The sequence below is a fragment of the Pituophis catenifer genome, unplaced genomic scaffold, assembly GCF_029215685.1.
Source record: "Pituophis catenifer annectens isolate HBS135680 unplaced genomic scaffold, rPitCat1.0.hap2 SCAF_5, whole genome shotgun sequence".
Taxonomy (NCBI): Eukaryota; Metazoa; Chordata; class Lepidosauria; order Squamata; family Colubridae; genus Pituophis; species Pituophis catenifer.
Genome location: NW_027256885.1, coordinates 52850850 through 53139207, shown reverse-complemented (window position 1 = coordinate 53139207; position 288358 = coordinate 52850850). Strand labels below are relative to the sequence as shown.

The window sequence follows — 288358 nt, the reverse complement described above, 5'->3', positions numbered from 1 at the left end:
GCAAGAGAGCCTTGGCTCTGTGCCAATAGACCCCTGGGTTTGCAGCAAGATTGGCACTTCTGCGCTCCATTTAAATCAGCCCGAAAGAACAGCATGGTACTGCCTGGTGGCAGGAAGCAGCCAAAGCCACCCACACCTTTGGAGAGAAGCACAAAAAGGCAATTAACAGCCTCCTGGGAGCCCCAGCCTTGGAAAAAAAGCATGACATGCCCAAACAGCTCTGGATTGCCTTTAAATAGGCATAGGCTCCCGGGAGAGTGATTTATCACTGTGGGAGAAAGAGGAGAGCTGGCTAATCACCAGCTAGACATTAGCAACAGCAGGAGAGCTCCCTGGGGAGTCAGGCTGTGTACAAGCTGCTTGCAAAATGGCAGACAAGGCCCAGGTGGAGGCGGATGAACTGGCGGGCAGTATGGTGCAGACCAGGTCAACAGCCATACTAAGGAAGGAGCAGGCCCACTCTGCAAAAGCCTCAGGAAGGGCCAGAAGTGCCAAACCTGGGAAGAAATCTGCTATCTCAGACAAGGTGTCTAAAGCAGAACAGAAAGATGCGCAGAGGAGGCAGAAGGCCATTGAGAGGCAATTTGCCTTGGGCCAAAAGGAAGCAGACAGGCGGCGCCAAGAGGCTCAACCCAGGGGTGAACACGAAACTGCCCACCAAGATTTTCCTCCACAAGTGGAGCGCAGTGAGACCAGACACGCAAGTAGACCTTATTCAGGTGGCCTGTCACCAGATGGCGCCACTGAGCTTGGATCTCAGCATGGTTCCTTTGTGCCTCTCAGCAACGAACAGTACTTAAGCTCCCTGGCTGATCTGCCTTGCACAGCTGGAGAAAGGGAGCAAGCTTTTAGCAGAAGGTGTCAGGTTGCTGAGACAACATTTACACCAACTGCTGCAGGGCTTAGAGCTGAAAATGGCACCTGAGCTTGATTTACCTCCCAATATGCAAGGCCTGATTGTGGAAGCTATCAAGCAGGGAATCGCTGCAGGCTTGCAGCAGAGCAGGAGGACTGCTTCAGTAGCCTCAGGAATTTCCCTGCAGTTAGGTCAAGGACAGATGTCCCGACAGATAGAGGATTTGTCAGAATTCATAGGGCCTTATTCCCCTGTTTCTTCCAGACAGAGCCAGTCTACGCTCTCGGAAGGTGAAGAGCGGAAGTATTTGGAGCTCTCTGAAGATGAGGGCTTAGTGCCGGACAAGCCGGCCTTCTCGGGGCTGTTCCATCCCTCACTATTTAAATCCCTACTCTTCAAAGCCAAGATGTCGTATTCTGCTCACCAAACTGGATCGTACCATTGAAAACACGACTTGCAAGCAAAGCACGAGGTTGTAAACGGATTTAATCTTCATTTCTCGGTGTAGTCAAATACGAACGCTAATGCTAATATAAAGTCGGCTTTGGGAGCGGCCGCCTTCCAACACTCTTTTAAGCACAACCGAAATAACCCAGGATCTTCAATAGCCAATTGGCATTACTTCCGGGTTCGGCACCACTCCCCTTGCAGTGGCGAGGAACACCTCCATATCAAATCGCCTTGCCTTGTCCCGGCCGCGGAGTGACCGACCGCCTACGGAAATGAACTTAACACCCCCCACCACCAATGTGTGAGGCTGCAGCCAGCGTGAACATCTCGGATCGATGATATTCCCCACGTCATTCATGGATCTGCCGTGGCTCCCCTCCCCACGCTATGTCGAGTTGACGTGACGCTTGACAGGCGGCCCCCTCTACCAGGAGTCCACATGCAAGAGATAAGAGATTGGTTAAGTCGCGAGACCGGGTTTATGGGGGTTGTTCCTATGATATCGTTTTAAGAGCCTTGTGGCTTTTAGGTCTGTCTCAGGTACCCAGGACGCTTCAGCTAAGGGATACTCCTTCCACTTTACCAGATACTGAAGTCTGCCTCTACGGACCCATGAATCGAGAACATCATCTATTTTGTAGTGGTCGTCTTTTACAGGCCCCGGAGGTTTTGTATCTAATGCACTTTCCACAGGTTTCAGTAAACTACAATGAAAAACCGGATGGACCTTCCCCAGGTAAGGTGGTAATTTAAGGACTACAGTAACCGGGTTGATCACTTTACGAACCCGGAACAGGCCTAGATATTGAGGGCCTAGTTTTTTGCATGGGGTTTTCAGTCTTATGTATTTGGTGGAGAGATAAACCTGATCCCCCACCTGAAATGGTTTATGGTTAGTTCTTTTCTTGTCAGCTTGGGCTTTGTATTCGTCAGTTGCTTTGGCTAGTGCGGCTTTCACCTGCGGCCACACTTTACCTATTTGGTTACTCCATTCCTCTGGGGATACCTGTTCTTGGCTTTGCCCGTCCAATTCGGGAATGGCCTTAAATTCCTTGCCAGTGACAATTTTGAAAGGCGTGACACCTGTACTTCAATGTACTGTATTGTTATATGCTATTTCAGCAAAAGGTAAAAGGTCTGACCAATCATTCTGTTGATAGGGCATGTAGCAACGTAAATAGCATGCTACCATTGCGTTCGTACGTTCCGCTGTCCCTTTGGTACTATTTATTTATTTTATTTATTTTATCAAATTTCTATACCGCCCTTCTCCCTTCGGACTCAGGGCGGTGAACAGCCAAAGTAAAACACTTGTACACAAAAGTTAAAATAGATTTAAAATAATTAAATAAGTCTGGCCCATAATTTAAAACATTTCAATTTAAAACCAATTTCAATTTTTAAAAACCCACCATAAAATCAGGAGAGCCCGGCTAACTGAAAGAAGTAGGTTTTAAGGGCCCAACGAAAAGTCCGGAGGTCTGGGATCACTCGTATCTCTGGGGGTAGATTGTTCCAGTGGGTAGGTGCCACCACAGAGAAGGCTCTCCCCCTGGGGGTCGCCAGCCGACATTGTCTGGCCGACGGCGCCCTGAGGAGGCCCCCTCTGTGGGAGCGAACTGGCCGGTGGGAGGCAATTGGTGGCAGAAGACGGTCCCGTAAGTACCCCGGCCCTAAGCCATGGAGCGCTTTAAAGGTGATCACCAACACCTTGAAGCTCACCCGGAAGTCCACCGGAAGCCAATGCAGCTCGCGCAGGGGAGGAGTCACATGGGAGTGCCCTGTCACTCCCATAATCCCCCGCGCGGACGCATTCTGCACCAGTTGGAGCCTCCAGGTACACCCCAAGGGGAGCCCCATGTAGAGAGCATTACAATAGTCCAGATGAGAAGTGACAAGTGCTTGAGTGACCGTGCGTAGGGAGTCCCGATCCAGAAAGGGGCGCAACTGGCGTATCAGGTGAACCTGACAGAAAGCCCCCCTGGCCACAGCCGTCATATGCTCTTCTAAAGACAACCGTGCGTCCAGGAGGATGCCCAAGTTGCGAGCCCGTTCCATGGGGGCCAATGATTCGCCCCCAATAACCAGCGATGGCGCCAGCTGGCTATACCGGGACGCCTGCAGCCACAGCCACTCGGTCTTGGAAGGGTTGAGTCGAAGCCTGTTTCTCCCCATCCAGACCCGCACGGCCTACAGGCACTGGGACATCACTTCCAAGGCATCGTTGGGATGGTCTGGGGTGGAGATGTACAGCTGAGTATCATCAGCGTACTGATGGAACTCCACCCCAAAACCACGGATGATCTCACCCAGCGGCTTCACATAAATGTTGAACAGGAGGGGCGAGAGGACCGACCCTTGTGGCACCCCACAAACAAGGCGCCTCGGGGTCGACCGCTGCCCCCCTGTCAACACAGATTGCGACTGGTCGGAGAGATAGGAGGAGAACCACTGCAAGACAGTGCCCCCCACTCCCAGTCCCTCCAGCCGGCGCAACATGATACCATGGTCGATGGTATCAAAAGCCGCTGAGAGATCTAACAGGACCAGGATAGAGGAATAACCCCTACCCCGAGCCCTCCAGAGATCATCCACCAATGCGACCAATGCCATTTCTGTGCTGTACCCAGGTTTGAAACCGGACTGGAGCGGATCTAAATAGACAGCTTCATCCAGGTACTGGGGAAGCTGTCGCGCCACCACACTCTCAACAACCTTCGCAATAAAGCGAAGGTTGGAAACTGGACAATAGTTAGCCAGAACAGCCGGGTCCAGGGAAGGCTTCTTGAGGAGGGGCCTCACAACCGCCTCTTTTAAGGCGGCCGGCAGGATGCCCTCACTCAAAGAAGCATTAATAATCCCCTGGAGCCAGCCTCGTGTAACCTCCAGGGAAGCCAGCACCAACCAGGAGGGACACAGGTCCAATAAACATGTTGCGTTCAGCCGTCCCAAGATCCTGTCCACGTCCTCGGGAGCCACAGGATCGAACTCCTCCCAGATAACACTCTCAAGGCCTGCCTCAGTCATCTTGTCTGAACTAACCCAGTCAGCGGCCAAGTCTTCCCGAATCTGAGTTATTTTATCATACAGATACTGTACAAAATCCTCAGCTCGGCCCTGCAAGGGGTCATCCCGCGCTCCCAGATACTAGGATGGTAGGCTGTACTTAGCCCTTGTGAAGATCCAATTAAGGTTATGAAGTTGCGCCAGAACCGTGCCGTGAACTGAACCCCCCTATCAGATATGATCCGTCGTGGGACACCATGCAGGCGGTAGACATGTTGGATGAACATCTTGGAGAGTTTCCTAGCTTATGGCAACCCGCTACATGGGATGAAATGAGCCTGCTTGGAAAAGAGGTTGCTTACAGTCCAGATTACAGTATATCCATTGCTTTCAGGGAGGTCCACCACAAAGTCCATAGCGATCTCCTCCCAAGGTTCCTTAGGATTGGCAACTGACTGCAAAAGGCCCAAGGGCCGCCCAGACCATGGTTTGGTCGTTGCACACATCGGGCATTCCTTCACATATTGTTTGATGTCCTTACACATTTGTGGCCACCAAAACTGACGTCTCGTCAGATGTAAAGTTTTGGGGAAACCAAAATGGCCGGCTAGCTTTGCGTCATGACATCGCCGTAACACTGACCAACGTAATAATGCCGGCACATAGATTCGAGACCCCATCCAAGCGATCCCATCTCGGTGTGTTAATACTGTTTTATGTGTATTAAGCCAAGGGTCTTTGCCCGTTTCGTGACATAGGTCCGTCTGCCACAAGTGTTCATTATTGTGGAAACAGCCTTCACCTGGGTTCTTAGGTATCATAGCCTGGACAATCTCCTCTCTTTTACTGTGAAATTGAGGCATTCGCGATAAGACATCTGCTAGAAAGATTTTCCCTCCGGGCACATATTTCAGGTCGAAGTTGAATCGCTGAAAATATTGTGCCCAACGTACCTGTTTTGGGGACAATTTCCTTGGAGTTTGGAGGGCCTCCAGGTTTTTATGATCGGTCCACACTTCAAATTTGGTACCAATCCCCTCTAAGAGGTGTCGCCAGGTAAGTAGCGCCCATCTGACCGCGAAGGCCTCTTTCTCCGAAATTGCCCAGCCTCTCTCCATTGATGTTAACTTCCAGGACGTATAGGCACAAGGGTGTAACGCTCCATCCTTCGCTCTCTGCAATAACAGCACCAACAGCCACATCGCTGGCATCTGCTTGTACGATGAACATGAGATCCGGGTCAGGATGTTTCAGAACCGGATCACGAGAGAACAGAGCTTTCAAACATTCAAATGCTTGTTGACATTCAATCGTCCACCTCAGAGCTTGGCTGGGCTTCGCCTTTACCCTAGTATGTTTGGTGCATAATAGGTCTGTTAGGGGTAGGGCTACCTGCGCAAACGCCGGGATAAATTGCCTGTAAAAGTTGGCAAAGCCAAGGAAACTCTGTAGTTGCTTCCTTGTTGTGGGCGCTTGCCATCCCAGGACTGCTTTCATTTTCTTCGGATCCATCTCCACCCCGGCTCCCGAAATGCAGTATCCCAAATAGTCCAGTTGTGTACGATGAAACTCGCATTTTGACAACTTAACAAAGAGGTGTGCATTCAATAATTTGGTCAACATTTGGCGTACCAACTGAACATGTTCTTCCATTGTTTTTGTGTATATCAAGATATCATCCAGATATACCAGCACTCCTTGATATAGATGCTCATACAGTACCTCGTTAATGACCTGCATGAACACGGCCGGGGCGCCCTGTAGTCCGAAAGGCATCACTCTGAACTTATAACTGCCCAACTGACAATTAAAAGTGGTTTTCCATTCATTGCCTGGTTTTATGCGTATCCGGTAGTAGGCCTCACGCAGATCGAGTTTAGTGAAAAACCGTCCGGTGGACAACACTGCCAGGAGGTCTTTGATTAAGGGTAGGGGGTATAGGTATTCTACACACACCGCATTCAAACCCCGGAAGTCCACACAGAGACGTAACCCTCCGTCTTTCTTTTCTCTGAACAACACAGGCGCAGCCATCCGCGACCTGCTGGGTTCGATAAAGCCTCTTGCCAGATTTTTATCGATATACCGTCGAAGTTCCTCCATTTCGGTCTGTGTCATGGCATACATTCGGGGTTTCGGTAGTTTGGCCCCTGGGACCAGTTCAATCGCGCAATCTGTTGTTCTATGGGGGGGCAACACCTCACTCTCCTCTTCGTTAAACACCTTACTCAGATCTCTATACACATCTGGGAACCCCCAGGGCCCTTCCCCCTGCCCTCCGGCCTACTCAGTCTGTTCCTCTGGCTCTGGCTCTGGCTCTGGGCCTACGATAAGCCATAGTTTCCGATACCCCCCTTCCCACCATATGTGGGGTTTCCATTTGTCCAGCCACGCCAACCCCAGGATGAGGGGTTTGACCATCCGTTCCACTATAACAAACCGTATGGTCTCTTTATGCTCTCCTATTTGTAATTCCACGAGTTCAGTGATGAGTTTGGATGCCCCCCCCAACACAGAGCTGTCCATTTGTTCGAATCGTATTGGAGTCTTCAACTGTACCGTACGTAACCCCAGGTCATCAACTATTGCTCTGCTCATTAAACAACGGGTGCAACCGGAATCTATTAATGCCCCCCGGTGGCTCGCCTGGGACGTACGTGGGTTCCGTAAAATAACTGCTATGATAAAGGGGTGTATCGGTGCACTTACTATGGGGTCATTTGGGTCGCTCTCTTCACCGTCATTCGTGGTTATGGGCCCTCCTGGTACGATGGGACTCTTCACCTCCTTTGGAGTAGAGTGTGGACTACCGCGTGGAGTTTGAGTGGCTAAGCGGGACTGGTCTGTGCTTAAACGAGCTCGGCCCCTTGGTGTTCGGCCCGTCGCTGTAGGCTGTGCCTTAGCCTGGACGGGAGGCAAAGGGCAATCAAGGGCTTGGCCTGGTTGGTCGCAACGAAAGCAGCGGAACACGCCTCTTCCCGCTGCTTCTGGGGAGTGAGTGGGGAAAGAACTGTTCCATCCAGGACCCCTAACTGTGGGTGGTCTATTCACCTGATGTCGTTGTTGTACAGTATCTCCCCCCTGGGGCCTGAACTCCCGCAATCCCACATCCAGGTCTACGGCTGCCTTAAACCACTCTGTCAGATGGGGTGGCAAGCCTCTATAAACGCAGGCTTGTCTAATCTCCTTGTCCAACCCCAACCGAAAATAGTGCACCAACAGACGTTCTGGCCAAGTCCGGAGCCGTCCTGCAAGGGCCCGAAACTCTTATATACTCCTTCACAGATCGTCCTTTCCGTTTTAGTGACACTAACTCCCCCTCCACCACTTGGGTACGAGTGTCATCCTCAAACCGGCTCCTCAACGCTTCTAAAAACAGGCCAACATCTACCAGTTCCCTCGCGTGGTTGCTAGGGAGGTCCGCGACCCAGTCTGCAGCCTCCCCAGTCAACACATTGGTTATTGCAACCACCATGGACCATTGGGAGGGGTACAGGTGTCCATAGAGGTCCAGATAACTAAGTACCTGGCTCAAAAAAAGTGATACCCTATCAGCACTACCATCGAACGTGGCCTGTATCAGAGGAGGGCCCCAAAACTGTTGTTGAGGCCACCTCCCTGACACCCATATAGGGGATGGTCCAGGTGGCAGCCGGGCTTCTTGTGCGTCCCTCCCGTCCCCTCTACGTGGACCCCCCTGCTTCTGAGCACCAGCGTAACCGGTATCAACCAGACCATGCCGACTAGGGACATCCTGGTCTACCCCCCATAGGGCATCTCCCAATGACGTGGTGGTAGGCATCGTTGCTAGTGGTTCAGATGGCCGAGGCCGACCTTTGGCTACTCGCAGTTTTGGGCTAGCTAAGTGGAAACGAGTGTCCATGCTCCTGGGTATCCCCCCCCCCCGCCAGGTGGCTGGAGATTCTAGTCCGGTCGCCCATGGTTGCCAGGAAGGAGCGTCCCGGAAGGTCGCTTCTCCAAATCTCTCCCGCAAGATATCAAGCATTGTGGACCCTGGTCCAATGGAGTAGCTCCACTCCCCGTCATCTTCTATCCAGCGTCTCTCCCGCCAACCTTGGAAAGCTGCATCACCTAGACGGGGCTTTGAAGTCTTGGCTGCCTCGGTGCCTGTCAGGGCTGGGCTATGCCACCACTCGCCCGAGGACGTCTTCCTCCCTTCAGGGCCGGCTGGTTCCACCGATGCGTCAAGCACCCCCTCCCCGTTAGGCCTTTCTCTCCTTTGGCCACACAACAGGTGAGTTGTTGCCAGTCGGCGCGGCCGGAACCACCTCCGTGACCGCAGCCTCGTCCACGTCTTCTGGCACCAGGCTTCCAGCATCCACACCCTCCGCCATCCCGTCCGCTGACACTCGAAAGCCACACGGAAAGGAAAATAGAAAGGGAAACGCCGACTTTCTGTTGTATTCTGCTCACCAAACTGGATCATACCGTTGAAAACACGACTCACAAGCAAAGCACGAGGTTGTAAACAGATTTAATCTTCATTTCTCGGTGTAGTCAAATACGAACGCTAATGCTAACATAAAATCGGCATTGGGAGCGGCCGCCTTCCAACACTCTTTTAAGCACAACCGAAATAAGCCGGGATCTTCAATAGCCAATTGGTGTTACTTCCGGGTTCAGCACCACTCCCCTTGTAGTGGCGAGGAACACCTCCATATCAAATTGCCTTGCCTTGTCCCGGCCATGGAGTGACCGACTGCCTACGGAAACGAACTTAACACTCCCCACCACCAATGTGCGAGGCTGCAGCCAGCGTGAACATCTCAGATCGATAATATTCCCCACGTCATTCATGGATCTGCCGTGGCTCCCCTCCCCACGCTATGTCGAGTTGATGTGACGCTCGACACAAGAGTTCGGCCCACCTGGGGATGGATCCCGTAGTTCAAGATCCTGGAGTGGATCCAATGGATCCTACCGAGTCCCTATTTTCGGAGCCGGCCACTACAGCAGAGGTGATTCCATCGCCTAAACTGTTCCTAGATTTGGTCCAAAGGCAATGGGCCTCTCCAGGTACTGGTGCCAACCCGCCATCTTCCAAGAGGAAGTTTTATAGCGTGGGTCCAGAACTGGACCGAGTGCTTCAGACACCCAAGGTGGATGCACCAGTAGCGGCCCTATCCTCCCCCTCGGTCCTACCTGGTGATCCGGAGGAGACCCTGAAGGCGGAGGACAAAAGTGCAGAGCAGACCCTTCAGAGAGGCTATCAGGCGAATGCCTGGGCTATCAAAGCCTCAACAGTGGCTTCCTTTTTTACCAGGACTTCACTGATCTGGCTTCGCCAGATGCAGGACCGCATTCCGGCTGGGGATGTTCCGACCCACCAAGATATCAATAAGATTAGAGTGGCAGCAGGGACTTCCGGCGGTGACGTCAGCGTGTAAGGAACGAGGGGAACGAGGTTCCGTCCCCGAAGTTCCAATTTTCTTGATTGGAAGCCGTTTTTGGCACTATCGACCACGGAGAGGTCGATAGAAAAAGGAGGATTCTCTAGGACCTCGGTGTGACAGCAAACACCCCGAAGGTTCAGAGGAAACCCTCCTAATTCCAGCCGGGAAAAAACCAGCCATTTTGGCTGGCCGGAGCGCTGTCAACCGATAAGTGTGGAAGCGAAGATTCAAGAGAAACATCGGTAAGGACTAAGTAGATCGAAATATAAAGGTATAATCATAAGGACTTAAATACATTGGCGAGAATAGGACTCCAAAAAGCGGCGGCAAGATCGTCAGGCAAGCGGCGAGAGACAGTGATCGGAGCGAAGCTCAATACACACAGTGACAATGCAGATTTGACAGGCGAAAGGAATGAGTGACAGACAAAGAGGATTATAAGTAAGCGGTGGATTATAACTTTAATATAATACAATTTGACTTAACAGAGGAAAAAAAGGATTATTTAAGAGAAAGATTGTAGAAAGTGAACTTAAAGATCTGAGACTATTTAAGATCGTTGTGAGCGGAAGGAAACTAACTGAACAGTAGCGAATGGCGGACTGAGGATTTGGAGAAGAAAACTTTCACTTTGTGTCCAGCGACAACAATAAATTCAACTACAGACACGAGACTCGTAGTGAGACATTAGATACATTGACGCTGTTGGCAAAGGAGATACAACTTGCTACACAGGAATATTGGAACAATTGATTTACTTACGGATTTAATAGAGGTCATTGAAATAGAACTGTGACAGTTGGGTGAAAAGAAGGTGAACTGAAGAACGAAGGAAGAAGGAAAGGAGAAGGAAGCAACCCCAATTGGTCTGAGAGTGATATAGTTGAGAACTTTAAATATTAAATTACTAAATTTCATCTACTTTATAAAATCCAGTTTAAAACTTACTTAACTTTGCTTAAAGAACACTAATATCAAATTTGAAGTTATTATAATATACACTAAGGAACTGACTTAATATTATTTTTTCTTTTATTGTTTTATTGTTTCCCACCCTATTGAAACAACTATATAGATTGCACAATAATATATTGATTAAGTGGAATTATACTGCGTATTGACTAGAAGCTAGATATTAATATAGACATTGCATAGAGATTGTTATAGATATCATTAAGGAATAATAATTGTGATAATTAATATAGGTAGTATGTACTGGTAATTGTGATATAACTTAATAGAATACTTCAGACAATTTATAGAGAATTTTAAATCCCATTGATTTATTATATAAAGGTTATATAGAAATTGTTTAATTTTAAAGTGAATTTAAGTACTGTGATTATTTGGTATTTAAGCATCAATTGCATTATATTGTTTAGGGATAAGAATAGAAGAATGAATTGTTAAAATACTGTATTTTCCCCCTAACTCCTCCGAATTAATTAACCTGATCCTTATATAACGACATTTCATCCACCCCCAACCAATTAGTATATGAAAATTTGGGGAAAAATAACACAAAAGACAACGATGGCAACATCCTCATTAACAATAACTAAATCAGGGAAAAAATTAACAACAAACCCAATACCTACACAATCTTCACCTGCACAACAAAAAACCATAGACACGATGCTAACCACAGATAAAGAAAAAGCTGCCACTGCACACAACATACAGAATATACAGTCTATATTAGCTATGATTCAGGAGGGGATGAACAAAACCCAAGAAACAATTGCGAATAATCATGAAGAAACAAAAAAGAACCATGAGGAATTGAAATCAGAGGTAGGACAAATAAATGATAATATTAAAAAAATGGACGATAAGATCGAGAGAATACAACAAAACATAGTTAAAAACGAAGAACGAATTCAAAACATGGAAGCTAAAATGGTCCTAACGGAGAAAAAGATGGACAATATCGAACAAAATCAAATGGAGTTAAATAGAGAACTCGAAGAGTCCATTACCCATTTAGAATTAGAAAAAGCATCATTTTTTTTACGATTTCAAAACATTGCAGAAACAAAAGGAGAAGATCTAAGAGACCTGATGACAGATATATTAGTAGAGGCTACCCAGAAGGAAAAAAGCGATATCAGTAGGGAAATTGACGAAATATATAGAGTTCATACGAACTATGCACGTAGGAACAAACTACCTAAAGAAATACATGTTAGATTCGCACGTAAAACTGTAAAAGAAGAGATTTACACGTCCATGAGAGAGGGAAAACCCTGCTACCAAGGGAAAGAAATAATAACCTTAAAACAAGTTCCAAGAAGAATAAGAGAGTACAGAAAAAACTACAATTTCTTGACAACCCTATTGAACCAACACAAAATAATGTTCCGCTGGCTGGTGCCGGAGGGAATCCTAATATCTTGGGACGACAAAAAATATAAAATCGATACGATAGAGAAGGCACAAGAATTCTTTGACACTCACTTTATAATAGAAGAGGAACAGGAAACTAGACGTGACTCAGAAAATGCAAACCAGGAACACTCCATGGGGGAAACAAAAAAAGAAAAGGAAGAGAAGGAGTCTAGGGAAAGGGAGAAGATGGAGAGAGAAGGGGCTAGGGGGAAAACACAAATGGTGACAAGAAACACAAGTAGACTTAGACTAACAAAGAAAAATTAAAGGAAATGGGACGAGAGTTGAAATTAATTTCAATCAATATAAACGGCCTTAATCTACCAACCAAAAGAACACACACTTTCAGAAAACTTCAAAAATTAGACATAGATATTATCAACCTACAAGAAGTACATATCAAAAAACAACATCAACAGTTACTAGAAAACAGCAAACTTGGAACATTATTCACCTCACTATCAGATCAAAAAAAAAGAGGTATTGCAATATACATTAAAAGCCATATCCAGGCAAAACAAATTTACACAGATGAAGATGGCAGGATACTAATGATAGACATTAAGATGAAGACCCGAAATATGTTATTGATATCAATATATGCCCCGAACGGGAGCCAAAAAGAATACTTCAAAAAGATACATGATAAAATTAAAGAATTAGACTACGAACATATATGTATAATAGGGGACTACAATGCAATCGTTGATATGGACTATGACTACCAAAGTAACAAAAAAAATAAATCTAGGAAAAAGACACTACCTGATACCTTTAAGGACATGATTCAAGAGTTACAATTGAAAGATGCCTGGAGAGAATTGAATAAAACTAAAAAACAGTATACTTATTACTCAAATCCCCATCAGTCCTGGTCCAGACTAGACATGGCCTGGATGACTGCAGAATTAAGAGAAAACATAAAAGAAATTGAAATCACACCGAATGTATGGGCGGACCACAGTCCTATAACAATAGTCTGGAAAGGCCAGCCAAAAAGAGGACAATGGATGATGGATGATGGATAGAGAGATCATTAAAGATAAAGAATATATAGAGATGATAAAGAAAGAGATGGAGATATTCTTCCAAGTAAACAATAGGGAACAAACATCATTGCAAGTCCTATGGGACACTACAAAAGCATACGTAAGAGGATTAACAATCTCATTTAAGGCGAAGAAAAACAGAGAGAAACAGCAAAGAAGAAACAATCTATTGATTGAGCTCAGAAAACAGGAAGCAGAATTACAGAACAGACCCGACAAGAAAGAGATCAAGGGAAAAATAAATCTCATTAAACATGAAATAAACCTAATAACAACAACAGAAATAGCTAGGAAAATCAAAATGGCAAAACAAAACCATTACGAATTTGCAAATAAAACAGGACGTTGGTTGGCCTATAAACTAAAGAAAGAAAAGGAAAAAAATTAATACACCAACTACAAGATGAACAAGGGCAATTGCAGCACATGGATGAAGAAAAAAAGCGAATCGTAAGAAATTTTTACCAGGAACTATATGCACAGGAAGAAATCCAATTGGAAAAAGTGAAAGAGTATATAAATAAAGCCAACATTCAAGAAATAAAGGAAACCCAAAGAGAACTCTTGAACAGACCAATATCGATGTCAGAATTAATTGAAGCAAGAAGCTGAACAACAATAAAACACCAGGTCCAGACGGCATCCCAGCGGAATTTTACAAAATCGAATACCAGCCAATAGATGATATTTTATTACAAGTCCTGAATGAAGCAATCTTAGAAGCCAAAATTCCTAAATCATGGATTGAAACAATCATTACACTGATACCCAAAGAAGACTCAGATCTCACCCAAACTAAAAACTACAGACCTATATCACTCCTAAACGCAGATTATAAATTATTTACATCAATCATGGCCCAGAGAATGAAGAGAATTATCGTGAATTATATCCATCCAGATCAAAATGGATTCATTCCAAATAGGCAAATTAACAAGAACACAAGAACAATAATCAATATACTGGAATATTATGAGCAAAAATCGAACGAAAAGATGGCCTTACTCTTCCTTGACGCACAGAAGGCGTTCGACAATCTTAATTGGGGATTCTTAATACTGCAATTAGAAAAAATGGGAACCGGCAACAAATTTTTAAATATGATTAAAACAATATACTCAGACCAAATTGCAAAAATATGGATAAACGGAGAGACAACAGACCAATTCAAAATATCCAAGGGAGTGAGACAAGGATGTCCTCTCTCTCCTATATTATATATATTAGCATTGGAACCACTGTTGAATGGAATTAGGAATGACAATGAAATAAAAGGATTAAGAACAAAAAACCAGGAGTATAAGTTACAAGCATTCGCGGACGATGTAGTATTCATTTTAGAACGACCAAAACAATCAGGACTGAATTTATTAAGGAAGATAGATCAATATGGCGAAGTGGCAGGATTGAAAATCAATAGACAAAAAACAAAACTACTAACCAAAAATTTGACAAAAACCCAGGAGAAAGAATTAGAAGAGACATTAGGAATACAAACAACAACAAAAATAAAATATTTAGGAATCTGGCTCACCAATAAGGTATCATCCCTCAAAGAAGATAATTACATCAAATTGGCCAAACAAATCCAGAAGGACTTAGAGGTATGGAGTAAATTGAAATTATCACTACTAGGCAAAATCGCTTCAATTAAAATGACAATTCTACCAAAAATATTATATCTATTTAGAACAATACCGATAAACCCAGGAAAATCATATTTCAAAGACCTTGACAAAATGACATTAAAGTATATATGGCAAGGAAAAAGAGCCAGAATGAAACTGAAACACCTGCAGGACACCAAAGAAAGGGGTGGCCTGGGACTACCAGATTGGCAAACTTATTACACTGCAACAGCTTTAACTTGGATTAAGGATTGGATGACACTCAAAGATAAACGAACACTAGCACTAGAAGGATTTGACTTGTCAAAAGGCTGGCACGCATTTTTATGGGAGGAAAAGCCCAGACAACATGAACACTTCAGGAGACATTATATCAGAGGAGCATTGGCAAAAATTTGGACTGAAATAAGGAGAAAACACTACGACAAGATCCCAAGATGGCTATCAACCATGGAGGCCCAAATCTACCCGAACACAATGGACACAGACAAGATGAAAACCTATGACGAATTGTTGAACACAGAGGGAGATATGAAAACAAGAGAGGAACTGAGACAACAGGGCACGGATATTGATTGGTGGCCGTATTTACAGATAAAATCAAGATATAAAAGTGATATGGAAAAATTTGGAATCCAAAAAGAAAGAAATGAATTAGATAAAATTATAATGCAATCAGACGACAAATTAATAACTAAAATATATAATTATCTATTAAAATACAAATTGGAAGAAGAAGTGGTGAAGGAAAATATGATTATTTGGGCTAAAAACTTTGGATATAATATTAAACTAGAGAATTGGGAAAAAATATGGAAAGTAAATACTAAGCTGACAATGTCCGTGCCCTACAAAGAAAATACATACAAGATGTTTTATAGGTGGCATCTCCCCCCTGCACGATTGGCAAGGATGTTTCCCAATATTAATCAGAACTGTTGGAAGTGTAAAATACAGAAGGGGACCTACTACCACATGTGGTGGTCATGCCCAAAAGTCAAAAAATTTTGGAAAACAATTCAAAGTCAGCTGGAAGAAATTACCGCCCAAAAAGTACCCCTCAGACCGGAAACTTACCTATTAGGTATACTGACAAAGGACTATAAAAAAGAGACACAATACTTGATAATACACATCCTAACTGCAGCTAGAATCGTTTTCGCACAAATGTGGAAATTGGAAAACACGCCACCAGAAGAAAAAATAATACAAAAAACAATGGAATGTGCAGAAATGGATAAACTGACCAAAGAAATACAGGGAAAAGAAGACACAGACTTTTACTTAATTTGGCAAGAATGGTACAAATGGTTAGATAAAAAAGACACGAAATAAGAGAATACCACCCAATGATACAAAAATAAGGAAATAAAATGAAATATCGTTATATAAACATTGATACAAGATGAAAGACAATATGTATAGATATATTGATATATAATTACCGAAGTAACTCTATTTTCAAAGTTCAAGTTTTATGACTTGATTTCATTGTATAGTTAGTTTATGTTTAGTTATGTTTAGTTTGTTTAATCGTTTATGTCTGTATGTGTATGTTTGTTTACAATAAAAAATTATAAAAAAAAAAAGATTAGAGTGGCAGCAGAGTTTACAGTGGACGCTACTCTCAATGTGGCCAAGTACACATCTAAGGCCATGGCGTCTTTGGTGGCTACCCGACACATAAATGGAAGCTAGCCTCAGCCCCATTCAGAGGAGAGACGTTGTTTGGGGAGGTTTTGGACCCTATCTTAGTGGAGTCCAAGGACAAAAGGAAGGTTCTACCATCCCTTTCCAGGTGAGGCGAGGTTCGCTCCTCGCCTTATTTTTGCCGCCCTTCCTTTTGTTCGGCAGACTCCGGCTCAGAGTTCCAGAGAACCCAGAGACAATATTTTCCGAGGCAACAACAACAACAACAACAGGATAGGTCAGCCAAGGGCAAGCAATTCCAGACCAAGCAGCCATATCATGGTGATGGAAGTAGGTCCTTCCAACGCCCAAAGTGACTGCCTATCTAACCCTCCCATTGGGGGGCGACTGGCCCTCTTTGCAGAGCAATGGGAGGAGATCACATCGGATTCATGGGTTCTAAGGACGGTCGGGTCAGGCCTCTCTCTCGAGTTCCTCTCCACACCCCTGAGGTTTTTCATTCGTTGAAAATGCGTTTCAATACGTTTCAAGCCATGTATGGCAACACACCCCAAAGTGTTGCCAGACTACCCCACACTGGACTCAACTGTCCTTGGGCAGTTGACTTCCTACAGGAGGAACTTGATCCCCAAGAACTTTTGAAACAGCAGCTTGACCAAGCAGGCCCACCCATTGCAGTAGGAGACAAGGTTTGGCTCTCTACCAAGTTCTTACCCACTTCAAGACCTTCCAAGAAGCTAGATGCTAAATTTGTGGGATCATTCAAGGTTCTCCAACAAATCAACCCTGTAGTCTTCTACCTCCAATTTCGTCCATCAATGAAGGCACTGTCAACGGTCTGACTGACGAACCCAACCAAAGCAAGCACATTTGAGACCTTCAGAAGTCTGAATGCAAAACTTCATTGAGTACATCATTTCAGCACTGATGAAGGGAAAACCAGCTCTACCTAATTCCCACGCAAACCCACATAGTTACAATATGGATTTTCCTGTCCCCCTATTAGTGCAGGTCACATTGTCCAATTGAGTGTCGTCATGTTGTGAGAAAAAAGTCTCTGGTCTTGGCAAACACCCAGCGATGTGTCCTTGGCTCTCACGGCTCTTCTTCTTGAAGTCTGGAGCCTGCATTCCATCTCACAATTCCCTCCCCCCTAGTTCCTTGGCAAGCTGAGAAGTGATAAATGGCCACAACAGCACAAGCACACTTCGAGCTTCACAGGTGCATCCAGTCTTTCACCTATCCTTACTCTCTAAATATGTCCCCCCAAGTACAATTAGATCCCAGTGCCCCTTTCCGCCACCAGTCATAGTGGAGGGAGAAACAGAATACGAAGTGGAAGAGATGTTAAAGACTCTAGGCAAAGAGGCAAAGGCATTCAGCATTTGATTCATTTGAAAGGCTACCCTGTTGCAGATCGCTCCTGGAAAAATGCATGGTATGTTCATGCCCATGATTTATTTTTTTATTTTTTATTTTTTAAAATTTTTTATTGCACTTTTTCTCTTTACATATCTCTGTTACATATTTAACAGATCTGTGACATTATTCATACAACTAGAATAAATATTCAATACATTGTATACATTCTATTTCTAAACGTTCTATTCCTTTATGTACATTTCCATTCCTTATTTCTATTATCTATCCATTCATACCATTTCTCCCATACTGCATAGTATTCCGAGTCATCCTTTCCCTTTAACTCTAATGTGAGTTTGTCTATTTCCGCGCAATCAAATATTTTTTGAATTACTAATCCCTCTGGCGGTATACTATCTTTCTTCCAATACTGCGCAAAAGCAATCCTTGCCGCCATTAATATATGTAACATCAAATATTTTATCTTTCTATTATATTTCGCCCTAAATATCCCCAGGAGAAACAATTCCAGTTTAAGTTCTATTTGACACTTAGTTAAATCCTGCAGCCATTCCTATATCTTTGTCCAATATCTTTTCGCTTTGGGGCATGACCACCATGAGTGAAAGAAGGTACCTTGTCCCTGTTTACATTTACAACATTTTGGATTTAAATTTGGATACATCTTGGCCAGCCTCACTGGCGCTAAATGCCAACGATAAAACATATTAGTTTTCCTTATAGGCCACGGATTTAGTTATTGTATAATTTTTATTCCAATTTTTTTCTCCTCCTCCGCCCTATCAAATTCTAGTAAATAATTATATATTTTGGTTATTAGTTTTCCCTCTGGACCTACCAACAGTTTATCTAATTGTTGTGGTTCAATATTGTATCCATATTCTTCTGCGTCCTTTTTATATCTAGATTATAACTGTAGGTATGGCCACCAATCCATAAATATTCCCTGTTCCTTTAATTCCTGATTGTTTTTGAGTTTCCCTTGTTTATCTAAAATTTCGTTATATCTGAGCATTTTACCTACATCTAGTGTATTGGGGTGGATCATTGCCTCCATGGTAGATAGCCACCCGGGGATCTTCATATAGTGTTTTTTCTTTATGTCTTCCCACGTTTGTAACAGCGCATCCCTTATTTTATGTCTGTAAAAATATGAATGTGCCTTATTTCCCCTGTCCCACAGAAAGGTGTGCCACCCTGTTGGATGCTTATCCTACGGTTGGGTAGGTAATATATAGAAAACTATGTTCTGTAACTTTAACTGCTACAAGATGACTAATTGGCTGTGCTAAGCAGACATAAAAGAAGGCAGGAAGTTCATTCACTTCTGCTCCTGCTATTAGAAGGTTGAACTGCTGAAAGGAACTGTGTCTGTGTTACTGAAGAGAACTGGAATTGTAAGCAAACTATGTTTTTGTGTTGAACCGTGATTATTTGAAGAAGTGTTATCTTTGTTTTGAGAAGCCAAGTTTGTTTTTTACTACAAGTAAAGACTGTTTATTTTTCTATCAACGTTCAGAGTCTGTGAGTATCTGTTTGTTTTTGCTAAGCAACGTATCTATTCGCTGTCTGGTCCATTGCACCACTTTGCAGAGGGCAGTTTTACCCTCAACACTCCCAATCTTGAATTTATCAAATATTTTTGATCTGTCACTCTAATATGTGTTTCTTGTAGACAAATTACATCATTTTTAAACTGTTTCAAATAGTGAAATATTTTCTTCCTCTTTTGCGGTGAATTTCAGCCATTAACATTCCAGGTCAAAAATTTAATTGCCATTCTTGGCACCTTGAAGCTTCTGGAGCGCCAGCTGGAAATCCTCCTGCACCTTTCTCTTTGGCCTTGCTCCTCTCACTGCTTCTGTTTTTGTAGTTTCTTGAACTTTCATTTGGGTTTGCTGTATCTTTAGGTCTTGTTCTCTTCGTTTGGCTGCAGCTCGTGTCTGTCTTTGATCTTTTGGTTCTTCTATTTTTTCTACTAATTCTAAAGGTTGAGCAGTACCAAAAAGTTGCAATAAATCTTCAATAAGCGAAATCTCTCCTTCAGCTTGTGGCTGTTTACCTTCCTTCTGTCCCTGTATTGCCAGCTCTTCTTTTCTTCTCCTCATTTCCGGAGGTGATGGGCATCCAGCCTTTAATACATTAGTATAAAAATCTTTTGCCTTCCAAATTGTGTTAAGACGATACCTTTCTCCCAAGTAATTCACCACTAGTCCAGCTGGAACATCCCATCTAAACTGGATCTGTCGATTTCTAAGTTCATCCACCAAAAAAGCAAACTCTTTTCTGCTTCTCAACATTTTTGGAGGGATTTCTTTCAGTACTAAAACCTCTTGTCCTGCCAGTTGGAGTTTATTTTTATAGAAGGCTTGTAAAATTTCATTTCGGATCCTCCTCGTTGTAAAATAAATCACAATATCTCTTGGCAGTTGTTTCTGTCTGGCAAACCAGGAATTAACGCGATATATTTTGTCAATTTGCAATGAAAGATCTGCTTGTTGCTCTCCAGTTATCTTTGCAAAAGCCTCTGCAAAGATCTCTCTCAAATTCTCTCGATTGTGCTCTCTCAAACCTCTTACTCTCAGGGCAAACTCCATCGCTCTATATTGTAACATCACCACTTCATCGTCTACCCTATCCATCTTGATCTGAACTTCATCCATTTTATTTTCCAAGTTCACATTAGACTGATTAATTTCTTCTACCCTTTCATCCAACAATTCAATGTGTTTTGCCAGACCCTGAAATGCCATTACAATATCTTCTCTTATTTCCTTATTCCGAGTTTGGATAACCTCCTTAATTTCAGCCATCTCATCAGACACTCCCTTAATTTTTCCCTCTAAAACAGAGGTTTGCTGCTCAAAGGCCTCCTGTAAAGACTCTTGTAGAGCTTCCAAAGTCAATATTTGTGGATTTGGAGTAGACAAAGATTTTAGTTTAGGTGGTTGTGCTGGTGATCCTCCGGCACTTTTAAAAGAGCCGGGTTTTGTTTGCTTAGAAGACATTTTTAACTTTCAATTTATACTTCTTGCAGCAACCAAATCAGTAAGTCCAATTGTTTTTAAATCTTTTGTAAATATTGTAATTTATTTAAAGTCCATGCTGTAATCTTTCCACTTTAAATCTTTATTTCTTTAATATAGAATCCAATAATCTTGAACAGCCTTAAGAGCGCTAACGATGTTAACAATCACTTTCACTATAACTTTCACTTTTCCACGCCCTGTTACAGTTCAGGTGCCATTTTTCCTTTCCTTTTTTAAAAAAATGATCTTAGAAGGAAGAAATATGGATACAGAGTTAAAGTTCAGTACTTGCAGTTACTAGGACTCCTGTTTTTGTTCTGCCTGCTTTGGGATTAATTTAAAACTGAATGTTGATTGCAGGGGTGGTCGCGGCGTCTTGTTCTGCTTGGAAGCAGAAAAGTCCCGGATCCAGAGCTCTGTCGGGCTACCAGGGAGCTCTCACCCTTCAAGCCCCAGAATTATTCCTAGGGCTTTTGGGGAGCTCTACCTTCGTCCGGCTGCTCGCCTTCCCCTCTTCTCCCGAGGGGAAGGTTTCCAAACCGCTAGACAGCTGATTTGCGCTATCTTAGCAGTTTTTACGAGATCGCGGGGCTGACAATCCGAAAGGAACATCTGCCAGCGCCTGCGGTGCCACCGGAAGTCCTCCAGTGGCCAGTCTTCTTTTATACTCCACCCACATACGCCCAATCGTCTGCCTAATAAAATGATTCTTAAAACCTGGGTTAACCTTTACCTTATCATAATATAAATAAGCATGACACCCAAAACTCAGATCAAAGCCTTCAAGGTCTAACCACCTTTGATTCTTCAGAGTTTTTCAACCATACCAAACAACATGCATCATAATACAATCTAAGATCAGGAAACCCAAGACCTCCCCTTCCTTTCACGTCTTGCAAAAGTTTATATTTAATTCTTGTTTTTTTTTTGTTTTGCCAGATAAATTTGGAAATAATGTTCTGCCATTGTTTAAAGGAGAGGTCTTTAATCAAAATGGGTATAGTCTGAAAGAGAAATAGCATTCTGGGTAAGATATTCATTTTAACAACAGAAATTCTTCCATCAGTGACAAGTCTAGTGCAAATCTGATTTTATCTCACTCCACATTTTAACATACGTAGTTATTTTTATACAACATAGAATTTTTATTAGAAAGAATCACTTTACTTTTTTCACAATCTTAAATCCTGTTTTGTTTTCCAATTTTCTTTGGTCTTCATTCATGTTGTTTACCAAAATTTTAGTCTTTAACTTGTTCAATTAAAAGCTTGGAAGACAAACCCTCTGGTCCCGGTAACTGACCCAGATTGGATCCTGTAACATTATCCTGGGACACGTATATTTGCCTTAATCTGTTATTAATTTTCATCCCTGCCAGTTCTCCAAATATTTTAAGCTTCCTCATAACATACTCAATAACACCCCAGAGGCTGGTGGGAGGAGCTGCTGGCTGTGAGTGGGGGAGACTGAGAGGGAGTACAGAGGACAAAGGAATCATATAACTATAAACCAAAAATAGCAATAATACATTCAGGGTTAGTGTGCTTGAGATTGTGATTTTATTTTATTTCAAAATTACCGGCTTAGTTCAGTGTAATACTTGTTTTGCAGCTGTCTTTCGCAGTACTCTTTTCAAATTTGGATACTGTCCTCTTTGTAAACAAATCACTAGTCTACATGGACAGATTACCTATCTAGAATCTCTAATCTGTGCTCTCCAAGCAGAAATGAGGTGCCTAATTCAGCCATTCCACTCTATTGAGCTGCCGCGCTTTCAGCCCCCTCTACCACAAAGATCCTGCAGGAGAAGGGCAGTATGGACAACCATGGGATCTGGCAGGGTGAGAGCTGTGAACCATAAACAAAACTTTCGCTGTGTCCCAGCATAACAGATACAGTGCCCTTGCTGACCTTAATAGGGACACTAAAGTGACAGGTCAAGGTAGTTGTGATAACGATAACTCAAATAAGCAGGGGATTGTGGTCTGAGATGAAGAACTTACTTTGGAAAGGGGAAAGTGTGAATCGGGTATTACACATCAGTCACACAAGAAGAGCAAGGTATCCAAAAAGAGAAGCCACCTTCTGGTTGGTGATTCAGTTGTAAGGGATGTAAATTTAGGAAAGGATATGGAGGTTTTGAAAGAGGTCAAGTGTCTGCCAGGTGCTACTGCCAGCAGAGATGAGGCATATTCTTAAGATAGTCAAGAATGCCAGTAAGGACTGTGATATTGATGCTATTATACATCTTGGCACAAATGATCTGTCCCAAAAAGATGTACTTTCTGGGCAGAATGATTTCCAGAGCTTGGGGTATGAATTTAGTAGTATAGGTTGTAGGCTTATCTTTTCAGAGGTTTTACCAGTATATAAGGAACAAAAAGGGAAAGGCCAGCATGTAGCGGAGTTTAATGTGTGGCTAAAGGAGTGGTATAAAAGGGAAGGGTTTGGTTTTATTAGTCATGATGGCTGCAGCTGGTCCAATGAAAAACTGTACAAAAGAGATGGTTTGCATCCATCAAAGAAAGGGACTGAGTTACTTGGCATTAAATTCACAGATTTTCTGGATAAACATTTAAACTGAACAGCGGGGACAGAGAATTAATTGATACAGAAAATTTCTGTCCCCAGCAATCTAAAATTAATAGGGTTATCAGTGCATGTAACATAGATGTTTGTGCGAGTAAGATTATCAACCTTGCTGTCAAGCAAAACCAAGCATTTAATAGTGAGTGCCATACCAAGTGCACTAATCAAACAGGTGGCAAGAAAGTAGGGGCAGTCAGGCACAACACAGGTTATGTAGACTAAACACATGTCTATACACCAATGCACAGAGTATGAGGAATAAAGAGGGTGAATTAGAAATTAAAATAAATGAGGGCAGATATATTGTTGCCATCAAAAAAGGACAACAAAGAATGTTCTTTCTGTGCCAACTCAGAAAGGTCAAACTGCCCAAGGAGCTACTGATACAGTTCTACAGAGGAATTATTGAGTCTATCAACTGCAGCTCTATAACTGTCTGGTTTGGCTCTGCAACCCAATAAGACAGACACAGACTTCAGAGGATAATTAGAACTGCAGAAAAAACAATTGCTACCAACCTGCCTTCCATTGAGGCCCTGTATACTGCACGAGTCAAAAAGAAGGCTGTGAAAATATTTACAGAAACCTCGCATCCTGGACATAAACTGTTTCAACTCCTACCCTCAAAACGACGCTATAGAGCACTGCACACCAGAACAACTAGACACAAGAACATTTTTTTCCCCGAATGCCATCACTCTGCTAAATAATTCCCTCAACACTGTCAAACTATTTACTAAGTCTGCACTACTATTAATCTTCTCATCGTTCCCAACACCCATCTCCTTCCACTTATGACTGTATGACTTGTTGCTTGTATCCTTATGATTTATATTGATATTGTTTCCTGATTGCTTATTTATACCCTATGACTATCATTAAGTGTTGTACCTTATGATTCTTGACAAATGTATCTTTTCTTTTTATGTACACTGAGAGCATATGCACCAAGACAAATTCCTTGTGTGTCCAATCACACTTGGCCAATAAAAAATTCTATTCTATTCTATTCTTTTTTTAAAAATTTTAAAAACAAACTTTATTAAACTTAAAAAGATAAAATACAGTATATACAAAATACATTTATATTGATCCGAACAACGTTACTTACTCACAGCAAAATATAGAAAAAGAAAACAAAACAAAATTAAAAAGAAAAAGAAAAGAAGAGAGAAAAAGAAAAAAGAAAAAGAAAAAAGAAAAACTAAAAACAAAATATAGAAAGTGACTTTGTCACTTTATCACATCCTTTATCTTGTTGAAGGTGCCTGTTTGTTAATTTTGTTGTCTTACCTAATTTTACATTTACTCTCCTTTCTTTTGATTTATCCAATCGTACCATCTATTCCATGCCATGTAGTATTTTCAGTCTACCTTATCTTTTAACTCAAATGTTAATTTATCCATTTCAGCATAATTGTAAATTTTTTGGATTATTAGGTGATCTGTTGGCAATTGATCCGTTTTCCAATATTGCGCTAGTGCCAATCTAGCTGCCGTAATTATATGTAATATTAAATATTTTATTTCTTTCCTATAAGTTTCTTTGATCATACCTAATAGAAAAATTTCTGGTTTAAACTCTATTTCCTCTGCTGTTATTTCTGTTAGCCATGTTTTTATTTTTTCCCAGAATTTCCTAATTTTTGGGCAAAGCCACCAGACATGAAAAAAAGTGCCCTGTGCCTGTTTACATTTCCAGCAAGTTGGGTTTAAATTCGGATACATCTTCGCTAATCTCGAAGGGGCCAGATACCATCTATACCACATTTTATACTGATTCTCTTTATAAACTGCTGATTTTGTCATGGTATAATTAGTTTCCCACACACTTTCCCAGTCCTCTAATTGTATTCTATGTCCAATATTTCTTGCCCATGCTATCATTTGTCCTTTTACTGTTTCTTCTGCTAAGTCATATTCCAATAAGTACTTATAAATTTTTGAAATTAATTTTTCTTCCTTGGCTTCTAAGAGTTTATCTAATCGGTTCGGTTTTAGTTCAATTCCTCCTTCCTCTTGGTCTTTTTTGTATCTTGTTTTTATCTGTAAGTAGGGCCACCAGTCTATCTGTATTCCTTGTTCTCTAAGTTGTTCTTGTGTTTTTAATCTTCCCTGGGAGTCCAATATTTCATTATATCTTATCATTTTTTGTATTGCTAGTGTGTTGGGGTGTATTGTCACCTCCATTGTGGATAACCATCCAGGAACTTTCATGTAATGTTTGCTTTTGATTTCTCGCCATGTACAAATTAATGAGTCTCTTAGTATATGATTACTAAAATATTTATATGTTTTGTTCCCGGTGTTCCATAAGAAGGCGTGCCACCCCATCAACAAATCATGTCCTTCTAATTTTAATAGTCTTTGATTTTTCAAGCTCACCCATTCTCTAATCCATGTCAAACTTGTTGCTTTGTAGTATGTTTCCCATGCTGGCAATCCAAATCCACCTCTGGTTCTATCGTCTTTCAAAATACTTAATTTGATTCTTGGTTTTTTCCCTTCCCACACAAATTTTGTAGTTATTTTGTTCAAATTATTGAAAAAAAAAATATCCAATTTTACCGGGATTGTTTGAAATAAATAAAGGAGTCTCGGCAGTACATTTGTCTTTATTGCTGCTATCCTCCCTAGTAGTGATAATTTCAATTTTCCCCATTTTTCTAAGTCTTCTTTTATTTGTTGGACTAAAATTCCATAATTGTTCTCCTTTATGGTTGCACATCTAGCTGTCAAATTTATACCTAAATATTTCACCTTTTTTACTACCTGCAATCCTAATTCGTTAACTAATTCTTCTATTTGTTTTCCTGTTATATTTTTCGTTAACATTTTAGTCTTATCTTTATTAATTTTTAAACCTGCTACTTTTCCAAATTCTTCTATTTCTTTTATTAATGTTGGTCCTGTTCTTAATGGTTCTTCTAAGAAGAATACAAGGTCGTCCGCAAAAGCTTGGACCTTGTATTCTTCTCGTTTTACATTTAGTCCTTTTATTCTTTGATCTAATTCTTATGAGTAAATTTTCCAATGTTAAAATAAAAAGGTGAAAGTGGACATCTCTGCCGTACTCCTTTATTTATTTCAAAGAATTTAGTAGGGTCTCCATCTACTAGTATACTTGCTTTTTGTTTCGTATATATAGAGGCTATCATTTTTTCAAATCTCTCCCCGAATTTCATGTTTTTTATTTGCTGAATCATAAATTGCCAATTAACCTGATCGAATGCTTTTTGTGCATCCAGAAAGACCAGTGCAACCTGCCTCTCTGGGTGTACCTCATAGTATTCTAATACGTTAATTACTGTTCTTATATTGTTTTTTATTTGCCTCATTGGTAAGAACCCGTTTTGATCTGAGTGTATTCTATCATTCAATAAGTTTTTCATCCTATTTGCCATTATATTCATATAAATTTTATAATCGGTGTTTAGTAAAGAGATCGGTCTGTAATTTTTTATTTGTGTTATATCTGCTCCTTCCTTCAGTATCAGCGAAATATATGCTTCTCTCCATGAGTCTGGTAGCTTTGCCTCTGTCAATGCTTCATTACATGTTTCTAATAGTATTCAATTCAATGTTTCTCCTAATCCTTTGTAAAATTCGATTGGTAGTCCATCTGTCCCTGGGGTTTTATTATTTTTTTGCTTCTTAATCGCTTCCTTTAGTTCCTCCATAGTGATATCCCTATTTAATATTTCTTTTTCTTCCTCTTTTAATACTGACATTCCCTCCCCACTCAGATATTGATTTATTTCTTTGGCTGTCACTTTATCTTGCTTATAAAGTTCTTGAAAATATTGAATTATTATCTCCTTTTTCTTTTCTACACTATGTTGCATATTACCTCTTTTGTCCTGTAGCTGTTGAATTGTTCTTTTCTCCCTTTCTTTTCTCAATCTATAAGCAAGCCACCTCCCTGGCTTATTTGCATGTTCAAAATGATTTTGTTTTATAAATTTCAATGCCTTTACATAATTTTCCTGTTCTAATATGTTCAATTTGTGTTTAGCTGCTATCCATTTACAGTTGCAAGAAAAAGTATGTGAACCCCTTGGGATTACGTGGAGTTTTGCATGAATTGGTCATAAAATGTGCTCTGAACTTCATCTAAGTCACAACAATAGAAAAACACAGTCTGCTTAAAATAATACTACACAGACATTAGATGTTGCCATGGTTTAATTGAACATAACATGTAAACATTCACAGTGCAGGGAGGAAAAAGTATGTGAGACCCTAGCCTAATGACTTCTCCAAGAGCTAATTGGAGCCAGGAGTGAGCCAACCTTGACTCCAATCAGTGTGATGATATTGGATGTGTTGCTGACAGCTGTCCTGCCCTTTAAAAACACACACCTGTTTTGGGTTTACTGGTTTCAAGAAGCACTGTCTGATGTGAACCATGCCTCGCAGAAAAGAGCTCTCAGAAGACCTACGATCAAGAATTGTTGACTTGCATGAAGCTGGAAAGGGTTACAAAAGTATCTCCAAAAGCCTTGATGTTCATGTGTCCACGGTAAGACAGACTGACTACAAATGGAGAAAGTTTAGCACTGTTGCTACTCTCCCTAGGCGTGGTCGTCCTGTAAAAATGACTGCAAGAGCACAGCGCAGAATGCTTCATGAGGTAAATAATAATAATAATAATAATAATAATAATAATAATAATAATAATAATAATAATAATAATAATAATTTTATTTCTATACCGCCATTCTCCCGAAGGACTCAGGGCGGTGTACAGCCTATTTAAAAACACAAGACAAAACATCGATTAAAAATTTAAAATAATTAAATAAATTTGGCTCAATTTAAAACCCCACAAATTTAAAATACCCCAATTTAAAATTATTATGTTGATAGCCCAGCCTGGCAGAACAACAGGGTCTTCAGTGCACAGCGAAACACCCGGAGGTCGGAGATCTTACGTATTTCCAGGGGCAGTTCATTCCACAGGGCTGGGGCTCCCACAGAGAAGGCCCTCCCCCTGGGTGTCACCAGCCGACATAACTTGGCTGATGGCACCCTGAGGAGACCCTCTCTGTGGGAGCGAACTGGCCGGTGGGAGGCTATTGGTGGCAGAAGTCGGTCTCGAAGGTACCCGGGTCCTGTGCCATGGAGCGCTTTAAAGGTGGTGACCAACACCTTGAATCGCACCCGGAAGACCACTGGGAGCCAGTGTAGCTCGTGCAGGAGGGGTGTCACGCGGGTACAAGTTGCGCCCATAACCACCTGCGCGGCCGCATTCTGGACCAGTTGGAACCTCCGAGTGCTCTTCAAGGGGAGCCCCATGTAGAGAGCATTACAATAGTCCAGCCGGGAGGTGACAAGGGCGTGAGTGACCGTGCGCAAGGCGTCCTGGTCCAGAAAGGGCTGCAACTGGCGAATCAGGCGAACCTGATAAAAGGCCCCCCTGGCCACGGCTGTCATATGCTCTTCTAAAGACAGCTGTGCATCCAGGAGGACACCCAGATTGCGAGCCCTCTCTGTGGGGGCCAAAGATTCACCCCCAATAGTCAGCGATGGAGCCAGCTGACTATACCGGGACACCGGAAGCCACAGCCACTCGGTCTTGGACGGGTTGAGTCTGAGCCTGTTCCTCCCCATCCCATAAAGAAGAATCCTAGAGTGTCAGCTAAAAACCTACAGAAATCTCTGGCACATGCTAACATTTTTGTTGACACATCTACAATAAGGAAAACATTAAACAAGAATGGAGCACATGGGAAGACACCACGGAGGAAGCCATTGCTGTCCAAAAAAAATATTGCAGCACGTTTGAAGTTTGCAAAAGAGCACCTGGATGTTCCACAGCACTACTGGCAAAATATACTGTGGACAGATGAAACCAAAATTGAGTTGTTTGGAAAGAACACACAACACTATGTGTGGAGAAAAAAAGGCACAGCACACCAACATCAAAACCTCATCCCCACTGTAAAACATGGCGGAGGGAGCATCATGGTTTGGGGCTGCTTTGCTGCCTCAGGGCCTGGACAGATTGTTGTCATTGATGGGAAAATGAATTCCAGAGTTTATCAAGACATTTTGCAGGAAAACGTACCACCATCTGTCCGCCAACTGAAGCTCCGCAGAGGATGGGTGATGCAACAGGACAATGACCCAAAGCATACAAGTAATTCAACAAAAAAATGGCTTCAACAGCACAGAATACGCCTTCTGGAGTGGCCCAGTCAGAGTCCTGACCTCAACCCGATTGAAATGCTGTGGCATGACCTTAAGAGAGCGATTCACACCAGACATCCCAAGAATATTGCTACACTGAAACAGTTTTGTGAAGAGGAGTGGTCCAAAATTACTCCAGATCGTTGTGCAGGTCTGATCTGCAACTACAGGAAACGTTTGGTTGAGGTTATTGCTGCCAAACCAGTTATTAAGTCCAATGGTTCACATACTTTTTCCTCCCTGCACTGTGAATGTTTACATGTTATGTTCAATTAAACCATGGCAACATCTAATGTTTGTGTAGTATTATTTTAAGCAGACTGTGTTTTTCTATTGTTGTGACTTAGATGAAGTTCAGAGCACATTTTATGACCAATTCATGCAAAACTCCACGTAATCCCAAGGGGTTCACATACTTTTTCTTGCAACTGTAGTTCTAATTTGCTCTTCCCAAGGATTATCTTGTAATTTTCCTTCCCAATTTTTAAACTCTTCTTGTACCTTATTATATTCTTTTTCCCTCTCCTTTTTTCGTTTTACATTATAAGCTATCGTTAATCCTCTCATGTAAACTTTGGTTGTATCCCATAAATTCTGAAGGGAGGTGTGATATTTTGTATTATCTTTAAAAAACAATTTTAATTCCTTTCCCATTTGTTCAATATATTCCTTTTCTTTCAATATCTGTGGGTTCATCACCCATCTACTCCTTTTCCTCTGTTGTCCTTTCCATATCAATATTACTGGATTGTGGTCAGCCCAATTGTTTGACATTATTTCTATCTTATCTACTTCCTGTATAAGTGTTTTGGTTATCCATGCCATGTCTATTCTAGACCAGGACTTATGGGGATTCGAATAATATGTAAAATTCTTTATCTCAGGGTTATAAAATCTCCAGCTATCTACTAAATTTAATTCATCTATTAGATCCATAAAAGTTCTAGGCAGTATGTTTTTCTTTTTTTTATTGCTCTGATCACTTCTATAATCCTTTTTTGCATCTACAATTGCGTTAAAATCACCAAACATACATTCTCCATTTTTTGTTCTATTATTTTTTCATGTACTTTTTTGTAAAATTCTGTTTGTCCGCTATTCGGCGCATATATAACCACCAATAAAATATTTTTGTATTCAAATTTTACCTCAATCATCAGTATCCTTCCTACTAGATCTGCATACTTCTAGTTACTCTCTATTCCTTCTTTGATGTACACCACTATTCCTCTTTTCTTTTCTTCTGCTAGTGTTACATATGATTTACCTAATTTTTTGTATTGTAAATATTTCTCATCTTGTTTTGAAGTTTGAAGTTTATTCAATTTCTATACCGCCCTTCTCCTGAAGGACTCAGGGCAGTGTACAGCCATATTAAAATACATAGATTTATAAAATTTAAAAACAATTAAAATCAATATATAAAATTGGCCCGCAAGTTAAAACATACATACACCCATAATAAAAAATCGTATTAGGCCAGTCCGGCTTGCTGGAATAGGAGGGTCTTAAGTGCGCGGCGAAAAGTACGCAGATCGGGGCTAAGACGGAGCTCTAGGGGTAGCTCATTCCAGAGGGCTGGTGCCCCCACAGAGAAGGCTCTCCCCCTGGGTGTCGCCAGTCGGCATTGTTTGGCCGACGGCACCCTGAGGAGTCCCTCTCTGTGGGAGTGTATTGGCTGGTGGGAGGTTGTTGATGGCAGAAGGCGGTCTCGTAGATACCCCACTCCTAAGCCATGAAGCGCTTTAAAGGTGGTAACCAACACCTTGAATCGCACCCGGAAGACCACCGGGAGCCAATGCAGCTCGCGCAGGAGGGGTGTTATGTGGGTGCACCGAGTCACACCCATAACCACCCACGCGACCACATTCTGGACCAGTTGGAGCCTCCAAGTGCTCTTCAAGGGGAGCCCCATGTAGAGAGCGTTGCAGTAGTCCAGATGGGACGTCACGAGGGCATGAGTGACCGTGCGCAAGGCATCCCGGTCCAGAAAGGGACGCAACTGGTGCATCAGGCGAACCCGATAGAAAGCTCCCCTGGCCACGGCCGTCATATGATCTTCCAAAGACAGCCATGCATCCAGGAGAACACCCAAGTTGCGAGCCCTCTCTGTGGGGGCCAGGATCTCACCCCCAATAGTCAGCGATGGAGCCAGCTGACTATACCGGGACACCGGAAGCCACAGCCACTCGGTCTTGGAAGGGTTGAGCTTGAGCTTGTTTCTCCCCATCCAAATTCGCACAGCCTCCAGGCACTGGGACATCACGTCAAGGGCATCATTGGGGTGGTTCGGGGTGGAGATGTACAGCTGAGTATTATCAGCGTACTGATGGAACCTCACCCTGAAACCACGGATGATCTCGCCCAGCGGCTTCACATAAATGTTGAACAAAAGGGGCGAGGACTGACCCTTGCGGCACCCCACATACAAGGCGCCTTGAGGTTGACCTCTGCCCCCCTGCCAACACAAACTGCATATGGTCAGAGACGAAGGAGGAGAACCACCGCAACACAGTGCCCCCCACTCCTAACCCCTCCAATCGTCGCAGCATGATACCATGGTCAATGGTATCAAAAGCCACTGAGAGATCTAATAGGACCAGGACAGAGGAACAACCCTTGTCCCGAGCCCTCCAGAGATCATCAACCAATGCGACCAATGCCGTTTCTGTGCTGTGCCCAGGCCTGAAGCCTGACTGGAACGGATCTAGATAATCAGCTTCATCCAGGTACTGGGGAAGTTGTCGCGCCACCACACTCTCACCAACCTTTGCCACAAAGCGAAGGTTGGAGACTGGGCGATAATTAGCTAATACAGCCAGGACCAGGGAAGGCTTCTTGAGGAGAGGCCTCATCACCACCTCTTTCAAAGAGGGGGGGAAATAGCCCTCGCTCAAAGAAGCGTTAATAATCCCCTGGAGCCAGCCTCGTGTAACCTCCCGGGAGGCCAGCACCAACCAGGAGGGACATGGATCCAATAAACATGTGGCAGCGCTAAGCCTCCCCAGAATCCTGTCCACATCCTTGGGAGTCACAAGGTCAAAAAAGGGCCTGGTGGCTCAGCAGGTTGATAGCATTGTGATTAACACCAGCTGTCTGCAATTACTGTAAGTTCGAATCTCACCAGGCTCAAGGTTGACTCAGCCTTCCATCCTTTCTAAGGTAGGTAAATTGAGGACCCAGTTTGTGGGGGCAATAAGCTGACTTTGTATAAATATACAAAAGTATGAAGGCTATTGCTTAACACATTGTAAGCCGCCCTGAGTCTCCGGAGAAGGGCGGCATATAAATCAAATAAAAATTAAAAAAAAAAATCCTTCCCAGATAACATTCTCAAGACCCACCTCCGTCACCCCATCCGGATCTACCCAATCAGAGTCCAGACCTTCCTGAATCTGAGAGACTTTGTCATGCAGGAATTGCACAAAATCCTCAGCCCTGCCCTGCAAGGGGTCTTCCCTCGCTCCCAGATGAAGGAGGGAGCGGGTCACCCTAAACAGGGAGGCTGGGCGGTTCTCTGCAGACCCGATAAGAGCAGAAAAATAATTAAATTTTGCCGCTTTTATCGCCACTAGGTAGATCTTAATATGAGACCTCACTAGTGTTCGGTCAGATTCGGAGTGACTGGCCCTCCAATCACTCTCCAGGCGTCTTTTCCGGCGCTTCATCTCCCTCAGCTCCTCGGAGAACCAGGGAGCCAGTTGAGAACGGCACCGGGTCAAGAGGCCACAAAGGCACGACACGATCCAGAGCTCCGGCAGCCGCCCTATCCCAGGCGGCCACCAGTTCTTCAGTCGCGCCGTGAGCCAGAGCCTCAGGGAATGGCCCAAGCTCCATCAGTAACCTATCTGGGTCCATCAGGCGCCTGGGACGGAACCACCTGGTTGGTTCCGTCTCCCTACGGCGAGGTGTAGCGGTTCGAAAGTCCATGCGAAGGAGAGAGCGATCAGACCATAACAAGGGCTCGATGACTAAATCCCCTATTTCCAGATCACTCTGCCACTGACCAGAGACAAAAATCTGATCCAGAGTGTGTCCCCCCATGTGAGTAGGGCCTTGAACTAGTTGGGTCAGGTCCAAGGCCGTCATGGAAGCCATGAACTCCCGAGCTGCCATAGACGTTTTGCCGACAGATGGCAGGTTGAAATCCCCCATAACCATAAGCCTGGGGGTATCAACCGCCACCCCAGCTATCACAGGCAGTTCAGGCAGGGCCGCTGCCACGCAGCAGGGAGCCAAGTACGTAATCAGCAGGCCCATCTGCACCCCACGGCCCCACTTCACGAGGAGGGACTCACACCTGGCTATCTGAGATACAGTGGTCTCCCTCGGACATAGACTTTCTTTAATAATAACCACCACCACCCCACCCCTACCCTGGGCTTTCGGCTGATGGAATGCCCGGAAACCTGGTGGGCACATTTCAACAAGGGGCACCCCCCCTTCCGGGCCCAACCAGGTCTCCGTGATACCCACCAGGTCCGCTCCCCCCTCTTGAATAAGATTGTGAATGAGGGGGGCTTTATTTACCACGGACCTGGCGTTGCACAACATCAGCCGGTGGCCCAGGCCCTGAGGCTCTGCGCTACCTGGGGAACGAGAAAAGCTTTGGGGACCGGAATGCACAATCACTCGAAGATAGCGTGTGCGCACTCCCGAAACATGATATGGCCCCCTGCTTCCACCATACCTGCCCCTCCCACCCACAGTACTAATTAAACAGCCCTCACTAGATCGAGTTCTAGCCCCCTCCCTAGTATCCGACCCTGCACACCTAATGCCGCAGCCCCCCGCCGGACCCAGCCTTGACCCTGGTGGATTACCCCCCAAACCCACTCTGGTCGTCCCTGAACCCCTTAAAATTTGAGGCACACAATGTCCATTTTTTGTTTTACTGCTTTTCTAAAAATTTGATGTCTTTTGGCTGGGGAGTTAAGTCCATTTACGTTCAATGATAGGATTTTTAAGTTGTTCCATTTCTTAGTGGTTGTCCTGTACACTCTTTCTTATTACTTCCTGTCCTTTCTCTTGGCTCTTGTTCTCACTCCTTCTTCCTCTTGACTTTCTCCTTCTTCTTTATCTCCCTCTTCTAGTACTTTTTCTTGTTCCTCTTGCCTCTGTTTCCCTTTAGTTCTCCGTTCCGGCTCCTCCCTGTTGCTATTTGCTCCTTCTATGCCCATCACTTGGTCATGTAAGTTCTGTGCTTTATGTTGTGAATCCACTTTTATTTTTTTCCCCTGCCACGACAGCATCATCCCTTCCGGTGTTATCCATCTAAACGGTATATGCCGTTTATTTAATAGTGTGGCTAGGAACCAATATTCCTTTCTCAGTTCCCTTACTCTCTTGGGGACTTGCTTTAATGTAATTATTTCTTTGCTTCTATAAAACATTGGTTCATTTTTTGTTATTTTATAAACAATATCTCTTACTTTTCGTCGCACAAATCTTACGTGGACCTCCCTTGGTAACTTATATTGTCTGGCATAGATCGTGTGGACTCTATAAACCTCGTCCAGCTCGTTTATTATTTCATCTTTATCCCGTTGAAGAGCCTCTGCGATCACTTCCACCATCACCAATGTTAAGTCCTCTTCTCTATCTTCAACCACATTTTGAAATCGCAGGTAAAATGCAGCTCTCTCCATCTCCAAATATGCCACTGTATTTTCCAGTTCTTTATTTAATCCCATCATTTTCTGGTCCAGAGAGTCTAATTTTTCTTCTGTTTGTTCTGTTCTTTTTTCTATGACCGTTATTCGTTGGTCATTTTTTTTGTATGATTTCTTTTATTGAATCCATCTTTTCGTCTAATTTTTTAATATCACTTTTAACTTTTTTGACTTCATCCATATCCCACCTCGATTCTTTGTGGTTCTTAGTCATGCATTCCTGCATTTTTATCATAGTCTCTTGAATCGTTACAAGAGTAGCCTGCATGGTTTGCATACTCAAAGTGGGGAGTTGTTTTTCCGATGGGAACATCCCTTCTGTTGTTCTCTGTGCTGCAGGAGAAGTCGTTGGTCCAATCAATGTAGAGGTAGTTTTCTTTCCCGTTTTCACGGTGGTTGTGGTGGTGCTGGTCATTTCCTTTAATATTCTATACTGTTCTCCCAAAATCCTATCTATCTATTCCCAGATCACCATCCACTTCGTATTCAACTTTCTTTCCCTCTCTTCTCTCCCTATCTCCCACTACTAACTTGTGTAATAATCCTCTACCTTTCACAGTGTATTCCATTCCATTCCATTCTATTCCATTCCGGAAACTTGGTGGGATGAAACCCACAAATGAAATATACAGCTAGAGGGATTTAAATTATTTAAAAGAAATAGACCAAATAAAAGAGGAGGTGGAGTTGCACTATATATAAGAAATAACTGCATCTATACAGAAATAGAGCACAACAATGATGAAAATTATCTTGAATGCATTTGGGTCAATATCAAAGGGGGGGAAATGACATTGCCATAGGTCTATACTATAGACCACCCAACCAAACAGAGGAAATAGATGAACTTTTTGCTAGTCAGCTAACTAAGGTATGTAGGAAGCACATCACAATAGTAATGGGGGATTTTAACTACCCTGACATCAACTGGGAGGCAAACTCTGCACCAAGTGGAAGATCCAACAGGTTCCTAACAAACCTAGCAGACAACTTTGTTTTCCAAAAAGTAGAGAAGGGAACAAGGGGATCAGCCATATTGGACTTAATTCTCACTAACAGAGATGAAATGATAGAAGGTGTTGAAGCTACAGGAACCTTGGGGGCAAGTGATCACGCAATATTGGAATTCAACATTATGCAAACACAAGTAGTAGAACAAAGTCAAACTAGTCTTGGACTTTAAGAGAGCTAATTTCTTTTTTAAAAAATAAATATTGATTTTCAACAAAAAGAAGAAAGTTTGTGCATAACTGACCATTTACATGACATATTACTATATTTCACTTATACTCTATACATTCTAACTAAATTCAATCCTCTTTTATCTAATTATTTTTTTTCCTATTCTCAATCCATTTATACATTTATACCACTTCTCCCATATTATATATTCCAAATCCATCAATCCTTTCAGCTCAAGTGTCATCTTGTCCATTTCAGCGCAGTCCAAGACATTTTTAATTATTAAGTCTTCCGAGGGTATATTTGTTTCTCCAACACTGTGCAAAGGCTAGTCTTGCTGCCGCTATTATATGTAGAATAATGTACGTTGTTTTTTTGTCGTATTTCTTTTTCGTTATCCCCAGAAGAAACCATTCCGGGGTGTATTCTATTTGGATGCCAGTTAATTCCTGTAACCAGTTTTATATTTTTTTCCAATATTTTTTTGATTCTGGGCATAACCACCATGCATGAAAGAAGGTACCCTGCTTTTGTCCACATTTCCAACAATTTGGGGTTAAATTTGGATATATCTTTGCCAATCTTGAAGGTGCCAAACACCAGTGATAAAACATTTTGTATTGATTTTCTTTATATTTTGCTGATTTTGTTATTTTATAATTTCTGTTCCAAATCGTTTGGGGGATCAGCCATATTGGACTTAATTCTCACTAACAGAGATGAAATGATAGAAGGTGTTGAAGCTACAGGAACCTTGGGGGCAAGTGATCATGCAATATTGGAATTCAACATTATGCAAGCACAACCAGTAGAACAAAGTCAAACTAGAGTCTTGGACTTTAAGAGAACTAATTTCAATAAACTTAGAGAGAGGGAAGGATTCCATGAATGAGAATCCTCAAGGGGAAAACAACTCAAGAAGCTTGGGAAATTTTGAAAAGTGAGATGATAAAAGCCTAGTCTAGCACAATACCAATGAAGAAGAAAAATAACAGCTCTCAAAAGAAACCAGCATGGCTGCATAAAGAACACTCTGATAAATTGAAAGACAAAAAGGACAAGTATAAAAAGTGGAAAGAGGGGCACATAACTAAGGCAGAATATCAGCATATTGCCCGAGCCTGTAAAGATGAAGTGAGGAAAGCTAAGGCTCACAATGAACAAAGGCTTGCGACTAAAGTAAAAAAATAACAAAAAAAGCTTCTTCCAACATGTTAAAAACAAGAAAAAAGCCAAGGAAACAATTGGTCCATTGCTGGGAGAAAGCAGAACTACTTAACTCATTTTTTGCATCTGTCTTTACACAAAGGGAAAAAACAGTCCAACCTATCAAAAACAGCACCACAAAAAACAGATAAAGAACACAAGTTAAAATAGGGAAGAAAATGGTAAGTGAACACCTGTCTACCATAGACGAGTTCAGATCACCAGGACCGGATGGATTACACCCCGAGGTTCTGAAGGAACTGGCAGACGAGATCTCAGAACTACTGAACTACATCTTTCAAAGATCCTGGAGCACAGGGGAACTCCCAGAGGACTGGAAAAGAGCTGATGTAGTTCGCATCTTCAAAAAAGGGAAAAAAATAGATCCAGGAAACTACAGACCTATCAGCCTGACCTCAATACCAGGGAAGATTCTGGAAAAGATAATCAAACAACGAATCACCGAACAGCTAGAAGCAAACAAAGTAATAACAAAAAGCCAACATGGGTTTGTCAAAAACAGATCATGCCAGACTAATCTTATTGCATTCTTTGACAAAGTGACAAAATTAGTGGACCAGAGGAATACTGTCGATATAATTTACTTGAACTTCAGTAAGGCATTTGATAAAGTAGACCATAACCTACTACTGGATAAAGTAGAAAAATGTGGGTTAGACAGCATCACCACCAGGTGGATTCGTAACTGGCTGACCAACCGCACTCAACGTGTAGTCCTCAATGGAACTGCATCTACATGGAGGGAAGTATGCAGTGGAGTACCCCAAGGCTCTGTTTTAGGCCCAGTACCCTTCAACATCTTCATCAATGACTTGGATGAGGGGATAGATGGGGAACTCATCAAATTTGCAGATGGCACCAAGATGGCAGGAATAGCCAACACTCCAGAAGATAGGCTTAAGATACAGAAGGATCTTGACTTCCGGCGGTGACGTAGGGTCGTGGCGGCACAGGAGAAAAACGCTCTCTCTCTGGTGTCAGATTCCTGAGCTTTTGGTGCCTTTTTTGGCAGAGACCGATCTTGGAGAGATCGGTAATAAGGAGGGGAAACTTCGGGGGAGGCGAGGAGAGGTGCGATCTCTCGCCGCACTGCGAGGATCCCTCATTCCAGACTTGGGAAAAGCCAGCGGGTGCGACGAGCGCAGCTGGCCCAGAGGCCCGACGAGCCGATTGAGACTATCGGGAGCGGAGGAGTGAGTACAGTGCAAGATCATGGAGGGTGAGCAGAAAGCAAGAATCAAAAATTTGGAATAATTTGGCGCAAATCGAGGAGAGAGTATTTTTCCGGAGGGGTAGCGTGAAAAGAGAAGACCTCAGAGCGTGAACGGGCGGCAACTGTAGAGGCGAGCAGAAAGGAAGAGGAAGGAACGTAGATCAGCAGAGAAAGAATAAAAAAAAAACCACCAAAACATTAAAACAGCGAAAACGAAGGTGAGAAGAAGTGGATTTAAACTGCGGAGATCTGAAGAAGAATAGACATTCTTTGTAACCTCCCTTTTTGGCTGCCCTAACGGAAGGAGAGAGGTAGTTTGGCAAAGTAAAAACTGCAAACTGTGACTGTGCAGATTAGAGGCCGCCATATTGAAATAGGAAAAGACTCCAGGGTAAAAAAAAAGAGAGACTTGCTTTTTCCTTCGTTGAAGATTTAACAAACGAGGCTCATAGAACATTTGAAATATACTGCCCATATATAGTCCTTTTTTATTTAGACATAGATAATTGTTACTGATTGTTATAGACAAAATAGATAATTGCTACTGATATTTATTGGATATTTATTTATTTATTTACTTATTTATTGGAATTAAGAATTATAGCGTAATTTGCTCTTAATTTAAGTACTATAAGTATATTTATTAACTGATTATTAATTATTGAATGCTAAATATTAAGTATTAAGAATTGATTGAATAAGTCTTTGATTATCTAAGTTGCATATTCATATATATTTATACATATATTAATATTTATATTGCTATTTTATATTATATTTATATTTACATTTCTGCCACATTTTTACGGAGTATTTTATAGAGGTAATTAATTATTTAATTATTTAAAGATTATTTAAAGAAATCTGCTTAAAGGAAAGAGATTAAGTGAGTGAGAGATTATTGTATTGATTTTTTTACGAGAGAAAAGAAAAGAGAAAGAAAGAAAGAAATTATACAAAATTTGGATGGTGATTTGGGAGAAAGTTGATAAAATATTGTTGGCGCAACATAGAATCTTGAAAGAGATGATGAGTACTACTACAACAACGTTGAAGACAGGGAAGAAGATAACATCAATCTTAGCAGGAACAGCAGCCTCCCCAGTGTCACAGAAAACCTTGGAAGGAATGTTTGCGTCAGAGAAGCAACCCAGCACACCCAATATGCCAACAATGCAAGCCACATTAATAACAATCCAAGAAACCATGGCCAAAATGCAAGAATGTATGACCAGGAACCACGAGCAATCCAGAAAGGATATGGACGAGGTAAAGAGAGAAGTAAAGAACGATATCCAAAAAATTGACGAAAAAATGGATCTGATACAAGAAATTATTCAAAAAAATGACCAAAGGATAAAAGAAATAGAACAAAAAACGGAATTGACAGAAGAAAAACTGGAAGCACTGGATACAAAAATGACAGGATTAAACAAGGAACTTGAGAACACAGTGGCGCAGCTGGAAATGGAAAAAGCGGCATTTTACCTGCATTTCCAAAATGTGGCGGAAGAGAGGGAAGAAGATTTGACGATGATAATGGCAGAGATGATTGCTGAGGCGCTGCAAAGAGAAAAGGACGAAATAATAAATGAACTTGATGAAGTGTACCGGGTCCATACAAATTATACCCGACAAAATAAACTTCCCCGGGAGGTGAACATAAGATTCGTAAGAAGAAAGGTGAGGGATATCGTATACAAAATAACAAAGGACGAACCTATGTTTTACAGAAATAAAAAAATAATTACGCTGAAACAAATTCCCAAAAGGATAAGAGATCTGCGAAAGGACTATTGGTTCCTGGCCACATTGCTAAATAGGAGATATATACCCTTTAGATGGACGACGCCGGAAGGGATGTTAGTAACGTGGCAGGGAAAGAAAATAAAGGTGGACTTGCAGAGTAAGGCAAGGGAACTATACGACCAAATGACGGGCAGCGAGGCAACAAATGGTAGTAAAGAAGAGGGAGGAAGGAATATTAAAGGAAAACAGAGGCGGGAACGTGAAAAACCCCCCCAACAGGGATGAAAAGAAGACGAAGGAGAGACGCAAGAGGAAGGAGGAATGCAAACGAGAGGCAAAAAAAAAAGAACAGGAAGAAACAAAGAAGAAACAACAGGAAAGTCAGTAAAAAATGGAAAGAACTCTAAAAATTCTATATGTAAATGGACTCAACTCGCCATCCAAACGACACCAAATTTTTAAAAAAATTGTGAAACAAAAATCAGATATAGTGTGCCTCCAGGAGGTACACATAAAAAAACAAGATATAAAATATATACAATATAAGAAATTAGGTACAGCATACTCATCATTGGCAGAAGAAAAAAAAAAAGAGGAGTAGTGGTATATGTTAAGGAAGGAATAGATAGCAATATAAGATATGTGGATACCGAAGGTAGAATAGTGATGATAGAGCTAAAACTTGATTTCAAAAATATATTGTTAGTAGTAATATATGCCCCAAATAGTAAACAATTAGAATTCTATAAAAAAGTGCACGAGAAAATTATGGATCAAAAAATGGAAAATGTATGTCTGATTGGAGACTTCAATGCTATTTTAGATGCAAGAAAAGATTATAAATGTGTCCAGCAAAATAAAAATAAGAAAAATGTATTGCCCAGAACCTTTATAGATATGGTGGAAGAGCTAAATATGATAGATAGCTGGAGAGTCTATAATCACGAAATTAAAAATTTTACATATTATTCGAATCCACATAAGTCTTGGTCTAGGTTGGATATGGCATGGGTATCCAGTATATTAATGACAGAAATAGAAGCGGTAGAAATTCTATCAAACGATTGGGCGGATCACAACCCAATAATGATGACGTGGAAGGGGCAGCAGAAAAAGAAAAATAGATGGACAATGAATATACAGTTGATGAAAGAAAAAGAATATAAGAATTATATGGAAAAGGAGTTAGAATTGTTTTACAAGGAAAACACAAAACAACACACCTCCCTACAAAACTTATGGGACACAACTAAGGCGTATGTAAGAGGCCTTACAATAGCATATAACGCAAAACGGAGAAAAGAGAGAGAAAAATAATATAATAAAATACAAGAAGAAATTAAAAATTGGGAAAGTAAATTGCAAGGAAATCCAGGGGATGAACAAATAAGGGTAAAATGGATAGCGGCAAAACACAAGCTGAACATATTAGAGCAAGGGAAATACGCAATTACTTTAAGATATATAAGGCAGAACTATTTCCAGCACGCAAACAAACCAGGGAGGTGGTTGGCATACAGACTGAGGAAGGAAAGGGAAAAAAAGACAATTCAGAAGCTACAAGATGATGAGGGAAGGATCCATCAGAGCCTAGAGGGGAAAAAAGAGATAGTAGTCCAATATTATCAAAAACTCTATGAGAAGGACATAGTAACAACGGAGGAAATTGAACATTATTTAAAAGGAGAGGGAGTGCAAATACTAACAGAGGAAGAAAAAGAACTATTAGATAAGGAGATTACAATAGGGGAATTAAAAGAAGCGCTGAAGAGACAGAAAAATAATAAAACTCCGGGGACCGATGGTCTACCAACGGAGTTTTACAAAACATTTGGGGAATCATTAAATGGAGTGTTATTAGAAATATACAACGAAGCGCTGATGGAGGCAAAATTACCAAACACATGGAAAGAAGCGTATATCTCCCTAATACCAAAAGAGGGGGCAGATACCACATTAATAAAAAACTATAGGCCGAATTCTTTGTTGAATACCAATTACAAAGTTTTCATGAGTATAATTGCCAATAGGTTGAAAAAAATATTACACAACAAAATACATCAGGACCAAAATGGTTTCTTGCCCACAAGACAGATAAGAAATAACTTAAGGATGGTAATGGATGTTTTGGAATATTACGAGGTGCATCCAGAGAGACAAGTGGCTCTGATCTTTCTGGATGCACAAAAAGCGTTCGACCAAGTAAATTGGCAATTTATGAAACAACAAATCAAAACTATGAATTTTGGAGAGAAATTTACTAAAATGATAACATCAATATATCAGAACCAAAAAGCATGTATTTTGATAAACGGAGATCCAACAAAATTTTTTGGAATAAATAAAGGAGTAAGGCAGGGGTGCCCGCTATCACCCCTACTTTTTATTTTAACCTTGGAAAACCTGCTAATTAGAATTAGGGCAAACAAAAAAATACAAGGATTAAAGATTAAGAGAGAGGAGTACAAGGTCCAAGCTTTCGCCGATGACCTTGTCTTCTTCATAGAAAACCCAACAGAAACAACCCCGAAATTACTAAAAGAGATTGGAAAATTCGGAAAAGTAGCGGGTCTAAAAGTTAATAAGGAAAAGACAAATATGATAACAAAAAATATGACAACAAAACAAGTAGAGAAATTAGTAAAAGATTCAGGATTACAGGCAGTTAAAAAAGTGAAATATTTGGGGATACATCTGACGGCTAGAACTATAACAATAAAACAAGATAATTATGAACCTTTAGTCCAGAAAATAAAAGAGGATTTAGAGAAATGGGGGAAATTAAGACTATCTTTGTTGGGGAGGATAGCAGCAATAAAATCAAATATACTGCCAAGACTCCTTTATTTATTCCAAACAATTCCGATAAAATTGGATAAGAAATTCTTTGATAATTTGGATAAAATAACCACAAAATTTGTGTGGGAAGGGAAAAAATCAAGAATAAAACTAAATATATTGCAAGATGATAAAATCAGAGGCGGATTTGGTTTCCCGGCATGGCAAAAATACTACAAGGCTGCAAGCTTACTTTGGATCAAAGAATGGATAACCTTGGATAATCAAAGGTTGTTAAACTTGGAGGGACATGACCTGATGAAGGGTTGGCATGCCTTTATTTGGAACACCGGGAATAAAATATATAAACACTTCAATAACCACACTATTAGGAAATCTTTAATTAACACATGGCAACAAATCCAACACAAACATTACATGAAAATTCCTGGCTGGCTATCAACAATAGAAGCAATAACCCATCCCAATATACTATCAAAACAAAAAATATTAAGATATAGAGAAATACTAGATAGACAGGGGAATCTGAAAACTAGAGAAGAATTAAAGGAACAAGGAATAGCAATAGACTGGTGGCCATATTCACAAATAAAGATAAGATATAGGAAGGATCAGGAGGAGGGAGGAATAGATTTAAAACAAAACCGATTGGACAAATTATTAGAATCCAAAGAAGGGAAATTAACTTCGAAAATTTATAAATATTTACTCGAATATGATCTGGCAGAAGAATTGGTTAAAGGGCAGATGATAGCCTGGGCAAGGAACATTGGACACAGTATACAACTAGAAGAATGGGAAAGAGTGTGGGAGAATAACTATACCATGACAAAATCGGTAGCCTACAAAGAAAATCACTATAAAATGTGGTATCGATGGTATCTGGCCCCTGCAAGGTTAGCAAAAATGTACCCAAATGTAAATCCGACCTGTTGGAAGTGTAAAAAAGCACAGGGAACTTTTTATCACGCTTGGTGGTTCTGCCCAGAAATTAAGAAATATTGGAACAAGATAAAAACATGGATAGCAGAAATAACAGATTATGAAATTGAATTAGAACCCAAAATTTTTTTTATTAGGTATGATCAAAAAGAACATTAGGAATGACATAAAATATTTAATACTTCACATAATAACGGCGGCTAGACTAGAAGTAGCACAACTTTGGAAAACAAATAGATTGCCAACTGATCAGGAGCTAATACAAAAGATATACACATGCGCAGAAATGGACAAATTAACTTTAGAGTTACAGGATAAGGAGGACTCAAAATATTTTATAATATGGAATAGATGGTACCAGTGGATAAATCAGAGGAGGCCAAAAGGGTTGAGATGAAATTTAGAGGAAATTAACATAATTAAAAAAAATGCACTGTCAGATAGATAGAAAATGAAATATGTCACTGTAGGTTTGTATATATGTATATATAATAATAGAAATTAGTTAGTAGTTGAAGTCGTTTATTGTATATGTATATGCAAATTTATTTCTTGATTAAATGGGAGCTCAAAGCTTAAATAAAAGCTGTCATCGACTGGCTGGCATTTCATCTCTCCCACTCTATCTTCCCTGCTCAATTGCTAGCTTTCTTTAGTTTAGAAGCAGCCACGTGGGGGAGGAGGAGGGGGTTTCTCCCTGAGTTTTTAAAGTCCCAAGTTTTTTCTTCCTACTCTACTGCAAGTGCAGCTCCCCAGCTCTGGGAACGTTGTTTCTAGGCTGGGAGCTTTTTCCCTTGGATTCGGAAGAAAAGGGGGTGGGAGTGGAGGACGCAGTGACTGGGGCTTGTAAGGGTCCCTTCTCTGACTTAGAATTCGTCTCCTCTGTGTGTGTTTACTAAGGTTGCTAAGGTGAACATTTTGCTAAGGATCTTTCCCACTCTGGCTTCCCTGCTCAATTGCTTTAGTTCAGAAGCAGCAACGTGGGGGAGGGTTTTGTTGTTGTTTCATTGCCTGTGTTCCAGGACCTAAATTGATTAGCTGTGTAATTACCAGAGTAAGCCTATTTAACTTAAAAGCTTTTCTTTCTCTGTCACCCCTCCAATTCTAAATGAAACTTGAGGTGGATCTGTAGTTAGTTATCAGGGAGTCACTTTCTAATCAGTCCTCCTGATTTGGCCTCTTTTAGATTTAATCAGCATTAAGGTAGTGCCTGTAACATTTACTTTATATATAATATTTACCTTTTAAAGCAGATTGGTGTGTGTGTGTGAGAGAGAGCAAATGGTGGGGGCTGTGTTTGGCTACAATCTCAATGGGGTTTATATAATTTGAAACTTGTTCATTTTAAATAAAGTAAGAAATGCAGATTAATATTGCTGGAAGTAGTAACAAAAGATAATTCCATAAGTTAAATGCATCAGAAATCAATTTACAATACATAAGATAAAGATATATGGTGCATTCAGAGAAATGCAATGCTAATGGATTTTAGAGTGATTCTCTTTCCCAAATCTTGGGAGTTTTAGTTGCAGTCTTAATTGGTGCATTTCTCAGTCTGGTTTATTGTGTGGTCTTCTGAAACATATAATGAGGAGTTATTTTGAAGGAAATCCTGTTTGTTTTATTCTTTTTTTAATGGACTATTTTAAGAAGACTGAAGCTGCTGTTTTACTGAAATTAGGCAAGTGGCAAGAAAGTGTGTGCTCTTTTTCCCTTGGGTGGGGTGGGGGTGTCTTATTAAATAAATAGATGCCTTGGGTTCAGCAAGTACAGCTTAGAAAGGACAAAGGCAAAATGGACTGCTAAATTGGGCACGCCCACCCAGTCACATGGACACCTAGCCACACCCACTCAGCCAGTCCGGCCCCCCAACAGTCTGAGGGACCGTGAATTGGCCCCCTGTTTAAAAAGTTTGAGGACCCATGCTCTAGAAAGAGTGCAAAGAGCAACAAAGATGATTAGGGGACTGGAGGCTAAAACATATGAAGAATGGTTGCAGGAACTGGGTATGTCTAGTTTAATGAAAAAAAGGACTAGGGGAGACATGATAGCAGTGTTCCAATATCTCAGGGGCTGCCACAAAGAAGACAGAGTCAAGTCAAAGCACCTGAGGATAGGACAAGAAGCAATGGGTGGAAACTAATCAAGGAGAGAAGCAACTTAGAACTAAGGAGAAATTTCCTGACAGTTAGAATAATCAGTGGAACAACTTGCCTCCAGAAGTAGTGAATGCTCCAACACTGGAAGTTTTTAGGAAGATGTTGGATAACCATTTGTCTGAAGTGTGGTGTAGGGTTTCCTGCCTAAGCAGGGGTTTGGACTAGAAGACCTCCAAGGTCCCTTCCAACTCTGTTATCCTATCCCAGGGGTGGGCAAGTGTGGCTCTTTTACAACCTGTGGACTTCAACTCCCAGAATTCCTGAGACAGCTTGGCTGTCTGGGAGTTGAAGTCCACAGGTTGTAAAAGAGCCACACTTGCCCACCCCTGTCCTGTCCTGTCCGTCCTGTCCTGTCCTGTCCTGTCCTGTCCTACCCTACCCTACCCTACCCTACCCCACCCCACCCCACCCCACCCCACCCCACCCTTCCCTTGCTTTTTCTGTGTGTCTGATGTGGAATCCAGTTCCCTCCTTTTTTCCTTCTCCCTATTTGAATTTCCCCTTCCAGCTGTCAAAAAACATTAAGGCTGCCCTTGCTTCTCTGCCAAATGAAAACTGAATCCTGATTTTATTGTTGCTGCTTGTTGGAGTGGTAGAGAAAAGGAGAGGAAGTAAAGGGGGAGGGGCTGGAGAAGAGCTGAGCCCTTTTCGTAGGTGCTGTTTCTGTTACTCCTTTGCAGCTCTGTGTGTATATCCAGGAAACAGTACTGTAGCTGGTTGTGCTTCTGGGGCTTTGGTGTGAGCTGAATGACCTCTCTGTGTGTCACAAGGGGTTGAAAGTTGTACTTCTCTGCTGGCAGATAATTGGATATGGGGGGGGTCTGCCTTGGATGTCAAGCAGCTTTTGCATTGTTCATTCTGTTTCCCTAATTTATCACGTTGCTTAGTTTTTTGTTTATTTAAATGTATTTATTTATTTACTGGATTTAATCAGTCTCTTTTGAGACAGCGAAGGCAACACTGTATTGTTATAATAAAATCTCAGTTAAAACTCCAGTATTAAACTCTATTTTAAAAGCAGTGGTAAAAATAATTATTAATTAAAAGTTGGAACAACATGTTTTGGCTTCTTTCTAGGACAGAATATAATGCAAGACAAAATTGTCCTGAGCCACAGCTTGTTGATAAGCCACAGTGGCTGGGTTTTGAAAGCATGCTAAACCAAAACCAAATGAATTTATGCAGTGGTGGGATTCATTTTTTTTAACAACCGGTTCTGTGGGTGTGGCTTATTTGGGTGGGTGTGGCTTGGAGGTCATGTGATCAGGTGGGCGTGGCTAGTTGATCATGTGACCGGGTGGCCGTGGCTATGTGTATAGGGACTACTCAGAGGGCTGAAAAAAGTCATTTCTGACCCGTCCTTGCACTTTTGACTGGTCCTCACACTTATGACCATCCTCACATTTATGCCCGTTGCAGCATTCTTAACAACCATGTCACTCATTTCACAACTGCGGTGCTTCATGTGACTGGGTGGGCTTGGCCAGGTGGTCATGTGGCATCGCTTCTTTGCCCTAATGACAGTTTGCTGCAATGGTCATAAGTGTGAAAAACGGTCATAAGTCACTTTTTCCAGTGCCATTGTAAATGTTGTAAGTCAAGGATTACCTGTACAAAAATACAAAAAGCTTCTTTGCTTGCAAAAAGCTGCCCTAAGTACCAATCATTAGATTAGAAATATCTGCAAACTGGAGTTACAAATCAGGGAGGGTGCAATGATAACTATCAGCAGCCAACTCTTGCTCATAAAGTGAAACCCTTTAGCAGAGAGGTCATTTAAGATCTCCAGAATGAAGCAAAGGAACAAACAGAGTATCTGTTGCTTGTTAAGCCAATTACCAGAACAAATAGACACAGAACTAGTCAGATTTCCAAGGCTGCTTCTTTTCAGGAACAGAGATTAACATTTTTCCTTCCAAACAAAACTGAATAGGGAAAATTATCCCATCACTAAACACAGGATTAAACATCACCAAGCACAGAATTAGAGCCTTGGTGGTGCAGCGGACTAAGTGCTGTTATGTAGCACTTAGCTGCCAGCTGCCTGCAATTAGTGCGAGTTCAAATCTCACCAGGCTCAAGGTTGTCTCAGCCTTCCATCCTTCCGAGGTAGGTAAATTGAGGACCCAGATTGTGGGGTCAATAAGCTGACTTTGTAGAAACACCGCTTATGGGGTGCCAAAAGCCCTAATAAGCAGGTATATACAAAAGAATGAAGGCTATTGCTATAAGTGCATTGTAAACCGCCCTGAGTCTTCGGAGGAGGGCGGCATATAAATTGAACAAACAAACCAATCAATCAATCAATCAATCAATCTTCACCAAAAACCAGTTTTAGACCAAAACTCAGAAAGGGTATGTAAACTCATGTTTGAATGTCAATCTTTCTAGCTAGCCAAGATGCCTTGCTAAATGTCACTCATCTTGGTTCCTTGTCATTAAAAGCTTCTGCTTCGTTATTCAATTATTCAAAGTGCTGATCATTGCACCCTGGCTGGAAGAACTCCAACAGGGGAGTATTTCCTCCCAACAGCGGTGTAAAAAGCTTAAAACAACCCTTCCCCTTTAAGAAAGTCAAGCAAAAAAAAAAAAAAAAAACCTCAGAGAACCTCCGGAACCGGAAGTGACAGTAAGTCTAGGCATACTGCCAGAGAGGCAGTTTCTGTAAGCAGGGCAATAAAGATTAGGTTAGGAAACAACACCGAATGTTGTAATTCCTTACAGGAGTAACCCTGTAAAGTGGAAAAAAACAAAAGGAGATTTCTTTTAACAACCAGTTCTCCGAACTGCTTAACTACTTAACTACTTAACAACCGGTTCTACCGAACCGGTAGAATCCCACCACTGAATTTGTGGCTTAGCATATTCTTGAACTGGAATGTTCTTCATCGTGCATTGCCTTATCTAACAGGGATCCAGATAGTGTCTTCCATGGATTATGTTTACTGTTTGCCCTTTCAATCCTTTTTCTCTATAGGAAATCTGTTAAGAAGAAAACGTAGCATGGGTATCCAACCTTTTGCCTTGCCTGGGCCACATTGAGTAAAGAGGAATAGTCTTGGACCGCATATGAAATATATAATACAGGTAATTCCCCGGATACGAGGGTTCCTTCAGCGAATTTTCACCAGAACGAATGTATTCAGAAAGGGTACTTACATTAGATATTCAAAACTACGATCAAAAACAGACCTCTGTAGCCATGTAACTTGGATTCAGTCACTGCTGCAGCGGCTGCCATTTTTTTTTAATAAAAAGTTTTTTATTTTTCAAAAAATAAACATTCCATCTTTCCTTAAACAGTGTGTCATCTGGGTACAAATATCTCTGTGCAACAACCGTCAGCATTTACAACATCATTCACATTAATATTAATTCTCTAATCTTAAAATTATAGTATATTAAACAGTTGAGCATTATAAGCCTATTCATTTTTCCTCTTAACATGTCTTCTAGTAAGAATACAATAATAATAATATTAAGCATAATTCTCCTCCTCATCATAATACTAACAATTATCTTCTTATTTATACCTCTATCTTAACATATTTTCTATTCTTCTTTAATCTTCTCCTTTTATTTCCAGTTTCCCTTTTTATTCTCTAACCATTGACAAAATACTTCCCATATCATATAATATTCAGTTTGTTCTTTCTCCTTAATTGCTAGTGTTAATCTGTTCATTTCTGCACATTCTAATATTTTCCTAATCACCTTCTCATCAATAGGAATCTCTTCACTTTTCCAATGTTGTACAAATACAATTCTAGCTGCAGTTAGAACATGGATAATTAAATACAGTCAGGTCCAGAAATATTGGGACATCGACACAATTCTAACATCTTTGGCTCTATACACCACCACAATGGAGTTGGAATGAAACAAACACAATGTGCTTTAACTGCAGACTGTCAGCTTTAATTTAAGGGTATGTACATCCAACTCAGGTGAACGGTGTAGGACTTACAGCAGTTTGCATATGTGCCTCCAACTTGTTAAGGGACCAAAAGTAATGGGACAGAATAATAATCATAAATCAAACTTTCCCTTCTTAATACTTGGTTGCAAATCCTTTGCAGTCAATCACAGCCTGAAGTCTGGAATGCATAGACATCACCAGATGCTGGGTTTCATCCCTGGTGATGCTCTGCCAGGCCTCTACTGCAACTGTCTTCAGTTCCTGCTTGTTCTTGGGGCATTTTCCCTTCAGTTTTGTCTTCAGCAAGTGAAATGCATGCTCAATGGGATTCAGGTCAGGTGATTGACTTGGCCATTGCATAACATTCCACTTCTGTCCCTTCAAAAACTCTTTGGTTGCTTTTGCAGTATGCTTTGGGTCATTGTCCATCTGCACTGTGAAGCGCCGTCCAATGAGTTCTGCAGCATTTGGCTGAATGTGAGCAGATAATATTGCCCGAAACACTTCAAAATTCATCCTGCTGCTTTTGTCAGCAGTCACATCATCAATAAATACAAGAGAACCAGTTCCATTGGCAGCCATACGTGCCCACGCCATGACACTACCACCACCATGCTTCACTGATGAGGTGGTATGCTTAGGATCATGAGCAGTTCCTTTCCTTCTCCATACTCTTCTCTTCCCATCACTCTGGTACAAGTTGATCTTGGTCTCATCTGTCCATAGGATCTTGTTCCAGAACTGTGAAGGCTTTGTTAAATGTTGTTTGGCAAACTCTAATCTGGCCTTCCTGTTTTTGAGCCTCACCAATGGTTTACATCTTGTGGTGAACCCTCTGTATTCACTCTGGTGAAGTCTTCTCTTGATTGTTGACTTTGACACACATATACCTACCTCCTGGAGAGTGTTCTTGATCTGGCCAACTGTTGTGAAGGGTGTTTTCTTCACCAGGGAAAGAATTCTTCGGTCATCCACCACAGTTGTTTTCCGTGGTCTCCCGGGTCTTTTGGTGTTGCTGAGCTTACCGGTGCATTCCTTCTTTTTGAGAATGTTTCAAACAGTTGTTTTGGCCACGCCTAATGTTCTTGCTATCTCTCTGATGGGTTTGTTTTGTTTCTTCAGCCTAATGATGGCTTGCTTCACTGATAGTGACAGCTCTTTGGATCTCATCTTGAGAGTTGACAGCAACAGATTCCAAATGCAAATAGCACACTTGAAATGAACTCTGGGCCTTTTATCTGCACATTGTAATTGGGGTAATGAGGGAATATCACACAGCTGGCCATGGAACAGCTGAGAAGCCAATTGTCCCATTACTTTTGGTCCCTTAACAAGTGGGAGGCACATATACAAACTGCTGTAAGTCCTACACCGTTCACCTGAGTTGGATGTACATACCCTCAAATTAAAGCTGACAGTCTGCAGTTAACGCACATTGTGTTTGTTTCATTCCAACTCCATTGTGGTGGTGTATAGAGCCAAAGATGTTAGAATTGTGTTGATGTCCCAATATTTCTGGACCTGACTGTAAGTGTTCTCTTTATTAGTTAGTTAGTTTATTATATTTGTATACCGCCCTTCTCCCGAGGGACTCAGGGCGGTGAACAGCCATGGTAAAAGCAATGTACAACAAAAATTAAAAGCTTATTAAAATAATTCAATCATTCGGCCAAATTTAAAACATCCAACTAAGATCATTTTAAAACCCCTATCAAAACCCAATTTAAAAAACCTTTATCCTGTCAGTCCAGCTTGCTGGAATAATAGGGTCTTCTGAGCACGACGGAAGGCACGGAGGTCGGGGATCCTTCGTATGTCCGGGGGCAGTTCATTCCATAGGGCCGGGGCCCCCACAGAGAAGGCTCTCCCCCTGGGGGTCGCCAGCCTACACTGTTTGGCTGACGGCACCCTGAGGAGGCTCTCTCTGTGGGAGCGTATTGGTCGGTGGGAGGCAATCGGCGGCAGAATGCGGTCCTGTAGATAACCAGGTCCTAAGCCATGGAGCGCTTTAAAGGTGGTAACCAACACCTTGAAGCGCACCCGGAAGACCATCAGGAGCCAGTGCAGCTCGCGCAAGATGGATGTTACATGGGAGCGACGAGTCGCCCCCATTATTACTCACACGGCTGCATTCTGGACCAGCTGGAGCCTCCAGATGCTCCTCAAGGGGAGCCCCATGTAGAGAGCATTACAATAGTCCAGCCGGGAAGTGACGAGGGCGTGAGTGACTGTGCGCAGGGCGTCCCGATCCAGAAAGGGACGCAACTGGGAGATCAGGCGAACCTGATAAAAGGCCCCCCTGGCCACGGCCGTCATATGATCCTCCAAGGACAGCCGTGTCCTTATAACTTTCAGGTAAAATCCCCAGCAAAAATATTTCTGGTTTTAGCTCAATGTATTGTTTTATCAACTTTTCCAACCATGTCTTTATTTTTGTCCAATTTTTTTTTTGCTTCTACACATGTCCACCACATATGATAGTAAGATCCAGGTATCTGGTGGCACTTCCAACATTTAGCTGACTTATCTTTAAACATCTTTGCCAACTGCGCCGGTGCAAGGTGCCATCTATAAAACATTTTATACATGTTCTCTTTGTATGCAGTTGACATCATTAATTTATAATTCCTATCCCACAGTTTCTGCCACTTATCTAATTCAGTCATGTAACCAAAAATTTTTGCCCATGCTATCATTGTCTCCTTTAGTTGTTCCTCTTCAACTTTATACCCAGTAAGTAGCTATACAATTTCTTTATCAATCTTTCTTCTGTTCCTGTTAATATTTTATCTAACTCTGTTAGTTCTTTATAAAAAACATGTAGTTTAGCATCTTTCTCATATCTCGAATGTATCTGCACTTGTGAGTACCATGTTATATTGATCCCTTGCTCACTCATTTCTTGTTTAGTTTTGAGTTCCCCCTTTTCATTCAAAATATCTTTATATCTAACAATATTTCCCATATTAATAACATTTGGGTGAATCAATGCTTCCATTCTTGAAAGCCAAACTGGTATCCTCAAATAATGTTGTTTTTTAATTTTCTCCCATACTAATATTAATGCATTCCTTATGTAATGTCTTTGAAAATATCCATGTATCTTGTTTTTCCCATACCACAAGAAAGCATGCCAACCCAATTGTAAATCATGCCCTTCCAACGTCAATAATCTTGTAATCCTCAATACAATCCATTCTTTCATCCATGTTTATACAGCAGCCTGATAATACAATTCCCAATTTGGTAGCCCAAATCCTCTGCTTCTTATATCTTGCAACATTTTAAAGCTAATTCTTGCTTTTTTCCCTTGCCAAATATACTTATGTATTATTTTATTAAGTTCCTCGAAATATTTTTTTCCAATTTTATCGGGATTGTTTGAAATAAGTACAGTAATCTTGGCAATATGTTCATTTTAATTGTAGCTATTCTTCCTACCAGCGATAGTTGCAGATTTTTCCAGATCCATTTGAATTTGTTTCAACAATTTATGGTAATTATCTTCCTTAATCATTATACATCTTGCTGTCAACTGAATCCCTAGGTATTTTACTTTCTTTACAATCTGAATGTCTATTCTCTTCATTAACTCTTTTTTCTGCTTATCTGTAAGATTTTTAACTAGAATCTTGGTTTTCTCTTTATTTATTTTCAGACCTGCCACTTCTTCATAAATACGGGCTGCCATTTTAAACTCTGTGTCTTGCCTGGGCCTTTCAGGCTTACGAGGCAATTTCCCCGGTCACATGGCCAAACAAGATGGTGATCTTTGCAGCCAGCCCTGCTCTGAGGGGTTGGGTTGGGTTGGGTTGGGTTGGGTTGGGTTGTTTGGGGGCTGCATGTAGGATCCGCTGCTGCCTGGCTTGAGAACTAGAATGCTAGAATTGCTCCTGTAAGTATTTTAAAATATTCTTTTTTGTTACTCTATAGAACAGTACTGTTGTAGAATGAAAGACTGAAAAACATTGCTGGGTCAGCCAGATTGCACAAGGTTCAGAGGCAGTTTGGTTCTTGCAAGTCTGAACAAAAAAAGAGCTCTGATCTAACTGTTTTTATACATTTCTAAGACAAAGGATTTGGTGAGCTCATGCAGTTTTCCATATATAGTTAACATACATTTGATAATTTGTACTTCCTAATTACTAAACCATTACTTTCTAGTTTATAAGATTATCTTAGCTACACAACTTTTCCTTAAGTGCTGTAGTTGCTAACGGGAGATTTATTGCTGTCCTTGGGTAATAAGAGGTAATGAGTAACTCTTTGTTTCCTGTGCATGTCTTTGTGTCTTGGACAGTGAGGCCCCTCAGAGGTTTTCCATATGGCTGTCCTTCCGCGACAGCTAGGCCTCATCAGAAGATATATTACCAATAATGGGACTTAGCTGATTTTTAATATAATCTCCAAGCACTTTTCTCCTTTATAATAATGTGAATAGAGAGTGTCTTTTAACTGACCCTTTCTCCCTTATAATAAAGTGAATAAAGAATGTCCTTTAGGGTTCATGTAACTGACTCTGTATGATTCCTACTTTATTCACTTTATTCCCGTTCACCTTATTCACCTTATTATTTTATTCATTTTAGTACTGTTTGTTTGTAAACACTTTGGGAACTGCTCTGCTTCTTTTTAAGTACTGTACTATACTTTGCAAACTACAGTATTGTGTTTGTAAGTACAGTTCTTTGCAAAGATAAAGTTTGTTTGCATTTGCTTTGAAACTGCTTGTAGAAATGTTAGCCAGCATCTACACAAAGCATTCTATAATATTGTGTGCTGTATCTCTTCTCTAAACTGCTGATTTTCAAATTTGCAAGCTATTTATATGAGTTTTTGGATTTTGCCTGGAGAGGCTTGTGCTGATCAGGGCAGTGGTTTTTTAAAAGAGGTTTTAAATCTAAATTGCCTCCAGAATTGTGGATGCCCCATCACTGGAGGCTTTTAAGAAGAGACTGGATAAGGCATTTATCAGAAATACTCTTGTGAGAGCAATGGGTTGGACTAGATGACCTCAAGGTCCCTTCCATCTCTGTTACTATTGTAAGAGTTCTGTAAAACTCCTCCCCCATCTCCCGCTAGGTGGCTGGCTGGAGACTGTTAAACTAAGTGGCAGGTGGGTTTTTTTTTTAAAGCAACTGCAATGGAGAGTTCTGTAAATTACCGCCCCACCCCCCTCTGGGCAGCTGTCTGAAGATGCTTCAGCAATTGGGGTTTATTGTAAACTTGAAACGGAGCTGCTTGGAGGGAATTTAGTTCCTCCTTCGGCTGTACCGGAAACAGCTGATCGGCAGAGGTGGAAACAGCTGATTGGCGGTGGGTGGGAAGTCAGATCATTTATTTAATGAGCCATTTGAGTCAATTAATGAATTTAATTTTTAAAATTTGTAAAATTAGTCTGATTCATTTGATGAATTTTTTGACTTACGAACCTAATGGGCAGGCTCCGTTAGGTTCGTATCTCGAGGACTACCTGTATGGTATAGTTAATGTATATAAATCACATAATCCCCTCTGCCAACTCGCTGCCGCCATGTCCTTGTAGGACATCTCAACACTGGAAATTCGCTGCGGAGACAACTCACTGCAGGCACTGGATGGTAAGCAGGGTGTCAGGTTCTGGATTGCCGCAGTAAAATAAGACTTCAAACCAAAAGCTTTCTGTGCTGTAGAGTACTTTATCCTTGGCTCCGACACGATCCAACAAACACCCGTGAAGAATGAAATATTGTCAGCGCTATTGCACAGTGCTCCCCACCAGCTTTTAAGGATACCCGCCACCCTCGTGACTCCACCCTATAGTTCCACCCCCAACCCTAGCTGCGCTCCATCATCATAGGTAACCGACATGGTGTTACAAGGCTCCTCCCCTTCAGCTCGTCATGGTTACAGAGGAAAAGTCTCTGAGAGCGGAATCCCCGTGGCTTAGATGTCTCCGGCCCCGCCCCTCAGTTGTGCAGCAGTGACGGTGTTGGAGCCGCTGTAATGGCGGCTTCCGCAGCAGTAGCGACCGCCTCCAAAGCTTTGAAGCTGCGCTGTGGATGGCAGCGGCTACGGTGGCTATGGCGAGCATGGTTGAAGCAGCAGTGGCGACCATTTTGAACATGACTGCTGGTAAGCGGTTTCCCCCCGGCCCTGCCTGAATGACAACCCCGATGCATCGGCCTCCTCTACCACGACGGTGACATCTGGAAAATAAAACAAACAGGTCAGGGTATTGGTGCACCCCCCCCCCCCCCGGTTTGGTCAGATGTTTACGGTGGAACCGGGCACACAGCCATTCAGTGTTCATGTCACGGTCCCAGACCCAGGACGCTTCCGCTGGCGGGTACCCCTTCCATAGAACAAGGTACTGTAGATGGCAAATGCCTTCTCCTCCTATATGGCCCATTTTCATTCAGTCTCGTTCAATTTGCGGGAGGTATATACACATGGGTGCAAATGCCCCTCCTCGTTTGTTTGGAAGAGAACCGCCGCCACTGCCACGTCGCTGGCATCTACCTGCAATACGAACGGCTTGGTGGGATCCAGATGTTTCAGTATTGGCTCTCTTGCAAACAACGTCTTCAGGTGTTCAAATGCGTGTTGGCAAGCCATTGTCCATTGTACTGGTTGGCCTGGATGAGTTTTTTGGACTAAATGTTTCATTTGGAGAAGATCCATTAATGGGAGAGCTACATGAGCAAAGAATGGGATGAACTGGCAATAAAAAGCTCTGTAGCTGTTTTCGAGTTCTTGGGGCTTGCCAGTCCAGAACATCCTGTACCTTTGGGGGGTCCATCTCCACACCCTTTGGTGAAATGTGAAAACCCAAATAGTCCAACTGGGACTTATGAAATTTGCATTTCGATAATTTGATGTAAAGTTTTGCGGCTAGGAATTTGCTTAGGACCTGGCGCACTAGGGTGACTTGTTCTTCCAGCGTTTTTGTATAAAAGGGTATGTGGTATGTACCACCCCATTGTATAGATGTTCATACAGAACTTCATTAATAAGCCATTTTCCAAAGTTCTCTTTACTAGAATAGGCAAACTGGCACATCTGGGAAAACCCGAATGAAAAGCCCGGTTTTTCCTACAGTAAGTCAAAGCTCCCAAAACCATTCCCTTTTCCCCCCAGTCGGTCACATGCTCCAATCAACATATGCTCCATCTCGATCCAGCCTTCTGACCACTCCTTCTCCAGATGCTGGATCGCCCTGACCTTGACCGACAGGAAGAATGCTATTATGTTTACTAACAACCCCTCTCCTTAATCCCCCCTCCTAGTTTCCCACACACGAGAAGGTGGCAGCATTGGAGCTTCCGGCCTAATATGGCTTCCAAGGCTGACAGCTGAATGCCAAATGGGCCATTTGGCTGTGGCGGTGGGTGGGGCAGGCAGAGGGGAGGCTCCATGTGGGGTGGAGAGTAGAGTGAAGTGGAGAGTTGGGTGGGGTGGACTGGAGTGGCTTTGTTTTTACTTAGCAAGTTAGCAACAGAATAAAGCCAGGCATCCTTTAGAATTGGCCATAAATTCGAGATTGGTTTATTTGGGCAGGGTAGTTCTAAGGCAGCGATGGCTAACCTTTTTGCCATCACATGTCAGGAGGGGGGGCGGGGGGGTTGCGTGTGTGCCCACACCCATAATTCTATGCACATGCGCGTGTGACCCCCCCGCTCCCCCTGCTCCTGCCACGCGATGGCCCGGTAGGCCCATTTTTCTCTCTCACCTGGCTCCAGAGCCTCTCTAGGAGTCTGGGGAGGGTGAAAATGGCCTTCCCAACCCCACGGAGGCCAGAAACGGCCTGTATGCCAACTTCCGATGGGACACGTGCCCACACCCATAATTCTATGCGCCCCACCCTGGGACTAGAAGTTGGCAAATGGGCCGTTTTTGGCCTCCGGAGGATCTCCGGGGGGGTGGGGAAGGCCGTTTTCACCCTCCCCAGACTCCTAGAGAAGCTTTGGAGGCTGGGGACAGCAAAAAACGGGCCTTCCGGTCCCACCGTAAGTTGGAAAACGGGCCGTTTTCGGCCTCCGGAGGACCTCCAGGGGTGGGGGGGTGGAGAAGGCAGTTTTTGCCCTCCCCAGACTCCTAGAAAGGCTCTGGAGCCAGGTGAGAGAGAAAAACGGGCCTCCACCCAACCCCCCGAGGTCCTCTGGTGGCAGGAAACAACCTGTTTCCCTACTTCTGGTGGGCGAAGAAGGCCTGAGCACACTGGAGCTGAGCTCGCGTGCCCACTGATATGGCACGCGTGCCACAGGTTCGCCATCATGGTTGTAAGGTTTCTTATAAAGGAATGTCTCAGGTAGAGGGACAACCAGGGCAGAAATAAGATGGACTTCCTCCTCCTTCTATTCTTCTAATCCTTACAGTGTCTAATAGAAAGGAGCTTCCTAAGCAAGAAAAAATACCAAGTGAAACAGAAGTAATAGGGAAAATTTTAGAATGCGCTGAAATGGATAGGTTAACCAAAGAATTACAAGAAAGAGAAGAATCAGACTATTATAAAATATGGAATAATTGGTATAATTGGTTAAAAATCAGAAATATACAAAAAATATAGGGGAAATATTACCGATTTAAATATATATATATAATAAAAAATGTTATTAGATTAAGGAGAGGTGAAGGAATATATCATAAGTAGAATTGTAGAATGTCACTCTGAAAAAATGCTTAAGAAGAAATTACACTCTTTTTGTGTATATGTTGTATAAATGTTTGTTGTGTATATGTTACGTATGTCTTTTTTAATATTTATATTCAATAAAAACTACTTTAAAAAAAAAAGAAAAAAAGAAAGGAGCTTCCTAGCTCATAGCAGTTAGTAATACCAGAGTAGTTGCTTTGAATGGTATAAATATATAATCCAGTGCAAAAATTTATTGCAGTAACCATGATATTTATCAGGACCAAAGTCTGGGGAAGAATATTAAAGATCCTGTCAGGCCTGCCTCCATTCAAAACCCAAGAAAGAATACCCCCAACTCCATTGAGGTAGAGAAGAGGTACTTTTACTGAGTTTGAAATGATAGTGGCGAAAGCAAAGCAAGATCTGATTCCAGAGGTGTGAAAGTTACAGGTTGAAAGTTTCCCCAAATCCCTCCCCCCAGGGACCCAGGCTGAATGTCCAATCCACGTCCCGCATAATGTCATGTGAAGCTCATCTTCAGGTACTTTCGTCCATCTGGAGTTCTAGGACGGTTGGCCTTGACTGGGTGTAAACAGCTCCACTCAGCAGCACAGTAATTCTTGAGAGCAAACCTCCCTTTTAGTTCACATGGGCCTTCACCACACCAGCTTACTTCCCAAACCCAAATGCCATGCCTGTTAATTGTGTTCGAGGATCGTGCCCAATAACTCCATAGTCAGGTTCTTATTAAATCAATTACTTTTTATTAATTATACATCTTATCGTTACAGGTACAAGTCTGGAACTGAAGCAGGACCGCATGGCTGACCCTTAAGTACCCCCGGGGCGTGGCTAAGGTAAGGAGGGGTTATTGGGCTAGGGTGGACCTTGGGGGCTGGCTTGCCCAGCCCCCCTGCTTCTAGCTCTGGATCAGAGGCAAGGCATTTATCCATGACAAAACCCCCTCTAAATGCCTGGCCGAGATATTTTTGTGTGGTGTGTACCTGAGGTGTCCTTTTCAGGAGGACGCCTAATTTTGATGCGAGATACGTGTGCTGTTTATTTTGCAATGGCTTTGTTAGGATGTCTGCTGTTTGCTCTTCTGTGTCACAGTGTATAACCTTCACAAATCCTATGTTCGCGAACTGCCTAACGTGCTTGTACTTTATGTCGATATGCCTCGACCTTTGACCCACCGCTTCAGCCTTAGATATTTCCATGGCAGCTTTATTGTCCTCGTGCATGATGATGGGGTAGTTTGGCTCGGCCCATATGTCAGCGAGCAGGTCATCAAACCAGACCAGGTTGTTGGCGGCTTTGGACAAGCAGATATATTCGGCTTCCGTGGTGGATGTGGCTACCAAGTCTTGCTTGCCTGTATACCAATGAACTGGGCTGTTGTTTAGAAAGAATATGTAACCCGAAGTGCTCCTTCTGCACTTTACGTCCCCAGCCCAGTCAGCGTCAGCATAGCACGTGAGTGTGGGTGTTGTGGTGTTCTCGGGCTCTAATGACAGGCAAGCCTCGGAAGTTTGCTTTAGATACCTTAATACCCTTTTGATGGCCTCCCAGTGGTACACAGTGGGCTTACCCACATGTCTTGACAGCAAGTTAACTGGCAGAGCGATGTCTGGCCTGGTCCAGTTTGCAATGTATAGTAGGGAGCCTATGGTGGATCTGTATAATGTGTTGTCTTTGAACGCCTCAGCCTCATTATACATGTCCTTCAAGAAATCTGGTTGCATTGGCGTTTCACATCCCTTGGCGCTTGTCATGTTGCATTTATGTATTAGTTCCAAAATTTTATCCTTCTGTGACAGTTGAAAACCCTTGCTTGTTTTCGTGATCTGCACCCCCAAGTATTTGTTTACCTTGCCCAATACTTTTAGTGTAAAATGTTTTCCCAGCTCACTGGCGAAGTTATTACATTTGCTGGCTTGATCACCGATATACAATATATCGTCTACGTATATCAAAACATATTCGAGGGAGTTGTCTGATTTCTTGGTGAAGAAGCAGTTGTCGGCTGAAGTGGCTGAGAATCCCATGGATTTCAATGTCTTGGATAGGCACTCATACCAACGTTTCCCTGATTGTTTGAGTCCATACAAGCTTCGGTTTAAAATCCAGGTTTCTCCCTTTTTAGTGCTTTGGCTGGGTGGCGCTCTCACGTATATCTCTTTGTCGAGCTCAGCGTGCAGGTAAGCGGTTTGCACGTCGAATTGGTGCACTTCTAACCCTAGCAGTGATGCGATTACGAGTGCACACTTCACGCTCTCGGCCCTGACTGTGGGGGAGTACGTTTCCGTGTAGTCATCAGGGTATTTCTGGGCGAACCCCTGTGCCACCAGTCTTGCTTTGTAGAGCGCTTTGTTTCCCTCTAGTGTTTTAACCTTGTAGACCCACCTAGTGCCTATGGTTGTCTTTCCTGTTGGGACTTTAGAGGGAGTGTATACGTTTAGTTCCCTCAGGCTGTCCATTTCCCTTTCCATGGCTTGTTCCCATTTCTCTCTCTCCTTATCCGGTAACCCCAGTACGTCCTCATATGTGTTGGGGGTTAGTTGGTTAGTGTGTAGGGATAGTATGTAGTCCCCTAACCTTTCTGGCTTTTTGCCCCTGTTTGCCCTGACTGGTCTGTCAGGAGGTGTCTCTGTGTCATGCATGTACCTAGCTTCTCTCTCAGTGAGTGAGTCCACTTTAATGTGCGGGTGGTTTTCCTTCCATCCCTTCACTGGTATTTCCTGTCCCTTGGGTTTGTTCTTTCCCTGTTCAGTGCCCCTTCCTGCTTGGTGTTTTATCTCCCTTTGATCATCCCCTGGTCCGTCCTTGTTAAGGGACACCTCGTTGAGGTGTATTTTGGACCAGTTAGCGTTTTCGTGAAAAACAGCTGTTCGTGATATTACGAAATTGTTGCTGTTGTCTATGAACCTGTATCCCTTCGTCCCCGGTTCATAGCCCATGAACCTCAGCCTCCTGGATACCCTGTCCCCCTTACGCCTGAGTTGCTTGGGGATGTGCACATCTGCTGTGACCCCGAATATGTGTAAGTGTGACACCTGTGGTTTCCTTTGGTACATTAATTCGTATGGAGTTTTATTCAGTACGCTGGACCATAGTCTATTTAGGGTATAATTCGAATAAATGAGTGCTTCGGACCAGAAATGCTGCCCTAGGCCGGCATCATCCAGCGCGCACCTCATCATGGTCTGTAGCGTTCCGTTTTTTCGTTCTGCCACGCCATTTTGAAAGGCGGAAAACGGAGAAGTCGTGTAATGGACCATCCCGCGTGCTTTCAGCCATCGCGAGAAATCGCTTGATAAGAATTCAGACCCCCGGTCTGTCATTATTTGCCTGATTTTGGTGTTGTGCTGTGTCTCCACCCTCGCATAGAATTCCTTAAATTTTTGGAATACCTCATTTTTGTGTTTTAGGGTGTACACGAAGCCATAGCGGCTGAAGTCATCCACTATGGTCAGGAAGTACCTTTTCCTGTACTTGATGGAGGGCCTTAGTGGCCCCACTAGGTCCATGTGTACAAGTTGAAAGATCGAATTAGTTGTGCGTACTGACTTCTTGGGTCTTGGTTTGGTTTTTAATTTGGAGCCCTTACAAATAGAACACTCGAGATAGTTCTCACAATCCTTTATTTTTATACCTTCAGAGCATTCCAACATTTTCTGCACTACGGGAAAACTAATGTGTCCTAGTTTTCTGTGTAACAGGTGGGCACAGTTGTCATGCATCGGTTTTCCTATCGCTGGTTTCTCCTTCCTGGGTGCCCCCTGTTCACTGGGTTCATCGGTGGTGTGTGTGTGCTTAACCCCCTCTACTTCCCTACTTGCGTTGTCTGTGCTATTGGGTCTAACCCCTCGGTGATTGTTTACTTCTGGCTGTTTGTCCTTGGTTGGGTGGAAGAATGGTAGTTCCCCACTGACTACTACTTTCCCTATCCTTTTACCCCCTCTGGTTACCTGTGCCTTTCCCTCTTTGAAAGTCACCTCGACATTGTTATCCTTGCTCAGTTTTAGGGTGGCAAGGATATTATATGGTATATTTGGCACTAGGAGTACTCCCTGTACCACACCTATTCCTGGCACGTATGCGTTACCTTTGCCTGTTACTTGTACGTTATTCTGGTTAGCCACTTTCACTACAAAGCTTTCTCCTGTAAAAGAGGTTAGTAGATTGCGGTCATGTGTGGTGTGGTTTGTGGCTCCTGAGTCTAGTAGCCATGTGCCTTCCTCCTTGTCTTGGCCTATGTGTCGCACTTGATCCCCTATGCCATACAGTGATCCAGTGTGGCTCTCCCTGGAACTGTCCCTGTGGTCTCTCCTGTCCCTAGGGCTAGGGGAATCCCTACACCTGTGTCTGACCTCTGGTGAGTGTCCGCTAGTATGTCTTGCCCTTTGCTCTGGCCTATCTCTTCTATGTATCCTGTCTCCTGTATTTTTGGGACAGTCCCTTTTGTAATGGTTTCTTGACCCACATATATAACACTCTGTGTTGCTGTGACTCCTGCCCTGTGGCTCAACCTTTCTGCTGGGCCTTTGCTCCCTGCGGCTTAGGGAGCGGTCCTTTCTGATGCAATCCTCTGATATTAGTTTGCTTGTTAGTAAGTCCAGAGAGAGCCTCCCTGTCCCTAGGTTGTCTATCTGCGTAATGAAGGTGTCCCAACTGGGGTCTAGGGAATTTACTATGATGCTTATCATGGTCCTCTCGCTTATGACCTCCCCCCTTTGTGTCAGCTGGGCCCTAGTATTATTTAGGGATAGTAAATGCTCGCTCATGGGTGTCCCTGCCTTGAGTTTGGTGGCATAAAATTCCCTGGACAGCCTGGTGGTGCTGGCAACGCTTTGGCAGTAAAACAATTTGTGCATTCTCTGTATTATTTCTAACGCAGTCAGGTGGTGGCTAATACTGGGGTAAATGCTGGGGGTAATGCTGGCAATGACAATACAGTAAGCTTTGTGATGGATGCAATCTAATTCAAAAGTCCAGGGTTTTTCTGGGGGGTCTGTAACCATAGATAATAGGTCTTCCTTAAGCAGGGTGGCCTGGAGCTGTTGATTCCAGTCCAGGAAATTCTCCCCATCTAGCCTCAGTTTGGGAAAGTCACTGGGCAAAGTCCCTGAATTGTAAGTTAAATTACTCACATTATGTCGCTGTCCATGGTTTCTCACGTAAGGATACTCGCAATAAGGCAGAGGAACGACTGTGGCAAGTCTGAACTGACTTGTCTCTATGTGTCTGCGTCGGTGTAGCTCTATGTCCTGTTCCGTTTCTCTTACAGGGGCGTGCTGCGCATGCGTGAGGTTCATTTCTCCCCAGTCGCCGTGGAGTGAGGAGCTCGTCCATGCTGCTCCCGGGTGAAGGCCCCAATCTTCCGGATGGGCCTTCAGTTCCTCTCCGGTTGGCCTTGCCTGCTCGGGATCGTCGCGGATCGTCGCCTGGAGCCTCGGGAAGCGGTGAGGATCGCCGGTGGACGCTGGGAGTCCCGTTGGGGCCGCGAATGGTCCCGGGTGGCCCGGTCTCGTGCGGATGCCGCCTGTGGGTGTCGGGCCGAGCCCCCTGCCCGCCGATGGGCGTCCCCTGCCTGTGGATGGCCTCGCGGTCCACGGATCTGGTCCCGGTCGTCGGTCCGGTGAGTAGTCCCATCGCCCTTGGTGTCCCATTTTTGTGGGTAGGTTCTTTAGGGGCTCTGGGTGGTCCTGGGTCCACGCGATGGTGGCTGCCTTCCCAGGGTGGGCGTCGGTGCCGGCCCTCGTCGCGCTGGGGTCCCTTTTGCTTTTTGGCCTGGCACCGGGGTGTACGGTCGGTATTTTCATCTTGTCCCCTAGGGCCGCGGCGATTAGTTCGATGGCTTTATTGACCTCGGGCTCGGTAGGCGAGTCTGTAGGTTTGGATTTTGGGCTTTTGTGTTTTTTGTGGTATTTTTGGTCGGTAGTTTTTGAGTAGGCCCCGATTCCCGCCATGGGATTTAAATCTCGGGAGTCTATTGGTGGATGGTCGGCCATCTTTGATGACGCCGTCTCCCAAGATGGCCACCGTGAAAAGGGCGCGAAGTCTCCTTCGGCCTTTGCGGTAGGTTTTTGGTGGGGGAAATCTTCCCTTACCGGGTCTCCTTCGCTGTAATCGGATTCGTCCTCATCTTCCTCACTCGCTGCTTCGCAGCCTTTGATCAGGCTTCGGAGTTCCGCGATGAGGTCGTTGTTGCTTTGCGACGAATCTATCAGCTCGAGGAGTTTTCCTTTTAGGTCGTGCATCTCTTCCTTTGAGGTTTCGTGTTTCGTCCACCCCTCGTTGCTCCTGGCTGGGGTGGATGGGTGGTGGAGTAGGCCGCTCGTCTCGGGTGCCTCTCCTTGCGTGGTTTCGGGTTGGGCAGGTCGTTCTGCCATCTTCTTGGTGAATGCTCTGGTATTCACCCTGTCTGTTGTGGTTCCTTGCATGCTGTGGAGTATCAGGATTGGGCTATCGAACCATCCTCTGCTACCATATTGTTAATTGTGTTCGAGGATCGTGCCCAATAACTCCATAGTCAGGTTCTTATTAAATCAATTACTTTTTATTAATTATACATCTTATTGTTACAGGTACAAGTCTGGAACTGAAGCAGGACCGCATGGCTGACCCTTAAGTACCCCCGGGGCGTGGCTAAGGTAAGGAGGGGTTATTGGGCTAGGGTGGACCTTGGGGGCTGGCTTGCCCAGCCCCCCTGCTTCTAGCTCTGGATCAGAGGCAAGGCATTTATCCATGACAATGCCCCCCCCTCCCTGTTACTATTGCAGCGGATAGCAAGCATGCATCAAAGGAAAAACCCATGCTGGAGATCCAGCTGACAGATCCCTTGCCTGGGGTCTCCATCTAAATCAATAATCCATGTACCTGTCATTTGCTTTAAAAAAAATATGTGTAGTTACTAATGCAAAATCCCAAAAGGTTTCTTTTTATTAAGTATTGGAAAAGTCAGCTGTAGTTTCATGAAATTAGGTGGACTTAATTATAATTTCACTACAGTAATCAAGGAAATTCCTCTTATGGTTCATTAAAAATCAGCCGCATTTTTAAAATCTTTTAACAACACTGATCTCCAGATGAATAGAAATTTTAATCAGTTCTGTTCACTGAAATTCTCATACCTTGGGTGATTCTTGTTTAAGAAACTGGAATACATACTGTATATTTTGTGGTTGAATTCTTGTTTATTCACAGTGTTATAGTGGTGCCTTTGACAAAACCTTTTCAGAAACCACAACTGATTTTTCCACTCCACTCCTCTCCCCACTCCACTCATAACTCTCCTCTCCACTCTCCACCCCACCCCACGGGGAGCCTGCCATGCCCACCACCACAGCCGAATGAGCCGTTCGGCCTTTGGGCCAGAGCCAAGGTGTGGGGTGTCAAAATGGGAAGCCCCTGGCTGCCGCATACTCTGTGAGAATAGAGATGGTGTGCTTTTCATCTGAGTTTAAGGTGTAGCATGTAAACCCAGTCATTGATATATTTTTATTTTTATTTTTATTTTTTTACTTTTCTTTTTCATCTCATATGCTGGGGGATTCACATTGTATAGTAAACTCTAAACCAGTTGCTGTGTTCATACAATATGTTGGGTCACAAACTACCCTATTTTTCTATGAACCCAGCCACCATGCTTTCTTTATACTGACTTCTCTTTGTGGTCTGTTATTCTCTTTATTTTTTCCCTTCTCTCTCTTTCACATCCAAATCTTTCTCTACCCCTGTTCCAGTAAATAAAAAAAAGGAATTGGTATCAGGTATCCGATTAGGAAAGACTCTCTAAGGCCATGATGGCGATCCTATGGCACGTGTGCCACAGGTGGTACATGTAGCCCTATCAGTGGGCACGTGAGCTCAGCTCCGGAGCGCATGTGTGCGCCGGCCAGCTGATTTTCGGGCCTTCTGGGCCCACCAGAAGTAGGGAAACAGGTTGTTTCCTGCCTCCGGGGGGTGGTGGGGAAGGCCCGTTTTTCTCTCTCACCTGGCTCTAGAGCTTTTGTAGGAGTCTGGGGAGGGCGAAAACGGCCTTCCCCACCCCCCCAGAGGCCCTCCATAGGCCAGAAATGGCCCGTTTGCCAACTTACGGTGGGACCGGAAGGCCCGTTTTTTGCTGTCCCCAGCCTCCAAAGCCTCTCTAGGAGTCTGGGGAGGGTGAAAACAGCCTTCCCCACCCCCCTGGAGGTCCTCCGGAGGCCGAAAACAGCCCGTTTGCCAACTTACAGTGGGACCGGAAGGCCCGTTTTTTGCTGTCCCCAGCCTCCAAAGCCTCTCTAGGAGTCTGGGGAGGGTGAAAACGACCTTCCCCACCCCCCTGGAGGTCCTCCGGAGGCCGAAAATGGCCCATTTGCCAACTTCCAGTCCCAGGGTGGGGCGCATAGAATTATGGGTGTGGGCACGTGTGCGTGCCCCCCTCCCCCCTTCCTGGCACGCAGTGGCAAAAAGGTTAGCCATCACTGCTCTAAGGTTTACATCAGTGGCTTTCACTTGGCAGTTCCTAAGCCCCATGATAGCAGTGACATGATAGCAATGTTCCAATATTTGAAGGGCTCCTACAAAGATGAGGGAGTCAGACTATTTTCCAAAGCACCCAAAGGCAAGACGAAACACAATGGATGGAAACTAACCAAGGAGAGAAGCAACCGAGAACTAAGAAATTTCCTAACAGTGAGACCAATCAACCAATGGAACAGCTTGCCTTCAGAAGTTGTGGGTGCTCCATCACTGGAGGCTTTCAAAAAGAGACTGAACAACCATTTATCTGAAATGATATAGTCTCCTGCTCGAGCAAGGGGTTGGACTATAAGACCTTCATGGTCCCTTCCAACTCTATTATTAGCATTCTTTTTTTTTTAATTTGTGCATTTTCCTTTAACATACATAAGTGCTTAGTAAACAGTGTACTGTCTGGGTCAATTTAGTTATAATAATAGTAATAATATTATTTACTTGCATATAGTGATGTTCTTCCAACTTCTAATTTCTAGCTCTATTATCTAACCATTGGTAAAACAAATCCCATGTTAAAAAATATTCTGTATCTTCTTTATCCTTTATCTTTAATGTTAACCTACCCATTTCTGCACAATCTAATATTTTTAAAATTATATTTTCATCTGTAGGAGTTTCCTCATTTTTCCAGTATTGCGCAAATAACAATTCTTGCTGCCATCAAAACATGTAGTATTAAATATATGTTCCCTTTGTCATATTTTTCTGGTAATATACCTAACAAAAATATTTCTGGCTTTAAATCTATATGTTGCTTTATCATTTTCTCTAACCATGTATGTATTTTCGTCCAATTTTTTTTTATTTTTTTTTTTTGCCTTTGGGCATATCCACCACATATGATAGTATGAACCTGGTATTTGATTGCATTTCCAACATTTGGCGGACATGTCTTTAAACATCTTTGCTAGTCTTGCTGGTGGCAAATGCCACCTGTAAAACATTTTATACAGGTTTTCCTTGTAGGTAGTTGCCATTGTCAATTTATAATTTCTATCCCAAAGTTTTTGCCATTTATCTAATTCTATAGTATATCCAAAGTTTTTTGCCCATACTATCATTGTTTCTTTCACTTGTTCATCTTCCATTTTTAAGACTTAATAAATAGCTATATATTTTCTTTATTAATTTTTCATCTGTTGCTAGTAGTATCCGATCAAGTGTTATGGGTGCTTTATAGAAACCATATGTCTTTGCATCTTTCTCGTATCTCAACTGTATTTGCAAATGTGGCCACCATGCTAGGTCCACCCCTTGGTTTTGTAATTCCTGTTTACTTTTAAGTTCCCCTTTCTCATTCAGAATATCTTTATATGTTACAATTTTTTCCAAGTTTACAACATTCAGATGTATCAGTGCTTCCATTGTGGAAAGCCAGACTGGTATTTCCATGTAATTTTTTGCTTTAACTTGATCTGTCCCCGTCCACACACACACACAAACACAGCCAGCCGAGGGTTAAGGAAGCACTTGGCACACACCCAGGTCTTTATCTCCAACTTGGCAGCGATATACACACCGTCTGCCAAGTGCTTTTATTTCCACAGAAACAGAAAGATAATATACTCAGCGTACAAGAGTCCAACAGAAAATAATATTCCTCTCCGCAGTTTCGGACGATGCTTTAGTGACTATCCAAGGTTTATTTTTGTTCGTCACAGGGATCACTGGCCACCACCCTCTATTATATAGTCTCGGGGGTGTGGTCCAGTGACTCAGTTCTAATCCCTAGCACGCCTCCTGAGCTGCTGCAATCGTTTATCACGCCTTCGGTGGCGTGCGTCCAGGAATGATGTCTCTCCTTCACTCTCATCCGAGACACCTGTTTCCCGGCTAATCTCCTCTCCCTCGGCCGGCACCTGAGACAGTGCCAGAGGGGAGGGGCCTGGAGAGGGAGGCCTGGCTGACTCCTCTTCCTCATGCTTGGAGCTTTCTTCCTCCGATGGGATAGGCTCAGAGGGCGGGGCCACAACATAACTTTTTCCCATAGTACGAGTAGAGCATTCCTTACATAGTGTCTTTGAAAATGTCTATGTATTTTATTCTTTTCATACCACAGAAATGCATGCCATCCCAATTGAAGATCATGTCCCTCCAGCAATAACAGTCTTCTATTTCTGAGATTTATCCATTGTTTCACCCAAGTTAATGCAGAAGCCTGGTAATAAAGCTCCCAATCCAGCAGCCCAAAGCCCCCATTGTTTTTTTATTCTTGCAGCATTTTCAATCTTATTCTTGCTCTTTTTCCTTGCCAAACATATTTCAAAATTATTTTATTTAATTCATCAAAGTATTTTTTCTCTAGTTTTATAGGAATCGTTTGAAATAAAAAGAGTAGCTTTGGCAGGATATTCATTTTTATACTTGCTATTCTTCCTACCATTGACAGCTGTAGGTTTTTCCCAATTCTCCAAGTCCAATTTAATTTGTTGCATTAACCTTATATAGTTATCTTCTTTAATTGTTGCGCATCTGGCTGTTAAGTAACTTCCCAAGTATTTTACTTTCTTAAATACCTGAAGGTCTACCTTCTTTGTCAATTCATTTTTCTGTTTGTCTGTAAGGTTTTTAGCTAATATTTTGGTTTTTTCTTTGTTTATTCTCAATCCTGCAACTGCTCTATATTCCTCTATTTTTTCCATTAGCTTGGGGCCAGTTTCCAATGGTTCTTCTAAAATAAATACCAGGTCATCTGCAAATGCTTGTAGTTTATATTTTTCTCTTTTTATTTCCATACTGTCAGGTGTGCCTCCTTTCAATACTCAAGAAAGAAAAACCCCAACTCCATTTTCATAGAGAAAGGTACTTTTACTGAGTATGAACTGAATGCAACCAAAGAAAAGCAAGGTCTGAGGCAATAGGCGCGAAAATCACATATAGAAAGCATCCTTAAAACCCTCCCCCCAATCGTCCAGTCAGGATTATCCAATCCACATCCCCCCAGGGGTCATGTGGGGTGCAGCTTCCGATGGTGCCATCCTCCTGGTATGCCACGACGGTTGACCTTGAGTGGTTATCAGCGCTCTTCCCAGCTGCAGAGAAAATGCTGAGGAAAACTTTCTCCCCTTTTCTCCACCAGCTCACTTCCCCCCTCCCAGACATCCAAACAGCTCCCCCCGTTACAATGGCAGCCGAGCAAGCAAGCAAGCAATAAAAAGGTGGAGGCTGACATTCAGCCCTCCTGCAGAAGAGACATTATTCCTACAAGAAAAACAGAATAAGGGAAAATAGATAATTACATAACCAGGAACATGAGTACAGCTCCAAGATTAAGGTTTATCAGGATATTTGGAATAAAATAATTGCAACTGCTTCGGAGCCCTAACATCTCGCTTATTTACCCATTCAGACTGAGCTAAAGGGACATGTTTCCAGGCCACCAAGTACTGCACCTTACTGCGATGTTTCCTCGAATCCAATATTTCTTTGACTTCAAAATGCTGTTCCCCTTCAATGAGTATGGGGACAGGAGGAGGTTCTTGGTCCAGACCCAAAGGGGACGAATGCTCTGGTTTCAGCAAACTAACATGAAACACCAGATGAATCCTTTGCAAGGTTTTAGGCAGCTCTAATTGCATCGTAACTGGGTTAACTATGCGTACAATAGGGAAAGGACCCATGTATTTGGGCCCAAGTTTTTTTGACTTTTGGGTAGTTTGCAAGTACTTGGTGGAAAGGAAAACCCTATCTCCTACCTTATAATCCCTACCCTGAAGTCTTTTCTTATCAGCTTGAACTTTATGAGCTTGGTGAGCCTCGTCCAGGGCCTTATGTGTTACGGACCAAGTACCACGTAGCTGTTCAATCCATTCAGCCAAAGAAGGTATCTGTGGGTTTTCCTGAGGTAACTCCAGGATGGGCACAAAGTCTTGGCCGGAGGCTACCTTAAAGGGGGTAAACCCAGTACTGCTGTGTATAGAGTTGTTATAGGCAACCTCTGCAAACAGCAACAAGTCTGCCCAGTTATCTTGCTGATAATTTATATAACATCTAAGGTATTGTTCCAACACAGAGCTAGTTCTTTCACAAGCCCCATTGGTCTGAGGGTGGTGGGTGGAGCTTAACCCCTGGGCGGAGCCTAACAACCCCAGGAACTCCTTCCAAAAGTGGGAGGTGAACTGGACCCCTCTGTCTGAGATTATTCGCTCTGGAGCCCCGTGTAGTCTGTACACATGTTGGACAAACAATTTAGCCAGACTTTTAGCCGAAGGGATCTTGGGACATGGGATAAAATGCACTTGTTTAGAAAACAAATCATTAATCACCCAAATGACTGTATTCCCTCCACTTTCGGGCAACTCAACCACAAAATCCATGGAGATCTCCTTCCTTGGGGCTCCCGGCCTGGCTACACTCTGAAGCAACCCAGGTGGTTTCCCAGGAGGCTTCTTTGCTGAAGCACATATGGGGCAGCTTGCCACGTAGGCTTCTATGTCTTTCTTCAGTGCCGGCCACCAGAATTGTTGTTTAACTAAATGTAATGTCTTCACGAAGCCAAAATGCCCAGCGATTTTAGCATCATGGGCGTATTGTAATACTGTCCCCCTCAGGCTGGCGGGGACATAACAGTTTGGCTCCCACCCAGGCGAGACCCTCCCGAAGTGTACACTCATTGGAGTGGGCTAAAAACCACTTGTCAGTTTTTAGTGCTTCTTTCAACTGCTTGCTCAAGTCGCCGGACAAGGTTAGATCTACTTTTTCCTGGGCTCTGGTAACCACTGGTGCCGCCAGCTGTTTCGAGGGGATAACCGGACGAATTACTTCCTCTTGAACGCAATTGTATTGAGGCAGTCTCAAGAGGGCATCTGCCATAAAGTTCTTTCCTCCAGGAAGGTAGCGCAGGGAGAAATTAAATCGGTTAAAGTGTTGGGCCCAGCGGACTTGCTTAGGCGACAGTTTTCGTGGCGTTTTTAAAGCCTCTAATTTTTTGTGATCAGTCCACACTTCAAAGGGGTGCTTTGCCCCTTGCAGGAAATGCCTCCACGTTAACAGCACCCAATGAACAGCAAAAGCCTCCTTTTCCCAGATGGCCCACCTCCTCTCGGTCTCCGATAATTTCCGAGAGGTATAGGTGCAGGGTTGCAAATTCCCCTCGGCATTTGCTTGGAGTAACACCGCCCCAACGGCCACATCGCTGGCGTCGGCCTGAACAACAAACGGGGCTTCCATGTCAGGATGTTTAAGGACCAGTTCGGCAGCAAACAGTCGTTTCAGTTTCTCAAAAGCTGCCTGACAGTCCATAGTCCACTCGAGAGGCCGAGAGGGTTTTGGCCTCTCCTCTCCTTTTGTTTTCAGAAGGTTAGAAATTGGTAAGGCAATTTTTGCGAACGAGGGGATGAACTGTCGATAGAAATTAGCAAAACCCAGGAAACTTTGTAGTTGTTTGCAGGTGCGTGGGGGAGCCCATTCCAACACGGCCCAGACCTTTTCTGGATCCATTTCTATCCCCTCATGCGAAATGCGGTACCCCAGATAGTCAATTTTAGTCTGGTGGAATTTGCATTTTGATAGCTTAGCATACAGCTCAGCAGCTCTAAGTTTTTTCAGGACGGCTCTCACCAGTTTTACGTGGTCGTCCATGGTCTCGGTGTAAATAAGAATGTCATCAAGGTAGACCAGCACCCCCTTGTAAAGGTGTTCGTGCAGTACTTCATTGATCAGTTGCATGAACACTGTAGGGGCTCTTTGCAGTCCGAAAGGGAGCACCCTAAACTGGAAACATCCCAGCGGGCAGTTGAAGGCAGTTTTCCATTCATCACCTTCTTTAATCCGAACTCTATAATACGCCTCCCGCAAGTCCAGCTTAGTAAAAATTTTTCCTTTGCCCAGGTGGGCTAGCATGTCCTTCATGAGGGGCAGGGGGTAGATGTTTTCTACGCAGATTGCGTCCAGGTTCCGATAGTCAACCACCAGGCGATAAGACCCATCCTCCTTCTCCCAGAATAGCACCGGGGCGGGAAAGAAGGACCCAAACGATGTCCATCGTCCATCATCCAATCCAAAGGTCTCCCAAAGGTCAGGTGGAATCACGTCTGGCAACGTCATCCATCAGGAATGTAATGACGGTTGGTCTGACGGCTCCTTTGGAGAATTGGTTTCGTTTCTTGAAAAGACTCCTCCTGCGTCCTTCCCCCCCCTTCGCCCCTCTAAATGTTTCCCCCCCCCCCCCCGTTTCTTATGGCAGCTGAAGCAGTCAAAGCGGAGGCTGACATTCGGCCCCCTCTGCAGAAGAGACGTTAGTCCTAGAATAGAAGGAAGAAAGGGAAAGAGAAAACAAAATATATACAGGAATTAAGGTTTATCTGGGTATTTGGTATAGAATTGCTGTACTTTCTTTGGGGCCTGGACATCCCGTTTATTCACCCATTCAGCTTGAGACAAAGGGAAATGTTTCCAGGCCACCAGATATTGCACTTTACCATGGTGTTTCCTAGAGTCTAAGATTTCCTTAACTTCAAAATGTTGCTCCCCCTCTATGAGTATGGGAACTGGAGGGGAGCTTTGGTTCGGCCTTAGCGGAGACGAGTGTTCAGGTTTTAACAAACTAACATGAAATACAGGGTGTATACGTCTCAACGTTTTTGGCAACTCTAATTCAACTGTTACTGGATTAATCAATCTAATCACATGAAATGGACCCACATACTTGGGACCAAGCTTTTTTGACTTTTGGGAAGTCTGTAAGTACTTAGTAGAGAGGTAGACTTTATCACCCACTTTATAGACGTGTGCTGGGGACCTTTTCTTATCGGCCTGCGCCTTATGGGCTCGGTGTGCCTCATCTAATGCTTTTTGAGTTACTGCCCAAGTGCTCTTTAATTGTTCAATCCAGTCCACCAAGGATGGGTTCTGGGGGTCATCTTGTGGTAGCTCGGGGATCGGTACGAAATCTTGGCCCGATGCAACCTTAAATGGAGTGAACCCGGTGCTACTGTGTATGGAATTATTATATGCCACTTCTGCAAATGGCAATAAGTCCACCCGATTGTCTTGCTGGTAATTTACGTAACATCTCAGGTATTGTTCTAAAACCTCATTGGTCCTTTCACACGCCCCATTTGTTTGAGGGTGGTGACTGGAACTTAGTCCCTGGGCGGAGCCTATCAACTTCAAAAACTCCTTCCAGAAGCTGGAAGTAAACTGTACACCCCTGTCCGAGATTATTCTTTTTGGAGCTCCATGTAGTCGGTAAATCTGACGAATAAACAGTTTTGCAAGGGTTTTTGCTGAAGGGATCTTTGAACAAGGGATGAAATGCACTTGTTTGGAAAACAAATCCGTCACCACCCAAATGACAGTGCACCCTTCACTCTCTGGTAGGTCCACAATAAAATCCATGGATATTTCCTTCCACGGGGCATTCGGTCTAGCCACACTCTGAAGTAATCCAGGTGGCTTCCCTGGAGGTCTTTTAGCCGAGGCACACACTGGACAGCTAGCCACATATGCCTCTATGTCCTTCTTGAGTGCAGGCCACCAAAACTGTCTCTTAACAAGATGTAGAGTTTTAACAAATGCAAAGTGTCCTGCTGCCTTGGCGTCATGGGCATATTGCAATACTGTTACTCTTAACTTGACCGGAACATACAATTTCGCCCCAATCCAAGCTAATCCATCACGGAGTGTACACTCATTTGAGTGGTTCTTAAACCACTCGCCAGTTTCCAGAGCTTCTCGTAATTTTTGAAGCAAATCTCCCGAGAGTTCTGGCTCGGCTTTTGCCTGTGCTCTGGTAGTAACTGGTACTGCCAATTGTGTCGAAGGGATAATAGGCTGAACCACTTCCTTTTTGATGCTGTTGTACTGAGGCAATCTGGAAAGTGCATCTGCTATGAAGTTCTTCCCACCAGGAAGGTAGCGTAGAGTGAAATTGAAACAATTGAAATGTTGGGCCCAACAAGCTTGCTTTGGGGACAATTTACGTGGTGTTTTTAATGCCTCCAAATTTTTGTGATCAGTCCAAACTTCGAAAGGGTGCTTCGCTCCTTCTAAAAATTGTCTCCATGTTAACAGCGCCCACCTCACTGCGAAAGCCTCCTTCTCCCATATGGCCCATCTCCTCTCCGTTTCTGATAGTTTACGGGACGTGTAGGCACAAGGTTGTAGTTCTCCTTCTGCACTCTTTTGCAAGAGTATTGCTCCCACAGCTACGTCGCTCGCGTCAGCCTGTACTACAAAAGGCTGTTCCATGTCTGGGTGTTTGAGTACTGGTTCAGCCGCAAACAGCCGTTTCAATTTTTCGAATGCGGCTTGACACTCCATAGTCCATTCAAGTGGTTTCGAGGTTCTGGGTTCTACTTCACCTTTTGTTTTTAGAAGATCTGTAATTGGCAGTGCGATTTTTGCAAACGAGGGGATAAACTGTCTATAAAAGTTAACAAACCCCAAGAAACTCTGTAGTTGTTTGCGGGTGCGTGGCGTGGCCCATTCCAATACTGCTCAGACCTTCTCAGGGTCCATCTCTATTCCCTCATGCGATATTCGATATCCAAGATAGTCGATTTTGTCTTGGTGGAATTCACATTTAGAAAGTTTGGCATATAGTTCAGCAGCCCTGAGTTTTTTCAGGACAGTTCGCACCAATTTCACATGGTCGGCCATGTTCTCAGAATAGATAAGAATGTCATCCAAGTAGACCAGCACCCCCTTATACAGGTGCTCATGCAATACTTTGTTGATCAATTGCATGAATACAGCAGAGGCTCCCTGTAAGCCAAAAGGGAGCACTCTGAACTGGAAACATCCCAGTGGGCAATTAAATGCTGTTTTCCATTCATCCCCCTCTTTAATTCTCACTCGGTAGTATGCCTCTCTTAAATCGAGTTTGGTGAAGACTTTTCCCTTCCCTAACTGGGTTAACATGTCCTTCATGAGTGGGAGGGGGTACACATTTTCCACGCAAATGGCATTGATATTTCTATAATTGACCACCAAATGAAAGGAGCCATCTTTCTTTTCGCGGAACTTCACTGGCGCTGCCACCTTAGGCTTGGCTCATTCGATGAACCCCCGTTCAAGATTTTTGTCAATAAAATTTCACAATTCCCCTAATTCTCGAGGGGTCATGGGGTAGATTTTTGGTTTGGGAAGCTTCACCCCGGGGAGTATTTCAATGGTGCAGTCGGTAGCCCGGTGGGGAGGCAGCGCGTCCGAGGCCTTTTCGCTAAAAACTTCCCAGAGATCCCAATACTCCTATGGAATCTTCTCCTGCCCCTCAATATGGTCTATGGCCACTTCCGCTCTTTCTGGTTTTATATCGTCCTTCAGGGGTGAGCCTTCCCTCTCTGAAATCGGTTTTGCAGTGCGGATGCGCAGGACCCCCGTCTTCCAATTTACCCGTGGGTTCCATTTACGAAGCCAGGGCAGTCCAAGTATGAGGGGTCTCTCCATGCCAGGGGCCACAATAAATCTGAGATTCTCTACATGATCTCCCAACTGCAATTCAAGGGGTTCGGTCAAAAAACTGGCTGGGCCCCCTCCTGCAATCGATCTGTCTAACTGACAGAACGCAATGGGTCTTTTTAACGTTTTTAGTCTCAGTCCCATTTCCTCCACCACCTTGGGGCTAATTATGCACCTGGTGCACCCCGAGTCTAACAGGGCTAATATTTGGGCACGGGTCCCTGTGGATGGCACCCTTACTTCTACGGGGATGAGCAGGGGGTCTTCCATGTGACTCACCCGATCATCAGTGTCGGAATCAGAGTCCGTCTCGCTGTCGTCGCCATTGGTCGGAGTTCCCAGCTCACCCTGGTTTCGGGGAGCGAACTCAACGACTTCTCCTTTCAGGGCAGTGCCACGGGTCTTGGCGGATATTTTGTCGCCCTTCTTGGCCCCGGAGCCAGTAGCTTTTGGCAGTGGCTTGGAGAAGCATTCAGCAGCCCGGTGTCCTTCCTTCCCACATTTGAAACAGGTGAAGGGCTTTGATTTGGGTTTGAATTCGGCCCTTCCCCCAGTCATTTTTGGTGCTCCTTTACGGTGGAAAGAAGATGACTGGTCCCCTGTACACCCTCCTCGGAGTCGGCTTCGGGCCAGTTCGATCTCCACATCCTCAGCTACTATGTACCAACTCTGCAAGTCTTCAGGAGGCCCCATACTTCTACAGTCTCGGTATATCTCTTCATTCAGCCCATCTTTGAAGCTCTCCAACAGAGCCATTTCTGACCACCCTGTCATATAGGGTGCCAGCTCGCGAAACTCTTGGATATACTCTGCCACAGGCCTTCGGCCCTGCTGGATGTCCTTCATCCTGAGTCTCGCCTTTCGTTCAGCTAAGTGGTCTTTAAACCGCCTCCTAAGGGCCCCCATGAACTGGTGGTAATTTCTCAGTAAGGGGGAGTTATTATTGTGGAGGACCACCATCCATTCAGCTGCTAATCCCTCTAAGGAGTTCGTTACACTTCTCACTCGGGCGGCATCTGATACGTAGTCTTCCCCCCAGTCCTGCATGTGGTTCCACACTTGGGTCAGGAAAAACCCCAAGGTCTTCGGATTTCCATCATATTTCCCAGGTAGGGGGGGAATTTTTGGCTTTTTACGTCTGCGGGGGGGGGGGGGGGCTGCAAGGCTGGTGGTCCCTGGCCGGCTGCATCCCTCCCTTGAGCTGCCGAAGCCTGGGATGTTCCTTCCTCAGCTTCTTCCTCTCCCCCACAGGCTGTCTCTTCTGGCTCCCCCCTGGGGCCTTCTCCTCCCTTCTCCACAGGGAACCCAAAAGACTCACGGCTTTCCCGGCTTTTCTTGCTCTCTTCCACCTCACAGAGAAGTTGCAAGGCTTGTGCCAGCATGAAGCTTTCCTTTTGTTCCTGCAGCCAGACTGCCTCTTTCTTACGAGGTCGGGAGCTGGTTACTCCCCGGGGGGTCCCCCCCCAGTCTGGCAATCTTCCTACTCCTTTCGACCATCTGGCTTCTTCAGAGTCCAGCCGGAGTTTTTCCAACCATTCCGCATTCTCTCTCTCCGCTTGGAGGGCGGCTGCTGTGGAACCCTCTGCCCCCATCTGGTCTCCGTCACTCTCTTGATCTGACATAATTTGGATTTACAGTCCCCTCGGTTTTTGTCCGGGATGACTGGAGTGAGTTCCAGCTTATTGTCAGGTATGCTTCCTTCAAAATCCAGGAAAGAATGACCCAAACTCCATTTTTATAGAGATTAGTACTTTTACTGAAAATGAAGCGATCGCAACCCAGGTAAAGCTGGAACTAAGCAAAACGCGCGAAATTGCATCTAGAAAGCATCTCCCCCCCCTTGTCCATCGTCCATCATCCAATCCAAAGGTCTCCCAAAGGTCAGGTGGAATCACGTCTGGCAACATCATCCATCAGGAATGTAATGACGGTTGGTCTGACGGCTCCTTTGGAGAATTAGTTTCGTTACTTGAAAAGACTCCTCCTGAGTCCTTCCCCCCCTCGCCCCTCTAACTGTTCCCCCCCCATTTCTTATGGCAGCTGAAGCAGTCAAAGCGGAGACTGACAGTACTTTTAGTTCTACTGGGATGGTCATGGGTCCCCCATTCTGACTTACCAGGAGGTCCTCGTCGGAATCGGTTTCGGTTTCGCTGTCGGCGAGGGTCGGAGTTCCCAACTCACCCTGGTTCAGGGGAGCGAACTCAACAACTTCTACCCCTTTTAGGTCGGCTTCGTGGGATTTCACGGGCGTTTTGTCAGCTCTCTTCCCTCCACTAGGGGTTGCCTTGGGTCCAGGCTTAGAGAAACATTCAGCCGCTCGGTGCCCCTCCTTTCCACATCTGAAACACGTGGAGGATTTGGCCTTGGAGCCTGCTGGTCCCACTGCAGCCTTTGGAGCCGCCTTGTGGAATGAGGAGGGTGGTTGGCTTCAGGTGCGCCCACCGCGGAAACGATCTCTGGCCAAGTCGATCTCCATGTCAGCGGCCAGCACGTACCAACTCTGCAGATCCCTAGGGGCCCCTCGGGAGCAGCAATCCTTGTAGACATCCACATTTAGTCCATCTTTATAGCTCTCCAGCAGGGCTACTTCTGACCACCCTCTCATGTAGGGTGCCAACTCGCGGACCTCCTAGGTGTATTCTGCCACCAATCTCCGCCCTTGATGTATGGACTTCATTCTAATTCTCACCCTTCGTTCGGCTAACGGGTCCTCAAAGCGCGTTCTGAGGGCTTCCATGAACTGGTCATAATTCCTCATCAGAGGGGAATCTTCATTATGGAGTCCCACCATCCACTCAGCTGCCACCCCCTCCAGGGCCCTGGTAATGCACCTCACGCGTGCGGCATCTGAGGGGAAATCCTCCCCCCAGTCCTGCATGTGGTTCCACACTTGGGTTAAAAAGAATCCCAGTCCTTTCGGACCTCCCCCGTATCTCACTGATAGTAAGGGAATTTGGGGCTTTCACCTCCGTGGCATGCCCAGCAGGGGGGCCCTGGACCGCAGCAGCCGCTTGAGTTCCGGAGGCCTGAGCTGTCTCTTTCCGGGCTTGGGCTCTCTCTTCCACACAAGCAGCAGCCTCCGTTTCACCCCTGGGGCGTTCATCCTCCCCCATGGCAGGCAATCCATACCTTTCACGGGCTCTACGACTCTCAGCAGCCTCTCAGTAGTTGCAAAACCTGGGTGATCAGAAGATTTTCTTTCTGCTCTTGCTGCCAGGCAGCATCTCCTCCTCAGCATCTGGTAGTTGTTACTCCTTGGGGGGTCTTCTCCAGATCTGGTAACCTCCCCATGCCCAGCGACCATTTGGCTCTCTCCGGCTTTTCCTCCAGCTGTAAATCAGCCATCCACTCCAAAGCCTCCCAGCCGGGGTGTGACGGGGAAGTCGCAGCTCCCATCTGCTCTTGGTCGCTGTCTTGGTCAGCCCCCACGGTAGTTTTCCGGGATGGCTGTTAATTGCAGACCTTGCTTAATGTCAGGTGTGCCTCCTTTCAATACTCAAGAAAGAAAAACCCCAACTCCATTTTCATAGAGAAAGGTACTTTTACTGAGTATGAACTGAATGCAACCAAAGAAAAGCAAGGTCTGAGGCAATAGGCGCGAAAATCACATATAGAAAACATCCTTAAAACCCTCCCCCCAATCATCCAGTCAGGATTATCCAATCCACATCCCCCCAGGGGTCATGTGGGGTGCAGCTTCCGATGGTGCCATCCTCCTGGTATGCCACGACGGTTGACCTTGAGTGGTTATCAGCGCTCTTCCCAGCTGCAGAGAAAATGCTGAGGAAAACTTTCTCCCCTTTTCTCCACCAGCTCACTTCCCCACTCCCAGACATCCAAACAGCTCCCCCCGTTACAATGGCAGCCGAGCAAGCAAGCAATAAAAAGGTGGAGGCTGACATTTTATTTCTGGATCTTGTCTAATACTTCTGTTTAGCACTTCCAATGTTAATATGAATAGCAATGGGGAAAGCGGACATCCTTGTCTAGTTTTTTTTTTTTTATTTGATTTATATGCCGCCCTTCTCCGAAGACTCAGGGCGGCTTACAATGTGTTAAGCAATAGCCTTCATACTCTTGTATATTTATACAAAGTCAGCTTATTGCCCCCACAACTGGGTCCTCAATTTACCTACCTTAGAAAGGATGGAAGGCTGAGTCAACCTTGAGCCTGGGGAGATTCGAACTGGTATAATTGCAGACAGCTGGATGTTAATTACAGTGCTTTAGTCTGCAGAGCTAAACCAGGCTCTTAATGCCTGGTTTATATTAAAGTGCCTTTTTTATATTAAAATTCTCCATTCACTATAACTTTTGCAATTTGTTTGGAATAAATCGTCTTAATTGTGTTTAAACTTCTCGCCACAGTCCATACACTCTTAATTGTTGTAACATAAATTGCCAATTTACGTTGTCAAATGCTTTCTGTGCATCTAAAAAGATTAACGTCATTTGTTTTTCGGAGTCTACTTCATAATATTCCACTGTGTCTAAAATAAGTCTTACATTGTTCTTAATTTGTCTTTTGGGTAAAAATCCATTTTGATCTGGGTGGATAAATTCAGGAGTTTTTTAAATCTTTCTGCTATTATTGATGCAAATATTTTATAATCAGCATTTAATAGTGATATAGGCCTATAGTTCTTTATCTGTGTTAAATCTGAGTCTTCTTTTGGGATTAATGTAATGTTTACTTCTATCCACGAATTTGGTATCTTAGCTTCTAATAGTACTTATTATAACATTGACAAGTTTAGTGTATCCTGTAAGTATTTATATACTTCTGCAGGTAATCCATCTGGTCCTGGTGTTTTGTTATTCTTTTGTTTTTTATCACCTCTGATAGTTCCATCATCATCGTTACTCTTTCATTTAACATTGCTTTCACGTTTTCAGACATTTTTGGTAATTTAGCTTTTTCTAAGTATTGCTTTATCTTTTCCTCCCAAATTTTTTCTTGATCGTATAGTTTCCCATAGAACTCCTGAATTATTTTCTTTTTAGTCTCATTTTGGTACTGTAAGGTTCCCTTCTCATCTTGTAGTTTGCTTATCAGTTTCTTATCTTTCTCCTTTTTAAGTTTATATGCTAGCCATCGTCCTGGTTTGTTAGCGTTTTCAAAAACATTTTGTTTTGCTCTTTTAATTTGTTGTGTCAGTTCTTCTTTTTCCATTAAATTCAACTTATGTCTTATTATTTCCATTTGATTTTTTAAGTTTCTCTTTTGGGGCTCTTTTTGTAATTCTAATTCAGTTTTTTTGTGTTCTTCTTCTAAACTACCTCCACCATCAAAATTCTCCCTTCTTCATCTGTGTAAATCTGTTTAGAATTTATTGTTTCCTTAATGTCTAAAGCTACCCCTCTTTTCTTTTGTTGTGCTGATGAAAAATATAGTTTCCTAATTTTTGGACATTCCAATAATTTACTGTGTTGTTTTTTTTATGAGTTTCTTGAAGGAAAATTATATCTAGTTTTAATTTTTGTAGTCGTGTATAATTTTTTTTCCTTTTCATGGGGGAGTTCAGTCCATTTATATTGATTGAAAAATCTTGATTTCCTCTTCCATCTCCTTTACTTGTATATAGGTCTTATTCTCCTAGTTGTTCTTATTTGTCTTTGGTCTTTTGCTCTTGCTCCTTCTTCTTCTGCTTTCTCAATTTCGCTTTCTTCTTGCTGTATACTCCCCTCCGCTCTTATTGGTTTCTCTCGCCCAGTGGTGAAATCCTCCACGGTTTGCCACCGGTTCGCTGCCTGTGCATGCGCAGCGCGTGCCAAACGCACACTGCGTGCGGAAAAAGGAGGCTTGGGAAGGTAAGTAGAACAGCGAGGGGGGCAACAGCTGTGTCGTGTGATATAGATTCACTAGAAAGTAGGATTTCCTGCTTTCTAGCGATTTTAAATTGCGCGGCACAGCTGATTGTTGGAAATACCAGTTCGGACCAACTGGTAGCTTTTTTTTACTACTGGTTCACTGAACCGGTAGCTTTTATCACTACCGGTTCGCCCGAACTGGTGCGAACCGGTAGGATTTCACCACTGCTCTCGCGTCTCACATACCATTTCTCCTTGTGCTTCTTGTCCCTCATTTGTACTAAAATAGCTATCATAGAATTCTATCGCTTTATCTAACAAATCCAATCTGTGTCTTTTACCATCCCAGTTAACTAGTATTCCCTCTGGTACTAGCCATCTAAAGTTTACATCTCTTTTAATCAGTTTCACAGTCAAGAATTGATATTGCTTCTGTAAATCTCTTACCCTTCTAGGGATCTGTTTCAAGACCACAATTTCTTTTCCTCTGTATTGCAGTGGTTCATCTGTTGCCTTTTTAAGTATTTCATCTCTTGTTGATTTTTAAACAAATCTCACATGCACCTCCCTTGGAAGTTTGTGTTGCCTCGTGTCTCCTCGTGCCTGACTAGGTGGCTCAGTGGCTAAGACACTGAGCTTGTCAATCAGAAAGGTTGGCAGTTCGGTTCTTCAAATCCCTAGTACAGGTCTCCTGCGTGAGCAGGGGTTGGACTAGATGACCTCCAAGGTCCCTTCCAACTCTGTTACTGTGTGTGTAGCTCGTATTTATTCTAAATATTTCATCTATCTCTGCATCCATCTCTTGTTTTCCAATCTCTGAGGCGTTTGCCAACAACTCTGTTACCACTTCTGGGAGGTCTTCCTCTTTATCCTCTTCTATGTTCTGAAATCTTAGAAGGTAAGCCGCCTTTTCCATCTCTAACATTATCACTGTTTCTTCCAGGTCCTTATTCGCTTGTGTTAATTTTTTTTATTTATTTCATCTACTTTTTTCTCAGCTTCTTCGGATTTCTCCTCTATTTTCTGGATCCTTTGTTCATTTTTTGTTATCATTTGCTGAAAGTTCCCTAGTCTGTCATCCATATTATGAATCTGTTCCTTCATCTCTCCCATATCGGTTTTCATCTCATTATGATTCTTTGCCATGGCCTCCTGGATAGACTGGAGTGCCATTTGTATTTCTTTTTGAAATGTATTTGTTTTTTTCCTGTTGTATCATAGTGTCTATTGATCTTTGATTTGATGGACTAGAAGCAGCCAACGTTGGTGTAGAAGATGCTTTCTTTCCAATTCTAGTTAAGTTAGGAACACTTGTCATTTTTCTCTTTTCCCTATGGTCTTATCCTATAATCGTACCCATTTCCCTTAACCTCTAGTATCAAATCTATTAAAAGAGAAAAAGACAATAAACCCAGATAGCCCACCAAAGCCACAATACCCCAGTGGTCCAAGAAGCTAAGGAGCAAAAAGAAAACACCAAGTTCCAGTTCACTCAGTCACAGAGTATTTCCTCAAGGCCAATTATATTTGTAATCCACAAGTCAGTCTATTAGAAAGGTAGAAGGAAGACTTATTTAAGATCAACAGCTATATCCTTGTCATCTGTCAATTAATATTTGTAATCCAGGGTAATATTTGGAAAAAAAACCCAGGAAAGTATTTGTAATCCAAAAGGCCCGCCAAATTCCCCAGTGCCTCAATACAAAATATCCAGCAGACCAAAAAAAACCGCTTCACTTAGTCTCAAAACAATACCAGGCTGTTCCACTCTATCAAGAGTATTTGTAATCCACAAAAGTAAAAAGAGTTGGCGTTTCCATAGACTCATTATCACCCAGCAGCAAGCAAAACAACTTTGCAACTGTCCTCTTATCAGTACCAAGTCTGTTGTTGTTGTTATGCCTTCTTGCTTCTATAGTCTCTGTATTTTTCTATTTATTAACTTGTGTAATATCTTTTCCAGTCAGTAAGTGTCACCCTAACTCTTTTCTCACTTATACAGTAAAGTTTTAAAAGTTCTCATTAAAAGTTCACTATACTATTCCAAATAGAAAAAGGAAGAAGAAAGTATTGTCCATTTCTTAAGTTATTTTCACAATATTATAATGTCCAGTCAAGTCTTTCCCTTTTGTTTTAGTTTAATATCTTCCCATTAAAATTGACTCTTTTTTTTTTTGGGATCTGTCATTTGGCTCCGAATCTAACTCGCCACTTTTTTTTTTTGAGGGAAAACAATCCCTTCCTCCCTCCTCTATGGAGTCCAAATTTCCAAAAGCTTTTTAGGGGATAGTCTCTGTGGTAGAGATTAGAAGATTCTCACCCAGATAATAATAATAACAACAAGAAGAAGAACAACTTTATTGTCATTGTACGTGTATACACAGTATACCCATACAACGAAATTCACTTAACACCCAAAGACCAGGTCCAACACACACAACAATCCCCAAACACATTCCCACCCACCACAATTCCCCACCCCTAAACCACCCAAACATCCACACAACAAACTAAGTAATACTGTCCAACAGCTCACTGATGGTAGCCCTTTAGTTCATTGTTGAGTGCAATTATAGCTCTGGGATAAAAACTATTCAGAAAACATGTGGTCCAAGTTTTAATTGTTCTGTATCTTCTGCCAGAAGGCAACAGTCCAAAAAGATTGTAAGCAGGATGGGAAGAGTTTCTGAGAATGTTATGCAACTTTCTCAAACAGCGAGATTCGAAGATGTTGTCCAGGGCTGGTAGCTGGAGTCTGATGATATTCTGGGCAGTTTTAATGATTCTCTGTAGAGCATTTTTGTCTGCTACAGAGCTGCTCCCATACCATGCAAGAATGCCGTATGTCAGGACACTCTCAATGGTGCTGCGATTGTAGGACAGAAGTAGATGCTGAGACAGATTTATCTTCCTGAGCATTCTCAGGAAGTACAGCCTCTTCTGTGCCTTCTTCACAAGCACGTTAGCATTCATAGTCCATGAGAGGTACTTTGAGATATAAATGTCCAGAAATTTAAAACTACCCACCCTCTCCACCTCCTCACCATTTATGTAAAATGGTAAATGTACATCTCTCTTCCTCCTGAAGTCGATTATAAGTTCTTTAGTTTTTCATTTCATTTCATTTTCATTTTATTAGATTTCTATACCGCCCTACTCCCGAAGGACTCAGGGCGGTGCACAGCCAAACAATAAAAACACATACAATACAAAATTTAAAAATAGAATAAAATCGAATTAAATAATTTTGGCCCCGACAAATTTAAAACCCCAAACTTTTAAAACCAATTTAAAATTGAATATATAAAATACTAAAAGATATTTAAAATTTTAAAAATCTTTTATAAAAGAGGGGGAAAATTAGGTCAGGCCGGCCTGGTGAAATAGTAAGGTCTTTAAGGCACGGCGAAAGGTGCGCAGATCTGGGATCCGCAGTTTTTGTGGTGTTAAGTGTGAGATTATTTTCATTACACCACAATGTCAGCCCTTGTACTTCCTTCCTGTAAGCAGAGTCATTGTTGTTATTAATGAACCCCACCACTGTTGTGTCATCCACAAATTTAATAATTGCGTTGGTGTTATACAATGGGGTGCAGTCATGTGTGTACAAGGAATAAAGGAAAGGGCTTAGCACACAACCCGGGGGGGGGGGCTTCTGTGCTTAGTATCAGAGTAGAGGAATGGTGAGATCCCATCCTTACTGACTGTGGCCTATCTGTCAGAAAATCCCTTATCCACAAACAAATCCTCTGATTTATACCCAAATTGGACATTTTAAAAAACAACCTGTTGGGTAAAATGGTGTTAAAGGCAGAGCTATAATCCACAAATAACAGCCTCGCATATGTCCCCTGTTGTACCAAATGATTCAATACAGTGATTCAAGATCTGGTACACTGCTCTCAAATCGCCATTTCACGCTTCTTGTCCCGGTTGTCACAGCTTTGGTCTGGTCGTAATGGCCATCTTCTCTGCCACCGGTCAGAAGGGTTCCTTTGGATCTAGTGAGGAGACCGCCGTCCCCTCATGATCGACAAAGAGTCCCCTCTATCTTTGTCACCCCTCCAGGGTGACTTTGGCCCTGTAGGACCTCTTGGCAGGCAGGAATCATCTATCGCCACGATGCCAGCCAGAAAAATCTATTATTCTATTCTAAGATCACTGTGTGGTAAATTGATTAGGGTTTATGAACTGCCAAGTGAAAACCACTAATGTAAACATTTGAGAGCGTTTCTTAATCTGATACCTTGATGTGTTGCATTACAACTTCCAGAATTAGCCTCTTAATTTAATGGTACAATGATCTTAGGTAATTCATGTCATACTTTTCTTACAGAATTATAAGGATGGTTGAGATAATGTATCTGGTATGCTTTGACTGCTCACAAAGAAGCAATATAATACTTCGGCATTTACTGAAGTATTGACATTTTCCACAGTTCACTGTCCCCTATTTTCATGGCACATCTTTTAATAGAAGGACATAGCCAACCAGCAATTTAGATTCTTCCCCCTCCATGTGCCCCTGCCTTGTAGAACCCGCATATATATTTTAAAAAGGCTTTTTAAGGAGTATTGATTCTCAGAAAGCAGATGCAAATAGCGTTTGCTGGAGCACTGTGTCAAATGTCTGCTTTTACATTGGTGGCAAAGGAGATGAGATTGCACAGTGCATTTCCCTTTTTTCAACATCTACCTCAACCAGGGTGCTCATCTTTTTCAGAATGGGATGACTCACAGCAGCCAGGTAGGTGTGGATGGGTGGGTGGGGCATGGATGGGTGGGTGCGGCTGTCTGAGTGCTGACAGGTGGGCGTGGATGGGTGGGTGTGGCCAGGTTGGCACAGAGGAGTAGGGCCGGCTCAGTGCAGATGACTCAGCATGGCTGGGTGGACGTGGACAGGTGGGCGCCACCAGGTGGGCATGGGCAGAACAAGTTGCCCCTGGCAACTGGACATGGGGCCAACTTGGCAACTCACCAGAAGAAAAATCACCCAGAGACATGCCAGCAAATGGGAAGTGGGAAAGCGGCAAGTTTTGCAAGTAAAGGAAAGGGGAGGGAGGATTTCTCCCCCCACCCTTGCAGAAATGTTCCGTTTTCCATTATCCAGATCCACTTTCTGAAGAGAGGTTTCCCTGCAAAGTTTGGGGGCTGGTTCAAAACAGAGCACATGCAGATGATGAGTTCTGGATGTGGCTTCTACATTTATTTAGAGTTATAAACCCTCACAAAGCAGAAGTCTTTTTGCAGCAATCTCACTGAATCAGGGGAAGGACTTCATCATTCCCTATTTGGTCAAATAGGCAGAAATGGGGAAGGGGAGGGAGGAAATGGAGGAGGAGATAAACAGAAGGAGTGGAGGGTGGATATTTTATATTTTCACTGCAGTTTGACATAGTTCTTGCTGTGACTCTTCCACCCCCCCAAAAAAATACCCTAACAATTAGATTTTGGATACCACGTTCCATCTCTAAGTTCTGATATTCTTTTTTGAATAAGAGGCAAACTAGTTTTACAGTTCTATACCACATGTTATGCTTTCTTTGTATTTAGACTCTGGCACTAAATCTGGGTACTATATTTTTAGATTATCCTGATGCATTTAATAAAAGCCCATATTATTTTTCTGCTTCTTATTCCAGCCATTTATTTCTCTTGCCCTGCTTCCACATGTAGGTGTTGGGAAACTTACACTGCATAGGAGATGTACCAGTTTGTTTTCTTTGGTTTCCTGACTATATTTGCCTATGTCTTCCTTATCAGTGTTTCTCATAGTTAAGGCAAAATGTCATAAACCAGGGGTGTCAAACTTGAGGCCCATGGGGTGCTTAGATCTGGCCTGCGGGGCAGCCCTGGAAACATCGAAGGACATCGAAGGACCGGCCCGTGGTGCATCTGCCAGTGAAAACAATAGCTGAGGGTCACATCCACATGTCGATCTCAGTTTTCTCTGGCAGAGGGTTGCAGGAGGCCGTCCCAGCCAAAAATGGAGCTTGCAAGTCCGTTTTCTCTGGCAGAGCACTCGGGCCACCACAGGTGCCCCCGACACAAGTGACGTCAAGCTGGCCACGCCCCCTCTGCCCCCCGAGGTCAAACACAACCCTGATGTGGACCTCAATGAAATTGAGTTTGACACCCGTGTCATAAACAATTCCAACTAAATGTCGAATCCTGGTTTCCTTGATTGTTGGCCTACCAGAATATAAACTAGGCAAATGTCCCTTTTATTTATGTGTATACATATCATTCCTTTGGACCTATCAGGGAAGAGATCCTTATCTGGCCATCCTGCCAAGATTACAAGCAAGAGTAGCATAAGAACATAAATCATAAGATTATGAAAAACCACAGTGGTAGCCAAAGCCTTGTTTTATCCTGCATTCTATTTCTAAAGTAAAAACTTGATATCTATGAGAAGGCCACCCCACTTTGCCTCTCCAGTGACTGGATGGCTGAATGTTTAATCATTACTAGCAAATATAGATAAAACGTAACCTATCTTACGTGAAGTTGGCTAGCTCCTTTTAAAGCTGTTTGCTGATGGCTTTTGCCACATTTTATGTTAGCAGATTTTATTGTCTAACTATGCACAGTGTGTGAAGAAGTACATGGTTATGGGTTATTTGGCTGGACGAGAGAATCTACCTTAATTCTCTTTAATCATATGAACCCAATTCCAGAAATATTAAAGCGGTGTCTATCTGCTGTCTCCACATCCCATACATTTTTATATTCCCATTGTTTGCCATTTTCCTAAACTGAAGGCCTCCAAGGTTGTATCATTTTCAATTAGGCAAGTTGCTTCAGCTTCTTCATCATTTTTGCTATCCTTTTTTAAAGTTTCAGTATATAGGCCAGTGATGGCTAACCTTTTTGCTGTTGCATGCCAAAAGCGGGGGGAGCGCGGGGTGTGTGTGTGTCGTGTGCACGTGTGCTCATACCCATAATTCAATGTGCTCCAGCTCCCCGCGTATGCGCACGCAACCCCCCCCAGCGCTCCCCCCACTTTTGGCATGCGATGGCACGGTGGGCCCGATAGGCCCATTTTTCGCCCTCCCCAGGCTCCAGAGTCTTTCTGTGTGAGAGTTCATGAATTGGGATAGACATGGTAACAGGTCAGCCAATGGGGACTGTTCGGTGACCCAGACGGCTCGGAGCCTGGGCGTGGCTTAGGTTCACTGATCTGTATATATATAAGTGCCTCTGTATTATATAGCTTCTGTGAATATTACTTCTGTGCTTCTGTGCTTATTGATTCTGTACTTCTGGATTCTGAGTTCTGGCTTCTGCTGTATGGTATTGTATATAAAGAAGTTTATATTATAAATGAATCCTGCTGAATTCTTTACTTGTGTGCTGGTTGGATTGCTGCAAACTAACATTATTTATTAGGTGTGGCCATTGGAGCAGTACCTGGCACCCCAATGTCAAATATCAAATTAACAATTATGGGGGTGGGTGGGTTTGCGGGGGTTGGTTATCTCTTAAGTTTCCTAACATTCAGTACTGGGAATTTTGTAGAGGATTAGAATATATGCTTTCAGTGTCAGCCTCCGCTCTTTCAATGCTTGCTTGCTCAGCTGCCATGGTAACGGGGAGGGGGAGCTAGGAGGAAGCTAGGGAGGGAAGCGTGCTGGAGGAGAAACAAAGGTGAATCTTAGCTGCAGTCTTTTCTTTGAAGTGGATATCAGGTCAACGGTCATGGCATTCCAGAATGATGACACTGCCAGACGTGTGCTTCCACATGACCCCTGGAGGACCTTTGGATTGGATGATTTATGCTGGACAGTTGAGAGGATGCTTTCTATATGTGATTTTCGCGCCTATGCCTCAGATCTTGCTTTTCCTTGGCTGCATTCAGTTCATTTTCAGTAAAAGTACCTTTATCTATGAAAATGGAGTCGGGGTCATTCTTTCTTGAAATTTGAAAGGAGCCATGCCTGACATTCAGTGACAGAAGCATGTGCCTGGCAATGGGTAATTTAAAGGATGTAGGCCTAAATTGCTGCAATTTTTAGACTTGCCCTGTGTGCATTTCTTTCTCATCCCTAGCTAGAGGCAAAGCCAGTGTCTCGCAACGTTGGCCATTCTCCTCCTCGGTGGGAATGGCAGTCAGGCATGGGATAACACTGTTAGCCAATCAGGACCGAGTCTGCAGATTTGCTAAATCCAGCCCTTCTTGCTGTTCTCCAGTTTGTCGACTTGGTCTGCTTGGACAGTCATGTCTCTCCTTGCTCAATTTTCGTATCTTAACAGAACTTTATACTACCTTGCTCCCTTCATTGGTTGAGCCTTACCAGCATGAAGGACATTGTCCGAATCTGCTGAAGGCTGCATGGTGGCTCCGGACTGCCGGCTGGTGGTGCAATGGGCAGCGCACATGAGTCCGCTCTGCGGTGCTGACCCACACCGGCCCCGCTTGCTGCTCACCGGACGGCGTTTTTGCAGCGGGAGCTCCTGAGCTGCGTTTAGAGCCTTTGCTCAACAGCGTTTTGGCGTGAGGCTGGTCATTCCACACTGGATTTGATCGTGTTTTAACCTGAGGGCTAGCGATCGAGACCCTTACCAGCAGCTCCTATCCGCCGCTTGCCTAATGGATCCGGAGGCATCATTGGCCACAGGGCTCTGTGGCAGTGCAGTGAGTAGCGGTTTTTGGGGGACCCCACTGCTTAGGCCGTAATTCAGGTGCCTAAAAAAATCCAAGATGGCGGATGCTAATTTATCAAGATTGGCCCGCATGGGTGCCGGCCCAGGGGAGGAAGAGACGCCATGATAGTGACCCAGGAGAGGGGACTTCTGGAACCTAGAACCAACCCAAACGTACTAGGGGGAGGGCCGCTTCCCCTAAACAACATTCCAAGTCCTCCCAGGCCTGTAAGGATGAGCAGAGGAGGCACAGAGCCATCAAACATGCCATTCAGAAGGCACAACAGGAGGCTCAAAAGGAACCAACCCCTGCACTTGCCACAGTATCCCCTGAGGCAGTTTGCCCTTCGGCTGCTCAGCCTTCCCCTCGGGCTTCATTATCACCAGATGTTTCACTTCAAGGAGCGCCCACATCATCAGCTAATGCGGCCATTTTGTTTGCAACTTTGCCAGCAGAGGGTTCTCTTCAGGCCGATCCCAGGCAAAGGGTCTCCCACCTTATTCCTCCGGCATCTAGGGCGGATCCTCCCCCCTCTGGCCACTCGTCTAATCCACAGGACACTCAAGTTACCTTTGCCCTAGCCTCATTGATATAGGAGGCTATTAGACTTGGCATTGCTCAAGGTCTCCAACAGAGATCTGCTTCTGAAGTTTCTGACTATGTGAGCCAGGTCAACCAGGCTCACACTTCCCTTCAACTGGAGGAATCGGGTGGAGCAAGATAGGCCGGATTCTCCCGGCTCTGCTAGTCAAGCCTCCTTGTCTGGAGAAGAGATGCCTTTGGACCAGGAATGGTCAGATGATGATGGCCTTGAGCCAGATCACCCTTCCTTCATAGGCCTATTTAGGCCTCAGCTTTTTCGCTCATTATTATTCAAAGCGCAATCTACCACTAAGTTGATGGCTACCTCTTTGGTGCCCGAATCTACTTCAGCTGAGGCAGACCCTTCCGCTTCCCTTTTCTTGGAACAGACTGTGAAAGCAGAGACCTTACCTGCTCCTAAATTGTTTTCAGATGTTGTTTGGCGACAGTGGGCGTTGCCTGGTTCTGGTCTGCTCCCCAATGTGCAGGACAAACGTTCTTATAACCTGGCTGCAGAATTTTCTGATTTACTGCAGGTTCCCACCGTGGATGCTCCTGTTGTGGCTCTCTCTTCTGCTACTCACCTGGCTGGCCCTCCAGAGGAATCCTTACACCCGGAGGACAAGAGAGTTGAAAGGACCTTAATCAAGGGTCATCAGGAAGCGGCCTGGTCGGTAAGAGCGGCTTCGGCAGCCTCATTTTTTAACAGGGCTTCTATTTTGTGCTTGAAACAGTTGCAGGAGAGGATTCCTTCTTCCGATTCCAGGGCCCACCAAGATATTAATAAGATTTTGGCTGCAGTTGAATTCTTGGTGGACTCCACCCTCAATGCTGCCAGATTCACAGCCAAATCCATTGGTTCCTCAGTAACATCTATGAGGCTTCTATGGCTCAGGCATTGGTAGGCTGACGCCAGAAATAAGTGGCGTTTGGCTTCTTCACCTTATTCAGGGGAAAAGCTCTTCGGTTCTTCCCTCGACTCTATTCTGGTAGAGACCAGAGATCGGCGCAAGATCTTGCCTTCTGTCTCCCGGAGGACCGAATTTCATCAACAGAGCTATTTTCATTCTCAGTCCTTTCGTGCCTCAGACAGCGGATTCTATCAACACCACTTGCAAAGGGCATTCCCAGCCAGAGGAGCTCAACATCAGGACAGCCAGGTCAGGCAATCTTCACGATTTTTCCCCAAAAGGTCCTTTTGGGGTGGCAGGGGTCGGCCCTTCTGTAGGTCCAGATAGATGACCTCAGGACTCCCACATTGGAGGACGTCTTTCCTTCTTCTCCAGTCGATGGGAATCCACCACATCTGATTCTTGGGTGAGGGAGACTGTTCGGGCGGGCCTTTCCCTTGAATTTCGCTCCAACCCCCCAAGGGTTTTTCTACCATGCCCCTTGTCTAGTGATCCATCCAAACGCTGGCATATGGCTGCGGCGATTAGTCATCTAATGGCCATCAAGGCCATTCAGTTGGTCCTGCAGGGCCAGCACAGACAAGGGTTCTATTCTCGTTTATTTTTGGTACCTAAAACCTCGGGGGGCTAGAGGGCTATTCTTGATCTTAAGTCCCTGAACTGGTACATTATTTACTGCCGGTTCAAAATGCACTCTCTTCAATCTATCCTAGAATCAGTTCGGGTGGGTGACTTCCTTTCATCAGTAGACCTGACGGAAGCTTATCTTTCACATCCTCATCCTTCCCGCCCACAGTAAATTTCTCCGTTTTTATTATGCTGGACACCATTATCAATATAGGGCCTTGCCCTTTGGGCTTTCTTCCGCCCCTCGGGTGTTCACTAAACTTATGGCTGCCCTCATTGCCCACATCCGCTCCCTCCCCATTCGTATTCTATTCTACTTAGATGACATTCTTATCCTCTCCACTTCCGAGTCCCTAGCTCAACAGGACATCCGCACCTCCATTCGGCAGTTGCAGGCCCACGGGTTCCTGATCAATTGGTCCAAGAGTCATTTGGTTCCCTCTACCCGTCTCAAGCACCTAGGGGCTCTAATAGATACCATCAAATCTGAGGATTCACTATCACTAGACCGTCAATCCAGTCTCTCAGAACTGGCTCTCCGTTGCTATAGGAATCATTTGGTCCCTCTCCTCACTCTTTCCTGTCTGTTGGGTAAAATGATATCCTCCTTTGGCATTGTCCCTTGGTCCCGTCTTCATAGCAGAGAGTTGCAGTGGTTCCTTCTTCCCTTCCAAAGGGCTCGCAGGAGCACTACCTTAACGAAAACTCCACTTCCCCCTGTGGTCCTCAAATCTCTGACTTGGTGGACCTCCGCTGCAATTTCCAAGGGCAGTCGATTCCGGGAACCCCGCTGCATAGTCCTTACAACAGATGCCAGCCTTTTCAGATGGGGAGCCCACCTGGGTCCCCACATGGCTCAGGGTCAATGGTCTCAGCAAGAGAGGCAATACAACATCAACTGGCTGGAACTCCAGGCCATTCACCTGGCCCTTCAACACTTTCAACACCTGATCATTGGTCAGTAGGTCCTTCTGCTGACAGACAATGTCTCGGCCAAGGCACATGTAAACAGGCTGGGCGGTACTCGCTCAAAAGCCCTCATGCAGGAGGCCCTCCACTTAGGCCTTTGGGCAGAGTCATCTAGCCTCCTTGAAAGCAGCTCACATTTCGGAGACAGCGAACATTTGGGCCGACTCTCTCAGTCGCAACCCCATAGACCAGGCGGAATGGAGTCTCCATCCTCTTCTATTCAAGGAACTCACCTCCCGATTCAGCCTCCCGGCGGTAGACCTCTTCACCTCCCGAACCAACCATCAGGTTCCACGGTTTCTTACCAGGTTCCCGACACCCGGAGCAGAGGAGGTGGATGCCTTACACAGTCCTTGGCCTCAGGGGCTGCTCCTCTATGCATCCCCTCCTCTGCCTCTCATAGCTAGAGTAATCAGGAAGCTCCTGGAGGAGGGTGCGTAGTTGGTCCTCCTGGACCTGCATTGGCCTCGCTGCCCTTGGTTTGTGGATTTAGTCTCCCTATCAGTGGCACGTCCCTGGCGGATTCCCGACGACAAGATCGTCCTGATTCAAGGAGCTCTGGTCCACCCAGAGCCCCAGTGGTTGCAGTTAACCGCCTGGAGACTGAGCGGCGCCTCCTAGAAAAGGCCAACATCTCTGCTGGAGCCATTAGGACCATCCAAGCTGCTCGTCGCACCTCAACTAACCTCATTTACGAGGCTACATGGTGCGCCTTCTCCAACTGGTGCAGGAAGAGGGGCCAAGTCGCCACAGACACCTCGATTGCCCACATCCTCAATTTTTTGCAGAAGGACTTCGAGTTGGGCCTCTCCCCCACCACACTACAGAAGCAGACCGCTGCCATCTCATCCATCTTGGCGTGTGGTTCATTGTCAACTGTGTCTAGAGATCCGTTGATCCGCAAATTCCTCAGAGGAGCCTCTAATCTGTGACCTACAGTCATTCACCGGTTTCCCACATGGGACCTGAACAAAGTGTTAACCGCCTTGACTAAGGCTCCCTTTGAACCCCTGCGTGAGGTTGCACTCAGGTTCCTTTCCTTCAAGGTGACCTTTCTCGTCGCAATCACCTCTGCCTGCTGCATCTCAGAACTGGCGGCCCTGTCAATACGTCGAGACCTCTGCGTATTTCACCTCAACAGGGTTGTGCTCCGCCTAGACCCCACCTTTGTGCCAAAGGTTAATTCCATATTTCATAGGGCTCAAGAACTTGTATTGCCCAATTTTTGTCCGACTCCTGTGCATTGTCTAGAGAGGGTATGGCATACCTTGGATGTTCGAAGGGCTTTGAAAATTTACATTTCACTCACGTCATCATTCCGCAGGACGGAAGCCTTATTTGTTTCATTACAGCTGGCTTCCATGGGCTCCAAGGTCTCGGTGCCGGCCTTGGGCCGCTGGATTAGGGCTACGATTTCCACCGCCTACGATTCCCAATCCTTACTGATTCCTCGTCGTATCACTGGCCACTCTACCAGGAGTGCGGCTACGTCGGCGGCGTGGGCTATCCAGGCCTCATTGGAGGAAGTCTGTAAAGCCACAACCTGGGCTACCCCGACACCATTCATTCAACATTATCGTTTGGACTCCTATGCATCAGCTGACGCTGCCTTTGACAGACAAGTGCTACAGGGAGTCCATTCAGCTTAAGATCAGCGGAGCCGGCACCATTTTCCCACCCAAGAGGACAACAAGCTTTGGTATGTCCCATGCCTGACTGCCGTTCCCACCAAGGAGGAGAATGGGCATTGGGCTTACCTGTCACGCCCTTTATCTCATAGGGGGGAATGGCAGTCAGCCCCTCCCTGGAGGAAGCCGGCCCGTCAAGGAGTGTCAGGGTGGGCGAGCTCCATTAATTGTTTATCTTTACAGCTGGAGGCATGTCAGTCTGCATTACGGTCCTCGCCGACAAACTGGAGAACAGCAAGAAGGGTGGGATTTAGCAAATCTGCAGACTCGGTCCTGATTGGCTAACAGACAGAGTCATCCCATGCCTGACTGCCGTTCCCCCCTACGAGAGAAACGGCATGACAGGTAAGCCCAACGCCCATTTTAAGATGTGTGGACTTCAACACCTAGAGTTCTGGCAGGGAAATTCTGAGAGTGGTCATCAGCATATCTTAAAGGGGGGTGGGGGAGGTTGAGAAACATGGGACTAAACATCCAACTTCTACACTGGCTCAGTAACTTGGCAAACAGGATGTTCCAGGACCAGATAATGTTTAAAGTGCAGTAGTAGTTCAAATACAGTACTCAAATGGATCATGGCAAACATCTATCCATTTCTGCCATTGCTTTGCTGTATGTCCACCTGCCATAAATACTAAATAAAAAAGGAACAATGTGTGCATATTAAAGAAGATCTGGGTAATGGATCCAGCTCCATTCTCTTGGTTTTCACTGTGCCCAGGCATTCACACACCCACACACCCCACACACACTTCAACTATTGGACAATATATAAATGTGGTATATAAACTACATTTATCAAATTGGAGAGATCGTCCTCGCTACCAGAAGGAATCTGGATGTTCAGATACAGAGAAGAAGAGCTACATGCCTTTAAAATAGCAACATCTCTCCCCCACCCAGATTCTACTCAACCAGATAAGAAAATGCTCTTCTATAGTAATTAATATTTAGAGCTACACACTACTTTGGATTGAGTTAGAAAGTAGTGCTCTGAAGAGTGTTAAATCTATATATATAAAAGCGAAATACCACTCACGCATCATCACAAAATCTCCAGAACCGTAAAGCCTACAAACTTGAAATTTGCCACGTATGTTCCTCTTGGCTTCTAGGTGCTCACTAAGAAAGAATTTTCCAAAATGACCATCAGAGCATTAGTATTTCCTATATGATGATTAACATGCTCTGATGCTAAGGAGTTCTACTCCCCCTCCTCACCTGAAAAGAAATCTGTTCCAAATGCAAAACACAAGCAGAGGAGAGGAGTTTCGGTTTCAGTTTTACTTTCACAGCAGCAAGCGGGATAGGATGGGGAGGCTTCTGTGGGACAAGCCTGAGGGAGAGAAGGGGATAGGATAGGAGAGGCTTCTGTGGGGCAAGGCTGAGGGAGAGGGGATAGGATAGGGGAGGCTTCTGTGGGGCAAGGCTGAGGGAGAGAAGGGGATAAGATAGGGGAGGCTTCAGCCCCAAAGAGGAGACCTTAAACAACAAATGGAACTAATTAAGCACAAGTTGAATATTCTCAAAAAGGAAGATTTAGCACAACAAATAAAGGATAGCAACCAAATTTTTTTCGAAAATGCAAATAAGCCAGGGAGATGGTTAGCATATAAATTGAAAAAACAGAAAGAAAAAAGGTGGATTTGTAAATTACAAAATGAGGAGGGAAATATATCTTACCAAAATGAAGAGAAGAAAAATATAATCCATGATTTTTATAAGAAACTATACAAGGATGATGAATGTAATATCGAAGAAAAAACACTACAATGTTTCAAGAAAGCTGAATTACCCAAAGTCCCAAAAGATATAAAAAATATGTTGAATGAAGATATAAGAATGTCAGAACTAATAGAGGCAATAAAAAACCAGAAAAATAACAAAATGCCAGGTCCCAATGGGTTACCACCAGAACTATACAAAGAATTGCAAGACTCTTTAGATGAAATATTAATCAAGGTATTCAATGCAGTACTAAGAGAAGCAAAAGCACCGGCATCATGGGCGGAGGCAAATATTACGTTGATCCCTGTTCTGCCCCAGCTCCGGATTCCCGAGGATATTGACACACACCAATGGTCCTTATCAAATTTATTAAGTAGCAAGAATAAACCAAAGTCCGGCAAGGTTGGCAACCAGCCCAAAAAGCAAGATACGATAAGACTTTTCCAAAAATGCTCTGATGATAATTACAAGTTGTTTCCAGCAAGAAACTTTCTAACGGCATGTGACTTAAATAGGCTAAGGGAGTGGCCAATTATCCTCAAGCCTTACTCTCAAGGAGACCTCCTCCTCCTGAGTAGCCACTCCTGCCTTTTGGCAGCCCTGCGTGCTTGACCATTGAGAAGAGGCTCCTCCACTTCGCTCTCTCCACTTGAAGGAGCCTCTGGAGGTTCTGAAGACCCTGGCTGAGTCTCTGCCTCTGGCACCACATCCTCTTCAGCCTCCTCACTGTCTGACGCGAGCACCAGCTGCGCAGGCTGCTGGCGTGACACCACACCAGCCTCCTCGTCGTCGGGATCAGCCACGATCCGCGCAGGCCACTGGTGGGCCACAACAATCCCAAAGGAGAATACTGACTTAACACTAATAAAAAATTACAGGCCTATATCACTGTTGAACTCAGATTATAAAATATTCATGGCAATAATGGACGAAAGACTTAAAAGGTAGATGAACGAATTTATTCACGTTGATCAAAATGGTTTTCTGCCAAAAAGGCAAATAAGAAACAATATGAGGACAATATTGGATGTATTAGAATATTATGAAGTGCACACTGAGATACCAGTGGCATTGATATTTTTAGACACCCAAAAGGCTTTTAATAACGTTAATTGGGATTTTATGTTGAGACAGTTAAAATATACGGAATTTGGCAAAAATTTTATAAACGTGTTTAAGGCAATTTACACCAACCAAGAGGCTAGAATTATAGTAAATGGGGAAGCAACACAAAGTTTTAAAATCCAGAAAGGTACAAGACAAGGGTGCCCGTTATCACCATTACTGTTCATATTAACCTTAGAGGTATTAAAGAGAATAATTCGGAAGGACAAACAAATTAAGGGATTGGAAATCAAGAAAGAAGTTTATAAACTGCAAGCTTTTGCAAATGATCTTGTATTTATTATAGAAGAGCCACTAAAATTGGGTTTGAGGCTTATGGAAGTACTGGGAGAATATGGGGAAGTAGGAGGATTGAAGGTATATAAGGAGAAAACCAAAATGATAGTTAAAAACATGTCCAAAATACAGAAAAAGGAATTGACTGAGAGAATAAGCTTTCAAATAGCGAAAAAGGTGAAATATTTAGGAATACAGCTGACGGCAAGATGTATAACAATTAAAGAGGACAATTACAATAAATTGAATGACCAAATTAAGGCAGATCTGGAGAGATGGAAAAAGCTGCAGCTCTCCCTTATGGGGAGAATTGCAACAATAAAAATGAATATTTTACCAAAAATACTTTTCCTATTTCAAAATATACCCATAAGATTAGACAAACAATATTTTGGAAAGTTGAACAAAACAATATCTAAATTTATCTGGCAAGGGAAAAGACCTAGAATTAAATTAAAATTACTACAGGAAGCCAAAGAAAGAGGCGGGTTCGGCCTGCCTGATTGGGAAAGATATTATCAAGCTGCTGCACTCACTTGGGTGAGAGAGTGGATAAGCTTAAGGAATAGGAGGTTACTAACGTTGGAAGGATTTGATATGCAAATAGGATGGCATGCATTTTTGTGGGATGGTAGACATAGGGCTCACCAGTACTTCCAAAGGCATCATGTCAGACGAGCTCTTTTTGAAGTTTGGACAAAAGTTAAGCAACAGAATTACATGGAAACTTCGGCCTGGCTCTCAACGTTGGAGGTGTTGGTGCATCCAAATTTCATCAATTTGGGGAAAGTAGTCACATACAAGGATATCTTAAAAGATGGAGGGGAACTAAAATCTAGAAAAGAACTACAAGATGAAGGGGTAGAATTGGAATGGTGGGCATATCTACAGATTCAATCACAATATATGAAAGATAGAAAGGAATGGGGTATTAAGAAAATTAATGGTGCTTGACAAAATTTTATTAGGAACGGATGAAAAGGTGATAAAGAAAACTTACCAATATCATGGTAATGTGTGGGCCAAAAATTTTGGCTATAATTTTGATCTAGATAAATGGCAAGACTTATGGTAGAAAAATAGAAAATTAACGTTAGCCACTACATACAAAGAAAATTTATATAAAATGTTCTACAGGTGGCACCTCCCGTCTACAAGGTTAGCAAAAATGAACAGGAATCTATCACTGCAGTGTTGGAGATTTAAATTAGCATTAGGATCATTTTATCATATGTGGTGGTCATGTATAAAAGCCAAGGATTTCTGGTGTCAGATAAAGACATGGTTGGAAGAGATGCTAGACCAAAATATAGACCTGAAACCAGAACTATTTCTACTAGGAATTACAAAAGAGAAATATAGCAAAGGAGTGATACATTTAATGTTGCACGTTATAACAGCAGCAAAATTGGTTTATGCGCAATACTGGAAAAACGAAGATACCCCCTCGGAAGAAGAGATAATAGAGAAATTTTTGGTATGTGCAGAAATGGACAGACTGACACTAGAACTTAAAAACAAGGGTGAGACAGAATACCATGAAATTTGGAACAAAATGTACCTATGGTTGGAAATGAGAAAAAGGAGTCGAAACAGAAAAGATTGAGGGTATGTAGAACTGAAACTGGACAATATTTAGACAAATATACAAATGAGGACAAGGGATATGTTTATAATATCAAAGTAGCAATGTATGATAAGTAGGAATTGTATTTGTTATGAAAAAATATGTATGGAAATGACTAAGCTAGGAGATCGCACTGTGTCCAATGTTTTTAATTCGTAAAATTTATTCCATGTCCTCTAATATTTCAAATCTTCTTTGTCTTTAATTTTTAAAGTTAATCTGTCCAATTCTGCACAATCCCAAATTTTCCTAATTATGTCATCATCCAGTGGGGTGTTCACATTTTTCCAATATTTAGCATACGTAATTCTAGCTGCCATCAACATGTAACACTAAGTAGATGGTTGCTTTGTCATAACTTTCCAACAATATACCTAAGAGGCACGTTTCTGGTTTGAACTCAATATGCTGCTCAGTAATCATTCCTAGCCATTTATGAATTTTCTCCCAGTAACTCCTTGCTTTCTTACATGTCCACCACATGTGGACATGTATGATCCTGGAGTCTGGTTACATTTCCAACAATTGGCGGAGGAGTTTATACATTTTGGCTAATCTTGCTGGCAGCAAGTGCCACCTGTAAAACATTTTGTAAAGGTTTTCTTTATATGCCACGGCCATCGTCAGTTTGTAGTTTCTCTCCCAAATTTTTAACCATTTTTCTAATTCTATGTTGTATCCAAAATTCCTTGCCCAGGCAATCATTGTTTCTTTAACTATCTCTTCCTCCATTTTATAGTTCAGTAAATAATTATATATTTTTTTAATCAATTTTTCATCTGTCCCCATTAAAATTTTGTCCAATGCTGTTTGTTCTTTGTTTACACCCCATAATTTAACATCTTTTTCGTGCCTTGCTTGGATCTGCAAATACGGCCACCAAGATAAATCCAACCCCTGCTTCTGCAATTGTTGTCTGGATTTAAGATCCCTCCTTTCATCTAAAATGTCCTTGTAACGTACAATTTTCCCCCAATTTATAAGATTTGGCTATATTATTGCCTCCATTGGAGAGACCCAGACTGGTACTTCCCTATAGTATTGTAGTTTAATTTTTTCCCAAATGTTAAGTAACACGTTCCTCACATAATGCCTCTGGAAATATTTGTGCGCCATATTTCTGCCATACCAGAGAAAGGCATGCCAGCCTAATTGTAAGTCGTGCCCTTCTAGTAATAATAGTCTTCTGTTATTCAAGTTTACCCAATCTTTTAGCCAGGTGAGAGCTGCAGCCTGGTAATATAATTCCCAGTCTGGGAACCCAAAACCACCATTATTCCTAGAATCCTGTAATACTTTCAATTTTATTCTCGATTTTTTCCCTTGCCAAATATATTGCAGAGTCATTTTATTTAGTTCATCAAAAAAATTCTTTTCTAATTTTACTGGTATGGTTTGAAATAGAAAGAGTAGTTTTGGTAGTACGTTCATTTTCACCACTGCAATTCTGCCTATCATCGATAACTGTACATTCTTCCACCTTTCCAAATCTATTTTAATTTGTTGTATCAGCTTTGTATAGTTGTCCTCTTTGATTGTCCCACACCTAGCTGTTAAGAAAATACCAAGGTATTTAATGTTTTTTTCTATCTGTAGGTCAATTTTCTCTGTCAATTCCTTTTTCTGTTTGTTGGTGAGATTTTTAACTAATAACTTGGTTTTATCTTTATTTATTTTCATCCCTGCCACCTCTCCATATTCCTCAATTTTCTTTATCAATTTAGGGCCAGTTTCTATGGGTTCTTCTACACTAAGTCATCAGCAAAAGCTTGGAGTTTGTACTTTTCATTTCTAATTTCCATTCCTTTTATCTCTGTATCTTGTGTTATGTTCCTTGTCAATACGTCTAATGTTAAAATGAATAATAATAATTATTATTATTATTATTAATCAAATTTCTATACCGCCCTACTCCCGAAGGACTCAGGGCGGTGAACAGCCAAGATAAAATACAGATAATACAAATATTAAAAAATCCCTTAAAATTATTAAATATTTCGGCCGAAACACAGATTAAAACACCCAATTTGTAAAATCACGAATTAAAAAATTTAAAAATTTAAAAGATGGGAGTTAGGCCAGGCCAGCTTGCTGAAATAGAAAAGTTTTGAGAGCATGGCGAAACGTGCGCAGGTCCGGGATCTTCCGTATCTCTGGGGGGAGCTCGTTCCAGATGGTAGGTGCCCCCACAGAGAAGGCTCTCCCCCTGGGGGCCGCCAGTCGACACTGTTTGGCCGACGGCACCCTGAGGAGCCCCTCTCTATGGGAGCGTACTGGTCGGTGAGAGGCTATTGGTAGCAGAAGGCGGTCTCGTAGATACCCCGGTCCGATGCCATGGAGCGCTCTAAAGGTGGTAACCAAAACCTTGAAGCGCACCCGGAAGACCACCGGGAGCCAGTGCAGCTCGTGCAGGAGGGGGGGTCACATGGGAGCGCCACGTCGCTCCCATAACCACCCGCGCGGCCGCATTCTGGACCAGCTGGAGCCTCCGGGTGCTCCTCAAGGGGAGCCCCATGTAGAGAGCATTGCAGTAGTCCAAGCGGGAAGTAACGAGAGCATGAGTGACCATATTTAACGAGTCCCGATCCAGAAAGGGACGCAACTGGCGAATCAGGCGGACCTGATAAAAAGTCATGTGCTCTTCTAAAGACAGCCGTGAGTCCAGGAGGACACCCAAGTTGCGAACCCTCTCCGTGGGGGCCAGTGACTCGCCCCCAATAGTCAGTGATGGCACCAACTGACTATATCGGGATGTCGGAAACCACAGCCACTCTGTCTTGGATGGGTTGAGCCTGAGTCTGTTTCTCCCCATCCAGATCCGCACGGCCTCCAGGCACCGGGACATCATTTCAAGGGCATCATTGGGGTGGTCCGGGGTGGAGATGTACAGCTGAGTATCATCAGCGTACTGGTGGTACTTCACCCCGAAACCACGGATGATCTCACCCAGCGGCTTCACATAAATGTTGAACAGAAGGGGTGAGAGGACCGACCCTTGTGGCACCCCACATACAAGGGGCCTCGAGGTTGACCTCTGCCCCCCTGTCAACACAGACTGCGACCGGTCAGAGAGAAAGGAGGAGAACCACCGTAGGACGGTGCCCCCCACCCCTAACTCCTCTAGCCGGTGCAGCATGATACCATGGTCGATGGTATCAAAAGCCGCTGAGAGGTCTAATAGGACCAGGACAGAGGAACAACCCCTGTCCCGAGCCCTCCAGAGATCATCAACCAACGCGACCAATGCCGTTTCCGTGCTGTACCCAGGCCTGAAGCCCGACTGGAACGGATCCAGATACGACGATTCATCCAGGTACTGGGGGAGCTGTCGCGCTACCACACTCTCAACAACCTTCGCAACGAAGCGAAGGTTGGAGACTGGACGATAATTTGCCAACACTGCCGGGTCCAGGGAAGGTTTCTTGAGGAGAGGCCTCACCACCGCCTCTTTCAAGGCGGCAGGGAAGACACCCTCACTCAAGGAAGCATTTATAATCCCCTGGAGCCAGCCTCGTGTAACCTCCCGAGAGGCCAGCACCAACTAGGAGGGACACGGGTCCAGTAAACATGTGGCTGCGCTCAGTCTGCCCAGTATCCTGTCCACGTCTTCGGGCGTCACAGAATCAAACTCTTCCCAGATAATACTCACAAGACCTGCCTCTGTCCTCCCCGCTGAATCTACCCAGTCAGAGTCCAGATGTTCCCGAATCTGAGCAATTTTGTCATACAGATACTGTACAAAATCCTCGGCTCTACCCTCCAAGGGGTCCTCCCGCGCTTCCTGGTGGAGCAGGGAGCGGGTCACCCTAAACAGGGCGGCCGGGCGATTATCTGATGACGCAATAAGAGTGGCAAAATAGTTATACTTAGCCACTTTTATCGCCACCAGGTAGGTCTTAATATGAGACCTTACCAGTGTTCGGTCAGATTCAGAATGGGCTGGCCCTCCATGGGGAGAGGGGACAACCTTGCCTTGTTCCTTTTTGTATACTAAAGCTTTCTGTTACGTCTCCATTAACCAATACTTTTCCATTCTGTCGAGTGTAAATTGTTTTAATCGTATTCCTAAATTTTCCACCAAATTCCATAAAATTTAATTGTTGTAACATAAATTGCCCATTTATATTGTTGAACACTTTCTGTGCGTCCAGGAATATTAACGCTAGTTGTTTTTCATAATGTATTTCGTAATATTCTAGTACATTCAGGATTATTCTAACATTTTTTATTTGTCTTTTTGGTAAAAACCTGTTCTGATCTGGATGAGTGAATTCATTTAAAAAGCTTTTTAATCTTTCTGCAATTATTGATGCGAAGATTTTATAGTCTGCGTTTAGTAACGAAATCGGTCTATAGTTTTTAATTTGAGTTCTATCCGAATCTTCTTTGGGGATCAGGGTAATATAAGCCTCTTTCCACGTGTTCGGAATTTTAGCTTCCGTTAACACTTCATTGTATATTTCTAGCATTGACAGACTCAAGGTGTCTTCTAATTCTTTATATATTTCTACTGGTAGACCATCTGGTCCTAGGGTTTTATTTTTTTGTTTTTTTGATTGCGTTCATTAACTCTGCCATTGTTATTCTTTCCTCCAGCCTATTCTTAACCGTTTCTGAAATTTTAGGCAAATTGGCTTTCTCCAGATATTGTATTAGTCTCTCCTCTTAAATTTTATCAGCTTCGTATAAATTCTCATAAAAATCATGAACTATATCTCTTTTCTTTTCAAGTTGGCTATGTAATATGCCTTCCTCATCCTGTAGTTTTATTATCCAATTCTTCTTTTTTTCTTTCTTCAATCTATAGGCTAACCACCTTCCCAGTTTATTGGCATTTTCAAAGAAATTTTGTTTTGTTCTAGAGAAGTAAGAGCAACTAGGACTATAAAGCCTAGATATAAATAATTGAATGCAAGAAGAAATAAAGGAAAGGTGTTATCAGTCAATATTAATGGGCTGAATTCACCAATAAAAAGGAAGACGACGTTCTCTAAATTAATGAAACTAAAATTAGATATAATAGCACTTCAAGAAGTGCACATTAAGAGACAACAATATAAATTATTGGAATATTCTAAATTGGGGAAATTATTCTATTCATTACCACAGCAAAAAAAAAAAGAGGGGTGGTACTTTATGTGAAAGAAACAATAAATGCCAAACAAATTTTGTTTTTGATTTATCCATTCATGCCATTTGTTCCATACCATATAATATTTCGAGTCTACCTTGTCTTTTAATTCCAGTGTTAACCTATCCATTTCAACGCAATTGTAGATTTTTTGAATTACTAGTTGTTCTGTTCAAATTTGGTCCATTTTCCAAAGCTGAGCGAATGCCAGTCTGGCTGCCGTAATTATATGCAGTATTAAATGTTTTATTTCTTTCCTAATATTTTCTCTAATCATACCCAATAAAAAAAGTTCTGGCTTGAATTCTATTTCTTCTGCCATCATTTCCATTAACCAAATTTTTATTTTTTCCCAATACTTTTTTGTTTTTGGGCAAAGCCACCAGATGTGGAAGAAAGTCGCCTGTATCTGTTTACATTTCCAGCAAATTGGGCTAAGGTCGGTGTGATATACAGGAAATGCCTGTCACCCAGAAAATAATCGACAGAGAGTTGAGAGATAAGACAAGAATACAATTTATTAATTATTTCTTTGCAAAGGTCCCCCTCAAAGTGAGGGAGCAGTTTACCATTCGTTCTCGCCGTCTTTTATACAATTTCAGGTTACACCTTACAGGATACAAGCATGTCCCTTGAGTACAATTTCAGACTTTATATAACAGATAAGCACATAAACACATGATATCCCCATTATGGAAAGTCCCCATAACTCCAATATATAAAAATACCCTACTTAAAAATATTGCTTATACGTGTAATATCAGCATATGCGTACTTCCCCTTCTTAACGAGGTCAAGTCGACCTAAAACATACTTCCTCCTAGATAAACACTTTCTCAAGAACACAGGAACCACACAATTCCTTCCTCATGTTCCTTAAACTGTCAGCTAAATTATATAATCAGGTTATACAGAGTAAAATAAAGCCTTGACATGATTTTAAAATGGCGTAACTTAGGCTATATGGTTTTACAGGAATAATCCTAATTTCTTTATTTCTCACAATCCCCCCTTCTCCTCTTCATTATCTTTTATTCCTGTAAACTATGTATATCTTGCAACATTATAGAAACCTCTCTTCTCCCTAAGCCACCATGTGAATCTCCAACTAATTTCTTTTGCTTCTTTATTCGGCAGCAACACTTCCAAACATTACAGCAAAGAGGTATACATTTAATACAAAGACAAGAAATAAGACATATAACTACAATCAATAATATGCCTACAAACAATTCCCTTAACCATGCAAAGCTAGGTAACCATGAAGTTAATATATCCCAAACTCCCCTAAAAGCTGTATTCTCAGTTACATATGTTAAATGTGTAGTAATATTATGTAATGTTTTTATCTTAGATTCTATAAATTGAGACCTATCGGATACATTGAAACAACAAAGGCCGTGGAATTCCTCGCACCCATGACCCATTCTTAATAGCATATAATCTATAGCCACTCTATTTTGTAATAATGATTGTCTTATTTCTCCCATCTCATCAGCTAATGCAGCAATAGCAGATGATGTCTCATTTATACTCTTAGCTAAAGCACAAGCTAGGTGTCCAAGTTGATTCTGACTATATTGTGTAGACATCCATGGAAACATTCCCAAAAGTCCAGCCTGAACCTTATTCAGTACTACCACTTCATCATTACAGTTAGCATCAAACTCTAAATGTGTAGCACCTCTTTTACCTCTATAAATCCCCTTATATGTTCCTTCTTCAACATGGTCATATGATTCTATTGGAGTAATATGCCATTTAGTAGGATCTTTAGGAGCATATATAATTAAATGAGGGTCTCTTTCAGGCCTAGGAATTTCTCCATCTCCATGTCCCTCTACATTTTCAACACCTTCATGCGTAGTTACCTTAGTCATCACTTTCTTCTGAACACGGTCAGTATGATACAGACTTGCATTCATCATTTCATAGTAAAACTCTGTTTTATAGTTTATATCTTTGAAATGTGCAACAGCCATTACAGTAGTTAAACGGCCAATGGTACAAGGACCACCTACGGCATGTGCCGGAATATATGCATAAGCATACAATCCACAAAAGAGAAACCAACCTTTAGGCAAATATAGAACCTGATTTATAGCTTCCACTTCCTCCATTTCTGAGCAGTGAAAAACCTTTTTATTAGGCACAGGAACATATATTACCTTCTCTGGTCATTTCTCAGGATGTTTATATATTACACAATCATATGCTGGTAATATCGTTTTAACTTCAATCACCAGTTTCTTCTGATTAGTCCACTTAGTTGGCTTTTGTGGACTCCCAAATAATGTTATAATATGTGACAAATTAAGATTATTTGGTTCTATTATAATATTTGCTTCTTCAAACAAAAACTTTCCCGGTACTGGTACCCCCACAAAACATGTAGCCATTATGTCAGAGACAGTTGTCTCACCCCTGATACAAAAGGAAGTACTGTTTAAAGCTACCTTCATTAAATCCAGAAATATATTGCCTTCTCTCGTTCTCCGTTCAGCAATACCTCTGGTATATTGTAAAGGTGCTTTAAGATAACCAACAGCACATCTTCCCTTCCAGAAATAAGGCAATTTAGGCAAAGCCAAATTTCCACATAAAAACATTAACTTCGAAGGGGCCTTTATTTCAAAATATGGAAAATGTAATCCCTCCTCCAAAATACGGAACATCTTATATGAAGGAGTATGATTACCATAAAGATCAGTACATTGATTATATAAAAACTCCATTCTATCTGACAAATCAGTGTATTTAGGGGTAATGTCATATGTGTTATTACAACTGGCATATCTGCCCAAGGGTATACCATCTACAAAAGATGATCTTATACATATATCAGCTTCTTCAGCACCTTCTATCAGGGTCAGTGTTTCTATTAAAGAATATTGGTGCTCGAGTTCAGTATGGAAACATAACTGCTGCCATGTTATTGGATAATCATGTAACACAGCCAACATCTCTTTTTCCATCCCTATCTGCACCTCCAAAAAAATAAACAGAAACACCATATACCCCATCTTCCTAGTGGACTAATCCCCCTCTTCTATATAGCTTCCAGAAAGATAAAATATTATTATCTCACCACCAAAGTATCAAACTGTCGAGGTAAACTTACATCCACTGGATACCAAAGCATAGATTTACACCATTCAATTATATCTTTTCTTAATACAATCAAAAATATAACAAAAATTAATATCACTCCTAGCCAAATACAAAATTCTTCATAAAACTTCTCTTCCATCCGTTGGTCATCAATCATCTAAGGGTTGTCGACGAAAGGTCAGTTTAAGCGGATCTGTAGATTTCGCATCCACCGTCCATCCATATGGCGAAGACACCGGTCCCTTTACTCTGGAATAATGCACCCAACCTCGTTCCTTTGTTCTCACAGCCGATTCAGTAGTCAGCAAAACTTGGAACGGTCCTTCCCACACCGGCTGCAACTTTTTCTCCTTAAGTGCTTTGATCAGGACCCAGTCTCCACTCTTATATTCATGGATTTGAAAATCAAGCGGTGGAGTTTGCGCCAATAATCCTTTAGACCTTAAAAGAGAAAAACACTGGGACAGTCCTTGTATATATTTTCTTAGAAAAACATCCTTCAATTCTATTCTGGGCATTCCAACTTTTCCTGTATATGGCAATCCAAACATCATCTCATATGGAGATATTCCTATATCCTTTCTCGGACTTGTTCTTATCCTCAATAGAGCTAAAGGCAAACATTTTGTCCAAGGCAATTTCAATTCTAGCATTAATTTTTTTAACGCAGATTTTATAGTCTGATTAGCTCTTTCCACACGTCCAGAGGAACTAGCTAAATGACTTAAATGAAACTGCCAATCAATTCCCAATTGATTCATTACTTGCTTTACCACCTGGGCCGTAAAATGTGTACCTCTATCACTATCTATTGATTCAATTAACCCATAACGTGGTATCAATTGCTCCAATATAATTTTAACAGTCATTTGAGCATTTGCCCTAGCACAAGGAAAAGCTTCAACCCATCCCGACAAATGATCCACTATAACCAATAAGTATTTAAGAGTTCCAACCGCTGGCATTTCAGTATAATCCACTTGGATTCGTTGAAAAGGCCAGACAGCCAACTCTCTACCTCCCATAAGTTGTTTTCTCATAATCTTTTTATTAATTCTTACACAATGTATACACTTTCGTAATATTTGCATAGCTATTGTATACATCCCCCTACACACATATGTACGTTTAACAAAATCAATAAGAGCTTGTGTTCCCCAATGAGTTCCCTCATGCACACGTTCAAGTACATTCCTCATTATTGCTTTATTCAAAACTTGCACCCCATTCTTAGTTATCCATTTACCTTTCACCTGACGCACACCCTCACACCCTCGTTCTTCATCATTAGTAAATACCGGTGTCACGTCAACAGTCAAAGCCGGGACTAAAATCATAATAGCTTCTTCCCCTAAAGCTGCTTCATCTGCCAACCTATTTCCCACTATCAATTTTGAAGTTCCCTTCTTATGAGCTTCAACATGTATAACAGCAAGCTTAGTAGGACCTTCAGCTGCCTTTAAAACAGCGGTTATAAGATCAACTTGTTTAAGTTCTTTTCCCTTAGTGGAAATCAATCCCCGCTCCATCCAGATTTTTCCAAAAGTATTTAAAATACCATAAGCGTATTTTGAATCTGTATATATATTTCCCACTTCATTAGCCAACAAATGCAGAGCTTGCAATAAAGCAAAAACCTCACCCGTTTGTGCCGACCATTCAGATGGTAACTTCCCCGCTTCTAAAATTTCTGAAGTATCTCCATTCACAACAGCATATCCGTTGACTCTCTTTCCGCCCTCAACTCGAGAAGAACCATCAATAAATAAGTTAATACCGCCCTCTAATGGACTATCCTCTAAATCTTCCCTAACCTTGGTTTGCAAATCAATTACTTCCACACAATTATGCTCTATAGAATCCCACTCCTGTCTCTCTCCTGACAAGAATTCTGCTGGATTCAAATTCCTATCTGTAGAAAGAACCAAATTCTCTTGAGACAATAAAATAACCTCATACTTCAAAAGTCTTGCATTAGTTAACCACCTATGCGCCTTCTGCATCAAGATAGTTCTAACCTGATGTGGGCTACTCGCAACCAATGCACCCCCAAATGTCAATTTTCTACTCTCTTCCACCAATAAGGCAGTTGCTGCCACTGCCTGCACACACAACGGCCACCCTCGTACTACAGGATCCATTAATTTTGACAAAAAAGCTATAGGTTTCTTCTTTCCTGCCCAAGTTTGAGCAAGCACCCCTTTTGCAATTCCATCTTCTACTGCCACAAACAGATGAAACGGTTTTTTCAAATCTGGTAAACTCAAAACCGGAGCCTGTATCAAAGATCTTTTCAATTCCTTCAATTTAGACTCATCTTCCTTCCATACAACTGTCCAAGGTTCTTCCTCTATTAACTTATCATATAAAAACCGCACCTTGTCCGTATAATCATCAATCCACAATCTACAATAACCCACCAAACCAAGCAATTTCCTAACTTCCTTCTTAGTTTTTGGCAAAGGCTGAGTTATTATTCCTTCTACTCTCTCAGGATTTATCCGTTTACTTCCCTGGCTTATCAAGTGACCTAAGTATTTAACTTCTAACTCCACATACTGAAGTTTCCTTTTGGACACCCGCAAGCCACTTCTTCCCAGAAAATTCAACAATGCATTTGTTCCTTTCTCAACCTCAACCTTTTTCTCTCCAGATAACAACAAATCATCTACATATTGTAACACCTGCAGTCCAGAAGGAATACAAAATCCTTCCAACACCTGTTCCAACATCTGTCCAAACAAGTTCGGACTTTCAGAAAATCCCTGTGGCAAAACACACCATCTATATTGCTGGTTCCTATGAGTATCTGGATCAGCCCATTCAAAAGCAAAAATATCTCTTGACTCTTCATCTAAAGGACATGTCCAAAACGCATCCTTCAGATCTATCACACTAAAATATTTATGACTATGTGGTATTCTCCCTAACAACGTATAAGGATTTCCCACTATTGAATGTCTATTGGCAACCAATAAATTTATTTTTCTCAGATCAATAACTATTCTAATCGACCCATCAGGCTTCCTAACAGGTAATATAGGTGAATTATATTGAGACATAGTAGGTTCAATCAATCCATCAGCTAACAACTTCTCAATCACTGGCTTTAACTCTCTCCTCAAATCTATAGGAATATTATACTGCTTAACCTTCACAGGAACTGTCCCTTCCTTCAAAGTCACTTTCAATGGGGGAATATCTAAAACACCCCTATTACCTTCCTGTTCCCACACAATAGGATCAATATTCCTTTCCTGTTCTTCAGTCAACACATTAACTATAGAATCATTACAGGAGAATTTTAACTCACACCCAAGAAGTGATAACGCATCTCTCCCAAGCAAATTAATGCCAGCTTCTGGTACAAATATGACATCTAGATAGATTTTTCGCTTTCCACAACCTAAAGTCATATTATTCAATAATGGCACTTCAAAAGGTATTCCTTGAACACCCCTTATCTTAATGGTTGCACCTGTTTGATGCACTCCATTAGGTATTTTACAAATAGAAGTTCTAGTTGCTCCCGTGTCTATCAAAAACACATATTCCTCTTCTTCTGGTCCCACTAACAAATTTATCAAGGGCTCTTGGTGGGATCCCTCTATCAAAAGCCCCTGACCCCACTAATCATCCTCTTCTCCCATAAGGGTATAGAGACGCGGTTCCATCCTCTGGGACCTCCTCTTCTCTGGACAATTTCTAGCGAAATGCCCCTCCTTGCCACATGCAAAACATTTCCTACTTTCCTGGCCACTAACTCCAGGCCTTCTCAACTGGGGAAACCCTCTCCCTATTTCAGGACGCTGTTTCAATACAGTGGACGGATTCTTTCCAAAACTTCTTCCTCGCCCTATCACCTCTTTCCTGTCTGCTGGCTTATTTGCAGCCTTCATTACTGACACCATCATCTGACTCTTTTGTCTAGTCTTTGCTTCCTCTCTATTTACGTACACTTTTTGAGCCTCCTTCAACAGAGCGGTAATATCAGACCCAGCCCAGTCATCAATTTTTTGTATTTTCTTCTTGATGTCTGGCCATGCCTTTGTCACAAACTGCATTTTCATTAAGGACTCATAAGCTGGCGTTTCAGGAGAAAGACCAGAATACTTATTTAAATTGTCCTTAATACGTTCCAGAAACACTGAGGATGTTTCATCTCGCAGCTGTTCCACCTCAAAAGCTTTAGTTAAATTCTTTCCTTGAGGTACAGCTGTCTTAACTCCCTGAAGTATAATCCTCTTCAGGTCCTCCATTTGCCCCCGGTCAGATACATTGTTATTATTCCAACCAGGATCTGCTAATGGAAACTTTGTCTCTGCAGCCACGGGTTGAGCAGCCCCGACCTGGGTCTTATCCCAATAGGCCATAGCCGCTTTCTGTATTTGTGACCTCTCCTCAGGGGAGAACAGGTAACCCAATATATGCTGTAACTCAGCATACGTATACAAATTGGGCCCCAAGAACAGATCCAATGATTCTGACAACTTAATCGGATCCGCTTGCAAAGATGGCATATTACTCTTGTAATTTCTCAAATCTGAAGATGTTAAAGGCACATTTACAAACGTTGTCACTGGGAGGTCTGCACCAGTTAAACCATTTGGCATCTCCCTTAAAGGCAACATTTTCTTAGTTTGTAAACGTGTCCTACGAGGGGAAGGAGGTCTTACAGGTACCGGCAATTCCTCCGACTCCCTCTTTATCTGTTGATATCGCCGAGCTGTTGAAGGTACTCCCCCACTGCTCCCAGCAGCAGCTGCCTCAGCTAAGCCACCCACTGCCCCAGCAGCATTCTGGTTATATGGAGGAGGTAAAGGTGGGCATGTAGCATAAGCCAAAGGGTCCCACCTTTTCTCTTCTTCCTCTTCCCCATACAACACTCTAGAATCTCTGGGGGGGAACGGGTCAAACCATTGAACATGAAACCACGGTTCAACATATGGCAACTGAGAAATAAGTTTCTTGCCTTCCAATACCTTCTTCAAGGCATTGATCCAATACGGGTCAGACTCCCCAAACTTACTCCACCTATAATTAGGCTTTATCAATATAAATTTCGGCCACACCCTAGTACAATAATTAATCATAGCTACTTTATCCAACTGTTTGGTATAAACCTTCAACCAATCCTCTGTCCACTGAGTTAACAACTCCCCTAAAGGTGATATCGGAGGGATAGAGGGTATTTCATTGTTAGTATTATTACTACGTTTACTCCAAGAAAGCCCCATACTGTCACATTCACACACACACTAAGCACACCTAATAATAACCCCAGAGAGAAAAAGAATACTCACTCCCAGTGCAGTCCCCCGGAACGTTCCTCTTGTCTCCTGTCCTAACCTCCAAGTCTCCGTCCCAGGGCTGTTAGAGAAGCTGCTCCCGTCCGGCAAGAAAACAAACCTTAACACCAAAACAGTGTTTAGCGCGCTTTTTTAGATTTATTTGCTTACCCGACAAAAGGTCCTCAGGTCCCTGTTCGGGCGCCAACTGTGATATACAGGAAATGCCTGTCACCCAGAAAATAATCGACAGAGAGTTGAGAGATAAGACAAGAATACAATTTATTAATTATTTCTTTGCAAAGGTTCCCCTCAAAGTGAGGGAGCAGTTTACCATTCGTTCTCGCCGTCTTTTATACAATTTCAGGTTACACCTTACAGGATACAAGCATGTACCTTGAGTACAATTTCAGACTTTATATAACAGATAAGCACATAAACACATGATATCCCCATTATGGAAAGTCCCCATAACTCCAAAATATAAAAATACCCTACTTAAAAATATTGCTTATACGTGTAATATCAGCATATGCGTACTTCCCCTTCTTAACGAGGTCAAGTCGACCTAAAACATACTTCCTCCTAGATAAACACTTTCTCAAGAACACAGGAACCACACAATTCCTTCCTCATGTTCCTTAAACTGTCAGCTAAATTATATAATCAGGTTATACAGAGTAAAATAAAGCCTTGACATGATTTTAAAATGGCGTAACTTAGGCTATATGGTTTTACAGGAATAATCCTAATTTCTTTATTTCTCACAGTCGGGATACATCTTTGCCAATCTAGAAGGGGCCAAGTACCATCTGTACCACATTTTGTAGTGATTTTCTTTGTAAACTGCAGACTTTGTCATAATCTGGTTGGTTTCCCACACCCGTTCCCAATCTTCCAACTGTATATTATTTCCAACATTTCTCACCCAAGCTATCATTTGTCCTTTTACTATATCCTCTGCCAAATCAAATTCTAATAAATATTTATAGATTTTTGAGATTAATTTTTCTTCTTTGGATTCAAATAGTTTATCTAATCGATTGGGGTTTAATTCTATTCCTCCTTCCTCTTGATCTTTTTTATACCTTGTTTGTATCTGCAAATAAGGCCACCAGTCCATTTCAATACCTTGGTCTCTAAGCTCTTGTCGCGTTTTTAATATTCCCCGAGTGTCTAATAATACCTTATTATTTTCTGTACTATCAATGTGTTGGGGTGCATTATCACCTCCATTGTGGATATCCAACTGGGAACTTTCATGTAGTGTTTGTTTTTGATTTCTTGCCAAGTGCCGATTAATGAACCTCTTATTATATGATTTTTAAAATGTTTATATGTTTTATTTCCAAAGTTCCATATGTAGGCGTGCCACCCCTTCAGTAGGTCGTGTCCTTCTAGTTTTAATAATCTTTGGTTTTCCAAATTAACCCATTCTCTGAACCATGTCAAGCTCGTCGCTTTGTAATATTTTTTCCCACGCTGGTAATCCGAATCCTCCTCTGGTTTTGTCGTCCTGTAAAATACTTAATTTTATCCTTGGCTTTTTTCCCTCCCATACAAATTTTGAAGTTATTTTATTCAAGTTTGTGAAAAAATCCTTCTCTAATTTTACTGGAATGGTTTGAAATAAATAGAGGAGTCTCGGCAATACGTTCATTTTTATCGCTGCAATTCTTCCTAAAAGTGATAATTTTAATTTCCCCCATTTTTCTAGGTCTTTTTTAATTTGTTGTACTAAGATATTGTAGTTATTGTCCTTTATTGCTACATTTCTAACTGTCAAATTAATACCTAAATATTTCACCATTTTAACTGCCTGTAGTCCTGATTGATTTTCCAATTCTCGTATTTGTTTATCTGTTAAATTTTTGACTAGCATTTTGGTCTTATTTTTATTAATTTTTAAACCTGCTACTTTGTCGAATTTCTCCTTTATTAGTATTGGTTCTGTTTCTAATGGGTCCTCTGCGAAGAATACAAGGTCGTCCGCGAATGCTTGGACCTTGTATTCTTCTCCTTTTACCTTTAATCCTTTTATGTGTTTATTTGTTCTAATTCTTATAAGTAGATTTTCCAGTGTTAAGATATAAAGTAATGGTGAAAGTGGACATCCTTGCTGTACTCCTCTATTTATTTCAAAAGGATTTGTAAGATCCCCGTTAACTAAGATACTCGCTCTTTGTTTTGTATATATTGAGGCTATCATTTTTTCAAATTTCTCCCCAAATTTCATATTTTTTATTTGTTGTATCATAAATCGCCAATTAACCCGATCAAAAGCCTTTTGTGCATCCAGAAATATCAGAGCTACCTGTTTTTCTGGATGCACCTCATAGTATTCTATTACATTGATAACAGTTCTTATATTATTTTTTATTTGTCTTGTTGGTAGAAATCCGTTTTGGTCTGGGTGTATTCTGCGATTCAGTATTTCTTTTACTCTATTTGCCATTATGTTCATGAATATTTTATAGTCAGAATTTAATAAAGAAATCAGTCTGTAGTTTTTTATCTGCATTACATCTGCTCCTTCTTTCAAGATTAGGGAGATATATACTTCCTTCCATGAGTCTGGTAGCCTTGCCTCCTTTAATGCCTCATTATAAATTTCCAACAAAATCCAATTTAACGATTCCCCTAAACTTTTGTAGAATTCAGTTGGTAGGCCGTCTGTACCGGGGGTTTTATTATTTTTCTGTTTCTTAATTGTTTCGTTTAATTCTTCTGTTGTAATATCTCTATTTAATATCTCTTCTTCTTCTTCTGTTATTATCGGCATACCCTCCTCGTTTAAGTTTTGAATTATTTCTTCTTCTGCTACTTCAACCTGCTTATACAGTTCTTGGAAAAATTGGGTTGCTATTTCATTTTTCTTTTCTAATCCCTGTTGTAGCTTACCTTCCTTGTCTTGTAATTGATGGATTATTCTTTTCTCCCTCTCTTTCCTTAGTCTATAGGCCAGCCATCTCCCTGGCTTATTTGCATATTTGAAATGGTTTTGCTTTATAAATTTCAATGCATTCACATATTTTTCTTGTTCCAATAAGTTCAATTTGTGTTTGGCTGCCATCCAATTACCTCTTATATGCTCATCTCCCGGCTTGTCCTGCAATTTTCCTTCCCAAATTTTAATCTCTTCTTGTATTTTATTATATTCTTTTTCCTTCTCCTTTTTCTTTTGGCATTATATGCTATTGTCAATCCTCTAACAAAGGCTTTCGTAGTATCCCATAGGTTCTGGAGGGATGTCTGGTATTTATTATTATCCTTTAAGAACCAGTTTAGTTCTTTTTCCATTTTTTCAGTATATTCTTTTTCTTTCAGAGTCTGTATATTCATCATCCACCTACTTCTATTCCTTCGTTGCCCTTTCCAGTCCAACATTACCGGATTGTGGTCTGCCCAATCATTTAAAACTATTTCTGCTGTTTCTATTTCCTGTATTAATGTTTTAGTAATCCATATCATATCTATTCGGGACCAGGATTTATGGGGATTAGAATAGTATGTATATTTTTTCTCTTCTGGGTTATAAAATCTCCAGATGTCTACTAAGTTCAATTCTTCTATTAAATTTATAAATGTTTTGGGCAGTAAGGTTTTCTTTTTTTATTATTCTGGTCGCTCCTATAATCTCTTTTTATGTCCACAATTGCGTTAAAATCGCCAATCAGGCATACATACTCCATATTTTGTTCTAATATTTTTTCATGAACTTTTTGATAAAATTCTTTTTGTCCACTGTTTGGTGCATAAATAACCACTAATAATACATTTTTATATTTAACTTTTACTTCAATCATCAAAATTCTTCCTATCGGATCTGCATATTTCAGATTACTTTCTATCTCTTCCTTAATATATACTACTATTCCTCTTTTCTTTTCATCTGCTAATGATACAAATGTTTTTCCTAATTTTTTACATTGTAGATATTTTTCGTCTTGTTTTCTTATATGTGTTTCTTGGAGACATACAATATCCATTTTTTGTTTGATTATTTTCCTAAAAATTTGGTGCCTTTTGGCTGGCGAATTGAGTCCATTTATGTTTAATGATATAATTTTTAAGTTCCGATCCATTCTTTACTGTTTGTCCTGTCCTCTCTTTTATGTTACTTCCTGTCCTTCTTCTTTGCTCTTGTTTGTACTCCTTCTTCCTCTTGGATTTCTCCCTCTTCTTCCTTATCTAGACTTCCCTCCTCACATACCGTTTTTCTTTGTTTTTCTTTGGCTCTCCGTTCCGGCTCTACTCTTCTACTGTTTGTTCCTTCACTGCCTGTCACCTGATCATGTAGGGATTGTGCTTTATCTTGCGAATCAACTTTTATTTTTTTCCCCTGCCACGATACCAGCATCCCCTCTGGTATTATCCATCTAAATCAGTGGTTCTCAACCTTCCTAATGCCGCGACCCTTTAATGCAGTTCCTCATGTTGTGGTGACCCCCAACCAAGAGTGGGTTCTAAATTTTTTTACTACCGGTTCTGTGGGCGTGGCTTATTTTGTGGGTGTGGCTTGGAGGTCATGTGACTGGGTGGGCGTGGCTAGCTGGTCATGTGACCGGGTGGCCATGGCTATATGTATAGGGACTACTCAGAGGGCTGAAAAAAGTCATTTCTGACAGGTCCTCGCACTTTTGACTGGTCCTCACACTTATGACCATCCTCACATTTATGCCCGTGCAGCATTCTTAACAACCATGTCACTCATTTCACAACTGCTTCTCTTCAACATGGTATAAGATAGGGCAAAAAACGTAAAATGTGAGGACAGTCGTAAATTCGAGGACTGGTCAAAAGTGCGAGGACCAGTCAAAAATAACTTTTTCAGCCCTCTGAGTAGTCCCTGTGCACAAAAGGACTACCCAGAGGGCTGAAAAGTGTGATTTCTGACAGGTCCTCGCACTTTTGACCGGTCTTCGCAGTTATGACTGGTCATCATTTATGCCCATTGTAGCATTCTTAACAACCATGTCACTCATTTCACAACTGCTTCTCTTCACCATGGTGACGAGATAGCGCAAATACGTAAATTGTGAGGACAGTCGTAAGTTCGAGGACTGGTCAAAAGTGCGAGGACCAGTCAAAAATAACTTTTTCAGCCCTCTGAGTAGTCCATATGCATAAAAGGATACAGCAATAGAGAGGGATGAAGGAAGGGAAGGGAAATTAGAGTAGGAGTGAAGGTAAGAGAGGGAGGAAGAGAGGAGGAGAAAGAGAAAGAAAGAGGAAGTAGGGAGAAGAAGAAGAGGGGGGGAAGAGAAAGTAAGTAAGAAAGAAAAGAGAGAGGTGGTAGGTTTGAGGAGAAAGATTGCTGTACAATAAAAAAGATGAAAGGGAAGAAAGCCAACCCCAAACAAATATTAAGATATTAAGATAAAGAATGAATTGTTAAACTTTAAAGAATAAAAGAGAACAAATAGCAATAAATAGCAATAATTAGAAACACACATACAAACATACAACGTATTTTCTTTGAACAGAGTATTTGGCTGGTTCACAAATTTAAACAGTTGTAGGAGGTTAGCAGCCACCCCTTTCCTAGAAGAATGAAATATTTTGGGAAATATTAAAAAGGCAGAATATTATATTTCCCTACCTGGATGAGAAATGGAGAAGAATATTTTACAGACAAAGCAGCTCCCACCTTCCTGCCCCCCACCCTTTGTTAATGGGCCAGAGGCAGAAAGTCAATCCTTTGTCAAAGGACATTTGCAACACAATAGCAACAGAAACTAACACAATGGGCCCCATCAAGCCATGTGATCCTGTCCACCATTAAACCATCTTTCCAAGCAGTCTCCATGTTTCCAGTGTCTTTTTCCCCACTTGGAGCAGAACCCAGAAGGATATTTCTTCCAACACAGTATTTAGTCATTTCAATTAAATTTACAATTTCTATATTTCCTTTTTACCATATTTATTCCTCATCTATTTTTTTAAAAAAACAATATTACCCTTCATCCTCATCTCTAATCTTAATCAAATTCAATTTTTCCCTTCTATTCTATATTATACCCCTTCGCATTGTCATCTATTTTTATATCCATCCTCACATTGGTTAATTATGTAATACAGTTGTTTAATACAAATTCAACATTTTAATATAAATCAGTTATATAACTATCTTTTTTGTATATTAATCAATATGAACATGAATATTCCAATTATTTCCATGCAATCCAATTTCTTACAAATCAATTAATTATATTTACCAATAATAATAAACCAAATAATTTCCCCCATATATTCCTCCAAACCACAACTTAACCAATTAATAGTATCTCAATTATTACAATTCCCTAGTTAAATAGAGCTTTTTTTCTTTTGTGTTTTAAAATCTTGGAACTCTCCTCTTTTGCCCTAAATTTCCCATTGTTTGCAGTTTTGCACCTACCTTTTTTGGTGAGGAAAAAGAAAAAGAAATCTCTCTGCCTCATTTTGTCACGTTGCAGCCTGCTTACTTTCAATTTCGCTTTTTCAGCATAGCTAGAGGGAAAAAAATCTGCTCCAGGAATTTACCTCTTTGCAGCTAGCTCTTTGAAGCCCCGCGGCAAGAATTTAAAGTTTTTTTTTCCCTCTAGCCATCAGCTGGGACTCCGGAGGCAGCAATAGATTGGGAGTGGGCGGGGTAAGCGAATGTTGTGGCCCCGCCCTCTGAGCCTGTCCCATCGGAGGAAGAAAGCTCCGAGCATGAGGAAGAGGAGTCAGCCAGGCCTCCCTCTCCAGGCCCCTCCCCTCTGGCATTGTCTCAAGTGCCGGTCGAGGGAGAGGAGACAGCTGATTCGAGTCAAAGTGATAATGAAACATCATTCCTGGACGCACGCCTCCGAAGGCGTGATAAACGTTTGCAGCAGCTTAGGAGGCGTGCTAGGGATTAGCACTGAGTCACTGGACCACACCCCAGAGACTATATAATAGAGGGTAGTGGTCAAAGGATCCTTGTGACGAACAAAGCAAAACCTTGGAGTCACTAAAGCCTCGTCCGGAACTGCTGGGAGGAATATTATTTCTGTTTGGACTTTCTTGAACGTTCGTATCTTATCTGTCTGTTTGTGAAAATAAAGACCCTTGGCAGACGGTGTGTCTATCGCTGCCAAGTCGGAAATAAGACCTGGGTGCGTTCCAAAGTGTTTCCTTAACCCTCGACTGGCTGTGTGGGTGTGTGTGTGGGTACGGGGACAGATCATCTTGTTCGTCACCCCATACTCCATCGTTAACCCACGATGGACCAACAGCTGCAGCAGCAGATACAGCAGATGCTGGAGGCCAATCAGCTTCTGCAACAGCAAGTAGCACAGCTAACTGCCCAACTTGCTTTGGGAAATGCTCCTGCAGCTCCACCTCCTCCCCCTCCCCGTCCGAGATGCCCAGTGAATGTGCCAGATAGGTTTTCTGGGCAGCAGGAGATGTTTCCGGCCTTCTTGGGACAATGCCAACTGTTTATGGCAATGAGGCCGGAGGATTTTCCGGATGACCGGGCTCGGGTGGCATTTGTTATCAGCTCCCTCTCGGGCACTGCCGCCCGATGGGCCACGCCCCTGTTGTTGCAAGATAGCCCCTTGCTCCTGGACTTTCAGGGCTTTTTACAACACCTGCGCACCATGTTTGAGGACCCCCTCCGGGTGCAGACGGCAGCGAGGCGCATCAAGGACCTCCGCCAAGGCAAGCGCCCCCTGCAGGACTATATTGCAGAGTTCCGACTGCTAGGCCAGGATTCGGCTTGGAATGAGGTGGCGCTGATGGACGCTTTCCAGGACGGCCTTTCCGACGAGATGCAGGACGAGCTGGTTCGTGTGGAGGCGCCACCGACCCTCGACGCGCTGGTGACCCAATGCCTGCGCATCGACGCCCGCCTGCAACGGCGACGGCCCCGTCGGGCTCTTCCGGAACCACCGACAGCGTCGGCACCCCCGCGTTTCGCACCAACAGCGCTCCGGACCGCACAGCGTTTTGTGGCGACGGCTGAGGAGCCCATGGAGCTCGGAGCAGCCAGACCTCAACTGACGGCCCAGGAGCGGATGCGGAGACGTCAAGGGGGGTTGTGCCTCTATTGCGGCGAGGCGGGACATTTTGCCGCCTCGTGTCCCCGGAAGCGGAGTGGACCGCTCAAGCCTGTTCCGGAGTCTCGACGCGACCAGCCGGGAAACGGGCCAGGCCTGGCCTAGGGGAAACTCTGGGTCAGGCACGTGACCATGCCCCGCCGGAATCGGCGGCTGTGGACTGTGAGCCCCCTCGGCACCTGATTTTGAACACCCGGGTGTTGTTGGCTAACCGGTCGGAGGGGCTCCAGGCGCACGCGCTGGTGGACTCGGGGGCCACCACGAACTTTATGGACCAGGCCTTTGTGGCCCATTACAAAGTCCCCTTGGTTCCAGTGGACCCTCCGTTGAGGGTCGAAACTATAGATGGGCGGGAACTCGTGGCGGGACCCATCAAAACCGCTACCCAGCCATTGCGCCTCGCCATTGGAAACCACGAGGAGGCGATCCAGTTTTACGTAACGGCGGATCTGCACTTTCCCTTGGTCCTGGGGATGGCCTGGCTTCGGGCGCACGACCCTCAGGTGGCGTGGTCGAGAAACGCCATCTCGTTCCCGAGCCTGCAGTGTGTCGACCACCTTCGCCACACCTGCGCCGGCCAGGACGTCTCTGCCCCAAACGTCTCCTTGCCTCCGGAGCTGACGCCCTTCGCCGACGTGTTCAGCGAGAAGGAGGCGGACCGCTTGCCCCCGCACCGACCCTACGACTGTGCGGTGGACCTAATGCCCAACGCACCCCTGCCCTCGGGACGCCTGTACTCCATGTCGGAGCCCGAGCTGGCCGCCTTACGGGACTTTCTGGAAAAGAACCTGGCCCGTGGGTTCATCCGGCCTTCGACCTCCCCGCTCTCGGCCCCGCTCCTCTTCGTTAAAAAGAAGACGGGGGACTTGCGCCTGTGTTGCGACTACCGGCGCTTGAACGCCATCACAGTGCGAAATCGCTACCCCCTGCCGCTGATCCCGGAGCTGATGGAGAGGTTGCGGGAGGCCTCGATCTTCACTAAGCTCGATCTCCGAGGGGCCTACAACCTGGTGCGCGTGAGAGAGGGGGACGAGTGGAAGACGGCGTTCGGCACTCAGTACGGACACTTTGAGTATACCGTCATGCCGTTCGGGTTGACCAACGCCCCCGCGGTCTTCCAGCATTTGATGAACGATGTGTTCCGGGACATGCTGGATCGGTTCGTGGTGATCTACTTGGATGACATTTTGATCTATTCCCGGACCCCGGAAAGTCACCTCCAGCATGTCCGCCAGGTCCTGCAGCGCCTGCGGGAGCACCAGCTCTATGTGAAGTTGGAGAAATGCTACTTCTTCCAGACTTCCATAGAATTCCTCGGGCACATCATCACCCCCGAGGGCATCGCGATGGACCCGCACAAGGTGGAAGCCTTGCGCAGTTGGGAACCCCCGCGTCGGGTGAAGGACGTCCAGCGTCTGTTGGGATTCGCCAACTACTATCGGACCTTCATCCCGGGCTTCGCCACCCTGACCTTGCCGTTGACCCAGCTCCTTCGGAAGAAGGTCCCGTTCCAGTGGGGGCCCCCGCAGCAGCAGGCCTTCGAGGTCCTCAAGCAGGCCTTCCTCACGGAGCCAGTCCTGAGGCACCCCAATCCACACCGTCCGTTCGTGGTGGAGACGGACGCATCCAACGTGGCGATTGGGGCGGTGCTGCTACAGGCTCCGGTGGATGGCAGCACTCTTTTTCCCTGCGCATACTACTCCCGGAAACTCAGCCCTTCCGAGCGCAACTACACCATCTGGGAAAAGGAGTTGCTGGCCATCAAGGCCGCGTTCGAGGCTTGGCGACATCACCTCGAGGGGGCCTGACACCAGGTGGAGGTGCGGACGGACCATCGGAACCTGGAGCACCTCACCACGGCACGGAAGTTGAACCAGCGGCAGATCTGGTGGTCGTTGTTTTTTGCCCGGTTCAACTTCCACGTCACCTACATTCCGAGCAACCTCAACCAGAGGGCGGACGCGCTATCCCGTAAGCCGGAATACTTTTGCCCCAAGGACTCCCTTCCCCCCCGGATGGTGCTGCCAGCGGACTCCTTGGCCGCGGTCCAGGAACCGGTGGACCTGCGGGCTCAGGTGCTGGAAGCGCAGCGACGGGACGACTGGTCGCAGTAGCAGAGAGCGGACGTCGGCCCCGCGTCCCCATGGACCGTGGAGGAGGGCTTGCTCAGACATCGGGGTCGGCTGTACGTGCCCACAAGTCCGCTCCGAGCCCTCGTCATGAACCAGTGTCATGACAACCCCGCGGCGGGGCACTTCGGCTTCTTTAAGACTTTGAACCTGGTGACACGGACTTTTTGTTGGCCTCGGGTACGGCACGACGTGCACGCCTACGTGACGTCCTGTGTGACGTGCCGACAGGCCAAAGCCGCGTCCGGCCCCCCTCCCGGACTCCTCCAGCCGCTGCCGACACCGGAGAGACAGTGGGGAGCCATCTCCATGGACTTCCTGACAGACCTGCCCCTGTCCGCTACGTACACGACCGTCCTCGTGGTGGTGGATGCGCTCACGAAGATGGCACATTTCATCCCGTGCCGCGGCCTGCCCTCGGCCCGCACCACGGCTCGCCTGTTCCTGCAACATATCTTCCGCCTCCACGGCCTGCCGGACCGGGTGGTTTCGGACCGCGGGGCCCAGTTCACGGCCCGCTTCTGGAAAAGCCTGATGGCCGCGCTGGAGGTGCAGGTGTGCCTGTCGTCGTCGCACCATCCGGAGACTGACGGGGGCACGGAGAAGGTCATCGGCATACTGGAGCAGTACCTCCGCTGTTTTGTCAACCAACAGCAGGACAACTGGGCCGAGTACCTTCCCCTGGCGGAGTTCGCCTTTAATAACTCCCAACACACCTCCACCCAGATGATCCCGTTCCATGCCAACATCGGATACCATCCACGGCTTTTCCCGTTGACCATCATGGACTCCCCTGTTCCCGAGACCCGGGACTTCCTCTCAGAGCTGCAGGCGGTGCAGCAACTGGTGCGGCGGCAGCTGATCCGGGCGAAAGAGGATTATAAACGGTTCGCCGATCGCGCCCGCCGGGCGACGCCACCGCTGGAAGTAGGAGATCGGGTGTGGTTGTCCACAAAACACCTCCCCACGGACCGGCCGGTACGGAAACTGGCCCAACGCTTTATCGGTCCCTTCCCTATCGAGGCGGTCATCAATCCGGTGGCCTACCGGTTGACTCTACCCCGCTCCATGCGGCTCCACCCTGTTTTTCATCGGTCCCTCCTGGTCCCTGAGGCCCCCGCGAGCCATCTCCGCCGCCCGCCGACGCCTGCCCCCCCAGCCGCAGCCGACGAGGACGACGCCTCGACGTACGAGGTGGACAGTATCCGGGACTCCCGTTGGCTGAAGGGGCGCTTCCAATACCTCATCGCCTGGAAGGGGTACGGGCCCGAGGATTTCACCTGGGTGGACGCGTCTGCCGTTCAGGCCCCTGACCTGGTGCGGGCTTTCCACGAACAGTTCCCGTCCCGACCCCATCCCGACCGTCAGACCCGGGGGAAGGGCCCTGCGGTGGGGGATAGTGTTGTGGCCCCGCCCTCTGAGCCTGTCCCATCGGAGGAAGAAAGCTCCGAGCATGAGGAAGAGGAGTCAGCCAGGCCTCCCTCTCCAGGCCCCTCCCCTCTGGCATTGTCTCAAGTGCCGGTCGAGGGAGAGGAGACAGCTGATTCGAGTCAAAGTGATAATGAAACATCATTCCTGGACGCACGCCTCCGAAGGCGTGATAAACGTTTGCAGCAGCTTAGGAGGCGTGCTAGGGATTAGCACTGAGTCACTGGACCACACCCCAGAGACTATATAATAGAGGGTAGTGGTCAAAGGATCCTTGTGACGAACAAAGCAAAACCTTGGAGTCACTAAAGCCTCGTCCGGAACTGCTGGGAGGAATATTATTTCTGTTTGGACTTTCTTGAACGTTCGTATCTTATCTGTCTGTTTGTGAAAATAAAGACCCTTGGCAGACGGTGTGTCTATCGCTGCCAAGTCGGAGATAAGACCTGGGTGCGTTCCAAAGTGTTTCCTTAACCCTCGACTGGCTTTGTGGGTGTGTGTGTGGGTACGGGGACAGATCAGCGAACGGCGACCGGGTGATCCAACAGAGGCAGAGGGTGAGGGTGAGTGAAGGCGTGTGGGGGGGGTGAGAGAGAGGGCTTTGGCGACCCCTGTGAAATGGCCGTTCGACCCCCAAAGGGGTCGTGACCCCCAGGTTGAGAACCGCTGATCTAAATGGTATTTGTTTCTTATTTAGTATCGTGGCTAGGAACCAGTAGTCTTTTCTCCATTCTCTTATTCTTTTTGGTACTTGTTTTAATGTAATTATTTCTTTCTGTCTGTAATACATAGGTTCTTCTTTTGTTATTTTAAAGACAATGTCTCTCACTTTCCATTGTACAAATCGTACATGGACCGCTCGTGGCAATTTATGTTGTCTAGCATAGTTCATATGTAGTCTATACACTTCGTCTAATTCATTAATAATCTCGTCTTTATCTCATTGTAAAGCTTCTGCAATCATTTCAGCCATCACTAGTGTTAGATCTTCATCTCTTTCTTCTCTTACATTCTGAAATCTTAAATAAAATGCATCTCTAAGTGTGCCACCGTGTTTTCCAACTCCTTGTTAAGTCCTGTCATTTTCTGGTCCAATTTGTCTAATTTATCTTCCGTTTGTTACGTTTTTTTTTTCTATGGCCGTAATTTGTTGATCGTTTTTTTGTATTATCTCTTGAATTGAGTCCATTTTTTTAATCTAATTTTTGTATGTCCTCTTTGACCGCTTTTTTAACCTCATCCAGATCTTTCCTAGATTCTTCATGATTTTTAGTCATGCATTCCTGCATCTTTAACATCGTCTCTTGAATTGTGACTAGGGTGGTCTGGACAGATTGTATACTCAAGGTGGGGGTCTGCTTTTCCGTTGGGAACATCCCTTCTATAGTTCTCTGTGCTACAGGAGAGGCTGTTGATCCAGTTAATGTTGAGGTAATTTTCTTTCCTGGTTTCACGGTAGTTGTTGTGGTGCTAGTAATTTCCTTCAAAATTTTATATTGTTCTCCTAAAATCCTGTCTATTTTTTCCCAAATCAGCATCCACTTTTCACTCAATTTTCTTTCTTCCTCTCTTCCCCTTCTATCCTTATCTTCTCTTCTCCCCTCTCCTTTCTCCTCTCTCTCTTTCCTTATACAGTACAATACTAATAAGTTTATATAAAATCCTCCTAAAACATTTGCTAAAATACCTTAACTAATATTCTAAATACTAATAATCTTATGCTATTCAATTCATCAGCTTATAATTTTCTAAAATTAGCTTGTTATATATTTTAAACAATAAATTAAATTACTATAAATTACTATAAACAATCAATTACTTTAAAGAAGAAATATAGTCAGCAATCAAAATCTGATCTAAGCACGTATAATAATACAATTAAGGAAGGAGCTATAGAAACATGGACAGTAATGAACAATCAATAGTTACTAGATATTCCAATTTGCTATTACTATTATAATTAATTATCAAATAGATTAAGTAGATGTAGATTACTTATCTGTTCGACTAATTAATAAATGTAACATTATTCACAATGTCTTTTTGTTTGTTGCTTGCTTTTTGCTTGTTCCCTTTTTGGTTAGTCAATAGGAAGGTCGAATACAAATCGAGTATAGTCTTTCTTTTGGAGCGTTATTCCTCCCTCTACAATTTCAAAATGGCGATTCCAAATCTGCAATGTCACTTTTGTATATCCTTACTTTTGCCGGTCCACACTTTTTCCTCCGTTAGAGCAGCTATATTATGGGTGAAGCTAACACCTCACATTCAGTTCTCTTCACTTCCCTGTTTTCCGAAACACTCATTTTTCTCGATCGTCCTATTTTACGCTCCTCTGGTGTTTCCTACTGGTCTAGTTTCACACTCGCCCTTTTTGCTCTCCTCGTTGTTTGCCGCCTGCTCCCACTCTGAGCCTCTCTTCCTTTCAGCTGCCCCTCCGGGATCTAAATGCTTCTTCCTCTCACTTATCCAAAAACTTTTGTAACATTTTAAACCACCGCTCTCACCACCGATCTTCACACCGTACTCACTCTCTGCTTCCTGCTGTTCTCGTTCAGTGCGTCAGACCTCTGGGCCAGCCATGGCGGCTGCTCTTCCATGCTCGAATCAAGGGTCCTTCTTGGTGTGGTGGGAGACCGCACCTCTCCACACCTCCTCCGAAGACTCCCCTCTTTCTTGCCGGTCCCTCTGAGACCGATCCTGTCCCCTAACGGGGTCCGAAACGCTGGAAAATCGGCACTGGGTACGGAGCGATCTTTCCCCATGCCGCTTCGACCTGTGCACCACCGGAAGTTGCCAAACAAATTTTTAATGATGAAGAAGGGAGAATTTTGATGTTGGAGGCGACTCTGTATCAAAAGCGAACCCTTATAGTTGTTATTTATGCACCAAATACTGGACAAGAGAAGTTTTATAAGCAACTTCACAAAAAGATTCTAGAAATAAAAGATGAAAATATTTGTATCTTGGGAGATTTCAACACAATTGTCATTAATGAACTGGACTACAGAAGTAGTAAAATTAATAAAAAAAAATAGAAGGACTTTACCAGAAACATTGATTAAAATGATAGAAGAATTATCTGTTCTGGACACATGGAGAGAAATGAATCCGGGGGGGGGGGGAATATACTTTCTATTCCAATATGCATAAATCATGGTCCAGAATAGATATGATTTGGATGAATTCGGAATTATGTGGAAATGTACAAGAGATTGAAATTGAACCAAATTTATGGGCAGACCATAATCCAATAAAAATTAGTTGGAAGGGTCAAAGGAAGAGAACAAGGTGGACTTTAAACCAATTGATAATAAAAGAGAAGGAATTCATTCAGATGATGGAAAGAGAATTGGGGTTCTTTTTTAAAGAAAATAGAAAGGAAGAGACTACATTACAGAATGCGTGAGATACTGCCAAAGCAGTTATAAGAGGATTAGCTATAAACTATATGGCACAGAAAAATAAGAAAAAGAAACAAAATCAAAAAGCCCTGGAAGAAGACTATAAAGAACTTGAATTAAAATCACAAAAAGAGCCACAAAAAATAGATTTAAGAAATAGAATGGAGCTGATTAAACACAAATTAAATCTTATAGGAAAGGAGGAACTGCTCATTAATTTTCAAGCTGTAAGTGTCAATTTATCAAGACCGATCACATAGTTTTGTAGCGGAGCACGGGTATTCAGCTAGTATGCAAATATAATACCTATAGGCAACTCTTAAGAATAGCCATGTGTTTTTTGGGTGCATATGGCAGTCGCAAAAAGCAGCCATCATAAATACATTCCAGCTGCCAAGCTTCCAAATTTTGATGTGACGATGGGAATGCTGCAATGGTCATAAGTGTGAAAAATGGTCATAAGTCACTCTTTTTAGTGCCATTGTGACTTCGAAGGGTCACTAAACAGTTTAAGGGGAGGACTACCTGTACCATGACACTGTGATGGTATATCACTGGCTTTTTTACCAGTACACATAATGATGCCATCATTCATGTACAGGGCAGGGGTGAAATGGTCCCGGTTCGGTAGCGATGGAGGCGGGTGGTTCGGAGAACCGGTAGCAAAAATCCCTGCCCCCCCCCCATACCCAGCTGAGCCGCACAATCATCAGAGGCTTTTTTTTTTTACTTTTAAAAGCATTTTTTCTACAACCTCTTTGGCCGAAAAAATGCTTTTAAAAGTTAAAAAAAAAAAGCCTCTGATGATCGCGCAGCTCAGCTGGGATCCTCAAAGGCTTTTGAAAGCATTTTTTCTACAACCTCTGAAGAGGTTGGATCATCAGCTTGGATCGTCAGAGGCATTTAAAAGAAAAAAAAGGCATTTAAAAGGCATTTAAAAGAAAAAAGCCTCTGCTGATCAGGCAACTCAGCTTGGATCGTCAGAGGCATTTAAAAGAAAAAAAAGAAAAAGAAAAAAAGCCTTTTTTTTCTTTTAAATGCCTCTGACGATCCAAGCTGAGTTGCCTGATCGTCAGAGGCATTTAAAAGAAAAAAAGCCTCTGCGGATCAGGCAACTCAGCTGGGATCCTCAGAGCCTTTTGAAAGCATTTTTCTACAACCTCTTCACCGAAGAGGTTGTAGAAAAAATGGTTTTAAAAGTAAAAAAAATAAAATTGGCCACACCCACCCAGTCACATTACCACCCTCCCCCCCACCAAGCCACACCCACAGAACTGGTATTAACAAATTTTAGATTTCACCACTGGCACAGGGCCATATCATGGCTAAGGAAGATGACTGGTTCTATCTTGGTAAACTGCAACTGGTGAGGAGGCCTGTTTTTTGTTAAGCTATGTAATTGCAAATTCTCTAATACCAGCTGCTTTTTTCATAATTCAGTCTTGAGCATCTCTAAAATTTGTGGGTTTTTAAAATGCTGATATCCTTAAACGAACACTTTTGTTTCACTATCTATTCACTGAGGGAAGTAAAAAAAAGACTACAGGAACTATTGGCATCAGCGTGACAGTTTCTCTTTTTACTCTCACAACCTTGTCTTTACAATTTAACATTTCTCAAACGCAGGCAAATAGACAAAGCATTAAAGATGGGAAATCCTCCCTCCCCTTTCCTTTCCTTGCAAACCTTGCCACTTTCCCACTTCCTCTTTGCTAGCATGTCTCCGGATGATTTTTCTTCTGGTGGGGCACCGAGTTGTCCCTACGTCCAGTTGGCTGGGGTGACTTGGTCTGTGCCCACCTGTCTACACACACCTGGCTGCACACACCTGTCCCCACACACCTGGAGGCACTCACCCAGCTGCGCTGAGTCATCTGCCCTGAGCCAGCTGCACCTACTCCTCTGCGCCGACCTGGCCATGCCCACCCAGCCACACCCACCTGGCTGCTGTGAATCATCCTAGACTCCATCATTTCAGCTGCTACTCCATGAAAGGGCTCCAGAGACTAAAACCTGAAATTTCCAGTTTTCCCAACTAGGTAGCCAAGTGGCAAACCTATTTCAGTTTCTTGATGATTGTTATTTCAAATAGCAGGTGACCTATTGGTCACCTGATCACAAACCCAATGTATCTGAGAAGGATGTTGCCATGGGACTAGAGGAAGGTCTCACAGTTGTGTAATGCCAAGAGGCCTCTTCACACCATGAAAGCTGACCTCTTATTTCTAATATGGTGCTGCTCTGAAGGCTAGGAGCCCCCCCCCCCAGTTGTTAAACACAAGTTTCCTATCTAGTGGCATTGCAAGTGGCACTTTCTGTCTGGGATTGTCTTTGTAACATCTTTGTTGGTTGAAGAAACTGAAGCCACCTCTTTCCCCTCACAACTATTTCTGCCCCCTCCCTAACTGCTTCTTTACTCATTCTGTTCCTTTACTGTCCAGAATGAGCTGTTGGACCAATTATTGTAGAGCGCTTTGCTGTATTTTTTTATTTTTTAAAAAAATGGCTTTGGTATTTGAATTATATAAGTAATTAATCTGTAGCAAGGTGAATAGGACTTGGTCTACTCTTTGGTATTATGTTGGTCCCTTACATTTTCAGCTTTCCGGATTCATCACCCCCTTTAAAAAAATATAAAACGTCTAACCTTCCTAGAGTTGTTCAGCATGACATAACTCTTTCTTTAGATTCCAGAGAATTCACCAAATAGTTTTTAAATTTAAATATGCTTTATATTTTGGTTTTACAGTTCCTTGTTCACTTATACAATTTGCTGCTTTGGTCATTCTGGTCATTCTGCTTTGTTTTCCTAAGACCTGGTTTACTGAACTTGATAATTTCCAAGTGTATTGGATTATGTTGTTGGGAACTGCACTTGGGAACATTTCTGGAGTGTGCTAGGTTAGGGAACCCTGTGTTAGATTCATGCTTATTTTGGATTAATAGGAGCATAATCTGTGATGTGAGAGCCACTTAAATTAGTGGTTAAGGCATCAGGCTAAAAACTGAGAGACTGTGAATGGCATAAAGCCAGCTGGGTGACCTTGGGCCACTCACACACACACACACACACACACACTCAGCTCTAAGAAGAAGCCGGCAAGGGCAAACCACTTCCAAAACACCTTGCCAAGAAAACTGCAGGGGTTTGTCCAGGCAGGTGTCGGGAGTCAAAAACTGACTCAAAGGTGCGCACACACAAACAAAAAGAAATGGAGCGTTGGTCTTACCTGATACGTTCCTTCTCGTTGAGTGGAGACAGCAGCCAGCGTGGGTAGTGCCCATCCAATCAGCTTGAAGGACTGAGTCTGCCAATTATTCTTAGTCCCGCCCTTGTTGCCGGGCAGGCCAGCTTTTGGCGAAGACTGGAAGACAGACTCGGCGTGTGGGAAAGGAGGAGAAACCAAGACAGGAAGAAGGAAAGAAACACAACAGGTCCAGCTTGAAGTAAAGGGAGGGTCTGGCTGCTGTCTCCACTCAACAAGAAGGAACGTATCAGGTAAGACCAACGCTCCTTCTCCCTTGAGAGTGGAGACAGCAGCCAGCGTGGGACATACCCAAGTTCACTGTCCCTGAGTCAGGGGGGGATCATGCTGGACCGTAGAGTCCTCTCCAGCAACAACCCTTTGCAAAACCCGGCGTCCAAACGAAGCCTCGGCTGATGCAAACTGATCGAGTTTGTAGTGTCGGATGAAGGGGCTAGGCGAAGTCCACGTGGCCGCTCTACAGATTTCCAGTAAGGAGGCCTGAGTAGACCAAGCGGCCGTTGTAGCTGCGCTGCGAGTGGAGTGAGCTGTCAAACGTGAAGGACGCGGCAGGGATCTAACATCATAGGCCGCTGCAATAGTCTGACGAATCCAACGACCGATGGTTGAAGAGGAGACTTTACCGCCTTGAGAGGTAGGTAAGAAGGAGACAAAGAGAGACTCCGAACGTCGGAAAGGTGCCGTTCTCTTCAGGTAAATCCGCAGTGCCCGTCGGACATCAAGGGTGTGCCAACGGCGTTCCCGAGGATGAGCAGGCCGGGGGCAGAAATTAGGCAGGATAAGTTCTTGCGCACGGTGAAACACAGAATTGACCTTCGGAACAAAGGTTGGATCCAAACGGAGTACTACTCGGTCAGCGTGGAAAACACAAAGGTCCGGATGAGTGGACAAGGCGGCGAGCTCGGATATACGGCGAGCCGAAGTGATGGCCACTAGGAAGGCAAGCTTGCAGGTGAGAAGTCTGAGACTGGTAGTCCGAAGTGGTTCGTATGGCGGACCCGTGAGAGATTGCAAGACCAGAGGGAGACTCCAGGTAGGATAGCGGTGAAGAGTCGGAGGACACAAGTTCCTTGCACCCTGGAGAAAACGGCGGATCAAGGGATGCTGGGCCAGGGACGACAGGGAACCACAGGTAAGTACCGAAGATAAAGCTGCAACGTGGCGGCGGAGAGTGTTAGGAGAGAGACCTTGGGAGAGACCCTTTTGTAAAAACATTAGAATATGAATAATAGATGGTTGTAGAGGCATCACATCAACCTGGTTGCACCAGTTACAGAAAATCCGCCAGGTGGCCGAGTAAACGCGTTCCGTGGAAGGACGTCGGGAGGACAACAAGGTATGGACAACGTCCTCCGGAACGAGAACCTCCCTCAACGTGCACCGCTCAACCTCCAGACGGTCAGATTGAGCCAGGCCGGGTCTGGGTGCATCAGTGCACCTTGCGATAGGATATCATCCGAGAGGGGGATGCGCCACGATGGGGTCACCGATAGGGACACGAGGTCCGCAAACCAGGGCCTCCGGGGCCAATGAGGTGCCACAAGGATCACTTCCGCTTGCTCGGATAGAATTTTGCGGATGACCCTCGGAAGGAGGGCCGTCGGAGGGAAGGCGTACAGGAGGCCCGAAGGCCATGGAGCCCGAAGAGCGTCGACGCCAGTTGCTCGAGGGTGAGGAAACCGAGAGAGGAACAGCGGAAGTTGAGTGTTCTCGTGAGTCGCGAACAGGTCGACCACTGGACGGCCGAAGCGAAGAGATAGTTCCTGAAAAATGTGCGGGTGGAGACGCCATTCCGCATTGTCTATCCGCCGGCGACTCAACCAGTCCGCTTGAACGTTCTGCACCCCGGAGATGTGTTCCGCCAGAAGGGAACACAGGTGACGTTCTGACCAGAGTCCCAATGCGATTGCGACGGCCAGAAGAGACTTCGATCTGGTGCCCCCCAGCTTGTTCAAATGTGCCTTGGCGGCGACATTGTCCGTGAGGACGAGGACATGAGCTCCGGAGACCAGGTGGCGGAATGACTTTAGGGCAAGGAAGACCGCTTTCAGCTCCAGCCAATTGATGGGATGACGAGCTTCCGAAGGTGTCCAAGTTCCTTGGGCCAGTTGACCTTGACAATGGGCTCCCCAGCCCAGGAGACTGGCATCCGTCGTCACCACCACCCTCGAGGGCTCGAGGAAACAGCAACCCGCAGCGAGGGCAGGGGAGCGCCACCACCGGAGAGATCTGCGGACCGTAGAAGGAAGTGAAATCGGTCTCGATGAAGTGCCTCTGCCCGCCTTCTGCAAAGGCAAAAGAAACCATTGGAGCTCCCTGGCGTGAAGCTGGGCCCAGGGAACTATGGCTATCGCAGAAATCATCTTACCTAGAAGCTGAGATAAGACTAAGGGTGAAACCGCCCAACTCCCCTCAACCCTGGAGACTAACTGCTTCAGGCTAGTCTGTCTGTCGGGAGAAAGAAAAACCTTGCCCTGAAGAGAATCAATCAGGGCACCCAAATGAACTAGCCTAGTGGAAGGGGAGAGGTGACTCTTCTCCAAATTAACAGAGAAGCCGTGAGCCGCTAACGTCTGAACCGTCAGACGAATATCCAAGACAGCCTGCTGAACAGAAGGGGACAAAATTAGAATATCATCTAGGTAACACAAGAGACGGACTGAAAGAAGACGGAGTCGGGCCGCCAAAGCAGCCAGCACCTTCGTAAAGGTGCGAGGGGCAGAGGAAAGGCCAAATGGGAGAGCCCTATACTGGTAATGTGCTCCGCCATAACAAAACCTTAGAAAACGTCTATGGGAAGGAAGGATAGGGATATGGAGGTAGGCCTCAGTAAGGTCAATGGAGGAGAGGAGATCGCCTCGTCGAACACCGTCCAGAATGGATTTCAATGATTGCATTTTAAATTTCCGGTACACGACGTACCTGTTTAATCGTTTGAGGTCCAGGATAGGACGCCCCCCCCCCCGAAGACTTAGGGACTAGGAACACCCTTGAATAGAATCCCAAACCTTCCTGACCCGGAGGGACAGGTTGAATAGCCTTGATAGTCAGAAGATGCTGAACCGATGAGTCCATAAGAGACTTCTTTTCAGGATTGCGAGAAATCGGACAGCAGACAAAGGTGTGAGGGGGGGGCAATAAATTCGATGGCTAAACCGGATTTCAAGGTGGCAAGGACCCACTTGTCCGAGGTGGATTGTTCCCAAACAGCGGCAAAAAGGCCCAATCTACCGCCAATGGGAGGATCTGGAATGCAATCAGCGACGGCGACGGACGAAACGACCTCCTCCCCCGCAAAAGGGCTGCCTGGAGTTAAAGGAACGCCCCCTGAATGACCTGTCAGAAGAACCCCGCTGTCTGCTAAAGGACCCATCTCTCCTAAAGGGAGGGAAGGACGAAGAAGAAGAGGGACCCCCGTCAGTACCTCGGAAAAAGGTACGAGGAGGGTAAGGTGAGAAACGGGGCGCTCCTCTCCGGTAAGCAGGTGCTAGCGCTTTCTTTTTATCCCTGGTTTCAGTGAGGAAAGGATCTAAAGCGTCCCCGAACAGCCTCGTGCCCCTGAAGGGAACCGATGCCAAACGCCACTTGTGCCTGGCATCCGCTTGCCAGTGACGGAGACACAGCAAACGACGAGCCGTGACTGACGAAGCCAAGGATTTTGCAGAAAACCTGGCAGCATTCAGGGTAGAATCGGTGGAAAATTGTATGGCAGCCACAATTTTATTCAAGTCCTGTCTGATACGCGTATCTCCAGGTGCTAACTTTTCTTGTAATTGGCGTAACCAAAGCAATGTTGTCCGATTGAAGAAGGATGCAGTAGTGGTAGCTCTAATCGCCCAAGCAGAGCTCTGAAAGGCCTTCTGAAGAACCTGATCAGATCGACGTTCATCAGGACGGAGACCTTCGTCGGGGTCGCCCGGAACATTAGAGTTAGGAAGAAGAGCAGCCACGGGGGCATCAATCGAAGGAATTTGAAGTAGAGCCTCAAGGTCCGGAGAGACGTGAAAGTTCCTTTTGTCGCTTGACGAGGGGAGAGGAGCAGCGGCTGGGGACTCCCACTGCCGTTTCACTACGTCCAGAAACAGAGGAGGCGTAGGGACAGATGTTATAGGCCTAGCGGGCTCCGCGAACATTGGGTCCAAAGATCCAGAGGAAGTCGAAGGAGGAGCCGGATCAGCGTTAGGAGAAGATAAACGGGCCGTATTAACTGCGTTGAACAACAATGATTTGAACAGAGCCTGCGGGAAAAGACCTGTGAAAGCCGGCTGGTCCGGGGGAAGATTCTCATCCTCCGACAGGTCGGAACCAGGATACTCCTCCTCATCTAGAACTGAAGGATGACTGTAGTGAGAACAGGTAGGAGAAGCGGATCGGACTGAATGAGAACCGACTTGGTCACTGCAGCTCGATGGAATAGGAGAAGCCTCCCGTACCGAACCATGTCTGCTGGAAGAACCTGGACGGGCAGCCAATGACTTTTGAACTGCCGCCTCGATCAATTGTTGAAGCTGATCTGGAGAGACGATTGAATCCAAAGGACAGACCGGGATAGGATCAGCGGGAGGAGCCATCTGAACAATAGCCGGATCAGGAACCGGAAGTTGAGAAACTGAGCCAGAGCCCCACAGATTGTCATCGGAGATAGTCACTGGACAATCCTGAAGAGACAGCTGGTCAGGAGTAGGGGAGTGAGGTACAACTGCCGGAGAAGAACCAGACGGAGCAGGAATTGATTGAGAAGTAGAAGGAGGCAACTGGGCAGAAGCCTTGTCACATAATCTGGTTAAAACTTTGTCTCTGCGTTTTTCCACTCTAGAAGAGGATACCCCCTGTTTGGTAGTCTTGTGTTGAGATCAAGAGAGGTGGGAAGACCTGGAAGAAGGCCTTGGATCCTCTAATTGAGATTGCTGGGTAACAGACGTGGAGTCTGATTGGCCAATTTCGCCTGCACTAGCCTTCCGGCCGTGCTTAGATTTAGAAAGGGCCTTAGGCATGTCAGAAAAAAGGGGGGGCTTTAATGTAAGACCCCACACACCAGATACTGCTTTGATAATTAGATTCTGATATGACAGAAGGGAGCGAGAGGAACTCCACAATAAGGCAACAGCGGATAGACTGACACTCAAGGATACCAGCAGAAAGTCAAATAGATGTGATAGGGAGCGTAAAAACTCCACAAGCGACAAACGTGGTAGTAGAAAGGCCCAATGAATTGCTAAGGCGTTGCTGAAGAGGAGGCACTCAACGTATCAAATAAACAGGCAGATAAGGCCACCGTCTTGTGGCTGTGCAACATAAGAGGGAGGGGGCACGAAGCTCCACCGGATTCAAATGATGAGCAGTGTATAAAGAATTGATTATTGCCTCAGGAGAAGGGGGCGTGAAGCTCCACAATGAGAAATTATAAAGCACAAGGATTAGGGCTACAGAAGCAAAGAACGGGGGCGCAAGGCTCCGCAGTAGCAATCGTTTCGCCTGCAACGTTTTTAACCAATTTTATTAGTCTGCAGAGATCGGCAGCTAAAATAATTAAGCGGTAGGCAGAAGCAGGCCACAGTAGCTGAGAGGCGAGGCTGCGAGGCTCCTCCGTGGATTAACTAGCCCGCAGCACTTCAAAGGCAATTTAAATCGTTTTCAGGTGAGCGGTTGGGAGAGGAAACGCTCCGAGAGGGAAATTCGCCCCAGCCGACAAGGATTAATAACAGGGGGAGCGCAGATTGTAGGAAACAGCGATCTCCTCAGCGGCGGGAATAACAGAATCCAAAATGGCCGGCGCGGCTGCAGCGCGCCCTCCGAACTGCCGATAATTGAGGGAAAACGAAACTGGGCTAAAACGGAGGAGACGAAGGCAGCTCAATCCAGGGGAAAAATCCCTCGAAGCTCAGATGATAATAAAACCTCCTTGGGGGAGAATCAAGGCCAGGGAGTCCCCACGCCCCTGGCTAAGCCAGGGGAAACCGAAGTTAAACGAGGAACTAGGCAACTCACAAATTCGATGTCAAAGGCAGTCCCAGGTCAGCCGGAATAATTAGTTAGTGTCCAAATCGATGAGATAGATCACAGTCACACAATCCAAGTCAAAGAAACCAGAAATCCAACACGAGAGATATGAATAAAAGAATTTAAGCTAGAGAGAAGTCCCACACACCAGCCAGCGCTGAAGGACTGAGTCAAAAGCTGGCCTGCCCGGCAACAAGGGCGGGACTAAGAATAATTGGCAGACTCAGTCCTTCAAGCTGATTGGATGGGCACTACCCACGCTGGCTGCTGTCTCCACTCTCAAGGGAGAAATAACAGATCTGTGAAGTGCTGTCCCCCAAAGCCCGTTTTTGCTTGAAGAGGGTGAACTCAAAATTGCTTTTAAAGCAAATAAACTGTCCCATAATTGCTCTTTTGCTATGGATTGAGGAAACCATATGCTGGATGCTGCAAAGTTTCCTGTTTGTTAACCTAAGCCTTGGCTAATGAATGCCCCAGGAGTTATCTAATACACATTTTATTGGCTGCAGGCCATCACTATTCCTAATTGTTAGCTTGTCTGCAAGTTGTCAGCTTTCTAACTACCCAGAATTGTTACAAAATTTACACATGCATATTTCCTGTACATAAGCATTCTTTGTTCTTGCCAGACACACTCCACAATTACAGGCTTCCTGATTTACTTTCAAGTGTGTGTCATGACCTGGCTTTATTTTAGCATGCAGCCCATCAATAACATAGCTGGAATCTGGAACTGAAGTATTCTATGTTGCAGCATTTTGTTGCAGATATTTTTTAAAATGTCCTAATTAGGAACTCAAGTGACTGAGTTACCAATTTGGAAGTAAAATGGAGCCACTAATAAATAACATAGTTTATGCATACTATATGCTGCCCATTAAAAAAAATCAGAACTGTATAATTTTGAAAATTAAGAACAAGACTTTTCAGAAAATCCCAAACCACTTGTAAGCATCCAGAAATAAAAATATCTGCACAGCAGTTGGTTTGAGAGAAGAGATAAAAGGCTTCAAAGAACCAGAGGTCAGGTGGACACTATGCAATTCAGTGTTAAGTCTGTGATTGAGGACTGTTGAGATACAAACTCTTAAGACGGCAACTGGAGAAAAAAAATTGCATATCTCCCCCTCCCCTCCCACATCAACAATGAAAAAGTGAAAATGGAAAGCAGGGAATTGTCCAAATTTAAGTTCCTGGCAACTTATAGTAAGTATCTGACAGGGTTTAAAAAGCAGTGAAAGTATTGCCTACAGTGGTGTTTAAGAGTTTGTGAACCCTTTTGAAATTTCTGCACAAATATGACCTAAACTAAAGCGTGATCCACATAAGCCCTAAAATTACATATAGAGAACCCAATTAAACAAATGAGTAAAAAATATACTTGTTCATTGATTCATTGAGGCAAGTGTTCCGAAGCTACATATTTGCCTGTGTCAAAAGTATTTGAATCTTTGCTTTCTGTAACTGGTGTGCCCAGTGGCGGGATTCAAATAATTTAACAACCAGTTCTCTGCCCTAATGACCAGCTGGGTAGGTGTGGCTGGGTGGTCATGTGACTGGGTGGGTGTGGCTAACTAGATGTCACTCATGTCGAGGTGCGCTTCTCCTTGCCTGGCCTCTCATGACCGTGGGGATGCTGCAACGGTTGTAAGTGTGAAAAACTGTCATAAGTCACTTTTTTCAGTGCCATTGTAACTTTGAATGGTCACTAAATGAACTGTTGTAAGTCAAGGATTACCTGTACAAAAATACAAAAAGCTTCTTTGCTTGCAAAAAGCTGCCCTAAATACCAATTATTAGATTAGAAATACCTGCAAGCCAGAGTTACAAATCAGGCAGAGTGCCAGAGCACCTTGAGGAATTAAAATAGTTAAAATGCAATGATAACTATCAGCAGCCAACTCCTGCTCATCAAGTGAAACCCTTTAGCAGAGAGGTCATTTAAGCTCTCCAGAAAGAGCACACCCAGGAGAAGCAATCCTTAGATCCATTTGCACCACTTAAAGATACCAGCTGGTCTCACTCACCTCACAAGATATCCTAAGGAAATCATCCAGATTTAAAGAAAGATCACATGCCCCCCAGAAAGGCAGTAAAAAAATCAGTGCCAAGCTTGCATCCTGCCTCTTGGAAGTACACCCCAAAAGGACAGTGCCAGGAACCACTAAAGCAGTAAAGGAAGACCCCCTCCCCAGATAGAAAAAGAAACCATGAGGCAGGAAAAAATTCAAACACAATACAAATAATTAAATCACAACAATTTAAATCCTTTTAAAACTAAAACACAAGCCTTGCCTGCCTCATTGTCAGAACTCACACCCCAGGCAAGCTCAAGTGTAAACACTTGAGATAAGCCTAATTACAAAGAAACCAATTAGCGCTAGCATGTAGCAAAAAAGCAAACACAGTAGCTGTTGCTTGTTAAACCAATTACAAGAACAAATAGACACAGGAACTAGCTAGCCAGATTTCCGAACCCTGCTTCTTTTCAGGAACAGAGATTAACCTTTTTCCTTCCAAACAAAGCTGAATGGGGAAAATTATCCCATCTATAAAACACAGGGTTAAAAGTCACCAAGCACAGAATTAAACTTCACCAAAAACCAGTTTTAGACCAAAACTCAGAAAGGGTATGTAAACTCATGTTTGAATGTCAATCTTTCTAGCTAGCCAAGAAGCCTTGTTGAATGTCACTCATCTTGGTTCCTTGTCATTAAAAGCTTCTGTCTGGCAGCTCTGCTTCATTATTCAATTATTTCTTCAAAGTGGTGATCGTTGCATCCCGGCTGGAAGAACTCCAACGGGAGTATTTACTCGCAACAGCAGTGTAAAAAGCTTAAGACAACCCTTCCCCTTTAAGAAAGTCAAGCCCCAGCAAAGTACCAGCAAAGGAGAAAAAAAAAAAACTCAGGAGAAGCTCAGGCAACAGTAAGTCTAGGCGTACTGCCAAGAATGTAATAAGGGTTAATGGAAAGGCAGTTTCTGTAAGCAGGGCAATAAAGATTAGGCTAGAAACAACACCAGAATGTTTCCTTCCTGCCTTCCTTACAGGATTAGCCTTGTAAAGTGGAAAAAAGCAAAAGAAGATTTCTTCCAACAACCGGTTCTCCGAACTGCTTAGAAAGTTAACAACAGGTTCTAGCGAATAGGTGCGAACCGGTAGAATCCCACCCCTGGGTGTGCCCCTTTTGGGCAGCAATAACTGCAATTAAATGTTTGGGATAACTGTTGATCAGTCCAGCACATTGAATTGGAATAATTTTAGCCCATTCCTCCTTTCAGAACAGCTTCAACTCAGGGATGTTGGTGGGTTTCCTCACATGAACTTTCTGCTTCAGGCCCTTCCACAACATTTCTGTATGATTAAGGTCAGGACTTCAACTTGGCTATTCCAAAACATTAACTTTCTTCTGCTTGAAGCATCTTTGGTTTTGCGATTTGTATGTTTTGGTTGTTGCTTGCTGCATGACCCACTTTCTCTTGAGCTTCAGTTCATGGACATACCTTGACATTTTTCTGTAGAATTTTCTGGTACAATTCAGGATTCATACCGTTGTGTTAATGATGGCAAGCCATCCTGGTCCGTAAGCAGCAAAGCAGGCCCATACCATGATACTGTTACCAGCATTTTCACAGATGGGATAAGGTTCTTACGTTGGGATGCAGAGTTTTTGCCAAGCACAATGCTTTTCATTCAAGCCAAAAAGTTCTATTTTGGTCTCACCCATCCACAGAAATTTCTTTCAATAGCCTTCTGGCTTATTCACGTGGACATTTGCAAAATGTAGATGGGCAGCAGTGTTCTGTTTGGAGAGTAGTGGTTTTCTCCTTGCAACCCTGCCACTCACACCATTGTTCTCTGATTATGGTCTTATGAGCACTGTCATTCACCAATGAAAGAGAGGCCTTTAGTTCCTTGGATGTTACCTTGGGGTTCTTTGAGACCTCCCAGAGTATTACACACCTTGCTCTTGGTGTGATCTTGATTGGTCAACCTCTCCTGAAGAGGGCAATAATGGTGTTGGATTGCCTCCATTTGTACACAGTCTGAGAGTGGACTGGTGGAGTCCAAACTCTTTGGAAATAGTTTTGTAATATTTTCCTGCCAAATGAACTGATGACCTTAGAGGTTCACATACTTTTGCTATACACAAACCCAGTTTGGTTGACAGAGGCAGCTGACATCACAACCTCATTATTCAGCCATCTCCCCACGATGCCGACAGGGACCAAGCAAGGAGGAGAGGAACCCATGCAAATAGGGACAGCATGAAAATCACCAGCTGCAGAAGAAAGAGATGCAGAGACTAGGCACTCTGTTTTTACTGTGGAGAATCTGGGCATATAGTGAGATTCTGCCCTACCAGGAACCAGAGGAGAGGAGAAAGATCCTCCTCCGCCTTGGGACCAAAAAGCACATCCCTGAATACAGACTCCAAGACCAGGAAAATGACAACAGTTCCTCTTGCAAGGGTTCACAGGAGGGGCTATTCAAACATTAAAGAGAGCTCAACACCAAGGTACATTGCTGAAAATCTATGTTGAGCTGACCCTACCCCACAGGTGGGAAGAAAAGGTTGCTGCTTTAGTAGATTCAGGGGACAATGGCCAACTTTATAGACTTTGCAACAGTCAAAGCCTTAGAGATCCCTGTAGTTTCTCTGAGCAATCCAATGCATGTAGAAACAATAGATGGCCAACTGGCGAAAGCTGGTCTGATTACACATGCCACGACCCCACTGCAACTGACTGTCACCTAACATACTGAGCTGTTAACCTTGTATGTCACAAGACACCTCCACTTTACCCAGCAAGTATACAGTTTTCACAGACATATTTTGAGAGGAAGGAGCAGCAGTCCTTCCTCCACATAGTTACTGCGACTGTGCTACAGACCTGATCCTGGGGGTTAAAATAACTGCTGAGAGATAGTGTCCCATGTCAGCTAAAGAGCTATCAATTTTGAAGCAGTATCTGGACTCAAACTTGCAGAAAGGCTTTATTAGACCTTCAAAATCCCTGTCTTTACTGCCTACTTTTTTTGTACCCAAGAAACAAGACCCAGGCACCACAAACCCAAATAGTGAAATTCCCCTGAGGATTGTTCACAACTACAATTTCCTTAATACTGTGACAGTGAGGGACCATTACCCACTGCCCTTCATATCAGACTCATTGGATAGGTTCAAACATTTTTACCAAGTTTGATCTTTGCAATGCATACAATCTCATTAGGGTCAAGGAGGGCCATGAATTTTTTAACCATTGGCAGAATTTTCATGTACTGTATTTTTCGGACTATAAGACGGACCAAGATTTCGAACAGGAAAACAAGAAAAAAAATAGTTTTTGGCCTCTGTGCATCTGGTTTTTGCCCTCCCCGGCCCCCAGGAGCACACTGCAGGCCTCCCAAATGCTCTGCACGTCCCATTTTTGGCCTCCCAAATCCCCCACTCGTCCCGTTTTTGCCCTCCCCAGCCCCCAGGAGAACTCTGCAGGCCTCCCAAACCCTCTGCACATCCCATTTTTGTGAAAAACAGGCCCGTTTTCATGAAAAAAGGGCCCCCTTTTGGCCTCCCGAGGCCCCCACACCAGGGGTGAAATTCAGCCGGTTCTATCCAGCTCTGGCGAACTGGTAGCAGCGGCTGTGGAAGGCTTTAAGCCTCTGCACATGTGCAGAAGGCTTTGCATGTGTGCGGATGGCGCACTCATTTGCGAACCGGTAGGGAAGGTAAGTGAATTTCACCCCTGCCCCACGCATTCCGTTTTTGCCCTACCCAGCCCCCAGGAACACTCTGCAGGCCTCCCAAACCCTCTGCACGTCCATTTTTGCGAAAAACGGGCCTGTTTTTGGCGAAAACAGGACACGTGAGGCGGGGTTTTGGGAGGCCAAAAATGGTCATATTCGGTGTATAAGACGCACTGACATTTCCACCCTGTTTTAGGGGCGAAAAACGTCTGTCTTATACTCGGAAAAGTACGGTAATATTTCTCCACACATCAGTTGCTATGAGCCCCTTTCAAGCTTTGTGTCAGGGTTCCGACTGATGCCCTAATAAAAGCAGGAGCCTCAAGCCAGTTTTCAAGAAAAATCCAGTTGTTTATTATGAGCGCCATGTCGGCACGGACCTAGTGAAGCCAGCTCTGACCCCACTCAGTTCGCGCCTTGCCTCTGACCCTGTTTCCCCTCCCCCCAAGGTATGTCCTCAGTCACATTCCCCAATGAAGCAATTTCGTGTGTCGTAGAAGTCACTCCCTCTGGCCGTTACTGGTTTTTGTGGAGATGGCCTTGCCTTTGGCCAGCTACGATGTGTGTTGTTTTGACTGAGGTGCAAATTCCTCCATACAGCTGCGAGGCTTGATCCCCCTCATCCCCCTGCCTATGGCAACTCAAGAGCAGGTCAGGAAAGCTTCATGAGTTGACAACTGACTCTCTGAATGGTTCCGAGTAGCCATAAAGGTGGACTGTGTGTTGCGCGCCAACGACATGCGCAGGCAACCAGGTCCCACAGAGGGCAACCAGACCGGAGACTGAGGATAGCAATGGCCCCCCAACCCCCCCCTCCGCACCTGCAAATAGAGACATCGCCCACACAGGAAACTCCCCCCCAGAGCTCCACCAGAACAACTGGCAGCCAGCTCTGAACAAACCCCAGAGGCTGAACAGTTCTCTAAAGAATATCAAGACCTCGCTGAAGTGTTCAGCGAAACTGTGTGCAATGTCCTCCCCCCCCCCCCCCCGTGCAACAGACTGTGCCATCGAAATCATCCCCGGGGCCAAGCTTCCCAAACCCAAACTGTATGCCATGGTGCCCTGGGAAATGCAAGAAATGCACAGATACATAGACAAGAACCTAGCAAGGGGGTTCATCGAGCCGGCCAAGCCACGAGTCGCAGCCCCAGTCCTATTTAAAGAGAAAAAATATGGAACTATGAGATTATGTGTAGACTTCAGTGGCATAAATAATGTGTGCGTGCACAACCTATACCCCCTTCCCCTCATGAAGGACATGCTGTCCCACCTAGCCAAGGGAAAGGTCTTTACTAAACTAGACCTCAGAGAAGCATATTACCAGGTCCGTATCAGGGAGGGAAACAAATGGAAAGCGGCATTCAACTGCCCCCTAGGGAGCTTCCAATTCAAAGTAATGCCTTTCTGGCTTCAGGGCCCCCCGATGGTGTTTATGCAGTTAATAAATGTGCTGCATGAGCACCTCTATAAGGGGGTCCTTGTCTACCTGGCTGACATCCTCATCTACACTAAGACCATGGAGGACCACATACCCCTAGTCTGCCAGGTACTGAAAAAGCTTCTAGTGGCAAACCTGTATGTCAAGTTGTCAAAATGTGAATTTCATCACGCACGGCTAAACTACCTGGGCTACCGAGTATCAAATGAGGGGATAGAGATGGACCCAGGCAAAGTACAAGCCGGCCTAGAGTGGCAGCCCCCTCGCACCTGCAGACAGCTACAAAGCTTCCTGGGATTTGCAAACTTTTACAGGCAATTCATCCCCTCCTTTGTGAAGATTGCCAAACCCATGACATACCTCCTAAAGACAGGGAGCCCGGGGACGGAGCCCCACCCGGGACAGCCCTTACAGTGGGACCTAACCTGCCAAAAGGCATTCGAAACACTAAAAGAACTTTTTGCAAAAGAACCGATACTGAAACACCCTGACCCTGAACAACCCTTCGTCATCCAAGCAAATGCCAGCAATGTGGAGGTAGGAGCAGTGCTACTCCAAAGTAATGTCCAGGGAAAACTACAACCTTGTGCCTACACCTCCCGTAAACTCACTGACACGGAAAGACGATGGGTCGCATGGGAAAAAGAGGCTTTTGTGGTAAGATGGGCAGTACTAACCTGGCGCCACCTCTTGGAAGGGGGGGAGAAACTGTTTGAAGTCTGGACTGACCATAAGAATCTGGAGGCCCTTAGGACCCCGCAGAAATTGTTGCCCAAGTATGTCTGCTGGGTTCAATACTTCAACTGATTCGACTTCGTACTAAAACACATCCCGGGGGGAGGAATTTCCTAGTGGACGCCCTCCCCCACATGCCCCAATACAAATGCGGGCAAGAGGAGGTAGTAGACGCCATCATCCCCCCCTACTCAAGTTGCGGCTCAAGTGACCACCCACCGACAACGCCGCGACTGGCAAGGCCAACCCGCAAGCGATTTAACCACAAAACTCATAATTGAACTGGGAGCAGACCCCTGGTTCCATAACAACCAACACATCATCACAAAAAGGGAGGACCTAGCATGGAAGGGGGTGAGACTCTACATCCCTGAGTACCTACATACCTTAATCCTCCAGAGAAGCCACGATGTCAAATCGGCGGGCCACTTTGGATTCCTAAAGACTTACTTAGTGAGGAGACAATTCTTGTGGCCTGGCATGAAGAAAGACGTGGACAGTTATGTAAAAAGCTGCACCATTTGTGCCACCATGAAAAAGAGACCAGGAAAAAAACCCTGGATTGCTGCAACAGGTAGCAGAGCCAACAAGGCCATGGGAGGAAATTGCAATGGACTTCATAGTGGAGTTGCCAAAGAGCGGGGGCAACACAGTGATCTGGACTGTGATTGACCTATTCTCCAAGCAGGCACACTTCATACCCTGCAGCAGACTACCCTCAGCCCACCAGCTAGCCAAACTCTTCCTGAGGCACATCTACTGCCTGCATGGAGTACTGCACAGAATCATCTCAGACATAGGGGTCCAGTTCACGGCTACGTTCTGGAGGGAGTTCCTGTGGTCCATTGGGTTGTCCCAGGGCCTTAGCTCGGCCTTTCATCCGAGCACCAATGGGGGGGGGGGCAGAGAGATTGAATGCCATGGTAGAACAGTACCTGAGATGCTATGTGAACTACCAACAGTCCAATTGGGCAGACCTGCCATTTGCGGAGGTCGCGTATAATAATGCTGTTCACAGTAGCACGGGACTGTGCCGTTCAAGGTAGTAAGTGGTATCGACTTCATCCCAATGCCGGAATACCCAAGGGAACCCCCTCGTCAGTCAGTTTGACGGATTGACTGTCAGTGCTAAAAGCAGCATGGGAAAATGTCAAGAAAGTGCTGCCTAAGGCGGCACAGACCTATAAGCAACAGGCATGCAAACACCGAGCCCCCCCAATGGCCGTTCCAGTTGGGGGAGATGGTCTACCTCTCCACAAAAGGTTAACTAAAGGTTAAAACTCCCCAGCAAGAAGCTGGGACCTAAATTCATGGGGCCATTCCCCATAGTGAAGATTATCAACCCGGTCACGGTGAAATTGAAACTGCCCCAACTGCTGAGGAAAATACACCTGGTATTCCACAGCAGCCTCTTAAAACCTGTGGTCTGGTTGACCCTGAGACCACCAACCCGTGAGCCCCCGGACCCAGTGGTCATAGGGGGCCAAACCCATTATGAGGTGCAACGCATCCTTGATTCTAGGTGGCACAGGGGGAAACTCCAGTACTTAATCAAGTGGAAAGGCTACCCTCTATCAGAGGCATTCTGGGTAAAGAGCAGAAACATCCAAGCCGATTGCCTCATAGCTAAATTCCATGGAAAGAATCCGACAAAGCCAGGGGGGGATCACCCCCCTAAAAGATGTACCTGTACTCAAACTGTTTTTGCTTTCCACAGGTTGCCTTCAGGAAGTGAGGGAAGCCGAATGTCAACTCGCGAAGCTTTCCCGACCTGCTCCCGAGTTGCCATAGGCAGGGGGATGAGGGGGATCAAGCCTCGCAGCTGCATAGAGGAATTTGCACCTCAGTCAAAACAATGTACATCCTAGCTGGCCAAAGGCAAGGCCATCTCCACAGAAACCAGTAACGGCTGGAAAGAGTGACTTCTACAACCCGCGGAATTGCTTCATTGGGGAATGTGACTGATGACACACCTTGTGGGGAGGGGGAAACAGGGTCAGAGGCAAGGCACGAAATTAATGGGGTCAGAGCTGGCTTCACTAGGTCCATGCCAACATGGCGCTCCTAATAAACAACTGGATTTTTCTTGAGACGTATCGGAAAGATGAAATGGCACACATCCCAGAGTTTTTCCAGAGAATCCAAAGGAGGAGGGCTTCATCCCAGGAGCTGTGGATTTTCTGCAGGAGCAGCTTGCAGCCCAAACCTTGTTGAAACAGCAGCTAGAACAGGGAAAGCAGTCATACAAGAAGGCTATGGATGCCCATTGACAGGATGAGCCACCTCATCTGAAGGAGAAACAATCTGGTTCTTTACCAACTTTTTGGTCTCTAGAAGACCATCTGCAAAATTTGTGGGACACTTGAAGGTCATCCAGCCGATCAATCCCATAGCATTTTGCTTGCAATTACCTCCCTCTATGAAAGTACATCCAGTCTTCAAACAAAATGAAAAAAAAAAAAACAGTCCAACCATCAAAAACAGTACCATAAAAGACAGATTAGGAATTCAAGTCAAAATAGGCAAGAAAATGGTAAGACAACACCTATCCACTCTAGAGTTCAAATCACCAGGTCCAGATGGATTACATCCCAGGGTTCTGAAGGAGCTGGCAGACGTGATCTTAGAAACACTGAACCATATCTTTCAAAGATCCTGGAGCACTGGGGAACTACGAGAGGACTGGAAAAGAGATGAGGTGGTTCCCATTTTCAAAAAAGGAAATAAGATGGATCCAGGAAACTACAGACCTATCACCTTGATATCAATACCTGAGAAGATCCTGGAAAAGATAACCAAGTAACAAATCAGCGATCACCTAGAGGCAAGCAAAGTTATAACCAGAAGTCAACATGGATTTGTCACAAACAGATCATGCCAGATAAATCTTATTGCATTCTTTGTCAAAGTGACTGTCAAGGTTCCGAGTAATGAACCCAACCAATCCAGCAACTCTGAGACTTTTAGCTTTCTCAAAGAACTTCTTTATTGAGTACATCATTTCAGCACAGTTGAAAAACAAACCAGCTCTGGCTATTTCCCGCACTTTCAGTATAATTAAAGATTAGACAGCTCCCTCCCTCCTTTCCACAGGTCATGTTGTCCAATTAGGTGTTCTGGCATCTCCTTGGTAACCTCTTCCAGTCTCTGGCCAGCACCTGGTAGGATGATCTTGGTTCCCATGAGATAGTAAGTTGTTGATGTCTGGTCTGACATTCCAAAGCTCCCTCCTCCCCCCAAAGTGTGTCAAGCTGAGAAATGGAGAAAATGGCTGCGACAGGCCCAATCCGTTTCGAAGTTGACATTGCCTAAACTAGTGGACCAGTGAAATGCTATGGACAAAATTTACTTGGACTTCAGTAAGGCATTTGATAAAGTAGACCACAACCTACTACTTGATAAGACAGAAAAAAGTGGGTTAGACAGCATCACCACCAGATGGATTAGTAACTGGCTGACAAACCACACTCAACATGTAGTCCTTAATGGAACTGCATCTACATGGAAGGAGGTATGCAGTGGGGTACTTCAAGGTTCTGTCTTAGGCCCACTACTCTTCAATATCTTCATAAACTATTTAGATGAGGGGATAGAAGGGGAACTCATCAAATTTGCAGATGACACCAAGCTGGCGGGAATAGCCAACACTCCAGAAAATAGGTTCAAGAGCCAGAAGGATCTTGACAGACTTGAACACTGGGCCCTATCTAACAAAATGCAATTCAGTGGTGAGAAAAGTAAGGTTTTACCTTTGACAGGAAAAAACAAATGCACAGATATAGAATAGGTGGTACCTGGTAGTAACTGTGAGAGGGATCTAGGAGTTCTAGTGGACGATCACTTAAATATGAACCAGCAGTGTGCTGCAGCCACCAAATAAGCTTGACACTAATGCAGTCCTAGGCTGCATTAACAGAGGGATAGAATCAAGATCACATGAAGTGTTAGTGCCACTTTATAATGCCTTGGTAAGACCACACTTGAAATATTGCATCAAGTTGTGGTCGCCGTGATATAAAAAAGATGTTGAGACTCTAGAAAAAGTGCAGAGAAGAGCAGTAAAGATGATTATGGGACAGGAAGCTAAGACATATGAAGAATGGTTGCAGGAATTGGGTAAGTCTAATTTAATGAATAGAAGGACTAGGGGTGACATGATAGCAATATTCCAATATTTGAGGGGCTGCCACGAAGAGGGGGGTCAACCTATTCTCCAAAGCCCCTGAAGGCAGAACAAGAAGCAATGGATGGAAACTAATCAAGGAGAGAAACAACCTAGAACTAAGGAGAAATTTCCTGACAGAACAATTAATCAGTGGACTGGCTTGCCTTCAGAAGTTGTGGGTGCTCCAACATCTGAGGTTTTTAAGAAGCGATTGGACAGCCATTTATGTGAATAGGTATAGGGGTTTCCTGCTTGAGCAGGGGGTTGGACTAGAAGACCTCCAAGGTCCCTTCCAACTCTGTTATTGTCCTAGAAAGGGGAACTGAATCTATTTTCCTTTGTTATGGTGCACTTTTTTAAAAGGCCCAATCAGGTATCCTTTTGACTCTGTTATATGCACTGCCTTCCTTTTAAGTCCACAGACCATACACCAAGTTGTATTTATTTAATGAAATTTATATGACCACTCATCTCATGGAAAGTGACTCTGGGCAGTGTACAACAATCCAATAAAAAAGTAAATTTATCCGTTGGCCTGTACTGTATATTTGCTTTTATGCTAAGCATACATGGATACTGGTGATTATATTTGACTGACAACTGTTGGACTAGAATCCTTCTGGATCTATCACAACCAAACTCTTTTCATATTTAATTACACAGAGGATTTTTAAAATCCATGTGACTGTGGGACAGTGATTCCCATACCATATGCTGAGGCATATTAGTGTGTCATGATAAAATTACTAAGGTGCTGCAGGATAATGACAATAATGATGATGAAATATTTTTGATTTAAAAACATCTGCTCTATTCAGTGAGTAGACTGCTTCCAGTCTCTCTCCACATTGGTTGCTCTCACCTTCATTCCTTCCAGTAAGCCTCTACCAGAGGTGTCTAATTTGGCTGTTATTAAGTTACTTAATTGCTTCCAGTCCAAAATAATAGGTGCCACACTGGAAAGTTAATAATTGTTATTGGTTTATCATCTGAATTAAGCCATTATGACTTGTTTAGCAAACACAGTTTAAGACAAATCATGCCATATTAACATTAAGTTCACTTCTTATTCTAAAGTATAATGTGATTTTAGCTTATATGATACAAATCCAGCTATTGTAATTTATAAACCATGATTTATGGTTTAGCACCACTTGGTTAAACCCAATAAACCATTTGTCCCACCCTGCAGAAAGAACCACATCCTGAAAAATAAAACAGACAAAACACAAGGGGTTAACGCTTAGCAACATTCCCTTTAACCCCCCTCCCCCCTCAGGAGGACCCTTCAGTTTGTCAGGAAATTTGTCATGAAACTGTTTCACGAGCGCATCAGCTTTCACATCCCAACTCTTAACCCAAGTAGCTTCAGTCAAAGGGTAACCTTTCCAGTGCACCAAATATTGTAATCGACCCCTATAGAGTCTAGAGTCCAGGATTTTCTTCACCTCATAATGAGTCTCCCCTTGTATTACTAAAGGAGGGGGCGGAGCAGCTGGCAAAGGTCTGAGGGTAGATTCTCTGACCAGTTTCAATAAACTGCTGTGGAAAACGGGGTGTATTTTCCCTAATATGCGAGGGAGCCTAAGTTGGACAGTCACCGGGTTAATCACTTTCACTATAGGAAAGGGACCTATGAATTTGGGTCCAAACTTCTTGCTGGGCACTCTCAATCTTAGGTACTTGGTTGACAAATACACCTTATCACCTATTTGGAAAGGTGGCTGGAGACCCCGATGTTTGTCGGCCTGAGCCTTATATTTTTCCGCTGACTCCGCTAAAGCTTTTTTTGTATTCTCCCAACCCTTTTTCAGTGAGGTCATCCAGTCCGTTAAGGACATGGAAGTGGGAGGCTGCCTAGGCAACTCAGGCATCGGCACAAAATCCATGCCCATAGTTATCTGAAAAGGGGTCAACCCAGCACTGCTGTGTACTGCATTATTATAAGCAACTTCTGCGAATGGTAACAAGTCCGCCCAGTTCTCCTGTTGATAATTCACATAACACCTAATGTACTGTTCCACCATTGAGTTCAATTTTTCAGCTGATCCGTTAGTCAACAGGTGAAAAGCCGAGCTAAGTCCCTGGGATGACCCAATGGCTCGTAGAAATTCCCTCCAGAACTTAGCAGTAAACTGGACCCCACAGTCCGATATTATTCTTCTTGGGATTCCATGTAGCCTGTAGATGTGTTTCACAAACAGCTTTGCCAGTTTTTTAGCCGAGGGTAGTCCGCTGCAGGCAATGAAGTGGGCTTGCTTGGAGAATAAATCAATGACAGTCCAAATGACTCGGTTGCCCCCACTGTTGGGGAGCTCAACTATGAAGTCCATTGCAATCTCCTCCCAGGGCTTGGTGGGTTCGGCCACTGACTGGAGAAGGCCAGGGGGCTTCCCTGGTCAGTATTTCATGGTTGTCAGAGGCAATTAGCCCCATTACCTTCCTGGGGTAATTGCCTGGATCGTGGCACTTTCCTTGTGTATACTCTTGAAAAATAAAACCGGAATACATCTTCTAATTAAACTCATATTTATTGTAAAGAAGAAAATAAAACATCTTACTAGTCTAAATAATTAAATTGTTACATTTTGATAAAGTTCCTACCGACTACATCTCTGCAGCCGGACTTCTCTTGGCAAGAGAACAAAGAAAAGTGTGAAGTAGAAAGAAAGGAATGTAGATATACGTAGTATCAGTTACTGATAAGAAGTTTGGCAAGCTACGGAAAGTCTGACAGTCCAGAAATAATGAGCTCTGCTGGTAAATACAAAAATGCAGTGACAACCCCTTCTTTTGCCAGTTGAGCGAATATCAGGTACATCATCAAATAAGGCACATCTTCTTATGCAGATACTCGTGCTGAGCTGCTGGAAGCGGTTTGTTGAGCATATCTGCAATCTGATCATGTGTAGATACATACTGCATTTTAACAAAACCTTGTTTGACTAATTGTTTTATGTTTTGGTAACGGATGTCAATGTGTCTGGACCTAGAACCTGTGAAATGTGATTCAGAAATATAAACCACCGATTCATTGTCTTCCATCACTGTGATCGGTCGGATCGGGTGTGTCCAGATATCTGTGACCAAAGCATCAAACCAAGTTAGAGAATTACATGCATCTGAAACACAAGCATATTCAGCTTCGGTAGATGAACAAGAAACAAAATTCTGTTTACGCACTTGCCAATAAACAGGACATCCATTTAAGAACATCATATAACCTGAAGTACTTTTACGTGACTTCTTATCACTTGCCCAATCAGAATCTGCATAACAACATAATTCTGCATAATCAGTATGTGTTGGTTCTAACAATAATTTCATATGTTTAGTGTATTTTAGGTATCTCAATAATTTCTTAACACATGACCAATGAAACTGTTTTGCCTTACCTACGTGTCGAGACAAGAGATTAACACTAAATGCAATGTCGGGTCTGGTCCAACTACTAATGTATAACAGTGACCCAATAACTGTACGATAAAGTGTTTGATCCTTGAACTCAGGACTTGCTTCATGTGTCAAGTTGTGAAAATCTGTTTGCATGGGTGTCTTTTGTTGTGTTAGCATCCTTCATATTGCAATGATGCAAAATTTGTTCAATTTTATCCTCTTGTGAAAGACTAAACCCCTTCTGTGTTTTTTCAATCTGAACACCTAAATAAGTGCTAATATGACCTAATGATTTCAATGTGAAGTATCTCTGCAAAGCTTTGGCAAAAATTTCACTCATTTGCTTATTTGGACCAATATAAACAATATCATCAACATAAACAAGAACTATCTCATATGCATTGTTAGATCTTTTTGTGAACATGCACTCATCAGTTTCGGACTTAATAAAGCCCATTGAATTTAGTTTGTCAGTAAGACATAAATACCACATTAAACCAGACTGTTTCAGACCATAAAGACTTTTGTTTAGAAACCAGGTATCCCCTTCTTGCTGTCGGAACCCTGGAGGGCCTCTCACGTAGATCTCTTCATCTAGGTCTGCATGTAGATAAGCCGTGTCAACATCGAACTGGAAAACTTCTAAACCATGGATAGTTGCAGTTGCTAAAGCAATTTTTACACTTTCAGTTCAAACTGTCGGTGAATAGGTATTTGTGTAGTCCTCAGGATAACGTTGAGCGAAACCCTGAGCTACAAGTCTGGCCTTGTACAATGACTCACCATTTGGCTTCTTTTTGATTCTGTAGACCCATCGAGTGCCAATGACCTTTTTGTTTGCTGGAGGTTTTGCAGGTGTAAACACTTTAAGTTTCTTTAGACTGTCCATTTCAACCTGCATTGTTTCATACCATTTGTCTTGCTCTGAATCAGGAAGATGTTTGATTTGCGTGAAATTATCAGGTGGAAGTGTAACATTGCAAATCAAAGGCAAGGGTGTTTTTGTCAGTTGCCAAGAATATCGTTGTGGAGGGATCCCTTTTGTGGCCCTCTTGGAACGTCTCGGAACAACAGTCCAGTCTTCTTCTGCTTCGTCCTCGTCCTCACATTTGTCGCTAGTGTCAGCATCCGCGGCTTGCGAAGACGGAACATCAGGTTGAGAAGAACCAGTGGAATCTTGATCATCGATCTGTGCAGCATCAGCAGTATCATCTCTAGGAAAATAAACTCCAGGATCATTGGGATGAATCCTGGACCAGTCAACATCTTCCTCAAAATTGGCAGATTGGGAAGTCACTATTACATGTTTAGAGTCAATAAATTTACTCCATTTTGAGTTGTCATCAATACCCATAAATCTCAGTCTCTTTGCTGCTGGACCTCCTTTTCTTCTTTGAGCTAAGGGAATGTTCACCATAGCGTATGAACCAAAAATATGGATGTTTTTGAGATCGGGCTTGTAGCCATACAACATGAAGAAAGGAGTCTGATTTATTATACTGCTCCAAGTACGGTTTACAATGTAATTTGCATATTTGATAGCTTCACCCCAGTATGGGTTACTGAGATTGGCGTCTTCTAGGAGACAACGCATCATGGTTTGCAGTACCCCTTGTCTTCTCTCTATGACTCCGTTATGAGCCGGTGTGTATGGGGCTGAAGTCTGATGAAGAATTCCATTCTTACGCATCCAGTCCTGGAAACGCTGAGACATGAACTCGGCACCACGGTCACTCTGGATTCTGGCGATGTGAACTTGGTGTTGGGTAGAAACAAGAGCTGCAAAGTCTTTAAAGATCTGAAAGGTCTCAGATTTTTCTTTCATAGGATATACATATCCATATCTAGAGTAATTATCAACAATTGTTAGAAAATATTTTCTACCACCAAGTGTTGGCGGAAATGGACCAACTATGTCAGTATGTACCAAATCAAAAATGTCTGTTGACAGGCGTGTAGCGCATTTGGGAATGGCTGCTGCTTTGGATTTGGCTTTCTTGCAGACAGCACAATCCAGAAACACCTTACACCCCTTTAGATCCAAACCTTTTGCGAACTCCGGCATCTTCCTAAGAACACAGAAACTGGCATGCCCCAATCTTCTATGCCACTTATGGATACACCTGGAATGCAAAGGTTTACCAGTTAGTGAATTTTCAACATTAACAGTTTTATGAGGAACCTCAGGCTTGCTCTGAGCAATCTGTTTCCCAATTTTCTTTTTGTTGGCTTTAGGAGCCTTTGGAGCAGCAACAGGATCTCTCACTGGAGCATCTCTCTCTGGGCCTGTGGTCTCCCTTTTTGGAGTTTGTATACTTGCCTGTGTTTGCGATTTAGGCTTTGGCTTTAAGTAATAAACACCATGTCAGCGTTCCAAATTAGGCTCTCTTCCAGCGCTGACATAACAAGATGAACTTTTACCTAGTTTTGTATGTACAGATAGTGTTTCCTGGGAGACGAGGATGGGGGCTACATTCCTGTGAAAAGAACGTGCCGGGAGGTAGAGATGGATCTGCATGATGGCCAATGGGACATTGGGGTTGGAGAGCGGAAGAGGAGGGGGTTGGAAGGAGGGGCCAGTTTGGCTGCAAAAATGAAATCAGGAATGTCGGACTCGGCTATTCTTAAAATAAAAGTGATTCATTAGAGTTTGCGTTTGAGAATGAAGTTTATTCAAGATAGCACCGAAACCTGACACACCACCAATTAACATGGTTTCAGCAACAATATCTCCATCTTTAACTATGTAACTTGCTTTTTCAAGGTGGTGAACCTGGAACTTTAATGCTCTAGCCAAGTGACTCTGACTAAGCAAATTACTAGTTGCTGTTGGTTTATAATAAACATCAGGAATGAATGCATCAAGCTCTTCAACATAAACAGTTCCTTTTCCTTTGACCTGACAAGGATGATTTGAAAAAGAATAAAGTTCACGTAGTTCAGGTTTAGGCTCATGCATCTCTGTGAAAAGTTCTTTTCTATAAGTAACATGCAATGCTGCACCACTGTCCAAAGTCCACAGGAGCCGTCTGTCGTACTCTGGATGAGGTTGTGGATCATTGGTTACAGCCAATGTGACGAGTGGAGCTTGTGGATCACGCCTGGGACCACGATGACCTTGTCTTCCGCCTCTGCCTCTGCCTCTGCCTCTGGAGTCTGTTCCTCTGGGCTGGTACGAGACGGGAGCTGGAACTCGTTGGGGACAATCCCGGGTGGCATGTCCCACATGATTACAGATGTAGCATCTTGGCGTCCTTGGAGCATAGGTCCTTCCTCGGAAGGGGCGCCTCACTGGAGCTTTTGATGCGGGTGGTCCTCTCAAGTGTGGAGTAGCTAACATGAGTGCTTCTTCTTCAGTTAAAAGTCTGCATACATTGTCCACTGTGCGTTGAGCAATAGCCACTTGGTTAATCTTTGTAATGGCATCTTTCCATTCATAGTTCAAAGAATTAATGATAATGCTGATCATTTGAATATCTTCAATAGGATAGCCTCTTTCTCTTAATTCTTTTCTCAGTCCTTTCAGTTTGGTCAAATGTCCTCCAATTTGTTCACCAGGTTTCAATCTTGAACCATGGAATTCAGACATGAGCAAACATGAAGGTGGCTTAGATACTCAGGACCTGGGCCTCCGGCTGATGTTATGCAATGCCAGGTCCGTGGTTAATAAGGCCCCCCTCATCCATGATCTTATACAGGAGGGGGGAGCGGACCTGGCAGCTATTACTGAGACTTGGTTGGGCCCGGAGGGAGGGGTCCCCCTGGTTGAGATGTGCCCACCGGGCTTCAGAGCGCTTCATCAGCCGAGGGCCCAGGGGAGGGGCGGGGGGGGTGGCGGTTATTATTAAAGAAGGTCTTGGTCCGAGGGAGACCACTGTGCCACAGATTGCCAGATGTGAAACCCTCTTTGTGAGATGGGGTCATGGGGCTCAGATGGGCCTGTTGCTCACGTACCTGGCTCCCTGCCGCGTGGCAACGGCCCTGCCCCAGCTACTCGACGTGATAGCCACGGTGGCAGTTGATACACCCAGGCTTATGGTCATGGGTGATTTCAACCTGCCATCCGTTGGTGAGACGTCTGAGATGGCCCGGGAGTTCATGGCTTCCATGACGGCCATGGACCTGACCCAGTTAGTTCATGGCCCCACCCACAGGGGGGGTCACACTCTGGACTTGATTTTTGTCTCTGGCCAGTGGTTGAGTGGCTTTGTTATAGGGGATATAGACATGGAACCCTTGTCATGGTCTGACCACTCGCTCCTTCGCCTAGATCTTCGAACCGCTACACCCCGCCGCAGGGAGGCGGAGCCTACAAGATGGGTCCGCCCCAGGTGCCTGATGGATTCTGATAGATTCCAGATGGAGCTTGGGCCATTTCCTGAGGTTCTAGCACATGACTCGGTCGGGGACCTGGCAGTGGCCTGGGATCGAGCCGCTAGCGGAGCCTTAGATCGAGTCGTGCCTTTGTGGCCTCTGACCCGGTGTCGATCCCTCGCGGCTCCTTGGTTCACTGAGGAGCTGAGGGAGATGAAGCGCCGGAAAAGACGCCTGGAGAGCGGTTGGAGGGCCAGTCTCACCGAATCTGATCGAACACTGGTAAGGTCGCATATTAAGACCTACCTAGTGGTGATAAAAGCGGCGAAGTCTAATTACTTTTCCGCTCTTATTGCATCATCAGAGAATCGTCCGGCGGCCCTGTTCAGAGAGACCCGCTCCCTGCTTCAACTGGGAGTGCGGGAGGACCCCTTGGAGGGCAGGGCTGAGGATTTCAGACGATATCTGTATGACAAAATCACTCAGATCCGGCGGGATTTGGACTCTGACTCGGTAGATCCGGGCAGGATGACGAGGAATAGTCTTGAGAATGTTATCTGGGAAGAGTTTGACTCTGTGACTCCGGATGACGTGGACAGGATTTTGGGGAGGCTTAATGCGACCACATGTTTACTGGACCCGTGTCCCTCCTGGTTAGTACTGGCTTCCCAGGAGGTCACACGAGGCTGGCTCCAAGGAATTATCAACGCTTCGTTGAGTGAGGGTCACTTCCCTGCTGCCTTGAAAGAGGCGGTGGTGAGGCCTCTCCTCAAGAAGCCCTCCCTGGACCCGGCAGTATTGGCTAACTACCGTCCTGTCTCCAACCTTCGCTTCGTGGCGAAGGTTGTTGAGAGTGTGGTCGCACGATAGTTTCCACAATTCCTGGAGGAAACGTCCTATCTAGATCCGTTCCAGTCGGGTTTCAGGCCTGGGCACAGCACAGAAACGGCATTGGTCGCGTTGGTTGATGATCTCTGGAGGGCTCGGGACAGGGGTTGCTCCTCCGTTCTGGTCCTATTAGATCTCTCAGTGGCTTTTGATACCATCGACCATGGTATCATGCTGCACCGGCTGGAAGAGTTGGGGATGGGGGGCACCGTGTTACGGTGGTTCTCCTCCTTTCTCTCCGACCGGTCGCAGTTTGTGTTGACAGGGGGGCAGAGGTCGACCTCAAGGCCTCTCATCTGTGGAGTGCCGCAAGTGTCAGTCCTCTCGCCCCTTCTGTTCAACATTTATGTGAAGCCGCTGGGCGAGATCATCCGTGGCTTTGGGGTGAGATACCACCAGTACGCTGATGACACCCAGCTGTACATCTCCACCCCAGGCCACCCCAGCGATGCCCTTGAAGTGATGGCCCAGTGCCTGGAGGCTGTACGGATCTGGATGGGGAGGAACAGGCTCAAGCTCAACCCTTCCAAGACCGAGTGGCTGTGGTTCCCGGCATCCCGATATAGTCAGTTGACTCCATCGCTGACTATCGGGGGCGAGTCTTTGGCCCCCGTGGAGAGGGCGCGCAATCTGGGTGTCCTCCTGGATACACAGCTGTCCTTGGAGGAACATCTGATGGCTGTTGCCATGGGGACCTTTTGTCAGGTTCGCCTGATTCGCCAGTTGCGCCCCTTTCTTGATCGGGATTCCCTGTGCACAGTCACTCATGCCCTCGTCACCTCTCTCCTGGACTACTGCAACGCTCTCTACATGGGGCTCCCCTTGAGGAGCACCCGGAGGCTCCAACTGGTCCAGAATGTGGCCGCGCGGGTAATTACGGGAGCTGCATGGCGCTCCCGCATAACACCGCTCCTGCGCGAGCTGCACTGGCTCCCAGTGGTCTTCCGGGTGCGCTTCAAGGTGTTGGTTACCACCTTTAAAGCGCTCCATGGCATAGGACCTAGTTATCTTCGAGACCGCCTTCTGCCACCGACGACCTCCCATCGACCCGTGCGCTCCCACAGAGAGGGCCTCCTCGGGGTGCCATCAGCCAAGCAATGCAGGCTGGTGACCCCCAGGGGGAGGGCCTTCTCTGTGGGGGCTCCCACCCTCTGGAATCAACTGCCCCCAGAGATAAGGAGAATCCAAGACCTTCGTGCCTTCCGCCGTTCCCTTAAAACTTTCCTTTTTCAACAAGCTGGGCTGGCCTAACAAATCCTTTTAAATGATTTTAAATGATTTTAAATTTGTATGTCTTTTTAAATTTTGAGCCAAATTGAGATATTTCCTTTTAATCTGTTCTTAATCTATGTATTATGTATTATGTATTTATGTGTTTTTACTTGGCTGTACACCGCCCTGAGTCCCTAGGGAGAAGGGCGGTATATAAATTTGAAGTAAAATAAAAATAAAAATAAATGAAGATTCAATTGAAACAGGCCTGTAGCAATTTTCCAATTGGACCCAAATTTGTTGGGCCGTTGCATCAGGCGGAAATGTAACCTGCAGTTCAGTATCCATGGACATCAATAATGTTGTGCAGGCTTTAGTTTCTAAGTCTCTTATTTCAGGTGTCCATGGTTGGGCAAGAGGGTTAAACACCATAAAGTGGGTACCTTCTCTACGTAGCAAAAGTCCAACCTCACTGACCCAGGCCTTGTAATTCTGCCCTGACATCTTTAATTTTGACTCACCAGCCAGTGGAGCAACAGAAGGTGCCTGTTGAGGAATGTGCATTTGAGGTGCTGGCTGTGGAAGTAAAGGCACTTGTTGCGCTGGAGGTGGACCAGGAGCTGGCCCTGGTTGTACAGCTGGAGGCACGTGTGCATGCATTTGTGGCTGCTGTGGCATTTGAGCTGCAATATTAACATGGCCTGCTGGAGATGCAGTCATTTGCCTTTGCTGCATTAAGCGTTGTTGTGTTCCATCTAAAAAGACACCAGCACCACCAGGGGGTGCTGGAGATTGAGCCTGTGGAGACACTTGTGGCATTGCAGCCTGAATCTCTGAGTGAGTTAAAGACATCTCTAACAAAGTCTGTTGCAATGCCTGTAATCACTCTCTCAAATCATAATGCATTTCAGCTTTCTCTAGTAAATTACTTTCGCCAGCAGATGGTGCTGCAACTTTAGTTCTAGGCAGCTCAGATAATCTTTCTGCCTGTGTGGCATTGTATGTAATTTGATCAGAGAGAACACCATGTGATAAATGTGACGTGGGCACAGCTCTCTGTTCTGATTGGCCTGACACAATATCTACCAGGGGGTGTGTCTTTGGCTCCGAAGGAGAAGGCAAAATGGCATTTTTAGAGATTTTAAAAAGCACTAGACTTTCTCTTATCTTGCTCAAACATAGATAAAGCCATTTTTGCCTGGGATAGCTCCTGTTCAAAAAATTTTATTTGATTACTATAGCTTTTTACAGCTAGTTCACGAAGGGAGAGATCGGAGCTGTGAGGAGGATAATGAATTGTTTCTCTCTCTGCGTGGGGGGTGAAAATGCTCGGCCGTTTGTAGAAACTTTGGCTTTGCACCAAGCGTTTCAAAATCGGGTTCTGGGAGGACAGTTTGAGAGCCTGCATAATTGGAAGGGGGCGTTACCGACCTCGGTCGCAGCACATTACCTTCAAAAGCAGCTTTTATCTTATCTTCCTTCTGAAGCATTTGTAAGAGCATTTCGTCCGTTTCTTCTCCTCCCACGGCGCCCTCTAGCCGGGTGGCTGAGGCAAGCGGCTGGAAACTTGAAAACCTCCTTTCTGCCTCCTCTTCGTTGGAAAAATCAATCAAATCATTTACAAAGAGTAGTCTTAATTTCATTTTTCCTTTTTTCTTCTTTTTTGGCATCTTAGCAGACAATTAATCAGCGTTCCGCAGTCGCAAAAATAATCATCTGGCTAAACTAGCCTAGAGGTCTAATCATCGAAGTAACAAGCAAGGAAAAGCCATAAATCAACCATCCTCTGCTACCATTGTCAGAGGCAATTAGCCCTGTTACCTTCCTGGGGTAATTGCCTGGATTGTGGCACTTTCCTTGTGTATACTCTTGAAAAATAAAACCGGAATACATCTTCTAATTAAACTCATATTTATTGTAAAGAAGAAAATAAAACATCTTACTAGTCTAAATAATTAAATTGTTACATTTTGATAAAGTTCCTACCGACTACATCTCTGCAGCCAGACTTCTCTTGGCAAGAGAACAAAGAAAAATGTGAAGTAGAAAGAAAGGAATGCGGATATACGTAGTATCAGTTACTGATAAGAAGTTTGGCAAGCTACGGAAAGTCTGACAGTCCAGAAATAATGAGCTCTGCTGGTAAATACAAAAACACAGTGACAATGGTGGCACAGGTGGCACAGCTCCTCACATAGTCTTCCACTTCAGTTTTCATCTTCGGCCACCAGAATTGCCTCCTAGTCAAATGGAGGGTTTTTAAAAACCCAAAGTGGCCCCCTAGGCAAGAGTCATGACTTCTCTTCAGTACTAGGAGCCGCAGGCTGTGGGGCACGTAAAGTTTATTCCCCTTCCGCGCCAACCCGTCCCTTAGGGTGAGGTCCGCCTGGTGTTCTTTGAACCAGGGATCATTAGAGAGTGCCGCTTTTAGCTCCGCTGTCAACTTGTCTTCGGGGAGGTTGGAACCCTGGCGCGTTTGCGCTCTGGTGCGGGCTTGGGCAGCTGGGTGAGACTCTGAAATCATGGCGTGAACTATCTCTTCCCGTCGGCTGTCAAATTGGGGTTTGTGGGAGAAAGCGTCAGCCAGAAGGTTCTTACCCCCCAGGATATATTTCAGATTAAAGTTAAAACATTTGAAATATTGAGCCCAACAAACCTCGGGGTCTTCAGTGCCTCAAGATTCTTGTGGTCAGTCCAAACCTCAAAAGGCTCCTCCACCCCCTCCAGGAAATGTCTCCAGGACAGGAGAGCCCATCGCACCGCAAACGCCTCTTTTTCCCATACCGCCCATCTGCGCTCAGTGTCCGTTAACTTCCTGGATATGTAAGCACACGGCATTAGATTGTTCTGGGGGTCTCTTTGTAGTAGAACAGCCGCCACTGCCACATCACTTGCATCAGCTTGAACCCCAAAGGGCTTAGTTGGGTCAGGATGCTGTAGGATCGGCTCCACCACAAATAGGCATTTTAACTGTTCAAAAGATTTTTGGCAATCCATTGTCCAAGCTAAGGGCTGGCTGGGTTTTGGCTTGGTGGGAGATGGGCCGGTCTTTAGCAGTTCTGTCAAAGGGAGTGCGACCTCAGCGAAGGAAGGGATGAATTGTCTGTAAAAGTTTGCAAACCCCAGGAAGCTTTGGAGCTGCTTATGGGTGCGTGGGGGCTGCCAGTCCAGTACTGCCCTCACCTTACCTGGGTCCATTTCGATACCCTTATTCGACACCCTGTATCCCAGGTATTCCAGGGCCTCCTTGTGGAACTCGCATTTGGACAATTTTGCATAAAGTTTGGCTGCTAGGAGTTTTTTCAGCACTTGTCTGACTAATTTGACGTGGTCTTCCATATTTTCTCTGAATATAAGAATGTCATTGAGATAAGCAAGAAATCTCTGATATAAATGCTCATGCAAAATCTCGTTGATCAGCTGCATGAAGACCCCTGGGGCCCCCTGGAGTCCGAAAGGCATGACCCGGAATTGGAAGCTGCTCAAGGGGCAGTTAAAAGCGGTCTTCCATTCGTCTGAAAGGGGGCCAGATAATCCATTTAATCCAGGATCCAACAACTGAGTCTTCAGAGGAGGGCGGCATATAAATTGAACTAATAAATAAATAAATAAACATAAGCAAAGGTGCTCTTCAGTTCAATTCTGGCATAGGTGAATTAACTAGCCGGAGTTTGGAATGTCTGGTACTCAGAAGTAATTCCACGTGTTCCTGGTTCTTTAGGCCTGATGGTTTCCAGCAAAAAAATGCCTATTCAGATGAATGGGTTTGCACTTACGACCATAGTGTTTGCTTAAGGACCATGGATTCACTGAACAATCGCTGAAAAAAAGTCATAAAATTGGGTCCAATCACTTGGGTGACTCGATTTATGACTGTAATGAAATCCAGTCCCAATTGTGGTAGTAAGTCAAGAACTATATTTTAATATGTGCTTTGAATTTATATATAAGGACCCAGATGCTTAAAAGACCTAAATGCCCTATTACAAACTAACCATGTACTCCAGCACTTACTGCAGAATCTTATACAGTGTTCTGGAGGTTCTATGCTAGGCAGGTCAATATGGAAAATCTTCCCCAAATAATATTGGCAAAATCTGTAATCAAGGATAAGGTGCTCACAGTTTTCCTCCCTACATATTATTTTCTCTCAACTTAGATATGAGAAAAGATCATGGAACAGGTATGAAACCCTTTATTGTAGGGTAGGATGAAGAATCACATTGATGTGCTGTATGCTGCCAACATTTTCCATCTTTGCATCCTCCTAATGCATGGGATTATCATCCCCAATGTTGTAAAATGTCTTGGAATTCTGGGAGTTGCAGTTCTAATTACAGAATACCAGGTTTGGGGAAGACCCACATATACATGCTTAGAATTAGAATCAGATTCAGCATGTGATGGAAGCAGGTTGCATAAAATATGGATCTTTCTAATAGTAAAAAAAAAAACTGAATAAAACTCTGTTTTAAAATCCATTTGTGGAATTTCTTTTCTGAAGAAGACAAGCAGGCTTATTTATTCCAGGTCTCAGAAGAGTAAAGAAAATCTGTGTCTAGCCTGGCCTTGTTTAGCCAGCTTTGGGAGGGTAGGAAGGGGAGCAAGTTATAGTAAGGATGTAAATATACAGTATATTTTAATTAGTTATTGTGCAGCTTTATTCTTGGCACAGACTAGATATTTGCTGCTCATTGGGGCACTGAGAAATGTATGAATTTGAGGGAAAAAAGTTTATCCTTAGTGATTTGGAGGAAATTTATCATAAGGTGCATATGCTTAAGAAATAGAAGATTTTGTAGGAATATGGAAGATTGGTTGATGAATGTGGTAAAATAAATGGAATGCATGCAATTTTTTTTAATTTATTTATTAAATTTCTATCCCGCCCTTCTCCCCAAAGGGACTCAGGGCGGTGAACAGCCAAGAATTAAAATAACATACAATATAAAAGTTAAAATAATTAAAAATAAATTAGATTAAACGGCCGCCCCAATTTAAAACCCCTAGCAATACAATTAAAAAACTAACCCATAAAACCTATTCAGGCCAGGCCGGCTTGTTGAAATAAAAACGTCTTCAGGGCCTTACGGAAAGTGTGGAGATCTGGAATCAGCCGTATTCCGGGAGGTAGCTCGTTCCAGAGGGCGGGTGCTCCCACAGAGAAGGCTCTCCCCCTGGGGGCCGCCAGCCGACATTGCTTGACCGACGGCACCCTGAGGAGGCCCTCTCTGTGAGACCGTATTGGCCGGTGGGAGGTTATCGGTAGCAGAAGGCGGTCTCGTAAATACCCTGGCCCTAAGCCATGGAGCGCTTTAAAGGTGAGAACCAACACCTTGAAGCGCACCCAGAAGACCACCGGGAGCCAGTGCAGCTCGTGCAGGAGAGGTGTTATATGGGAGCGCCATGTCGCTCCCGTGATCACCCGCTCGGCCACATTCTGGACCAGTTGGAGCCTCCAGGTGCTCCTCAAGGGGAGCCCCATGTAGAGAGCGTTAGCGTAGTCCAGGCGAGAAGTGACGAGAGCATGAGTGACTGTGCATAAGGAATCCTGACTCAGAAATTGTTCAATGCTGAGCAGGAAATAAGACAAGAATGTGTGATATTCTACTGTGCGTTGCTTGGAGAGTCCAAGCAATGGGTTAACTTCGTCTGATTGGCCAGAGACTGAGTTGGAATTTGCTTAGCCACGCCTCTTCCACCCAGCTGAGCTCCAGTTTTTCAACTCAGTCGGCCTAGAGAGACTTGTTTCTTAGTTTTCCCATTGCTTGGACTTTGCAAGTGAATTACAAGGAGAAAAGCAGCCTTTCTACAGATCTGAGCCTTTTCCTTATCATCAGAACCGATTGCACCGCCGCACGAGCAGTTGTCGGCCCGCACTGGTCGCGGTTTATTTGCCTGTGCCGAGCTGGCCACGTGGCAGGGAACATTGCGCTGCTGAGCCAGGGAGATCGGCGGGAACATCGGCTGATTGTTCCTTCACCCGGAGCGACCACAGCAGGACTGAGGCTGGTCGCACGTGAGTCGGCAGTCGGCTTAAGCGCAGAGTAAACCATAGTGTCGGTTTTGCACTGTTTCAGGGATCGAAGCCTTTGAGAGACTGTTGTGGCCCACCAGCGGCCTGCGCAGATCGTGGCTGATCCCAATGATGAGGAGGCTGGTGTGGTGTCGCGCCAGCATCCTGTGCAGCCGGCGCTCGCATCGGACAGTGAGGAGGCTGAAGAGGATGTGGTGCCAGAGGCAGAGACTCAGCCAGGGCCTTCAGAACCTCCAGAGGCTCCTTCAAGTGGAGAGAGCAAAGTGGAGGAGCCTCTTCTCAATGGTCGAGCACGCAGGGCTGCCAAAAGGCAGGAGTGGCTACTCAGGAGGAGGAGGTTTCCTCGAGAGTAAGGCTTGAGGATAATTGGCCACTCCCTTAGCCTATTTAAGTCACACGCCGTTAGTAAGTTTCTTGCTGGAAACAACTTGTAATTATCATCAGAGCATTTTGGGAAAAGTCTTATCGTATCTTGCTTTTTGGGCTGGTTGCCAACCTTTGCTGGACTTTGGTTTATTCTTGCTACTTAATAAACTTGATAAGGACCGTTGGTGTGTGTCAATATCCTCGGGAATCCGGAGCTGGGGCAGAACAGAGACCATGTTGTCGGTCTCACGCCATTCTCCCTCTGCTCTGGTGGCAGTTGAATATTGCACTGGAAGCCGTTTTGCTGGTTTCGCACCATTTCTGCCCCTGACCCACCGCAGTTACCTCATTGCGCTTTCAAACCGTGTTGTCGGTTTGGTGCCAAGCCCCAGCTGGGCCTTGTGGTGAGAGACTTTAATCACCACCTTTTACCATCGGTTAGCCGGAATCCATCTGCAAGCAGGTCTTTCTAGGATTGGGATTTGTCCCTGGCCATTCATACCAACTGTAGCATCATAACTAGAGCTGTTTTTCTTTGCATTCAAAATGACGGACTACAGCTCTTTTCATTCCAGCTATTCTGCAGCCTCCTCCCCCAAAATTCAGAGATCAGAGGCTTCTGGTCCAAAAAAGGCAAAATTACCACCCAAGGGGCCATCCACCAGATCTAAGGCTGCTGTCAGGTTTCGGTGTCGTCTTCAAATAAATTGCATTTCCAAACAAATAGTCTTTGATGAAATCTTTCATTTATTAAGCACGACAATCTGTCCCCGATTATGTCGTAGCCAACACTGACTTCCTGACCCCAAACCTTCCCTTTCCGTTCCCCAATTCTCTGCATCTCATTGGCCATCTTCCAAATCACTCTCCCCATATCTACTACTTCAGCTCCCAGGAATGTCCCCCCTCCCATCTCATCTCCTAGGGGATATTATCTTCAGGGAAAATAAGTAGGTGAAAAGTCAAGCGTCCTCTTGCCAGCTGCCCCCTCTTCTCCTCCTTATATCAGCACTGGAACGAATGTAGTTTGGAGTGCTGACAGCTGCCACCTCCCGATCCATTTCATCAGCATCTGAAAAAGATGCCAAAAGAAGGCAGAAGGCCTTTAAAAAGCATTTTGCCAAGGTCCAAAAACAGGCAGAGGCAGCCAGAGGCTCAGGAACTCAGGCAAGACATAAAGAGGCAGGCACTCCCTTAGAGAAGGAGCTATCCTCTCAGCCATTACTAGGATCAAGATCAGTTATCCTGGTCCCCTGATCTCACTATCGGGAGGCAAGAATTTCAAACAGCAGCCTATGCAGGGGATCTTGCTCCCCTCTCTGGCTTGACTTCTTCAGAGCCGGCAGCCATGTTAAAGAGCCTTGGCGCAGCAGACTAAAGCACTGTTAAGTAACACCAGCTGCCTGCAATTACTGCAAGTTCAAATCTCACCAGACTCAAGGTTGACTCAGCCTTCCATCCTTTCGAGGTAGGTAAAATGAGGACCCGGTTTGTGGGGGCAATAAGCTGACTTTGTATAAAAAAGAACACCGCTTGGGGGCGGGCCGAAAGCCCTACTAAGCAGGTATATACAAAAGTATGAAGGCTATAGCTTAATGCATTGTAAGCCGCCCTGAGTCTCCGGAAAAGGGCGGCATATAAATCGAACCAATAAATAAATAAATCGCAGACCTTCTGCTCCATCTGCTACATTCACTACTACCACAGCGGGGCTCCACCCGGAGGACAATCAAGGGCCTGCCTTGTCTCAGGAGCTTTGCAACATTATTGCACAAACCATTTCTCAGGGCATTGACGCAGCCCTACTTCAAAGAGGACTTATGGGTCCATTACCCTCCAGTCCAGATGCCTTCCCCCATCACGAGCAGCCAGACAGGGGCTATTCCCAGGATCCTCACTCACCGCTACCATCCCATTGCAGCGATATCTCACTTATGGGTGAGGAGGATCTAGGGGACTGTGAATTTTCTGAGGATGAAGGTATCTCCACAGACAAACCAGTGTTTACTGGCCTTTTCCGTCCCAATTTGTTTAAGACCTTGCTATTCAAGGCCAAAGCAACTGCCAACATGGGGGTGGCCAGTGAGATTTCTGACAGTTCCACAGAGCCCCAGGATCCCAGTGCCCTTTTGTTCACTGAACCAGTTACAATGCAAGAGGTTATCACTTCTCCCAAGCTCTTTGTTGATGTCATCCAAAGGCAGTGGAATCAGCCTGGGTCAATTTCTGCCCCAGTGGGATGGACAGAAGGATGTATATGGTAGAGCAGGATCTAGAGGAGCTCCTAAAATTACCTTCTGTGGATGCTCCTCTGGCCAATCTGGCAACAGCTAACATTCTCCCCTCTGACACATCAGAGGGTTTAAAGACCGAGGACAGGAAGGCGGAGCTCTCTGCTCGCAAGACACACCAGGCTGACGCCTGGACAATTCGATCAGCCATGGCAACATCCTTTTTCACTAGAACATCACTAATATGGCTACGCCAAATGCAGGCCCGAGCATCCCCCGAGGATACCAGACTGCATCACGATATTAATAAACTGATGGCAGCAGCTGAATACTCGGCAGATGCAACCCTCAACGTGGCTAAATTTGCCTCGAGGGTGCTAGCATCTAATGTCACCTCCAGGTGCCTTTTATGGCTTCACCATTGGCAAGCTGATATGAAATCTAAATGGAGGTTGGCGTCTGCTCTTTTTAAAGGTGGCAATCTCTTTGGGGAGGTGCTAGACCCTATCCTGGTGGAGGGCAAAGATAAAAGGAAAGTTCTTCCTCATGTCTACAGGAGAGCGGAAAGGAGAACCACTCCCTTCTACCTCAGGCAGTCCTTTTGGGGCCCTGAGGGTGGGTTTTCTGCCCCAACCTATCAGAGGACATACCCCCAAGCCATGGATCACTCCCAGGACAGATCATCCTTCCGGGACAGGGCCAGACAGCCACAGTCCAGGCGACCCTTTCGGTGAGCCAGCAGTCGACCCTACTTTCGAGGTAAGTGACTTTCATTCGGAATTACCCATTGGCGGCCATGTAAGAATGTTTGCCAGCCAATGGCAACAGACAACTACCGACGCGTGGGCATTACAGACGGTGAGGCTCAGGCTCACCTTAGAGTTCTGTTCCATTCCCCATATGTTTGGTGCCCAGGTGTTATGGAATGAAGGGACGAAACAACATTCCTGGTCAGACAGAGACAGAATTTTATTTGCAAAGGTTCAGTGCATTTTGATTCTCGCAAAACTGAACAAAGGATGTTCTGATTCCTTGGTTTTTATACATTTCTAAGACAAAGGATTCAATGATCTCATATCCTCTCCATATACGGTCATATAAATTTGTTAATTACATTATACTTTACCATCCGTTTTCCCATATATGTTTAATCATTGCTTTCTAGTTTACAACTTTTCTTTAAGTGCTCTCAGTTGCTAATGGGAGAGTTACTACTGTCCTTGGGTAAATTTATTGGATTAAGTAACTCTTTGTAACATATAGGTCTTTGTATCATTCACAGTGAGGTCACTCAGATGTTTTTCCATATGGCAGTCCTTTCCGTGACATCTAGGTCTCAGAAGATGTATTACCACTTAAAGGGGTTTAACTGTTTGTTAATGTAATTTCCAACAAGCACTTTCCTCTCTTATAATAATGTGAATAGAGAGGGTCTCTCAGAGTTCATGTATCCAAGCACGTCTTCCCCTTATAATAATGTGAATAGAAAGGGTCCCCCAGAGCCCATATATCTGACTCTGTATGATTCCTATTTTATTCACATTACAGGGAGGCCACCAAGAGGTCTCTGATGGAGGCCGAGATCCAGCACCTGCTGGCCATACAGGCTATAGAACTGGTACCAGTTCAGCAGCAGGGCCTTGGCTTCTATTTGATCCTCTTTCTGGTCCAAAAGAAATCGGGGGGAAGCAGGGCCATCCTAGATCTAAAGAAGCTCAATGTACACATCAAGTACAAATGGTTCAAAATGCAATCCCTGCATTCCATCCTGGGTTGCATAAGACGGGGAGATCTTTTAACATCAATAGATCTCAAGGAGGCTTACCTCCATGTTCCCATCAGACCATCCCACTTAAAAGTTTTCAGGTTCTGCTATGCAGGCCTTCATTTCCAATACAGGGCTCTTCCCTTCGGCCTCTCATCTGCCCCCAGAACCTTTACCAAACTGTTAGATGTGGTGGCGGCTCACCTTCGGGCACGCCCCATCAGAATACAATGCTACTTAGATGATATATTAATTCAATCATCATCCCTGCTTCAGGCGAGACAGGACCTTCAGGTCACGATCCACACCCTCCAAGAGTATGGTTTCTCTGTGAATCTGGAGAAAAGTCATTTAACACCTTTGACCAATATCATCCATTTGGGAGCAAGGATCGATACGAATAGGTGTCAGGTCTTTCTCTCCCAAGAACGTCGATCCAGCATACAGACCATAGTAGAACAGGTCAGGGCCTTACGATCTGTGCCTCTGGCGCTGCTTTCCCAGTTGTTAGGGAAGATGATCTCCTGTCTGGCGATAGTCCCTTGGGCAAGTTTACATTCCCGGGCCCTACAATGGCTGCTTTTGCCAAGTCAATGCCCTAATATCTTAGCAATTTCAAGAGTGCTGCATCCCCCTGAAAGACTTTTTACAATTTTTGACTTTTCAGAGTCAGTTAAATCTCTTTCAGGGATTTCAGAGAGTCTCATTTTGCCTGAGGAAAAGAAGCTGCCTAATAATTATGCACGCCTTGATATAGGGCGATGATCTTAGGCTACACCCTCCCTCATTACACAAATACACATCACCTGATCTGCTTATATCCACTAAGCATTTAAGTTTATACAGCTTGTAGGTGGAAAATATGCAGACAAAGGATGATATGGTCAAAATACTCACTTGCCTAATAATTGTGCGCACGGTGTATACCTATGCTCTCTATTCTCATCCTATTACTCACATGCACATGCATCATGAGTAGATGTCCCCCCCCCCATTTTTTTCTTTTTCTTTTGGGAGTATTCAACTTGTATTATCCTTGCCTACTGTAAAGTGTTTTCCACATTAAGCTAAGTAGGGCAGGATCCTCACACAGGTCAATTAACACTGTAATCTTTCAAATGTTTGGCTTGTTTCCATCCCCTGTAATTTGGGTTTTGTTGATAGTGACACTGATGCACAAGATTGTTTCAGAATATGGAATAAAAGGTCCTTGCCCTGAGGAATTTACAGTCTAAAACAGCCTTCCCCAACTTTTCTTTCAGCAACTCTTCTACAGTACTTTATACAATGCAGAGCTTTTCTTTTATTCAGTTTAAAGCCATCCTGATCAGTCATGACATGCTTTGGCCAAATGTATATTTTTATCAGTTCTTACTAGTAAAATGTCTATGAAGATTCTCAGTCATCCAGGTCATGGTTGTTCCAAAGGTGCTTTCTTCAAGAGGCAACTGGACTTTCTCGTTTTTATTTGAAGACATTTCACTTCTCATCCAAGAAGCTTCTTCAGCTCTGACTGGATGGTGGGGAATGGGAGGATTTATGCTCCTTGCAGACAGCTGGACATTTTCATTCTTTTAGTGGGTCATTAAGGTCACCTGGAGGTTTATCTGTGTCATCAGGATCACCTGAGTGGTGCAAATTGGTGTGGAGCCTTCTTGGAACTGTTGAAAGGACTGTGTTGTTGATTGGAGCAGGGTGGCTTTGATTTAAATCAAGTTAAAGAGCAACTGTCATCTCTGACCTGCAGCAGCTCCTCCTCTGACCTGCTGTTGACTCACGGACAGTCCCAATATTGCAGAATATACAGCCTCATGCTACATAACTAAGCTCCATTTCATGCTGAATAAACTAAATTATTAATGTATCTTAAATAGAAAACTATCTTTAGATAGAATTTTACTCCAAAAGCATTTTATTAAAATAAATTTGATAAAAATAAAAAAGAATATGATTTAAATTTTAAAAATCTGTTTTTTTAAAAAAAAAAAAATGTCGATTTTTATCCACCCTGGATTGGAGATAGATGATGTTGTATCCCTCCCCCTCTGTTGAGAGAGGGCTGTTCAATTTTGACATAGGTGGCCTCTTTAACCCCTCTTTTAAACCAGCTGTCCTCTGTCCAAAATATGGACTTTGTTGTCTTCAAAAGAGTGGCCTGTGTCTTTTAAATTCAGACAGACTGCTGAATCTAGTCCTGATGTGTTTGTTCTCCTATGTTGTGCCATGCGTTTATGAAGTGCTTGTTTCATTTCCCCAATGTACAAATCTGCACATGGTTCACTGCATTGTACTGTATATACCATGTTGCTCAGTTTCTGTCTGGGTGTTTTATCCTTGGGGTGGACAAGCTTCTGCTTTAGTGTATTCTTAGGTTTGAAGTGTGTGTGCATGTATGTTATGTTGGCTGAAGATCCTCCTGAGCTTTTCTGATATGCCTGCAATGTACGGAATGACAATGTTGCTTCATTTATTGTTCGGGGATGATTGGGGATAGATAAGAAGTCGTGGTAACCTTCCTATGAGTTGAATACAATAATAGTTTCTTAGTAGAGGGTTTTTATATTTTACTCTTGCCTTTTTTTTGTTTGTTTGTTGTTCTATCTGTTAACTATTTGGCCATTAATACAGTAGATAGATGACAGATTAATAATTTGTAAGCAAAATTAGAAGTTTGAAAATTTTGGGGGACTGTTTTGCAAGAGGTGGGAAATTAATATTGTTATAATATAAATATATTCAGTATTCAGTATATATTATATTCAGTATATAAATATAATATATCAGTATTCAACAAGGGGGGATAATATGTGTATATGTGGCTTTTTTTCTTCTCTTTTTTTGTATATATGTTTTATTTGTAATTTTCCTTTAACAGCCATACACATTTTGTGGACAGTGTATTGACTGGGTCAATATACTTTTTACACAATGCTAACAGTAATAATACAATTAAATATACATAATCATAGTCTTCCAACTTCTAACCTTAACATGCACATTGTAATTATAATAGATTATATTATATATCAGTGTGTGTAATACTATTTTCCCAATTTGTACTCATCTTCCCCCCCCCCCATTTGTTGGGGGTTCTTCTACATTCACATCTTCGTATTGATTGATTTATTTATTTATTTTATTATTCCAATTTATATACCGCCCTTCCCCTGAAGGACTCAGGGCGGTGTACAGCCAAAAGTAAAAGCACACAAATATAAAATTTAAAATGATTTAAAAGCATATTAAATAATTTGGCCCAGCTATTCAAATAAAAACCCCATTTTAAAAATTTAAAATTAAAAAGTTAAAAAATTAGGCCAGCCCGGCTTGTTGGAATAAAAACGTTTTGAGGGCACAGCGAAAGGTGCGCAAGTCGGGAATCCTCCGTATCCCGGGGGGCAGTTCGTTCCAGAGGGCAGGTGCCCCCACAGAGAAGGCTCTCCCCCGGGGGTCACCAGTCGACATTGCTTGACTGACGGCACCCGGAGGAGCCCCTCTCTGTGGGAGCGTACTGGCCGGTGGGAGGCTATTGGTAGCAGCAGGCGGTCTTGTAAGTACCCAGGTCCTAAGCCATGGAGCGCTCTGAAGATGGTAACCAGCACCTTGAATCGCACCCGGAAGACCACCGGGAGCCAGTGCAGCTCGCGCAGGAGAGGTGTTACATGGGAGTGCCATGTCGCTCCCCCAATCACCCGCGCGGCCGCATTCTGGACCAGTCTTTAAACAATACCATTCTCTCCTTATGATTCTTTGTAACTTCTTCATAAATACATTTAAACATCAATAACATTTCTTCCTACAATGTATTTATTGTCCCCTGTTGAGTCACTAATAGTTTAATATTTTAAAAATTACTCAATATTCCACCATAATTCCAATAACCCAATTATCTAGAAACATCAATAATGCCAATTATTAATAAGGTTTAATCAGTCCCGAGATTATATCTCCAAGTCCCCTAAATTTATAACCCTTGAATGCTATAAGTTTCAATATACTTTTTACACTGTTAATAATAATACAATTAAGTATACCTAATCATAGTCTTCCACCTTCTAACTTTAATATGCTTATGATTATAATACATTCTATTATATAGCAATATGTGTACTACTATTTTCCCAATTTGTACTTTCTACTTTTTTCTTTTAATTTTTAATACAGTCACCGTATTGAAAGGTATTTTATCTCTATCCATCATCTCTTGCCCTTTTTAAAATTTCATCATTTATTGACTTTTTGGGAACTCTTTTATATTTCTCTCTTGGAATCTTATATCTCTTTCTAACATTTTTATACAAACTGAATATTCCCTCTGCCTTACCCCTTGTCTCCTGCTGCGTCATTTGAATACCCATCCATAATCCTTTCATTATTTTTGGGAGATCTTTCTTTTTTTTCTCTGTTCTATTGTAAACTCTTAAAGGATTATCTATTTGATTCATAATACTTATTGTTACTATCTCTTCAATGTCTTTATATTCTTGTAACTTATTTGGATTTGTCTCCTCCACCACTCCTTCTGGTTTCTCATCTGTTTTCTGAATATTGTGTTCATCTTTTTTTCCCATTTGTTGAGGATCTTCTACACTCACATCTTTATCTTTGAATGATACCATTATCTCCTTATGATTCTTTGTTACATCTTCATAAATACTTTTAAGCATCAATAACATTTCTTCATACACCTTTATTGTCCCCTGTTGAGTCATTTTGTAATAGTTTAATATATTAAGAATTACTCAATATAATAAGTTTCTAGAGGTGATAAGAAACTTGGCAGGCATTTGGAAAGTAGCTGCCAGCACTTTTATCTGCGAAAGGATTCAGGTCGGCTTGTAAAAATAAATTACTGGTAGACGTCTTTTGCTCGTGTGTCTGCCTATGTGAGGTGGGGGGACAGAACACAACTGGTCTCTCTGTTTTGTTTTGTTTTTCTTTTCTCTTTTTTTAAAAATAAATTTTTATTAAACGGTTTTCTTGATTTTATATCACAGTTTTCATCTTTACAACACTTCGGTATCAGTATACATCCGATGTATATACATACACATTTTTTTAATATGTATATATACATATTTATATTCCTTTATATATGCTAATATGCTAGTATGCATACAATGTGTATTTATTACTGTCACTATTTTTTACATTTTACATTTTATAATGTATATTTTCCATTTTATCACATCTTATCAAACTATAATGTTACATATTCTTCATCTATCTTTATATTTGTACTTAATTCTGCTTACTGGTTCATTAATCATCTTTCTTTGCTAATTTCCTAATCTTTACATCTACTATCTGACCAGTTGTACCATACATTCCAAATCAAATAATATTCGGCTTCTCCTCTATCTTTCATTTCCATTGTCTACTTATCCATCTCGGCACACTCTAACACTTTCTTTATTACAGTTTCCTCAGAAGGTATATTTTCATTTTTCCAATTTTGTGCATAGATAATTCTGGCCACTGTTATTACATGTAGCATTAGATATTGGTTGTTTTTTGTTTTGTTTTTGTTTTTTTTTGTAATTCCCTGTTAATATGCCTAGTAAGAATGACTCCGGCTTTTACTCTATTTGTTGTTTAATTATTTCCTCTAGCCACTTTCTTTTTTTTTTTTTTATTGAAAAAGTTTTAAAACAAACACAATTTCCCCACAACCCCCCCTCCCAACCCCCCCTCCCCGACTTCCCAGAGCAGAACACAAGGTATTTCTATTGACCTTTAACAATAAACTAAATTGCATAACCAATCATTAAACTAATACCCCTAAAAAAAAATTTCTTAACCCCCCATATATAAAATCCTATTTCTTAAACATAATACTTCTAATATCACTTATATAACGCTTATACAAATAAAAGAAATCATTCATAAGCTATTTGATATTTTTTGGGCTGATACTTATTTTGTATATAATCAATCCATCTTCTCCAGTCCTGTATGTACCTTTCTTGTGTGTGATCCTTCAGATATGCTGAAATTTTAGCCATTTCAGCTAAATTAGTTACTTTCAATATCCAATCATCAATAGTAGGCAAAAAGTCCTTCTTCCAGTGTTGTGCTACCAACAATCTTGCTGCTGTTATCAAGTTCAAAATCAATTTAGTCTCTGCAACTGTACAGTCCGTAGTTATACCCAGTAAGAACAACTGTGGAGTAAATTTCAGTCTTTTTTTAAGAATATTCTGCATCACCCACCAAATCTTTATCCAAAATGCTTTGATTTTTCTACAAGTCCACCATATATGATAATAAGTTGCATCATCACAGTCACATCTCCAACATTTAGCTTGCACATTAGAATACATACATGATAATTTTTTAGGATCTAAATGCCATCTATAAAACATTTTATAAAAATTTTCTCTTAAATTTTGTGCTTGTATAAATTTCACATTTCTAATCCAAATCTTTTCCCAAGTCTCCATCATTACTGGCTCTTGAAAATTTTGTGCCCATTTAATCATACAGTCTTTAACCAATTCCGTCTCAGAATCTATTTCCAATAAAACATTATACAACCTTTTAATATGCATTTGTTTTTGATCTCTAATTTGTTTTACCAAATTCTCCTCATTTTGCACAAAGCCAGTTTTTTGATCTTCCTTCCATCTAGCTTGAAGTTGACCGTACTGAAACCATGTATAAATTATACCTTCTTCTCTCAGTATATCTAAAGATTTCAAATACATTACCCCCCTTTCCATAATAAGAAGCTCTTTATAGGTAATCACTTCCTGTTTTTGTTCTATACTTATATTTTCTATTGCATGTCTAGGATTTGCCCATAAAGGTATCTTATAATTTAACTTATATTGATATTTTTTCCAAACCCTTAACAAAGCATTTCTTAATATATGAACCTTAAATACTTTATCCACTTTTTTGTCATATAACAAATAGGCATGCCATCCATATAACAAATCATAACCTTCTAAATTCAAAATTCTCCCCTCAGTTAAATTAAACCAATCACTAATTTGTGATAAAACCGCTGCTTCATAATATAATCTTAAATTAGGCATTTTAAGACCCCCTCTTTCACGTGTATCTTGTATAATTTTCATTTTTATTCTGGGTTTTTTCCCAGCCCAAATAAAAGTATTAACACCTTTCTGCCATTCTCTCAGATTTTCATCTTTCTTAAGCACAGGTATCATTTGGAACAAAAATAAAAATCTAGGTAAAACATTCATTTTAATTGCTGCAATTCTTCCCAATAAAGACAACTGTAATTTTTTCCAATTTTCCATATCCTTCTGTACCTTCTGCCAAAGTACCTCATAATTGTTTTTATATAATTTTGTATTTGAAGCTGCTATGTATACCCCTAGATATTTAACCTTTTTAACTATTTCAAAATCTGTTAATCTTGCTAGTTTATCTCTTTCAAGTATAGTCATATTTTTAACTATCATCTTTGTCTTATGTGAATTAACTTTAAATCCTGATACTTTCCCGTATTGATCAATTATATCCAATATATATGGAGCCGACTCTATAGGTTGGGATAAAGTAATAACCAAGTCATCTGCAAATGCTCTTAATCTATAATCTTGTTGTCTAATTACAATACCCTTCAATTTTTCTGAATCACGTATCTTGTTCAATAGTACCTCCAAAGTCAAAATAAATAATAGTGGGGACAGAGGACACCCCTGCCTTGTTCCTTTCTCAATTTTAAAAGCCTCTGTTAAACCTCCATTAACTATAATTTGTGCTGTTTGCTGCTGGTATATCGCTCTAATTGATTGTGTAAAATATTCCCCAAAGTGCATTTTCTCTATTATTTTAAACAAAAATTGCCAGTTCAAACGATCAAATGCCTTCTCTGCATCCAAAAATATAAACGCTGCAGGGACTTGATTATTTTTTTTCCAAATATTCCAGTAAATTTACAATTTGTCTAACATTATATCTCATTTGTCTCCCTTTTATAAACCCTGATTGATCATTGTGAATTATTTGTTGCATAACTGGCATTAATCTATTAGCTAATATTTTAGCAAAAATCTTATAATCAGTATTCAAAAGTGAAATTGGCCTGAAATTCTCAGGTTTAATGGAATTTTGGTCCTCCTTTGGAATTAGTGAGACAAAGGCTGTTTTCCAAGAAGGTGGTACTCCTCCTCCTACTTGTATTTTATTAAATAAAATTTTGAGTGGTTCTAACATTTCAGATTGTAAATGTTTATAATAAACAGCTGTTAGTCCATCTGTTCCCGGAGCCTTACCTATTTTTAATTGTTTAATTGCCCCAACAATTTCCTCGGAAGTTATTGGCTGATTCAATCTCTCTCTCTGTTCCAGCGTTAATTCAGGAATCTCCATCTTTAAATATCTATCAATATCAACATCTTGAATTGCATCTTTAGCATATAACTTTGTATAGAACTCCAAAAAAGCCTTTTTTATTAAATTCTGCTGATAAATCTCTTTACCTCTAAATTCTATCTTGTCTATAACACGTGATTTCTGTTTTTTCCTCATCATGTAAGCCAACCATCTCCCAGGTTTATTAGCATTACAAAATGTATTATGTCTGGCATATTGTATGCTGGTTGCTACTTGCCCAGCCATTAACATATTAAATTGCTCTCTTAAAATATTAATCATATCTTTTGCCTTTTTATCTCCCGGGTTAATTATAAGCAATTGTTCTTTCTTTTTAATTTCCTCCTCTATCTCTTTCCGTCTGTTTTGTTGTTTTAATCTATATTTATTATTCAAAAAAATTAATGTTCCTCTCATATATGCCTTACTCGCATCCCATACCATCTCCATCGAAGTTCCTTTATTCATATTGTTAACAAAAAATTCTTTCATTTGTTTTTTAAGCTCACACAAGTTATCTTCATATCTAAATAAATTCTCATTTAACCTCCAAGACCTCCTTTCCCCTCTTTCCTGCTCTAGTTCCACCCAAACCGGGCTGTGATCAGTTAAAGTTCTTGGACATATCTTCGTACTCTTCACCCTAGAAAAAAGATCATTTGTAGTTAATATAAAATCAATCCTAGATAAAGATTGATGCCTATCTGAAAAAAAAGTAAAATCACTCTCCAATACGTTCCTTTCTCTCCAAATGTCTCTGAGCTCCATATCCTCCAAGATATCAAAAAAAGATTTAGGCAACTTAGCACGCATGGAAATCTTGGAAAGACTTTTTTTATCTTTCTGGGTATTTATTACCCCATTCCAATCACCCATTAGAAGTAAAGATCTATAATCCCATTGTAATATTTTGGTATGTAAAAGTTTGTAAAATTTATCTTGTTGTTGATTAGGTGCGTATACTCCAATTACAAGCAGCTTCCCATTCTGTGTTGTTAATTCGATTGCAATATATCTACCTTGAGTATCAGCCTCAATTAAATTGGCCACTAAGCCTCTTTTAACGTATATAACTAGGCCATTTTTCTTTTCTGGTGCTGATGCCACAAAATGTGTACCTAATTTCGAATTTATCAAGTACTTTTGATCTGAGGATTTAATATGCGTTTCTTGCAAACAAATGACATCGTTCTGAAATTGCTTCAAATAGTGAAATATTTTCTTTCTTTCTTTTTTTTTTTATTGCAAAAGTTTTACAATTACATTTTCACCCCTTTCCCCCCCCCACCAGCCCCCCCAAACTTCCCAACCTCCCTAACCCTCCCTAACCCTTCCCTCCCCCCAGACTTCCCTATAATATACTCATAACTGGTAAAGAAAGATAAAAAAAGAACAGAAAAAAAACCCCTTAATATGACACTTATGTAAAAACTTGAACCCCTCCCTCCCCTGTATAGTTTTTCTTTTTACCTCATTACATTAAAATATTTCTAATACATTCTTTTCAAATAAAAGCTATTTGATACTTTCTAGTTTGATATTTGTTCTGAACATATTCTATCCACCTTTTCCATTCCCATTCATAAGTCTCTTGTGAACAATCTTTTAAGTATGCTGAAATCTTCGCCATCTCTGCAAAACTGGCCATCTTCAAAGTCCATTCCTCAATAGTGGGCAAAGCTTCATTTTTCCAATATTTACCTATCAACAATCTTGCTGCTGTTATCATATACAATATCAATTTTGTTTCACCCGATGTAAAACCCTTAACTATACCCAATAAAAACAATTGTGGAGGGAATTGAATTTTTTTCTTCAAAACATTCTGCATGACCCACCAAATTTTTATCCAAAAAGCCTTAACTTTCCTACAGGTCCACCAAACATGATAATACGTAGCATCCAAACATTCACATCTCCAACATTTTGGCTGAACATTAGGGTACATACATGACAACTTTTTGGGATCTAAATGCCATCTATAAAACATTTTATAGAAATTTTCCCTCAGGTTCTGCGACTGTGTAAATTTAACATTCTGAACCCAAATTTTTTCCCATGTTTCCAACATCACTGGTTCTTCAAAATTTTGTGCCCACTTAATCATACAATCTTTAACTAATTCAGTTTCTGAATCCCTTTCTAGCAAAACATTATAAAGCCTTTTGATATGCATTGGACCTTTCTCTTTTATATGTCTAACCAATTCTTCCTCGTGCAACATAATACCAGTTTTTTGGTCCTCTTTCCATCTCAATTGTAATTGATTATATTGTAACCAAGTTAAATTAATCCCTTCGTCCAACAGTGTCTGCAACGTCTTCAGCTGCCATCTGCCCGCATCTGTAAAAAGAACCTCTTTGTATAAAACCCCCCCGAGTGACATTATATTTGTATTCCACAAAGTATGACCAAGATCCAGCCATAACGGTATTTTATAATCACATTTGAGTCGGTGCTTCTTCCAAACTCTCATCAAAGAGTCTCTAAGTATATGACTTTTAAATACTTTATCAACTTTGTCATCATAAAATAAGTAAGCATGCCATCCAAATTCAAGATCAAAACTTTCTGCATTCAATATTCCAGCCTTTTTACTTCCAAACCAATCACTTGTTAAAGTTAAAGCTGCTGCATCATAATATAACTGTAGGTTTGGAAGTTTAAGACCTCCTCTTTCTGGAACATCTTGCATAATTTTCAATTTCACTCTCGGCTTTTTCTCGTTCCAGACAAACTTATTGAGTCCAGTTTGCCAGACTTTCAATTGTTTATCACTTTTAAGCACCGGAATCATTTGAAACAAAAAAAGAAATCTTGGCAAAATGTTCATCTTAACTGCTGCTATTCTTCCAAGTAGAGACAGCTGCAGTTTTTTCCAAGTCTCCATGTCTTTCTGCACCTCTCGCCACAACACCTCATAGTTATTTTGAAACAATTTCATGTTTGATTCTGCAACCTGAACTCCTAGATATTTTACCTTAGGTACAGTCTCAAAACCTGCCCTCCTTTCAAGCTCATGTTTACGATCTTGTGTCATGTTTTTAGCTATCATTTTAGTCTTTTTTGGATTCAGTCTAAAACCTGAAACTTTACCATAGTCTTGTATAATGTCCTTCATCAGGATTATTGATTCCATTGGTTGTGATAGGGTAACAACCAGATCATCTGCAAATGCCTTTATTCTGTAATCCTCTTGCCTAATCATTATACCTTTCAAGATATTAGAGTCCCGTATTGTATTTAGCAAGACTTCTAGTGTTAGAATAAATAAAAGTGGGGACAACGGACATCCCTGTCTTGTTCCTTTTTCAATTTTAAACTCTGTTGTCAAACTTCCATTAATAATGATCTGTGCCTTTTGCTCTTGGTAAATTGCTGAAATCGCCTGTATAAATTGATCCCCCAAATCCATCTTTTTTAAAGTCTTTAGTAGAAAATTCCAATCCACTCTATCAAAGGCCTTCTCTGCATCCAAAAAGACCAGCACTGCAGGAATCTGTTTATTCTTCTCAAGATATTCCAATAAATCTATTACTTGCCTTACATTATCCTTCATGTGTCTGCCCTCGATAAATCCCGCTTGATCATCATGAATCACCTTTTGGATTACTGGCATCAACCTGTTGGCTAATACTTTCGCATAGATTTTATAATCTATATTCAAAAGAGATATTGGTCTATAGTTCTCTGGTTTTTTAGGACCGACTTGTTCTTTTGGTATCAAAGATATGTAAGCTGTTGTCCATGATGGGGGTATTTTACCCCCTTGTTGAATATTGCAAAATAAATCTCTGAGTTGTTCCACCATTTCAGCTTGCAAAGTTTTGTAATACACTGCGGTCAAACCATCCGTGCCAGGAGCTTTGGCTGTTTTTAGCTGTTTAATTGCTACTATTATCTCCTCCTCTGTTATAGGATAATTCATTCTTTCCTTTTGTTGATCAGTAATTTTTGTAACTCTTTTATCGTTTAAATATTTTTCTATAAGTCCATTCTGCACCTCCTCTTTGGCATATAGTTTGGTATAATAGTCCACAAAAGCTTCTTTAATTAATTTTTGTTGAAAAATTTCTTTCCCTCCAATATCAATACTATCAATAGTCTGTATACTTTGTTTTTTCCTCAGTGTGTAAGCCAACCATCTGCCCGGTTTATTAGCGTTACAAAATGTATTGTGCTTCGCATATTGTAAGTTTGTTGCAACTTGTTCCGCCATAAGCATTTGAAATTGGTCTTTCAAAAGTTTTATAGCACCGCATATTCTTTCATCTGTTGGATTTTTAATAAGTAACTGTTCTTTATTCTTTATTTCTATTTCCAATTCAGATCTTTTCTTTTGTCGAAACAGTCTATGTTTAGAGTTCATGTAGATAAGTACCCCTCTCATATAAGCTTTACTTGCGTCCCACACAATTTCAATTGGGGTACCTTTATTCAAATTTATTTCAAAAAATTCTTTCAAATGCTTTTTAAGTTCTGTTGTATTTTTTTCATATCTAAACAAGTTCTCATTTAATCTCCAAGAACGTCTCTCAACCTTATCCATCTCAATTTCTATCCATACTGGGCTATGGTCAGTCAAAGTTCTTGGAAAAATCTTTGTTCTTTTTGTCTTGACAAGTAAATCATCTGACAACAAAATGAAGTCAATCCTAGAGAAGGATCTGTGTCTGTCAGAAAAAAAAGTGTAGTCCAATTCTTTTGGATTATGTATTCTCCAAACATCTTTTAGTTCCATATCTTCTTTCATGTCAAAAAAGGTCTGTGGTAATCTGATCCTAGACTTTGCCAAACTCTTTTTATCTAATTTAGAATCAATTACTCCATTCCAGTCTCCCATAATTAAAATAGATCTGTAGTCCCATTGCAGTATTTTAGTATGTAACATCTTATAGAAATGGTCCTGTTGTTGATTGGGAGCATAAATTCCAATCAGAAGAATTTGGCCATTTGCTGTAAGCAATTCAATTGCTACAAACCTACCATCTTCATCTGCTTCTATAACTTTAGCTGTTAGCTTTTTATTTACATAAATAACCACACCATTCTTTTTTTGCGAAGTTGAAGATATAAAATGTGTTCCTAGTTTGGAGTTTATCAAATATTTTTGATCTTGAGTTGTGATATGCGTTTCTTGTAAACAAATTATATCATTATTAAATTGTTTCAAATATGTAAATAATTTCTTCCTTTTCTGTGCTGAATTCAACCCATTCACATTCCAAGATAAACACTTAAGCGTCATCTTCATCTTTCTGGAGCAAAGAGCAGAATAATCGAATATCATCCGAAAGCTTCGATCTTGCTCCCCCCATGGCTCCAGTCTCTTGTGCAGTACTCTTAACTGCCTTCTTGTCTTGTCTTTCCTGTTGTTGTTGTTGCTTTTGTTTAAGTAACTTAGATTGAGCTCGAGTTATACGTTGATCCTTAACTTTGATCATCCGAACCGGGTCCAAGATTGGAGAAGATTCCAGCAAAGGCTCATCCAGAAAACCTCCTTCTGCGCCTTGCATTTCCTCTAGTTCCTGCTTAGACTGTTCTTGCAGTTCTCGTTGAGGTTGCTTCTCATCACTCTCCTTAATCTCCAAAACTGTAGATGTACGTGGGGATGGTGTTCTTTCCTTAAGAATAGTAGTGTAAAAGTGCTCTGCCTTCTCCACGGTATTCAAACGATATCTTTCTCCCTTGTATCTGAAAATTATACCAACTGGGGCGTCCCACCGAAATGGTATCTGTAGATTTTGCAATTCCTTAACAAGAAAGCCAAATTCTTTTCTGGTTTTCAGCATTTTAGGAGGTAATTCTTTATAAATTCCAATTCGTGAGCCCCCCACTTGCACAGAAGTGTAAAAGGATTTTTGCAGGATGTCATTTCTTATTTCTCTATCTGTAAAATATATGACCACATCTCTGGGCAATTGTCTTTGTCTGGCCACCCAAGAATTCACTCTGTAAATTTTATCTATTTTGTGAAAAACCACATCAGGATTAACTTGTAGAATCTTGGCCAGGGCCTCAGAACAAACCTGTCTCAAATCCTGTCTTTCCTCTTCTCGAATTCCTCGAAGCCGTATGGCAAACTCCATTGCCCTGAATTGTACCATCACAATCTCATTTTCAACTCTTTGCATTTTATTGTCAACATCAGCAATTTTATAATCATTGTCTTTCATCTTAACATTAACTTCTGATTTAAGTTCTTCAACTTTAGAATCAACTTTCATAATAAATTCTGCCAGGCCAGACGCCACTTCTGATATTTTTTTGGTCACCTTGTTTTGATTCTGTTTCACCATATCTTTAACTTCATTAATTTCCTGCATAAATTCCTGATGTGATTTTTGAAGTTTATCATCTATCTCCTGTTGAGATTTTTGAAATTTATCATCCAAAGTTTTAGAAATAAATTCTTTTAAATCTCCCACATCAAAATCTTTTTTCTGAGTCTGTATCTGTTGTGCTGGGGGAGGCTGTGCTTTATGTGTGGGAGATCCACCTCCTGTTGCCTTCGCTTCCTGCTTCTTTGAGGCCATCCTGCCACGTAGGCTGGTTTTACTAAAAAGGGAAGTTCTTCTTCCTCTCCCACCTCCACAAAGACTTCTGAAAAAGTCCCCCAGATTTAATCAGATAAGAACCAAAGTAAAGCAAAGTCCAGTATTGAAAAAGGAGAAATTTCTCTCTTATTTCTCTTGTTGCAAGCGAAGCAACTTCGTAGCAGTTTAGAAACTTTGTAACAAAGCAAGATGAGTTCAGCAATCCACACTCGCCAGCTCGTTAACTCTAAGGCTAAGCGCCATGTTTTTACAGTTCACTTTCACTCATCCGCATTTTTTCACTCAGATTAGAAAGCCAAGAAAACTCTAATACTTGCGATTCCGAGTTTCAGGGTTCAAGTAACAGTATACTGCTTATTAAGGCTGGTTCCTTTTCTTTCAGTTTGAAGTTTCCTGTAGCCGGCTTGTTCTGCAGAAGCAGACTTGTCCCACGCCGCCCGGAGTTCCAGCGCGTTGAATGGGAGCCGCTCCTGTTCCCTCCCCAGAAACTATTCCCTGGGGGGGTTGCAGGGGCTCAACCTGTGCCCTGCGATCTCTCTTCAAAAATCCTAGAGATTTTTGAAGTTTTCGAGCCGCTTCTTAGTCGCGAAGCGGCTCTACAAGCGGCGGGGCTGGCGGAGCTTCAAAAGGCACCGCCGCCGCCGAAGACGAGGAAACCGGAAGTTTCTTTTTTTGTGGGGAATTTAAACCGTTAACATTCCAAGATAAAAATTTATTTGCCATCTTTGAGCGCTCCAAGCTTTGAGAGCATCAGCTGAACCTCCTCCGCCATTTTAGACTTCGGCCTAGCTCCTCCCACTGCTTGTGTTTTTTGGGCTTGTTGGGTTGAATCTTGAGGCTGTTGTGCCAGATGTTGTTTGTAAGTAGCTCTTGTCAATCGTTGATCTTTTGGCAGCTGTATCATCGTTAATGACTCAAGGGTTGGTGGTGGACCCCCACTCAATAGTGGATCTTCTTCCAGATTGGCTCCTCCAGCTAGTGCTTGAGCATAAGTTTGTGGTTGCCCTCCATCTTTCTCTTGTTGTGTAATTTCCAATTGCTTTCTAGCACCCCCTGGTGAGGGTGGCCTTCCAGCCTTTAAAACATTGGCATAAAAATCTTTTGCCTTTCCAACTGTGTTTAAACGATGTCTTTGCCCAGCGTATGTCACTATTATCCCAAATGGGACATCCCATCTGTACTGGAGCTGCTGGTTTCTTAGTTCATTCACCAAAAAACCAAACTGCTTTCTGTCTCTTAACATTTTAGGAGGAAGCTCTTTCAGGACCACCAGCTCTTGTCCATCCACTTTAGTCTTGTTTCTGTAAGAAGCTTGCAAAATGTCATTTCTAACTCTCCTTGTTGTAAAATAAATCACCACATCTCTTGGTAGCTGCTTTTGTTTTGCCAGCCAGGAATTGACCCTGTAAATTTTGTCCATTTGAATTGCCACATCTTCTGGCCTTTCTGAGATCAGCTCTGCTAAAGCATTGGAGCATACATCTTTTAAATTTTCACCACTCTTTTCTTTCAAACCTCTCAGCCTCAGGGCAAATTCCATTGATCTGTATTGTAACATAACCATTTCGTCATCCACTTTCTCTGTTTGTATCATAACCTCTCCTACTTTAGTTGCAAGCTCCAAGTTAGCATCATCAATTTCCTGTACTCTCTCCTCAATCTTTAACATATGAGTAGCCAGTCCTGAAACTGCATAAACAATGTCATCTCTTATTTCATCATGTTTTTCCTCCACCACACTTGTAAGTTTCTTTAACTCCTCTGAAAATTCTTTCATCATTTCTGTCTGATTGTTCAGGGCACCCATTATAAATTCTTTAAGGTCTTGTGACTGTGTATCAGCCGGAAGTTGTTGTTTTTGAGTCACTACAGGGGAACCTCCTCCCCCTTTAGAAGTTGGTGGCTTTAGTTGTTTAGCAGCCATTTTATTTTTAAAAAGAGTTTTTTCCTTTTACAGCCACAAAATCTTATAAACAGTCTTACAAAGTATGTTTCAAAGTTTTTCCAAAATAAACAATCCTCTCTTCAAGCTATACTCAATCCCCAGCAGTTTACTCTTCAGGCAGAGGGCTCTTAACAAGCAGTTTCCCTTTAACTTTCACTTTCCCTTCCGCCCATAACAAAGGCTTCCTCTCCAGCCTCCAGCTCAAGAGAGCTCCGTTTGCAACAATGTATTCACGGAGTTAAGTTCTGTTTCTTTTAGAAAGCTTGCACTCTTGCTTCCGCTCTGTCTGCCTTGTTAGAAATCATTAAAACTCACTGTTTGCCAGCAGAATTGGACGTAGACGTCTTGCTCTGATTAACAGAGGCACCAGCGATCCGGAGCAATGGGAGGGGTGATCTGGGGAGCTCTCACCCTCCGAGTCCCTGGAATTAATCCAGTGACTTTCGGGGAGCTCTACCCACCCCCTCCGACTCTCCTCTCCTTCTTTGCCCGAAGGAGAGTTTTTTCAAACCGCCGGACAGCTGTTTAGCGCTGTCAGGGCGGTTTTTACAGATCGGGTGGCTGGCGGTCTATGGAGACCGTCCTCGTCGTCCGCGGAGCCACCGGAAGTCTCCCTCTAGCCACTTTCTTATCCTCCTCCAATATTTTTTTGCTGCTGGACATGTCCACCACATGTGGTAATATGTTTCCGGTGTCTGTTTACATTTCCAACAGTTCGGTGATCTATTTGGAAACATTTTTGCTAATCTCGCTGGAGGTAGAACATTTTGTACAAATTTTCTCTATATGCTGCCGACATTGTCAATTTGTAATTTTCCCCCCACAATTTTTCCCATTTATCTAATTCTATGGTGTAGCTGAAATTTTTTGCCCAGGTTATCATCGTTTCCTTTACTATTTCCTCTTCCATTTTAAATCTCAATAGGTAATTGTATAGTTTTTTTAATCAATTTTTCCTCTGTTCCCTGTATTATCTTGTCCAGTTCTTGTGGTTCCTTATAGAACCCATAACTTTCTGCATCTTTCTTGTATCTCATCTGGATTTGCATGTAAGGCCACCAATCTATGTCGATTCCCTGGTTTTTTAATTCTTGTTTTGTTTTTAGTTTCCCTTGGTCATTTAATATATCTTTATATCTTGCTATTTTGTCTAAGTCCAGCACATTCGGATATATTAGTGCTTCCATAGTTGATAACCAGACCGGTATTTTATTGTAGTGTTTCTGTTTAATTTTTTCCCATATTAGTAACAGAGCATTTCTGATTTGATGTCTCTGAAAATGGCTATGTGTTTTATTTTTCCCATCCCATATGAATGCGTGCAAGCCCAATTGTAGATCATATCCTCCTATTGTCAAAATCCTTTCATTCTTTAAGTTTATCCAATCTTTTATCCGTGTGAGAGCTGCTGCTGGGAGCCCAAAACCTCCTTTATATCTACTATCTTGTAATAATTTAATTTGATTCGTGTTTTTTTCCCTAGCCAAATAAATTTTGTTGTTAATTTGTTTAGATCTTCAAAAAATTTCTTTCCTAGTTTTATTGGTACTACTCGAAATAAAAATAGAATTTTCGGTAATATATTCATTTTATTTTTATTTATTTTATTTATTTTTATTTTATTTTTTATTACATTTTTTCTCTTTACATATCTCTATTACATATTTAACAGATCTGTGACATTATTCATACAACTAGAATCAATATTCAATACATTATATACATTCTATTTCTAAACGTTCTATTCCTTTATGTACATTTCCGTTCCTTATTTCTGTTATCTATCGATTCATACCCTTTCTGTCATACCGCATAATATTCTGAGTTTATCCTAATGTGAGTTTATCATTTCCATGCAATCAAATATTTTTTGAATTACTAATCCCTTTGGCGGTATACTATCTTTCTTCCAATACTGTGCAAAAGCAATCCTTGCCGCTGTTAATATGCCATATTTTTCGGAGTATAAGACGCACCTTTTTACCCCCGAAAGGGGGTGAAAATTTAGGTGCGTCTTATACACCGAATGTAGCCCTGCCCACCCACTGGCCCCCACCCTTTGGCCTGTGCCTCACAGCAGTTGCCTCCTTGCAAGCAAACAGCAAGAAAAAACAGCCCCTTTCAGCTTCAGCATAGGTTAATAAGCACAAGTTGATTAGATCGGCCTCCCGACTCTCAGCTGATTTGCTCTCAGCTGTTTTGTGCAGGGCTCTGCTGCTAGCTCCAAAGAGTGCTGGAGCAGATTTTTTTCCCCCCTAGCTATGTTGAAAAAACGAAACTGAAAGTAAAGCAGGCTCTTTGCTGCAACGTGACAAAATGAGGCAGGGAGAGATTTCTTTTTCTTTTTCTTTTTCCTCACCAAAAAAGGTAGGTGCAAAACTGCAAACAATGGGAAATTTAGGGCAAAAGAGGAGGTTCAAGATTTTAAAACACAAAAGAAAAAAAGCTCTATTTAACTAGGGAATTGTAATAATTGAGATACTATTAATTGGTTAAGTTGTGGTTTGGAGGAATATATGGGGGAAATTATTTGGTTTATTATTGGTAAATATAATTAATTGATTTGTAAGAAATTGGATTGCATGGAAATAATTGGAATATTCATGTTCATATTGATTAATATACAAAAAAGATAGTTATATAACTAATTGATTTATATTAAAATGTTGAATTTGTATTAAACAACTGTAATATTACATAATTAACCAATGTGAGGATGGATATAAAAATAGATGACAATGGGAAGGGGTATACTATAGAATAGAAGGGAAAAATTTAATTTGATTAAGACTAGAGATGAGGATGAAGGGTAATATTGTTTTTTTTTTAAAAAAAATAGATGAGGAATAAATATGGCAAAAAGGAAATATAGAAATTGTAAATTTAATTGAAATGACTAAACACTGTTTAAATTTGTGAACCAACCAAATACTCTGTTCAAAGAAAATACATTGTATGTTTGTATGTGTGTTTGTCTAAAAAATAAAAAAAAACTTTTTTAAAAAACAACAACCAAAAAAGGTAGGTGTGTCTTATACTCCGGTGTGTCTTATACTCCGAAAAATACGATATGTAACATCAAATATTTTATCTTTCTATTATATTTCACCCTAAATATCCCCAGGAGAAATAATTCTGGATTGAATTCTATTTGACATTTAATTAAATCCTGCAGCCATTCCTGTATCTTCACCCAATATCTTTTTACTTCGGGGCATGACCACCATGAGTGAAAGAAGGTACCTTGACCCTGCTTGCATTTCCAACATTTTGGATTTAAATTTGGGTACATCTTGGCCAGCCTCGCTGGTGCTAAATGGCAACGATAAAACATCTTATACTGGTTTTCCTTATAAGCCACTGATTTAGTTATTATATAATTTTTATTCCAGATTTCTTCCCCATCTTCTAATTCTATGTTGTGTCCTACATTTTTGGCCCAGGCAATCATGGGGTCTTTCACCACCTCCTCCGCCCTATCAAATTCTAGTAAATAATTATATAATTTGGTTATTAGTTTTCCCTCTGGACCTACCAACAGTTTACCTAATTGTTGTGGTTCAATATTTATTCCATATTCTTCTGCATCCTTTTTATATCTAGATTGTAACTGTAGATATGGCCACCAGTCTATAAATATTCCCTGTTCCTTTAACTCCTGATTATTTTTGAATTCCCCTTCATTGTCTAAAATTTTGTTATATCTGAGCATTTTACCTACCTCTAATGTATTGGGGTGGATCATTGCCTCCATGGTGGATAGCCACCCAGGGATCTTCATATAGTGTTTTTTCTTTATGTCTTCCCATGTTTGTAACAATGCATCCCTTATTTTATATCTGTAGAAATACGAGTGTGCCTTATTTCCCCTGTCCCACAGAAAAGCGTGCCACCCCTTTTGTAAATCATGCCCTTCCAATGTTAAAATTCTTCTATTTTTTAAATTTATCCAATGTCTAATCAATACTAATATATGCCTTATAATAGAGTTCCCACGTCAGAAGTCCAAAGCCACCTCTACTTCTACTATACTAAAGTGAGACTAATTTTATCCGTGCCTTCTTACCTGACCAGACAAATTTTATAATTATTTTGTTTAGATCTATGAAAAATTTCTTATCCAATTTTATAGGGAGTCTTTGGAATAGATAAAGTAGTTTAGGTAAAATATTCATTTTGATAGTCGCTATTCTTCCTAATAAAGATAATTGTAATGTCCCCCACCTTTTCAAATCCTTCTTTATTTGTTGAAATAATTTTATGTAATTGTCATCTTTTATTGAAGAGCACCTCGCCGTTAACCAGATTCTGAAATATTTAATTTTCTTAGCAATTTGTAACCCCATTTCCCTCTCTAGATCTCTTTTCTGGTTCATTGTTAAATTTTTAGCTAACATTTTGGTCTTTTCTTTGTTGATTTTGAGGCCCGATACTTCTCCATATTTTTCTATTTCTTGTAGTAAGATGGGGCCAGTTTCCAATGGCTCCTCAATAAAAAATACGGTGAGCCTGGAGAGCCACGCAGAATAGAGAAGAAACCTGGAGGGCAGCGAGGTGAAAGGCGATCACTCGCTGCAATGAAGGAAATCCCTGTCAACCCAACGTGAAAGTGTCTGCCATCACGTTATGGCGGGCCCAAGGCTGTGACGAGCCAGAGAGGCTAAGGAAGAGAAGATTTACTTAACAGACCGTGACATTCTATCTGGCCAAAAATTTCAGAGCCGCAACGGTGATAATTGGCCATAAAAGTCCCGATTTTGCAGTTATAAAGGAAGCTCCAGTTGGGGGAAATCCCACAAATAACGAGCAGCAACCCAGCGGGAGGAGCAGTGACTCAGCATAATAAAGTTAACTGCAAGAGTGAAGTGTGGAGAGAGGACATAAACTTTTGAGAGGTGAGATCGAAAGGAGATGAGTGGGTATTCAGATAAAAATCAGAGGAAAAGAGGAAGAAAAGAGGAGTGGGGAGAGTGATCCGGTGAGCCAGACTGGCAGGAAAAGAAAAGAAGGAAAAGGGCGAGAATGGCGAGAGTGGACTACGGTGGACTATGATGGTGAGAGAGGCTTGAGCAGGTGGGCATTTGAGATGGAGGTTGGAGGAAGAAACTGGTGTCCCAAAACGATGGAAAAAGAGACGGGTGTTGTGGTCCACCAGCAGCCTGCGGAGCTGGCAGTGGAGTCGGACAGTGAGGAGGCTGAGGAAGAACATGGGCCAGTCCTTGAGGCTTGGGAAGGCCCGGATGAGGGCTCTGCGTTGGAGGCAGAGATGGGGCCAGGGCCATCTGGGAGTGATGAGCGTGTTAAGGATATTCTTGGCTCACAACCAATGTTGTGGGTTGTTGAGCAGAGTACCCTTTGAGTTTACGCATGAAAGCGACTGAGAATGATTGTGGATAATAACAGTTCACATACAAACAAACTGGGTTTTGACAATATTTTACTTTTAGGGAAAAAGCAAAATCATAGTCCAAAAACAATCCAAGTCATACACATTTAAAGTGAGATAAAGATCAGTCCAGGGATATTTTCCAATATAAAGTTTTCTTACCAGTTGTAGAAAAATATAATAAAACAGATCTTCTTTAGTTTCATTCAGGAACACAGTTCAATATAAAAACTGTCAATAAATATTAGAGAAGCAATAAATAGCCATGATCAAGCAATGATCATGCAGAGAGATCAAATATAGAGTTACAGCATATCAGCAGGTAAAATGGTATAGTGTCCACACAAACCATAATTCAGCTTTCCTTAAGTACATTGGCTACAGAGCTCAGCCAATCAGGATGCATGATGATGCAACACAGTTTTTAAAGCTACATAATACTTTTAGCTACAAACACACAATGTTAGTTTATATATTTCCTGACCAACCAGTTGGTCAATAACAATTTCCTAACATTGCGGATTCTGGAGCCTCCAGAGGCTGACAGCAGAGAGGCAGAGGAGCAGGAGGAGCCTGTTCCTAGTGCACGCATGAGAAGAGCTGCCAGAAGGCAAGAGCAGCTAAAGCAAAAAGGACGACTCGGGAGTAGGGCCAAGAGATGATTGGCCCCTTCCATAAGGCTTAAAAGACCAGCAACGGCTCTTGGGCTCTTTGTCGGAAAACAACATTGATAGATTTGTTTCTTGTCTTGCTGCATTTATTTCTTGTCGGCGTCTTCTGCTTCTGAACTTTTGCCAAGAAAAGCCTTTGGCAGGTTACCTAATTAGACCAAGGTTGGTGATAAGGCTGAAGAATTGTGTTATGAAGAATTTGTTTTGAATTAGTTTGGACTATGCTGAGAATGAGTTAATTCTCAGCTGTTCTAATAAAGTCTGTTTGAACTGATTGCGTCTGATAATACCTACTTGGGCCTGGGTCACAACAATGGGAGACACACAGAGATCGATACAAAACAGAGAGGGCGCAGAAGGGCTCAGTGTTGAACAAGTAAGAAGAGAGGATTAAAAACGATTTAATAGATAACTAGACATGTACAGAGGATTAAAGAGGAACAAGGAGAAGCAATTGTCTGGACATTAAAAGTAACATTAACAAGCTACTATTTATTAATTTACCAAGTTAACTAAGAAGACCTAAAGAAATATTTATACATATTTAAGTGGTTAAGTAAGCAACTCATGAACTAATAACCATAAAAGCGATATCTAAAAACTGTTTACACTTAAACTATATTATACCTGTAATTATATATTTACATATTTATACTTATTTGTTTATATTTCAATGCATATATATATATTTAAATGTATATATATATTGATTAACTCTTATATTATTTGCATTTATATTTATAATTAACTTTACTTATAGATCAATTAACTGACATACTAATACTTATTTTTATCTCTCTCTCTCTCTCTCTCTCTCTCTCTCTCTCTCTATATATATATATATATATATATATATATATATATATATATATATACAATTTATATATTGTTATTGGTACATATACTGATTAACTTTTATAGAATAGTTATATTTATATCTATATTATATTTATATTTGTAGTTAAGTTTATATGTATATTGAATAACTTCATTAGATTGATTAGAGCAGAGATAAATATTAATAGTAGTATAAGATATTTTGTATCATGGGGGAAAGAAAAAAAATAAAGGAGACTTATTAGTAAACAGTTGATGGTAATCTGGGAAAGTATTTATAGAATCCTTGGAGAACAAAGTAGAATATTGAAAGAAATGACCAGTCTCACAACAACAACTCTGAGGACAGGGGAAAAAACTGCATCAAACCCCACGATGATGATGGCCTCCCCGTCAAACCAACAGTCGATAGAAGGAATGTTAAGAGCGGAAAAGCCCAATACAATGCCAAACATGCAAACGATGCAAGCCACCTTGGTAATAATTCAGGAAACTATGGTGAAGTTATAAGAAACAATGTCAAACAATCATGGAGAAATGAAAAGTGATATTCAGAAACTGGACAATAAAATGGGTTCAATCCAAGAAGCAATTCAGAAAAATGAACAAAAAATAAAAACGGTGGAAACCAAAATGGAACAAACTGAAAAAAAATTGGAATTGGTTGATCAAAAAATGACGGCACTGAATAAGGACCTAGAGGATTCATTAATCCACCTAGAAAAGGACCGGGCATCTTTCTACCTAAGATTTCAAAACGTGACAGAGGCTAAAGAAGAAAACCTAGGACAGATAATGGCAGAACTAATTGCAGAAACACTTCAAAGAGATAAGCAAGAAATCTTGAATGAGTTGGATGAAGTGTATAGAATTCAAACCAACTACGCTAGACGCCATAGACTGCCCAGAGAGGTACACCTAAGATTTGCTCGAAAGAAGGTCAGGGACATGATTTACAAAATTACCCAAGAGGAACCAATGGTGTATAAAGATAAGGAAATCATCACCCTGAAACAAATTCTCAGAAGAGTTTGAGAGCAACGAAGACATCGCCGTTTTTTGGCCTCACAATTGAATAAGCGGAACATACTCTTTAGGTGGATACTGCCAGAAGGAATGCTTGTCTCCTGGCAGGGTAAAAAGATTAAAATTGACAATTTAGATAAAGCACAGGAACTACATGATCAATTGATGGGAACGGAAGAGGACTATAGCAGCAGGGAGGAGCTGGAGACCGCAAGCCAAGAAGAAGAACAACAACAGGAAGCCAAAGGAGAAGACCGGGAAGAAAGAAGTAAAGAAGAAAAATAACACCAAGAAGAAGGAGGTATTAGAACAAGAACACAAAGAGCTACAAGAATCAATAGGAATCAGAAAACGGTAGACAAACAGGAGAATGGAAGAATTGAAACTACTATCAATTAATGTTAATGGACTAAATGCATTGGTGAAAAGGAAACAAATACTTACAAAATTAATTAACCAGAAAGCAGATATTGTGTGCCTCCAAGAGGTACATATTAAAAAGCAAGATGAAAAATATTTAGAATATAATAAAGTGGGGAAACTCTACACAGCACTGGCGGGAAAAAAGAAAAGAAAAGAGGGGTGGCAGTATATATTAAAGAAGGGATAAAGGCAAAACAAATTTATGCAGATCTAAAAGGAAGAACGTTAATGATGGAAGTAACAATAGGGCAAACAATAATGTTGTTGGTAGTCATCTATGCACCTAACAAAAACCAGGGGGAGTACTACAAGAAAGTTCATGAAAAGATTATTGAATGTATGTACAAGGGAATGTATGTATTGTGGGTGACTATAATGGGGTAGTAGATATCAAAAAAGATTACACCAGTGACAAAAAGAACAAGAAAAAAAGAAACATATTACCAAAAACCTTTTTTAAGATGACGGACAAATTGAATTTGACAGATATGTGGAGAAGCTTGTACCCAAAAGAAAATAAATACATGTTTTATTCCAACCCCCATAAATCTTGGTCAAGGATTGACATGGTATGGACGAATAAGGAAGTAGGCAAAGGGATAGAGAAGATAGAGATTTCCCCAAATACATGGGCAGACCATAACCCCCTTGAAATAACTTGGAGAGGCCAAAGAAAAAAGATAAAAAGATGGACATTAAACCCCCAGATTTTAAAGGAGAAGGAATATACTGAAAGGATTACAAAAGAATTGACATTATTTTTTAAAGAAAATAAAAAGCAACATAGTTCACTATCAAACCTATGGGATACCATGAAAACATACATAAGGGGGATAATGATAGCATACACGGCAAAGAAAAATAAGGAGAAATGGAGGCAGCATAACATATTAAAGGAAGAAATTGGAAAATTAGAAAACCAACTCCCCAAAAAATCAGGGAATGAACTAATTAAAGAAACACCTTAGCTAAGCATAAATTAAATATACTAGAACAAGAGGACATTGCAAGAAACTTAAAATTTACCAAACAAAACTTCTTCGAACACGCCAACAAGACAGGGAGATGGCTAACTTATAAATTGAAAAAAGAAAAAGAGGGAAGGATAATACAGCAGCTATATGATGAAATGGGGAGTTTACAAAACAATGAAGAAGAGAAAAAGATGATCATGCAAAAATACTTTGAAAATCTTTATAAACAGGAAGAAATAGCGAAGGATAAAATAAGTAATTATTTGAAGGGGGAAGGGCTGTCACCACTAGAGGAACAAAAGAGAGCAATATATTCATTTTAATTGTGGCCATTCTTCCAGTGAGTGAGAGTTGCAATTTTTTCCAATTGTCCAAATCTGTTTTTATTTGTTGTACTAACTTATTGTAATTATCTTCTTTAATCGATGAACATTTTGCTGTTAGCCATATTCCCAGGTATTTAACTTTCTTGGTCAACTGGATACCCATTTTTTCCTCCAGTTCTTTTTTCTGTTTATTGGTAAGGTTTTTTGTTATTATCTTTGTCTTGTTCTTATTTATTTTAAGTCCTGCCATTTTACCAAATTCCTCTATTTTCTGAACTAATTTGGGTCCTGTTTCCAAATCATCCGCAAATGCTTGCACTTTATATTCTTCCTTTTTTATTTTCAATCCTTTTATTTCTTGTTCTTGTCTAATCTGTCCAAGTAGCACTTCTAGAGTTAAAATAAATAACAGAGGTGATAGTGGACACCCTTGTCTTACACCCTTGGAGATATTGAATTTATCTGTTGTGTCCTCATTTATTATCAGTCTTGCAGTTTGGATAGAGTATATTGTTTGCACCATCTTTACAAATTTCTCCCCAAAGTTCATATTATTTAATTGTAAAATAATAAACTGCCAATTCACATTGTCAAATGCTTTTTGTGTGTCGAGGAAAATCAATGCTAGTTGTTTTCCGGGATGTGCTTCATAATATTCCAGGACATTCATAATCATTCTCGTATTATTTTTCAATTGTCTTTTCGGTAAGAACCCATTTTGGTCAGGATGGATAAACTCATTTAACAATCTTTTTAATCTTTCTGACATTATGGAGGCGAATATTTTGTAATCAACATTTAATAATGAAATAGGTCTGTAGTTCTTTATCTGTTGGTGATCTGTATCTTCTTTTGGTATTAGTGTGATATATGCTTCTGCCCATGATTTAGGTATTTTAGCCTCTATGAGTGCTTCATTATATATCTCCAACATTAAAGCCTCTAGTGTTTTTTGTATGGTTTTATATAATTCTACAGGGAGTCCGTCTGGGCCTGGCATTTTATTGGGTTTTTTTTTTGTTTGTTTTTTAACCGCCTCGGATATTTCCATCATGGTTATTTTTTCATTTAACATCATTCTCTTTGTGTCTGATATTTTGGTTAGGCCCATCTTATCTAGATATTGTTTAATAATATCTTCTGGTATATTCTCTTGGCTGTATAGGGTTATAAAATTCTTGGATTATATCCTTTTGATCTTCCAACCTATAATGTAAAATTCCCTTCTCGTCCTGTAGTTGATGTATTATCTTCTTCTCTTTTTCTTTTTTTAGTTTATATGCTAACCACCTCCCCGGCTTGTTTGCATGTTCAAAAAAGTTTTGTTTCGCTATTTTGACTTTTTGTGCCATTTCTTCTTGTGTCATTAAATTTAGTTTATGTTTTATTAAATTTCTTTTTTCTTTCCTTTTATTTTTTTGAGGTTCTCTCTGTAGGTCTGACTCCAATTTTTTGAGTTCTTCCTGTAGTATATCTTGTTGTTTTTCCTTTTCTTATTTTTCCTTGCCACGTATGCTATCGTTAGTCCTCGAATATATGCTTTTGTCATGTCCCACAAGTTTTGTAGTGATGTTTCTTCTGTTCTGTTTTCTTTGAAGAAAAGTTTCATTTCCTTTTCCACCATTTGTATATATTCCTTATCTTTCAAGATATTTTGATTCATTGTCTATCTTCGTCTCTTCTTCTGTCCTCTCCATATCACTTTTATCAGATTGTGGTCTGCCCAGGTATTTGTCATTATGTCTATCTCTTCACTGTCTCTTCTCAGTCCCAGGGTCATCCATACCATATCACTTCTTGACCATGATTGACGTGTGTTTGAGTAGAATGTGTATTGTTTGTTCTTTGGATTTAGCTCCCTCCATGCGTCTTGTAGATCTAATTCTTCTACCATCTCAAAGAATGTATTTCTCGCACTCGCTGTTTACGAGCGGTGGTGTGCTCCGGCCCCCAAGGCTCTACTCGCTCCTCAGGTTGCATAGACCCTCAGGACCCAGGCCTCCGGCTGATGCTGTGCAATGCCAGGTCCGTAGTAAACAAAGCCCCCCTCATTTGTGATCTTGTTCAGGAGGGGGGTGCGGACCTGGCAGGTGTTACGGAGACCTGGCTGGGCCAGGAGGGGAGGGTTCCCCTCGTTGAAATGTGCCCACCAGGTTTCCAAGCATTCCATCAGCCGAGGTCACAGGGGAGGGGCGGGGGGGTAGCGGTTATTATTAAAGAAGGTCTGAGACTGAGGGAGGCCACTGTTCCTCAGACGGCCGGCTGTGAATCCATTTTTGTGAAATGGGGTCATGGGGTTCAGATGGGTTTGCTGATCACGTACCTGGCTCCCTGCCACGTGGCAACAGCCCTGCCCGAGCTACTCAACGTCATCGCCGCGGTGGCGGTTGATACCCCCAGACTTATGGTCATGGGGGATTTCAACCTGCCGTCCGTGGGTGAGACATCTGAGGTGGCTCGGGAGTTCATGGCTTCCATGACAGCTATGGACCTGACCCAGTTAATTCATGGCCCTACCCACACGGGGGGAAACACGCTGGATCTGGTTTTTGTCTCTGGACAGTGGTTGAGGGATCTTGAGATAGGGGATATAGTTACCGAACCCTTGTCATGGTCAGATCACTCTCTCCTTTGTCTCGACCTTCGAACCGCTGCACCCCGCCACAGGGAGGCGGAGCCGGTAAGATGGTTCCGCCCCAGGTGCCTGATGGAACCTGACAGATTCCAGATGGAGCTTGGGCCATTTCCTGAGGCTCTGGCACACGCCTCAACTGGAGACCTAGTGGCCGCTGGAGCTCTGGATCAGGTCGTGCCTTTGTGGCCTCTGACCCGGCGCCGATCTCAATTGGCTCCTTGGTTTACCGAGGAGCTGAGGGAGTTGAAGCACCGGAAAAGACGCCTAGAGAGCAGTTGGAGGGCCAGTCTTTCTGAATCTGACCGGACACTAGTAAGATCCCATATTAGGAATTACTTAGTGGCGATAAAAGCAGCGAAATGTAGCTATTTTGCTGCTCTTATTGTGTCATCAGATAACTGCCCGGCCGCCCTCTTTAGGGTGACCCGCTCCCTGCTCCACCAGGAAGCACGGGAGGACCCCTTGGAGGGTAGAGCCAAGGATTTTGTTCAGTATCTGTATGACAAAATCACTCAGATTCAGGAAGATTTGGACTCCGACTGGGTAGTCTCAGGGGGAGAGACTGGGGCAGGTCTTGAGAATGTTATCTGGGATGAGTTTGATCCTGTGACTCCTGAGGACGTGGACAGGATTCTGGGCAGACTGAATGCGACCACTTGTTTATTGGACCCATGTCCTTCCTGGTTAGTGCTGGCTTCCCGGGAAGTGACACGAGGCTGGCTCCAGGGGATTATAAATGCTTCCTTGGGTGAGGGTGACTTTCCCGCCGCCTTGAAAGAGGCGGTGGTGAGGCCTCTCCTCAAGAAGCCTTCCCTGCACCCGGCAATGTTGGTAAACTATCGTCCGGTCTCCAACCTTCGCTTTGTGGTGAAGGTTGTTGAGAGTGTGGTTGCGCAACAGCTCCCCCAGCACCTGGATGAAACGTTGTATCTGGATCTGTTCCAGTCGGGCTTCAGGCCCGGGTACAGCATGGAAACGGCATTGGTCGCGTTGGTAGATGATCTCTGGAGGGCTCGGGACAGGGGGTGCTCCTCTGTCCTGGTCCTGTTAGATCTCTCAGCGGCTTTTGATACCATCGACCATGGTATCATGCTGCACCGGTTGGAAGAGTTAGGGGTGGGAGGCACTGTGTTGCAGTGGTTCTCCTCCTTTCTCTCTGACCGGTCGCAGTCTGTGTTGACAGGGGGGCAGAGGTTGACCCAGAGGCCCCTCATATGCGGGGTGCCACAAGGGTCGGTCCTCTCGCCCCTCCTGTTTAACATTTATGTGAAGCCGCTGGGTGAGATCATCCGTGGTTTCGGGGTGAAGTACCACCAGTACGCTGACGACACCCAGCTGTACATCTCCATCCCAGACCACCCCAACGATGCCCTTGAAGTGATGTCCCGGTGCCTGGAGGCCGTGCGGATCTGGATGGGGAGGAACAGGCTCAGGCTCAACCCATCCAAGACCGAGTGGCTGTGGTTTCCGACGTCCCGATATAGTCAGTTGGTGCCATCACTGACTATTGGGGGCGAATCATTGGCCCCCACGGAGAGGGCGCGCAACTTGGGCGTCCTCCTGGATTCACGACTGTCTTTAGAAGAGCACTTGACGGCCGTGACCGGGAGGATTTTTCATCAGGTTCGCCTGATACACCAGTTGCGTCCCTTTCTGGATCGGGACTCCTTACGCACAGTCACTCATGCCCTCGTCACCTCCCGCCTGGACTATTGTAACGCTCTCTACATGGGGCTCCCCTTGAGGAGCACCCGGAGGCTCCAACTGGCGCAGAGTGTGGACGCGCGGGTGGTAATGGGAGCGACATGGCGTTCCCATGTAACACCCCTCCTGCGCGAGCTGCACTGGCTCCTGGTGGTCTTCCGGGTGTGCTTCAAGGTTTTGGTTACCACCTTTAAAGCGCTCCATGGCTCAGGACCTGGGTACTTGCGGGACCGCCTACTACCACCAATAGCCTCCCACCGGCCGGTACGCTCCCATAGAGAGGGGCTCCTCCAGGTGCCGTCGGCCAAACAATGCCGACTGGCAGCCCCCAGGGGGAGAGCCTTCTCTGTGGGGGCACCTACTATCTGGAACGAGCTCCCCCCAGAGATACGGAGGATCCCGGATCTGCGCACCTTCCGCCGCACCTTAAAGACCTTTTTATTTCACCAGGCGGGCCTGGCCTAATTTTCTCCCTCTTTTATAAAAGATTTTTAATTTTTTAATATTTTTTAGTATTTTATATATTCAAATTTTAAAATAGGTTTTAAATTGATTGGGGTTTTAATTTGTCTGGGCCAAAACTATTTAATTTGATTTTAATTCCATTTTTAAATTTTGTATGTATGTATTTTATTGTTTGGCTGTGCACCGCCCTGAGTCCTTCAGGAGTAGGGCGGTATAGAAATCAAATCAAATAAATAAATAAAATAAATTTGGAACTGTTCTTTTTTTTTTCTTTTATTGCTTCTGTAATCTTTTTTGGTATCTACTACTGCATTAAAATCCCCTATTAAGCATAATTTTCATAGTCTGTCTCTGTTATTTTTTTATGTACTTTCGTATAGAATTCTTTCTGATTGTTATTTGGTGCATATATTGTGATAAGCAGTATTTGTTTCTGATTTGTTGATATCTCCATCTTTAATATTTTTCCTTCCTCATCTATGTATATTTGTTTGGGTCTTAACCGTTCTTTAATATATAGAGCTATTCCTCTCTTCTTTTGCTGTGCTAAGGATACATACAGTTTTCCAATTTTTGGATATTCTAATAAATTGCCATATTGTTTTTTAATGTGTACTTCTTGGAGGCAGACTATGTCCAGATTCAGTCTTTGTAGTTTTATCAACGTTTGTTTCCTTTTTGTGGGGGAGTTCAGTCTGTTAATATTAACCGAGAGCATCCATCTTGTTATTTATATATGGGTCTCGGTCTTATGGTTGTCCTTATCTCTCTCTGTATTTTCGTTCTTGTACCCTCTCGCTCAGCTCATTCTTTTTCCTGCCTTGTTCTTTCTTCTCATTCTGCCTCTTTTTTCTTCTGGTTGCTGTTCCTCTTGACTCTTGCTCTCTATTTCTTCACTACTCTCTTGATCCTCCTCAGTCGTGAAATGATGCTCAAAAAATTTGTGTGCTTTGTTGAGTGTGTCAATCTTGAATTATTTATCCTGTCACGTAATCATAATTCCTTCCGGAATTAACCATCTAAACATCACGTTATACTTGATCAATTGTGTGGTTAAGAATTGATAGTGTCTTCTCTGTTCTCTCACTCTCCTGGGTATCTGCCTTAGAGTTTGGATTTTTCTCCCTTTATATATCATAGGTTCGTCCCTTATTCTTTTATACACTTTTTTTAAAAAAATTGATTTATATGCCGCCCTTCTCCGGAGACTCAGGGCGGCTTACAATGTGTTAAGCAATAGCCTTCATACTTTTGTATATTTATACAAAGTCAGCTTATTGCCCCCACAATCCGGGTCCTCATTTTACCTACCTTAGAAAGGATGGAAGGCTGAGTCAACCTTGAGCCTGGTGAGATTTGAAATTGCAGTAATTGCAGGCAGCAGATGTAAGTGGATGTTAATAACAGTGCTTTAGTCTGCTGAGCCACCAGAGCTCCTGATGAATACACTTCATCTCTTGTTGTCTTTTTGGTGAACCTCACGTGCACCTCTCTTGGTAATATGTGTTGCGTAATTTGCATGTATTCTGCATACCTCATCGATGTCTCCTTGTACATCGTGTTTATTTTTCTGTAGCGTGTCTGCTAGTAATTCAGTCATCGTTCTAGCTAGGTCCTCTTCCTTGTCTTCCACTATATTCTGAAACCTCAGGAAGAAGGCTGCCTTTTCCATTTCTAGAAAGATGATTGTCTCCTCCAACTCCCTAATGGCCAGGGTGAGTTTTTGTTCCATTGCTTCCATTTTCTTTTCTGTTTGTTCCATTTTTATTTCCACCTTCTGTATTCTCTGTTCGTTCTTGGTTATTGTTTGTTGAATAGTGTCGAGTGTCAAAAGCCCCTCAACAACACATCACCTTGATGGATGGTATTGAAGACAATGAAGGGATCTGGAGAATACTGACGGATTCCAGCAACAAAACACAGTGGAGGAGGTTGTTGCGTTAGGACACCATGTACACTAATAGTGGGTGATGGACGGAAGGCAAGAAGAGGGGGGGATGGAATGGGAACGTAAATCAGCTGCTGAAGAGATAATGAAGAGGGGGTTGGAATGGGAATGTAAATCAGCTGCTGAAGAGATAATAGTGCGGAGGGGAATGACGTCCTATGCCTGCGACGAGCATGAACGGAACAAGCGGCAGCTTTGATTGTGACAGCTGTGAGAAATCATTGCCTGCCTAATGATAGTTAACTGTATCCACGCCCTATAAAACAGTACAGGCGGAGAGCTAGGGCATCTCTGACTTTGTTTTGCTTAGCAGCTCAATCTCTACTGTATGCTGCTGTGTTGCCTCCATTAAACCGGGTTTTGGAACGAATCCTCCTTTTCGTGTGTGCATGTTCGTTTGCGCCCGGTGAAGCACTGGCAGCTCCAAAGGGGCTGAGAAATAGTTCCTATTTTCTTGTCCATTTTTCGCAAGTCTCCTTTCATTTCTCCCATCTCATTTTTTATTTCCTCCTGGTTTCTTTTTACCTCCTCATGATTTCTCGCTATCGATTCCTGAGTCTTTGTCATTGTTTCCTGTATCATGAGGAGCGTTGTCTGCATGTTCTGCATATTCAGCATAGAATTTGATTTCTCCATGCCGAGCATGCTATCTATTGAACGTTGACTTCATGGGGATGATGTTGCGGATGCTGGGTTCGATGATGCTTTCTTTCCTATTTTAGTAATAGCTGTTGTACTTGTCATCTTCACAACCCAAAATATGTTTTTCCAAAGTAACATATAATAATTAGTATCTCCCCTTAGGTCTTCCCACCTTCTCTATTGTAATTTCTCCCAATCTAATATTAAATAATAATAGTATTGTAGTACTATAAAGATAAATATATAAGTTAATGTAGCTATGCATTACTATAGATATATATAAGTATATAAATTTATATAAGTATATAAATATAATTTGTTATATAATGTAGATAATATACTATAGATAGATATAACACAATATAACGTAATCACATGTAGATTAAGCAGCGTTTATCAACTATTTTAAACAACAATTAATTACTTATCAATATACTTTAGTATTTTATCAAATCTTTAAATTATACAAACACCTTTAATTTAACATAATAGTGTGTATATATGTATACTCAATCTTCTCCTTCTTCTTTCTTTAATAATCTGGTATGCAGTTCACAATTCACTATTGGTAGATCATTGGATGACTGTCCCCCTTTGTTTTCCAATGTCCCTTTTCAGTTTTAGTCCAATTTTTTTTCTTCTCTTTTTTTTTTCAGTCCACAAGTTCTCACAGAACCCCCTCCTTTAGTTATTGTCGTTAAGGATATTGCATCAGTTACTTTACTTAGTCCAGTCCAATGTCTCCTCTTGTTCCTAGATGGCGCTCTTGTATTTTAAAGCAGTTTGTAGCCGAACTTCTTTTAAATCTTAAAGTTTATAAAAGGTTTTATCATCAATCACAATCACAGTCTCAGTCCATATGCATAAAGTGAGCCACTAGATATAATCTTAAAGGTTAGTCTGGAGTTTCTCCTCTCTCTCGTGTTCTTCTCTCAGTTGTCAGTAGTAATCAGACACTGTCAAATCTCACTTTTTCTGCTAACATTTTTAGAGATTAAGTCTTTTACCAAGTCTTAGATATAAAACTCCTCACCGATACCGTTGCGTTGCTCTCCTATTCTCTCTTCCTAATCCAACTCCATTTAAGGATGTGGACAGAGTAGTATATGTTGTGATGAGGACCATCACTTGCTTGCTCAATCCTTGCCCTTCCTAACTAATTCAGTTGGCCAGGATGGACCTTGTACTATGGTTGAATAAATACCTTCTTGAGAATGAGATTTGTCTCTAAAAATATATTCCTTGACCCAAAAGAATTGTCTAATTATGGGCCATTTTCAAATATTCCATTCTTGGGTGAGGTGATTTAGGAAATGTGGCCTTGCATCTCCAAATATATCTGGATGAAATTGATTTTCTGGACCCATTTCAATCAGAATTTCATCTAGGACTTGGTACTGAGACTGCTTTGGTCTCCTTTGGTAGGTAACATCCATCAGAAACCGGAAGGAAGTATATCCCTGCTGGTTTTCATTAACCTCTAGGTGGCTTTCAGTACCATTAACCGTTATCCTTTTGAGCCATCTGACTTGCTTGAGTCTTGATGCTTCATAGTGATTCCAGTCTTACTATTAGTTTATTTCCAGAAGGTAGTGCTAGGGGACTATTTTTAATCCCTACGTCATTGACCTGTGGTATACTGTAATTGCCTATCTGATAAAAATATGAAACCTCTGGGAGAATCTATTTGGAGCAGGATGCCACTAAGTACAGAAAGAGTGGGTTCACAATTTGGGAATGCTGTTTGAGCCCCAGCTATCATTAAGTTTGTAGGTTGCAACTATGAAAGGAATATATTTGGAAAATTATGGTTACTGTACCAACAGGTCAGATTCAGCAACAGTTATTCAAACCTTGGTGACAGTCTCTGTCTATGAAACTTGGGGATGCTCCTGGACTCAGAACCCCTGTTTGAACAGTGGGTGGAGGCTGTGGCCATGAGGGCTCTTTGTACAATTACATCTTGTTCCAGGCTTCTATCCAGAGACTTTACTGACACTTACTCATGCCCTTGTCACCTTGAGCCTGGATTATTACATTGTATTCTACATGGGATTGCCCTGCTTCAGCTGGTGCATCATGCAGTGGCCTTCATAATTATCAGCATGCTGATAACCACTACTACAGGAGAAGAATTGGCTATTAGTTGGCTTCTGGGTTTAATTCAAAGTGCCAATAGCATTTTTTTTTAATTGAAAAGTTTTATAAAAAATACAAACAATTTTCTCCCCCCCACCCTTTCCCCTTCCCCACATAATAGAAATTGTACATTTTCTTATACAAAAGAAAGCATTAAAATAAGACATTTTAATTACATTCGGAGTTGTTCTTCTTTTCTTTCTTCCCTCATTCCACAACAAACCTTCTTCTTCTCCTCCTTTCTTTCCCTTCCCTCCCTCCTCTTCTCTTCTACTTTATCCTGCCTCCTCTCCCACCTCATCCTACTTCCTTTTCTTTTCCCCCACTTCTCTCTTCTTTTCCCCCTTCTCACCTTCACTCCTACTCCTGTCCCCTTCCCTTCCTCCTCTCCTTTCTTCCATTCCTCACCCTCCCTCTCCTCTTCCTACCCCCTCCTCCTCTCTCCTTTCTAACTTCTTTGCCGTGAAATATTTTCCTCCTTTAGTGTCTGAGCAACTCCTGTATTCTACTTGTAGATACTTTATTCTGCTAAAACTTTCTCTATTCATCACTTCCCCCCCATCCCTTATCCCACCCTCCCCACCCCCACCCCCCGACTTCCCAGAGCAAAAACAGGGTATAGCATCTAACAAACATATGCTAAAAAAACCTAACTAATTATAAAGTTCAAAACTCCCACATGTTCTTTAACTCCCCTTGCTCCAATTCATCAACCTCCCTTTTATAAATTCTCAAAACCAATTAAATTAAATTCATTCTTCCTACTTATAAAAAAACCTTTTTCTTGATGTATAATCCGATACTTTAGCAGTCAGTAAAAATCATGAATAAATTCCATTTCTATACCCTTGAACATCATTCTTTTTTTTTATTGAAAAAGTTTTTCAAATACAGATTTTCCCCCCTTTTTCTCCATTGAGAGTGGAGACAGCAGCCAGGATGGGTAGTAGCAGCCAATCAGCATGAAGGACTGAGTCTATCAATCACATCAAGTCCCGCCCTTGTTACCGGGCAGACCCGCTTTAGACTCAGTCCTTCAGCTTGATCTGGCGTGTAGGTCTTTAGCTCTACCTCTTTTCTGGCTATTTAGCTTATTTGGATGTTTTTCTCTGGCTTTTTGACTTCGGACTTCTAGACTACTGTTTTCTGCTTTTTCCCCTTAACGGTTGGATCGACTCTCGGACTTCTAACAACTTTGTGGTATCATTCAGCCCTTTACTGCCCTTTTAGATAGGATGCTATTTCTAACTGTAGCACCCCTGGGGGGGGGGCGCTTGCCTTCCTGGTTGATTTGCCTGGGCTGGGAGGCTTCCCAGAGGTACTGGCTCTACTCGACGGCCGTTTTAGCCCCCGTTGCAACTTGGGCGGCTAATTGCTTGTATCAGCAGGTCGCGCCGGCCATTTTATTTTCCCTCGCTCGCCCTCTGCAATTTTACATCGTCAGAGCCTTCGGCGGCCATTTTGATTGCCCTCAGTAGGTCCTGGCTTCTGAGTCAGGGTGGCGGCCATTTTTGTTTGCTCTTTTCTCCTCTGATGTCTCCTTGCCAGCAGAAGGTTTAGCTTCGGAGTCAGGGCGGCGGCCATTTTGTTTGCTTCTCTCCACATTAAAAGCTGCTTGCCAGCAGGAAGTTTAGCTTCGAAGTGAGGGCGGTGGCCATTTTGACTGCTAATTTCGTCGTTTCTGGCCTCAATTTGACAAGAATCTCCTTTTATTCTGCTCTGCCTCTGTTTGACTATTAAAGTTACTGGACTTGTTGGATTTCAACAATAGTGGACCTGCTGATTCCACTTAGTGGCCTTACTGTTTGGACTTCCTTTGTACTTCCTACCTAGCTGTTATTACCTCATCAAGTGCCACTTTGGACTAAAATTTGCCCATTACTACTAGCCTTTGTGGAGCTCTCGCGCCCCCTGGCTCTTCTGCACTGTGACCTTGCAGACGCTTATCAGAGGGGTTTGTCCACGCCCCCCTTATTGTCTTGGCCTGCTCACATTGACTTTGTGAACTTGTGAAGTTTCCTACGCTTCCCTTGCTATTGCACGTGAGCCCCTTGCCAGCCATTATGCCTAAGGCACTGTCAAAATCGAAACACGGCCGTAGGGCCGGGGCTAATGAAAGTGAGCGTTCAGGCCCTCAGTCTGCTGATCAGCCTTTAACTCGGGAGGCCTCTCAGGAGCCATCCCCAGTTTTGCACGAGCCTCATGCCCGTCATAGACCTGATAAACAGGTCTTGATGTCCAGAGCTGAAAAAAGGAGGGACAAAGTTTTGAAAAAATTATGTGACAAGGCCTGCGCTGATCTTACCTGCACTGTCTCTCAGCCTCCTGCAGTAAGGGTGACCTCAGCACCCTCAATACCTTCTCGCCCGGACACTCCGGATCAGATGTCACTCCAGGATTGTCCAGTTACCATCTCTACCACAAATCTCTGGGGCTCTGAGACCTCTGGTCAGCCAGCTTCCTCGGATCCGGATCCTGCGCAGGTCTCTTCTCTGTCTCCTCCTCCGACTGCCTCTGATCCTGAACCTGGGCCTGTTCAGGTTCCTGGCCAGCTTTCTCCGGAGCAGATACAACGCATGATTGAGGCGGCGGTGCAGAAGTCTCTAGCTGCTCATTCCTGCCTTTCCAGCCGTGCGGGCTCCATGAGGTCAGCATCGCCCGTTTCTCCGGAACGGCCAACTCCTGAAAAGAGGCAATGCAGGGCTCCTGATTCTCCATCCTGCTCTCATTCTACTCAGCCCTCAACCTTGGCGGATGCTGAGTATAGCGACTCCGGTCTCTCAGATGATGAGAATCTTCCTCCGGACCAGCCCTCCTTTACGGGGTTGTTTCCGCAATCATTGTTCAAGTCGCTTCTGTTTAAAGCTGTTTCTATGGCTCGTTTGTCCTCTCCAGTCGTTGATCCTGTGCCCGCATCTCCAGCTGACTCTTTGGATCCCATGTTTGTTGAACCTGCCAGACCAACTACATCTGTGCCAACCCCACCGCTCTTTTTGGACACAGTGAAGCGGCAGTGGTCTTCTCCTACTTCAGCTGTCCTGCCCTCGGCCAACGACCGAAGGAACTTTCAGGTGGCTACAGAATTGGACTCCATTCTTCAAATCCCTTCTGTCGACGCGCCCATCGTCGCTTTACTGCCTAATGTCAACGTTCCAGGGGATCCGGACGAAGCACTTCGCCCGGACGAACGTAGATCGGACTTAGTCCTTCAACGGGCTCACCAAGGATCCGCCTGGGCTATTAGAGCTGCAACCTCAGCTTCATTCTTTAACCGGACTACCCTGCTCTGGTTGCGACAGCTGCAGGAAAAATTGTCGCCTGATGATTTACGTATCAAACAGGACCTTAACAAAATTGTTGCAGCTCTGCAGTTTTCAGCCGACTCTTCCTTGATTGCCGCCCGCTTCGCTTCTAAAGCTCTTGCTTCCTCCGTGGCTGCCCGCCGCTTAGTATGGTTGCGTCATTGGCAAGCGGACACTAGACACAAATGGCGCTTAGCCTCGGTTCCCTTTGGGGGTACCAGGTTGTTTGGAGATGCCTTGGAGCCGTTTCTCACTGAAACGAGAGACAAAAAGAAGATCTTAGCTCCTATTTTCCGCAGGGGGGAGTCCCGTTTTTCCCCTTACACCCCTCGTTCTCAGTTTAGAGGTAATGATGCGGGTGGGTCTTCCTCCTTTGGTTTTTCTAGGCCCCCTACTAACTTTACTAGATTCCGTGGCTCTCAGGATAGATCTGTTCGTGGTAGGCCCTTCGTATCTAAACGGCCCTTTCGGGGGGGAGGAGGTCGTTCCTACCGACGCCGTCGCTAAGTGCATCTCCGGTCCTCCCATAGGCGGCAGATTGGCCCTCTTTGCTGCCTCTTGGGAGAGATCTATTTCCGATCAATGGGTCCTGGCCACGTTAAAATCTGGGTTGGCCATTGAATTCCTTTCCCCTCCTCCGAGTGTCTTTGTTTGCTGTCCGATTTCTCGTAATCTGGAAAAACGTGTCCTTATGGACGCTGCGGTACAGCATCTCCTTTCCATCAGGGCTATCCAAACTGTTCCTCCTGATCAACGGGGTACGGGTTTCTATTCCCGGGTTTTTCTGGTGCCTAAGTCCTCGGGGGGGGGGGGTGGAGACCCATTCTGGACCTTAAACGGTTGAATCGGTATGTAGTATATCGAAAGTTTAAAATGCAGTCCTTAAAATCCATCCTTGACGGCGTTAGGAGGGGCGATCTCCTTTCTTCGATAGATCTCACTGAGGCCTATCTGCATATTCCAATTTGTCATTCCCATAGGCGTTATTTGCGATTTTGTTACGGGGGGGGTCCACTATCAATACAGGGCCCTTCCCTTTGGCCTCTCCTCTGCTCCCCGCACCTTTACTAAGGTGCTAGCAGCCTTAGCTGCTTCCCTCAGGGTTCGTTCAGTTCGGCTTCTATGCTACCTGGACGATATTCTTGTTCTGTCCTCATCCCTACAACAGGCTACTCGAGATCTTCAGCTTACTCTAGAGACCTTGGCCTCTCATGGCTTTTCGATTAATCTTGAGAAAAGCCACCTAATCCCTTGTACTTCCCTGGTCCATTTGGGGGCCCTCATTGACTCCGTCCAGGGGAGGGTTTTTCTTTCTACAGAAAGACAGGACAGTCTGCGAGGGTTGATATCTAGGATTGAAAGGTGTTGGGCTGTTTCACCTTACGTTCTTTCCCAACTCCTGGGGAAGATGATTTCGGCCATAACCATTGTTCCCTGGGCTCAGCTCCACTCCCGGGAGCTTCAATGGTTCCTTTTACCTTTACAGAAGGCGGGCAGAGCCACATCAAGCAGGCCGATTCCTGTTCCCTCAGCAGTTCGCAGGTCCCTCAGATGGTGGACATCGCCAGCTCTGTCGGCCGGCTCCCTCTTCCTCGAGCCTCAACGAGTGGTGGTCACCTCAGATGCCAGTCTTCTCGGCTGGGGAGCTCATTGCCAGGGGCAGATAGCTCAAGGAACTTGGACTGTCCGAGAAGCCGCCCATCCAATCAACTGGCTGGAATTGCAGGCTGTTTTCCTTGCCCTCCGGGCCTTCCTTCACCTGGTGTCCGGTGCACACGTTTTGGTACTCACGGACAATGTCACTGCCAAGGCACACCTCAACAAATTGGGGGGCACCAGGTCGAAGTCCCTGCTTTCTGTGGCACTGAAGTTAGGTCTCTGGGCGGAGCGCCATCTCAGCTCCCTTCGCGCAGAACACATCTCTGGGACCAGCAACACTCAGGCGGATTGGCTGAGTCGACAACATGTGGACAATGCGGAGTGGCAGCTTCATCCTCGCATGTTTCAAGGTCTGATTCAGCGATTCGGCGTTCCTGTGATCGATCTCTTTGCCACGCATCTGAATGCCCAGCTACCTCTCTTCTTCGCCCGATACCCGGAGTCTCAGGCTGTTGCCACGGATGCTCTGCGATCCCCTTGGCCTTTTTCAAATTTCTGGTTCACAGTCTCATGATATTTTGCCATTTCCTCCTGAAGAAATTCTTTTAAATTAAAACCATTCTGCAAAGTCTGTAGGCTCAAAGCTTGTTCAAACAGTTGTGAGTGGGGGAGCTCCCCCCCTGCTTGTCTATCAGGCGTTATAAGTTTTAACGCCATCCTGCCAGCAAACTCTTTTTTCCCCCCAAACAAGATCAAGTACAAATCTCCAAGAAAAAAGGAACTTAAAATAACTAATTTTCTTCCAAATTGTAGCCAGCACTATATATTCCGCTACTTTGTATCTATTACGGAAGGACTCTCACTTTCGGCTTTCTTCTACTTCCCAAGCCTCAGCGGTCGCCATTTTAAAGTTTTTTTTCTCTTTCACTCTGAAATGCTTATAAATTCATTAAGGATACTTGCAATTTAGGGTCCCAAGTCCAAGTCTCATCTTTTTTAATAAATCCATCTGTTAAGTTCGTTGATTAATCCGGTTCCAGCGCCTAGCTCTGCAAAAGGCAGAGTTCTCCCGATGCCCGGAGCGACGGCGAGCGGGAATAGGGAGCCTCAACCTGCTCGTCCCCAAGAGTCAAAAAAAGCCTCTGGGGACTTCGCAGAGGGCTCTACCTGCCCTCGCCTGCTCTGACTCACATTTCCGTCAGGAAATGGAGTTTTTCGAGCTGCCTTTCAGGTGTAAAGGCGGCTCTTTTACAGGCAATGGGGCGGTGGTCACGGAGGACCGTCTGGCAGCGCCGGAAGCCAGACAGGAAGTCCCGAACATCATTCTTTTTAAACATTACTCCCTAGTGAAATTCTGAGTTTAACATTAATCCTCTTTCCTTCAAAGAAAAAAAAAAAGAAATTTTTTTCATCTTAAAATCTTACACATTTTATCTCATATATCTTTTAAAATAATATAGTCTTATGTTAAACATTTTAAAAATCTCTTAATACCTTTAAAACACTTATTTACCAAATATAAATTTCAAAATCTACAGGAGGATGTCTTTCAAATTTTCAATTAAACGTCTTAATACCTCTAACTTTTTAGAGAGCAGCCCTTTTACTATCCAAAACTAATTATCATTTTGCAATAAAATTCTGAATTTAACATTAATCCTCTTCGCTTCAAAAGTTTAGGCATCTTAAAAGCTTATACAATTTATCTCATATATCTTTTAAAATAATATAATCTTATGTTAAACATTTTAAAAATCTCTTAATACCATTAAAACACATATTTGCCCGATGCCAATTTCAAAATCCACAGGAAGATATCTTTCTTAATCTTCTGTTCTTCTCTTCTTTCTATATTTTTTCCAATCCTTTTTTTTTATAAATTCTTTCAACAGTCCCCCCAATTTTATTTTTGAAACTTTTAAAATGGTGATTTGAGGTTGATGTTTCTGAAATACTCGCTCTCTTCTTGAGGTCGCGTTTTCTAACTTGAAATCCCCATTTCGTCTCTTCTTGCTTGTATAATCATTCAGTCCTTTTCTTTGTCCATATAGCCAGAATTTGTTGCCATAAAGATTGTCAACTTGCAATAAAGAGACTATTTGTTGCTTTTCTGTCAATTGAATGGAAACGTCCACCAAAAGCTTTGTTTCAACTGTGCCAGCCTGTCTTTTAATCCTGACCATCTCTTGATCTTCCAAAAACAAATTCCTCTGAATAATTTCCTGCTGTCCCTCTAACAACTGCTTATATTTTCCCAAGCTGTTTTTTGAAAAAGCCCTTTCAATTGTATCCAACAGGGCAGAAGTAAAAAAGTCTAGAAGTTCTTGAAAAGCCTGAACAATTTGCCTTGAGAATTTGCTGATTCACCAGCCCTATTGTCAGCCATATTTCAGCCACTTTGTATTCATCCAGCTATCAGGACAACAATTCAACTCTTTTCCATACAGTATAAAAACAAGATTTTAATTAAAGTCAGTACCAAATTCTTTCCCTCAATACCAAATTCTTTTCCTGGCCGCTTCCACTTTAAAACTTTCTCTTAAGGTGTAATCCAGTAGCTGTATCACTGTTGCAAACGTTAACAAGCCTTAACAAGCACTTTCCCTAGTAGTTTCCTCCTCCCGCCCTCAGGCGCCATTTTCTGCATTTTAAAACGGAGTTAAAGTGTTACTTGCAAGTTTTCTTTTTTGTTTTCTCCTGATTTGCTCTGTCTGTGATCAAAGTAAAGATGTTAAAAGTCCCCCCGTTGATTTTCAGCAGATTTTGGTCACAGCTTCTAGCTCCGCTTTGGCGGAGTCGTCCCTGGTCCGGAGTAGCTTGACAGGCTTCAATAGGGAGCCCACACCCTTTGCGCCCCAGGATTTCTCCTAGCGCACTTGGGGGGCTCTACCTCTGCCTGTTGACTCTTCTCTCTCCCCTTTGCCCGGGGAGAGGGTTCCAAGCCTCCAGACAGCTGTTTTCCGGCTGTTCTGGGGCTTTTACGGAACCGGGGATTGGGCACTCGTAAAAGAGCGTCTTCAAAGCTCGCGGAGCCAACAGGAAGTCCCCAATAGCATTTTTAAGCTCTCATGGTTTAGGGGCTGAATATCCCTGTGACCACCTTGATGAGGGCTCCCCTTCTTTGGAATATTGTATATTACCTTCAGATATATTACATTTTCCAAGAGCTGTGAAAACATGGTTCTTTAGAAAGGCTTTTGGAACAAGCAAGATCATGTCATCTCTGAATGGCAGTGTCTTAAAGTAATTGATGGAGAGTTATAATAATGTTTATTTCTAATCTTAGTAAGATTTTCAGAGTTGACAGAAATGGAGCAATGTATAAGTTCAAACAAACCTGTTCAGGTACTCAGATAAAGTAGGAGAAGCCTTTTTGAAAATGTACTTATGGTTAGGAGGTCAACTACTGGATATTTTGTGAATTGTATTATGTATTTGTGTCTATATGCAAATTTAACTGATAATGTGGCACAAGTAGAAGTTGCTCTATAGAAAATTCTGCATAGCTCTTACATTTGTTACTGCTTATGAGGTTTTTTGAATACATTCTAGATTACTATAATTTTTTTAAAGTGGTACTAATCATCCTATAAGGAAATTCAATCACATTTATATCTTTTGTATTGCAGTCTGAACTGTTATGAAAAAGTTTTCACAATTTCTTCCATATTCTTCCCAAACAACTATGCAATTGGAGAGAGAGGGTAAATTAACTTTCTTTTCCTTCTCTTTCAGACTTTTTCCTTAGCTGGTATGGCAAAGTAGAAATGAAATGCTCTGCTACTCTACTTCCATTGCCCTATTTGCATACTTTGAAAGTGAAATAAGAGGGATTTCAGCAATTTGAGAGGGAAATGCTTGCTGGGTATGGTCAGGTTGAAATTATGTTACATCAGGGAGATAGAAAATTGGGGTGGCTGCTCTATTGTCCACTTGTTATGCAGCACACAAACCTGAATTCTCTTGCCTCTGCATATAAAAATGCAAAAGGTTTCCATGTCTTCTGCAAAGGCTTTTAAATCTCACCTATATGGACTACTATACTGTCAGGAAAATTGTATGATGAGCCCACAAGTGTTGAGGTAAGGGGAGCATTTCTCTTACGTCTGGTTGGTGGGTTGCTCACAACACGAATCTGCAGCAACTGAAATCACTAGTTTAAGACCCACTATAGGTTGAATCCTTGACCCCAACATGCCCTTTTCAGATTGTAACTTACATCTTCCCAAACTGGCAATTTAGTGCATGGAACAGTTTGCAGATCCCTAATCAAGCTGGTGATGGATGCATTCTACTGTGCCATTTGTTGTTAGTTGTGAAGTCGTGTCTGACCCATCGCAACCCCATGGACAACGTTCCTCCAGGCCTTCCTGTCCTCTACCATCCTCTGGAGTCCATTTAAGCTCACGCCTACTGCTTCAGTGACTCCATCCAGCCACCTCATTCTCTGTCGTCCCCTTCTTCTTATGCCCTCAAACTTTCCAAGCATTAGGCTCTTCTCCAGTGAGTCCTTCCTTCTCATTAGGTGGCCAAAATATTTGAGTTTCATCTTCAGGATCTGGCCTTCTAAAGAGCAGTCAGGGTTGAACTCTTCTAGGACTGACCAGTTTGATCGCCTTGCAGTCCAAGGGACACGCAGGAGTCTTCTCCAGCACCATAGTTCAAAGGCCTCAATTCTTTGGCGCTCAGCCTTTCTTATGGTCCAACTTTCACAGCCGTACATTGCAACTGGGAAAACCATAGCCTTGATTATACACACTTTTGTTGGCAGGGTGATGTCTCTGCTTTTTAGTATGCTGTCTAGATTTGCCATAGCTTTCCTCCCCAGGAGCAAGCGTCTTTTAATTTCTTGGCTGCAGTCCCCATCTGCGGTGATCTTGGAGCCCAGGAAATTAAAAACTGTCACTACCTCCATTTCTTCCCCATCTATTTGCCAGGAATTGAGAGGGCCGGATGCCATGATCTTAGTTTTCTTAATGTTGAATTTCAACCCAACTTTTGCACTCTCCTCCTTCACCCGCATCAAGAGGCTCTTTAGTTCCTCTTCACTTTCTGCCATTAAAGTGGTATTATCTCTCAGCCCCTCTGGAGCCGCCGGTGCTTCGCCAGGCATGAAGGAACACACACACACATACGCACCCACGATAGAAGCTGCGGTTCAAAACCTGGTTTAATGAAAGTGACTACAGCAACGAACAGTAGGCACTGAGCTGCTTAGCAAAATTAAAGTCGGAGACGCCCAAGCTTCCTGCCCGGTTGGTTTTATAGGGCCTCATTAACTCATTAACCTCATTACCTGTCCCCAGGCAATCTCTCTCAGCTGTTACACTCGAATCTGCCGCTTGGTTTTCCCTTCGTTTGCCATTGGTCACAGCCCCTTGACGTCAGTCTCCTTTTCAGTCTCAATCCCTCAGATGTATGTCCACCCCCCCTTTTCTTGTGCCCGTCCATCACCCACTATCAGTGTGTATGTTGTCCTAATGCAACACACCCCCCCCCACCGTGATCCATTGCTGGAGTTTGTTCAGATGTTCTGGATCCTCCGACGGTATTCCCCCCCCCATGGTCTTCCATGCTGTTAAGGTGTGTGTGGTGTCGAGGGTTATTTGACACTCGACAGGCAGCCCCCCTACCAAGTCTCGTCCTGTAGAGACAAGAAAATATAGGGTCAATAACTCCATTTTCTTAGGGATGGCTCCCAGGTTTGTGTGGATGTTCTCTATGGAACCGTTTTAGCAATCGAGGGGCATTCAGGTCTCTCGGTCGTACCCACGTTGTGTCTGTATCAGGGTATCCCTTCCATCGTATTAGGTATCTAAGTGTTCCATGGTATACTTTGGAGTCCAGTATTTTTTCTACCATCCAGTCTCCAACCTTTGCTTTGTGGCGAAGGTTGTTGAGAGTGTGGTGGCGCGACAGCTTCCGTGGTACCTGGATGAAGCTGTCTATCTAGATCCACTCCAGTCTGGCTTCAGGCCTGGGCACAGCACGGAAACGGCATTGGTCGTATTGCTGGATGATCTCTGGAGGACTCGGGATAGGGGTTGTTCCTCTATCCTAGTCCTGTTAGATCTCTCAGCGGCTTTTGATACCATCGACCATGGTATCATACTGCGCCGGTTGGAGGGGTTGGGGGGGCACCGTTTTATGGTGGTTCTCCTCCTATCTCTCTGACCGGTCGCAGTCGGTGTTGGCAGGAGGGCAGAGGTCGACCCTGAGGTGCCTTGTTTGTGGGGTGCCGCAGGGGTCGGTCCTCTCACCCCTCCTGTTCCACATTTATGTGAAGCCACTGGGTGAGATCATCTGTGGTTTTGGGGTGGAGTTCCATCAGTACGCTGATGATACTCAGCTGTACATCTCCACCCCAGGCCATCCCAATGATGCCCTTGAAGTGATGTCCCGGTGCCTGGAGGCTGTGCGGGTCTGGATGGGGAGAAATAGGCTCCAACTCAATCCTTCCAAGACCGAGTGGCTGTGGCTTCCGGCGTCCCGATATAGCCAGCTGGTGCCATCGCTGGCTTTTGGGGGCAAGTTACTGGCCCCCACGGAGAGGGCTCGCAACTTGGGCGTCCTCCTGGACGCACGGCTGTCTTTAGAAGAGCATATGACGGCCGTGGCCAGGGGGGCTTTTTATCAGGTTCGTCTGATTCGCCAGTTGCGTCCCTTTCTGGATTGGGACTCCTTACACACAGTCACTCAGGCACTTGTCACTTCTCGCCTGGACTACTGTAATGCTCTCTACATGGGGCTCCCCTTGAGGAGCACCTGGAGGCTCCAACTGGTGCAGAATGCGGCCGCGCGGGGGATTATGGGAGCGATGGGGTGCTCCCATGTGACACCTCTCTTGCGTGAGCTGCATTGGCTCCCGGTGGTCTTCCGGGTGTGCTTCAAGGTGTTGGTTACCACCTTTAAAGTACTCCATGGCTTAAGGCCTGGGTACTTACGGGACCGCCTTCTGCCACCGATAGCCTCCCACTGGCCAGTACACTCCCACAGAGAGGGACTCCTCAGGGTGCCGTCAGCCAGGCAATGTCAGCTGGCGACCCCCAGGGGGACGGCCTTCTCTGTGGCAGCACCTGTCCTTTGGAACAACCTGCCCCTGGAGATACGTAGGATCCCAGGTCTCCGTTCTTTTCGCTGTGCCCTTAAAACTTTTTTATTTCATCAAGCTGGGCTGGCTTGACCCCCCCTTAGATATTTTTAATTATTAATTGATTTTAGTTGGGGTGTTTTAAATTTTATATTGGGCCAAAACTTGTTTAATTCTTTTAAAATTAATCTTAAATTTTGTATGTGATGTTTTTATTCTTGGCTGTTCACCGCCCTGAGTCCAGTAGGAGAAGGGCGGTATAAAAATCTAATAAAATAAATAAATAAATAATAATACTTCATACATATTTCCTGCCACGGGCCCTGGATGTGTTCCAGGAGATCGCACTCGGATAGCTGGTTTCAGGAGACTACTATGGAATACAGGATGTATTTGTTTTAGCAGAGGCGGAAGCCTTAACGAGACAGTAACGGGGTTTATGACTTTGGTAATGGTGAAGGGGCCTATATACTTTGTGCCTAACTTCTTACTGGGTATACGCAATTTTATATATTTGGTAGATAGGTATACTTTCTCCCCCACCTTGAAAGGTGGGGTATCCCTCCTCCTCTTATCGGCTTGCTGTTTGTATGCTTTTGCAGCTTTCGTTAGTGCATTTTTAATATGTGGCCAAACCCGGGTTAATTTTTCTGTCCATTCGGCTGGAGTGTGTGGCGCTTGTGTCTGTATGTCAAGTTCTGGGATGGCAGGGAATTCTTTCCCTGACACCACCTGAAATGGGGTATATCCTGTGCTCCTATGTACAGTATGGTGTTATTGTAGGCTGATTCAGCAAATGGTAGTAAATCATACCAATCATCCTGTTGGTAGGATACATAAGAGCATAGGTATCTCTCCACCATTGCATTAGTCCATTCGGCCACCCCATTGGTACTTGGATGAAACGCGGAAGTAAGTCCTTGGTCTGTTCCTATTTGGCATAGGAACTGTCTCCAGAAGTGGGAAGTAAACTAGGGACCCCTGTCAGATATAATCCATTTAGGTACACCATGGAGACAATATATGTGCTGAACGAACAGTTTTGCTAAATGCCTGGCAGAAGGCAGGCTTTTACATGGGACGAAATGTGCCTGTTTAGAAAACAGGTCGATGACAGTCCATATTACAGTATGTCCCTTGCTTCTTCTGCGCATGTCCAAGATGGTGCTCCGACGCTGAGTCTCGGCTTCTTGGGGGGGATGCCTCGGCTTGGGGGGGCTCAGGGGGGGTCATTTCGAACATCTATGACCCCCCGCCCAGGCGAAGCAGCATCTGAGGACCCCGTTGGGAGCTTTGTTGGCTCCCCGGACCATCCCAGCTCTGAGGGGGATGACGTCGGGACGGCGGTGGGTGACGGCAGTCAGCGGCCTGCAGGGGAGCGACGCTAGCGGCGGTGGCCACGGACGATCATGGCGGCGGCGGCAGCAGCTCCTGGACGACATCGGCGTTGTGAGGCCCCTACGGGGGTTCCCCACACCCCTGGATGCCTCGAGGTGGATCTTTGGAGGCAGGGGGCGGCTGGGGACGTCCGTGGGGGGGCCGATGGCGACGATGACGATGGGGACTGCGGCGGCCGCGGCGGTGACTGTGGCGATGGCGGCTGAGGTTGGGGCGGCTCCCAAGAGCCTACAGACTTCCAAACAGATGGGACAGGACCCTTCAGCAGTGGATTTAGATCTGATTTCGGGGTGACTGGAGAGTATGTGACCCTTGGGGGAAGGGTTACCTCCAGGGAGACCCAGAGAGCCCCCCCAGGGTGAGCTGGATGGGGGGGGACGAAATAGACGAAATAGGGGAGCTTTACCCACTAGAATGGAAGGTTGAGGGTTACTGGGGCTGGAAAATGACTACAAACTTATGCGGTTTTAATCCCCCCCCCTCTTCCTTCGGACTGAGTTTTGGCCTATTGGCCTATTACGATCATAGCTTCCCATCCATCTTGGCCTGCTGAACTACCCCTAATTTCCCTACTTCCATCTGGCCTGTCTGGATTCCCTACCATGTAGAACTTCTTTGACGAACATTTACGAACTTAAACCTCCTTTGAGTTGGATATTGGATTCCCTGATGCCGCTAATCCCAGGAGGGATACTGGTTCTATGGACATAAGGCCCGAGGAGGCGGAATATGGCTATCCTTGTCACTGCGTTATTTTATTTACCAGCTGAGCTCATCATTTCTGGACTATCAGACTTTCCGTACCTTGCCAAGAATTGTTATCAAAAGCTACTACGCATGTCCATCCACCCACATTCCTTTCACACACTCTTTCCTTTGTTCTCATGCCACGGGGGTGTCGACTGCTGGAAAGCAGCCGGCCCGAATTACTTTCAAAATGTAGCAATTAACTTTCTTAGTTAGTGAGGTGTTTTATTTTCTTTATAACAAATAAATGAGTTTTATTAGAAAACTTTTCTTCGGGATTTCTTTTCAGAATATTGCAACAAGGAATAAGCCACGATCCATCCTCTAACCAGGGTGATTTGTCCCAGAGCCAAACATGTGATTAATCAATGCCCTGACATCTGGTAGCTCGGACAGTTGCTTTATGGCTTTTTTCCTTGTTTGTTATTTCTGATAAGAGCGCATAGGCAATTAGTTTTTAGCTACTGAGGTACGCTAATTATCTTTGCTAAGATGCCGAAACAGAAGAAAAACAAATACAAAATGTATTTTGCTGAGAAGGTGGCAGAAAGGAGGTTTTCAGATTTCCAGCCCCTTGCCACAGCCACACGCCTGGAACAAGGAGAAGCCGTGGGAGAAGGAACGAAGGGAGATAACAAAGAAATTGCTTTTGAAGATAACGTACTGGAACTGAGGTCAGTGACGTCTTCTTCTGAATATGCATGCTCTCAAAAAGTCCTCCCAGAACCTTCTGAATTTGTAACGCTCGGTGAAAGGCCAAAGCAAACTACCGAGCAAAATTACTCCCACGCAGAGAGAGAAACAATTCATTATTCTCCTCGAAGCTCTAAGCTCACCCTGGATGAGCTGGCTATGAAAGCCTATCGTGACCGTATAAAATTCTATGAACAGGAGCTATCCCAGGCAAAAATGGCTATATCTATGCTTGAGCAAGATAAGGGAGAATCTCGTGACTTAAGATTTTCAAAAGGCGCCATATTGCCTTCTTCTCCGGAGCCAAAGACACTCCCCCTGGTGGATTCTGTGTCAGGCCAATTAAGGCAAAGAGCACTGCATACGTCACATGAAAGTCTCCCTGATCAAGTTACATATAAACCTGCCACGCAGTCATTTCTTGTAGCTGAGCTGCCCGAAGCTAAAGGTGCAGCACCATCTGCTGGCGAAAGTAATTTACTACAGGAAGCTGAAATGCCACAAGTGTTTCCACAGGCCCAAACTCAAACACCCCCTGGTGGTGTTGGTGTCTTTTTAGATGGAACACAGCCACGCTTAGTGCAGCAAAGGCAAATGACTGCATCCCCAGCAGGTCATGCCAATATTGCAGATCAAGCACAAATGGCAACTGGAATACAGCAGATTCCAGTGCATCAGCCACACCAGCAACAAATGCCTGCATATGTGCCCCAGCCACAAATGCAAATAGGGCCACCTCCTGGCCCACCTCCAATGGCACAACCAAGACCATTTTTAGGTCCACAACAGGCACAGCAAATACCACAGGCATTTCTGCCAGCACAGCCAGCATATCAAATGCAGGCTCCTTACCAGGCATTTTCTGTCTCTCCACTAACTGGTGAGTCAAAACTAAAAATGTCAGGACACAATTACAAAGCCTGGGTCAGTGAGATTACACTATTGCTTCTTAGAGAAGGCACTCACTGCATGGTTTTTAACCCCCCTGCTCAACCTTGGACTTATGCAATAAGAGATTTAGAGATAAGGGCTCGCACAACATTATTGATGTCCATGGATACTGAACTGCAGGTCATTTTTCCACCAAACACAACAGCCCGACAAATTTGGGCTCAATTGGAAAATTGCTACAGGCCTGTCTCAATTGAATCTTCATGTTTACTCATGTCTGAACTCCACGGTTCGAGATTGAAACCCAGTGAACAAATTGGAGGACATTTGACCAAACTGAAAGGTCTGAGAACAGAATTGAGAGAAAGAGGCCGTAACATTGAAGATATTCAAATGATCAGCATCATTATTAACTCTTTGAATTATGAATGGAAAGATGCTGTTACAAAAATTAACCAAGTCCCAATTGCTCAACGCACAGTGGACAATGTCTGTAGACTTTTAATTGAAGAAGAGGCATTCATGCTAGCTACTCCACACTTGAGAGGACCACCCGCATCAAAAGCTCCAGCTAGGCGCCCCTTCCGAGGAAGGACCTATGCTCCAAGGACGCCAAGATGCTACACCTGCAATCGTGTGGGACATGCCACCCGGGATTGTCCCCAACGAGTTCCAGCTCCCGTCAAGTACCAGCCCAGAGGAACAGATTCCAGAGGCAGAGGCAGAGGCGGAAGACAAGGTCGTCATGGTCCCCGGCATGATCCACAAACGCCACTCGCCACACTGGCTTTAACCAATGATCCACAACTTCAACCAGAGTACGACAGGCGAACTTTTTACAGAGATGCACGAGCCTGAACCAGAACTGCGTGAACTTTATTCTTTTTCAAATCATCCTTGTCAGGTCAAAGGAAAAGGAACTGTTTATGTTGAAGAGCTCGATGCATTCATTCCTGATGTTTATTACATACCAACAGCAACCAGTAACTTGCTTAGTCAGAGTCACCTGTCTAGAATGTTAAAATTCCAGGTTCACCACCTTGAAAATGCAAGTTACATAGTTAAAGATGGAGATATTGTTGCTGGAACCATATTAATTGGTGGTGTTTATTACTTAAAGCCAAAGCCTAAAACACAAACACAGGCAAGTATACAAACTCCAAAAAGGGAGAGCACAGGCCCAGAGAGAGGTGCTCCAGAGAGAGATCCTGTTGCTATTCCTAAGGCTCCTAAAGCCAACAAAAAGAAAGTTGGTAAACAGGTTGCTCAGAGCAAGCCTGAGGTTCCTCATAAAACTGTTAATGTTGAGAATTCACTAACAGGTAAACCTTTGCATTCCAGGTGTATCCACAAATGGCATAGAAGATTGGGGCATGCCAGTTTCCGTGTTCTTAGGAAGATGCTGGAGTTTGCAAAAGGTTTGGATCTAAAAGGGTGTAAGGTGTTTTTGGATTGTGCTGTATGCAAGAAGGCCAAATCCAAAGCAGCAGCTATTCCCAAACACGCTACACTCCTGTCCACACGCATTTTTGATTTGGTTCACACTGACATAGTTGGTCCATTTCCGCCATCATTTGGTGGTAGAAAATATTTTCTAACAATTGTTGATAATTACTCTAGATATGGATATGTATATCCTATGAAAGAAAAATCAGAGACCTTTCAGATCTTTAAAGACTTTGCAGCCCTTGTTTCTACCCAACACCAAGTTCGCATCGCCAGAATCCAGAGTGATCGTGGTGCCGAGTTCATGTCTCAGCGTTTCCAGGACTGGATGCGTAAGAATGGAATTATTCATCAGACTTCGGCCCCTTACACACCGGCTCATAATGGAGTCGTAGAACGAAGACAAGGGGTACTGCAAACCATGATGCGTTGTCTCCTAGAAGACGTCAACCTTGGTAAGATATACTGGGGTGAAGCTATCAAGTACGCAAATTACATTGTAAATCGTACTTGGAGCAGTGTAACAAATCAGACTCCTTTCTTCATGTTGTATGGCTACAAGCCCGATCTTAAAAACATCCATATTTTTGGTTCATACGCTATGGTGAACATTCCCTTAGCTCAAAGAAGAAAAGGAAGTCCAGCAGCAAAGAGACTGAGATTTATGGGTATTGATGATAACTCAAAATGGAGCAGATTTATTGACTCTAAACATGCAATTGTGATTTCCCAATCTGCTAATTTTGAAGAAGATATTGACTGGTCCAGGATTCATTCCAATGATCCTGGAGTTTATTTTCCTAGAGATGATACTGCTGATGCCATGCAGATTGATGATCAAGATTCCACTGGTTCTTGTCAACCTGATGTTCCGTCTTCGCAAGCCGCGGATGCTGACGCTAGTGACGAAAGTGAGGACGAGGACGAAGCAGAAGAAGACTGGACTGTTGTTCCGAGAGGTTCCAAGAGGGCCACAAAAGGGATCCCTCCACAACGATATTCTTGGCAACTGACAAAAGCACCCTTGCCTTTGATTTGCAATGTTACACTTCCACCTGATAATTTCACACAAATCAAGCATCTTCCTGATTCAGAGCAAGACAAATGGTATGAAACAATGCAGGTTGAAATGGACAGTCTAAAGAAACTTAAGGTATTTACACCTGCAAAACCTCCAGCAAACAAGAAGGTCATTGGCACTCGATGGGTCTACAGAATCAAAAAGAAACCAAATGGTGAGTCATTGTACAAAGCCAGACTTGTAGCTCAGGGTTTCGCTCAACGTTATCCTGAGGACTACACAAATACTTACTCACCGACAGTCAGAACTGAGAGTGTAAAAATTGCTTTAGCAACTGCAACTATCCTTGGTTTAGAAGTTTTCCAGTTTGATGTTGACACGGCTTATCTGTATGCAGACCTAGATGAAGAGATCTACGTAAAAGGTCCTCCAGGATTCCGACAGCAAGAAGGGGATACCTGGTTTCTAAACAAAAGTCTTTATGGTCTAAAACAATCTGGTTTAATGTGGTACTTATGATTTACTGACAAACTAAATTCAATGGGCTTTATTAAGTCCGAAACTGATGAGTGCATGTTCACAAAAAGATCTAACAATGCATATGAGATAGTTCTTGTTTATGTTGATGATATTGTTTATATTGGTCCAAATAAGCAAATGAGTGAAATTTTTGCCAAAGCTTTGCAGAGATACTTCACATTGAAATCATTAGGTCATATTAGCACTTATTTAGGTGTTCAGATTGAAAAAACACAGAAGGGGTTTAGTCTTTCACAAGAAGATAAAATTGAACAAATTTTGCATCATTGCAACATGAAAGATGCTAACACAACAAAGACACCCATGCAAACAGATTTTCATAACTTGACACAAGAAGCAAGTCCTGAGTTCGAGGATCAAACACTTTATTGTTCAGTCATTGGGTCACTATTGTACATTAGTAGTTGGACCAGACCCGACATTGCACTTAGTGTTAATCTCTTATCTCGACACGTAGGTAAAGCAAAACAGTTTCATTGGACATGTATTAAGAAATTATTGAGATACCTAAAATACACCAAACATTTGAAGTTATTGTTAGAACCAACACATACTGATTATGCAGAATTAAGTTGTTATGCAGATTCTGATTGGGCAAGTGATAAGAAATCACGTAAAAGTACTTCAGGTTATATGATGTTCTTAAATGGATGTCCTGTTTATTGGCAAGTACGTAAACAGAATTTTGTTTCTTGTTCATCTACTGAAGCTGAATATGCTTGTGTTTCAGATGCATGTAATTCTCTAACTTGGTTTGATGCTTTAGTCACAGATATCTGGACACACCCGATCCGACCGATCACCGTGAAGGAAGACAATGAATCGGTGGTTTATATTTCTGAATCACATTTCACAGGTTCTAGGTCCAGACACATTGACATCCGTTATTAAAACATAAAACATTTAGTGAAAAAAGGTTTTGTCAAAATGCAATATGTATCTACACATGATCAAATTGCTGATATGCTCAACAAACCACTTCCAGCAGCTCAACATGAGTATCTGTGTGAGAAGATGTGCCTTATTTGATGATGTACTGATGTTTCGCTCAACTGGCAAAAGAAGGGGAATGTCACTGCGTTATTTTATTTACCAGCTGAGCTCATCATTTCTGGACTATCAGACTTTCCGAACCTTGCCAAGAATTGTTATCAAAAGCTACTACGCATGTCCATCCACCCACATTCCTTTCACACACTCTTTCCTTTGTTCTCATGCCACGGGGGTGTCGACTGCTGGAAAGCAGCCGGCCCGAATTACTTTCAAAATGTAGCAATTAACTTTCTTAGTTAGTGAGGTGTTTTATTTTCTTTATAACAAATAAATGAGTTTTATTAGAAAACTTTTCTTCGGGATTTCTTTTCAGAATATTGCAACAAGGAATAAGCCACGATCCATCCTCTAACCAGGGTGATTTGTCCCAGAGCCAAACATGGGATTAATCAATGCCCTGACAATCCTCACCCCTGAGCTTTCTATCAAAGTCTCCATGGGTTGGCCTTGGTGAGAGACTGACGCCCTGGAAACTTTCGGGGTCAAATGATATGCACCTCCTTAGCCACTGTCGTGAGAGGACAGTGGAGCTTGGCGGCCTGACCATGGACTGGAATTTTCCCTATGTCTGTAACATCAGCGGTCCCCACCCTTGGACTTTGTTTCCCCTGATGACTATATGTATTCGGTGTTGGAACTCCTCGCCCTGGGAGATTCTCCCCTCTCGCAGGTTTGGCCCCCCACATTATCGAGGGCCTATCTCGATGACGGACTTTGGAGTCCGGAGAGATGGCATGGAGCAAGGAAGAATTTATGGGGCTTTTTAGGGAAATTTTTTAAGATTTTAAGGGGTTCTGGGGGGGGGTTGTAATTATTCTTTTAAAGATACTGGGAAGACGACTATGGCAGATCGGGGGGGAAATCCACCAGGGTCAGAGCCGTGCCCGGCACAGGGTAACGATTTGGGGGGCATCGGACGAGGGATTGGGAAAGGGACGGGGGACGATATCTATGAGGGCTGTACCATCGGCACGGTAGATGGGAGGGGCAGATATGGCGGGAGCAGGGGACCACATCAGGTGTTGGGGGCTCGCACTCGCTGTCTGAGAGCAATTGCTTGCCCCGGTCCCCAAGGCTCCGCTCGGATACTAGGTGGCTTAGATACTCAGGAGCTGGGCCTTCGGCTGATGCTGTGCAATGCCAGGTCCGTGGTCAATAAGGCCCCCCTCATTCACGATCTTATACAAGAGGGAGGAGCGGACCTGGCGGGTATTACGGAGACCTGGTTGAGCCCGGAAGGTGGCGTCCCTCTGGTTGAAATGTGCCCACCAGGCTTCAGAGCATTCCATCAGCCGAGGACCCAGGGGAGGGGCGGGGGGGGTGGCGGTTATTATTAACGAGGATCTGGGTCCGAGGGAGACCACTGTGCCTCAGATAGCCGGATGTGAGTCCATCCTTGTGAGGTGGAGCCGTGGGGTCCAGATGGGCTTGTTGCTTACGTACCTGGCTCCCTGCCGCGTGGCAACAGCCCTACCTGAGCTACTCGATGTGATAGCCACGGTGGCAGTAGATACACCCAGGCTTTTAGTCATGGGTGATTTCAATTTGCCATCCGTTGGTGAAACGTCTGAGGTGGCTCGGGAGTTCATGGCTTCCATGATGGCCATGGACCTGACCCAGTTAGTTCATGGCCCTACTCACAGGGGAGGTCACACTCTGGACTTGATTTTTGTCTCTGGCCAGTGGTTGAGTGGTCTTGTTATAGGGGATATCGACATGGAACCCTTGTCATGGACTGATCACTCACTCCTTCGTCTAGATCTTCAAACCGCGACCCCTCGCCACAGGGAGGCGGACCCAATTAGATGGATCCGCCCCAGGTGCCTGATGGATCCTGATAGGTTCCAGATGGAGCTTGGGCCATTTCCTGAGGATCTAGCACATGACTTGGCCGAGGACCTGGTAGCTGCCTGGGATCGGGCGGCTGGTGGGGCCTTGGACCGAGTCGTGCCTTTGCGGCCTCTGACCCGGTGCCGATCCCGTGTGGCTCCTTGGTTTACTGAGGAGCTGAGGGAAATGAAGCGCCGGAAAAGATGCCTGGAGAGCGGTTGGAGGGCCAGTCTCGCTGAATCTGACCGAACACTGGTAAGGTCGCATATTAAGGCCTACCTAGTGGCGATAAAGACGGCAAAGTCTAACTACTTTTCCACCTCTATTGCATCATCAGGGAATCGTCCGGCCGCCCTGTTTAGGGTGACCCACTCCCTGCTCCATCCGGGAGTGCGGGAGGATCCCTTAGAAGGCAGGGCGGAGGATTTCGGACAATACCTGTATGACAAAATCGCTCAGATCCGGGGGGGATTTGGACTCTGACTGGGTAGATCAGGGCAGGGTGACGAGGAACAGTCTTGAGAATGTTATCTGGGAGGAGTTTGATGCTGTGACTCCCGATGATGTGGACAGGATTTTGGGGAGACTTAGACTGTTTACTGGACCCGTGTCCCTCCTGGTTGGTACTGGCTTCCCGGGAGGTTACACGAGGCTGGCTCCAGGGCGTCATTAATGCTTCGTTGAGTGAGGGTCACTTCCCCGCTGCCCTGAAAGAGGCGGTGGTGAGGCCTCTCCTCAAGAAGCCGTCCCTGGATCCGGCAATATTGGCTAACTATCGTCCTGTCTCCAACCTTCGCTTCATTGCGAAGGTTGTTGAGAGTGTGGTCGCGCAACAGTTTCCACAATTCCTGGAGGAAACATCCTATCTAGATCCATTCCAGTCGGATTTCAGGTCTGGGCACAGCACGGAAACGGCATTGGTCGCGTTGGTGGATGATCTCTGGAGGGATCGGGACACGGGTTGTTCCTCTGTTCTGGTCCTATTAGATCTCTCAGCAGCTTTTGATACCATCGACCATGGTATCATGCTGCACCGGCTGGAAGAGCTGGGGGTGGGAGGCACTGTGTTGCGGTGGTTCTCCTCCTTTCTCTCCGACCGGTCGCAGTTTGTGTTGGCAGGGGGGCAGAGGTCGACCTCGAGGCCTCTCATCTGTGGAGTGCCGCAGGGATCGGTCCTCTCGCCCCTTCTGTTCAACATTTATGTGAAGCCGCTGGGTGAGATCATCCGTGGCTTTGGGTTGAGATACCATCAGTACGCTGATGACACCCAGCTGTACATCTCCACCCCAGGCCACCCCGACGATGCCCTTGAAGTGATGTCCCAATGCCTGGAGGCTGTGCGGATCTGGATGGGGAGGAACAGGCTCAAGCTCAACCCTTCCAAGACTGAGTGGCTGTGGCTCCCGGCATCCCGATATAGTCAGTTGACTCCATCACTGACTATTGGGGGTGAGTCTTTGGCCCCCACTGAAAGGGCACGCAATCTGGAAGTCCTCCTGGATAGGCAGCTGTCTTTGGAGGAACATCTGACGGCTGTTACCAGGGGGACCTTTTATCAGGTTCGCCTGATTCGCCAGTTGCGGCCCTTTCTCGATCGGGATTCCTTGTGCACAGTCACTCACGCCCTCGTCACCTCTCGCCTTGACTACTGCAATGCTCTCTACATGGGGCTCCCCTTGAAGAGCACCCGGAGGCTCCAGCTGGTCCAGAATGCAGCAGCGCGGGTAGTGATGGGAGCAACATGGTGCTCCCATGTAACACCACTCCTGCGTGAGCTGCACTGGCTCCCGGTGGTCTTCCGGGTGCGCTTCAAGGTGTTGGTTATCACCTTTAAAGCGCTCCATGGCATAGGGCCTAGCTATCTGCGAGACCGCCTGCTGCTACCGACGACCTCCCATCGACCCGTGCGCTCCCACAGAGAGGGCCTCCTCAGGGTGCCATCAGCCAAACAATGTAGGCTGGTGACCCCCAGGGGGAGGGCCTTCTCAGTGGGGCCTCCCACCCTCTGGAATCAGTTGCCCCCGGAGATAAGGAGAATCCATGACCTCAATGCCTTCCGTTGTTCCCTTAAAACCCATCTTTTCCAGCAAGCCGGGTTGGCTTAAGAAGAAATTTTTAAATTCTTTTAATCAGTCTGTGATTTCTTAACTTTCGGGCCAAAATTTATATATATTTTTAAATGTTTTTTAATATTTGTATTCTATGTTTTTTATCTTGGCTGTACACCGAGTCCTCAGGGAGAAGGGCGGTATATAAATTGGAAATTAAATTAAATTAAATTAAATTCTGGGTAACTCAACAATAAAATCCATAGCCACTTCATCCCATGGTCTACATGGATCAGCTACTGACTGTAATAGGCCGAGTGGCTTCCCTGCCAGTGGCTTGGCCGCTGCACAAACCGGACAACCCTGTATATATTTTTCTACTTGGTTCCGCATTTGCGGCCACCAGAATTGCCGCCGTATTAAATGTAATGTTTTGACGAATCCAAAATGCCCTGCCGTTTTTACATCATGAAATACTTTTACATCGTGACATCATGACATTTTTACATTGTGACATACTTTATCTCGTAAAGGGGATGGAATATATAACTTATCCCCTCTCCATGCTAGCCCTCCTCTCTGTGTTACTAATTGGCGATGGGTTGCTAACCAGGGGTCCATAGCTACTGGCTTTTGTAATTCCGCTATCCAGGGAGACAATGCCTGGGGTATATCTCTTACTTGGTTTCCTGTTTGTCGAGGAAACAGCAAGGCTTGTGGTGAGTCATCCCGCTTACTCTCGTACTGGGGCATACGAGATAGAGCGTCCGCCAAATGATTTTTACCTCCTGGTATGGTCTTTAGAGTAAATGTAAAGCGGCGAAAATATTGTGCCCATCTTGCCTGTTTAGGCGATAACCTACAAGGTGTCTGCAGGGCTTCCAAGTTCTTATGATCTGTCCATACTTCGGATTGCACATTGGTGCCTTCTAATAAATGCCTCCAGGTCTGAAGAGCCCTTTTTATTTTAAATTTGATTTATATGCCGCCCTTCTCCGGAGACTCAGGGCGGCTTACAATACCTTAAGCAATAGCCTTCATACTTTTGTATATTTATATTTGATAGCGTACGCTTCCTTTTCCCACACAGTCCAATTCCATTCTGTGGGAGTCAGTTTTCGGGAAGTGTAAGCACATGGGTGCAGTATATCCTGAGCGTCCCATTGTAGGAGGACTCCGCCTACCGCCACCTCGCTTGCATCTGCCTGGACCACGAACGGCTTTGTTGTATCAGGATGCCGGAGTATTGGTTCTCTGGCAAATAGAAACTTCAGGGTCTCAAACGCCCTCTGACAGGACTGCGTCCATTCTAATATCTGTTTTGGCCTTTGTTTTCCTACACCCAGATCCCGTGTTCGCAGGAGATCTGTTAACGGTAATGCTATCTGAGCGAAAGTGGGAATGAGTCTCCTATAAAAATTTGCAAACCTGAGGAAGCTCTGCAACTGCCTTCGGGTCTTTGGAGCTTGCCACTCCAACACTGTTTTAACCTTGTTAGGGTCCATTTCTATTCCCTCCCCTGTAATCCTGAACCCCAGATAGTCAATCTCTGTTTTATGAAACTCACATTTTGAAAGTTTCATGAATAACTGAGCATTCAATAGTTTTGTAAGAACCTGTCTAACGAGTTGGACGTGTTCTTCCATGGTGGTGGTGTATATCAGATTATCATCTAGATATACTAGGACTCCCCGATACAGATGGTCATATAGCACGCTGTTGATAAGTTGCATAAATACCGCGGGAGCCCCCTGCAACCCAAACGGCATCACTTGGAACTTATAGCTACCAAGAGGGCAGTTAAATGTGGTCTTCCACTCATCTCCTTCATGAATACGGACTTTGTAATATGCTTCTCGTAGGTCGAGCTTGGTGAAGATCTTACAGGTTGCTAGGGTGGAGAGCAGGTCTGTCATAAGGGGCAACGGATACAGTGGTTCCACACATATTGCATTCAAACCCCGAAAATCAACACATAAATGAAGGCCACCATCTTTCTTTTCTTTGAACAGTACCGGTGCTGCCATATGGGATCGGCTGGGTTTTATAAAGCCTCTGGCCAAATTGCTATTGATATATCGCCATAGTTCCTCCAGTTCCTGGGGAGTCATCACATACATACGAGGCTTGGGCAACCAAAGACCTGGCTTCAGTTCTATTACACAGTCGGTGGGGCGGGAGAGGTTCACATTCCTTTTCACTGAAAATTCGCCTCAGATACCAGTATATCTTTGGGACCCCTTCCAGTAAGGATGACGATATCTCCCTCCCCCCAGCTCCCATATCAGGACCATCCTCTGGGGGTGTAGGACCCATTACCATTCTCAGTTTGCGGTAACCCCCCTCCCACCAAATGGTGGCCTTCCACTTGTCCAACCATGATAGCCCCAGAATAACAGGTTCTATCATTGTCTCCACTACCACAAACTGCACTAACTCCCAATGTTGTCCAATTTCAAGCCTCACCAGTTCTGTCGTATGTGTAGCAGGCTGTCCACCCAGGGTTGAGCCGTCCATTTGTTCAAATTTAATGGGAGTCTGCAGAGCTATGATACGGAGACCCAGACTTTCCGCCACTGATTTCCATAATAGACATCATGTGCACCCAGTATCAATCAAAGCCCCTAAGTATTTCACCATACCCGTTTGTGGATGTTTCAATGCCACCTGGACTATGAATGGACGTATAGGGGCACATACCATGGGGTCCCGGGGATCCGTCTCGTCTTCGGTAACCTCCGACTCTTCTGGCACTCGAGCAATTCCCGGGCAACTATGGCTTTCTTCACGTCTACCAAGGCTGTTATCTGTTGTTTGAGTTGCAATGCGGGAGCGTTCCGATGCCAATTGTGATCGTGGTTTGGTTCTCTCCCCAGCAACTGATGGTCGGGGTGTCGATACCTGGCGTGGTGGAATCGGACATTCTATAGCTCTATGGCCTTCCTGGTCACATCGGTAACATCAAAGTGGACGTCTTGGAGGAGCATCAGCCCTAGTTCCTATAGACATGTTCGGTCTCACTACTCCTTGGCCCATTTGCGGTCTCTCCAACAGTTTATGTGGTTGGCCCAGTCCCTCGCCTCGTGTACGAAACTCCTTTAAACCAATATCTAGCTCTACAGCCACTTTATACCACTCCACTATACGAGGACCAAGTCCCCTATAAACACAAGCCTGTCGTAAATCTCTGTCCAGACCCATGTGGAACTGGTGCACAAGTAAACGCTCAGGCCACCCCCTCAGTTGTCCTGCCAGTTTCCGAAAGTCCTGGACGTATTCTTTAGCTGCCCTACCCCTTTGCCGCAATGAGACCAAGTCACCTTCAACAACTGCTTGTGTACTAGCATCGTCCTCAAACCTACACCTCAAAGCTTCCAGAAAATGACCCAAATCCGCAAGCTCCCGGGCGTGCAGGTTGTGTAACCCAGCTACCCAGTCAGCCACATCTCCAGTTAAGGCCATGCTAACAGCCACCACTCTCGCCCATGGAGAGGGATAGAACTGTCCATAGGTACCCATGTAACTGATTACTTGGCTCAAAAAGAGAGCCACACGTTCTGGATTGCCATCAAACGTCGCCTGCAATGGAGGGGGCCCCCAGGGGATTTGCTGTGGCCACAGGCCAGGCACCCAAATGGGCCCTGGATCCCTACCCCTTGCGGAGCTTTCGCCTCCCTGATGGCTCCTCCGTGCCTCTGTCTGTGGATGCCTGGCAGCCAGCTCACTTTCCCTGTCCCGTGGGACCCTCCCGTGGGGTTGGGCTCCTCCCTGCGTGCCCAATGTGGTTATCGTCTTGGGGTTGGTGGACTCCTCCCCCCTCACCCGATACTGCTCCTTCTCCACCCGAAATTTGGGACTGGCCAGCCTGAACCTGCTATCAGACGTTCCTACTGACGGCGGGCCACCCCCTCCTTGCCAGGTAGCCGACGAGACCAACCCTGGGGCCCATGGCTGCCAGGAGGGAGCGTCCCTAAAGCTGGCCTCCCTGAACCTCTCCCTCAACAAGTCCATAATGGTCACTCCCGGTCCTGTAGAGTAACTCCACTCTCCCTCTTCCTCGTCAGTCCATTGATGTTCTCTCCAGCCTTGGTATTGCGGGCCTGAGGGGGGAGGGGTCAGTGCCCGAAACCCCAGTTTGCCCCACAGAGCCGAACTATGCCACCAATGTCCTGAAGAGGGCTGGGTATTCTCTGCAACCGTACTACCCTGGCTTCCTTGTTTCTCCTCTGGTTGCACTGTTTTCTGTTTGGGGCGTACCACCAGCTGTTCACATTCCCCCTGCTCTTCTTTTCCATCCTTCGTACCTTCAGGCACTTCCAAATCCAGCACAGCAATCCCCTCTTTCGTCCCTTCTGCCATCACCCCTTCAGTTCAGCTTACTAAAGTCTTGAGGATGAAAGATCTCCGACTTCCTCTCAGCCCCTCTGGAGCCGCCGGTGCTTCGCCAGGCGTGAAGGAACACACACACACATATGCACCCACGATAGAAGCTGCGGTTCAAAACCTGGTTTAATGAAAGCGACTACAGCAACAAACAGTAGGCACTGAGCTACGTAGCAAAATTAAAGTCGGAGACGCCCAAGCTTCCCGCTCGGTTTCGTTTTATAGGGCCTCATTAACTCATTAACCTCATTACCTGTCCCCAGGCAATCTCTCTCAGCTGTTACACTCGAATCTGCCGCTTGGTTTTCCCTTCGTTTGCCGTTGGTCGCAGCCCCTTGACGTCAGTCTCCTTTTCACTCTCAATCCCTCAGATGTATGTCCACCCCCCCTTTTCTTGTGTCCCGTCCATCACCCACTATCAGTGTGTATGTTGTCTTAACGCAACACCCCCCTCCACCGTGATCCGTTGCTGGAGTTTGTTCAGATGTTCTGGATCCTCCGACGGTATTCCCACCCACCCCCCCATGGTCTTCCATGCTGTTAAGGTGTGTGTGGTGTCGAGGGTTATTTGACACTCGACATAATCTGCATATCTGAGGTTGTTGATATTTCTCCCGGCAATCTTAATTCCAACTTTTGATTTATCTAGCCCCGCCTTTCTCATGATGTGCTTTGCATATAAGTTAAATAGGCAGGGCGACAGTATACAGCCTTGCTGGACTCTTTTCCCAATTTTGAACCAGTCAGTGGATCCATGTCCAGTTCTCACTGTTGCTTCTTGACCCACATATAGGTTTCTCAAGAGACAAATAAGATGGTATGATACTCCCATCTCTTTAAGAACTTGCCACAATTTGTTGTGATCCACACAATCAAAGGCTTTAGCATAGTCAATGAAGCAGAAGTAGATGTTTTTCTGGAACTCCCTAGCTTTTTCCATAATCCAGCGTATGTTGGCAATTTGATCTCTAGTTCCTCTGCCTCTTCGAAATCCTGCCTGTACTTCTGGTGGTTCTTGATCCACATACTGCTGGAGCCTAGCTTGTAGGATTTTAAGCATAACCTTACTAGCATGTGAAATGAGTGCAATGGTGTGATAGTTTGAACATTCTTTGGCATTGCCTTTCTTTGGAATTGGAATGTAAACTGACCTTTTCCAATCCTGTGGCCACTGTTGAGTTTTCCAAATTGGCTGGCAAATTGAGTGTAGCACTTTTACTGCATTGTCGTTTAAGATTTTGAATAGCTCAGCTGGAATACTGTCTCCTCCACTATCTTTGTTGTTGCTCAGATTTCCTAAGGCCCATTTGACTTCACATTCCAGGATGTCTGGCTCGAGGTCAGTGATCACCCCATCGTGGTTATCAGGGATGTTAAGCTCATTCTTGTATAGTTCTTCTGTGTAATTTTGCCACCTCTTCTTAATCTCTTCTGCCTCTGTTAGGTCCCTGCCATTCTCCTGTGCGCTGCTTACAGAGTCCAAGCAATGGATGATAACCTTGTCTGATTGGCCAGAGACTGAGTTGTAATTTATTTAGTCATGCCTCCTCCTTCCTGTTTAGCTCCAGTTTGTTAACTCAGTCGGCCTAGAGAGACTTATTCTGATTATCCTCCATTGCTTGGACTTTCTTCTACAATGCACAGAAGAGGATTATATTTGAAAAGGCTTCAGTTCTGCTGGGAAGCAGTTTCTGGCACCGCGCCCAGCCGAGCGCTGCTCAGTTGAGTCGCGGGGCTCCGCGGTGGCGATTTTTATTGCAGAGAGGCCTGCGCAGCACGTGGAGCCTTCAAACCCTTCCCCGTTCGTTCCAGAGGCTGGTTTGTAAGTTTTTGGTGTCGGATTAGCGCGGAGAGAGCTGTGGTGCCGGCTCTGTGCTCCTTTATTTGGGCAAGGATCCGTGGTGTCGGATTCCAGCTCCCTGGGCAGGCTGCGGTAGTTTTTTTGCGCTTAAAAGCCTTGGTGTAGGTTTTGCGCCATTTTAATTTCCCCCCACCCACCACAGCCTTTATTCTAATCTGCTTTCAAGCCATGGTGTCAGTTTGGTGTGCCTGAAGCCCTAAACTGCCCTCCATACTGGTGTTTTTGTACACCAGGGAGGTGATTTCAAAAGCAATTGGCAGCGATTAATAGAGATAATTTAACGAGGGGTTTTGTTGCTGTTTCACAGTTACCTTGTGTTTCTCAAAATGGCATCTTGCAGTAGATCTTCTCACGCCTCTGCCTCTTCCTCTCTCAGGCATCATGCCTCAGAGGCTCCAGACCCAAGAAAGGGGAGGTCTAGGTCCAAAGGGCCCTCTACCAGATCCCAGCCCTCTGTACATGCCTCCTCCTCAACTGCATCTGACAAAGATGCCATGAGGTGACAACGTGCATTAGAAAAGCAATTCGATAAGGCCCCAAAAAGGGCAGAGGCTGACAAGGTCCCTTCTACACCTGCCTGCAGTAGGGAAGCATCTGATTCCTTAAACAAGGAAATTTTGATTCAGGAATCCCAGCCAAGTCAGTTTGGTTGGTCTTCCTACTGCTTCCACTACCAGACAGGAAATTCAGGCAGCAGACATGGATGTCCCTTTGGGGATAGCCAACCCTGAGCCAGGACCCTCTCATCACCACAGGGGTTCCCGTGCCTCTGCTACTTGCATGCCCACTGCAGCGGGGCTCTGCCCGGAGGAAGACCAAGGCACTGCACTGTCACAAGACCTGTGCGATATGATTGCTCAAACTATTACAAAGGGCATTGATGCTGCCCTTATGCAAAGGGGTTTCCTAGCTCCGCTGCCAGCGATAGACCGGAATCCAAGGGCCATTCCACCAGTGGGTCATTCTGACAGAGAGTACATTCTAGACCCTCATTCTCCTTCACCTTCGCAGCAAAGTGACATGTCACTTATGGGCAAAGAAGAGGATGTGACGGATCATAATTTTTCCGAGGATGAAAGGATCATCCCTGATAAGCCCGCTGCCATGGGTCTCTTCCGTCATGATCTGTTTAAAAACTTATTGTAAAAGGCAAAGACAACAGCTAATATGGGGGCGCTTATTGGGCAACCTGAAGGCTCTTCGGACCCTCAAGATCCCATGGTTCTTTTTACCGAGCCTGTCACAGAGCAAGAGGCCATTCCATCACCAAAGCTCTTTGTTTTTTTTTTTTATATTGAAAATTTTTTATTTTTTTATAAACAAACATACATACAATATATAATCAATCAATCAGTGTATCATCTGAATACATCTTTTTTCCTCTTACTCCTCCAATATTTATCATATCTTAATATTATCATTTCATTTGTTGTAACATTTTCCCCACATATACTTTTATATTTGTACCTTTATCTATTCAACAATTTTATCCCAACCCAACCCTCCCCCCCTCCCCACCCCACCCCCCGACTTCCCAGAGCAAAAACAGGGTATAACATTTAACAAGCAAAAGCTAAAATATACTAACCTACTACAAGGTTTAAAACTCCCCCACACTCTTTAACTCCTCTTTTACAAATTCATCAACCTCCCTTTTGTAAATTCTCAAAATCAATTGGGTTAAATTCTTTCTTCCTGAATATAAAAGCCTTTTTCTTGGTATATAATCCAGTAACTTTACCAGTATTACAAGCATTAACAAACACTGATAAATTTCATTTTCATCCTTCAAACACCTTTCTTTTTCAACATTGCTCCCTAATAAGATTCTAAATTAAACGGACTTCCGGTTGGAGCCGTTGTCGCCGATAGACGGTCTTTCTTAAGACCGCCAGCCCCGTTGCTCGTAAAGAGCCACTTCTACGCTGAGAGGTGGCTTGGAAAACTCCACGATCCTGAGGAATCGGGAGAAGAGCCGGCGCGACAAGGTAGAGTCCCCTTTGAAGCCCCCAGACTGTTTTTTTAAGCATCTGGGGAGGAAGCAGGGCGAGGCTCCCTTTACAGTGCGCTGAGGCTCCGGGCTCCGAGGACGTCTCTGCCATTGCAGAGCCAGGCGACACGACCAACGAAACAAGAGAAAGCCAAGAAATTTGTTAAAAATAAGCAGGGTGGAATCTGGACTTCAAATTTAAACCGCAAGTATTTTTCTTATCCCTGTGACTGAACGTAGTAACTGAGAAGAAGTGAAAGTACTTTTAAAATGGCGCTTGGCTTCAGCAATAAGGAAAGCTGAAAGCGAAAGTGATTTGTCTGAGCCTATTTCTGCTACAAAGTAACAAAAAGTAACAACGCTAGCCTGAGTAGTTTTTTATAAAAGTGATTTGACTTGTTCTCTCTCCCTTGGACTTGACTAAAACTGGGGAAATTCCTGAAAGGTTTTTGTGCTGGAGAGGGAGAGAGGATATCCTTTTTAGAAAGAGTCAGGCTGCATGGAAAAATGGCTTCAAAACAAAAGCCAGCTAAAGCTGAAGGGGGGGGCTCCCCCACTCATAAATCTAAAGAACAGCCTCTGAGCTCACAGACACAGACTCAAACACAAGAATCTGGATTTAATGATTTGAAAGAATTTATTGCTGGTGCTCTAGACCAGAAATTTGAAAAATCACAGCAGGAATTTAAGGAGATGGTCCAAGAAAAATATGACAAGATGAAATAGGAAATACTAGCAGCTGTAACTGGTTTGTCAGAAGTAGTGCTCCAAGTTGATAAGAAAGTGGAACATCTTGGATCAGAAATGGAGTCTAAAATGAAGGAAGCTGATCAAAAAATTTCTAATGTTGATAATAAAACACAAAGGCTTGAAAATGAAGTCACAATGATGCAATTTAGATTTATGGAGTTTGCTGTGAGACTCAGAGGTATAAAAGAGAACAACAGAGAAGATTTGAGAAGGGTTTGTGCTGATGCTCTGGCTGTTATGTTAAAGGTTGATCCTGAGGAGATTTTCTGCAAAATTGACAAGGTCTATAGAGTGAATTCTTGGGTGGCAAGACAAAGGCAATTGCCTAGAGATGTGGTGATCTACTTCACAGATAGAAGAATAAGAAATGATATTTTGCAAAAATCTTTTGTTTCTACTATTCAAGTGGATGGAAGAGAAATTGGGATCTACAAAGAACTGCCACCTAAGATGTTGAGAGATAGAAAAGATTTTGGATTCTTGGTGACTGAATTAAAGAAACAACAAATTCCATTCAGATGGGACACCCCAGTCGGTATAATATTGAGGTATCAAGGAGAAACATATCGATTAAATACTCTTCAAAAAGCAGAAGAATTTTACTTCAGTGTTTTTAAACCTGGTGCAGCATCTCCACGTACTTCCTCGGTGTTAGCCATAGTAGAGGGTGAGAAGGATATGCAATTTGAACAAGAGCTTGAAGAGCAGAGGAAACAGACGGAGAGGGAGGCACTAGAGTCTCAAGGAGCGGCAGGGGGCTTACCCCTGTTGGACTCTCCTTTAGAGCTTCCAGTTGAACCCCCTAAAAATACAAGAGAGGTGGCAGCGGAGCTCGATTTGATGTTGCATACTGCTAAAGATCAGTGTATTACTCGAGCAGCTTACAAACAACTTTTAGAGAAACAACAACACCAGAGCTCTAAGTTATCACAAGATGAACAGGGAGCCAATGGTAAAGCACAAAATCTGAAGCTATGGGAGGAGCCAAGCCAAAGACTATTAGTGTGGAACAGAAACTTCAGCAAATGCTCTTATCACTTCAAGGGCCCGCAGATGATAATTAAGTTTTTATCTTGGAATGTGAACGGATTAAACTCACCACAGAAAAGGAGGAAGATATTTCATTATTTGAGACAATTTAATAATGATGTTATTTGCTTACAGGAAACTCATATTAGAACACAAGATCAAAAATATTTGATAAATTCTAGATTAGGAACACAATTTATAGCTTCAAACTCAGAAGAAAAGAATGGTGTAGTGATTTATACAAATAAAAGATTGCCAACAAAAATTATAGAAGCAGATGATTGTGGAAGATATATAGCAATAGAACTTTTTGTAGATAATGGTCCAATTTTGGTGATTGGAATTTATGCTCCTAATCAACAACAAGAAAATTTTTATAAATTATTGCATTCTAAAATATTACAATGGGATTACAGATCTATTTTGCTTATGGGAGATTGGAATGGAGTAATAGATCCTAAAATAGACAAGAAGAGCTTGGCAAAATCATGTATTAAACTACCACAGTCTTTTTTCGATTTGAAAGAAGATTTGGAATTGAAAGTTATATGGAGAGTGCATAACCCAAAAGAACTGGACTTTACTTTTTTCTCAGATAGACATAGATCCTTTTCTAGGATTGATTTTATTTTACTTACAGTTGATTTGCTTCCAAAAACTAAAAAAACAAAGATATTTCCGAGGGCTTTATCTGACCACAGCCCAGTATGGATAGAAATAGAAATGGGAAAGAAAGAGAGAAGATCTTGGAGAGTAAATGAAAATTTATTTAGATATGAAAAAAATGTAAATGAACTTAAAAAACAAATGAAGGAATTTTTTGAACTGAATTTGAATAAGGGTACCCCTATTGAAACTGTTTGGGATGCGAGCAAGGCTTATATGCGGGGGGTACTGACTTACATTAACTCTAAACATAAATCAAACCGACAAAGAAAAAGCTTAGAATTGGAACGGGAGATAAAGAAAAAAGAGCAGTTACTTATAAAAAATCCAACAGATGAAAAATTACAAGGAGTTATAAAACTTCTGAAAGATCAATTCCATATGCTTACAGCGGAACAAGCAGCAACTAATTTACAATTTGCAAAACACAATACTTTTTGTAATGCCAATAAACCGGGCAGGTGGTTGGTTTACACATTGAGGAAACAGCAGAGTACTCGGACTATTGGGAGTATTGAGTATAAAGGGAAGGAAGTATTTCAACAAAGGCTAATTAAAGACGCCTTTCTGGATTATTATACCATAATAATATAAAACTGTTTCAAAATAATTACGAGGTGTTGTGGCGAAAGGTACAAAAGGATATGGAAACCTGGAAAAAACTGCAGCTGTCTTTACTTGGAAGAATAGCAGCAGTTAAAATGAATGTTCTACCTAGATTTTTATTTTTGTTCCAAATGATTCCGGTGCTTAAAAGTGATAAATATTTGACTGAATGGCAAAAAGGAGTGAACAAGTTTGTTTGGAATGAGAAAAAGCCAAGAGTTAAACTGAAAATTATGCAAGATGTTCCTGAAAGGGGTGGTCTGAAACTTCCAAACCTGAGATTATATTATGAGGCTGCAGCGTTTACACAAGCAAGTGATTGGTTTGGAAGGACAAAGACTGGAATATTGAATATAGAAAGCCACGATCTTGAATTTGGTTGGCACGCATATTTATTTTATGAAAACAAGGTTGATAAAGTATTTAATAGTCATATACTTAGAAGCTCCTTGATGAGAGTATGGAAGAAGCACCGATTCAAATGGGATTATAAAATACCGTTGTGGTTGGATCTTGGTCATATTATACAGAATATAAATATAAAGTCACTCGGGGGGGTTTCATATAAAGAAGTACTTTTTAATGATGGGGGCAGATGGCGACTAAAGACATTGAATATTGACATTGAATTAATGCATATTAAGAGGATTTATAATGTTTTGTTAGAGAGAGATTCAGAAAATGAATTGGTTAAAGATTGTATGATAAAATGGGCACAAAATTTTGGAGAACCAGTCATGATGGAAACATGGGAAAAAATATGGGTTCAGAATGTTAAGTTTACACAGTCGCAGAATTTAAGGGAAAATTTTTATAAAATGTTTTATAGGTGGCATTTAGATCCTAAGAAATTGTCATGTATGTATCCTAATGTTGAACCAAAGTGTTGGAGATGTGATTGTTTAGATGCTACATATTATCATATATGGTGGACTTGCAAGAAAGTTAAGGCTTTTTGGATAAAAATTTGGTGGGTTATGCAAAATGTTTTAAAGAAAAAAATTCAATTTTTTCCTCATTTGTTCTTATTGGGTATAGTCAAGGGTTTTTCAGTGGGTGAAACAAAACTGATATTGTATATGGTGACAGCAGCCAGGTTATTGATTGGTCAATATTGGAAAAGGGTTGATGTGCCTACAATTCAAGAATGGACCTTGAAGATGGCCAGTTTCGCAGAAATGGCGAAGATATCAGCATACTTAAAAGACCGGACTCAAGAGAGTTATGTATGGGAGTGGAAGAATTGGATAGATTATGTGCAGAATAAATACCAAACCAGGAAGTACCAGATAGTTTTTAGCTAAATGTTGTGTAGAAATGTATAGTTTATAAGGGGCGAAATAGTTTATTGTGATGTAAAAATTTATAGTTCACAGGGAGGGGAATAGAGGGGTGGTAAAGTATGACATAATATAATATGGATGGATTTCACCTTGGGGAAGTCATGGGGAGGGAGGGTTTGGGGGGGTTGGGGAGGGATGGGAGGGAAAAATGGGGGAAAAATTTGTTGTTTGTAAAACTTTTCCAATAAAAAAAAAAGATTCTAAATTAAACATTTATCCTCTTTATTCCTTCATAAACCAATTATCAATTTCTAACTATTCAGCATTAAAAATTCTAAATTAAACATTTTAAAACTTTAAACATTTTATCACCTATACCCGTGATGGCGAACCTATGGCACGCGTGCCACAGGTGGCACGCGGAGCCATATTAGTGGGCACGCCAGCTCAGCTCTGGGGCGCATGCGCGTGCCGGCCAGCTGATTTTCGGGCCTTCTGGGCCCACCAGAAGTAGGGAAACAGGCTGTTTCCTGCCTCTGGAGGGCCTGGGGGGGGGGGGAAGGCCCATTTTTTTTTCTTACCTGGCTCCAGATCCTCTCTGTGTATCTGGGAACGGCGAAAACAGCCTTTCCCACTTCCTTGGAGGCTCAAAGGGCCCATTTCCCCACTCCCGGTGGGACAGGAAGTGACTTTTTTTCCTGTCCCCAGCCTCTAGAGACTCCTAGAGAGGCTCCTACAGACTCCTAGAGAGGCTCCTACAGACTCCTAGAGAGGTTCTGGAGGCTGGGGACAGCAAAAAATGTCACTTCCTGTCCCACCGGGAGTTGGGAAATGGGCTTTTTCAGCCTCCGTAGGGCCTCCAAGGGAGTGGGAAAGGCTGTTTTCGCTGTTCCCAGATACACAGAGAGGATCTGGAACCAGGTAAGAAAGAAAAACGGGCCTACCAGGCCATCCTGTGCCAGGAGCGGGGGGGGGGAGGGGGAGGGGGTTGCGCACACATGCGCGTGGGCACGTGCGCACGTGACCCTCCCCCGCCCCCCCCCCTCCTGGCACGCGATGGCAAAAAGATTAGCCATCACTGACCTATACCTTTTAAAATAATATAATCTTATATTAAACATTTTAAAAACCTCTTAATGCATCAATAAGACCTTCTTAATTCATTTCTCAAAATATAAATTCCAAAACCTTCAGGAAACTATCCCTTAAATTTTTAATTAACCATTTCTATATTTTTTCCAGTCCTTCTTCCTCAATCAACATTACTCCCTAATAAAGTTCTAAATTGGACATTTATCCTCTTTAATCCTTCATAAAATTAAACATTTTAAAACTTTAAACATTTTATCTCATATACCTTCTTAAAATACTATAATCTTATATTAAACATTTTAAAAATCTCTTAGTACATCAATAAGACATTAAGTCAGTTCTCAAAATATAAATTTCAAGCCCTTCAGAAAAATATCCCTCAAATTTTTAATTAGCCATTTTAATACCTCGATACCTCTTAAAAAGCTATCATTTTTACCTCGATAACTCTTAAAAAGCTATCATTTTTATATCCAAAACCAATTGTAATAACACACTATATTATTATCTTAGAGTAAACTTTAAAAATACAAATTTAATTAAGCTTCTCAACCTATAGCCAAAATCCTCCCCCCCAAAAAAAAATTAGTCTTCAATTCTTCCCTTCTTTCTGCATTTTTTCCAGTCCTTTTTCTTCGATAATTCTTTCTTCTTCAGCATTGCTCCTCCTCCTGCTTTTATTTTTGAAAATTTTAAAATTTGGATTTGAGGTTGATGTGTCTTTGAAAGTTTTTGTAAAGTTATTTTCAATAATACTTTCTCCTTTAGCATTGCTCCTCCCCCTGCTTTTATTTTCAAAAATTTTTGGATGTAGATTTGAGACTGATGCATCTTTGAAGATCGCTCTCTCCTAAAAGTTATCGCCTTCATTTTGAAATCTCCATTTCGACTCTTCTTGCTTATATAATCAGTCACTTCCTCTCTTAAAAGTTGATTCTGTCTGTAAAACCAAGAATTGTCACAATAAATTTTATCAGTCTGCAGGAAAGAGTCTATTTACTGCTTTTCAATTAACTGTGTAGAAACCTCTGCCAAAACTTCTGTTTTCAATGTGGTAACTTCCATTGTGTCTCTGAAAGACTCTTTTCCCTGCTCCAAAAACAAGTTAATTTGATTTCCTTCCTCTTTTCCAGCCAGCAAATCATTTTTGTTCTCCAGATTATAATTTTGAAAAGTCCTTTCAATTGATTCCAGTATAGCAGAAGTATAGAAATTTAAAAGTTCTTGTAAAACCTCTACAGTCACAACTTGTGAATTTGCTGGCTCATATAGTAATGATCCTCCATCCTTGATGTCAGCCATATTTCAATTCCCAGTTTAAATTTGTTCAGCTATCAGGTCAATAAATCCAATAATTTTCCACTCAATTTAGAGGTATAAAGTAGTTAAGGTCAATACCATAGTCTTTTTCAATTCACTAGCACTTTAAATCTTTTTCTTGCCGCGTAATCCGGTAGCTTTTACAATGTTGCAGCTTTAACGATCACTTTCACTTGTAAGTTTCGTTTTAAACGCCCTTAAGCGCCATCTTTTTTCCTTTTTCTTTTAAACGGAGTTAAAGTTTAATACTTGCATTTTTTGTTCTCCTGATTTGCTCTGCCAGCATCCAGGTTCAAATTTTCTCATAGTCCTTAAAATTGCGCTGCTGGTGTGGTCGCGACCCCTTGTTCTGCTTAAAGCAGAATCGTCCCGGATCCGGAGCACTGAGGGGATTTCAGGGAGCTCTCACCCTGCAAACCCCAGGCTTAAAAAAAAAAGCCTGGGGGTCTAGGGGAGCTCTACCCAGACCCTTCTGCTCTTCTCTCCCCCTTTTTCCCTGGGGGAGAGTTTCGAGCTGCTAGAACAGCTGATTTTCACTGTTCTAGCGGCAAATGGAATTGCGGGGCTGGAGCTCCTAAAGGAGCGTCCATTCGGGGAACGCGGAGCCACCGGTACCAAAGCTCTTTGTTAATGTCATACAGTGGCAGTGGAATCAACCTGGGTCTATCTCGGCCCCTAGTGGCATGGATTGGAAAATGTACATGGTGGAACAAGAACTTGAGGAGCTCCTCAAACTTCCAACCGTGGATGTTCCGATGGCCAGCTTGGCTTCATCTAACATCCTTTCTTCAAACTCAGCTGAGGGCCTGAAAACTGAGGACCGAAGGGCAGAGATCGCTGCTCGTAAGACCCACCAAGCAGCTGCTTGGGTCATTCGTTCTGCCACAGTGGCGTCCTTTTTCTCTAGGACATCCCTAATCTGGCTTCATCAAATGCAGTCCTGGGCGTCCCCTGAAGACACCCGCTTTCATCAGGACATAAATAAGCTAATTGGTGCCACAGAATATTCAGCAGATGCAACCCTCAATTCAGCAAAGTTTGCTTCATGAGCCTTAGAGTCCAATGTCACCTCCAGACGCCTATTATGGCTGAGGCACTGGCAGACTGACATGAAAACAAAATGGCGGTTAGCAGCAGCTCCATTCAAGGGCGGCTCTCTCTTCGGGGAAGCCTTAGACCCTGTTTTGGTAGAGGGTAAGGATAAGAGGAAGGTTCTTCCCCACGTCTACAAGTGAGCAGACAGACGAACAGGTTTTCCTTACCGTAGACAGACCTTTCGTGTAGCTGAAAAGGGGTTTTAAAGCCCGGGCTACCAAAGGTCCTTCCTACCAACCGCGGACAGGCTGCAGGACCAACCTTCCTTTCGGGATCACTCCAGACAGCCACAGACCAGACGTCTCTTTCAGGGAGCTGGCTACCGACCTTACCGTCGGAACAAATGTCTGTCCCGACAAGTGTCCCATAGGCGGTCGCCTGGGCAGATTCACAACCTGCTGGTGACACACGACCCCCGATGCCTGGGCATTACAGACAATAACACTCAGTCTCACCCTAGAGTTCAGTTCAAAACCCCCTCGACCGTTTATCCAATGCTCCGTCTCACGAGATCCCACCAAGAGGTCTCTGATGGAAGCCGAAATCCAGCATCTGCTGGCCATTCAGGCCATAGAGCCTGTACCTCTTCAACACCAGGGATTCGGCTTCTATTCGATACTCTTTTTGGTGCAAAAGAAATCGGGCGGAAGCATAGCCATCCTAGATCTGAAGAAGCTGAATGTACACATCAAGTACAAACACTTCAAAATGCAATCCCTGCACACCATTCTGGGTTGCATCAGACAGGGAGATCTCTTGACATCAATATATCTACGAGAGTGTGAAGGAGGGGTTCTGGATTCGAATGGACCATGGCCCGATACGCACACAAACGCACAAAAGCATGCAAGTTGAGAGAGGAGTCTTAAAAAGGTAACTAGTTTAATAATAAAAAACACATAAAAACAAACCTACAAGAAGGCATCAACAGCCTAAAAGATTCTCCTCTTAGCAAAGTCCATTTGCTCTAGTCTTCTTCCCAAACATGGGAGGTTCTCTGTGTTGTTTGTCAGTCTTCTCCTGCAAGTCTTCTCAGGAGCAAGGCAGTGACTCAGCTCTTTGTAATGACTTCAGCTCTGGAGGCTCTCGGCTGTTCTCAGCTGTCTCAGTTCACAGCTGTTCTCTCAGTTTAGAGTTCCATTCTCTGGCGTTGTGGAAGCTCTGCTGCTGTGAGCATTCTGCTGCGTGTGTGAGTGAAGCTAGGGTAAACTGCAATCCTGCTGCTACTTATATACTGACCAACTGACCATTGGAAAGCACAGGAAACTCAGAGCCAGGAAGCTGTGCTCTGATTGGTTCATTCAAACCATTCAAACTAATCAATTAATTGCAGCAAAATGCTAAGAGGTTTTTCCTCTGACAGAGAGGCTTATCTGCATGTGCCCATCAGACCGTCCGACAGAATATTCCTCAGGATCTCCTACGTGGGACTACATTAACAATACAAAGCTCTGCCCTTCGGGCTATCGGCCGCCCCCAGAGTATTCACAAAACTTCTGGACGTGGTGGCTGCTCACTTGTGGACAAAGCCCATACGTTTGTTATGTTATCTGGATGACAGTTTAGTCCTGTCCTCATCCCCTCAGCAGGCAAGTCTAGATCTCCAGATCACGGTTCAAACCCTCCAAGACCACGGGTTCACTGTGAATTGGGAGAAGAGTCACATGACCCCCTCCACCAACCTGGTCCATCTGGGAGCAAGGATCGACACTCAGACCAGCCTCGTCTTCCTCTCCCAGGAGCGTCGCTCCAGCATCTGCTCCACCATTAGGCAAGTCAGAACCCTCAAAAAGGTACCATTGATGCTTCTTTCCCAATTGTTAGGCAAAATGATTTCCTGCCTACAGATTGTACCTTGGGCGAGGTTGCACTCCCAACCTCTTCAATGGCTTCTATTACCAAGTCAACGGGCGGGCCTCAGCAACTCCCCCAAACGGATCAGAGTTCCCTTCAAGGTAATCAGATCCTTGGAGTGGTGGACGTCGGCAGCCATAGAGCAGGGGTGTTCCTTCAAGGAGCTCCCCCGCCTAACCCTGACCACAGATGCCAGCCTTTTCAGATGGGGCGTTCATCTCAAAAGGGCTTGGAATAGCCTGGGCAGTGGAAGGAAAAAGGATCTGGCACAGAACTGGATGGAAGGGATTCAAGGAAATCTCCCCCTCCTGGAAAAAGAAACCGCAGCAGCTCCTACGTGGAAAACTTGAGTAGCAGAGGAGCATGAACTGTGCCGAGGGGGGAGAGTAAAAGGACTGCCAGGCAGGGTAGCTTTGGGGGAATAGTAACGCGAGCGGGTAAAGCCGAGCAGCTATTTCCCCCCTCCTCAGCTTATATGTTCTCCCTCTTCGGGCAGTCTACGGCTGATCACCAGAAAGAGAGGCGGGCAGGGGCACCATTGCCACACTGACTTTACGCACAAATGAGCTCAAGCCGATTCCCGCCTCCACAACAGAGGGGGTAAGGGGGGGCTGGACATTCTCCTTATAAGTGCAAGTGTGCGTTGCCTTCGCTCCCATACCCAAGGCGAACAGCCGAGGCTCATTTATCTCTAGTTCTCCTTTAGGACTTTGCCAGTGAGCTCAGGGTGTGGAAGGAGCCCTACAGCGCTCTTGTCCAGGGTCTCGAGTGACCCAGGGTCAATGGTCTCCAAACGACCTCCTCAAAGACATCAACTGGCTGGAACTGAGAGCCGCTCATTTGGCGCTCTGCCATTTTCAAGATCAACTGTCAGGGTACCACGTGCTGTTACTGACAGACAGTGTTACAGTCAAAGCACACGTGAACCATTAGGGGGGCACCCACTTCAGGGCGCTGCTGCGCGAGGCTGCTGCAATAGGTCTGTGGGTGGAGAAACACTTGTTCACCCTGCAGGTGGAACACATCTCCGGGATCTCCAACATCCAAGCGGATTGGTTGAGCAGAACGACCATCGATCGGGCTGAATGGAAACTCCATCCAGATCTGTTCCTCCAACTGTCAACCAAATTCGGCTCACCCCAAGTAGACCTTTTTGCCAGCCCAGCAAATGCACAACTTCCATGGTTCTACACCAGATTCCGATCCCCAGGAGCCGAAAGGACGGACGCCCTCTGTTGTCTGTGGCCCCAGGGCCTATTGTACACATTTCCCCTGATACCTCTAATACCAAGGGTCATGAGGAAGATCCTGCAGGAAGGCGCAGAGGTTCTCCTCATAGCTCCTCACTGGCCCAGACGGACCTGGTTCGCAGACCTATTGACTCTATCAATCTCACCTCCCTGGAGGATCCCTCCAGACAGGATCTCCCTCAGCCAGGGGGCCATGCTACACCCAGAGCCTCAATGGTTTCAGCTGGCCATCTGGCACTTGAGAGGGAGATCCTGAAAAAGGACCAATTCTCTAGGAAGGTAATCTCTACCATCCTTGCTTCCCGACGTCCGTCGACAGCCCACATATACAATGCCACGTGGAATTCCTTTTGCCACTGGTGCACTAGAAAGGTGCTAGCCACAACATCGGCCTCTGTACCTCAGGTATTGGACTTCCTGCAAGAAGGGTTAGAGGCAGGATTAGCCTCCTTATACCCTCCGTAGACAAGTAGCCGCTTTGGCAACTATTCTGTCCTGTGAGGGAGCTTCAACCGTCTCTCAACACCTGAGGGTTCGTAGCTTTCTAAAAGAGGCTTCCAATCAGCTACCTCCGCCTGTTCACAGATACCCTTCTTGGGATCTGTCCCTTGTCTTACAGTCACTCATGTCCTCTCCGTTCGAGCTGTTGAGTTCCGCCAGTCTCAGGCTTCTGACCTTTAAGGTTGCCTTTCTCATCGCCATCACTTCTGCTCGAAGAATCACGGAACTGGCGGCTCTCTCAGTATGGAAGGATTTGTTTATTATGCATCCTGACAGAGTCATCCTCCGCCTGGACCCGACATTCATTCCAAAAATCAACTCCTGGTTCCACCGGGCCCAGGAGGTCATCCTACTGGATTTTTGTCCAAATCCCAATCATCCCAGGGAACGCCGGTGGCACACCTTAGATGTACGCAGAGCCCTGTGCATATACATGACCCAGACGGCACCGTTCTGGAACACAGAGGTGTTATTCATCTCTTTTCAGCCGAGGTCCCAGGGCACGAAGGTGACTCCATCCACCATTGGTCGCTGGCTCAAGGCCTGTATTTCTCTAGCTTACGATCATCAGGCTCAACCTATTCCTGGCCACATTACGGCCCACTCTACAAGAAGTGCAGCCACAATGTTGGCTTGGGCCACACAGGCCTCTATACTAGACATGTGCAGGGCAGCCACTTGGGCATCACCCTCTCCCTTCATCAGAAACTACAAACTCGACATGTTTGCCTCAGCAGAGGCGGCCTTTGGAAGATGAGTCTTGCAGCAGGTTCTTCCAGTCAACAGGACCCTGGACATTTCTACTCCCCACCCTAGGGATACTTGGACATATCCCATTGCTTGGACTCTCTAAGCAGCGTGTCAGGGTTCCAAGTAACACCCCCAACGAAATCAAACTCCAAGGTTTGAAGTTCCTCAAAGCTAACTTTTTTTTTTAATTGAAAAAGTTTTTCAAATACAAATTTTTCCTCCTTTTTTCCCCCCTCCTCCCTAACCTCCCTCACCCTCCCCTTCCCCTTTGACTTCTTCATAATAAAACCCAAATTCATAACAGATTATATCATACTTTACCATCCACTTACTCCATCTCCATATGCTGACCCTTTCTTTCTAATAAAATTATCATATCCCCCTTATACTATACTATAATATACATTTCAAAGTGACATTCTACTATAACATTATCTAATAACTCCTAATTTAACATAATAATATTATTATATCTCCCAATTTAACGATTTCCACTCATGATCTACCCTTTTACTACCCCCCATACGATATAACATTTCAAAACATACTTCCACTATAAGACTATACAATAAATCCTAATTTAACATTTATTCAGTTCAGCTACCCATTTCCTTCCCCACCATCATTATGTCTCTTAGCTCAAATCTTTTACATATATTCACATCTAAACATAATATCCCTTTTCTTTAAACTAAACAATCAATAACCTAACCTATCTCCACCCACTTTCCTACAAAACTACCATAATTGTTCTTAATATCTTTATTCTTCTGCCCACTCCACTAGAAAAATATTCCCTTATGTAAATAAAATCCTAAAAGAAAAAAACTTTAGGCTTGTAATCCATATAATATCTTCTGTAATGTCTTTCAACTGGATGATAAACTCCATCGCCCATGTTAGGGTAACATCGCATCCTAATTCCAACAGTATTTTCAGTATCTTCAATTACCATCTGCCCCCATCAGTAACAAATATCTTCATATTGCAAAAAGAGAAAAAAAAAAACACAACAACCACCCGAGTGACTTTATATTTATATTCCATATAATGTCTATAGAGGTGTCTTTTATCCAGATTATTAATTCCAACCACCATAATAGGGTAACAACCAGATCTTCTGCGTGCCCCAATCCAGTAGATCTCTTGCCATGTAACTCAGCATAATATATTTATCAAGAAATCCAAAAAACAAACAAGATATTTCCAACCATTCGATTTAAGGCCTTTTTCACATCCCAAAAAATTCAGCACTGCAGAGATCTGTCACTCTCCTCAGGATAAAATGAACCAATACTTTGCCCATTATCTTTTCGTATATTCAGTCCTCTCATAAGTAACTGGCATTACACTGTTGTTTAGTTTAAAAGTTTTTGTTTTTGTGAGACCTACTTCTTCTTTTCTTGACTTTTTGTGGGTTGGATCTCCATCCTAAATTCCTTTCTGTAGATTGTGTATCGACTATTTGGTTTTCATGCTGATCTATAACTTGATCTTGTTGGTTTTGCTTTTGTGGCTGAAATCTTTCTGGTTCTGTAAATTGTATATCGACTGATTGACTTCCATGCTGGTTTGTGGCTTGATAAATCATTGCATTAGGGTCCAGAACCGCCTCTCTTATATTAAATAATCCAGCTGAGACCTCTGAGAGAGAATCCAAAAGCGGCTCATCTGTGGAGACCTCTATAACTTGTTGTTTCTTCATTACTTCCATCTCCTTCTGCTTTTCTTGAGTTTCTGTCTCTTGTTGATTTTGCTTTTTAAGGACCTTGTAGTAAAATTCTTCCGCTTTTTCAACAGTATTTAACTGATATCTTACTCCTTGATATCTCAATATTATACCCACTGGGACATCCCACCTGAATAAAATATTTTGTTTTCTTAGCTCAGTCACCAAAAGTCCAAATTTCTTTCTATCTCTTAACATCTTAGGCGGCAATTCTTTATATATCCAAATTTTACTCCCATACAGTTGTAGAATAGAATGAAAGGATTTTTGCACAATATCATTTCTTATTTCTTTATCTGTAAAGTAAATCACCACATCTCTAGGCAGTTGCCTTTGCTTTGCAATCCAAGAATTTACTCTATAGGCCTTATCAATTTTACAGAATACCTCCTCAGGATGAACCTTTAAGATCCCAGCCAGAACTTGAGCAGATGTTTTTCTTAGGTCATCACTGTTATTTTCCTGTAAGCCTCTGATACTGATCGCAAATTCTGTCAGCCTGTATTGCATCATTACAACTTCTCTTTCAATTCCTTGCTTTATATCTTCTGCATTATAAGTCTTGTGACCAGCTTCCTCTTTAGACTTTACTTCTAAACTATTGTCTTGAATATTTATTAAATCCTTTTCAATTCTTAATATTTTATTGTCCAAATTATGAATCAATTTTCTCCATTTTAGACTCTAGCAATTTAATATTTGTATCCAACTTTATAACAACTTCTGAAAAACCATTAGTCACTGTTACAATCTTTTGTTGCAAGTTATCATACTTTAGTTGTATCATTTCTTTAATTTCCTGCCTTAATTTTTCAAATTTCTGGTTCACAGTCTCATGATATTTTGCCATTTCCTCCTGAATAAATTCTTTTAAATTAAAACCATTCTGCAGAGTCTGTAGGCTCAGAGCTTGTTCAAACAGTTGTGAGTGGGGGAGCACCCCCCCTTCTTGTCTATCAGGCTTTATTAGTAACGCCATCCTGCCAGCAAACTCTTTTTTTTTCCCCCCAAACAAGATCAAGTACAAATCTCCAAGAAGAGAGGAACTTAAAATAACTAATTTTCTTCCAAATTGTAGCCAGCACTATATATTCCGCTACTTTGTATCTGTTATGGAAGGACTCTCACTTTCGGCTTTCTTCTACTTCCCAAGCCTCAGCGGTCGCCATTTTAAATTTTTTTTCTCTTTCACTCTGAAATGCTTATAAATTCATTAAGGATACTTGCAATTTAGGGTCCCCAGTCCAAGTCTCATCTTTTTTAATAAATCCATCTGTTAGGCTCGTTGATTAATCCGGTTCCAGCGCCTAGCTCTGCAAAGAGGCAGAGTGCTCCCGATGCCCGGAGCGACGGCGAGGGAAAATAGGGAGCCTCAACCTGCTTGTCCCCAAGAGTTAAAAAAAAACCTCTGGGGACTTCGCAGAGGGCTCTACCTGCCCTCGCCTGCTCAGATTCACATTTCCGTCAGGAAATGGAGTTTTTTGAGCCGCCTTTCAGGTGTAAAGGCGGCTCTTTACAGGCAACGGGGCGGCGGTCACGGAGGACCGTCTGGCGGCGCCGGAAGCCAGACAGGAAGTCTTCCCTCAAAGCTAACTTTTATTAGGGATGTCATATTGGCACATCTGGGAAAACCTGAATCTGAAAGCTTCCAGGTTTTCCTCACCCACAAGAAAGTTCAAGACCTTGCCCACATCTCCCACATGTCCACACAGCTCCAATCAGTTCTTTTCCGAACAGAAGACATCCTCCAATTTCTTCTTTGCATGGCTGCCAGACACCATGGCCTTGAACTTCTCTTAGAGAAGTTTGTTATAGCTATCTCTACTTCACTCATGCAATCCCCCCTCCCAACTTCCCACGGTATGATTGTGGCAGACCTGGATCCTCAAGGCACACAGGTAATATGGCTTCCAGGCATGACAGGTGGCCCCCCCTCAGAAGAGACATGTGTCCTGTAAAGAAAATAACATTTGGGGGAGTTATCCACATTTAACCACCCCTCCCCCCCAGGGGGACCCTTTGGCTTGTCCAGGTATTTATCATGGAATTGTTTAATCACTCTATCTGCTTTGACATTCCAGCTTTTTACCCAGGTGGCGTCAGACAAAGGGTACCCTTTCCATTGTATTAGGTATTGCAACTGACCTCTATACAGTCTGGAGTCTAATATCCTCTTTATCTCATAATGGGTCTCTCCTTCCACCACAATGGGGGGGGGGGGAGGCGGTTGGGTCTGGGGTCTTATGTTAGATCCAATGGATCATTTCAGCAAACTACAATGAAATACGGGGTGTATTTTCCCTAATGTGCAAGGGAGGCTTAATTGCACTGTCACAGGGTTAATTATTTTTACTATAGGAAAAGGACCTAAGAACTTTGGTCCCAATTTCCTGCTAGGCAGTCTCAATTTTATGTATTTAGTGGAGAGAAAAATTTTGTCCCCCACCCAAAAGGGGGGTTGAAGTGAGCGGTGCTTATCTGCTTGTTTTTTATATTCAGCCACTGCTTCAGAGAGTGCCTTGTATTCTCCCACCCCTTTCTCAATGAATCCATCCATTCTGTCAATGACATGGAGGAGGGGGGTTCTCTCAGCAGTTCTGGCATGGGGACAAATTCCATGCCGCTGGTAACTTGGAAAGGAGTTAGTCCAGTGCTAGAATGCACGGCATTGTTGTACGCCACTTCTGCGAACGGCAACAAGTCCGCCCAATTTTCTTGCTGGTAATCCACATAGCATCTGATGTACTGTTCCACCATGGCGTTCGTACGTTCAGTGGCCCCATTCATGCTCTGATGAAAAGCTGAACTGAGCCCCTGTGTGGACCCGATGGACCTCAGGAACTCTCTCCAGAACTTGGCGGTGAATTTGACCCCTCTGTCCGAGATTATGCGGCGTGGTGTTCCATGCAGTCGGTAGATATGCTTGATTAATAGTTTTGCCAATTTCTTTGCAGAGGGTAGTCCGGAGCAAGCAGTGAAATGGGCTTGCTTCGAAAATAGATCAATGACAGTCCCGATCACTGTGTTCCCCCCACTTTCTGGGAGCTCAACTATGAAGTCTATTGCGATCTCCTCCCTGGGTCTGCTAGGATCTGCCACCTGTTGAAGGAGACCTGGCGGTTTTCCAGGTCTGTTTTTCATCGCTGTGCACGTGGCACAACTTCCAATGTAGTCTTCCACCTCCGCTTTCATTTTCGGCCACCAAAACTGTCTCCTGGTGCAGTGTAGAGTTTTCAGGAATCTGAAATGGCCGGCCTGCTTGGAGTCGTGGCTACGTTGAAGCACCTCAAGTCTCAGGGTGGCTGGGACATACAATTTGGATCCCTTCCATGCCAGTCCCTCCCTTATGGTGAGGACGCCTTGGTTGTCCTTGAACCAAGGGTCTGCGGGTAGTGCTGCCTTTGATTTGGCAGTCCATCCATCCCGGCTGGGGTCCGGTGGCCGCCTGGTTCGACTCCTGGGGATAACTTGGGCGGCTGACTGCGAATGGGGGGGGATTAGGGCGTGGACCACTTCCTCTCGGCGGCTGTCAAATTGAGGCTTTCTCGAGAGCGCATCTGCCAATACGTTTTTCCCTGCCGGTATGTATCTCAGCTCGAACTTGAAATGTTTGAAGTATTGAGCCCAGTGGACTTGCTTGGGGGACAATTTCCTGGGTGTCTTTAGGGCCACTAGGTTCTTGTGGTCCATCCAGACCTCGAAAGGCTCCTTGCTGCCTTCCAGGAAGTGTCTCCAAGCGAGTAACACCCATCAAATGGCATAAGCCTCTTTCTCCCATAGGCGTATGGTAGCAACTGCCCCTTGGGGTCCCTTTGCAGGAGCACTGCAGCCACTGCCACGTCGCTGGCATCGACTTGGACAATGAATTTCCGCTCTGGGTCTGGATTTTGCAGGATTGGTTCTTGGGCGAACAGTCTTTTCAGTTTTTCAAAAGCCTTCTGGCATTCCATTGTCCACGCGAGTGGCTGTGATGGCTTCAGTTTTGTTGGTGGGGACCCCGTCTTTAACATTTCAGTTGGGGGTTGCCAATCCAAAACGGCTTTAACTTTGTGTCCATCTCTATCCCATTGCTAGAAATCCGGTATCCTAAGTAGTCTAGTGAAGTCTTATGAAACTCGCACTTTGACAGCTTGGCGTAGAGCTTGGCAGTGAGCAGTTTTTTCAGCACCTGCCGGACGAGTTTTACGTGCTCTTCCAGCATTTTGCTGAATATGAAAATATTGTCCAAGTAGACCAGAACCCCCTTGTATATGTGCTCATGCAGAATCTCATTAATAAACTGCATGAAGACTGCGTGGGGCCCCTGAAGTCCAAACGGCATCACTTTGAATTGGAAGCTGCCAAGCGGGCAGTTGAATGTGGTTTTCCATTCATCCCCCTCCCTAATCCGTATACGGTACTAGGCTTCCCTCAAGTCCAGCTTGGTAAACACTTTGCCCTTTGACAGGTGATTGAGCATGTCCTTCATGAGGGGGAGTGGGTAGGTGTTCTCCACGCACACTCTGTTAATTCTGCGAAAATCCATGCAGAGCCTCATCCCCCATCCCCCCATCCTTCTCTTTAAACAGTACAGGGGCTGCCACTTTGGATTTTGCAGGCTCTATGAATCCCCGTGCTAGATTTGTGTCTATGTACTTCTTCAATTCCTTCATTTCGGTCGGAGTCATTGAGTACATCTTCAGTTTGGGAAGTTTTGCCCCCGGCATGAACTCTATCGCACAGTTGGTCGGGCGATGGGCGTGGGAAGTAAGTTGCAGTCCTCTTCGCTAAACACCTCCCCAAGTCTCGATACTCCTGGGGGCACCTGCTGGCTGCCCGGTGGGACGTCCCAGGCCGGGGCAGCAGTCTCCAGAAGTGTTGCTTTTTCTGGGTTCACGATCTCTGGGGTGGGGAGTTCTTGCCTCACTGGTGGCAATGGGCCCAGTCCAATGACTATCTTTCTGTGGCTGCCATCCCAGGAGATCGTGGGTCCCCACTTATCAAGCCATGAGAGCCCCAAGATTATGGGATCTGTCATCTTGGGGGCAACTACGAACAGGAGGAATTCTTTGTGGCGCCCCAGTTCTAACTTAATGAGCTCCATGAGTCTGGTGGCAGGGGCCCCGCCAATTAGTGAGCCGTCCACCTGCTCGAAGCTGATGGGCTGTTGGAGGGGGCGAATGCGTATGCCTAGTTGCTCGATTATGTGGGGGCTAATTAGGCATCGCGTGCAGCCGGTGTCTATGACCGCCTCCACTTCTCCCTGGGCTTCAGTCTGGGGGGCTGTTAGGGTAACCTTCAGGGCAAAAGGGCGGATGGCTCCACTCACCATCGGGTCATCCTCATCGCTGTCTTCCTCTGTGGAGGCGGAGGGGGAATCCCCAGTTGGGCTCCCTTCTGATCCCGCGGGCTCTATGGGGCTCTCCGCCGCTTGCTTGGCGCTCCATCCCTTGTCTGGTGGTTTCCGCAGGGTTTTCTTAGGTCCTGCCCAAGCAGGGGACTTCGCCCGGGGCAGTGGTGCTGGAGCTAAGCATTCCGATACTCAATGGCCCTGCCGACCACATTGGTAGCACTTGATGGTCACGGGCCTCGCGGGTGGCGGTTCTGCGGTCTTCTTTGGCTGCGCTCATCACCTGAGGGGCCGTTTAGCCGGCTTTTCAGCAGCCAGCTTCTTCGGAGGGTGGAGGTCCAGATCCAGGGCCACCACATTCTCATACCACGCTTGTATTTGGGTCGGTGTTCCCCTTATGCTACACGCCTGCCTCAGGTCCGGATCCAGGGCTTCCTTGAAGGTGTGGACTATCAGTCGCTCTGGCCAGTCCCATAGCTTCCTGGCCAGCCTCCAGAATTTCCACACAAGTTCTTTGGCAGGCCTCCCAGCTTGCCTCAGTGTGGTGATCTGGTGCTCTGCTTCCACTTGTTGGGTGACATTGCTGAACCTCACCCTCATCAGCTGGACGAAATTGTCCACATCCTCTAGCTCCAGGGCCCCCTAATCATGAAGCTCAGCTATCCATTCGGATGCTTACCCCTCGTTCATTCCTTCGGCGATGGCTGAGATCAATTCACGATCGGAGGGGTATTGGTTCCCATACTGATCGATGTAGGCCCAGACTCGGTTCAGGAAGTATGCCAGCTTCCCCAGGGTCCCATCAAAGGTCGCCCAGAAGGGGGGGGGGTGCTGCAGCAGGCGCGGGCTGCTGGGCCAGGACTTGCTATGGGGTTGCAGCTGGACCTCTTGCTGTGGAAACTGCATATGCGGCGGCATCGAGGCAGGCGTCCATTGACACTGTACCCACCCCTGGCCTGGGTAGTAAGCCCACCCGGGAGAGATTTGGCTCACAGGTGGGAACCCCATCCCAGGCAGCAGCTGTGGGGCTGACAGGCTCCAAGCCCCTTGCAGCTGGATGGGAACTCCATGGTCGGCCTGTCTGGCTGGGAGGGGGTGTGGTCCCGAGCGGCGGGAATCCACAGCTGGGCTTACCTGAAGCGACAGGCCGGGGGTTGAGCAGCTTGGGGCCGAATGAAAAGTCATTGCCGCTTTGGCCCATTGTGCTGCTGGCCCCTGGCTCGGGAAGGTGAATGTCGGTTGTGCCAAGGTCCACTCTCTGAGTTGGTTCAACTGCTCCGGCAGGCCAGCTAGGGATTGGCTGTGTGACGGCAGTGGGAGTACCCATTCCTTGGAGTGCCAGCGGTTCCCACATCACTCCTTGAAGCGGGGTGGCTCCGCTGGCTTCGCCTTGCACTGCCAGGTCCTGCTGCAAGCTTCGCTTCGGCAGTTGCTCCTTAGGCCGGGCACCCAGTTGGTGGGCAGCCTCCGTGGCCTTTAGCACTTCCACCATCCCAGGGGAAGGAGAGTAGAGGGTCTCAGGAACCGTTGCTGAGCCTGTGCCTGCTGCTCCCTCCATAGGCTTCTTTTCCTCCTCCATCTTCCCTGAGTCTTCGTGTCGCCCTGGGTTGGGTTGGCGCTTGGGGCTCAGGACCCCGAACAGCTCCCCAGGGTTGAGGAAGCTGCTCTAATTTTAAGGGAGATTCGGGTTAATGTCAGGGTTCCAAGTAGCAGCCCCAACGAAATCAAACTCCGAGGCTTGAAGTTCCTCAAAGCTAACTTTTATTAGGGATGTCATATTGGCACATCTGGGAAAACCCAAATCTGAAAGCTTCTGGGTTTTCCTCACCCACAAGAAAGTTTAAGACCTTGCCCACATCTCCCACATGTCCACACAGCTCCAATCAGTTCTTTCTCGAACAGAAGACATCCTCCAATTTCTTCTTTGCATGGCTGCCAGACACCATGGCCTTGAACTTCTCTTAGAGAAGTTTGTTATGGCTATCTCTACTTCACTCATGCAATCCCCCCTCCCAACTTCCCACGGTATGATTGTGGCAGACCTGGATCCTCAAGGCACACAGGTAATATGGCTTCCAGGCATGACACAGTGCACAGGAGAAGGAACGTTGTACTCACCTGAACATTTTTTCTATGTGCGCTGCATGAGAGTCCAACCCCTCCCTAAAGTTCCAAGGGAGGTCCAGGGTCCAGGAGAGTATGTTTTTTTTCTCATTACAGGTTACGTCTTCTCCAGATCCAGAGCATCGTTAACAAAATGGAGCTAAATGGGAAAGAGGAGGCGTAACTAAACAAATTACAACTCAGTCTCTGGCCAATCAGACAAGGTTATCACCCATTGCTTGGACTCTCACACAGCGCACATAGAACGAACGTTCAGGTAAGTACAACTTTCCTTCTGAGGGATTCTTGCCCGCAGTAGTATACCTGATGGTCATCTGAATTAAATTCACCCATTCCTGTCCATTTTAGTTCACTGATTCCTAAGATGTCTATGTTCAGTCTTGTCATCTCTTGTTTGACCACATCCAGCTTGCCTTAATTCATGGATCTTACATTCCAGGTTCCTATGGAGAAAAAATCTTTACAGCATTGGACTTTCCTTTCACCACCAGATGCATCCACAGCTGAGCGTCCTTTCGGCTTTGGCCCAGTCGCTTCACTCTTTCTGGCACGACTAGTACTAGCCCTCTGCTCTTCCCCAGTAGCATATTGGACACCTTCCAACCTGAGGGGCTCTGTCCATGGGGTTTTCATGACAAAGATACTGGAGTGGGTTGCCATTTCCTTCTCCAATGGATCACGTTTTGTCAGAACTCTCTGCTATGACCTGTCCATCTTGGGTGGTCCTGCACAGCATAGCTCATAGCTTCATTGAGCTATGCAAACCCCTTCGCCATGACAAGGCAGTAATCCATGAAGGGGAGGCAATAATCCATGAAGGGGCTGTGCCATAATGAGAATAAAGTAGGGAATTATTTGCAACAATTCTAGAGTGAAAGCTTCTTTATTGCAGCAAAAACAATGGTCTTTTTGCACCTGACAAGAATGAATGTATTATGGCATAAAGCTTCCATGGATTAAAAAATAATAAATGTATCAGCTTTTACAGTGTATGAAACTCCAGTAGTTTCTGTGAAAGAAATAAAATCTGAAGCCATGTCATTGCCAGTCTTTCAGATATGAGCTTTGAGGCCTGTGATACAGTGAAAGTTGGCAGTAGAAACCTGTGACTGCAGGGAATGGGAGGAGCTCTCACAGGGTTTTTCTCTCAGGCCTCAATGTTAGATCAGGGGTGTCAACTCGATTTCATTGAGGGCCACATCAGGGTTGTGTTTCGCCTTGGGGTGTGTGTGTGTGTGTGTGGCCAGGGTGTCCATGGTCAGCTTGATGTCTCTCATGTTGGGGGCGCCTGTGGTGGCCCAAGCACTCTGCCAGCGAAAACGGGCTCGCACGCTCCGTTTTTGGCTGGGACGGCCTCCTGCAACCCTCTGCCAGCGAAAACGGAGCTCGGGAGGCACCATGGCCAGTCCTTCACTGTTTCCAGGGTGGCCCTGTGGGCCAGATCTAGGCACCCCATGGGCCGGATCCTTGAGTTTGACACTCTTGTTCTAAGATGGAGAGATGACATTTAGGCCAAGTTTCTCCAAATTTTGACTCCCCTTGTTTCTTAACCCTAAAGTCGTTATCTCTCTCCTTGTTGCGTCTGACCTCATGCTGTCCTCTTTTTTTTTTTTTATTGAAAAAGTTTTAAAACAAACACAATTTCCCCACAACCCTCCCACCCAACCCCCCCTCCCCCTCCCCGACTTCCCAGAGCAGAACACAAGGTATTTCTATTAACTTTTAACAATAAACTAAATTGCTTAACCAATCATTAAACTAACACCCCCTTAAAAAAAAATTTCTTAACCCCCCATAGATAAAATCCTGCTTCTTAGACATAAAACTTCTAATATCACTTATAACGCTTATACAGATAAAAGAAATCATTCATAAGCTATTTGATATTTTTTAGTCTGATACTTATTTTGTATATAATCAATCCATCTTCTCCAGTCCTGTATATACCTTTCTTGTGTGTGATCCTTCAAATATGCTGAAATTTTAGCCATTTCAGCTAAATTAGTTACTTTCAATATCCAGTCATCAATAGTAGGCAAAAAGTCCTTCTTCCAATGTTGTGCTATCAACAATCTTGCTGCTGTTATCAAGTTCAAAATCAGTTTAGTCTCTGCAACTGTACAGTCCATAGTTATACCCAATAAGAACAACTGTGGAGTAAATTTCAGTCTTTTTTTAAGAATATTCTGCATCACCCACCAAATCTTTATCCAGAATGCTTTGATTTTTCTACAAGTCCACCATATATGATAATAAGTTGCATCATCACAGTCACATCTCCAACATTTAGCTTGCACATTAGGATACATACATGATAATTTTTTGGGATCTAAGTGCCATCTATAAAACATTTTATAAAAGTTTTCTCTTAAATTTTGTGCTTGTGTAAATTTCACATTTCTAATCCAAATCTTTTCCCAAGTCTCCATCATTACTGGCTCTTGAAAGTTTTGTGCCCATTTAATCATACAATCTTTAACCAGTTCCGTCTCAGAGTCTATTTCCAATAAAGCATTATACAACCTTTTAATATGCATTTGTTTTTGATCTCTAATTTGTTTTACCAAATTCTCCTCATTTTGCACAAAGCCAGTTTTTTGATCTTCCTTCCATCTAGCTTGAAGTTGACCGTACTGAAACCATGTATAAATTATACCTTCTTCTCTCAATGTATCTAAAGGTTTCAAATACATTACCCCCCTTTCCATAATAAGAAGCTCTTTATAGGTAATCACTTCCTGTTTTTGTTCTATACTTATATTTTCTATTGCATGTCTAGGATTTGCCCATACAGGTATCTTATAATTTAACTTATATTGATATTTTTTCCAAACCCTCAACAAAGCATTTCTAAGTATATGAGCTTTAAATACTTTATCCACTTTTTTGTCATATAACAAATAGGCATGCCATCCATATAACAAATCATAACCTTCTAGATTCAAAATTCTCCCCTCAGTTAAGTTAAACCAGTCACTAATTTGTGATAAGACCGCTGCTTCATAATATAATCTTAAATTAGGCATTTTGAGACCCCCTCTTTCACGTGTATCTTGTATAATTTTCATTTTTATTCTGGGTTTTTTCCCAGCCCAAATGAAAGTATTAACACCTTTCTGCCATTCTCTCAGATTTTCATCTTTCTTAAGCACAGGTATCATTTGGAACAAAAATAAAAATCTAGGTAACACATTCATTTTAATTGCTGCAATTCTTCCCAATAAAGACAACTGTAATTTTTTCCAATTCTCCATATCCTTCTGTACCTTCTGCCAAAGAACCTCATAGTTATTTTTATATAATTTTGTATTTGAAGCTGCTATGTACACTCCTAGATATTTAACCTTTTTAACTATTTCAAAATCTGTTAATCTTGCTAGTTTATCTCTTTCAAGTATAGACATATTTTTAACTATCATCTTTGTCTTATGTGAATTAACTTTAAATCCTGATACTTTCCCGTATTGATCAATTATATCCAATATATATGGAGGCGACTCTATAGGTTGGGATAAGGTAACAACCAAATCATCTGCAAATGCTCTTAATCTATAATCTTGATGTCTAATTACAATACCCTTCAATTTTTCTGAGTCACGTATCTTATTCAATAGCACTTCCAAAGTCAAGATAAACAACAATGGGGACAGAGGACACCCCTGCCTTGTTCCTTTCTCAATTCTAAAAACCTCCGTTAAACCTCCATTGACTATAATTTGTGCTGTTTGCTGCTGGTATATCGCTCTACTTGATTGTGTAAAATATTCCCCAAAGTGCATTTTCTCTATTATTTTAAACAAAAATTGCCAGTTCAAGCGATCAAATGCCTTCTCTGCATCCAAAAATATAAACGCTGCAGGGACTTGATTATTTTTTTCCAAATATTCCAGTAAGTTTACAATTTGTCTAACATTATATTTCATTTGTCTCCCTTTTATAAACCCTGATTGGTCATTATGAATTATTTGTTGCATAACTGGCATTAATCTATTAGCTAGTATCTTAGCAAAAATCTTGTAATCAGTATTCAAAAGTGAAATTGGCCTAAAATTCTCAGGTTTGATGGAATTTTGATCCTCCTTTGGAATTAGTGAGACAAAGGCTGTTTTCCAGGAAGGTGGTACTCTTCCTCCTACCTGTATTTTATTAAATAAGATTTTGAGTGGTTCTAGCATTTCAGATTGTAAATGTTTATAATAAACAGCTGTTAGTCCATCTGTTCCCGGAGCCTTTCCTATTTTTAATTGTTTAATTGCCCCAACAATTTCCTCGGAAGTTATTGGCTGATTCAATCTCTCTCTCTGTTCCAGCGTTAATTCAGGAATCTCCATCTTTAAATATCTATCAATATCAACATCTTGAATTGCATCTTTAGCATATAACTTTGTATAGAACTCCAAAAAAGCCTTTTTTATTAAATTCTGTTGGTAAATCTCCTTACCTCTAAATTCTATCTTGTCTATAACACGTGATTTTTGTTTTTTTCTCATCGTGTAAGCCAACCATCTCCCAGGTTTATTAGCATTACAAAATGTATTATGTCTGGCATATTGTATGCTGGTTGCTACTTGCCCAGCCATTAACATATTAAATTGCTCTCTTAAGATATTAATCATATCTTTTGCCTTTTTATCTCCCGGGTTAATTATAAGCAATTGTTCTTTCTTTTTAATTTCCTCCTCTATCTCTTTCCGTCTGTTTTGTTGTTTTAGTCTATATTTATTGTTCAAGAAAATTAATGTTCCTCTCATATATGCCTTACTCGCATCCCATACCATCTCCATCGAGGTTCCTTTATTCATATTGTTAACAAAAAATTCTTTCATTTGTTTTTTAAGTTCACTCAAGTTATCTTCATATCTAAATAAATTCTCATTTAACCTCCAAGACCTCCTTTCCCCTCTTTCCTGCTCTAGTTCCACCCAAACCGGGCTGTGATCAGTTAAAGTTCTTGGACATATCTTCGTATTCTTCACCCTAGAAAAAAGATCATTTGTGGTTAATATAAAATCAATCCTAGAAAAAGATTGATGCCTATCTGAAAAAAAAGTAAAATCACTTTCCAATACGTTCCTTTCTCTCCAAATGTCTCTGAGCTCCATATCCTCCAAAATATCAAAAAAAGATTTAGGCAACTTAGCACGCATGGGTATCTTGGAAAGACTTTTTTTATCTTTCTGGGTATTTATTACCCCATTCTCATTGATCGTGGGTCCGGTGGTCCTCTTCCATGGGACATGCTCATCCGATGACGTCGGATCGGGTCTGCTAGCTAAGAAGCTCCTCCCTTCCTGTAGCCTCCCAGCTTTTCAGACTCGATCCGATTTGGATCAAGTCACGGTTTTGAGCTGCTCCTGAACTTGGTATTCTTGCTAGCCTCTAATTGGAATTTTTCTAAATTACTTCCTGCCTTCCTGCCTGTTTGCCCCCCGGAGTGGGGGGGGAAGTTTCCAGCGAGCAAGGTCTCGTCCCAAGGCCGCTGAAGACCGCTCGCGGTGGGATAGGCTCCCAGTAGGTAGAGCCTTCCCTGACGGCAAAGAGGGGCTCTTCCCTATGCCGCTGTAGCAGCCCGCGGCAGGAATTAGGTCATCGTTTTCCCCGCCGCCGCATCGGCTTCAGAAGGGGCGGAGGAAGAAATTGGAGCTTTCTCGGCTCCGCTGGGCTGCATTGCGCCGGAAGGCGCAGGAGCTGCGAGCCTTTCATCGGGGGCAGGTTCGCCTTGTTTTCACCGGCTCGCCTTAAGACAGCTCCCTGGGGACCGCAGGCAGGGCGGTTCAGACGGCCTGCGCAGCAGCGTTTCGGCGCCTCCTGGGCTTCGCCCACGCGCCTTGAGAGATTCGAAGGACAAGGAGCCTCGGAGTACAGCAGGCGGCTGTAAGTTTTACTCTATGGGGGGGAGGGTTGTTTGAAGGATTAACCTCCCCCCTTGCCTAATTGCCCCCTTTTTTCTGGCAGACGGCTGTGGCTCCCTTTCCTTAGGCCATTCCAGGGATTCCTCCTCTCCTCGTGGCGGGCGCCATTTTGGGCTCTCCTCTCCCTCCGCCATTTTGTCAACTCTGCGGTCTGGGCCCTCTTCACGATGGCTTCCACCAGGCAGGCCAGGCCCAAAAGACAGGGCTCTCCCAGTGACAAACCTGGATCTTCAACGGAGGTCCCTGCAAAAAATTCAAGGAAAGCCTCCTCCAAATCTTCGGAGTCTAGATCAAGGGAGGAGGTGAGGCTGCACCAGGCCATTGAACGTTCAATACAGAAGGCCCTCAAGGAGGCCTCCATTAAGGAAGCTGATATTTCAACCTCCCTCCCTGCTCGGGCCTCCTCTCCTGTGAGACCTGAACCCATCCCCCAGGCCTTGCCTCCAGCCTTATCCCCGGATGGGGATGGGGCTTCTGTTCAGCCACAGCAACAAGTTAATGAATCTCTCTTTGGGAATCAAGAAGAAGAGTCCTCTAGGGCTCTATCCCCGGGGGGCCCCAGGGTTTCTCCTTCTCCAGCCCTGCAGAGTTCTGATAACCAAGTGCAGGGGCCTGTAATTTCCCCAGATTTGGTGGCTTATATCCATCAGACCATTCAGCAAGGCATTCAGGCCGACAGACAGCGCAGAACAGCCTCATGGGTTTCTGAGTCACCCTCTCACATAGATGTGGAAGGTTCATGTCTTATGTCAGATAGGGTTCAACCCCCTGCCAGAGCTCATTCATCAGCTTCTTCTGTCCAAGGTTCTCTCACCGGTGAGGATGTTAAGGACACTGAGTTGTCTGATGATGAAGACTTATCCCCAGACCAACCTTCCTTCATAGGTCTATTCAAACCACAAATGTTCAGATCTTTATTGCATAAAGCTAAGCTGACGACTGGTTTAGGGACTCCCCGCCCTAATCCAGCGGGGGAGGGGACTTCGTCTTCTGTACCTCTATTTGAGGAACCCCTCATTGAGACCGAAGAGATTCCAGGGCCCAAGTTGTTTAGAGATGTTCTCGCCAAGCAATGGCTTGCTCCTGCATCGGGGCCTAGACCCAATTCGCTGGACAAGCGTATATATAATATGGCCCCGGAGCTTTCTTCCCTTCTACAGGTGCCCTCGGTTGATCCTCCTGTTGCAGCCCTTTCAGCCTCATCGTATACTGCGGGCCCTCCAGAGGAGAACCTCCGGCCGGAGGAACGCCGTCTGGAGCATGTATTGGTCAAGTCTCACCAAGCGTCTGCATGGGCAGTCAGATCTACAATGGCAGCTTCTTTCTTCAACTGGGCCTCCATTCTTTGGCTCAAGCAGCTACAAGAACGTCTTCCAGTGTCTGACTCTCGCTCCCATCAGGACATTAACAAGGTACTGGCGGCATTAGAGTTTTCGGCCGATGCCACTTTGAATTCATCCAGGTTCACGGCCAAGGCCATGGGGGCGACCATCACGGCCCGTAGACTTTCCTGGCTTAGGCAATGGCAGGCAGACGCCAAATCTAAGTGGCGCCTGGCGTCATCCCCGTTCGAAGGCTCCCTCTTATTCGGGGCTCCACTGGAACCTCTCTTAGCAGAATCCAGGGATAAACGTAAATACTTACCGGCCATGTCTCGTAGATCAGGCCAAAGATTCCCCTCCTCCTCCTCCTCTTCCTTTCGTCCCTTTCGAGGGCCAGAAGGAAATTCCTACCCTCGCCAAGGTCAGAGGCCCTTCCCATTTAGACAATCCCGCCCCTCCGAGCGTCAAGGGTTCCAATCTCAACGGGGCCAATTCAAACGCTCCTTCCATGGGGATCGTGGGCGCTCTGCCCGCAGATCCCGCTGACGGTTCATCAAGCCTTCCCATCGGTGGCCGCTTGGCCCTGTTTGCCAGCCAATGGGAGGCCACATCCTCAGATGTCTGGGTCAGGGAGACGGTCAGGGTGGGCCTCTCCCTCGAATTTCTCTCCACCCCCCCCGACCCGATTTCTCAAATGCCCCTTCTCCCGGGATCGGGCTCGCCGGCTCCTGATGGGATCGGCCATTCAACATCTACTCGAAATTCAGGCCATCGAACCGGTCCCACAGGAGCGGCACGGACAAGGCTTTTACTCCCGCCTGTTCGTCATTCAGAAGTCGTCGGGGGGTTGGAGGGCAATTCTAGACCTCAAATCCCTGAACCGACGGGTCGTCTACCGTCGGTTCAAAATGCAGTCCCTCAGCTCCATCTTAGAGGGTATCAGGCCTGGGGACCTCCTCTCATCAATAGACCTGACAGAGGCTTACCTCCACGTCCCCATCCACGCGGATTTCAGGCAGTTCCTTCGCTTCTGTTATGCGGGTCGTCATTATCAATATCGAGCCCTCCCATTCGGCCTATCCTCGGCTCCCTGAGTTTTTACAAAAATCATGGCCGCGCTAGTGGGCTACCTCCGGACTCTTCCAGTAAGGATTCAGGCCTACCTGGACGATCTCCTCGTCCAATCGACTTCGGAGGATCTAGCGCGCCAGGACCTGGAAACCACCCTCCGGGTCCTGGAGAGCCACGGGTTTTCCGTCAACATGGCCAAGAGCCATTTGATACCCACGACTCGCATACAGCACCTGGGGGCCATCATCGACTCGGTGGAGGGCAGGGTTTATCTTTCCCAGGACCGCCTGTCCAGCCTGCGGTCACTGGTCAGGTCAGTGTCGTCAGGGAGACCAGTCTCCCTGGCATCCCTGTCCAAGCTCCTGGGAAAGATGGTATCCTGCATCGGGATTATTCCTTGGGCACGTCTCCACTGCAGGGACCTGCAGTGGTTTCTGCTCCCGTACCAAAAACGTCAACTAGGGACTTCCGACCGCAAGGTCCTCCTTCCCCACAAGGTCCTCCTCTCCCTCCAGTGGTGGTCTTCAGCAGCAGTCCTCAAGGGGAGAGAGTACAGGGTGTCCCAATACCTTATTCTGACAACAGATGCCAGTCTCCTGGGCTGGGGGGCTCACCTGGCCTCGTCCATGGCCCAGGGACGCTGGTCCCAGTCCGACTTGACACACAATATAAACTGGTTGGAACTTCGGGCCATCCATCTGGCTCTCCGGATCTTCCAGGATCAGGTGTCAGACAGACACGTTCTGGTATGGACGGACAATGTAGCCGCCAAGGCTCATGTAAACCGCCTGGGGGGGACCCGGTCTCGCCACCTCATGGAGGAGGCCGAGAGTCTGGGAGCCTGGGCGGAGTCTCACCTGAGGTCCCTCCGGGCATCTCACATATCAGGCGTAACAAACACCCAGGCGGACTGGCTCAGCCGGGAGTCGGTGGACCAGGGGGAGTGGGCACTCGACCCGGACCTGTTTCGGATGATCACAGACCGCCTGGGCCTCCCTGTGGTGGACCTCTTTGCCACTCGGACCAATCGCCAGACAGAGAGGTTCTTCTCTCGCTACCCGGAACCGGGGGCAGAGGCCGTGGACGCAATACACAGCGACTGGCTGGCCAGCCTCCTATACGCCTTTCCGCCTCTGCCCCTCATTCCCAAAGTCATCAGAAAGATGCTGTTCCTCCAGGCGGAGCTCCTGCTGATTGCCCCGTTCTGGCCCCGTCGGCCGTGGTTCGCGGACCTCCAAGCCCTGTCCGTCCGGCATCCCTGGCGTCTTCCTCACGACAAAGTGATTCTTCGTCAAGGGCCACTGCTCCACCCGGATCCGGCATGGCTTCAGCTAACCGCCTGGCGGTTGAGCGGAGCTTGCTGACGGCAGCCAAGGTCCCTTCTTGGGTCGCCAGTACCATCCAAGCGGCTGGACGCCCTTCAACGACACGAATTTACGACTCCACCTGGCGCTCCTTTGTGTCATGCTGCAACCGTCGCTCCATCATCCCTACGGCGGCCTCCACGGTGCAGGTACTGGTGTTCTTACAGGACGGCTTTGAAGCGGGCCTGGCCCCTAACACACTCCGCCGGCAGGTCTCCGCCCTGTCCACTATTTTGTGTTGTGGTTCTAAATACCCCCTCTCGAGCCGTTCCCTTATCCGCCTCTTCCTCAGGGGGGCTTCTAACCTCCGCCCGGGGTCTATCCACAGATACCCTTCCTGGGATTTGCCTTTAGTGCTAGATGCCCTCACTAGGGCCCCCTTCGAGCCCCTAAGGTCAGTGGGCCTACGTTTCCTGTCTTATAAGGTCGCCTTTCTGCTGGCCATAACTTCGGCCAGGCGAATTTCAGAGTTGGCAGCCCTCTCCATCAGGGCTGATCTCTGTGTTTTCCATCCTGACCGGGTGGTACTTAGGTTAGACCCCACATTCCTCCCTAAGGTGAATTCCCCTTACCATAGAGCTCAGGAACTAGTCCTTCCGAATTTTTGTCCACGTCCCAACCGGCCCTTAGAACGGGCCTGGCACTCCCTGGACGTGAGAAGGGCCCTTCGGATCTACATCCGTCGGACATCTGACTTCAGGAGATCGGAATCCCTTCTGGTCTCCTTCCAGCCATCCAGTATGGGCCAAAAAGTCTCGTCCATTACGGTGGGGCGTTGGATCAGGGCCACCATAGCCACAGCTTACGGGTCCCAGGCGTTGCCAGTTCCACCCCGGATCACGGCCCACTCCACCCGCAGTGCGGCCACCTCGGCTGCCTGGGCCACCCAAGCTTCCTTGGAGGAAATCTGCCGGGCTGCGGCCTGGTCGTCCCCGACCCCTTTCATTAGACATTATCGACTGGACCAGTTTGCATCGGCAGATGCGGCATTTGGGCGTAGGGTTCTCCAACAGGTCCTCCAGCGGTCCGCCTCATCGGCCGGGGCACGTCCCTCCCTATAGTTCCAGGCTTTGGTATGTCCCATGGAAGAGGACCACCGGACCCACGATCAATGAGAATGGGCTTTGTCTTACCTGAAAGCCCTTTCTGATTGTGGTGGGTCCGGTGGTCCGCCCCGCCCTGTTTATGCCCAGGACCGATTTGGCGGGGTTCTGGTGTCCTGTTTCCTTTCTTGCAGCTCACCGTGTAGGTCTGCTACAAATCGTATCTCATCAGAAAGCTGGGAGGCTACAGGAAGGGAGGAGCTTCTCAGCTAGCAGACCTGATCCGACGTCATCGGATGAGCATGTCCCATGGAAGAGGACCACCGGACCCACCACAATCAGAAAGGGCTTTCAGGTAAGACAAAGCCCATTCCAATCACCCATTAGAAGTAAAGATCTATAATCCCATTGTAGTATTTTAGTATGTAAAAGTTTATAAAATTTGTCTTGTTGTTGATTAGGTGCATATACTCCAATTACAAGCAGCTTCCCATTCTGTGTTATTAATTCAATTGCAATATATCTACCTTGAGTGTCAGCCTCAATTAAATTGGCCAATAAGCCTCTTTTAACATATATAACTAGGCCATTTTTCTTCTCTGGTGCTGATGCCACAAAATGTGTACCTAATTTCGAATTTATCAAGTACTTTTGATCTGAGGATTTAATATGCATTTCTTGCAAACAAATAACATCATTCTGAAATTGCTTCAAGTAGTGAAATATTTTCTTTCTTTTTTGTGCAGAATTTAAACCGTTGACATTCCAAGATAAGAATTTATTTGCCATCTCTGGGCCCTCCAAGCTTTGAGAGCATCAACTGAACCTCCTCCGCCATTTTAGACTTCGGCCTAGCTCCTCCCACTGCTTGTGTTTTTTGGACTTGTTGGGTTGAATCTTGAGGCTGTCGTGCCAGATGTTGTTTGTAAGTGGCTCTTGTCAATCGTTGATCTTTTGGCAACTCTATCATCTTTAATGGCTCAAGGGTTGGTGGTGGACCCCCACTCAACAATAAATCTTCTTCCAAATTAGCTCCTCCAACTAAAGCTTGAGCATAGGTTTGTGGTTGCCCTCCATCTTTCTCTTGTTGTATCATTTCCAATTGCTTTCTAGCACCCCCTGGTGAGGGTGGCCTTCCAGCCTTTAAAACATTGGCGTAAAAATCTTTTGCCTTTCCAACTGTGTTTAAGCGATATCTTTGCCCAGCGTATGTCACTATTATCCCAAATGGGACATCCCATCTGTACTGGAGCTGCTGGTTTCTTAGTTCATTCACCAAAAAAACAAACTGCTTTCTATCTCTTAACATTTTAGGAGGAAGCTCTTTCAGGACCACCAGCTCTTGTCCATCCACTTTAATCTTGTTTCTATAAGAAGCTTGCAAAATGTCATTTCTAATTCTCCTTGTTGTGAAATAAATCACCACATCTCTTGGTAGCTGCTTTTGTTTTGCCAGCCAGGAGTTAACCCTATAGATTTTGTCCATTTGAATTGCCACATCTTCTGGCCTTTCTGAAATCAGCTCTGCTAAAGCATTGGAACAAATATCTTTTAAATTTTCACCACTCTTTTCTTTCAAACCTCTCAGCCTCAGGGCAAATTCCATTGATCTGTATTGTAACATAACCATTTCGTCATCCACTTTCTCTGTTTGTATCATAACCTCTCCTAATTTAGTTGCAAGCTCCAAATTACCATCAACAATTTCCCGTACTCTCTCCTCAATCTTTAACATATGATTAGCCAGTCCTGAAACTGCAAAAACAATGTCATCTCTTATTGCATCATGTTTTTCCTCCACCACATCTTTAATTTTCTTTAACTCCTCTGAGAATTCTTTCATCATTTCTGCCTGATTGTTCAGGGCACCCATTATAAATTCTTTAAGGTCTTGTGACTGTGTATCAGCCGGAAGTTGTTGTTTTTGAGTCACTACAGGGGAACCTCCTCCCCCTTTAGAAGTTGGTGGCTTTAGTTGTTTAGCAGCCATTTTATTTTAAAATGAGTTTTTTCCTTTTACAGCCACAAAATCTTATAAACAGTCTTATAATGTCTATTTCAAAGTTTTTTCAAAATAAACAGTCCTCTCTTCAAACTATTCTCAGTCCCCAGCAGTTTTCTCTTCAGGCAGAAGACTCTTAACAAGCAATTTCCCTTTAACTTTCACTTTCCCTTCTGCCCATAACAAAGGCTTCCTCTCCAGCCTCCAGCTCAGGAGAGCTCCATTTGCAACAATGTATTCACGGAGTTAAGTTCTGTTTCTTTTAAAAAGCTTGCACTCTTGCTTCCGCTCTGTCTGCCTTGTTAGAAATCATTAGAACTCACTGTTTGCCAGCAGATTTGGACGCAGACGTCTTGCTCTGGTTAACAGAGGCACCAGTGATCCGGAGCAATGGGAGGGCTGAACTGGGGAGCTCTCACCCTCTGAGTCCCTGGAATTAATCCAGGGACTTTCGGGGAGCTCTACCCGCCCCCTCCGACTCTCCTCTCCTTCTTTGCCCGAAGGAGAGTTTTTTCAAACCGCCAGACAGCAGTTTAGCGCTGTCAGGGCGGTTTTTACAGATCGGGTGGCTGGCGGTCAATGGAGACCGTCCTCGATGTCCGCGGAGCCACCGGAAGTCCATGCTGTCCTCTTGACTGATGTTTGGGCATAAGCTTGGAAACAGAGAAAGAATGGAATGGAATCATCTTCTCTGTTGAGAAAATGAAGTGCTGCTGTTGGGGAGAATTCCCTTTTCCGGTTCCAACTTGGAAGAGAATAAAGGATTGATTTTGGGCACTTGGCTGCTAAGAAGCACTTTGGCATCTTAGCACACATATGGCCAGCCTCTGTGTCTCTCCCCTAAATTGAAGGGAGGGTACTTAAAATCTATTTTGGCTCTGGCTTCTGAAGGCCTCCATGCTTCAAATTGTTCAACCATCACAGCCATTGTAAAAGAAGGGAAGAAAATTGTGACAAACATAGGCCAGCATAAGAGAAAGATGACCAGAAAATTATTCCGTGTAATCCCTATCAAAATCTAATTTTGCTCAACATCCAGTGAATCTTACTCAGAAGAAGATTTTGGGCCCCAATGTAAGTACAGCACTTGCAGTACAGTTTGGTATACAGTTTACCTCAAATCAGGTTAATGTAGTTGTGCATATTTTTTCCTAATTAAAATTTAAGTTTTTAAAATCTTTAAGTTTGCAAATCCAAATTTAACAGAAGCTTTTTTTCCAGAAGAATTGACAGGTTTAGGATAGGAATATTTCTGAAAAGTAAAGTATGTACATGTGTGTCTCTGTGTATGGCGCTCCACTTTGTAAAGGAACATGGATACAGTAGAAATAATTCCTTCCTGATGCAGTTATGCTGCCCAGCTCCTTTGTAAGACATATGTGGTATGCACATGACCAGAGTGAGTGTTAGCTGACCCTGGCTCAAATTTACATGGGAGCTGTGGTGGCCTCCCACAACAGATGCTTTGTGGCAGATTGTGCTGCATTGATTGACATTGTTCTCTGCTTCCATACCACCACTTAGACCAGGGTTGTCAAACTCCCGGCCCGCAGGCCAGATGCGTCATGTGCTGGCCACACCCACGCCTGGTTTAGAGAAGGGGAAAAAAGTCCCGATATGTCACGTGACACCGCTGTGATGATGTGAGTTTGACACCCCTGACTTAGACTTAATTAAACATCTGATTCTCCAACCTAGGAACAAAGAGTTCTTAGGGGCTGGTTTTATACCTATCCTTGCTGGATAGAGGAAGGGAGGATGTGCAGAGTGGGAAAGGGATTAAATGTGTCCCAACCTTGCCAGAATACCCATCCCAATGTTCTCCCTATTCCTCACAGGTTCCTTTTGAACATAACATGTTACAATTCTCAACTGTGTCGTCTTCCACTTGCTGTTTGTGCTGATATAATTAATACTTAATCAAGAAAACAGGAATGGAAATTACTCTGAAAAGTTGAGACATCCCATATATGTTTCTCAACTTGAATTGCTTGAAATGTACCCATTATCTTCTTTCCAAAATCTGGCATTTTTTCACAACATTGCCTGAAGAGCCTATCCATTAAGCCCTAGTTCTGAGGCTAACTAGATGTTAAAAAATGACCTGTCTTCTGCAATCCTTCTAAAAGACAAAGGTTCCTATAGTGTTTCTTCAGTCAGGAAAACAAGAATATTTCTCTACCTGGCACTCCTGAGAAGTGCTGAGAATGCAGTTCCCAGAATTCCTAACGAACATGGCCATACAGAGTTCTAAGAGCTAGCATCCTGCACATCTGGAAAGAGCCAGGTTGAGGTTACCACAGGTCTGGCCTGTGATAACTGCCTTCCAGTCTGAGGTGATGCAGGCCAGAAATATTACGTGGGATAATCTTGTGGGCCTGGAAGGGTATGCTTCAGAGTCTTTGGATTGCAGTGGGATAGAAATCTAGTTAAATAATAAACCTGAAAAAGTTCCCATGCTGAGATTGTGCACTCCCTCCCCAAAATACTGTGGGTATACTGGCATATTCTGAAATAGTATCTTGAACTTGTCCCATTTCCAAATCTGAACAGAGTCAAATAGTTTGGTGTAGAATTTGAGAATCTTGTTATCTGTGTTTTTTAGTCAATGCTGTTAGCTAAACATATTTAGGAACTGAAGTCTGCATACTTCCAGTCTCTAAAAATTATAGATTAAGTCTTCTACAGTACTTTATACAATGCAGAGCTTTTTTAAAATTCAGTTTAAAACCATCCTGATCAGTCATGACATGCTTTGGCCAAATGTATATTTTTATCAATTCTTAGGAGGTGCAACTCATCTAGTAAAATGTCTATGGAGATTCTCAGTCATCCAGGTCATGGTTGTTCCAAAGGTGCTTTCTTCAAGAGGCAACTGGACTTTCTGGTTTTTCTTTGAAGACATTTCGCTTCTTATCCAAGAAGCTTCTTCAGAGAAAAAAAGCACCTTTGGGACAATACCCCTTACTATTTACTTACTCTCTAAGCAGTTTACAGAGTCAGCATATTGGCCCCAACAATCTAGGTCCTCATTATACCGACCTCAGAAGGATGGAAGGCTGAGTCAATCTTGAGCCGGTGAGAATCGAACTGTTGGCAGTCAGCAGAATTAGCTTGCAATACTGTATTCTAACCACTGCGCCACCATGGCTCATAATCAAATACTGTATGTAAAGCTTTTGCTATTTGAAATGGTACAGTCCACCAACAGTTGACGATGCCAGTTCAGGCCAGTATTTAAAATGGTTTGGAGCTACTGTAGTTTAAATCTTCATTTTAGACATACTTTTAAAAAGTCCATACAGTAGTGCTATACAGAAGTGTCTGCAAGGTATAACCCAAGAAGTAAAGATGATGTCCACAACCTTGTGCTTGAAGCTCTGCCTGATTTTTATGGATATTGTGGACCAGACAGAGCTTCACAAATAATGAAAATTTACATTAGCATAGTGAAAAACATTTTGATTGGCTTGGAAGTCAAATAAGTGTTATAAAGCCAAATCACAAGTCTTGCATTAAATGGCTTGTAGAGTTATTTAAGCCAACTACAAATTGAATGGCTACTCTGTGAGGAGACATTACTGAGCAAATAGATGAAGGCACCCTAAGTACAGCACAGAGGCTTAAATTAGTTCCTGCTGTTCTTTTGGTGTTCCTACTTTGAAATAGTTCCATTTGCCTGAAAACTACAATTCAAGACTGTCCTTTATTGTCCCTGGAAAATCTTTCCATCTGTATCATTGCTTGCATGTATGAATATGAAGTAAAGGTAGTCCTTGACTTATGACTGGTCACTTGATGTTCGTCCATCGTTTTCAAAGAGGACCTTGACATCTAACTGGTTGTGGGCTGTCCACGGTGTGTCCGCAGGTGGCTGGTAAGGCCTATACAGGCATGGAATGTTCTGCCACATGTCGGGCAGACGTGCGGGCACCACTATTGCAGCATTTGCAGCTGTGGCTTTGCGGAGTGCTTGCTTCTCTTGTGCTATGGTTGTACTTCTGTCTTCAAATGTCTGGCAGCCTTGCTGGATCCACGTGTGCCATGTCAATCGATCTTGTGCCAGGGTTTCCCAGGAGGTGGTGTCAATATCCAGGGACTTGAGAGAGGCTTTCAGAGTGTCTTTGTATCGCTTCCTTTGTCCCCTGTGTGATCGCTTTCCTTGAGACAGCTTACCATAGAGGAGCTCTTTGGGGATGCGGTGGTCTGGCAACCTTATAGCATGGCCTGCCCAGCGTGTCTGGGCTTTAATCAGCAGGGTGTGAACTGATGGCAGGCCTGCTCTGGAGACGACTTCTGTGTCTGGCACCTTGTCCTGCCACCGGATCCTCAGAAGTCTGTGGAGGCAAGTCATGTGGAAGTGGTTCAATTGCCTAGCATGCCTCCTGTATACAGTCCAAGTCTCACTGGCATACATCAGGGTAGTTAGCACCACTGCTCGGTAGACTTAGAGCTTTGTAGCAAGTCTTATTCCACGGCGGTCCCACACGTTGGTCAGTAGTCCGCCAAATGCAGAGCTTGCCTTGGTGATTCTGCAGTTGACCTCGATGTCAATTGTCACTGCATGGGAGAGGGTGCTGCCAAGGTATGTAAATTGGTCCACTGCTTGCAGCTTTTGTCCCTTCACTGTGATGATGGGCTCTTGGTGTTGGGCATTCAGAGCTGGCTAGTGCATCACTTCAGTCTTCTTTGTGTTGATGAGGAGGGTGAAGATGTCGCATACTGCTGCAAATTTGTCCACACTGGCTTGCATTTCCTGCTCTGATCCAGCATTCAGGGCACAGTTGTCAGCAAAAAGGAGGTCTCGTAGCACACTCTCCTTTATCTTGGTGACAGCCTGGAGTCTTCGCAGGTTGAACAGTTTCCCATTGGTCCTGTATCTCAGGCTGACTCCCAAGGAACTGTTCTGGAAGGCATCTAACAGCATGGCTGAAAACATTATGCTGAACAGGGTCAGTGTGAGCACGCACCCTTGCTTGATGCCGTTTGTGACAGAAAAGGCCTCTGAAGCTTCTCTGTCATGCAGAACGTGAGCCGTCATGCCATCGTGGAACTGACATACCATCAGGATGAATCTGTCAGGGCACCCAAACTTTGACATGATGCGCCACAGACCTTTGTGACTGACAGTATCAAAAGCCTTGGTGAGATCCACAAAGGTGGTATACAAGTCACGATTCTGCTCTTGACACTTCTCTTGGAGCTGTCGGGCTGCGAAGATCATGTCCACAGTGCCACGCTCTTTGCGGAAACTGCACTGTGTCTCGGGTAATAAACCCTGTTCCAGGTGGTCAGTCAGGCGGATCAGCAACACTTGTGCAAGGATCTTGCCTGCGATGGAAAGCAGTGATATTCCTCTATGATTATTGCAGACTTGTCAATTCCTTTTCCTCTTGTAGAGGTGTACGATGGACCCATCTTTCAGTTCCTGAGGAATGGATCCTTGATTCCAGAAGGACTGGAACAGCTGAGTAAGTTTGTTGACAAACACTACACCGCCATCCTTCTAGACTTCTGCTGGGATCGCGTCAGATCCTGGGGCCTTACCACTGGACAGCTGGTTGATGGCCTGTAGGGTTTCAGTCTTTGATGGTGGGGCGTCCAGGCTGTAGTTGATATCCTCCTGGGGCATTCTGTCAATCACCTCGTTGTTGATGGAAGATGGGCGGTTCAGTACGGATTGGAAGTGCTCAGCCCAATGCTGTAGAATAGAATATAATTTTTTATTGGCCAAGTGTGATTGGACACACAAGGAATTTGTCTTGGTGCATATGCTTTCAGTGTACATAAAAGAAAAGATACGTTCATCAAAAATCAATTAGAAACCTGACATAGAGAGCATTTCACCAAGGCAGCCTTCGGCGGCGCCATCTTGGAAGTTGTGCCAGAATCAGAGTCTTCTCAGTAATGAGAGTTGCACCATCTGAGTCCAGTAGAGGGGAGCTCCCTGAGGGCTGAGGTCCATACAAGGATCTGAGGGCTTCATATAACAATTTGGCATCATTTCTATCAGCAAACTTCTGAATTTCATCTGCTTTGGCATTCAACCAGGAGTCCTGCATCTTGTGAAGCTTGCTCTGTACAGTTCTGCGAGTGTTGTTGAAGGCATTTTTCTTAGCTGTTGACGATGGGTCGTTCTGATGAGCACGGTGAAGGCGGTGCTTTTCTGCAAGTAGGGCCTTGATCTCTTCATTGTTTTCGTCAAACCAGTCCTGCTGTTTCCTGTGTAAAGGTCCAAGAACCTTCAGTGCAGAAAAGTGCACAATACCCCGGAAGCGTTCCCATTCCTTCTCAGCATTTCCCTCTAATTGCAGCTCTGAAAGTTGGTTGTCAAGATCTTCTGCTAGTGAAGCTGCTGTGTTGGGGTTCCTCAGTTTACTGACGTTGATCTGTTTCATTACAACTTTTGTTTCCCTGTGGATGTCTCTTTGGCTTGATGTGAAAGCTTAATTTGGAGATGATGAGTCTATGGTCAGTCCAACAGTCTACACTCGGCATGGCCTTGGTCATCCTTACATCCTGTCTCTCTTTCCTCTGCACGATGACATAATCAATAAGATGCCAGTGCTTGGAGCATGGGTGCATCCAGGACATCTTTTTGCAAGTGGGCAGGCAGAAGATGGTATTGGTGATGATCAGATAGTGAGCCGCACATGTCTTCAGTAGTAATAGGCCATTGCTGTTACATTTGCCGATTCCATTTTTTCCAATGACACCATCCCAGGCAGAGTGATCAGATCCTACTCTCGCGTTGAAATCGCCAAGTAGAATTAGCCTGTCGGTGCGCTTCATGGATGAGAGTAGGGTATCGCGATCTTCATAAAACTTGTCCTTTACTTCATCTGGATTTGTCATTGTGGGTGCATAGGCGCTGATCAGTGTGGCTTGCTTTTCTCTTGGTAGTGGGAGATGCAGTGTCATGAGTCGGTCGTTCATGCCCTTAGGAAAACTGGCAAGTTTTGAAGCATGTGTACGTTCCAAGTGCCAGTAGTGAGTGGTGTCACCTTGTGTTTTATTTGAGGTTTTGTTATTCGACCGCATGAAATGGGATCCTCTCCAGCCACGGTAAGCTGGCCAGGGTTCTGTGAAGCAAACAATGTTTAGGGTACCTTTTCTAGCCCCTTCCTCTACTATGGAGGTGAGCAGTGCGGTCCTAAAGAGGGCTGCTCAGTCACTCAGGTAGATGCTGAATCCAGCTGTTGCTTCGGTCAGCAAGGAGACGACCATTAGACCTGAGCCACCTGTGTGCAGGTCTGCGGCTACAGCTCCCAGTGTATCCACACCTGCTGCTTCGTTGCTCGCCCATCACCACAGGACTTTGAAGGTTTATGACAGTTGGGGAGATGTCAAGACTTGTGTGTGAATTGGATTAAAATGAGGGAGAGGTGCGCATAGTCAGCCTCGCTCTCTTTTCCCAGATTCCATCTTTCTCCAATGGCAGGGCAAGAGTTGAGACAGTTGGAGATGGGCTGGGCGTAGTGGTTGACCAGGGCATCTTCCATGTCTTGCCGTGCTCTGGTCGCTTAGCAAACATTTGAAGTTACAACGGACCTCCCCAGGGTACACGACCCAATTCTGAAGTTCTGATGGCTGCCCCCCTGTGGTCACATGACTACATTTTGGGCACTCAGCAGCCAGCCCACATTTATGGCTGTTTGCAGCATCCTGTGGTCACGTGACCATGTTTTACAACGTTTTTGCTGAAAACCAGCATTTACTTCCAGTTTCCAGCAAAACCACATTACAACCACAGCATTTGCTTAATGACCACTGCAAAAACGGTCAAAAAATTGGGTCAGTCATATAGGTGACCTGCTTTATGACTTAACAACCATAATGGGCAGGCTCCATTATGCTCATAAGTCAAGGACTTCCTGTAAAGGTAGTGGCATGGTTGTTAACGGAAGAATACCTTCATTTCTTTCTCCTCTTTTTTGATTCATTTATTTTCTCCAGATGACAATAAATAAAAAGTTTCAGTGTGCTGGCAGCGGCCTGTGCCAAAAGTACATGCTGCAAAGTATCTCTTCTCACCCCCACACGACATATCCATGTTCCTGTGAAGGACATAAATTATGTGTATGTTCTTGGCATGCTACCAGTCTCTGTACTTGGCAGTGGCTGGTGTGCACAAATCCTGTATGTAATAAATACTTTTATTACATCCATAGTATTCCATAGTATTTACACTTTGTGATATAGGTTCCATGGCTTGGCAGAAGTGGCAGGTGGGTGGGTGGGACAGTGAGCTGGGACTCTGGACAGGAAAAGTAAGGATGCTTGGGAAGCATGAAAGGCAAGACTGATTTGGCTGGGAGGGCAGTTAGAGGTAATATCTTGAGAACTGTTGGCTGAAGATGATGGCTTGCCAAGTGTTTGAGAGCTAGTAATGATCAAGGAAACAGTGGGAATCAGGAGGTTCTCTCTAGGAGGAGAGCTGTTTAACCTGTAGTGGCAAAACCCAGAAGACTAGGAACTTTTATGTTTTTATTAAAAGGCATAAACTTTCTTGGGCTGCAGTTCCCTTCATCAGATGTTTCAGGCCTTGCTGCTGTTGTTAATTCACTGGATGATGTCTTTGCAACATGTGAGCAATACTTTACAGGGTGCTAAGGGTTATAACAAAGTAAAGCATGGGAAATCTTTTTAGCCTTCTAAAATACTATGTTAATGCTATTACTCTTTGCCCTGTTTGTTTTTGGAAGCCAGTTGTTTACTCAAGCAACAGCTACCATTCGAACTCACTATCTCTAACGACATTTCCCAGTTACATGATGTGGTTAGAAAATGACAGCTTCTTGGATTGCATATCATAAGGATGATGACATGACTTCTTCCACATTTTGTTTCAGGGCAGCCGCCAACAGAATAACAGAGTTTGAAGGGACCTTGGAGGTATTCTAGTCCAGCCCCCTGCACAAGCAGGAGATTCTATACCAGTGATGGCAAACCTTTTTGGCACCAAGTGCCCAAACCGGAACGTGCGTGCATGCGTGTGCATATGCGCACACCAGAAACCCAAAGACCAGCTTGCCAGCACGTTCATGCCTTTTTGGGGCCATTTTCAGGCCACTTTTTGGGGCCGTTTTTCAGGCCATTTTTCGGGCTGTTTTTCAGGTTGTTTTCCGACTCTCCGATCTCTTCTTAAAAACCTCCAGTGATGGAGCTCCTTCAACTTCCATTCCACTGGTTAATTGTTTTGTCAGGAAATTTTGCCTTAGTTCTCGGTTGGTTCTCTCCTTGATTAGTTTCCATCCATTGTTTCTTGTTTTGCCTTCAGGTGCTTTGGAAAATAGGTTGATCCCCTCTTCTTTGTGGCAGCCCCTCAAATATTGGAACACTGCCATCATGTCATCCCTAGTCCTTCTTTTCACTAGACTAGCCATGCCCAGTTCCTGTAACAGTTCTCCATATGTTTTAGTCTCCAGTCCCCTAATCATCCTGGTTGCTCTTCTCTGCACTTTTTCTAGTCTCAACATCTTTTTTATAGTGTGGTGACCAAAACTGGATGCACTATTCAAAGTGTGGTCTTACCAAGGCATTATAAAGTAGTACTAACATTTCATGTGATTTGGTTCAGTCCCTCTGTTAATGTAGCCTAGAACTGCATTGGCTTTTTTTGCAGCTGCAGCACACTGCTGGCTCATATTTAAGTAATTGTCCACTAGGACTCCAAGATCCCTCTCATATAGGTGAAACTCGAAAAATTAGAATATTGTGCAAAAGTTCATTTATTTCAGTAATGCAACTTAAAAGGTGAAACTAATATATGAGATAGACTGCAAAGCGAGATAGTTCAAGCCTTGATTTGTCATACTTTTGATGATTATGGCTTACAGCTCATGAAAACCCCAAATTCACAATCTCAGAAAATTAGAATATTGTGAAAAGGTTCCATATTCTAGGCTCAAAGTGTCCCACTCTAATCAGCTAATTAAGCCATAACACCTGCAAAGGGTTCCTGAGCCTTTAAATGGTCTCTCAGTCTGGTTCAGTAGGAATCACAATCATGGGAAAGACTGCTGACCTGACAGTTGTGCAGAAAACCATCATTGACACTCTCCATAAGGAGGGAAAGCCTCAAAAGGTAATTGCAAAAGAAGTTGGATGTTCCCAAAGTGCTGTATCAAAGCACATTAATAGAAAGTTATGTGGAAGGGAAAAGTGTGGAAGAAAAAGGTGCACAAGCAGCAGGGATGACCGCAGCCTGGAGAGGATTGTCAGGAAAAGGCCATTCAAAAGTGTTGGGGACTTTCACAAGGAGTGGACTGAGGCTGGAGTCAGTGCATTAAGAGCCACCACACACAGACGGATCCTGGACATGGGCTTCAAATGTCATATTCCTCTTGTCAAGCCACTCCTGAACAACAAACAACGTCAGAAACGTCTTACCTGGGCTAAAGAAAAAAAGAACTGGTCTGTTGCTCAGTGGTCCAAAGTCCTCTTTTCTGATGAGAGCAACTTTTGCATCTCATTTGGAAACCAAGGACCCAGAGTCTGGAGGAAGAATGGAGAGGCACACACTGCAAGATGCTTGAAGTCCAGTGTGACGTTTCCATAGTCTGTGTTGATTTGGGGAGCCATGTCATCTGCTGGTGTTGGTCCACTGTGCTTCATTAAGTCCAGGGTCAACGCAGCCGTCTACCAGGAGATTTTGGAGCACTTCATGCTTCCTTCCGCAGATGAGCTTTATGGGGATGCTGACTTCATTTTCCAGCAGGACTTGGCACCTGCCCACACTGCCAAAAGTACCAAAACCTGGTTCAATGACCATGGGATTACTGTGCTTGATTGGCCAGCAAACTCGCCTGACCTGAACCCCATAGAGAATCCATGGGGCATTGCCAAGAGAAAGATGAGAGACATGAGACCGAACAATGCAGAAGAGCTGAAGGCCGCTATTGAAGCATTCTGGTCTTCCATAACACCTCAGCAGTGCCACAGGCTGATAGCATCCATGCCACACTGCATTGAGGCAGTAATTGATGCAAAAGGGGCCCAAACCAAGTACTGAGTACATATGCATGCTTATACTTTTCAGAGGTCCGATATTGTTCTATGTACAATCCTTGTTTTATTGATTTCATGTAATATTCTAATTTTCTGAGATTGTGAATTTGGGGTTTTCATGAGCTGTAAGCCATAATCATCAAAAGTATGACAAATCAAGGCTTGAACTATCTCGCTTTGCATGTAATGAGTCTATCTCATATATTATGTTAGGATTTGATGGATCTAGCCCAATAACACTCCAGACAGAGTAATATCCTTTAAGAATTCTTTATTGGAGGCCTGGATTATTCCTAGGCCCATTCATCTAGCAGCAACTGACCTTTTATCTTTCTCTTGCAGGCACACATCTGGAACTGCTGGATGGCCTCATGGTGAGACCTCTTATACCCAGGGGGAGGAGTCAGAGGTAAGGTGGGGTGATGGGATGTGTGGTTGTGTTAACCCTTGCAGGACTATGATGAGTTGTGACATGAATGAGTTAGACATTTAACCTGACAGAACCCCCTCTAAATGTCTAACTGATGGCCGGTAAAGGTTTGGTAAGTATATCAGCAGTTTGCTCCTCAGTGTCACAGTGTATGGCCTTAATGAAACCAATCTCCGAGAATTGTCTGACATGTTTACACTTAATGTCGATGTGTCTTGATCTCTGTCCCACGGCATCAGCCTTTGATATTTCTATGGCTGCCTTATTATCTTCATGGATAATTATTGGGTATGATGGTTTGGTCCAAATATCATTGAGTAAGTCATCAAACCATATTAGGTTGTTTGCAGCTTTGGATAAACAGACGAATTCTGCCTCGGTGGTAGATGTGGCTACTAGTTTTTGTTTCCCCGAGTACCAATGTATGGGGCTATTGTTGAGGAAAAGTACGTACCCGGAAGTGCTTTTCCTACTTTTGATATCTCCCGCCCAGTCAGTGTCTGCATAACAGGTTAATTTTGGTTTCATGGACATGTCTGGTTCAAGACATAATTGGGCATCAATACTGTATTTTGGGTACCTGAGTAACCTTTTGATGACATCCCAGTGTAGAGTTGTTGGCTTACTCACGTGTCTGGATAGCAGGTTGACAGCTAAAGCGATGTCTGGCCTTGTCCAATTGGCTATGTAGAGTAGTGGCCCTATGGTAGACCTGTACAGTTTGTTGTCGGTGAATGTTGCAGCTTCGTTATACATATTTTTTAGAAAATCTGGTTGCATGGGGGTCTCGCTGGGTTTTGCCTCAGACATATTACATTTTGATAATAGCGCTATGATTTTTTCTTTTTGCGAGAGTCGGAAGCCTTTGTCAGTTTTGGTTACTTGGACCCCTAAGTATTTGTCTATTTTCCCTAGTGATTTTAATGAGAAATGACTCCCTAATTCAGCGGCAAACCTATCACATTTGGTTTTTTGTTTCCCTATGTATAATATATCGTCCACATAGACAAGGATGCCTTCAAATGATTCCTTTTCTCGCTTTGTGAAGAAGCACTTATCCGCTGAAGTGGCAGTGAAGCCCATAGAGTTGAGGGCCTTGGCTAGACAATCGTACCACCTTTTACCTGACTGTTTAAGTCCATATAAACTTTTATTCAAAAACCACGTGTTGTTTTCTCCTTCAGTGTATCCTGGCCGGGCCCTGACGTAAATTTCCTTATCCAATTCCGCATGGAGATACGCAGTTTGCACATCAAATTGAAATACTTCTAGTCCCAGGATGGTGGCTACTACTAGGACGCTCTTGACACTCTCAGCCCTGACCGTGGGCGAGTAGGTGTCAGTGTAGTCCTCTGGGTACTTCTGGGCGAAGCCTTGTGTGACTAGCCTCGCTTTGTAGAATACTTTATTGTTTTCTAGTGTTTTGACCTTGAACACCCACTTGGTCCCTATTGGTTTTTTGTTCTCTGGTGCTTGAGCTGGTGAGTATACTCAAAGGTCCCTAAGGCTCTCCATTTCCCTTTCCATGGCTTGTTTCCACTTTTCTCTCTCTTCCTGGGGAAGGTCGAGTATCTCTTCATAGGAATTGGGCGTGGTATTGCCTGTGTGTATAGACATGACGTAATCCTCAAGTCTCTTTGGTATCTTGTTCCTATTCGCCCTGACTGGTCTGTCAGGAGGTGTGTTTGTTTCATGCAGGTGCTTGGCTTCTTTGTTAGTGAGGCTATCTAAATTCAGAGTGGGGTGCCCTTCCTTCCATTCCTTGGCCTTTAGTTCGTGGTGTTTGGGTCTGTGTGTTATGGTTTCTTTTGCCTTTTCAGTGATTGGTTCCTCATCCCTTTGTTTATGCGAGTGCGCGTCCCCGCCAAGGAAAATGTCGTTGGAATGAAGCCTTGACCAATTTGAGTGTTCATGATAGTCCGCAGATCTGGACACAATGAACTTGTTGTTGCAATCCACGAACCTGTAACCCTTTGTTCCTGGTTCATACCTCATGAATCTTAATCTTTTGGATATCTTTTCTCCTTTCTTTCTTAATTGTCTGGGGATATGAACGTCCGCTGGGACACCAAAAATATGCAGGTGGGCTAGGTTAGGTTTTCTCTTATACATTATCTCATATGGGGTTTTATTAATTGAACTTGACCACAATCTGTTCAGCGTGTAGTTGGAGTAATGCAATGCCTCTGACCAGAATGATTGGCTCATCCCTGCGTCTTCTAGGACACATCTTACCATTGTTTGGAGCACGCCGTTTTTACGTTCTACGACTCCATTTTGAAAGGGGGAAAAAGGTGAAGAGGTGAAGTGTAATATGCCCCTTTCCCTTAACCATTTTGTAAAGTCTCTGGCCATGAACTCTGTACCTCGGTCAGTCATTACCTTTCTAATTTTGGTGCCATGTTGTAGTTCCACTCTTTTATAGAACTCCTTGAATTTTTGGAATGTTTCATTTTTGTGTCTGAGTGAGTATACATAACCGTATCTACTATAATCGTCCAGTATGGTTAGAAAAAATATTTTTCTATGTCTAATGGATGGCTTCAATGGTCCCACTAGGTCCATGTGTACTAGTTGAAAGGTAGAGTCAGTAGTCCGCTCCGATTTCTTAGGCCTCGCTTTGACCTTAATCTTTGAGCATTTACACACGGAACACTCTAAATAATTCTCACAATCTTTTACTTTTAAACCCTCGGTACAGTCCAACATTTTCTTAACAACTGGGAAACTGATATGCCCTAGTCTTCTGTGGAGAAGGTGTGCACAATTATCGTGGATGGGCTTTCCCATAGATACCGTGTTTTTACCTGGTGACATGCTATTGGTTTCCCTCTGGTGTGTCCCTCCTGTTTCTATGTTTCCCTTTTCTTCATTGGCAGTGTTTGTGTTTACACTCCCTTCGTTATTCTCGTTAGGTGTAAAATAAGGTAGACTGTCGTGTATGGTTACCTTCCCAACCTTTCTCCCTTGATTGGATAAGAATACTATGCCTTCTTTGAACATTATTTCGGTGTTTGTATCTGTTGTGAGTTTAGTTTAGCTAGCATGTTATAGGGTATTTCTGGCACATATAGCACCCCCTCTATTTTCCCTATTCCTGGGATATGTACACTTCCCTTTCCTATTACCTTGGCAATGCTATGGTTGGCCACTCTGATCTCAAAATCTGTCTCTATGAGGGAAATGAATAAATTTGGGTTATGTGTGGTGTGATTAGTGGCTCCTGAGTCTAAGAGCCACATGTTCTTGCTTATTTTCTGTTTGGAATCTGGCTTCTCATGTTCGAACCCGTACATGGACTCGGGGTTACTGTCCCTGGAACTGTCCCTACGCTCACTGTTTCGCCTGGGGTTGGGGGACCACCCGCGCCCTCGTTCCCTAAAAGGCTTGCGGTCTGGTGATTGTCTCCCTCTGCGATCATTGTATCCCCTGTCCCTATTGTTTCTGGGGCAATCCCTCTTTAAATGGCTCTTGGAACCGCAAGAAAAGCATTCTGGAGTACCTTTTGCCCTATCCTGGAATTCAACCCTCTTGGTGGGCCTAGGATCTCTCCTGGATAGATGGCGGTCCCTCCTTAGGTTATCCTCTGCAATTAGGCGCTGGTGAGTATGTCTAAGGACAAGTGTTCTAGACTGAGACTGTCCAGTTGTGTCACAAAGTTGTCCCAGCTATTGTCTAATGAGTTTATGACTATACTCATCATACTCTCCTCGGTGATTGCTTCCCCTCTCTGCATTAATTCAGCCCTGGTAG

The 288358-nt window shown here is 43.9% G+C and overlaps 1 long non-coding RNA gene across 1 annotated transcript; it reads left to right on the top strand.

Moving 5' to 3' along the window:
- Nucleotides 1-64631: 64631 nt before the first annotated feature.
- On the top strand, nucleotides 64632-284538 carry LOC139317344 (uncharacterized). The gene is made up of 3 exons (XR_011600451.1): nucleotides 64632-64754; nucleotides 65704-65769; nucleotides 284518-284538. It is a non-coding gene; the product is annotated as an uncharacterized lncRNA (long non-coding RNA).
- Nucleotides 284539-288358: the final 3820 nt, after the last annotated feature.